The sequence below is a fragment of the Pelmatolapia mariae genome, linkage group LG9 (assembly GCF_036321145.2).
Source record: "Pelmatolapia mariae isolate MD_Pm_ZW linkage group LG9, Pm_UMD_F_2, whole genome shotgun sequence".
In the NCBI taxonomy this organism is placed as follows: Eukaryota; Metazoa; Chordata; class Actinopteri; order Cichliformes; family Cichlidae; genus Pelmatolapia; species Pelmatolapia mariae.
In genome coordinates, this window is record NC_086235.1 from 5,835,464 (window position 1) to 6,123,821 (window position 288,358).

General features: G+C 40.9%; 9 protein-coding genes, 3 long non-coding RNA genes and 2 pseudogenes across 21 annotated transcripts; 5 read left to right on the forward strand and 9 right to left on the reverse strand.

The window, feature by feature from the left end:
* Positions 1 to 6,057: 6,057 nt before the first annotated feature.
* Positions 6,058 to 35,831, reverse strand: LOC134634974 (gastrula zinc finger protein XlCGF26.1-like). Of its 3 annotated transcripts, none has more exons than XM_063484486.1 (3): positions 35,729 to 35,831; positions 25,313 to 25,495; positions 6,058 to 8,568 (listed from the first exon to the last, which is right to left on the reverse strand). In XM_063484486.1, the coding sequence occupies exon 3, from the start codon at positions 8,531 to 8,533 to the stop codon at positions 7,286 to 7,288; it is 1,248 nt and encodes a 415-aa protein (XP_063340556.1). In that variant the 5' UTR covers positions 8,534 to 8,568; positions 25,313 to 25,495; positions 35,729 to 35,831; the 3' UTR covers positions 6,058 to 7,285. The 3 variants fall into 3 exon arrangements, with proteins under 3 accessions (XP_063340556.1, XP_063340555.1, XP_063340557.1); XM_063484485.1 differs by lacking the exon at positions 35,729 to 35,831 and adding an exon at positions 25,786 to 25,982; XM_063484487.1 differs by lacking the exons at positions 25,313 to 25,495; positions 35,729 to 35,831 and adding an exon at positions 8,642 to 9,523.
* A 2,060-nt stretch (positions 35,832 to 37,891) lies between these two features.
* LOC134634954 (gastrula zinc finger protein XlCGF26.1-like) lies at positions 37,892 to 48,848 on the reverse strand. The gene is made up of 3 exons (XM_063484452.1): positions 48,462 to 48,848; positions 47,986 to 48,171; positions 37,892 to 42,741 (listed from the first exon to the last, which is right to left on the reverse strand). The coding sequence occupies exon 3, from the start codon at positions 42,704 to 42,706 to the stop codon at positions 40,916 to 40,918; it is 1,791 nt and encodes a 596-aa protein (XP_063340522.1). The 5' UTR covers positions 42,707 to 42,741; positions 47,986 to 48,171; positions 48,462 to 48,848; the 3' UTR covers positions 37,892 to 40,915.
* Positions 48,849 to 48,924: 76 nt separating this feature from the next.
* Positions 48,925 to 113,716, forward strand: LOC134634938 (zinc finger protein 729-like). Of its 3 annotated transcripts, none has more exons than XM_063484409.1 (6): positions 48,925 to 49,006; positions 51,210 to 51,307; positions 54,783 to 55,547; positions 80,177 to 80,857; positions 110,692 to 111,288; positions 112,895 to 113,716. In XM_063484409.1, the coding sequence occupies exons 2-6, from the start codon at positions 51,290 to 51,292 to the stop codon at positions 113,576 to 113,578; spliced, it is 2,745 nt and encodes a 914-aa protein (XP_063340479.1). In that variant the 5' UTR covers positions 48,925 to 49,006; positions 51,210 to 51,289; the 3' UTR covers positions 113,579 to 113,716. The 3 variants fall into 3 exon arrangements, with proteins under 3 accessions (XP_063340479.1, XP_063340481.1, XP_063340480.1); XM_063484411.1 differs by having other exon boundaries at positions 48,933 to 49,006; positions 51,213 to 51,307; XM_063484410.1 differs by lacking the exon at positions 48,925 to 49,006 and adding an exon at positions 50,066 to 50,296.
* LOC134634996 (uncharacterized) lies at positions 65,050 to 72,420 on the forward strand. Its single transcript, XR_010094912.1, has 5 exons — positions 65,050 to 65,152; positions 68,010 to 68,162; positions 69,139 to 69,243; positions 70,649 to 70,717; positions 70,823 to 72,420. It is a non-coding gene; the product is annotated as an uncharacterized LOC134634996 (long non-coding RNA).
* Positions 96,451 to 105,017, reverse strand: LOC134634968 (zinc finger protein 665-like). 2 transcript variants are annotated; one of them, XM_063484478.1, is made up of 4 exons: positions 104,565 to 105,017; positions 102,419 to 102,521; positions 99,413 to 100,093; positions 96,451 to 98,007 (listed from the first exon to the last, which is right to left on the reverse strand). In XM_063484478.1, the coding sequence occupies exons 2-4, from the start codon at positions 102,434 to 102,436 to the stop codon at positions 97,381 to 97,383; spliced, it is 1,326 nt and encodes a 441-aa protein (XP_063340548.1). In that variant the 5' UTR covers positions 102,437 to 102,521; positions 104,565 to 105,017; the 3' UTR covers positions 96,451 to 97,380. The 2 variants fall into 2 exon arrangements, with proteins under 2 accessions (XP_063340548.1, XP_063340547.1); XM_063484477.1 differs by having other exon boundaries at positions 96,451 to 98,010.
* Positions 113,717 to 124,310: 10,594 nt separating the features above from the next.
* LOC134634959 (zinc finger protein OZF-like) lies at positions 124,311 to 181,515 on the forward strand. Of its 4 annotated transcripts, none has more exons than XM_063484463.1 (4): positions 124,311 to 124,531; positions 171,839 to 171,944; positions 173,956 to 174,804; positions 180,607 to 181,515. In XM_063484463.1, exons 2-4 carry the CDS (start codon positions 171,927 to 171,929, stop codon positions 181,270 to 181,272), a joined length of 1,533 nt encoding a protein of 510 aa, XP_063340533.1. In that variant the 5' UTR covers positions 124,311 to 124,531; positions 171,839 to 171,926; the 3' UTR covers positions 181,273 to 181,515. The 4 variants fall into 4 exon arrangements, with proteins under 4 accessions (XP_063340533.1, XP_063340532.1, XP_063340534.1 ...); XM_063484462.1 differs by lacking the exon at positions 124,311 to 124,531 and adding an exon at positions 167,668 to 167,897; XM_063484464.1 differs by lacking the exon at positions 124,311 to 124,531 and adding an exon at positions 168,253 to 168,336.
* LOC135933587 (gastrula zinc finger protein XlCGF8.2DB-like) lies at positions 125,299 to 128,316 on the forward strand. Its single transcript, XM_065471700.1, has 3 exons — positions 125,299 to 125,433; positions 126,238 to 127,168; positions 127,532 to 128,316. Exons 1-2 carry the CDS (start codon positions 125,299 to 125,301, stop codon positions 127,165 to 127,167), a joined length of 1,065 nt encoding a protein of 354 aa, XP_065327772.1. The 3' UTR covers position 127,168; positions 127,532 to 128,316.
* Positions 132,555 to 153,001, reverse strand: LOC134634955 (zinc finger protein 62 homolog). 2 transcript variants are annotated; one of them, XM_063484453.1, is made up of 6 exons: positions 152,627 to 153,001; positions 151,416 to 151,521; positions 145,254 to 145,848; positions 144,831 to 144,885; positions 140,054 to 141,070; positions 132,555 to 133,727 (listed from the first exon to the last, which is right to left on the reverse strand). In XM_063484453.1, exons 4-6 carry the CDS (start codon positions 144,864 to 144,866, stop codon positions 133,044 to 133,046), a joined length of 1,737 nt encoding a protein of 578 aa, XP_063340523.1. In that variant the 5' UTR covers positions 144,867 to 144,885; positions 145,254 to 145,848; positions 151,416 to 151,521; positions 152,627 to 153,001; the 3' UTR covers positions 132,555 to 133,043. The 2 variants fall into 2 exon arrangements, with proteins under 2 accessions (XP_063340523.1, XP_063340524.1); XM_063484454.1 differs by lacking the exon at positions 152,627 to 153,001 and adding an exon at positions 152,280 to 152,607.
* LOC134634993 (uncharacterized) lies at positions 153,790 to 156,849 on the reverse strand. The gene is made up of 7 exons (XR_010094909.2): positions 156,618 to 156,849; positions 155,861 to 155,972; positions 155,447 to 155,549; positions 155,182 to 155,333; positions 155,035 to 155,067; positions 154,547 to 154,730; positions 153,790 to 154,084 (listed from the first exon to the last, which is right to left on the reverse strand). It is a non-coding gene; the product is annotated as an uncharacterized LOC134634993 (long non-coding RNA).
* Positions 159,491 to 164,964, reverse strand: LOC134635086 (kelch-like protein 10; annotated as a pseudogene).
* Positions 181,516 to 185,897: 4,382 nt separating the features above from the next.
* LOC134635000 (uncharacterized) lies at positions 185,898 to 200,301 on the reverse strand. The gene is made up of 3 exons (XR_010094917.1): positions 200,061 to 200,301; positions 188,130 to 188,235; positions 185,898 to 186,325 (listed from the first exon to the last, which is right to left on the reverse strand). It is a non-coding gene; the product is annotated as an uncharacterized LOC134635000 (long non-coding RNA).
* Positions 200,302 to 215,730: 15,429 nt separating this feature from the next.
* Positions 215,731 to 222,585, forward strand: LOC134634958 (gastrula zinc finger protein XlCGF57.1-like). Its single transcript, XM_063484461.1, has 3 exons — positions 215,731 to 215,970; positions 217,714 to 219,388; positions 221,234 to 222,585. The coding sequence occupies exon 2, from the start codon at positions 217,825 to 217,827 to the stop codon at positions 219,385 to 219,387; it is 1,563 nt and encodes a 520-aa protein (XP_063340531.1). The 5' UTR covers positions 215,731 to 215,970; positions 217,714 to 217,824; the 3' UTR covers position 219,388; positions 221,234 to 222,585.
* A 14,233-nt stretch (positions 222,586 to 236,818) lies between these two features.
* On the reverse strand, positions 236,819 to 250,569 carry LOC134634963 (zinc finger protein 665-like). The gene is made up of 4 exons (XM_063484471.1): positions 250,335 to 250,569; positions 240,292 to 240,397; positions 237,980 to 238,828; positions 236,819 to 237,620 (listed from the first exon to the last, which is right to left on the reverse strand). The coding sequence occupies exons 2-4, from the start codon at positions 240,307 to 240,309 to the stop codon at positions 237,042 to 237,044; spliced, it is 1,446 nt and encodes a 481-aa protein (XP_063340541.1). The 5' UTR covers positions 240,310 to 240,397; positions 250,335 to 250,569; the 3' UTR covers positions 236,819 to 237,041.
* A 6,719-nt stretch (positions 250,570 to 257,288) lies between these two features.
* Positions 257,289 to 259,559, reverse strand: LOC134635087 (kelch-like protein 10; annotated as a pseudogene).
* Between the last annotated feature and the right edge of the window lie 28,799 nt (positions 259,560 to 288,358).

Consider the following 288,358-nt stretch of genomic DNA (forward strand, 5'->3'; position numbering starts at 1 on the left):
CTTTGGTTCAGATGTGGATACTGTATTGTTCTTTCTTTTTGATTTTTTATGTTTCAATTGTTTATTGCTGGTTTTTAGTTTGTTTTTTGTCTGTTTGGGAGCTGACACAGTCTCAATGGAGATGGGTTTTTGGGGGGGTAGCAGGAGGAGAGAAGCTGCAGAGAGGCGTGTAAGACTGCAACTCTGCTTCCTGGTCCCAACTCTGGATAGTCATATTTTGGGGGGTTTAATAAATTGGTCCATATTTCAAGAAATGAGAGCTGCTCCATCCAAAGTGGGATGGATGCCGTCTCTCCTAACAAGACCAGGTTTCCTCCAGAAGGTTTGCCAATTATCTATGAAGCCCACATCGTTTCTGGGACACCACTCAGACAGCCAGCAATTTAAGGAGAACATGCGGCTAAACATGTCACTCCTGGTCTGATTGGGGAGGGGACCAGAGAAAACTACAGAGTCCGACATTGTTTTGGCAAAGTTGCACACCGATTCAATATTGATTTTAGTGACCTCCGATTGGCGTAACCGTGTGTCATTACTGCCGACGTGAATTATGATCTTACTGTATTTACGTTTACCCTTAGCCAGCAGTTTTAAATTTCCTTCAATGTCGCCTGCTCTGGCCCCTGGAAGACAATTGACTATGGTTGCCGGTGTCTCTAGCTTCACATGTCTGAGAACAGAATCGCCAGTTACCAGAGTTTGACCCCCGGCGGGTGTGTCGCCGAGTGGGGAAAAACGGTTAGACACATGAACAGGTTGGTGGTGTACCTGGGGCTTCTGTTTAAGACTATGCTTCCTCCTCACCGTCACCCAACCGCCCTCTTTCCCCAGCTGCTTGGGGTCTGCCGGAGAACAGCTAGCGGGGCCTACGCTATCTTCGGCTGCACCAGCTACAGGGGCCTGGCTAGCTACGGGTGAATGAAGGGTGCGAAGCCGAGTCTCCAATTCAGTAATCCTGGCCTCCAGAGCTGCAAATATGCTACATTTGTTACAGGTATCATTACTGCTAAAGGAGGCCGAGGAGTAACTAAACATCTGACACAATGAGCAGGAAAGTGCAACAGGGACAGGTGAAGTAGCCATGGTGCTAACGAGTCGGCTACGAGCTAAGCTAGTGAAGTAGTACAGAGACAGTGAGTGAATACTTTGGCTATAAATTAGGTAGTGAGTACACAGAAAGGGTGCTTCAGATGAAGCACGTGAAGATTATACTATGAAGAAGGAATGTATCTAAAAGTTTTTAATTCAATTGCTAAGCAGAAAAGCTACTCAGAAACACCACTGTGTTTGAGCAGGAACAGGAAGTGATACTCTACCACAAAGCGAGCGAACACCACGTGACAGCGCCACCATTAGTGCTCTAATATCACCCTATTAGAGCACTTCGCTCTCGCTCTGCAGGCCTACTTGTTGTTCCTAGAGTATTTAAAAGTAGAATGGGAGGGAGAGCCTTCAGTTTTCAGGCCCCTCTTCTGTGGAACCAGCTTCCAGTTTGGATTCGGGAGACAGACACTATCTCTACTTTCAATATTAGGCTTAAAACTTTCCTTTTTGCTAAAGCATATAGTTAGGGCTGGACCAGGTGACCCTGAATCCTCCCTTAGTTATGCTGCAATAGACGTAGGCTGCCGGGGATTCCCATGATGCATTGAGTTTTTCCTTTCCAGCCACTCACTATGTGTTAATAGACCTCTCTGCATCAAATCATATCTGTTATTAATTTCTGTCTCTCTTCCACAGCATGTCTTTCATCCTGTTTTCCTTCTTCACCCCAACCGGTCGCAGCAGACGGCCGCCCCTCCCTGAGCCTGGTTCTGCCGGAGGTTTCTTCCTGTTAAAAGGGAGTTTTTCCTTCCCACTGTCGCCAAAGTGCTTGCTCATAGGGGGTCATATGATATGATTGTTGGGGTTTTCTCTGTATTTATTATTGTGCTATCTACTGTACAATATAAAGCGCCTTGAGGCGACTTTTGTTGTGATTTTGACGCTATATAAATAAAATTGAATTGAATTGAATTCCCACCCTCATGCTCTCATATGCAATTACTCAACACTCACCCAACATGGAGTCAGACATAAATAGACCCTGTACACACAATCACACTCCCCAAGCGTACTCTATACCCCAGGTCTAGGTACCCTTGCCTTGGAGGTGGAAACTGCTCGCAGGCCCAGGTGGTGTTACCCTCTTCCCTGGAGTGAAGCAGAGAAGCAGACCACCCCGACTCCGCAGCAGCAGGGAGGCCCCACATTCCAACTCATCCTCCCAACCAGCCCGCCCTAACAGGCAACAGAGGGGGTGTGAGAAGACTCCAAATCTGTCTTTGCCCGCTCATATGTAGTGTTGATGCATTCGTGTTCTGAGGTGCATTTAAACCCAAGAGGGCATGGAGCTACCTGTCAGAGAGCAGCAGGTAAGCACATAGCCCCTCCTGATAGCCCTCAATGTCTACATGTATTTAAAGTTGACAGGTGGGCAACAGGTGAGGTTGTACACCCTGATGGTCTTCTGGATGACGTGTAGCGTGCCCACCCCTAAGGTCCTATATGTATGTGTTATGAGAATGTGAATGACTAAGTTGTGGGATAAAAATTGAGGCACAGGCAGCCAGAAGGGGACAGAGGAGGGGATGCCTTCCCTGCACCCTGGTGACACACCTTTACCTCATGGCCCGGCATGTGTGGGTGATTGTGGTAGAGCAAGAAGAGGGAGGCAGCTGGAGATGGGGAGGGAAGGAAGGGGCAAGTGGCCCCTCCCTGGGGCCAGCACCCCCGCTGAACCCGGTAGGCACCCCCCTGGTGGGTTGCAGTGTATGGCCCAGGCCCATCTGGATCGTGGCCATGTTCAGCAGCGCCGCCCGGCCCCACAGAGCCCGGGACAGCCCACCCGACCCCACAACAGAGAAAACTGCACCCAACCTGTCATCCACTCATCTTCCAGACTACACAAGACAATAGACGCCAAGGCTGAGATCTTCCTCCACCTCTCCTATATCTCCCCCACCTGCAGAGTGAGTTCCTCTGCAGGTGCAGGCCAATATTAATGTAAAAAGACCTTCCCAACAAGTAGGGCAGAAACCACTGGAGGGCAGATCGTTTTAGTCCAGGATGAAACTCTAGCTGTGATTACAGGATGTAATGGTTGACCGTGTCAAAAGCTGCTGACAGGTCCAACAATAAAAGGGCAGCAGGGCTGTATTAAATTTGGTTCCTTGCATTCTTTTGGAGGTAAAGAAAGACTGGGCTCTAAGTGGTCTAACTCAAAAAATGATCTTTATTTTGCATTCCCGGGAATGGGGAGCTGTTAGGCGCTACCATGCACCCACAGCTCTGAAAAAAATCACAAGATGAATCTGTATGTGTCTAGTTCGGCTACGTCACACACACACCCTCAGTTTACTCAGTTCCTCTTCTTTGTGTCAGATTTCCAGTGCAGCTCTGCACTAAACTTCCTCTTTTCTTTACTTCTCCTTTCTAAAGTCTGTTGCCAGGGCAACAGGGGCAATATATATTAAATACATGACAGCTGCCGGATTCCAAAGTTAAAAGAATATAATTAAAAATCCTTAAAAGTGCAGTCTCAGTGCAATTTTGTGATTTAAAAATATATTGGAATTTTTCTGAGATCTTGTTAAAATCAAGGTGGGCCTGCAAGTACACAACTTTCACCAAAACTGTAGACGGAAAAGGAAGCTTTGAGATTGGCCACATCCTCATCCAGCATGGTCTGCATCGCTGCTTCCAAATCCAGCAGCAAAACACCAAAAATCAGCCAAGACCCATAATCACCGGCCACTTTCCAGGCCAACAGCTGAGGAGCTGTTGAGAGCCACCGGAGCCGTTATGTTGTCACTGCCTGAGCTGCAATGCTGCTGCCACTTGTCTCATAGCAGGCCGCCTAGACTGTTTCGCTGCTGCTGGACCCGTGGCAGGCTGCCTGAACTGTTTTGCCGCTGCTGCTGGACCTGCGGGAGGTCGCCTGAACAGCCTTGCCACTGTTGCCACCAATCAAGTCGGCCACCAGAACTGTTTGGTTGCTACCACTGGGACCGCTCCTGGCTTGTGGGAAAGTGTGCCCTGTTTCTTGAGGTGCAGCCTGTTTTTTTAACTGTTTGGACTAGGGCTCTTTTTGCCTGGATATTGTTTTGAGTCCTCCGTCCTGGAATCGCCCACCAGCCACCCGGGGTTGGGTTGACTGTATTAGTTTTTGTTTTAGGGCCTTAAGGACCCAGCCCTTAGAGGTGGGGAATTGTCAGGGACCCAGGGGCTGAGGGAACTAGAGTCCTTGAGCAGTGTGGACTCATATTATTATTATATGTTTCAGCTGCACTGTGCTGCCGTCTGTGTTCCACAGGTTTTAGATGTCACCCTGGGTCAACATGCCTGTATCAAATCTAAAACATAACACGGGTATCATCTATAACATATGTAATAAACAAAATTATCTTCTCCACTGTCAGTCCTGTATGACTTCCAGTTGTCTGTACCAATGACTGTATAAAATACTGACTTGATCAGAAAAACTTCTTTTCATTGCGGTTGGCAAACAACTTGAGGTGCAATACCACCACATTCTGGACTGGAGTGTGGATGAGAACAGCTTTTACATCTTTATTCTGATATAACTACCTGCTGCTCTTAAAAACCTAAATATTATTCTGTTAACTACATCATCTGTATCCCTTTGTAATATTTATTTTATCCTTAATAGGACTGTATCTGTAAGTCAGATTTGAGTATTTGCCTTCCCCACCTATATTTACCACATTCTAACAGTACATGATCAGATGTCGCCTCTTGAATATATATCTTTGTTAAGTCTAATTGTTGAATGTTGTCATTGTGTTTCTTAAATTTGTTAGGTCTTAGTTCAATCTATAGGATCAAGCCATTCCTTTGATCCTGATCACATTTCCACCGACTCTGTGCTGGGGGAGGTTTTATTGCAGATACACTCTATCTGGAAGGTCTGTTTCTTGTGATGTTGCTTCCTGCTTTTATGACCCTTTTGGTGAGCAGGAAGTCATGCATACACACACACACACACACACACACACACACACACACACACACACACACACACGTTCTTGCACATGCATACAGATGTTTACACATACAGATGTTTACACATACAGACACATATTGTCTTGTTTTAGAACCATTTGGGGGGGGGGGGGGGGGGGGGGGGGGTTACGGTGGGAGGTGCTTTTGCTGTGATGTGTATTGTGTGAACTATTTTCCCAATAAAAGGCAGCAAGCGGAGGCCGGATCTGGGGTCATTTTGTGGTAGATACCGATGAGGCCTCCCTTTGCAGAAAATCAATCGATCGCTGACTGTCTTGTTTTCCTCATGATGAATAAGTCCCTAAACTAGCGGGGCTTGTGGAAACACAGACCCAACAATCTTCTTCTTTTTTACTTCAATTGCTTCTTCTACATTGTCCAACTAGTTTCTATATACTATAATAATTTCTATCTTTTCAATTGTGCCTGCTTTTTTCCTTTAACATTACCTTGATTATACCCTATAAACCTTATCTCTACTGTATTTTATATTCATATCTACATGACTTCTTCTTGTTGCACCATTTGCAAACTTATCAGCCTGTTCATTTCCATCTACACTCATATGTGCAGGACTGTCACATTGGTTCTGGAAGAAGATCATGATATGTCATAATAATAATAATGTGTTATTGTTGGGGTATAACATTTTCTGTGATGTCAGATGGCTGTTTTCATGGAGAGGCCCACTGCTATAAACTTTTATTTCCAACTGCTGACTCAAATTAAATCCTTTTAATCTCCTGTACTTCCTTCAAAGAAATTATGTCCTCAGCAAATCCACATGTCCTGAGGATGCAGGAATCTGTGTTTGAAATCCTTGGACATGGTGTTAAAGAGAAGAGGGACCCACAAAACGACAGGACACAAGAATCAAAAGGTCAAAATGGTCCACAAACATTCTCCATGGTGTTGCCAGGAGGTGGCACCACACCCTAGTTACAGTCAGCTGGGACCGCAGTCTGCAATTGTTAAGACAATAAGAAAGATGCGTTACAGCTTAATACATTTTATTATTCATAGGATAAAGTAAATGTTTTTACATATTGCCTGGTTAAATGACACACATTTATGACTTACAGTAATAATATTTTCAGTGCAACATAAAAAAAATGAGGTTTGTCTCTTCATGAAGCAAAACAGACTCACATCCTGTAAGACAACAGGGATCATTGAAAACACATTGCACAATGGTAAGCTGCAACAATAGTGGCACAGCACTGACACTGATAATTACCTCACGATGAATGGCCAAATAAACAGTAACGGGTCTGATAGTTTGACATTTTGCTTTTTCTTGTTATCAGAAGATGGGGAATAATGTTAAGTCTGTATGCTGTTTGTGGACACAGCCAGTGAAGTTTAACTTGCTAAACTTTGGCCAAAATATAAGACAACAAAGATGCACCAGTAAATTAAATGCATGAAACAAAATGGAACACAGGCTGCGATTCTGTGAAGCCTGATCTCAAGCTTTTCAAGTTTGATGCAGCATCCAGAAGGACTTTTGTTCAGATCCCCTGTTTCTCCCACTGTGTTCAAATGAACCCTGTCAGGGCAATGTCCCATTGGTCTGCCCCTTTTCTCACAGGAGGACATTTGTGGGTCTTTTGAAGCCTCAGTAGACTGTTGTTATGGATGAAATGTGGAACTTTCCACACTGACCACATACAAATGATTTAACTCCATAGTGGATGAGCTGATTTGATTTTAAGCCCTTCTTTTGAGTTTAAGCCTTTCCACAGTGACCACATACAAATTGTTTAGTACCAGAGTGGATGAGCTGACGTGATTTTAAGTGACACATGTCAGTAAAGAATTTTCCGCAATGGCTCACAGCTGAAAGGTTTATCTCCACTGTGGATGAGCTGATGGATTTTTAACCTATCAAAATCCAGTAAAAGACTTTCCACACTGATCACAGTTGAAAGCTTTAAATTCAGTGTGGACGACCTGATGTGCTTTTAAGCTTGATCTATGAGTAAAGGTCTTTCCACACTGATCACAACTGAATGGTTTCACACCGGTGTGGATCAGCTGATGTGATTGTAAGCTACCAATCTGAGTAAAGGTCTTCCCACACTGATCACAGCTCAAGCTTCTGTCCTCACTGTTGGCGCGCTTGCGTCTCCTGGGCTGCTTCATAGCAGGAAAAGTCTTTTCCACAGGGATCGCAGCTGGCTCATCTTTACTTGTTGGTGCTGGATGTTTTTGGTTGATATCATCCATGTGCTGAGGTTTCGAATGGTTTCACACCGGTGTGGATCAGCTGATGTGATTTCAAGGTACCAATCTGAGTAAAAGACTTTCCACACTGATCACAGCTGAATGGTTTCACACCGGTGTGGATCAGCTGATGTGATTTCAAGTTACCATTCTGAGTAAAAGACTTTCCACACTGATCACAGCTGAATGGTTTCACACCGCTGTGGATCAGCTGATGTGATTTCAAGCTACCAACATGAGTAAAAGACTTTCCACACTGATCACAGCTGAATGGTTTCAAACCGGTGTGGATCAGCTGATGTGATTTCAAGTTACACATATGAGTAAAGGTCTTTCCACACTGATCACAGCTGAATGGTTTCACACCGGTGTGGATCAGCTGATGTGATTTTAAGCTACCAATCTGAGTAAAAGACTTTCCACACTGATCACAGTTGAAAGCTTTAAATTCAGTGTGGACGACCTGATGTTGATTTAAGCTGGATCTATGAGTAAAGGTCTTTCCACACTGATGACAGCTGAATGGTTTAACTTCGCTGTGGACAACCTGATGTTCTTTTAAGCTTGATCTATGAGTAAAAGACTTTCCACACTGATGACAGCTGAATGGTTTCGCACCGGTGTGGATCAGCTGATGTGATTTCATGTTACAAATCTGAGTAAAGGTCTTTCCACACTGATCGCAGCTGAATGGTTTCACACCGGTGTGGATCCGCTGATGTGATTTTAAGTTACCAATCTGAGTAAAGGTCTTTCCACACTGATCGCAGCTGAATGGTTTCACACCGGTGTGGATCAGCTTATGTGATTTCAAGCTACCAATCTGAGTAAAAGACTTTCCACACTGATCACAGCTGAATGGTTTCACACCGGTGTGGATCAGCTGATGTGATTTCAAGCTACCAATCTGAGTAAAAGACTTTCCACACTGATCACAGCTGAATGGTTTCACACCGGTGTGGATCAGCTGATGTGATTTCAAGTGACCAATCTGAGTAAAGGTCTTTCCACACTGATCACAGCTGAATGGTTTCACACCGGTGTGGATCAGCTGATGTGATTGTAAGCTACCAATCTGAGTAAAAGTCTTCCCACACTGATCACAGTTCAAGCTTCTGTCCACCCTGTTGGCGTGCTTGCGTCTTCTGGGCTGCTTGATAGCGGGAAAAGTCTTTTCCACAGGGATCGCCGCTGGCTCATCTTTACTTGCTGGTGCTGGATGTTTTTGGTTGATATCATCCATGTGCTGAGGTTTCGGCCTGCTTTCACTTCTTTCTCCTGTAATGACAAAGAACCCAAACAGTGACATCAGGTCTATACCTTCAGCTCATCCCCAAGTGCCCCCTCTTACCTCACAAAGATAAACAGTTTCACCATCTGCCAAACGTCTCAGGTGCCTGGGGACGCTATGCTGTGGTAAATATTTGAAGTAAGCTCATTTTGGGGATAAAAGTAGTAAAAGTTCAACTTGTGAATAAAATATTGGCTTGTATGACTTCAAAGTTTTTTAGTTTTTACTTTGTTCAAATTTGAAGAACATCACACTTACAATGTGCAGTTCAGGTTGTATGTGTGAGAGCTGTACAACCAAATCCACACTGACTCAGATTTCCCTCTGATTAACCACGAGGGTGTCACACAGTTATCAAAGTCTGCAGACACTGTCAGCTGCAATCAACACCTTTTATTATAATGCACAGGTGAGTTATAATGCATCTTCACTAGAAGATGGTCCCCTGTTATCTACTTTTTCACAGGCAAGCGTGGGCGAGAGTCTACAGCAGCGGTCCCCAACCCCTGGACCGGTATTGGTCCGTGAGTCGTTTGGTACCGGGTCACGAGAGTTGAGGCTCGGGTGTGAAATGTATTGGTTTCAGGGTTTTTTATTAGTTTTCAGCATTATTTTGTTATCGTTTTTATTGTCAACTCGGTTTTCCTAGGTCTTTTCACGTGTGTTATGAATAAATTTTCTTTTTTTAGGTACCGGTAGAGTTGGATGTCTCGAGATGACTTTTACGTGGTCTTGGTCTCGACTGACATTTTTCTTGGTCTTGTCAAAAACAACACACGAAGCACATCCTCATAAATTCCCCCTAATTTTGGTACGATCCGAGCTCAGGCACTAGGCGACTGAGCACAGCAGTTACGCATGTGAGCGAGGGGGGAGAAGCTGCTGCCTGTGAGTTTGCTGCAGACAGAGCAAAGCTTAAGTTTGACCAGGTACCAAAGCAAATCATTCGTACTGTACAAATAATGTAAATATGACGGTGTATCACCAAAGATTGATATCAAACTGATCACTTGGCCCATATTACGCTACTCGCTCTTCGAGTGAATCAACAAATGGGAAAATGAAAAGCAGATCAATAATGCTGTTTTTCTTTTTAGAGAGTCTTAGCTTACATGTGTGTTTATTCTATATATATATATTTTTTTTTTTTTGCCTGTCCCATTTGGTTCTTTAGCCGTCAGAATTGTTGTCTGAAGACCAACAAGGATACCCAATGGATTTATTTTGCCAAATGGATCATCATGGCATTGCCGTATTGGTCCATTTGATCAAACTTTGTTGTTATTATTTATTTTATTTTCAGTTGTTAAAGACGGAACAGACATGAGTGGGGGATACGAAAGGGAGAAAGAAAGAGAGGAAGGAAAAGAAAAATAGAAGGGAAGAGGGACAGTGAGAAAGGGAGAAAAAAATCTCCTGGATCACCTGTTGAGAGAGAAAGAATAGAAAACAAGCAAAAAAAAACAAGCAACATAATAAACACAACACCATCACATTAATCTAGCTAAGTGTAAACAACAGTAAATACTAAATATTGAATGTTGTTGTGCAGCACGCAGGACAGATAGAGCACAATGTGCTTTGAAGTAGCAGCCAGGAAAGGTGTAGTTCAAGTCTATGAACAGTAAACACCCGTGTGCACACCTGTGTGGACCAGCGCGCTTGTATTCAAAAGGTTTCCCCATGTAACGGTCTGCTAGAGGGTGTAGAGGGCCATAGCCCCATCCCCCAGGGCATGAAGCAGGCATGGAGGAGATCCAGGCCCCAGACATCCAGAGGCCCCAGAGTGCGAGAGCCCAAGGAGGACCACCGGAGGGGCATCCGTCCCACCCTCATGGGAAGGGCTGAGGAGATCCCCAGACGAGGGGCCACCCAGTAGCCACAGAGCAGAAGCCAGAGGGCGCTGTACTGGCGTGCAGAGTGAACCGAGCCGCAGGCCCAGAGGCCCGAGGGCCCCCCGCGCCCCGGAAGAGGCCTGACCGACCAACAGGCGCCAGGCCCCACCAAGTAGCCACCGGGAGTGAGCTGGTACATACCTGAGCGCCCAGCCCCGGACACCAAGAACCACCAATGCACCAACCCCTGAGGGCATCAGTCACCGGCAGGGAGTGTGGTGAGGGGAGATAGGCCTCCACACTTTGGAGGGCCTGGGATTTCCCAGAGAGGTGGAGTCTAAGACCCGACCTGACATATAGACACAGAAAAACAGGCACACACAGACACAAACATGCATTCCCACCCTTATGCACACATATACAAACACTCAGCACTCAACCAACGTAAGGATTGACATAAATGGACATGTACACACAATCACACTCCCCAAACATACTCTATACCCCGGGTCCAGGTACCCTCGCCCCCAGAGGGGGAAATGGCACCCAGACCAAAGAGATGTTACCCTTTCCCCCGCGGTGGAGGTAAGCAGACCGCCCCAGGCTCCGCAGCAGGGAGACCAATCAGACAGCCAACACCTCCTCCCAGCCCCCCTGCCCCGATGGCTAGTGGAAAACGGGGGTGTGTGAAGACCCCATACCTCCTTCCTCCCGCTCATGTGTAGTATTGCTGCGTGTTGCTCTAAAGTGCATTTAAAACACGGGAGGGAATGGTGCTGCTGCCAGAGAGCAGCAGGTGTTAGCACAGCCCCTCCCTAGAACCCTCAATGTCTACATGGATTTAAAATTGAGAGGTGGGCACCGGCGCCAGAGGTAGGTTTCAATACACAGACTGTCCACTGGACGCCGTTAACGTGCCCACCCTCAAGGCCCTATATATATGTTTGTGTTATGAGAATGTATGTAATCTGGATGTCTAAGTTATGGAATAAAATTGAGGCAAAGGTGGCCAGAAGGGGACGGGGGGACGTCCCCTTCTGGCGACATGCCCCTCCCTAGGGCCAGCTCCCCCGCTGACCCCAGTAGGCACCCCCATCCTCTGATACCCACCAAGGTAAGGGACCCCAGGCCCATCCAGACCGGGGCCTACGGCAGCAGCACCGCCAAGCCCCACAGGAACCGGGGCAGCCCACCCTACCCCACCGCAGAGGAAACTGTACCCACCCCAACATTCAATCATCTCCCAGACTACACAAGACAACAGACCCCCAGGTTAAGTTTATTCTCCACCTCTTCTATGTCTCTCCCTCACCTGCAGAGTGGACTCCAGCAAGGATGGAACAACCTCTCTGCCAGTTGAAGAGCCCCCCAGTTAGGCCAATGCACCAGAGGCCCCCTGCGCCAGGGCTGAGCCCCCGTGCACCCACCCGCCCACAACCTCGGCGACACAACGACGAGGACCGAAGCCCCCAAGGTCCAGCCAAAGCTCCAGCACGGAGGCGAAGCACCCCCGAACCCCAAGCGCCCACGCCTGCCCCGGATCCAATCGGGGCAGCCAGGCCACCAGGCCAGTAACCTACATCCGCTAGCACAGACCATCCTCCAGTCCAGTTGCACGCAGCCACGAGGAGAACACCCTCTAAGAGCGACCAGAGCCACTAACCAGGTTATGAACACAACCCACGGGTTAAGCCCTCCAGAGATAACGTCTCTAGGGGTCTACCAGGCGCCCTAAGCCCGTCCCAACCTCCACATCAACCACAATAGCTAAGGCGGGACCAAACCATGACCCCCCACCCCCGCTAGGTGATGGAGCCAATCAAAGGAGCCCAGAGGGATTGAGCTAATGTGGTGGCAGAGGCTGTATCGAGACTAATGTGATCTATTAGATCAGTGGTTCCCAAACTTTTTTTGCTGGGCCCCCCTTGTTTTACAAGAAAAATGTTCGCGCCCCCGCACCCTCCGCGCGTGCACGCACACGCACACACACACGCACACGTCCTCCAACCACACACACCCATATTTTGCTCCATTGCGGTTTATTTCACACCTCAAACATTTAGTAAACAATTAAGCAAATACAAGTAATCTGCAATAAATTACAGGTAGTAATAAAATAAACTCCTAACTCTTTTACGCTGCGTCCACACCTACATGGGTATTTTTGGAAACGCAGCTGTTTCGTCCACACGTAAACGGCGTTTCGAATCACCGAGAACGGAGATTTTTTAAAACTCCTTTTTTGCGTTTACATGTGGACAAAGGTATGTGCCTTTTTTCACGTCACGCTGTGCGCCACATTATTGTTTACATGAGATGAATTGCAAAATGGAGGATCGAGAAAAAATACTGTTAATCTGACTATCTTCGGTTTTTACATGCTTACATATACACACGCAGTTACTGTCCCTCCATTTAGAAAGGCAGAGGCCTCACGATGTGATTATTTTACATGTAGTTGTTTTTTTCCCTGTGTAATTATATTCAACATTGCTATCAATACATTCTTCAATCCCTCTGAAAAATGGGTTCAAAAACATAAACAACTGTGGGATACTGTTTGTCCGTGATTTGAACCGGGGAACAAATTGTGGCAGGATGAGCCTAATGTTCCCTCTAATTTTTCATGTGTCTGAGCGAACACACAAACTCCCTGAGTGATCCCTTGGACCACTGTGAGTGACATCAGACGTGTGCACTGTAGTCACGCCAGCATTGAATCCATGCAAGTTATATGGTTTATTAAAATCAAATCCAATTACAGCATTTACATTTATGTTAGACTACCTTTAATTAACTACTTTAGCCCATTTACAATAAAAATGTAAAAAAAAAAATCTAGCCATTGGCCTGTGTAGTATGTTAACACTATTGGAAGTAAAAATATCTTGAACTCCAATTTCGAAAACACAACTTTCTTTCTTCCTTCCTTTATTTTTTTTTTTTTTAAATAAAGCTCTGACTTGTATTATGAGTCTGTGGTCTGGGAGAGAGTCCTGTAACTCTCTGTCTGCAAAATATAGTATATAATGACCAATGTTGGGCAATTAATTATATAGTAACTCCTTCAAAAAAAGTAACTCAGTTTAGCAAACAATATTTTTTGCAGCTATGTTTTTTAAATACAGCCAATGCATTTTTAAATAAACATTTCAAACTATTTACAGAACAATCAGCTGTTCTGCATCAAATCTGATGCCACACAAATTATTTGTGCCACTCCAAAAAATAATTTCTGTCCACTATGAGATAAAGGAGAACAACAGCCTGATACCTGCAGGCCTGACAACAGGATGTATCCCTCCTGTAACACCTGTAACATTCAGTAGTCGCCTCGTTGTTCTGACACACACAACAAAACTATTGACTACACTACACACTAACTATCGACTTTTCAAGATGGCGGCGCACACAGTTGCAGCAGCTCGATGTACCACTGGTCGGTGTGGCGTTTGGTTATTTTTGTACGTTTTGTGTTTTGTTTCAAGCGAATAACATCTTCAGCAGACATGATCTCCTTAAGATCGGTGTGAGTTACCGTGTGAGCGTGACCACTGAATTTATTCACTCACATAAAATACCAGAGGAAGTAGCAAGGAGACCAGGCGCTCCTTGGATTACTATTCCAGAGGGAAGGAGACGCAGGCGGCGACGAGAGAGAAGGAGGAAGCGAGGCTGTCGGGCTGGCGTGCTAACCAGGCTAAGGAGGAAGCCTTTTAGACCACCGCTCCCGAGTTTATTTCTCTCGAATGTCAGATCTTTGGTGAACAAGATGGACGAACTAAGGCTACAAATAACAACGGACAATCACATTAAAAACTCATGTATTCTTCTGATCACTGAGTCCTGGCTGAATCAGTCCATCCCAGACGCTGCTATTGAATTAGCAGGCTACACCGTACAGCGTCAGGACAGAACAAACGACTCCGGTAAGAGAAAAGGAGGGGGAATCTGCATATACGTAAATAACAGCTGGTGCACTAACACAGTGACCATAGACAGGCACTGTTCTCCGGACATAGAATATTTGACTGTCAAATGCAGGCCTATCTATCTTCCACGGGAGTTCACTGTGGTAGCAATAACAACTGTTTATATACCGCCAGTTGCAAATATTAACGTGGCACTAGCGCTTTTGCACACGAACATTAACAACATACTCAACAAATACCCCGACGCAGTGCACATTATAGCGGGTGATTTCAATCAGGCGGATTTAAAAACAGTAATCCTTAACTTCCACCAGCATGTGAAATGTGCTACGAGAGGGGCTAATACCTTAGATAAAGTCTATTCTAACATTAAGAAAGGCTATAGGGCTAGACCCTTACCACATCTGGGCCAATCTGACCATCTATCTTTGCTCCTAATCCCTGCATATGCCCCAATCAGGAGAACTGCGCCGACTATCACTAAAATTGTAACAACATGGCCAGAGGGCGCTTCTCAACAGCTACAGGACTGCTTTGACAGAACCAACTGGAATATCTTCCAACATCAAGACCTGGAAATGTTCAAAAACAGTGTCCTTTGTTACATCAAACATTGCATAGACACTGTCACAGTAGTTAAGCGAGTCCGGGTCTACACCAATCAAAAACCATGGATGACCCGGGGAGTCCAGCAGCTGTTAAAAGAAAGAAATAGCGCCTTCAGGTCCGGAAGCGGGGAAAGATACAGCAGGGCTAGAGCTAACCTGAAAAAAGGCATAAGAAAGGCCAAGGCGGACTATAGGAAGAAGATCGAGAACCACCTGGAGAGTAAGAACAGCAGGTTGGTGTGGCAGGGTGTCCAGCAGCTGACAAACTACAAGTCCAAATCAGGTGCGGCTGCAGGCGACCCAGCATTGGCAGAGGAGCTGAACATCTTCTTCACACGCTTTGGGGTCACCGCACCCTATGCCTCAGAGGAACAGCCACAGCACACAGCCCACAGTAGGAGTACCACCATCACTCTGGGAGAGCATGAAGTGAGGCGCACCCTGCGGGCCGTTAACCCGAGGAAGACAGCCGGCCCAGATGGCATACCAGGACGTGTGCTGAGGGACTGCGCAGATCAGCTTGCCTATATTCTCACCAGGATCTTCAACCAATCCCTTGAACAGTCAAATGTCCCACCTTGCCTCAAGACCTCCACCATAATACCTTTGCCTAAGAAACCTCATATCTCTAGCCTAAATGACTATAGACCAGTGGCACTAACCCCGGTGGTGATGAAGTGTTTTGAGAAACTTGTGCGCTATCACATCCTAGCAGCCCTACCTTGCAACCTTGACACACACCAGTTTGCCTACAGAGCAAACCGATCGACAGAGGACGCCATAGCAACAGCACTCAATGCAGCATTAACACATCTGGAGAAGCAAGGAAACTATGTGCGTATGCTCTTTGTGGATTATAGCTCTGCATTTAACACCATTCTCCCATACAAACTGGATGCTAAGCTAAAAGACTTGGGGCTCCCCCACAGCACCTGTAAGTGGATTAATAGCTTCCTCACCGACCGCAGACAGAGAGTGAGAGTGGGATGCCACACATCGCCAGCCCTAAATTTAAGCACTGGGTCGCCACAGGGCTGCGTGCTTAGTCCACTGCTCTACTCGCTTTACACACATGACTGCATCCCCGCCCACCAGACCAATACCATCGTAAAGTTCGCAGACGACACTACTGTGGTGGGGCTTATATCTGGGGGAGACGAGTCTGCCTACAGAGATGAGGTGGAGCGGCTGTCCACATGGTGTAAGGATAACAACCTTCTTTTAAACACGAAAAAGACTAAAGAACTCATAATCGACTACAGAAGACATAAGACAGAAATTCAACCACTAATCATCAACGACGACTGTGTGGAGAGGGTGACAGACTTCCGCTTCTTGGGAGTCAGCATAGAGGGAAACTTATCCTGGAGTGTGAACACCTCTGAGCTACTGAAAAAGACACAACAGAGACTGTACTTTTTGAGAGTACTCAGAAAGAACAACATCACACAGAGACTGCTGGTGTCTTTTTATAGAGCCTCCATCGAAAGCATACTAACGTACTGCATAGGCATCTGGTACGCTAGCTGCACGGTGGCTCAGAAGAAAGCACTACAGGGAGTAATCAACGCTGCCCAAAGGACAATCGGCTGCCCTCTCCTCAAACTGGAAGACCTGCACAGTTCTCGCTGCCTCAAAAGAGCCCATAACATTATAAAAGACATTTCTCACCCTGGACACTCCATGTTCGAACTGTTGCCTTCAGGTAAACGGTATAGAACAATATACACAAGGACTAACAGACTCAAACACAGTTTCTACCCAATTGCAATATCCTGTCTCAATGCTACTAAAAGTAGATAACGTTCACTGCCCCTGCTGTCAGTTATACCCTGCTGTTGGAATGTTTTGACTGAGTGTTTGATTGTTGAGTGACATATCACCTAGGACGTATGTTAAGTGACTGTATGTGGCATTAGGCCTGGATTGCTTTGGGTGCATTTACTGTATGTGAAGATTGTATTTTATTTTATTTTTTTTCTACAGTATTTATAACATAGTTTTTATAATATAGTTTTTAAGTATTTATTTTGTGAATGTTGCATTGATCAGAGACATCTCTCAATTTCATTGTACTTGTGGCAATGACAATAAAGAATATTCTATTCTATTCTATTCTAACTACACCAGATTTGCGCTAAATGTCACAAATCTCTCAAATCTCAAAACCGTCACTCCTAAAACTTCCCCCCGTTTCTTAACAACTAGATGCCACGTTGCCATATCATTTTTTGATTGGTCGACATGGTACTTTTTTCGACCAATAGGAAAGAGTGGGGTTTTTTTTGGTTTTGTCTTTGCTCACAGGCAGAGAGTGCTTTCGAGCCTTTTTACTTATAAAACGTTTGGTCCTGCAGTAAATATAAACAACGACAGTATTCAGGAAGAAAACCAAACATTGCATATATTTTTATCATAACTCTGGTTTTACGTGGCCTATCAACACAATTTAAAAACTGGTATTAAGTCCCCACTTTTTCCGTCAGTTGTTCCGTCTGTCCTGCTCACATCTCCAATGGTTGCACACGTTGTCATTAACGTGGCTTCACTCCACATCAGCCACGCCGCTTTGCTAGTTAAAACACCGGTGTCGGTACATAAGGACGCTGTCATAGCCTGTCAACGACGTTGATTAGCTGCGTATATACGAATGTCAATTGCATTATTTGCTGGACTATGGGATAAGGTGGCATCATTCTAATCCAATATAGTCACTTACTGACTAACACTGCAAAACAGAATTGTTAAAGTTTTAATTTTAATTTCAATTCAGGTTAGATGTGCGCAACGCAGACTTTTAGTGCGCAGAGAGCGTGCCAGCAGTGCGCAATTGCGCACGTGCGCAGCTTAGAGGGAACATTGGATGAGCCTGATGTTATTTGTATCCCACTGTAACTTTACTGTATAAAGAACATCTCAAAAATGCCAGGAGTAGTTAGTCGCTACAACAAGTGTTTGTGAACTAAAAATCATGAATGTGGGATACTATTTGTCCGTGATTTGAACAGCCCAGCGCTGCTTCCGACGAAGGGAAAACCAATTCTGCAGGGAGACCTACCTCGGCACTTGTGCAGGTGAAACCAAAGGGAAGATATGCTTCACCATATTTTCTAGTCTTTGGCTTATAATGAAGTTGGTTTGGAAACATATTCAGCGATGCTTCATCTCCTGCTTTGCGTTTGTGTGGGCGCCCCGTGCTAGCAGTGTCCAAGCTTGTTTTTTTTTTTTTTTATTGGCAAGAATTAAGATTATTTTTATTTTTCTAGTTCATGAGGACCGTTTACTTGGCGGTGCATAGGGCAGTAAAAACCATGTGGACTGTATTAGTTTCTGTAGTGACATCATCCCTAAAGGGGAGGTTGGAATTTTACATTTCAGATCACTTTGATAAGTCTTCACATATCTCGCGCCAAAACTGCTGCACTGGTGGACAGAACCAAAGAGCGTGGATGTAATTTTCTGGTGTATTGTCTTGACAGTGTGAGCAGTTGATGGAAGATGTAAAGCCCATCTTGAACATCCGATGACCTGTATAGTGCACTCTATGTAGTATTTTGTATTGTATTAATTGCAGACTGGGATTTTTAATCAATTTAAAGGTTTTTAAGCATACCTGAGACCAGAAGTTTTGGTCTAAGCTGACTGATAAATCTGCTTCCCACTTTGCAATAGGAAGGGATATTGATTCATCTATTTTAGAAAGTGTTCTGTATATTTTAGATAATAATTTGGGGGATTTAAGAGTAAGAAAATGTACCGCACTTGGTGGTGTTTGTAATTCAGTTTGACTGAGGTTAAATTTCTTTTTTACTATGGATTTAATTTGTTGATATTATAAAAATCTTTTCTTGTTGATCCCATATTGTGTAACTAGTCTGTCAAATGGAATAAATTCTGTTCCCTCTAATATATGTTCTAAGTATTTAATTCCTTTACAACTCCATTCTTGAAAATAAATCATATTATTGTTTTGTAATATTTCAGGGTTATTCCAGATAGGTGTACGTTTGCATGGGATTAATGAAGACTTATTATTAGTTATTTTTCGAAACTCCCACCATGCTGTCAGAGAAAAGCTGATGTTGATGCTTTTAAAGCATTCACGTCTTTTGATGTTTGAGCTGATAAATGGTAGGTCTGAAATCTCTAGATCATTGCATAGTGCCTGTTTAATATCTAGCCAGGGCTCATCTAAGAAGGTATGTTTTAACCATTCTGAAATGAACTGAAGCCTGTTGGCTAAGAAGTATTGTTGAAAATTAGGCAGATCTAATCCTCCTTTATCCTTGGTTCTTTGTAGCGTTTTTAAGCTGATACCTGGGGGTTTATCTTTCCAAAGGAATTTAGAAATATATGAATCCAGAGATCTGAACCAATCTTGTGATGGTTTGTTAAGGATCATTAAAAATAAGTAATTTATTTTTGGCAAGATCATCATTTTTATAGTGGCGACCCTTCCCAGCAGTTAATGGTAAGAACTGTAGATTTTGGCCAGTTAATTGAATAATCTGAAACTTTTGAAAAGCAGTTTATTAGAGTAATTACCTCAGAAAGGTTGGTTTGTGAGTTTTGCAGAAAAAGCAACACATCATCCGCATAGAGACTGATTTTATGTTCTACGTTCTTACATTTTATGCCCTTAATTGTTGTAGCCTGTCTAAATGCTGCTGATAGTGGTTTGATAAAAATTGCAAAAAGTGAAGGAGAGAGTGGGCATCCCTGTCTGGTGCCCCTCAGGAGACAGAAGCTGGAGGATGTCTGGTCATTTGTTCTGATACGAGCTGTTGGGGAATTGTATAATATTCTTAACCAGTTTATGAAAGGGTTCCAAAACCAAATTTGTGTAAAGTTGCAAATAAAAAATTCCAGTTAACTCTGTCAAATGCTTTTTCTGCATCTAAAGATAATATTGTGGTTTCAATGTTTTTACTGTACGAGTAGTCTATTAATTTAAGTAATCTACGAGAGTTTGTTGAGAAGTGCCGACATTTTATGAAACCAGTTTGGTCAGGATGAATTAAAAGGGGGGTTATATTCTCTAATCTCTTTGAGAGAGCTTTGCAGATTATTTTGAGGTCTACATTTATAAGAGATATTGGACGATAGCTTGAGGGAAATAAAGGGTCTTCTGGTTTTAGCAGGAGACTAATGTTGGCAGAATTCATATTTGGTGGTAGTCTGCCATCTTCCTTGATTTCCTGCAACATTCCGTGGAATACTGGTGCCAAAATTGTCCAGAATTCTTTGTAGAATTCTGCAGGAAAGCCGTCTGGACCTGGAGCCTTATTATTGGGCATACTTATCAGGGCTTCCTGGAGTTCACGTGGCGTCAGTGGCGAATCCAGTGCCATTGCTTGACTGTCTAGTAATTTTGAAAGAGTTACGTTGTCGAGAAACTGATCAATTTCATTTTTAGATGGGTTTATTTGTGGTGAATATAAAGTTTCATAGAAATCCCTAAAAATGTTGTTTATTCTTCCAGGGTCATATATTGTGTTCCTCGATAGATCTTTAACAGCACATATAGTTGTTTTTTCTTTATTTATTTTTAGCCGGTTAGCTAGAAATCGACCGGATTTGTTACTGTGTTTAAAATTCTGCAAATGAAGTCTTTGTACTAGGAATTCTGTTTTTTTGTAATAATTTCATTTAATTCTAGTTATGTTTTGCATATTTTGTTCATTATTTCTTGATCTTGGTCGGACGCGTAGGCTTCTTCTAAGGATTTGATGTTTTTTTTCTAATTCCTGAATATTTTTGTTTTCTTTTTGTGTGATGAGAATGAAATTATTTTACCTCTCATCACAGCTTTCCCTTCTTCCATAGAACAGAAGCTGATGTTCTGGGAGTGTCATTAAAGTCAAAATATGAAGTCCACTTAAAAAATATTTAATAAAGTCTTCATCTTTAAGCAGTGATGTATTAAATCTCCAGTTTTTACTTGGCGTAGTATTATTCTTGTGCATTAGTGTTGAAGATACAGGAGCATGATCGCTGACAGCTATAGGGTGAATCTCAGTGTCTGAAATGTCATTCAGCAGTGAGCTGCTGTCTTTCAAAGAAAAAAAAAACTCAGGTAGATGTTATTTTATTGATTATGCTTTGTATGTTGTTCAATATATTTCTATGCCAAACAAGAGGAAGTTCAATACACAGCAGTATATTCACAGTTAAAACCAGATATTTAGATACACTTTAGGGAGAAAACATAAAAACATTTTTTACTTTTAAAAATCAATTTAGAGTAAACTTGTTTTGTTTTAGATAAATAAATATTGAAATGTATTTTAAATTAGTTAAATGTCATAATAAAGAGAGAGAGAGAGAGCTGTCTGTTTTTTTTTTATCATTTTCATCAAATTTAGGAATACATGTACTCTAAGTTTATTGTTAATTAATCAGAAAACTCCAGACGATTCCATTCTGAGCTGAAGAAGCTTCTGATAGGTTAGAGGAGTCCATGTGAGTAAATTGGTGGCACACCTGTGGATCCATATAAGGCAAAACACAGAGCCTGTTTCTTTGACATGAAATCAAGAGATGTCAACCAAAACACCAGGAAAAGAATTGTGGAGCTCCATTAGTGAGGCTCAATTTTGAATACAATTTGGATGCCATTTGCAATTAAGAAATACAGACAATTTCTCTCTTTACTCTTACACTTTTTATATTTATCGATCTATAAAAATAAACATTTAGTCTGATTTGATTTTACAATTAAAAAAGTATCTTTTTTATCTGAAGGGTATGTAAATATCTGGTTTCAACTGTATATTTGATGATGTTAGTGTTTGGCTTGATTGTCAGCACAAAGAGGGAGACAGAACAGAGATGGAACAGGAGCAGGTGAAACGCACATGTCAAATGGTTGTTTGCCAAAACTCTTCAGAACATGTATCTATTAGCTAGTAGAGCTGGGCGATATGGCCTAAAATTCATATCGCGATATAATTTGAAGCATGTGCGGTAACGATATATATCACGATATATTCTTTTCTTCTGTATAACGTATTTTCCACACTATAAGGCACACTTAAAATGCTTCTATTTTCTCAAAAATCGAAAATGTGCCTTATGTATGAATTCTGGTTGTGCTCACTGACCTTGAACTGATTTTGGCGTGTAGAAATCTGTTAAAAAATGTTTTAGTACAACTTTGGTAAGCCTGCTGATGGACTGCTTGATGGATTGTCAGAGCATTACGGCTGCCGTAGTAAGGAGTAATCTGGGTCCAAAACTCCATCCCCTTCAGGTCCAAAACTCAAACGAACACTGAGAGTTAAAAACAGTCTAAATTCTTTCATCTTTAATTAAATCATCAGCGTTGCTGCTTTATCGGCTGTAACAATTTAGTTTAACATCCATGCATCCATGAAAACAGAATTTATTAAATTTAACGGAGTTAGAAGTTAACAGGAATCTAGCTCGCTAGTTTATACCTAAACATTTCATACCATGTTCTGACTGAGAGATTTTTGAAACTAATTCAAACGTACAGCTCTGCTATCACTCCCAACATAAATTAAGACAGAAAACTAAACAGCAGTGGCGTTTGCAGGGTTACCGAAGTTGGACTACCTGGTATATAATGTTGTGCTACGTGATTGCTAGCGGCACAGCTATGTTAGCATAACATTAGCACAGTGAAGCTGGTGGATAAACGGCAAATTTTTTTCCACTTGATAAAAGTTAACATGAGGGATTCTGGTGGTCAGGGACAAATGCAATCGCATAGCAGGATGCTATACACGGACCAAACTTCAGTCAGGAGAACATAATTTACAGAAGATAATGGTTGTAGCCGCTGCGATACTTTCGACCAAAACAGGCGCAGCTTGATGACATCATCAACATGCGCTATCGCGATAGAGCGATATAGTCAAAATCTCTATCGTTGGCCAAATCTATATCATTTCTATCGTATATCGTTTATATCGCCCACCCCTAGTAGCTAGTGTATCTTTTTAGATAGCATTTGTTACTTTTCAAATTCTATATTTATTATGTTATGCAGGCTTGTTTGCGCAACAAGGATAAATAATTATATAAACTTTTCTGTATCTAAATAGTACTGTGTTGTATTTATCTGCAACACCTTAAAAGCCGGTCCATGAAAATATTGTCTGGTATAAACCGGTCCGTGGTGCAAAAAAGGTTGGGGACGGCTGGTCTACAGCTTTCTACCCCCCAAGGACACGTAGTCTAATGTCTTTATTTTTCAGGGCCATGTCCACTTAATAGTACACTATATGGTTATATGGCATTTAGTTAATATAAAGCATAGAATTGAGGCACTTCAAATAATTTCATCTCAACACCGCCTCCCTGGAGATAACGAGAAGGAGTCTCACTATCTGCCTAAAGTCTCATGGTGCCTGGGAGTGTCAGGCTACGTCCACACGCACCAGGGTATTTTTGAAAACGCATATTTTTCTATGCGTTTGCACCTTTCATCCACATGTAAACGGCGTTCTCGGTCAATGAAAACGGAGATTTCTAAAAACGCCTGCCAGGGTGGATATTTTCCAAAACTCAGTTTTTGCATTTACGTGTGGATGAGAAAAGCAGAGAAAACGCAGCGTCAAAGGTGTGCGCCTTTTTTGACGTCACACTGTGCGCCACGTTATTGTTTCGGTGAAATGAATTTCTACAATACTGTTACTGTTAATTGTTCTCTCTGCAGTGTTTAAATGCTTACATATACACACACAGTTACTGTCCCTCCACATATAGGACTCGGTTCTGCTTCTACGCCCCATCTTTGTTTACAATTTCCCACCGAGGCTTCTAGACTTCTGATTGGCCAACATTTCTACACGGTTAGGAATATATCGCCACCTGTTGCTTTGGCATGTTCCTAGCAGCGTTTTCCTTCATTTCTGCGTTTATGTGTGGACGGGATTATTTTTTAAAACGAAAACTGAAAATCTCCGTTTTCAAAAATACCCGTGTACGTGTGGACGTAGCCTCAGTCTAACTCACTCACAATACCCATCTGTGTGTGTGGAATAACCTGTGAAATACATATTTGATGTTTTCCTATATGTAGAACAAAGTCACACAAAATGTACTATAGATATTACTAAAGTGATATTGCCAAAACATATGGTCAACACCTAAAATAAAGAAATCTCCATCACAAGAGTTAGCAGCTTACACAAGAAAAGACCTCAGAAAGAATATAAAAGAAGAGAAGTGGAAAAGGAAAACAGGGCATTTTAATGAGGTCATGCTGAGCCTCTTGTCCCGATTGTTTTATGTTGGGTTGAGAACAAACAACCAATACTCAGATCAGGTCCAGTCAACAACAATTATGTATTAAACACATATGTGGGAGACGTACACGATACCACCCTCAGTGTAGTCTGGTAGATCTTTAAGTTGTCAGGGGTTGTGTGTGGAGGTGTGGAAGAGATGACCCAAACGCAGGACTCGCGGTGCAGAACGAAGAGGATTTATTGGAGCGAGTGAATGGACAAAGCAGCAACGGCAAGACTGACTAGCTGACTGAAAGACTGAGAGGCTGGCTGAATAACTGAACACAGAAGGGAACGACAACATAACATCAACATCAATGACACAACACTGGACTGGTGGAACTGAGGAACATAAATACACAGGCTGAATGATGAGTGATTAGAGACGTGAGAGAACAGCTGAGCATAATGAATTAATGATAAATGGGAAGGGAGCTAGAACATAATGCACAGAGTAAGGCTAACACAATAAAACAGGAAGTAGAACATGCAGAGGATAAACAATGAACACGAACTGAAAATACCGTCTCAACGGCCCAGCAACCCTGAAAAAAAAGAAGCACAAGAACTTCTTTATTTAAAGGGTTGTACACGCCCAAGATGCGTGAGCAAGTTACATGTCATGCATCAGCGACAGTTAGCTGCATCTCCTTTTTACAACGCTTAGAATGCTGTTTCGAGACCCTTTCACCCCCAGCTGTTTCCTGTTGTTCGTTATGAGGCCCGTGATCGTGTACGCCACATCCTGAGTACATCCTGTTCTAACCGCCCCTGTGCAGGCACGTATGCAGTTACAAGCAAAACACTTCTTTTAATGTGTTTTAGTTTAAATATTCTTTTGCTCCTTGATTGACTGACACTTATTAAAATACTGCTACATGTATATTTCCCACAGTCTCCACATTGATCACTCCACATACATCACCTTCATATGAAGGGAAACAGAGATTTTAACTCAAACGATAAAACATTGACGTACTGAGGCAGACAAACAGAGAGGCTAAACAGAAGGCAGAAATCAAACCAAAATGAGCTAAGAGAGAGAGACCCTGTAGAAAATGATAAAGTTAAGCAACCAATGTAGTTATAACTGACTTACTCTGGATCTCCTCTCAGACTCAGGAGGGGGTGAGCGGGCCGGCTTTGTAGTTGGAGTCGGACCAGCAGAGACAAGCTCACTGACCTCCACTCCCCAAGTCAGTCACCACGAGGACAAGTTCTTTGTTTAGAGATGATTTAATCCAGGCTCACCAACAACATCACTCAGCTGTCCTCGTCAGAACTAATAAAATAAAAGCAGTTACATTTAGAGACGTCAGTTTAATAAACATAAAAATATCGCTCTTTTAGCCTCGCTCACATATTCTGTAAAGATTAAATGACTTAAATCATCACGTGGTTTACAAAAACACATTGTTACCAAACTCAGCAAACAATTGCGCATCCAGAAAAAACTGTTTTATCTCGTTTGACATGGAAACTTAAAATTACAAAGACACACTGAACGCACCTTCCTACCAGCTGTAACCTAACAGGAGAACGTACGTTAGTCTTCGCAGCTGCAATACATACCTGACAAAAAGCCGTTCATCGATTAGATTTAACACGACGCTTCTCCACAATACTTTGATACGGGTTCTTCAAAAAGTGCCCATTTTTAAAACGGCGGACAAAGCAAAGAGCACAGTACGCACACCCCTTCTTCTTCGTCTCCTCCCCCTGCTTCTTCTTCTTCTTTTTTTTAACAAACCTTTATTCAAACATCAGCACAATACAAACTAGATTTAAACAGTACTGTATTAAAGGTGTTATGCTTACAAAAAATTGTATACAATAAACAAACAAATAAACATTATTCAGAACCTACAGGGGGAACCTGCTAGGGGGAAAAGATTAACTGATTAAAGCAAAGAGTAAAGTGATTGAAGGATCTTCATTTTTTTCACACAACCATAGTTTTTATAACTTTTGGGTTAGTAGAGTTCTTAACTGAATTAAGATATTGCACAGGGTCATGGGGAAATACATAAAAAGAGGGATGTCTTCCTAAACATTTGGATTTGTGAACATGACATTTAGCCATTAAGATTAACAAATTAATCACATATCTGTTGTAAATGTTGCTATGTGTTTGGTGTTTGTGTAGACCAAATAATAAATAGTTCCAAAACAGTACAAATCTTTTAAATAGATTTTCTGAGATAAAAACACATAATCTCTGCCAAAAGTCTTGCACAAGGTTACAAAACCAAAAACGCTGCAGAGTAGATTCCAGTTTGCATCAATGTCTAATTTGAATTTGCTTTGAAGGTCATCTTTAGATGGGTAAATTCTGTGTATTAATTTATAATAAATGTCTTTAACTTTGTTGGTAATTAAAAACTGATTAGGTAGTCTCCAAACTTCGTTCCACATAATATCATCAGACAACCGGTTCCAGAAAAAAATTACATACGGTTCTGTGGTTATACTATCCTGAAATAAAGATCTGATAGATTTGTTGTTGTTTTTAGAATGCTTAGAAAAGCATATCTGCCAATGAAAGTTTGTATTAAAGATGCCAACGGCCTGTGGAATGAAGTGATATTAGGTTTATTCTTAAAAAGCATACAAACCTGTGATGGTACTGAGCCAAATACTTTTGTATAATCATCACAATTTATAGCTAAATTGAAAACCCGCCAACTAAAACCAACTCCCTAAGAAGAGAGATTTTCTTTTAATTAAGATATCCTTGTTATTTGTTGGGATTTAAATATATATTCTTAGCACTTATTGTGTGATTAAATTGTTTTATGTATGCCAGACTCACACGAGAACTATGTTAAGGGTGACAGGTTGCCCTGGCAACAGACTTTAGAAAGAGGAAGTGCAAAGCTGCACCGGAAATTTGATACAAAGAAAAGAGGAACTTGTACAATATAAGGAGTTGTTTGTATTGAAACTTTGTGTGACGTGCTGCAAAAATATATAGTGAGACGGGCACAGGAGTTCATAAGAACTGTTTTTTTTTTCATTTGGTGTGTCCTATTTTTCCAAATAAAGTTGAAAAGTAACTTATCAACCTCTTTTATGAGTTTATGATCAAGGTGCAATACCAATGCAGTATAGATGAGAGATGCCTTCTGCTTTAGTTATTAATACTCTGCCTTTTAATGATAAATCTCTTAAGAGCCACTGAGTAAATCTGTGTTTGAGTTTCTCTAGAATAAGATAAAAAATTTGATCAATTCTTCTTTCCTGGTTTTTGGTTATTACAATACCTAAATAACAAACTTCTTGTTTTATTGAATGATGAATGAATTATTGAATGTTTTATTGATCCAGTTTCCTGTTGCCCGTCCCCTGGGGTGGAGTTGGCCAGCTCATCACCTGCTTCCAATTTCCGGGGCTCCATCTGGAGGGTTTTTAAGCCAGCGCTGCCTGCCACTCCTCGCCAGTTCGTCCTGCTACCACTAGTGTTAAACTTGGCCTGTGTTTGGACTCCGGTTGCCTGGATTGTGGGTTCAATTCAATTCAATTCAATTCAAAATGTATTTATATAGCACATATTAAAACAACAGTGTTGACCATAGTGCTTCACAGTCAGTAAAAGCATGAGACAATTAAAACAAACAATAAAAAAGGACAACAAACAATAGGTAACAACACAACAAGCTAGACCAGTTAACTAGACAGAATCAAAAGCCAAAGTAAAAAGATACGTTTTAAGACGTGATTTAAAAGACTGGACAGACTCGGCAGTACGAATATGAATAGGGAGGTTATTCCAGAGTTTAGGTGCCACGGATGCAAAGGCCCTGTCGCCTCTCGACTTCATTCGAGACCTAGGTTGTGCTAAGAGCCTGTGATTGGACGATCTAAGTGCTCTGTTGGGATTGTATAAGTGGAGTAGTTGAGAAAGATATGTGGGTGCTACATTATTCAGAATATTAAAAGTGAACAAAAGAATTTTAAAATCTATGCGATATTTAACAGGGAGCCAATGTAATTTGGCTAAAATTGGAGTTATGTGTTCATGGATTCTCGTACCTGTTAAAAGACGCGCAGCTGCATTTTGAATTAACTGAAGCTGGCAAAGAGAAGAGTGTTGGAGGCCCGGGTAGAGGGAGTTACAGTAGTCTAATCTGGATGTAATAAATGCGTGGATAAGCTTTTCAAGGTCCTTTAAAAGAAGGAATGGCTTTGATTTGAAAATCTGACGCAACTGGTAAAAGCTGTTTTTTACCACAGTGGACACCTGTTTCTCAAGTTTAAAAGAGCGATCCAGGAACACCCCGAGGTTTCTTACAGTGAGCGAGAGATGGCTAGCGAGAAGGCCAAGGGCATCAGCTAACTGGTCTAGTGGAGTGTGACTACCAAAGACTATGATTTCGGTCTTATTCTCGTTCAATGTAAGAAAATTATGTGATAACCAAATTTTAACTTCATGCAAGGCAAGGCAAGGTAAGGCAAGTTTATTTATATAGCACAATTCAACAACAAGGTGATTCAAAGTGCTTTACAGAGACATTAAAAACAAAAACAAATAAAAAGCATGATCTAAAATTGATTAAGACAAACAAACAAACAAACAAAACAGTGTTTAAAATCAAAAATCAAAACAGTAGATAAAATCAGAACAGTAGATAAAATCAGAGCAGTAGATAAAGCCAGTAGTTAAAATGTAAGTTTTGAAATTTAAGCTTAACAGTGTGGATTTGGTGATTTATTCAAAAGCAGCTGAGAATAGGTGGGTCTTCAATCTGGATTTAAATAAGCTGAGTGTTTCAGCTGATCTGAGGCTTTCTGGGAGTTTGTTCCAGAGATATGGAGCATAAAAGCTGAATGCAGCTTCTCCGTGTCTGGTTCTGACTCTGGGAACTGATAAAAAACCGGATCCAGATGACCTGAGGGATCTGGAAGGTTCATACTGGGTCAGGAGGTCACTGATGTATTTTGGTCCTAAACCATTCAGAGCTTTATAAACCAGCATCAGAACTTTAAAGTCTATCCTCTGACGGACAGGCAGCCAGTGTAAAGACCTCAGAGCTGGACTGATGTGGTCCACTTTTTTGGTCTTAGTGAGGACTCGAGCAGCAGAGTTCTGAATGAGCTGTAGTTGTCTGACTGATTTTTTAGGTAGACCTGTAAAGATGCTGTTACAGTAATCAAGCCTACTAAAGATGAATGCATGGACTAGTTTTTCCAGGTCCTGTTGAGACATCAGATCTTTTATCCTCGAAATATTCTTGAGGTGATAGTAAGCTGATTTTGTTATTGTCTTAATGTGTTTTTCTAAGTTTAGGTCTGCATCCATCACTACACCCAAATTTCGCGCCTGGTTTGTGGGTTTTAGGTGTATAGATTGAAGTTCTCTGGTGACCTGTAATCGTTTTTCTTTGGCACCAAAGACTATTACTTCAGTTTTGTTTTTGTTTAGCTGAAGAAAATTGTGGCACAACCAGTCATTAATTTCCTCAGTGCATTTACCAAGAGCCTGTACAGGGCCTCGGTCTCCTGGTGACAATGTGATATATATTTGTGTGTCATCTGCATAGCTATGATAGTTTATTTTGTTGTTCTTTATAATCTGTGCCAGTGGGAGCATGTATATGTTAAACAGAAGGGGTCCCAAGATGGAACCTTGGGGAACTCCACATGTGATACTTGTCTGCTCAGATGTGAAGTTACCTATTGATACAAAGTATTTCCTGTTTTCTAAGTATGTTTTGAACCAGTTTAGTACAGTTCCTGAAAGACCTGCCCAGTTCTCCAGTCGTTTGAGTAATATGTTGTGGTCAACTGTATCAAATGCTGCACTGAGATCCAGTAGAACTAAGCCTGAGATTTTTCCACTGTCTGTATTCAGACATATGTCATTAAACACTTTGGTCAGAGCGGATTCAGTGCTGTGGTTCTGTCTAAAACCTGACTGGAAGGCATCATAGCAGTTATTCTGTGTTAAGAAGTAATTGAGCTGTTGAGAAACTGCTTTTTCAATTATCTTACTTAAAAATGGGAGGTTTGAGATCGGCCTGTAGTTGTTCATTTGTGTCTTGTCAAGATTGTCCTTTTTCAGTATAGGTTTTATTACAGCAGTTTTTAGTGGTTCTGGAAACACACCTGATATTAAAGAAAGGTTTACGATCTGTAACAGGTCTGACTCCAAAGTCTTTGAGACCTTTTTGAAAAAACTTGTTGGCAGGACATCTAAACAGCAAGAGGAGGAGTTCAGTTGAACAATTCATGCGAACAATTGAACAGAGGTTGCAAAGAAGCAGTCGCATCAGACATGTCCTTCAACGCACATATTAAACAAATATGTAAGACTGCTTTCTTCCATTTGTGCAACATCTCTAAAGTTAGAAATATCCTGTCTCAGAGTGATGCTGAAAAACTAGTTCATGCATTTATTACTTCCAGGCTGGACTACTGTAATTCACTATTATCAGGATGTCCTAAAAACTCACTGAAAAGTCTTCAGTTAATCCAAAATGCTGCAGCAGGAGTCCTGACAGGGACTAGAAAGAGAGAGCATATTTCTCCTGTATTGGCTTCCCTTCATTGGCCTCCTGTTAAATCCAGAATTGAATTCAAAATCCTGCTCCTCACATACAAGGTCTTAAATAATCAGGCCCCATCTTATCTTAATGACCTTGTGGTACCATATCACCCTATTAGAGCACTTCGCTCTCGCTCTGCAGGCCTACTTGTTGTTCCTAGAGTATTTAAAAGTAGAATGGGAGGCAGAGCCTTCAGTTTTTAGGCCCCTCTTCTATGGAACCAGCTTCCAGTTTGGATTCGGGAGACAGACACTATCTCTACTTTCAAGATTAGACTTAAAACTTTCCATTTTGCTAAAGCATATAGTTAGGGCTGGATCAGGTGACCCTGAATCCTCCCTTAGTTATGCTGCAATAGACGTAGGCTGCTGGGGATTCCCATGATGAATTGAGTTTTTCCTTTCCAGTCATGTTTCTCACTCACTATGTGTTAATAGACCTCTCTGCACTGACTCATATCTGTTATTAATCTCTGTCTCTCTTCCACAGCATGTCTTTATCCTGTTTTCCTTCTCTCACCCCAACCGGTCGCAGCAGATGGCCCCCCCCCCTCCCTGAGCCTGGTTCTGCAGGAGGTTTCTTCCTGTTAAAAGGGAGTTTTTCCTTCCCACTGTCGCCAAAGTGCTTGCAACACTAAAGCTGTTTCTGTGCTGTGATGAACTCTGAAACCTGACTGAAACTCTTCAAATAAGCCATTCCTCTGCAGATGATCTGTTAGCTGTTTGACAACTACTCTTTCAAGGATTTTTGATATGAAAGGAAGATTGGAGATTGGCCTATAATTAACTAAGACAGCTGGGTCTAGAGATGCTTTTTAAGTAAAGGTTTAACTACAGCCAGCTTGAAGGCCGATTATTAGAGATAGGTTGATCATATTTAAGATTGAAGAATTAATTAATGACAGGACTTCTTTGAGCAGTGTTGTAGGAATGGGGTCTAAAAGACACGTTGATGGTTTGGAGGAATTAATTATTGAAGTTAACTCAGAAAGATCAATTGGAGAAAAAGAGTCTAACTTAACATCAATGGTACTAAAAGTAGCTGTAGATAATATTACATTTGTGGGATGATTATTGGTAATTTTTTCTCTAATGATAAGAATTTGTGAAGAAGTTCATGAAGTCATTACTAGTTAACGTTAAAGGGATTGTTGGCTCAAAAGAGCTCTGACTGTTTGTCAGCCTGGCTACAGTGCTGAAGAGAAACCTGGGGTTGTTCTTATTTTCTTCAATCAGTGACGAATAGCAAGATGTTCTGGCTTTGCAGAGGGCTTTCTTATAAAGCAGCAAACTATTTCTCCAGGCTAAATGATGATCCTCTAAATTTGTGACACGCCATTTCCTGTCCAGCTTACGAGTTATCTGCTTTAGGCTACGTGTACTGCTCTCCTTGCGTGTGTGCATGCGTGCGTAGGTACACAATTCAGCAGCCAGCCAAACTCCATTCAAAAGAATATGGGAGTCAGGATATAGCGTCCAAGCTCCAGGTGCTTTATTTTACGTTGCACCGCCATACACCATTGAATCAGAGTGAAACTAAAACAAAACAAGAATACAACAGTAAGGTGATTAACACACTGATATTACAAATTCCCTTATGTACTCTACAGCAAGTCAAGGCTAGCAACAAAAGACAAAGAAATATCCATGTAATAGGTCCTCCTATGTATACATGACATGAGATTAGCTTAGCAATATAATTATACACAAAGTTAGGCTTTAGAACACAAAACTACCAAAATGTTACTAAAATATGACTCTATACTCTTAAGTCAACAAGTACTTACAGACGATGCTTTCGAAGGCATAAACAAGAAAGAGGATTGCAGCGGATAACTACAGGAACACTTCAGCACATGTGAACCTGCTTACCCCAACTAACATGGCTGACTTCCTGTTCTGGGTCAAAGTGCATGTCACATTAACAACAATTTACAAGGCCCAGTAGGGGGCACTGAATTCAAGGCAGAACACTACGTGCTGGAGAATTATACCATGGAGTCAGGTACTTCGGATTTGAGGCCTTAGTTTTCACAGGAGCTACAGTATCCAGAGTCGTACGTAGTGAGGAGGTAAAATTATTAACAAGATAATCAACCTCTGTTGGAGTAGCGTTCAGATAGCTGCTCTGCTCTATGAGCATTGAAGATGATAACAGTGGGTGGATTATATTCTTAAACTTAGTTACAGCGCTTTCAGAAAGACATCTACTTTGATAAAGTCTACTCTCCACTGCTGTGTAATCAATTATTGTAAATGTAAATGTTATCAGGAAATGATCAGACAGCAGAGGGTTTTCAGGAAACACTGTTAAATGTTCAGTTTCTATGCCATATGTTAAAACAAGATCTAGAGTGTGATTAAAGTGGTGGGTGGGTTCTTTTACATTTTGAGAGAAGCCAATTGAGTCTAATAACAGATTAAATGATATGATATAACTGCTCCCAGCTATACAAAATGCAGCAGCCAGACTACTAACTCGCTCTAGCAAGCGAGCTCACATCACTCACATCACTCCTATTTTATGTTCTTTACATTGGCTCCCAATATATTTTAGAATTCATTTTAAAATTATTGTTTTAGAGTCTACAGCATTCTACCCCCCAAGGATACGTAGTCTAATGCCTTTATTTTTAGGGGCTGTGTCAACTTAATACTACACTATACGGTTATATGGCATTTTAGTTAATATAAAGCATAGAATTGAGGCACTTCGAATAATTTCACCTCAACACCTCCTCCCTGGAGATAAGGAGAAGGAGTCTCACTATCTGCCTAATGTCTCATGGTGCCTGGGAGTGTCAGTCTAACTCACTCACTCACTCCTGATAGATATATATATAAATATATCTCTATATGTATATAGATGAGAGCTCTGCCCACCCGGGGTAAGTCTTCTGACTTATCCCACTTTATTGAACGGTAGTCGCTAAAAGAGTAGTTACTGTTGCTGCCCTTTTTTATTTATTTTTTGTTTAGTGCGCCAGAGTGGAGAACACGGACAGGAAGGCGAGTGCGCCGCCGGGTTTCCCCCTTCTGCACCGCTTGCCTGGATTTTAAAATCTTAGTGACTTTTATACTGCGGCGGACGCCACCGGATTTTTAATGTTGTGTTTTATTGATTTCCATTGTGTTGTTCCCTGGCCAGGGTTGTTTTAATTCATTTTACATTTTTAATTGTTTAAATATAATAAAATATATTTTAGTCATACAGTTTTTAATTCGTGTGCATTCCCTTGGCTGCTCCACTGCTCTGTCCATTTTGAGGAAGGTTTCCCTCCTTTAATAACACTGTGCAAAAATCACCTTCGCTCCGTTACAAATACATATAATATTGGCCATATTATAGTTACATTACCACAGTTAGAGGATTTTAGTCTCATGAACAACATTAGCTAATTGTTATTTACTAACTAATCTTAAAATGACAGTTCAGTACAGAAATGAAGCCCAACAATCATGTTTTACAGTCCCGTGGTCTCAGCCTCAGATACTCAACTAATCAAAGTGATGTCATGACAAAAATGAATGAACAACAAAACATTTTTTCTCCTTCATTTCTGCTGTATGTAACATTTCTCGCGGTTAGTATCATGGTTGCTAGGCAACCTGAGCAGCACGACAAAGGCTAGACCGTCCCATTTCACAAGCCTCTCACTTCCACTAGTGGTGTGTGATACTGCATATTTTGGTATCGATCCGATACCAAGTAAATACGGGCCAGTATCGCCGATACCAATACCGATACTTTTCAATAAATCAGGTGGATGCCTCATTGAATTGCTAAATCGCAATTAATTTTCATGACCTTAAGTGTTTTTTGTGATTTTTCCTTTTGTATTATTAATTACTTAAAACCCAGGACATAATTAGGAGAAATAATTTATTTATAATTAAATAAAAAATGCTTTATTATTGTGGCGGGCAGTGGTCTGCGATGCTGCTGCAGATGAGGTGGACTCACCTTCACTGCATCTACAATCATGCCTCACCGGCTTAAAACCTGTGCGCTGCTTGTGCTGTTGTTGTTTTTGGTGTTGATGTGTACAGCTGGCAGCAGGAGGGCTGCAGCCATTGAATGTAGGCTACTGTTACAGCAACCGGGTGATCACTGTAAGGGTGGACAGCGCGTGGCTCGGGGTGAGCCGGAGGCTGGCGCGCCAGTGGGACCAGCCAAGCTGGAGATGGAGGTCGAGGTGCGCGAGGTGTGCGGGGGTCCTGCCTGAGGGCGGCATGCTGTCCGCTTCGGCACGCAGGCTGCATGGTCCTGCATTCTGGCCGTCTGCCCAGCTGCCTCTGAGCCCCGGCTCACTTCCACTCCTGCTCCGCCGCCTCTGCTTGCCATATCGGTGGCCATCAGGCCTCCGCTGGAGGCACGGGCGACCGCCAGGCCGGGGCGCCGATGGTCTGGGCCGATTCCCTCACCTGCTCGCGGGGTGGGGTGAAGTGGGCGATGGGGGTATGTGGCAGGGCATGTTCTGCGATGCCGCTGCAGGTTTGGTGGTGGTGATGTGTACGTTGAATATACTGTTACAGCAACCGTGTGATTATTGTAAGAATAAATGATGCGGCGAAGCATGAAAATGCCATCGGGTCTGCCGTGGTGGCGATCTTTTTTTTTCTTCTTTTTTTTTAATCTTAAGTGCACGCAAACCAGTAAACAAATTAAAACAAATAGTGTTGATAAACTATAATACGAAAATTACAATTAAAATTCTCAACAACAAAAAAAAACACCGAAACATAAGAGAGGCACAGCATAGCAAACAAGCAGAACTCAAAGTAAAGAATCGATCTAACCAGGCTAGTATCGATCCGATCCCGATCCCGACTATCGATATTTGGATCGATCCGCCCACCACTAACTTCCACACTTCTCGTACTTATAGTACGCACGGTACGTAGTACGCGTAGTGCGCGTACTCCAAGCGTGCAGACCCTGAATTGGGACACAGCCATAGTGTGTGTTACCTCGTCCTCGTTTCTGGTTTGTCTGTGTTGTTTCCCCTCGGTCTCCCTGTGTCTCTCCATCCGTCTCTCTGTGTGTATTTCCCTGGACCTCGCTGCATCTTCGTTTCTGGTTTGTTTTGTTAGTTTTGCCCAGTTTAAGTTGTCCAGTTTCATGTCCACCTGCACTGTTTATTTTCTGTTGTCATTAAACTCATGTGCACCCGAGCTGCCGCTTCCTGGTCCTAAATAATTCCCACACGGCTTGCCCCGGCAGACCGTGACAGTACGAACCAGCCAACATGGACCCTGCGGCATTCAATCCGTCCGAGGAGCTCCAAGACAACATCAGTTATAATGTGGAGATCCTCCTTGGGCTCTGGCTGGAGAACCCTCCGGAGGAGCTTCGCCGCGCCGTTGAAAGCCAGTTACAACGGCTCTTTTCCGGCCTGCCATGGCTATTGAAATCGCTTCCCCCGACCATGCAGGCCTTTCTCCAGCACACACCACACCTTCTTCCAGCCACTACTGCCTCGCTGCCCAACCCGCCGGAGGTGGTTTTGCCTGGCCCGTCGGAGCCGTCTGCGGGGAGGAAACGGCGATCGCGCCACCGGCGCGCAACCCCACAGCCGAACATTCGGACTTCTAAATCGCCGGCTGTGGTAAGTGAGGACTTTTTTCCTTTTCCGGACTGTGTGACTGTTCATTCAGGGGCTGTGTTCTGTGCGGCAGATAATAATGTGAACAGCTTATCGCCTGCTCAGCAGCTCTCAGCTCAGTTAGCTGCCCAGCAGCCACTCTCAGCTCAGGCTCCTGTGTCACTCTCAGCTCAGGCTCCTGTGTCACCGCTAACCGTATGTAGCCCAGATGAAAAAACCAACACATTTACACCAATGATAAAGAAAGAGAGTATTTATTCTCTTTATTTTAACTGTCCACATCAACAAAGCGTCATTTTTCCTATGACCATTGAATGCACCTCTCAGTTCACCCCACATGAGGGCACCTAGCTCAGTGACCAATCAGAGCCTACGCAGGCCGCATTGACCCTGTCAGCCAGGAAGTGAGGTGAAGGTGCATGGTGCTCCCGGGTTTTTCTCTTCTCAGCAAGAGGAGTGGAGGCATCTGCTACTCAAACTGTGAAATCCACGGACTAAAGAGAGGAAAAACCCAGAATTGAGAGTTCCCACCCTCGGCGTACACACCTGTGTCGCAGAGACACACACACAGACAGTCTCATCGCTGGATGATTGTGCGTGACACGTTAGTGAACCTCAGCTCATTGTATCTCTAGTTCTGTGAATTTTCCTTGTGATTCTCTGCGTTAGCGTAACCCACCTTTTCCTGTGGACAGTTTCCCCGGACCCGTGACCGACCCGATGTGTGAACCTTTTGTGAAGAGAGGAGCGAGAGTGAATGTGATTCCCTTCCTGGACTTTCCTTTATGACCCTGTTATACCCGCACTGTATATGTCTTCACCTGTTGACTTGGTAAATAAACATTCTTCTTTGCATTGAACTGTGCCAAAGAGAGTCTGAACACAATGAACCGAAAGTAAATAAATAAGAATCAGTAGTAGAATAAAATCAAATACTCAAGGCTAGGCAGGCAGGTGTATTTGTCTCTGCCATTCCAGGAAAAAGAGCAGATAACGAGAGTCGTGAGCGGATAAGGCGACTCAAAGGGAGACAACAAGTCATAATAATGATGTGTTATTGTTGGGGTATAAAATTTCTGTGAAGTCAGATGGCTGTTTTCATAGAGGTCCACTGCTGGCAAAGGTAACTCAGGTGTGGCACCACATCTGAGTTACCTGAGAGCGACAGGTGTATTGTCTGTACTGCTCCAGTTGTGAGCACTATGTGAAACAACTTCAGAAGTACATGTGTGAAGGCGTATAAGAACTGCTGGCGCTGTGGCCATGCCTACTAGGCTGCAAAGTGTCAACTTAAGACTACTTGCGAGCAATGTATAAGGACCCACCTGGATGCCCTCAATGCTGTAAATATAAAGCATGTTCCAGACGACGGGCCTGCTCCCAGAGAAAATTATTCAATCTAGATCAATAATATTTAATCATGGAAAGTACAATTTTAATTATAAGGTGGACCCTATAACATATCCTTGCATTCTTACTTTTATACACAGCGACTTTACCATTTCTGCCTTCTTTTTTTTGACACCTTTATTTATGATTTTCCAATATAACAAAAGTAGAGAAAAATATAACTCGAATTGCGATTACAAACACTGCCATTGTGAAACCGGTTGCGCCACGCAGTGGCAAACCAGTTGGATGCAGGAAAAAGTATAATCTATGGGCACAAACAAAAAAAATACTACCATGTGAACAAAGCAAAAAACAAACAAACAAACAAACAAACAAACCCAAAAAACAAAGCCCACCAAAAAAAACAAACAAAAAAACAAACGAAAATAAAATAAAACAAATACATAAATAAAAGGGGAGGCTGCATTGTGCGCAGTTCTTTTTGGCTTGCAGGAATAGAAAAAAAACCCCAAACACAGATAAAAGCAGTAAAACATCATACTTCAGTAAATGACAACTTCTCCACATATTCAACAAAGGATGACCAGGTTTTGTAGTATTTACTTTGAGACCCTCTCAAACTGTATCTCAAATGCTCTATCTGCAAGCACCTCATCACCTCTCTCACCCACTGAATAAACACTGGCGGACCTGAATCCTTCCATTTAAGAAGAATTAGCCAGCGTGCCAGTAGAGATGAGAAAGCCACTGCATTCATTTGATAAGAAGTTATACCGTGATGGTTTGGGAGTACACCAAAGACTGCTGTCATCGGATTGGGATCAATTGTTTTCCCACACACATATGAAAGAGCTTTAAAAACTAATTCCCAGAACCGGTTCAAATCAGAGCAGGTCCAGAACATATGGCTAATATCGGCGGGTGATTGCTTGCACCTCAGACATCTATCATCAGAGGTATTGTATATTTTAGCTAGTTTAGCTTTGGTTAGGTACGCCCCGTGAAGAATTTTAAACTGTATTATACAATGCCGTATACAGATTGAGGATTCATGTATCTTGCTAACACTAAGATCCCATAGGTCGTCTGGGATCTGGAGGTTTAAGTCCAGCTCCCAGGCATTTCTGGCTTTGGACACAGAGTCTGCCTTTATATGCTGCAATGTGCTATATATTTGAGAGATGTGGCCTCTAGCAATAGATCGAAATTGCAGACAATCCTCAAGTGGACAGTCAGTAGGTAGACTTGGATAAGAAGTGAAGTGTTTGACTGACCATTTCTGCCTTCTAAAGGCTGGTAAATCTGTGTGTGAGTGTGTGTGTGTGTGTGTGTGTGGTCAAAGCGTGACCCCGTAAATGACTTCCCTAAACCTGCTGGCCTGAAAGTCCAGCAGTTCATCTAAACAAAAGGCACTTAGACTAAAACAGATATAGATACGTTTATCGTACCATAAAACAATAAAAGAAGGTACGACCTCTCCCATGCTCCCAAAATGTGAGTGTGAAAGCCAGAACACTGTGGAATGCACACAACGTTCTGCAGACTACTAAAGATCACACATCCTATCACTACACAATCGATTATACACCTCTAAGCATATATGGTTAAATATTTCTTAATAAAAATGACAATAACAAAATAGAAACCCAACAGTAGATTTGTTTCTTCATGGAGCAAAACACACTCACATCCTGTAAGAAAACACAGACCACTGAGAACTTTACACATGGATAAGAAAATATTTCAATTTTCCACATACTGCCTGTTCAAAAATGACACAAATTTATCAATTTACCTTTTTTTACTGTAACATTGAAAATTGCAGGAGGGGTTGTGTCTTTGTGGAGCAAAACAGACTCATAATCAGAGATGGGCAGTAACGCATTACTGTAATCTGATTACTTTTTTCAAGTAACAAGTAAAGTAAGGGATTACTATTGCACTATTTTTGTGAGTGTCTCATGACAATCATGTATGCGAGTGCGACGTTCATGGCAACAGCTGTGTGCAGATCAACAATGGATAATATATCAAGTGCGGGAGAGAGTATGACTGTGAAGCATCTAAAGCGTGGAAGTACCGACCTTACTTTGAGTTTGATTCCATAAAAAGTGACAAAACCATTAGCCTCCGCTGTTCACTGTGTGGAAAGAAAACTTCTTTTTACAGCGAAAAAACCCCTTATCGTCCAAGCAAGCACCGAGTGCGCTACCACGGAATGTGAAATTCACAGAGAAACTCAGGATTCCTCCACTGACATGATGGCTGCGACACACCTGCACCAGGGAAAACCTCCGCCTGCCCCACTTCTGCTATACAGGTGAAAATAGAGCAACAGGACCGCTAGTCTTTGATTTTATTTATTTGCTACTGTTTTACTTGCATCTATTTGAAAGACTGAGTGTAAACACAAAAATATTTTATTTTATAAGCTAGAATGTGCAAAAAATAGGTTTAAATGTTAAACAAATTTCTTCCAGTTAGAGAATGTTGCATATAATTTAAGCAATCAGTAATTATAGTAGTATAATAATAGTTACTGATTACTTTTTTCAAGTAACTTGACCAACACTGCACACAATATTGTAAGACAATAGAGCCCATTTAAAACACATTTCATGTGAGTTACAATAGAAGTGGCACAGCACTGACACTGATAATTACCTCACGATGAACAGCCAAATAAACAGTAACAGGTCTGACAGTTTGACCCAGAAGGTGAACTCTTCTGACATTTTGCTTTTCTTGTGATCAGACGATGGAGTAATGTTTGCTCTGTATGCTGTTTGTGGACACAGCCTGTGAAGTGTAACTTGCTAAACTTGTATTGGGATAACTAACTCCATAAGCTAAGATTTTGTGATCGCGGCTCGATCGCTTCACAACATTCATGATCTTCTTTTAAACTCTTTTTCTTTCCATCCTGTCTTGCAGCTCTATTGTCATCATCCTTTCCTGAGTATTGCCCTCGCTTTGAAAAAGAAAGAAGGGGCTCAGAATTGATGTAATCCTCCCCCCACCTTCAACCCAAGTATGTGTGGTAGTCACTGCTACCACACACACATGTCCTGAACCACGCTCACATACTTCTCTGTCACTTCTGACTTCATCATGCAGTACCACAGTGCCTCTTTTTGCACCTTTTCATGGTTTCACTAGATCTACAAAGACATAGTGAAGCTCTGACTTTCTCAGGAAATTAAAGCTGAATTCTGTGAAGCCTGATCTCAAGCTTTTTAAGTTTGACACAGCATCCAGAAGAACTTTTGTTCAGATCCCCTGTTTCTCCCACTGTGTTCAAATGAACCCTGTCAGGGTAATGTCCCATTGGTCTGCCCCTTTTCTCACAGGAGGACACTTTGTGGGTCTTTTGATGCGTCAATAGATTTTTGTTGTGGATGAAAGACTTTCCACACTGACCACATACAAATGATTTAACTCCAGAGTGGGTGCGCTGATGTGAGTTTAAGCTAGTCATCTGAGTAAAAGCCTTTCCACAGTGACCACATACAAATTGTTTAGTACCAGAGTGGATTAGCTGATGTGATTTTAACCTTTCAATCTCAAGAAAAGCCTTTCCACAGTCACCACATACAAATGATTTAACGCCATAGTGGATGAGCTGATGTCTTTTTAAGCCCTTCTTTTGAGTAAAAGCCTTTCCACAGTCACCACATACAAATTGTTTAGTACCAGAGTGGATGAGCTGATGTGAGTTTAAGCTAGTCATACAAGTAAAAGCTTTTCCACACTGCTCACAGCTAAAAGGTTTCTTTCCACTCTGGATGAGCTGATGTGTTTTTAAGTGGCTCTTCTGATTAAAAGCGATTCCACAGTGATCACAGCTGAATGGTTTCTCTCCACTGTGGATGCGCTGATGTCTATTTAAGTTACTAAAGTAAGCAAAAGCCTTTCCACACTGATCACAGCTGAAAGGTTTCTCTCCACTGTGGATGCGCTGATGCATTTTTAATGTACCAATCTCAGTAAAAGCCTTTCCACACTGATCACAGGTGAAAGGTTTAACTTCACTGTGGATGCCCTGATGTCTCTCTAAGTGATTTCTACAATGAAAAGACTTTCCACACTGATCACAAGTGAATGGTTTCACACCGGTGTGGATCAGCTGATGTGATTTCAAGCTACCAATCCGAGTAAAAGACTTTCCACACTTATCACAGCTGAAAGCTTTAAATTCAGTGTGGACGACCTGATGTCGTTTTAAGCTGCATCTCCGAGTAAAGGTCTTTCGACACTGATCACAACTGAATGGTTTCACACCAGTGTGGATCAGCTGATGTGATTTCAAGCTACCAATCTGAGTAAAAGACTTTCCACACTGATCACAGCTGAATGGTTTCACACCGGTGTGGATCGGCTGATGTGCTTTTAAGCTGGATCTATGAGTAAAGGTCTTTCCACACTGATCACAACTGAATGGCTTCACACCGGTGTGGATCAGCTGATGTGATTTCAAGCTACCAATCCGAGTAAAAGACATCCCACACTGATCACAGCTGAATGGTTTCACACCGCTGTGGCTCAGCTGATGTTTTTTTAAGCTGCTTCTCAGCGTAAAAGACTGTACACACTGCTCACAGTTGAAAGGTTTATCTCCACGATGGATGAGCTGATGTCTTTTTAAGTTACTAACATAAGCAAAAGACTTTCCACACTGATCACAGCTGAAAGGTTTAACTTCACTGTGGACGCCCTGATGTCTCTCTAAGTGATCTCTATCCTGAAAAGACTTTCCACACTGATCACAGACAAATGATTTAACTCCAACATGGATCATATGATGTCTCCTTAAGTGACCTTTCTGAGTAAAAGACTTTCCACACTGATCACAGCTCAAGCTTCTGTCCTCCCTGTTGGCGCGCTTGCGTCTTCTGGGCTGCTTCATAGCAGGAAAAGTCTTTTCCACAGGGATCGCCGCTGGCTCATCTTTACTTGCTGGTGCTGGATGTTTTTGGTTGATATCATCCATGTGCTGAGGTTTCGACCTGCTTTCACTTCTTTCTCCTGTAATGACAAAGAACCCAAACAGTGACATCAGGTCTATACCTTCAGCTCATCCCCAAGTGCCCCCTCTTACCTCACAAAGATAAACAGTTTCACCATATGCCAAACGTCTCAGGTGCCTGGGGACGCTATGCTGTGGTAAATATTTGAAGTGAGCTCATTTTGGGGATAAAAGTAGTAAAAGTGCAACTTGTGAATAAAATATTGGCTTGTGTGACTTCAAAGTTTTTTAGTTTTTACTTTGTTCAAATTTGAAGAACATGACACTTACAATGTGCAGTTCAGGTTGTATGTGTGAGAGCTGTACAACCAAATCCACACTGACTCACATTTCCCTCTGATTAACCACGAGGGTGTCACACAGTGATCAAAGTCTGCAGACACTGTCAGCTGCAATCAACACTTTTTATTATAATGTACAGGTGAGTTATAAAGCATCTCCACTAGAAGATGGTCCCCTGTTATCTACTTTTTCACAGGCAAGCGTGGGCGAGAGTCTACAGCAGCGGTCCCCAGCCCCCGGACTGGTACTGGTCCATGAGTCGTTTTGTACCAGGCCGCGAGAGTTGAGGCTCGGGTGTGAAATCTATGGGTTTCAGGGGGTTTTTTTATCGGGTATTAGCATTATTTTGTTATCGTTGTTATTGTCAACTCGGTTTTCCAAGACCGGTCTAGAGACCACTTTTACGTGGTCTTGGTCTCATCTTGGACTCGTCTGACTTCAGGGCTCTAGAGTGCGACCAATATGGTCGCAAATGCGACCAAATTTTTCCGTGGTGTGACTAAAAATAAACATTTGGTCGCACCAGTGCGACCAACTGTTACCAACATTTGGTCGCACCTGTTTGGGTAACAAAAAAAAATCTCTGCAACTCTCCATGTTGTCAACAGCAGACACACATTATGCCCCTATCGTGGACTAAACCAATCAGAGATAGTCAGGGGCGGGACCTCTCTGATTGGCCGTGGTCCAGTGGAAAGTGCAAGTAGAAGAGGGAGGTGAGTAGCTTTAATAAGGCGATATCAATTCATTAACGGATTCCACACAAAGACGTAAACACAGAGCGACCCGACGCATCAGAATCAGCTTTGTCTTTCTCGGCTTTCTCACCCCACGGCCCGCAGACGGACACGCTGTCGGAGCTTAGCGATTCTGATGCGTCGGGTCCGCGCTGTGTTTACGTTTTTTTGCGCTGATTCTGAGCTGCAGGTTTTGTCTCTCCAACCAAAATTCGCCGAGCCAAAAAGAAGCAGCAAACTGCGCTTCACATTTGATCAATGTCGTCATGAATTCCCTCTGACTTTTGCTGTTTTGCTTCCCCACGATAAAAATTACACTTCCTACACAGCTCCCTGTGTGTACTTCAAGAACAGTTTCCCGTCTCAAATCTCTGTTTTCTGGATTATTCATTCGCTTATTACCCACCAGTCTACCGTTGTTTACAGCGCTGTCTTTTTCTTTTTTCATGTAAATGACGTCCGACAAGAAAGCCTAATTTCTGCTGTTCAATACTGAAGAAATTTAAACTTCTTAAAATTATGCAAAATTGCAGAATATTGCAGAATATTTTTAAAGTTATCTGCTATAAAACGCCAGACCAGGAAAATCTCCTTCATGTTTTTCTGTGTTTTATTCTCAGTTACTTTTACACAAAGGCATCTGCTGTGATGTTCACAATTCTGATGAAGTCTCACAAGTGTCAGTACTGATAAATGATCAGAATTATAATATTTCTGACTGTCTGAGGCTAAATTGAATCGAATCAGGACTTTGAGAACCGGAATCGAATGGATTATAGAAATCAGTGATGATACCCAGCCCTAGTGAGCAGCCTAGGCCTGACAGAAGTGGATGTAGCTGTGGGTAATAAGAAAAGATGAAAAGAACTATTGATAACGTTTTTGTTAAGTTAAGGACTGATCCGTCTGAAATTCATAGCCAGTGCTCTGACACAGTGCCATCAATCTTTGAATGCTGAAAAAGCAGCAGTGTATCCAGAAAACACACTTCATGCTGCAATAAATGCACTGCCCAAGTGTCCCCTCTCCCCACTGCCTTTCAGCAGCATGCAACAGCAAACAGGTCGTCAGAGGAGGCCAAGATGATGATTAAGTTTAACATTTTCTACAATATTGACAAAGCACTTTAAGCACAACATTGTTAGTTAATAATTTAGAAATGAATATTGTCTGTATGGACTTCCCCCCCAAAGAAGGTGCACATGTAAAACTGCGGTGTTAAGCGAAGCGGTTGAAAAATTTGAGTGCGCCTAACTTTTGTGCCGGTACACCTAACTTTTGTGCCGGTACGCCTAAATTTTTTAAGTTAGGCGTACCGGTGCGCCCATGTCAAAAAGTTAGTCTAGAGCCCTGGACTTTGGTCTCGGTCTTGGTCTCAGTCTTGCGTTCTCAAATCGACATAGAGTTCGGGAGATTTGGAGTCAACCATCATTGGAGCAGGGGGATGGCTTACTGGGCGTAAGCCCAGGTCATTTTTTCAGAAGCATGGGGTCTTTTGGAGTGTAGCGTGCTAGCTAGATGCCTAACTGACAACTGTTTAAAACAAAAACAACACACGAAGCACAGAGCACACCGTCGTAAATTCCCCCTAATATTGGTATGATCCGAGCTCAGGCACTAGGCGACTGAGCACAGCAGTTACGCATGTGAGCGAGGGGGGAGAAGCTGCTGCCTGCGAGTTTGCTGCAGACAGAGGAGAGCTTAAGTTTGACCAGGTACCGAAAACAAGATAAATTTCAATACACAGCAGTATATTGACAGTTGAAACCGGATATTTACATACACTTTAGGGAGAAAACATAAAAACCTTTTTTTTTTTTTTTTACTGTTAAACATCAATTTAGAGTAAACTTGTTTTGTTTTAGATAAATAAATGTTGGAATATCTTTTGAATTAGTTAAATGTCAGAATAAAAAGAGGGAGCTGTCTATTTTAATCACTTTCATCAAATTTAGGAGTACATATACACTAAGTTTATTGTTAATTAATAAGAAAACTCCAGACAATTCCATTCTGAGCTGAAGAAGCTTCTGATAGGTTAGTAGAGTCCATGTGAGTAAATTGGTGGCACAGCTGTGGATGCATACAAGACACCCCCAACACACAGAGCCTGTTTCTTTGACATGGGAAAAACAAGAGATATCAACCAAAACACCAAGAAAATAATTGTGGAGCTCCATAACTGTGGCTCAATTTTAATACAATTTGGTGCCATTTGCAATTAAGAAACACAGATTTCTCTCTTTACTCTTAAAGTTAACAAATATGTTTTTATATTTATCAATGTAAAAAAATAAATATTTAGTCTGATTTGACGTTGCAATTAAAAAGTGTTTGTGTTTTTATCTGAAAGTATGTAAATATCTGGTTTCAACTGTATATTTGATGATGTTGGTGTTTGGCTTGATTGTCAGCACAAAGAGGGAGAGAGAGGAGCAGAGATGGAACAAGAGCAGGTGAGACACACATGTCAGTCAAATGATTGTTTGCCAAAACTCATCAGAACATGTATCTAGTGCCTAGTGTAACTTTTTAGATACCATTTGTTACTGTTCAAATTCTATATTTATTAAGTTATGCAGGCTTGTTTGCACAACAAGGCTAAATAATTATATAAACTTTTCAGAATCTAAATAGTGTACTTTGGTAGAATTAAAAAATAAGTGTAGTGCAGGTCTATGATGATTTTTACTACTATCATCTAGTTTTGATTCTGGATCTGTTTTGGTTTGGAGTTTGAACTGTTGTAGTCCTGTTTTAATTCCAGATCAGTTCTGGGTCTGGTTGAATTGGGGTTTAGTCCCTGTGTCTTCATCCAGCCCCGACTTTGTTCTGCATTGCAGCTTAATTAAAAAACTAGTTTAAGGTGTCCTGTATATGTGATATTATTTTTTTTCCTATATGAAGTCATTCTTTTTTGAACAAAACTCAAAACAGAGCCTAATAATCTTTCAGTCATTTCTACCCTCACTTAATTTCCTTTCGCTCTCACACAGTGGCTCAGCTATGCTCCAATCCCTCCATATTGTGGCCAATCACATGCGAGGATATAGGATAATATCATTATGTGAAAAACAGAGAGGGTGAGAGACGCGACAGTCAAGTGGAGCATGCGTCTGTCCTCTCAGTAAGTGAGTGAGACAGTAGACAGCGGTGAGGAGGGCTGTGCGAAAGCAAAAACACATAAATATGCCCGACACCCGTAAACGTAGCAGCATCTGGCTGCAGTTTAAAGACTTCTTTTGTCTCGGTCTTGGTCTTGTCTTGGTCTCGGATTAGGCGGTCTTGACTACAAGTCTAGTGTGGAATAACCTGTGAAATACATTTTTGATGTTTTCCTGTATGTAGAACAATGTCACACAAAATGTACTATAGATATTACTAAAGTGATATTGTCAAAACATATGATCAACACATAAAATAAAGAAATCTCCATCACAAAAGTTAGCAGCTTACACAAGAAAAGACCTCAGAAAGAATATGAAAGAAGAGAAGTGGAAAAGGAAAACAGAGCATTTTTAATGAGGTCATGCTGAGCCTCTTGTCCCGATTGTTTTATGTTGGGCTGAGAACAAATAACCAATACTCAGATCAGGTCCAGTCAACAACAATTATGTATTAAGCACATATGTGGGAGACGTACACGATACCACCCTCAGTGTAGTCCGGTAGATCTTAAAGAGGAAGGATGAGAACGTCTTTATTTAAAGGGTTGTACACGCCCAAGATGCGTGAGCAAGTTACATGTCATGCATCAGCGACAGTTAGCTGCATCTCCTTTTTACAACACTTAGAATGCAGTTTTTAGACCCTTTCACCCCCAGCTGTTTTCTGTTGGTTGTTATGAGGCCCGTGATCGTGTACGCCACATCCTGAGTACATCCTGTTCTAACCGCCCCTGTGCAGACACGTATGCAGTTACAAGCAAAACATTTCTTTTAATGTGTTTTAGTTTAAATATTCTTTTGCTTCTTGATTGACTGACACTTACTGAAATACTGCTACATGTATATTTCCCACAGTCTCCACATAGATCACTCCACAGACATCACCTTCATATGAAGGGAAACAGAGTTTAACTCAAACGATAAAACATTGACGTACTGAGGCAGACAAACAGAGAGGCTAAACAGGAGGCAGAAATCAAACCAAAATGAGCTAAGAGAGAGAGACCCTGTAGAAAATGATAAAGTTAAGCAACCAATGTAGTTATAACTGACTTACTCTGGATCTCCTCTCAGACTCAGGAGGGGGCGAGCGGGCCGGCTTTGTAGTTGGAGTCGCACCAGCAGAGACAATGGGCTCACTGACCTCCACTCCCCAAGTCAGTCACCACGAGGACAAGTTCTTTGTTTAGAGATGATTTAATCCAAGCTCACCAACAACATCACTCAGCTGTCCTCGTCAGAACTAATAAAATAAAAGCAGTTACATTTAGAGACGTCAGTTTACTAAACATAAAAATATCGCTCTTTTAGCCTCGCTCACATATTCTGTAAAGATTAAAGGACTTAAATCATCACGTGGTTTACAAAAACACATTGTTACCAAACTCAGCAAACAACTGCGCATCCAGAAATAACTGTTTTATCTCGTTTGACATGGAAACTTCAAATTACAAAGACACACTGAACGCACCTTCCTACCAGCTGTAACCTAACAGGAGAACGTACGTTCGTCTTCACAGCTGCAATACATACCTGACAAAAAGCAACGACCATGCCATGCACCTACTGCTTCATAAATTGGATTTAACATAATACTTTGATGTGGGTTCTTCAAAAAGTGCCAATTTTTAAAACTGCGATAAGACACAGAAAAGCCCAAGGTACTAACACATTCTTCTTCTTCTTCTTCTTCTTCTTTTTAAGTTTCATTGGCGGTTTGTAAAAAGTAAAATGGTGCGTTACCGCCACCAACTGGTATGGAGTGTCGACCATCAACTATCTATCTATCTATCTATCTATCTATCTATCTATCTATCTTCTTCGCATCTTTCCTTCACTTCATGACGTTTTACATCCATATTAAGGTAAAGTGATCAGGAAAAGGAGTTAGGAGGGACTTCTTTTTGGTACTTTCCCTCAAGTCTCCCCCGTCTGCGCTACTGGCTTCGTGTCAGGTGGAATACGCCGGAAATGGGATGGGTCTACAGATAACCACGTGGGTTTCTGCTCCCTGATCTATTTCCTGTGTCTGGAAGGAATTCCAGCTTCATCCCTTCTCTCGGTTTGTGGGTTCTAAGGTAAGAACTGAGCAAACTTAAATGTCAGTTCAGTTAGTCTTGGGTAGATCCTGAATGTGCAAAGCGTGAAACACCGCAACATCCGACCCGTCTGAAATAATCAGAAACCCATCTCCACATTGACACCTACTGGCTATTTCGGCTACCATTACATGTTGATGGATGCTGCTGAGTGACGCCGTGATGCAGACGAGCCCTGCACAACCCCAGCAAACTACTTATTATACCAGACTGTCAGTAGCTGCGGTCAACACGTTTTGGAGAAATCCCGCAAAACAAGGAAAGAAAAATACTAAGACGGTTAACGACAGTAAAGCACACAGCTGTGTGCTTCAGCAAAAATATTCCATCTTTTATCGTTTGTGTTGCTCAGAATAAATCTATTTAGATGTCAGTTTATGACACGAAACACAGAGAGACAGGACTGCTGTGTTTACTGTAATAAGCACACAGGTTCACAGCTGGTTTTGCAACGTTGCATGTGTTTGGTTGACTTTTAGCTTTCTGTCAGTTCGTGTCATCGGCTTTGTTCTACACACTGCCAATAAAAGTCAGACGCTGGCGTAGATAATTCCGACAGATCGTCAATTTCACGCACATCTTTAAATCCTCCTCTGCTCAGCAGCCTCTGAACACGAGGAAACCTTCCTGTACTTCACACTGCTGTGGATTTTCCACAGCGAATCTGTCCTTTTATTTATGAGATATTCACACCGGAAGCGCATATTCTTCACGGCTGCGCAGCGCGTGAGTAACGCGTGACAATGACGTCAACCGATTCGGCAATTTCTTTTCAGGTGAGAGTAGAAAAAAAGAGCGGATGGAGCCCGAGCTGAATATTTTATCCTGTGTTGTTTGAAAGCAGAGGCGCGTTTATTCAGAGATCTGAATGAATACAGCGCAGTGTGTCGCTCTCTCTCCCTCTCTCTGCTGATGGGAGTCAATGGAGCTCACCATGCACTCTTTGTCTCTCGCCTTCTGTCAAGTAACCGTAGCCATTCAAATATATTTATATATTATTTATATAGCTCTATCCTTTTGACCTGATTACGCCAAAGGTTTAAGTCCTGGTCACGTGACCTGGGTGTCGCGATCCACGCTTCGGAAGCTGGACGCTGCTCACTGCTGCAGGTCTCCTGCCGTTTATGGTTTACACGCTGAAGGAGAACAAACTGAGGAGCAGAGGAGACAAAAGGAGCGCTGACCGCGATCACTGCAGCTCTTTTTAAAGGTCGACTTTATAATAAGATCTGCGCATCTACAACGTTGTGTACGGCTCATTGTGTGGAGGCAAGTAGGAGACGTGTTATTATAAACACTCTCATCTCTTTTTTTATTCCCTTTAAAGACTTAGATGCTTAGAATATAAAATATAGCACAGGTTATGTGGTATTACTGTAGAGACAGACACGTTTCTACATGTATATGGCTACTAAACACATAAAATAATAGGCTGGTTTTCAGGAGGTTATTAAGCGTGGTAACTGAATCCTACTGGACTGCAGCCAGGAGGGATTCAGGCTTTCAGGTTTGTTTTCACAAAATACACAGGCGTTCACATCCAGATTACACTTCAGTTGTGTGATCAGTTGGGCAGATCTCATATATGACTTTTGAAGCTTGCTTCTTTTACTTAAAGAGGAAGGGGGAGATTCATTTATTTTCTCTCAATACCTTTGACATCCTCACGCTTTAATTATTTTAGAATAATTAAAGCGTGTAGGGATAAATTGATCACCTTGTTTGTGCACCTGCTGTCACAAACGTCAATTCTGAAGCTATAATGGGGCACCAAACTGCAGTTATTCTGTGTATACCTGTTAAGACTTTTGGTTTGATTGGATTTAACCTTCCCTTCTCAAATATTTCCATCTTGCTTTGACTGCAGTTGTAACAACATTGATTCCAGCAGGATTTGTAAAAAAAAAAAAAAAATTTGACAGACACACAGAGCTGGACAGCTTTTATTCTGAGGGTTTGGACAGAGTCTGTGTGTGTCTGCTATCACTATGTTCCTCTAATAGAAAATCAATGTGCAGATGGTTATTCCTGCAGTGACTGCTGTTCTTCAGCCTGCAGAAACCATCCTGCAGCTGCTGGAACAAGTCAATCTTCTTAATGTTAATTTGCATAGGTCCTTTTTTTTTTCAAGGATCAAAATGGTTGCCTGACAAAAATGTGTCTGTGTGTCCCACCTTTTCAGCAGGAGGAGAAGAGTCTGACGGAGCAGCAGAGGAACATTTTCATCCACCTGGACTCAGCTGAGCCACTACAGAGGAAACAATGAGTTCAACACAAAAGGTCAGTACAATATCACTGCTAAGCTACAATTATAACTATGTGCACTTTATCGGCTGCTGTTGGTTTTATTACGGTCTCAGGTAACATCAGGCTTTGTGTTGTTATTCTTTATCAACCTCAGTTTATTCACACATAGAGAATCTCTGAAATCAAAACAAGACAAAAAGATCAGATTTTAATAAGACATGGGAACAAAAACATCACGCCCCTCCACATGGAAAGTATCTCACTTTTCTGTGGGTCAACAGACTCCAACTCTACTGTCTACTGTAGCTGGTGGCAGTCGTACTTAGGGCTGTGCGATATAACAAAATCTCATATCCCGATATTAAGACATCTATCGTCCGATAACGATATAAATATCAAAAAATGTAACATTTTCGGTAAATTCTGTGAATCTCTGGCAGCTCGACTTGCGTGAAGTGTTTCCAGCTGGGCGTCGTGTACCTGGAGTCGAGTGTTTTAACAGATGCATGAAACGATACATTTTCAGACATAGGTTGTAACGGCCGCCGTTTTCTTTGTAAGTATTTATTACACAGCGTGCTGCGGGGAAAAGCCTGTTCTAACGTTTGAGTCTAAGGTTTATTTTTTAGCTCTTTTTTTGCTTCTAATCCGTAAATACTCTTTCACGTGATTCAGTTCATTTTGAAAAGTCTCAACAGGATCTTGAGCTTTATTGTGAAAGGTTTATGTGGAAAATAAACAAGCGGACACGCCGTGGTTTTACCGTCCTTGTTGTTGCTAACGACAACGCATAAAAACAAGCGCTTGTCCATCCGTAGTGTGGTTATATTAAATATAAGAGAAAGAGGAAACTTTAAGAAATTAATATAGCCGCTACAGTGACCGTCAACATGATGAAAAAATATTGCTGTAAACAGTTTATTTTGCGACACCACGAAACAAACGATAGCGTAAAATGAAACGATAGACGTTTTTATATCGTCATCCGATATATATCGTTATATCGAACAGCCCTAGTCGTATTTGTGCTCTCTGTCCATTGAATGAGAAATACCATGGAGAGACTGTTTTGTTGTTTATTGTCAAAAATGATGTAAAGTGGCTTTTTAAAGTTTGGGCGCAGCATGCATGTTTGTCATTATCTGCTTATTTAAAACCTATGATGCACAAACAGAAACAAACAAAAGCCTTTAGACTATTCTTCATGGTAAACAGCAGGTCATTGTGCTCAATTCTGTATAAATTAACATATTTTGAAAGACAAACTTTTTTCTAACAAATGAATTTATAACAGAGCATCAGTCATGTTTGGAAGTGAGATGATCTCTCAATATTTTTTTTTAGTATAGACAAACAATCAGCAGCTTAATAACAAAATAAAGTAAATGGTGATGAAAGCTGAACTTCCTCTGAGTCACAGGAAGGACTCAGTTGATGTTCTCTTGTTATGATTATTTATTATAATTATAAAATATGGAAAATACTGAAAAACAAAGAGTTATTTCCAACATGACAGAGTGTTGGCTAACTTAGACTTATGTGGTCAATCTTCGTATGTTAAATTATAAGCTCTACATAAGCAGTCAACGTCGTCGCCAGCATTTATGTTTGTGGGTGTCCTGGTGTTTTATCCAGGTGTTTTATTCCCCCCCCTGTATCCTGTTTGTTGTGGCCATTCTTTTTTAGGAGAAAACATATTTTTCTTCTTTGGACATTCCCGTGTGTTCAGTACTTTCCTCAATAAATGTGTCCTTTTATTGATGCTGAGATTAACATTTCTTATATTGAGACCGTGAATTAACTGTACTAGAGAGGCCAGTCACAGTTGTTGCCGTAGTTACATGGCACCTACAGTCAAATCTGCATGAGTAAATTGATACAGGGACACCAAGTGCTGGTGTTTTGTTAAATTAAAATACTCTGGGAATGCTCTATATTTCACTGGGCTCATCTAATGCATCATAATCCTGATATACCATCATTCCCTTGAAGCTGGACAGGAAACTACAGGATCTAGGACTGAGCAGCTCCCTCTGTAGCTGGATCCTTAACTTCCTGTCTGACAGACGCCAAGTGGTCAGACCTCATCCCCCATCACACCGAACACTGGTGCTCCACAGGGGTGTGTACTGAGCCCTCTCCTGTACTAACTCTACAACTACGACTGCACGGCCACTAACAGCTCCAACATCATTGTGAAGTTTGCGGACGACACTACAGTGGTGGGTCTTATCACCAACGGTGATGAGACGGCCTACAGGGAGGAGGTCAGCGCCCTGACCCACTGGTGTCAAGACAACCATCTCACCCTCAACGTCGCAAAGACAAAGGAGTTGATAGTGGACTTCCGGAGGTGCAGAGAAGTACACATCACCATCAACGGCGCCGCTGTGGACAGAGTGAGCAGCTTCCGCTTCCTTGGTGTACATCTGGCTGAGGATCTTACGTGGTCAGTACACATAAACAAAACAGTGAAGAAGGCACAGCAGCGCCTCTTCTTTCTCAGGAGACTGAAAAGATTCGGCATGAGCCCCCGCATCCTCAGGACCTTCTATCGCTGTGCCATTGAGAGCATCCTCACTGGATGCATCACCACCTGGTATGGCAACAGCACCGCTTACAACCGCAAAGCTCTCCAGAGAGTAGTGTGGTGCACTGAACAGATAATTGGAGGTGAGCTTCCCTCCCTCCAGGACATGTACAGGAAGCGGTGCCTGAGGAAAGCGGGGAGGATCATCAAGGACTCCAGTCACCCCAGCCATAAACTGTTCAGACTACTTCCATCAGGAAGGAGGTTCTGCAGCATCCGGTCCCATACCAGCAGACTGAGAGACAGCTTTTTCCATCAGGCCATCAGACTGCTGAACACGTCATAGACACCTCACCTTCACTACTGGAACTTCAACATTATGGACTCCATACTGTATATAAATGCCACTTGTTTTGCACAATATCCAACTACCAACCTCTGTATATTTTATATATTTATTTATTTTTACTCTATTTAATTTGTAAAATATGGACACACACACACACACACACACACACACACACACATATACACACACGTTGACATACATATTTAATATACACATTCAGTAATATGCATACACTCTTATATTGTACGTATATTTATTCATATAATTCCCAGATTTAGCCATATTTTGCTTGTTCTTATGTTATTGTACTTTGCACACCTCTGTTGCTTGTGAAGCTCGCACACAAGAATTTTCACTTACATGTACTGAACCAGTGTACCTGCACATGTGATGTGACAATAAAAGTTATTTGATTTGATTTGATATATGACCAGGACAATCTCTGAAAAATATTCAAGTAGTTCACAGAATTTCTGCTTGAATTCTCATCTGTACTGAACCTTGTTTTTGACGGCCTTGATTTTGTTTCAACCTTCAGGTTTAAAACTAGTTTGAAGGAGTTTGAAGTTTCGGTTTGTTCCACGACTGCATTTCACTCACTGCATCTGTTTGTATCTCTGTCACTGCAGGACCAACATGGACTGAGAAGTCAGCGCTCTCAGGAGGCCGACAAACCTCACAGAAGAAAGAGAGAGAAAACATACACCTGTGGCGAGTGTGGGAAGGATTTTACTGTAAAGTCTAACCTAAGAAGACATCAAGTGATCCACACTGGAGAGAAACCGTTCAGCTGTGACTTGTGTGGAAAATCTTTTAGTTTGAGGAATACCTTAAAGACACACAAACGCATTCACAGTGGAATTAAACCATTCAAGTGTAACCTGTGTGGAAAGTGTTTTACTCTAAAGAATAACCTAAATAGTCATACGCTCATCCACACTGGAGAGAAACCATTCAGTTGTGACTTGTGTGGAAAACCTTTTAGACAGAAGAGTGGGCTAAAAATTCACCAACTCATCCACAGTGGAGTTAAGGCTTACAAGTGTGATCAGTGCGGTAAATCTTATACTCGCAATGATGCCTTACAGACTCATCAAGTTTCCCACTCTGGAATTAAGGCGTACAGCTGTGACTTTTGTGGGAAAACCTTTAACAACCTTGGACGCCGAAATAAACACCAACGCATTCACACTGGAGAGGATGTGTACTGCTGTGATCAGTGTGACAAATGGTTTACAACATATGCACACTTACAAATCCACAAAATTACCCACACCGAAGAAAGATCCTATAAATGTGACCTGTGTGAGAAGGCTTTTAAATATCCACATTCCCTGAAAGAACACCAACAGATCCACACCAGAAAGAGACTCTACAAGTGCAGTTACTGTGAGGTATGTATTTTTATTTGTATCTTGTCATTTTAGCCTGACTGTTTGGAACAACTCTGCTCATTCAATTGTGTTTGCATGTTAGTAATTCTACTGCATTTAAATGAGACACTGGTTGAGTCATCCAATTTTAGTTTCAGTTGTGAATTTGCTTACATTATCAAAATAAAAATTGCATTTTGTAGTACTGGTCATTGTTATGTCTACTATTACTACTGGTAGAATTTGTGACAAAGGGCAGCGAGAAGTCCAACACCCACCGGGAGCGAGTCTGACTTGGTGCCGGTTATATAAGGATGGAATGGATGGAATTTATATGTGTGTGTGTGTGTGTAGTAGGATTCCAACAGTACCATATTCCTATCCTTCTTGTCAGATGGACCCAGCAGTCAGATCTACCTTTGCATTCAGATTTACTTTAAACTTTTCATTACAGTTGCCTTATTACTGTATTGCTTCAGAATTGTGTCAGTATTAGAGTGGCGTTATTGTGGAATTACTGTGGTTTTATTATAGTCTTGCTTTTATTTGAGTGTTTTTAATCTACCATTGTTGTGGTACCACTGTATTATTACATTGTTATTATCATGGTATAGGATTGGGCAATTTGCTTGACAGTTCAGTCGTTCTGTTGACCCCGGTGGCGTCGCCAGTAAATGAGGGTACCAGTGCCAGGAAGTTGAGGAGTCTCCAGTTATGGTAGTGATCTGTAACATAACCTAAATGTTATAATTGAAACCATAAAAATGGTGTAGGGACTCTTTTCTTTCTTACTTTATTTATTTTTTTTAAGTGACGTTCAGGATAAAAATGTTGAAGCACTGACTTACACTGTTTTTGTGTCTTTGTTTAGAAGCAGAGCGACACAGATGGATCCAGTTCTCAACCCTGTCATCACTGTAGTGGTGGAAAAGTATTTCACTGTGACCTTTGTGGAAAAACTTTCTATCATCAAAGGAACCTAAAAATACATCAACGTGGACATACTGGACAAAAGTTGAACTACTGCAAAAAATGTGGCAGAGGCTTCCCCACACCTAGTGCATTAAAACGCCATGAACTGATTCACAGTGGGGTTAAAAAGCACGTCTGTGACCAGTGTGGGTCATCCTTCACCACTGCAGGTCAGCTTAAAGCACATAAACGAGTCCACACAGGAGAGAAACCATACAAGTGCACATACTGTGACAAAAGCTTCTCTCATTCAAATAGCCGTATACTTCATGAACGTACACATATGGAAGGAAACTACAGCTGTGACCAGTGTGACAAGAGCTTCAGGAATCTCAGTTCATACTCCAGACACAAACGATCCCACGCTGTAAATAAACAGTTTCAGTGTGACCAATGTGCAAAAACATTCACTTCATTATCTGCTCTGTGCAAACATCAACATGATCATACAGGGCTGAAATCACTCCTATCATTTGGTCACAGTGAATCCGAAGAGATGAAAATTTCCTCTTCTGGTTGCGCGGACAGACTTAAAAGCCTTGAGATCAGGCTCCACAGAGTTCAGATGAAATCTCCTGTAAAGGTTGTCAGCTAATATCACAGTTAGATCTGATGAGGTAGTGTTTCTGGGCTTGCAGTGAGTAATAGAGTTCAAATGTAAGAATCTGCATATACAGCATATATATATATGTATGTATATATGTATATGTATGTATATATGTATATGTATGTATATATGTATATGTATGTATATATGTATATGTATGTATATATGTATATATATGTATGTATATATGTATATGTATATATATGTATATGTATATATATATATATATATGTAAACAAGTATTTTTCCTAGAAGCTCTTCATGCTCCAAAATGTCCCAGTTACATTTTAGTCTCTTCCCTTCAAAACAGTAGTATTTGGTGGTAGTAGTACTTGTGTTATAAAGTTGCAGAAATACCTCTTGTGAGTCAGTGAGCGTGCCTGTGTAGCCATTATTTAATTAGGCTGAAGAACTAATTCTTATTTGCATTGGTGGCTTGCAGAAGGAAAAGCCACTTGACGAAATGGGGTTAAGTTGTAATAGATACATTGTATGACTGAGAACTAATTCTGCATTGATTTTGAATATTCAACATGTGGTGAATACTGAAAGGAAGTGTAAGTCTCACAGCACGTATACTGGCATGTTCAGACTTGCTCATAGAGGGAGGGTGAGTGATAGGGATCCATGGAGATAATCCAATAATCAGTGTTTTGAGAAGATTCAATTGTACTTCCTCCGAACTCTGTGCAGAGCAGACACACCTGGAAGATATGATTATACTAAGGATTTGCAGTTGGATTATAAAGCAGAGTGCAGGAGGATTAACCATCACCAAACAAATGCCATCCAAGAAATGGATCTGACTTTTCTACTAAGCTCACTGTACTGTACTGGATTGTAAACAGTGAGGAAATCAGGGGACATCATGGAGTTGGTACTTTGACATCTTTTTTCATCAAACATGCAGGGAACAACAAAACATACAGAGCATCTATGCTATTTCACAAGCAGTTTCTGATGCGGCAGAACATGATACCGCACCAGAGTTCCCTTCACCGTCAAGCAGCAAGTCAAAGGAGTGACAGGTGTATTGTTCGTACCGCTCCAACTCTGAGCACTATCTGTTTCAGTGCACCTACTTCAGTCAACTGAATACAGGTCAGAAGTGCACGTGGGTGCAGGCTAATAAGAAGTGTTGGTACTGTGGCTATGACCACTAGGCTGCAAGGTGTTGACTTAAAAGAATGTGAAAGCAATGTAAAGAGACCCACCTGGATGGCCTCTTATGCTGTGAATGTACGTAGTAGTGGTGGATAAGCAGAGGAAGACAGCCGTGGTGAAAAATGTACCTGTGCCGAGTGAGGAGAACATCAGATCATCCACGCTGGAATGAAACCTTTCAACTGCGATCAATGTTGCAAGTCCTTTGGTCAGATTAGCATCTTAAATTTGCATAAGCTTATCTAAGCTGGAGTTAAACCTTTAAGTTGTGCTCAGAGTGGAAAGTCTTTTGCTAGTTTTTATCATGTTTTTATCACGTCAAAATGACGTTAACACCATAACTGCAGTTGAACTGAATAATAATAATGCAAACTGCAGATGTAAGCATTATTGTGCTGACCTTTGTGGAAAAATATTCAGAGTGCAGTGTGCTCTAAAAACACACCAAGACATGAATACTGCACACACTGCTGTGACAAAACTGCCAGACCATTGGGTCAAACTTTCAAAGTTTAAGATCAGGCTTCACAGAATTCAGCTTTAATCTCCTGTTTAGTGTTACTGCGAGAAAGTCCATCAGATCAGTTATGACCTTAGACGTGCTGTCTGGTGCGAGAAAGTGTTGGTAAACTTTTAAAGTATTCAGCTAAGTATTAGAAAAGTACCGGGACTGTTAAGTTTATCAAGTAAATAAAAATCGATATGTACAGACAATGAAATTTACCCCGTAAACTAGTTACTTCCTGATAACAGCTGCACTTCAAAGAAATGAATATGTAGACTGTATGCTAATCTGAGGCTTTGTTTTACATAATCAGATGTTTATAGTCACCTTATACATTTATAAGCTACATACCAAGAAATCAAAATTACTCAGAGTATAATTTGTCTCCATCCCGATAAAATACCTAAAATTATGCAATACTTAAAGTTACTCATGCATTCTCTGAATTTACTTACACATTACTTAAAATTAACAACAAGAAACTATTTTTCCTGCAAGAAACTGGTGTTTCACATCTTTATTCTAGTGTACCTAATTTTAAATATTTGTGCTTAAAGCCTTTGAGAGTCCAGAACCTCATCAGATGTAGTTGGTTGACCTAGTACATACTTTTTATTTCGTTTCATGTATTTAATTGACTGCATGCATTTTTGTTGTCCCAGGTTTTGGCAAAAGCACAACCATTTAAGCTTTGCTAGCTGTGTATGAACACTTATCTTGCGGCTTGTGTAACTGTTGCTTTAACAAAACCTTTTAGCAGCATGTACATGTTCATGGTAGCAGTGCTTAATTCTGTAAGTATTCTAAAAACAGTTGTTTGTAATAAAGGATATGAAGTGTAACAATTAGAAAAAGTGCTAAAGCTTTATTGTCACAGCGATATGTACTTTCTCCACTAGGTGGAACCTTTTATCTTTGTAATGAGCTGATGTTGTATGTGTTTGCTAACTGCCTGTCAGAACTTAACAGAACTTGAAATATCCATGTCTCCCACTGAATAATGGAGGTGAAAAAACACACCTGTCTGAAGCTGGCAGCCAGCATTTCCAGAGACTTCCTTTGAATTTTTATTTATTTATTTATTTATGTATGTATGTATGTATGTATGTATGTATGTATGTATTTATTCATTTATTTATTTATTTATTTATTTGGTCTTCTGATTTTACTTAAACTGTGCAATAAAAAGCAGCAGAATTCTGTCAGAACCTCCTGATTCTTGTCAGTGGAGTCGGTGCTGCGCCATTTCTGTTCTAGTTTACTCATGTGAAATGTTCTTTAAATGTCTTTGTTGTTTTAAAATTTGAGCTTATTTTGCTGCATGAGGAGAAAAAAAATGCAAAAAAAGGTTTTTATTGATCCTATAAATAATAAAATATACACGAACTTAGCTTACATGTAGTTTTGACTCTGGTACGTACTGCTCAGTATCTTAGAAATGTCAAATATGGCTCTTATCAAGTGCTCAATTTAATTTTAATTACAACATCAAAGCTTTTATAATGAGGTAAATACCCTACAGTGTATATATAATAGAATCACTAATGAACTGATTACTTTAATATTTTTGGCATACAATATGCAGTTATTAAAAAATCATGTCAGTCATGATAACTGTTTGTAGGAGGAAGGTGATGCACAAGAGGGAGAAACCGCACATTGTTTGCGCTTGTGCATGCTGGTTGGCCGCCTGCTCTGAGCTTTCCAGGCCCTTTCTAGGCTCTGTTCATCTCGGAGACTTCCAGCTTCATCGCAGAATTTGTCATGGTTTGTGATCTGAGCTCCTCCAAAGGTAAATACCGTGCTAATGGCAGCTTAAGTCCTCTGATTTTGCCTCTGTCGTCAGTTATTGTAAGTTGATGCTTCGGTGCCTCCTGTAAACACAGTTACTCAAGTAGTAACTTAATCTGTGCTGTTTGGGTCTGCTGTCATTATAATCAGTTTATTATTATCAGTCATTATTTCATCTTCAGATTCTTTGGCTTTTCTCTGTCATCATCTTGCATGGGCGCTGTGTGTGTGTGTGTGTGTGTGTGTATGTGTGTGTGTGTGTGTGTGTGTGTGTGTGAGAGAGAGAGAGAAAGAGAGAGAGAAAATAAAGCACAGTATCTCACAACACATGGTGTGGGTGGGAGTTGAGATGGCTGGGATGGGATCTCAAAACTGCATGAAAACTCTCATCCAAAACTAACAGGAGTGGTGAATAAATCTATAAATGTGTTTTACGTGTGAAATGAAAATAATAAACCTAACAAAGGATTATGTACGTTAAATCTGCGCACTTTCAGATCGTGAATCACTTTGGAAAACACTGTGTGATGGCCACAACATGAAGCGATTTTATTGTTGAATTATCAGTGATACTTTCATGTGTTTTTGTTGAGAAATGTTAACGATGTCATTAAAAGAAAGCATTAAATTAGGGAGAAAAACCCGTTCGCGGAGAGGGTCCCCGGTTCTCCAGTTAGATTGTGCTTCACGGCGTCATGTTTCGCCGTGAAGGGGTTATTATTGGAGTAAATGGATGGCTGGAGCCTCTGCTCGAAGCGTCTCTGATCGCCGCGAGCGGGTTCATATTGGAATGAATTGACAACCCACAGCGTCGCATAAAAACGTGGAAGGGTACCTTTAGCGTCAGCATGAATAGTTAAGGGACGTGATAAATCGTCAGTATTTTACGCGTCGGGAGTGAGAACGGGTTGTTTTCTGACAGAAGCCATCTTGGTTTTCATCAGCTGCTTATGGCTTCTACAATCTACCTAAATTAAGCTCTTTTTACAAAAAAAAAATAATTAAATCTTGGATTACATCGACTTTGGTGTTGACGCACTATGGTTGTGACACAGAGTTTTATCAGAAAGGTATGCAATAAATGAAATAAAAATTAAAAAAATTATCACAGCAGTGACCTTATGGCATGTGTATCAAACAGGAAGTGGTAAAGGGGTCCTCAGAGTGTAAGCTATCCACAATAATTCCTGATTTTTTTGTACTTTTAAAAAAAATCTGATGGTGTTGACAAAAACTTGATTTTAATCACTTAAAAAATATGTAAAAATAAATTTCAATTGCATATTTGGATATTATATAAGGTATTGACTTAAATACTTAGTGACGAGAGCCATGATGTTTAATTTTACATTACTTTTAATGTTTTTTTCTGTATTTTAAATAATCACACCAGCTTCTGGACAATGGATTTTTAAGGTACTGGTAATGTATTGTACCATTTAAAATAAATATATATGTATAAAAAAATGCAAAATCATCTTTTGTTGTACAAAAATTGCCTTGGTTTGTCTTTTAGGCAGTTGGGTTAACACTTGTATGCATATTTTTAACCACAAAATTGGGTTTTATCTGCCGGACATGTTTTGTCCCTTATCTCAAGAATCACTGAAACACACAAAAATACACAAACATACACATCTACACACACTGACTCAGAATGAAGAGAAACACACACATGAACAGACGTGCACTTGATTGAGTGAGAAATGACACACACATCTAAGTCGAAATGCTGATTCACAGAGAGGTGATCCACACACATGCACACGCTTGTGCAATGAAGAGTGATGCACACACACACACACACACACGCTGATGCAATGAAGAATGCTTTGCTAACAAATGCTTGTGCTGATACGCAAAATGCTGCACACAAACATCCAGTTTTTTATCCAAATATCATCCAAATATAGAATTTGTTATAAGAAGCCATTGATTACTTAAAATGTGTTTTATGTCACCCAGAGGGCATTTATGTAGATTTAAGGGACAAGGTCTAAAACAGTTTGGTTATGAAAACAATGTCTGTGCGTGATGTCTGTTTATGGCTCAAGGCCTCGACTGAATTGTTTGCTGTGCTTCACACAGCCTGATGAGGAGCAGTGGGTGAAAATGATGAACTAACGGTGTAAGTTTTATTTCAGAGCACCGCATTTGCTGCAATTGAGATTTAATTGAAGGAGGAAAAAAAGTTGCTATGGCACCTGAGGTTCTAATTCCCACACAATATTGTCCCAGGAGGAAGCAAAACTTTTCTGTGAATTTCTGGTTGATTTTTGGGTTTTGCTTAGCACTAGGTTGATTTTATCAGTGAGGTTTGGGTTGTTTTCTTTCTCTAAGAGAGAGAAAGATGGTTTTGCTCGGACATGTCTGCAACAGGCCCTAGTAGTGTTATTAAATTAGTATTTTATTGGTTACTTTTGTTTTTGTTACAGTGCACTGAGATAAGAACATCTGAGAGGTGTGATCCACCGGTGGTGATATTTTGTGAGTTCATGATTTAACAATCAGCTCTTTAAACCAGGCCTGTGGAACTGCAGACTTAACACTTTGGTTGCTAGTTTTGAGTTACTGATGTATGTATTAAGAAAATTGTGTTTTATTGGCTGTGTTTGATTAAGGTATCACTTATATTGTTGGGAATGTCAAATGCTACAGTGGAGAACGCGTTTGATTTTACTCATGACTGGAATATGTTACTAATAACCATAGCAGGCCACTGTGAAAGCCAATTAACTTTTACAGAGGAGAAAGCCAAAAACTTTAACAATATCTATGAATAGCAGGGGAATGGTAGACTTGTCATAATAAAAATAGAGATATATAATAACAAACACTGGTCCACGTGATTTAGGTTCTCCCTTGAAATAGTCAGTAATTTAAAAAGTAGAGTATAACCAGCAGGGCCATCTGATAGGATGTGGTACTGCACAAGAACAAGAGCAAGCTAAAGAAAGAGAAAACTATTGTGTTTAGTTTTGATAAATTCGAATTATAATGTACCATTACACTCAGAGGATCAATATGAAATCAAATGTATGCAAATTTTGTATGAAGTACATGACTGATAATTGTTCTGTCCTGAGCTTTTGTTTTTACAGCACCCACTTGACCACACCAACAGTTTTACGCCACCAAAGGAGGGTAATTGCGAATATTCGAGGGAAGAATATCACCAGTGGGAAAGGTAAGCCCCGATGGGGGTGATAACACCATTAATTCCACTTTTGGTCAAATTCTTAAAATTTGACACCAAACATGAAAAATTCTTCAAACATTTAGAGACAGAACAGAGTTCTGGATAAACATAATTTGGCAAACCACATAAGGATGGAGGGTTTGAATCTATAATATTTTGAAATAATACTCACTATAATGCTGACTATGTTGATTATGTTTATTCTAGTATGGAAGGGTTGGCTAATCTGACCAGGAAATGTAATAAACAGGAATGTCAGAACAGTCAGCGTTAAAGTCACCTTTGACAGTCCAGACTAGGATGGCGTTGGACATCCTCAGGGTGGAAAAGGGTTGGTGTGACCAAGGTGTGGTTCCTCGGCCACTTTGACTGTGAGATCATCATTTGGGTTAAACAACAATCTATAGTAATGTTTTGCACTGTTTCTTTATGTACAAAGTTTCTGGAAAGACCCAAACTATGTACAAACTGAGATTTTCCTGTGGACTACAGATTCTCCCGAAGTCACTTTTAAGTTGGCAGAACAGATACAGAGGGAAGGGAGCAAGGGCTTGAAGGAAATAGATTATTCTAATTGGATTCCAGCTGTTGGTTATCTTACTCCTTCTCGAAATATTTGTTGCCTGTTTGGACAAATATTTGTAGGTTTTGAAGAATCCTGTATTTGTGTGATTGAAAACACAATGCAATCTTTTTTAGAGGCTGTGGGTAAAACAATGTGTGTTGAGTCCAGACTCTGTGACGCACTAAGCAGACGAAACGTTAGCACTTCCTGTGACGATGAATAAGATGTTTGGTATTCTTGAAAGTTTTTTTACTTGTCCTTTTCCATTTCCCAGAAAGAAACTGTCCACTGGAATTTCTTGTGTTTATTTAATGTATTGATTGATTTATTGTGCATGAGTGTATTATTGTGTTTTTGTTCCACGTGTTTTGGCACTAATTTATGGTTGTATTTTCACATCTGTCGTTTCAAAGTTTCAAAGAAAAAGTTTGGGTCTCCAAAACCTGGAAATTCTACTTTTCATTTTGTAAAAAAAAGAAAAACAATTCTACAAAGTTTTGTTAGGCGTGTGACAGATCATTTTTCTCTCTCTCTGATGTAACAAATGGAAAGTTCTCTTAACGTCAGCATACCTGTTCTCAGTGGCACAGACTATCAGAGGAGGAGACTTGGCTGATTTCCACATTGAAATTCTACCTTCTGTACAAGCACTGTGGGAGCGACATTGAGTAAAACATAATCTGGCAAAGGATCAAGAATCTCAAGTGTCAACAAACCAGTTTTTTCTTAGTTGAGCAGAGCTGATGGCAGTGAAACACTGAAACATTTCTGATTTCACTTTGTGATGTCGGAGGAGAAGCTGAAGTCCAGACAACACCAGAGGGTAAGTTGACTTGCTGCAGTCCAGATCACAATAAGGCCGAAAGAAGCAGGTTTTGTTATTTTTATTGCATGTTTTACTGAGGCTGGATTATCAGCAAAACTTCTGATTCTAGAAGGGCCGAGAAGCTCTGAGCTCACGGGTAAGTGTCAGTTATTTTTGGATAATCTGTCAGTACAAATCTACAACGTCATAGTATGTGAATATCATGTGTGTCAAGGAAAAGCAATAGAGAGAAAAACATGTATAAAACAGGAACACTGCATTGTGTGAGAAATGACCTGATGCAGAGCCCCGTACAACAAAGCACTTTTAACAACCCAGGGTTTGTTTTCCCTATCACGCCTCACTGACTGTAACTTATCCTCGTGTGTTACATGACTGTGGATTCCAGCTCAATACACCAGCTGAGGGCTATGAGTGCATTCACAATACAGAGACAGTGTTGGCAGCAGGTTCCCTGTTTCAGGGCCATATATTAAGTGGACAATAAACAGGAAAAAATATGAGAAATAAAGCTCATCTTAAAAATCTGTTTTTCTTGTTAGTTTTTATCCATTAAAGACAAAAACTTCAGGCTTGTTTTCAAAAATTCAGGTCTGCTTATTATCTTTGCACTAAGACCTTTAAGAACAGTAATGCTATTTTCCAAACATTGATTAGTTGGGACCTGTGTAGGTGTAGCTTGGACTTGCTCAGGCTGCACAAGAGACAACTCAAAAATCGAAAGTAGGGGCTGACCTCTCTCCAGACAGAACCCCACTATATCTCTGCATGACAAATCTCCAGACTAGAGCTTTAATTTGGTTATTCTTCCTTATGAAACAAGTAGTGGTTTGGTCTTTAAGTGTTAGAAAATAGTAAAGAAGATCAAACAAAGTTGTGAACAGCTGTCAGGCTTGGATTGGATTTCAAAGATATTTGGGATTTTTTATGTGTGTCATGTGTGTCAGAATGAGATCTCAGATTACTAGAAAAACAAAGTGCTCCCAATATTCAGATCTGTGCACTACGTGGGGACAGTATCTTCTTATCTTTCTAATCCCCACATCCAGCTTCGCAGCACAGGCCTCTGCTTGATCAGCTCTGTTATTTATTTAACTCCGCCTGAAGTGGAGGAAATGCAACTTTACAGCAGTTCAGAAAATATTCCCCACCAAGTTGACCCATCGTGCATGTTTTATATTGCTATTGTTTATTTCTTCAAAACTAAAGTCAGTCAGGTCTGACCTTTTGTTTCCCACACAGAATGATGGACACTGGAACACCTGCAAATGTTTCCTTAAGCGTTTTATGTGCATTGTGGAATATATATAAAAAGTGCTTTAGAGTGGAAAAATTCAAACAGTAGAGGATACAATTACTAAAGCTGGACAAACACAGAGAATTTACATAAATTTCTTAATGACAAGGGAAAAGAAGCCAGGCGTGCTTATTTGTTTAGCGCTTTTTATGTGTTACGTGAGCCGTGGTGGAGAAAGAGCTCCGTTTGCTTGAGTAACCAAACACAGTACAACAAAGTGCAGGCATGCAAAGTACTGGCCTGTAGATAAGAATAAAATGTGCTTCAAGTATTACAGTGTAAGCATCTTTGTTTATAATATAAAGTGATTAATATTATTACCATAGTAAAAATAATATAAGGGCAATAAATAAGTGGCATTACAAGTCTACAAAAGGTTTTGGGTTTTTGTGTTTAGAAGCGATTTAAAGGATGTTGTTGATGACTTAAGCTTTTATATTTAACCCTTAAACAACCAGAAGGACGGACCTGATGATCTAAGACCATTTGAGCGATAGTGGTGTAACAGAAATGCTACCATGTATACAGGGATTCAGTCTGAGAGCTGGGCTTTGTTAATAACTTAATCAGTGATTTGTGTTTTTGACGCATTTTAGTTCATGATAATTCATCTCATTATTAAATTAAACTAATGTTAGAAGACTTCTCAAACACAAGAGGAAACTGTTGGCATAACTTCAAACATTATTTTACACAAAAAATGTGTAAATATATATCTGATTTAACAATCAGGGGGTCATATGATGGTTGGGTTTTACTTTGTGTGTATTATTGTAGGGTATACCTTACAATATAAAGCACCTTGTGGTGACTGATGTTGACATGGGTACGCTGCCAAAATCTTCTGAGTAAACGAGAAGCTGTTCTTGGAAGTTTCTGCATGAATGCATCAATAAAAAAATCGGCGCTCAGGTTCACTGTACAAATGTTAAAAAAGGAAAACGGCCTCTTAAATGTTAAATCCTCTGCACCGGGTTAATGTGTTCTTGTGTGGCATGTTTGCATGACATCATCCAGGAAGGTAAAAAAAAACCTTCTGAGTCTGTTATTGTAGGATTGAGAGTAGTGAAGTCTTTGTGTTACTATTTATAGAGATGTGACTGAATACCAGTCTTCAAATACCAGATCCATTTAAGCACACAGACTTACACACTGTGTAAGCAAGTGATGAAAGATTTTTAAAAAATTATTATGTTGTTATTAAAATGTTATTATCATTAAAATATAAAATATTATTATATTATTAGTATTAAGTATTCATAATATTATTATAAAATATTAATCGCTACAGAAAATAGATAAACAAAAGACAACTTTTCTTTAATTGAAATTGTTTATATGAACAGTTAATGGGACATTTTGCACATATCCACATACTGAGGAGGCAGTGACCCATTGATATTATGTGATTAACATTATCAGTGCAGATCATATGCTTGTAATGATGTGTTTCCACGCTGTGGTATTCTTACTGATTTAAATCATGTGCCTGGCCCTCTGCCAGTGAGCCACAGTTTTACTGAACGCACCTTTGTTCGTCTCGCTGATCTCGTTCAGGTTTTCTGGCCGTGCCAAAATGAGGCCCTGTGATGGATGCCATCTTGGAAGCATCACAGATCAGCACATACCTGAGACTGGAGCGACCAGCTGCTCTAGTTTCACAGAGCGCCTCATCAGTGCAGACTTCAGCCATCACCACAAACCTACAAAGTGAGACCCATGTAACAACTTAATGTTACTGTAACAAGCTTATTGTTCCATGTGTGCTTCCGGGTGGACTAAGGAGCTTGTAAAGAAAAGTGTCTGGACTTCTTTGAGTTGCCCGAGATTCACAGAATTTACAGAAAATGTTACATTTTTGTGATTTATATTGTTATCGGACGATAGATGTCTTAATATCGAGATATGAGATTTTGGTCATATCGCACAGTCCTAGTTGGAGATAGTTTGAAAGATGAACATAGTGAGAGTAAAAGTGCATGAGTGCAAAAGGGCTAAAAGTGTAAATCTGAATTCATATGCCAAATATACAACAATAATTACGGTATTTATTCACATGACTGGTTGGTATTTACACAAAAATCCATTATAAGATAAATAAGGATTATTATGAGCTGTGAATCATGCAAAGCCACCCTGATCCCTCTCAGAATAAAAACACCCTTAAGGAATATGTCTGTGAAGGTTCTCAGTCATCCAGATCATCGTATTCTAAGGAGCTTGGAAAGAAAAGCGTCTGGACTTCTTTGAATTGCTTAAGCAACTCAAAGAAGCAACTCAAAGAAGTCCAGGTGCTTTTCTTATCGATATAAATCACAAAAACGTAACATTTTCTGTAAATTCTGTGAATCTCAGGCAGCTCGACTTCCGTGAAGTGTTTCCAGCTGGGCGTCATGGACCTAGAGTCGAGTGTTTTAACTGATGCATGAAACTATACATTTTTAGACATAGGTTGTAACAGCCGCCGTAACAGCATAAAATGAAATGATAGACGTTTTTATATCATCATCTGATATATATCATTATATCGAACAGCCCTATCTCCAACTGTTTACAGATTGACGCATGGCTGCCATTAAAAATGTATAATTTTAAACAAATGAGGCACACTTCTTCTTTACTTGGCCCGCAGCTACACTACATTTGTCTCTTTAAACTGAACTGACAGACTGACCCTGTCTTTCAGTGATGACCTGCAGATTGATGCGGCGGAGTTTTCCACGATTCTTTATCTGCTGATGAATCACAACCAGGACCCGTTAAACTTTAAATTGGAGAATAAAATCGTCAAGTAGGTTTGATTACCCATAAATATGCAGTGAAAAGCAGCTCCTATGCTTAAAGCCCTTTCTCTGAGAGTTTCCTGATTGTCTTCGATCTGACTGTACGCCTCTTTGATTGTCTCCCTGGTCTCGATGCTTTCACGTGGCTTGTTTGCCCCGTTTGTGTATAAAGTCTGGTCTTCCCTCACCTATTGTTAGATCATCTGTTTGTTCTCTCTCTGCGTCTTCCTCACATCCCCTTATTTGGCCTGCATCTGCATCCTCCCCTTAAGTCCTCTCTCTTACTCTAATATTAAAAACTAGAAGCAGGGAAAAAAACATCTGACCTGACATGTGCACTACTCTTGTACAACCTGACATCCAAAATGTATGAAATGAAAAAGTAAAATGTTTTTTTGGCCTAAAATCATATGCGTTGTTTACACACAAACATTTAGCAGAGATATTCGCATTTAAATTAAAGAAACTGCTTCAGGAGCCTCAGTAAGTAGCTCAACATGTTTGATTCAGCAGTTACCCCAAGGCTCGAACTGACCCACAGACTGTTTGCTTGCCAAGTGAATTTGTTAACCACTACACCCGACGGACATTTACAAACTAATTTTTTAAACTTTGTTACGACCAGCAATCACAAATGATCTGCCACTACATAACTACGCTGCATACATATTAATACATCTTAACTTTTATTACTTCAAGTACCTTCATTCTATGTTTTACTCAGGATAAGATTTTATGTTAGTCTTCTGCCTCCATTTCACCCTTTCTTTACCATCCTCGTTTGTCACACCAGCCCACTGTCCTCCTTTACGACCTTCATCCATGAGGTTTTACTCCTTTCCTGGCAGCTCCATCTTCAGCATGCTTTGGCCAGTATATTCACTTTCCATCTTCTGCTCATGTGAAAACCATCTCAGTCCCGCCTCTCTAAATTTTTCTCTGTTTCTCACTCATTTCTAATCCTGTCCATCCTCTTTCCTTTTTGTTAGTACCTCCATCTGTAAAATACACATCATAGCAGACCGTACTACCATCTTGTAAACCTTCCCTTGCACTGTTGCTGCTTCCTTATTTTACAAATGACCCCTAACACTCATCTTTACTTGCTTCACCCTCCCCACACTCTCTTCTTCACCTCTCTTGTTCATTGTTTGATGCTTTGAATGATGACCCCAGGTATTCACTCATCAACTTTCAATATCCTTGCTTCATGCATCATCAACTTTCTACCTGCTCCCCTCTGTCACTTGACTTTTATTATTTTAAATATTTCACAATAGCAATCACATATTAGCCATCTTTACTTTTATTTGTACTTCTGCAAGTGAGATGAGCTGATGGTTTGTGTTTTTGTAGCCTTGCTCCGTTGAGAGTTCATAAACACTTGGCTTCTTTTTTTAAATTTCTTTTTAGAAATGCTTGCGTGAGAACCAACAGTAAGGGACTGGACGTAAAATTCTAGACTCCACCCTCAGCATTAAAGTAAGATACCTTTTCTTTGATCAGTTTTTACCGTATTCCTTATACCATCAGGTTATACAATCATTTTCTTTGGTGACACGTGGATAATGGAAGTATATTCCACAGGTTATGACATTATCAGCCGGAGAATAGTCACGAATCCTAGGAAGGTGTTCCCTCGATGGAAAACCTTGGATCCAAAATGAAGTTATTGGACCACAATTCTTCCAACTCACCTGCATCGAAGTCATGCTAATGATTTCCATTAACAGCTGGCTGCTGTTGGTTACTTTATTTGGAATTCCCAATAAGAATTTTGTTTCCTTCCATATTTTTACCTTTTTGTTTCAATGATGTGATTATTTTTCTTCATAAAGTCTTTTTTCCAGTGAAGAATATCCATTGACTTATACACACACATGATATATACACACACGTTTGCTTACCACAGGAGTGCACAAAGCAAGTTTGGTATAGCCAGTGAGATACTTGGCTCAAAATAAACTAAAACCGTTCAGTTCTAAAATGTAAAACGTTGACCTAATAGACGCTTTCAACTGCTCCTTTATTTCCACAGAAGTCCCAAAACAGATGGGTCCACATCACTTGGCACAGAATTTATGATGCAACCTCCCATTTGTCTGGGCTTAAAGTCCACAAACCTGGCTTAATGTTTCATTCACTATGACCTGAAATAAGCAAATCAGCCCATTAACTCTCCAGGAAACAATTTACAGAGGTCAAGGCAGACAGATATTTAGCCAGGAGCTTATGGTTTTTTTTTTGTTTGTGTTTTTTGCAACCATAACTATCGCTCCCTGGTGGCATGCAAGAAAAAATATAGGTTTAGGGCACTTTGCATTGGCTTCACCTTTCAAACCTGGAGTTTAAAAAAGAGACTAAAGAGGACATTTAAAGCACCAGCTGAGTCTCCATCAGCACAAAAAGAAACTATTGATTGCCCCCACTTCAGTCAGAGACGTCACAGAGAAGCTTGCAGTGAAAGGAAACACTGCAAATACCTGAACTCTGTTACTCACGTGAATTCAGGTGTTAACCTATTTGTTTTGTGAAATTACATACAATTCATTATGATCTTGGGGGATAAAAATCCTACAAGTAATATTTTTTTTCTCATTTGTGCTGTTAGCTGAAATTCCAGCAATAAACACATTTAGCAGCTAATCAGCAGTGATGAAAAGATGCAAGTGTTGCACTCGACAACCCATTAATGTGGCCTTGTGGCACACCCGTATGCTGCCACCATCTTTACATCATCAAACACTTCAAAACAAATGCTGGGCACAAAATTTCAACTGTGGAAATCTAATGTGCATTTTTTGTATCTGTAACAGTATAGACTGAACTGAAGAAATTATCGACGGTGGGACTGAGTATGTGTGTTGTGCATCACAATGTTTTGTTCAATTTTGATAACACCAGTAAGTTTTTCTTATGTTAGCGTTTTTTAAAAACATTTTTTTAACTCTTTCTCTCCTTTGAAATTTGTAATTTTTTAAACCTAAGTAAGCTATGAGAGCAGTTGTATGAGCTGCAGTTTTTGTTTTCTGTTATTCAACTGAATGAAAGAGTTTTTTGATTAAAGTAAGACATGTTTTCAACAGTAGATGAGTCGATGTGGACTTTTAACTGGACTGCTAGGATGAGTCAGGATGTTGGGTTAAATTTGATTTGGAAAATAACTAAAGCTGTCAAATAATGTAAAGGAGTAAAAAAAAAAGGGTTTTATAAAAATAAGGTTCACTATAATCCAGTTTGCATTTGTTCCAGGTTTGCTGTACTGCAACCTTAGAGATCATCATGACTACATTTGACTTGATTCACAGAAAGTCTTAATAAAGGAGGATTTACACCTTTCTTCAACAGGAAGAGGAAATATGTGCAGGCACCAACTACTGACAATGTGACATACATTTAATCTCACTTTATATGATTTCTGTTTCTTTTTCTGTCAAAGACAGAATTATTGATGAACATAATTTAGATAGACGTGTTTGGCAGTTAGCCTCTGATGGTCGGTCTTGGCAGAACGGACCCCAGCTGTGAAAGGGATTAGAGCAGGACCCCCCAGAGCCTAGATCCTGATGGTGGAGATGAAGGTGGTTTATATGGAGCCTGAGTAAAGAGGGGCAAAGAAGAGGAGGGGGTGGGTTGCACAAAGGCGTCTGTAAAGGCCAATGACAGATGCAAGGTTAGATTTAAAGTATGGGGCATGAATGCTGATTGGTCTGGTGAAGGCTGAACTAGACCAGTGAAAACACAAAGAGTTTGACAGCGTGGGAAAGTCAGAGTGATAAAGCTAAGATGGCGCCACCCTTGCGTGCAATAGGTCGGCAGCCGTAACATGAAATTTCCCCTTGTGGGACTAATAAAGGTATATCAATCAATCAATCAATAAACTAGGGAAGCAGATGCCATTTCGGTTGCCAAAGCAATATGTAAGAATATCATCCCGGAACACAGGATTCCGGAGACTATTTATAGTGATGATGGTCCACACTGTAAATGAAGTGATTGGATTAATGGCACAGCATCTAGGGATAACACTAAAACATCATTTTTCATATCACCCACAAAGTGCAGAGTTGGTAGAGAGAACTAACGGCACAGTAAAGCTAAGACTCAGGAAGTCAATGGAAGAGACAGGCAGGACATGGTTAGACTGTATAGAACTAGTTAAGATGTACATGAGGATTACTCCAACACAGAACGGTCTGACTCTTTGAGATTATATATGGTAGAGCATTTAGAGTTTTGGTTTTCTGTAGTGATGATAGAAACGCAGAAGATATAGCACATTAGCAGATTGGATGCTCAAAATGTTTAAAAGTAAAGAAGTCATGAGAACAAATGATCTGCCAGATGATTCTGTTTCTCCTCAGGAGCAGAGTCTGAAGTCTGGAGATTGGATGTTGTTAAGGCCATGGAGAGGAAGTGCTCCGTTCTTACTGCAGGTTTTCATAGAAAGTATAGAGAATAACACCCTCCCTCCTACTCTTACTCAGGGTCTCATAACACTTATTCCAAAGCCAAACAAAGACTTACTTCTTATTGATAATTAGAGACCCATCTGTCTGCTCAATAATGACTATGAGATTATGGCTTTAGTACTTGATAACAGAATTAAAGCAGGGCTATAGAGTGTGACCAAATTGGTCGCAAATGTGACCAAATTAGCAGATTGGTCGCAAGTTGTTGTGCGACTAAAAAAATATTTGGTCGCATCTGTGCTACCAACTGTTCGGGTAACAAAAAAAAAAAAATCTGCAACCTTCCGTGTGGTCAACAACAGACACACATTATGCCCTATTGTGGACTAAACCAATCAGAGATAGTAAGGGGCGGGACCTCTCTGATTGGCCGTGGTCCAGTTGAAAGTGCAGGTGGAAGAGGGAGGTGAGTAGCTTAAATAAAGCGATATCGATTCATTAAATCCTGAATTGACTTTTAAATATAACTGTGTTTTGCCAGAAACGCCAGATTCTCAGATTAAAGCTCACAAAACTATTTCAACAACCACCAAACAGCAAATGAGAGCAGGTACACGGATTCCACACAAAGACGTAAACACAGTGCGGACCCGACGCATCAGAATCAGCTTTGTCTTTCTCAGCTTTCTCACCCGACGGCCCAAACATGGACACACTGTCGGAGCTCAGCGATTCTGATGCGTCGGGTCCGCACTGTGTTTACGTCTTTTTGCGCTGATTCTGAGCTGCAGGTTTTGTCTCTCTCCAACCACAATTCACCGAGCCAGCAGCAAAAGAAGCAGCAAACTGAGCTTCACGTTTGATCAATGTCATCATGCGTTTTGCTGTTTTGCTTCCACGACTATTAAAATCACGCTTCATGCACAGCTAGCTCTCTCTCTCTCTCTGTACTTCAAGAACAGCTTCCCGTGTCAAATCTCTGTTTTTTGCATTATTCATCCGGTTATTACCCACCAGTCTACCGTTGTTTCCAGCGCTGTCGGCCGCTGTCTTTTTCTTTTCTTTTTTTCACTTAAACGGTTCAATACTGAAGAAATTTAAACTTTATATGCAGAACATTGCAGAATATTTTTAAGGTTATCTGCTATAAAAAGTCAGGCCAGAAAAATCTCCTTCATGTTTTCATGTTCACAATTCTGATGAAGTCTCACATGTATCAGTACTGATAAATGATCAGAATTATAATATTTCTGACTGTCTGAGGCTAAATTGAATCGAATCAGGACTTTGAGAACCGGAATCGAATAGATTATAGAAATCAGTGATGATACTCAGCCCTAGTGAGCAGCCTAGGCACGACAGAAGTGGATGTAGCTGTGGGTAATAAGAAAAGAACTATTGATAACTTTTCTGTTAAGTTGAGGCCTGATCCGTCTGAAATTCATAGCCAGCTCTGACACGGTGTCATCAATCTTTGAATGCTGAAAAAGCACAGTGTATCCAGAAAAACACTTTATATGCTGCAATAAATGCACTGCCCAAGAGTCCCCTCTCCCCACTGCCTTTCAGCAGCAGGCAGCAGCAAACAGGTCGTCAGAGGCCGAGATGATGATTAAGTTTAACATTTTCTACAATATTGACAAAGCACTTTAAGCACAAGATTGTTAATTAATAACTTAGAAATGAATATTGTCTATATGGACTGCAATTTCCCCCCAAAGAAGTGCACATGTAAAACTGCGGTGTTAAATGATGCGGTTGAAAACTTTGTGTGTGCCTAACTTTTGTGGCGGTACGCCTTACTTTAAAAAGTTAGTCTAGAGCCCTGTAAAGAGTTCTTGGACACAATTATCGATGAGACATAATCAGGCTTACAAGGAATCACCATAGCTGATAAGGAGCTCGTCATCAGCCAGCTAGCTGATGACACCACTCTTCTTGAAGAATGCTAATCAAATCCGTCTAGCCCTTAGTGTTATTAGTGATTTCTCTGAGGCATCTGGTTTATGTCTAAATCTAAAAAAATGTGAATTACTAGCAATTAAAGGCTGCACTGCAAATGCTATCTGTAACATTTCTGTTAAACAAAAAGTCACATACCCAGGACTGTTAATATCCAAAGACCAAAAGTCAAGATGCTCGTCAAACTTAAAATAAAAAAAAAGTACGTTCTAAATGAAGCTTAAGACGTCAGTAATCACGTGACTCTGGCCAAACGAATCAAGCCTCGACACAGTGCTTCTGAAGCAGTTGATGTTTCTGACACACGCACCGGAGCGTCAGCTTCAAGCGGACCATCACTACCTCTCACATCTAAAGGTAAGTGCCAAGGTAACTTTGAACTGAGTTCAGTCAATCTGGAGTTTTTCGAAGTTTTCTGAATGAAGTTTTCTGTTGCTCTCTGTGAGAGAAGACCGTTAAAGGCGAGGCTCTCCAGAGTGTAGCAAAACAGGAAACAGTAGCTGTGTGTGTGTAAGTGTGCAAACGAACAGATTAGAAGTGCAAGTGAGCCACGAGTATAGAAAGGTCAAGTTTCGTGAGTTGTTTTTCTCACCACTGATCACGCGCTCAACACTCTACACATACTTGCATCACACGCGCGCTCTCAAGCATCAGTATGTACAATTCTGGGCGTCACGTGAGTTGCAGGTGTTACCATATAACGGAAATCTCCATTGTTCTGTAGCAGTGGTTCTCAAACGTTTCACAATGAGTTTCACCCTTACGAGCGACCTTATATACATATATATATATATATATATATATATATATATATATATATATATATATATATATATATATATACACATATATATATATATATATACATATATATATATATATATATATACATATATATATATACACATATATATATATATATATATACACATATATATATATATATATACATATACATATATTGGTGGGTCGGCCCACTGTGCATTTGATTCTAATAACAGGCCTCAGTCTCTCCTGCTGTACTGCTACATTTTGTATCAGTGCTCAAACCTTTTGTGTTTGTTTCCAACAAGTTTCCCACCTCGGGAAGCAAAAATGTGTTCTTTTACTTGTCAGATGAACATATGAGACACTTTGACTCTTCAGTGCAGTGTGGAGCCTAACAAAGATCTGTTTTGTGTCCCAGCTGATCAGCAGGAGGAGAAGAGTCTGACGGAGCAGCAGAGGAACATTTTCAGCTACTTGGACTCAGCTCAGCCACTACAGAGAAAACAATGAGCTCAACACAGAAGGTGACAGACAGAGCAGGGCGATATGACCAAAAATATTTATCACGATATACATTTGAAAATTTGCGATAACAATATAACTGACGATATAATTGACACTAGACAAAATACTTTACAACTCCATAACTTTATTAGTGCAAAAAATCCCATCAATGTATTTTCACTTAAACAAACAGCTGTTTTTTATGTGTATTGAAGTTATATAATAATTTAACAGTGCAAATGCAAATTCCTTGCTGACAGTTTAACCAAAAGGCATTTCCAGTGGAAATTGGCCGACATTTGCTCCGAGGAATTTGCATTTGCACTGTTAATATTTTTGGTCATATGGCCCTGCTCTACTTTCATGTGTCACTGTTTAGGCTTAAATTGGTTTGATGTTTGGTGCCTTTTTCTTAATGTAAAAAAAACCCCCTCAGGTTACAATCAGACATTTTTCTTCACTGAACCTGTTGGGTCTAAACTCAGACCCCGCTGTCTCCAGGACTTATCCCCCCCCCCCCCCCCCCCCCCCCCCAGAACCTCGAGAGGCTGGGGAGGGGGACAAATAAATTCCTTTCACCACAGAGTTAAAACAATGTAGAGATGGTAGCATAAAAATGACAACATTTAACAATTCACTTTAACAGAACCAAGCTGGTCATTTTACCAGCTCAGCTCTAATTCATATGACAGATAGTATATGGTATAAACATCTAGATGATGGGAAAGTGGTATTCTTGGACTTTAGTGCTGCATTTGATTTGATAAATTTTGATCTTTTGATTGATAAACTAAAATGTTATTGATTTGCACCAGCTGCTCTGTGCTCGATAAAAAGTAATTTGTCTGGAAGACGGCAAAAGGTTTATTATAATGTTTATTTCTCCGAGAGCTGCGACATGAACTGTGCTCTACCCCAAGGCAGCTGCCTCACTTCTCTATTCAGTTTTCACAAACGATCTGCAATATCTCTTGGCTTAATCTTGGGTATTCCAATGATTCCACCGTGTTTTATTCAGCCAGCGACAACTCTGAATTGATCAGCGTGTCACAACAAAATTTGCTGAATGTGTTTGACTGGATAAGTGAAAACAACATGATTTTAAATGTATCTAAATCCAAATCTATGTTAATTAGAAGCAGATTAGTTAACAGCCCACAACTGAGTCTTTCCATCGCCAGTGTTAGAACACGTCACCCAGATTAAACTACTCGGCGTTACCATAAATCACCACCTTTCATGGTCTCAGCACATCGACTGTTTTTAAGAAAACAGGACAAGGCATAGCTATGGCTATGAAATGCTCTTTCTGTATCACTTCTTCAATGATGAAAGATGTCATTAATGCACTAGTAATGTCTCATCTGGAGTATTGTTCAATCATTTGGTCAGCAGCTAATAAGACAGATCTTAACAGACTTCAGTTAGTCCAGAATAAGGCGTCCAGATTAGATGTTCATACTATACTAATTAAAAATGGATCGATCCTCGCCTCACAAAATGCGCTACTTGGCGTAACCCAGCTTTGCTTATCAGAGAAGTATGTGTCACTCGATAGAGCGGCTGTTGTCTGCGAGACCTGTCGGCGAACTGGTGGAGCATTCGGAGCCTCACTACATGCTTCCAAACCGCAGCATTTTTAATCTTAATCTCTTCCATACTGAGGCGAAAAGGAAACGATTTGTCCCATACTTCAGCTAGAATGGAGCAAAAAAAGACTGGAGTTAGTCTGTGTCCTTAAGCTGCAGCTGCCTCTTTTTCTCTCATGTTTTCTAAGTAGCTGACAGCTGGTAACTGTGCAGGGGCGGGTCTAGCAAAGCTTTGCCAGGGGGCAGGTAGGGCATTAACAAGAAAAGGGAGGCACAAAAATACTTTTCTTTGTTATTTCAGTTGTCCATTGTGTGTGTGTGTAGGTGGTTGTGTGTATGTTCAGTCCATGAGTTTAACGTGGGTCAGATGTCAGGAGGCAGAGTTCAGGAGTCTGACAGCTGTGGGGAAGAAGCTGTTCCGGTACCTGGTGGTCTTAATCCGGAGGCTCCTGTAGCGCCTCCCAGAGGGCAGGAGCGTGAAGAGTCCATGTGATGGGTGACTGGGGTCTTTGATGATTTTCCCAGCCCTTTTCAGACACCCCTTCCTGTATATGTCCTTTATGGCAGGAAGTGGTGCTCCGGCGATGCGCTGGGCAGTTTTCACAACCCTCTGCAATGCCTTCCGGTCCGAGGCGGAGCAGTTCCCGTAACAGACTGTTATACAGTTGGTCAGGATGCTCTCGATGGTGCAGCGATAGAAGTTCACCAGGATGTCTGAGGACAGGTGGTTCTTCCTCAGAGTCCTCAGGAAGAAGAGGCGCTGGTGAGCCTTCTTGACCAGCTTGGAGCAGTTGGTCGTCCAGATGAGATCCTCGGAGATGTGGACTCCAAGGAACTTAAAGCTGCTCACACGCTCCACAGCCGTCCCCTTAATGAAGCAGGTTGTTTGTGTCGCACCACTCAGCCAGACGATCCACCTCCTCCCTGTAGACGGCCTCATCGTTGTCACTGATGAGGAAAGGGCTCATTTGGTATAACGGAATAGCTTTAGTGTCTTGTGTTTAAAACTTGAGTATGAACTTGTACAAAATGCAGCAAGATATTTATTTAAAAAACAGTGTTATTGATTACAAAAAACGCTATATCGGATTCATATCAGTATTGGCAGATATCCATATGATATCGGAATCGGTATTGGACATTAAAAAGTGGCATCGTGCCATCTCTAATACTAATATCGATAAAATGCATTATCAGCTTTCTTGGCTTCCTGTACAGGCTAAAATATTCTATGGCTTACTTGTAGTTATAAAGAACGCAATTCTGTTAAACACACCACATTTATTTCTGCTCAATTATCAAACCTCACTGTGGATGTAAGAGCCAAATTATGTGGATATCTTGAATCCACTTTATTGTATAATATTTTATGTGATAGTATTTGACGGAAGACGAGCAACATCTGTTGTGGAAGCTGATGGGGTTCCTTTTGAATAAACAAATATAGAATTTATTATCACTGAATAATTATGTATAAATCTATAAAAAGTATACAAATATGTGTTAGAAACAACAAGTGTGTGTGTGTGTGTGTGTGTGTGTGTGTGTGTGTGTGTGTGTGTGTGTGTGTACAAACCTTTAAGGTGTTTGGTGCCACACTCCACCTTCAGGTTTAAAACTAGTGTTAATGGAGGGAGTTTGAAGGTTCAGTTTGTTCCACGACTGCATTTCACTCACTGCCTCTGTTTGTATCTCTGTCACTGCAGGACCAACATGGAGCGAGAAGTCAGCGCTCTCAGGAGGCCGACAAACCTCACAGAAGAAAGAGAGAGAAAACATACACCTGTGACGATTGTGGGAAAGGCTTTAGGCACAATGAAAGCTTAAAAAAACACCAGCTCATCCACAGTGGAGTTAAAGCGCATACTTGTGATAAGTGTGGGAAGATATTTGCTTTTAAGGCTAATCTAAAACTTCATCAGGTCATCCACACTGGAGAGAGACCGTTCAGCTGTGATTTGTGTGGAAAGTCTTTTTCCTGGAAGTGTTCCCTAAAAGAACACCAACTCATCCACAGTGGAGTTAAAGCGTACAGCTGTGATCAGTGTGGCAGAGCTTTTACTCAAAGTAGTCAACTACAGAGCCATCTAGTTACCCACTCTGGAATTAAGGCATACAGCTGTGACATCTGTGGAAAAACTTTCAGCCAGAGAGGGAACCGAAATAGACACCTACGCATTCACACCGGACATGATGTGTACTGCTGTGAACAGTGTGGCAAATACTTTGCTACAGACGCACAGTTACAACGACACATGTTTACCCACACTGAGGGACGACCTTATAAATGTGACCTGTGTGAGACGACTTTTAAATCTCCACTTAGCCTGAGACGACACCAACAGATCCACACCAGAAAGAGACTCTACAAGTGCAGTTACTGTGAGGTAAGTATTTATATTTTTATCTCCTCATTTTAGCCTGACTGTTTGGAACAACTCTGCTCATTAAACTGTGTTAGCATGTAAGCAATTCTACTGCATGGAAAAACAGCTCTGAGTGATTATTCAGATTTTCATGTCAGTTATGATTTTAGTATTACTGTAGTATTATGGTGGTAGTATTGTAGTTATTGCAGCCCATTAAACATAGTGTGTTCACTGAAACAGTAACATGTAATTGGACGTCTGCAGAGATGCTCTTTATTTCAGGCGACGTTCAGGATAAAAGTGTTGAAGGACTGACTTACACTGTCTTTGTGTCTTTGTTTAGAAGCAGAGCGACACAGATGGATCCAGTTCTCAACCCTGTCGCCACTGTGGTGGTGGGAAAGACTTTCGTTGTGACCTTTGTGGAAAAACTTTCAGTCGAAAAGACAGCCTAAAAACACATCAACGTGGACATACTGGACAAAAGCTGAAATACTGTAAAGAATGTGGGAGAAGCTTCATCACATCAAGTGGATTAAAAAAACATGAACTGATTCACAGTGGGGTTAAAAAGCACCTCTGTGATCAGTGTGGGTCATCCTTCACCACTGCAGGTAGCCTTAAAACACACAAACGAGTCCACACAGGAGAGAAACCGTACAAGTGCAGACACTGTGACAAAAGCTTCTCACGTTCAAGTAGTTGTTACAGGCATGAACGTACACACATGGAAGGAAACTACAGCTGTGACCAGTGTGACAAGAGCTTCAGGAATCTCAGTTCATACTCCGAACACAAACAATCTCACGTTACTAATAAACTGTTTCACTGTTACCAATGTGCCCAAACATTCACCTCATTGTCTGCTCTGTGCAAACATCAGCGTGATCACTCAGGGCTGAAATCACTCCCATCACTGGATCACAGTGAATCTGAAGAGACAGAAAGATCCTCTGGTTTCAGTGTCAGACTCAAAAAGCTTGAGATCAGGCTCCACAGAGTTCAGATAGAATCATTTAAACTTGTGTTGAACTGAACTGGTTGCTGGGCTTAACATCTACATAATACAGATTTACATGGGATCTTATTTTCTGTCGTTTTACTGAGTCAGTTTTGTCCTGTTTTCTCTGTCCTGGTTTTGCTCGTCTGTAAATAATTGAAATTCAGTCAAATAGTTCATTGTTCTCCAGCAAAACGTTTTGGAAACTCATGTTTAACCTTTAAAACTCTGACATGTTTTAGCACACAAGGCTTCATCGGGGAGTTCACTCATGATTGGACCATGAGAATAAAGGTTTTTAGTTCTTTCAAAGAGAGTCTTGGAGCTGTTTGATGTTTCTGTTTTTTCTGAAACCAACAGAAAGAAAAACTATTTTTCTTGCTTTATGTAGTGTGGAAGTTTTTAATGTTTCTTTCATCTGTGATGTTCTTGAATGTGTTCACATGAAGATGGTACAAATAAACTGTCCTTTTAGCTTTAGCTCCTAATTTATTCATTATTTATGGATGTAGCACAGCAGCAGTTTCTTGATTAACACATGGAGGGCTCGGGATCTGATGGTAAATCATGCTTTGTGTCCTTGTACACATCATACAGCTCAGCTGTTCCACAGATGTCAGGTTTACACAGTGGGATGGTTTGTAAGAACGCAGCTCTCCTGTGGATAAATCCTTACTCTTAGCCTCAGGACCTCACACAGTCCCAGCAGGTTCGGTCAGAAGATTTATACCTTTTTCATTTCTATATGATTCTTCTTGCATCTAAACAAAGATGATTATGATGATGATGAGTCATTTATGAAAAAAGAAGCAAAAAACAATATTGTTGTATGCAAGGGCGTAGATTTGGTTTTGGCATTGGTGGGGACGGATGATTCAACCACGAACCCTGCCCTGTTTCTTTTCTTTTTCCTTTTTGTCTTTGCTTCTTGATAACAGGGGACAAATATACTTGCCTACATATGCTATTCTACATGCTTTTAAAACAATTAAAATTACAATTCAATATCCAGCGATTCAATAATCACTGGATATTGGTGGGGACATGTCCCTTCAGTCCATGCCAAATCTACGCCCTTGGTTGTATGAGGATTTTTATGGCAGATTTTGTGCATCAACATTTTTGTACATGAAGATGTTGAAAAGATGCAAAGGAGGAGGAGGGCACAAGAGCTCAGCACGTGATACTGACTGGAAGCAACACAGCTGCTGTTGACAAAGCAGCAGAGTCAGATATGAATGTGTATTGAATTCATCGTGTAAATATACCAGATTTATCCACATACGCTAGTTTTCACCCTTTTTTTACTTTCAGTAAGTTTACTTTTAGTTTATTTTTATTTTCTTAAGACGCAGGAGAATCTGATTCATCATGATTGAGCATTTCATTAAAGTAATATTTAAAAGACATTTCTCGTTTGTTCTTTCAGCTGCAGCCTCGCTGGTGTTTAACTGTCTGACAGTAAAGAAGATAAAAGATACGTGCAAACACAAACACATGAAAAGTATTTGCAGAAAAGCTTAAAGCTCTTGTTCGTCTGTTTTTTCGTTCCAGTCATCGCCAACATGGCGAAGATTTGAAGCTTCCTTCCTGCTACAGTATCTCCTTACAGACATTTGCTCATATCGTGGGACTTCTTATAGAGTGTCTTTCTTTGACCATGTCTCACTGTGTTTTATTCTTGATGTTGCATTTAAGTCTTGCATGACTGTATTTTAATTCATATTAAAATGGATGGATGGCTAGACGGACCCCCTGAATTTATCATCTGAAATCTTTTTATTCCTTTATTCCACTGCTTTCAGGCATTTCTTTGCATCCAAATTTATATATATAGATATCAAAGCACTCATATCTTTACAGTTTGTTAATATCTTCATAATCTCCAATAATGTTACACTCCAGTGCTTTCATTTGAACCCCAAGTGTCATTGTCTTTGAAAAAGCACAGAGTATAATGCATCTATTTTGTAAAAATAAATAATACAATAAATGTTAAAAGACTTTCAAAAGGGTGCCCTGTTTTTCCCTTCATCGTATCGTACAAATAGAGATAATATAATTATCCGAGGAACAATTGTCAATAAGCAGAGAAGTTATTAAAATATTAATGCAAGACATGGAAGCAGGTGGTGTTGTTCCCAAATTAGGAACAATATTTTAAAATTACTTCACAATTCTTCTTGCACTTCAGATTGTTACAAACTATCAGAATATAAAGAAAGTCAGAAAATGGACAACCTCAGCTTATAAAACTTTTTAACCACAAACCACTGGATCAATTTCAAGGGTTTTGCACTTGATTTTTATTTAATCATAAAACACTGCAGAGATGCAAAGAAATAATCATTATAACAGTGTGCAAATACTATGTGTCCAAGCTATAGACGTCTCTGAAGCGACACCTTAAGAAACTCCTGCATAGCTGCGGGGTGCACAGTCCACATTTCACAGTGACAGCACAAAGACCCACACAGCTGGATTTGGATATTTAACGTTCTTTCAGTAAAAATTAAACCCTGCATGAGTTCATGAATATCTGGCATTAATCAGATGAAAGCCTCTGCTGTAGCACCCTGTCATCCATTCATCCAAGAGATGTAACCAAGACACTGCCTCTATTACAGACCTTCCCCGTTTTCGGTGATTCGAAACGCCGTTCAGGTGTGGACGAAACAGCTGCGTTTTCAAAAATACCCATGTAGGTGTGGACGTAGCGTAAAAGAGTTAGCAGTTTATTTTATTACTACCTGTAATTTATTGCAGATTACTCGTATGGTAAATATTATTATAAATGTTTGAGGTGTGAAATAAACCGCAATGGAGCAAAATATGGCTGTGTGTGGTTGGAGGATGTGTTTGCGCATGCAAACGAGAAGGGGGGGCGACCATTTTCGTGTGAAACAAAGGGGGGCCCAGCAAAAAAAGTTTGGGAACCACTGCTCTATTCGATAATTATTTTTGAAAAATAATTTTTAACATCTGATTAATTTCAGATTTTTAATGTCAGATTTTACACGGTCAGTTGTAGCCAAGTTTAACTCAGAAAATTAAACTGTAAAGGGACGGCAATTGTTTTTTAATACCCGTACACTCTTTAATGTTATTTACTCAAAGCATCTGTCTGAACTTCCTGAACTTGTGATTTCTTTAGATGCTGAAAAGGCTTTCGATAGGGTGGAGTGGGAATACTTGTTTGCAGTTTTAGAGAAATTTTGTTTATTTCCTGGATTCGTCTTCTTTATTCGTCCCCTAAAGCCAGTGTTCATACTAATGATGTTTACTCTGATTATTTTGCGCTGGGTCGTGGTTGTCATCAAGGTTGGCCTCTGTCACTTTTACTCTTTGCCATTGCCATCGACCCTCTGTCCATTACATTGAGATCTTCTTCTGTATTCAGGGGAATCATCCGTAATGGAATTACACATAAAGTATCACTGTATGCGGATGACTTGTTATTATATATGACTGACCCTTCACGCTCCATCTCTGCTGTTTTAAGTATTTTGGAGAACTTCAGTTCGTTTTCAGGTTATAAATTAAATTTAGGGAAAAGTGAGTGTTTTCCTGTTAATACGGCAGCACCTCAACTTCAACAGTTCGATCTACCCTTTCGTCTCAGTCCATCTGGGTTTAAGTACTTAGGGATTAACGTGACTCGCTCTCTATCTGCGACAACCATTTGTTTCCCCCTTCACTTTTGGACTCGACATTCTCAGTGTGGTGTGACAAGGGTATAAAACAGTTCAAACATTTATATGTGGATGGTGTTTTCGATAGTTTTCCCAATTTGTCTTCTCGTTAGAATCTCCCTATTACCCATTTGTTTCGCTATTTTCAAATTCGAAATTTTGTTGCCAAGTGTTTCCCAAATTTCCCCTCTTTACCTCCAGAACAGCAGTGGGAAACTATGTTATCATTTATTCCTCATCACAGAGGAACCATTTCGAAACTCTATGATGCTATTCTGTCTTTTAGTAACCACTCTAATGTTAAGCTTAAGTGTACATGGGAAGGAGAACTAGGAATTCGAATACATGGTGAGTCTTGGGAACAGGCTATTGCGAGGGTACGATCTTCCACCTCTTTTGCTCGTCTTGGACTTATTCAATTTAAGGTTATACACAGGGTGCATTTCTCTAAGTCTAGACTTTCTGAATTGTATCCAGAAGTGGAAAATAAATGTGATAAATGGCATGGTTCTCCTTGTCACCTTAGCCACATGTTTTTTCTGTGTCCTGAGATACAAGGTTTCTGGACAGGGTATTTTGCTATTATGTCAACTGTTCTTGGGGTAACTCTTCGTCCTTGTCCTCTGATTGCTGTATTTGGGATTCCTGATCGCTCACTTACACTTGATTCCACACAAAAGGATATTATAGCCTTTCACGCTCCTCCTGCGGGAAACAATAGCGGCAGCTGTCAGGACACTAAACAATGGCAGGCATGCACTTAACGACAAAACCTAAACTGGGTGACTAACGTGGAGTCTCAAGCAATGATCCCGCGTCGGTGGGAGCTCCAAGACTCTCCTAAGTAGCTCCCCCGACGAGGCCTGATCAGCAGCAGGTGTGTGGCTTCGGGTATGGCCAGTCCGCCAGCAGGACCACACCCACCAGGCCTGAAGGCCAGTAGCGGTTTTAGATACGGGCGACACGGGCGGTTGCCCGGGGCGGCATGGTGGTGGGGGGCGGCATCACCGGCATCGGCAAAAAAATAAAAAAATGCTCGTACTCATGCTGCCCCGACATCATGCCAGCGCATATTGGGGATGGCATAGACACCGATCGGTTTTCTATCGCCCATTTGCTGGGAGTAAGGTCGCCCTCCGTTTGCGAGGTGCGCCTGCTGCTTGCGGCACAGAGAGGAGAGGGCGGGGCGGCGGGGGATTCTGTGGCTGGCTGGAGCAGCATCTAATAACCAACTCGCAAAATAAAACAAAATAAAAACAAACCAACAAACACGAAAACACCAGACATCATGATACAGACTTATAATTTGCACCGATGTTTTTCTATATTTCCCTCGGGATGAATAAAGCATAATCAATCAATCAATCAATCAATCAATACACGAAAAGTGAGCGTGAGAGCCCTCGGTGCGCCTGCTCGCTGCTGAAGTCAAAGTAAACGTTATTGTCATCTCCGCTACATACAGTCCAGTATATAGAGAGACGAGACGACGAGTCTCCAGTTACAGCAGTGCAAGTAAACGAACAATAAATATTTAAGAGTAAAAAAAATTAATATACAGGGATCAATAATAATTTAAAATGTATATTTTATATTTTGTTGATTTAAAGTCTCAGACACAACCCGTTTTTAAAGTTTAAAAAAAGAGAAAGAAGAGGAGGAGTGTAGCGACTTCCACAGTCGCTAGAGGCCGGGGATTGAGCCTGCCTATTTGCCTGACGCGCTGTCAACTTTAGGAAATAATGCAAGAGGTGGAATTGCTTGCTTGTTTATTAAAGTGCTTGAAAAGTTTACAGAGCAATGTGATCGGCTCGCAATACAAACTCTTAAAACATCACATCTCTAATGCAACAAGGGGAAACTCGTTGTGTTGCGGTCAACAAAAAATACATCTACCTAGCCCTCCTCTCTGTCAAAATCAAACCAGTGAAAGACAGACTGAAAACGCCCTCTTAATGTCACTGCTACCACCCACATGACTCCTGTTACACATCACCATAGCAACCAAACAAATGAAAACCCAGTGATCATTAAAATTCAATACATTTAATTATGGCTCCTACAAGGACAAACGAGCAAAAGATACAGGTAAGCAGATGTGTCATTGGATAATGGCAGGTCATGATTCCTAAAACATTCAGAATACTTTCTTAATTATGTGGGTTACAGTTCCTCCAAGAAGAAATGGTAAAAATAGTTACAGTAACAGACTAAACTCCAAACAATATATACAATAATATAATAGTAATTAGTCAGTGTCAATTGTTGATTTGTCCTGTTCTCATTGGGGGGGGGGGGGGGGGGGGGGGGCAGAGGGAGTGTTCGCCCAGGGCGCCAAATAGGCTAGGACCACCACTGTACACAGCGATTAAAAAGAAACACAAAAAATGGCAAGAAGCTGTTGTCTTATTAACTGCAATAGCCGGTCGCATGACAGCCACGGGAAGCCGACGGGTAAAGAGATCGTTTTTTTTTATCGGATTACGTCGTTGAAAAGAAATTTTTTAAGCCATGTTTCCAAAGTAAGAGCCGACGGATGGCCTGGATATACCAAATATAACGTCTCAGAACACTCCAGCTCACATGTTAGTCTGCTCCAAGCATTCCCACAAAGGTCAGTGTTTTGTAGTAGTTAATACGTATTTTTCTTAACATAATTGGTGATATAGGTTACAAGCAAGTCTGGCGCTGAACAGAAATTGTCGCGCTGCTCCTTTATTTATTGTGCATAAATAGTTAATTGTCCTGACAGAATACTGCGTTTCGCTTCTGTTATTACCACGGTACATTGACAAAAACATATACTTTTATTCACAGGATAAAACAGTTGTTTTGTATCACTAATTGTCCAGTGCGATTACAACATACAATATTATTGTCACTGCTACATTTCTGTAATGTGCACCAGAAATTATTTCCACTACTAATGAATTAGCGTTGAGCGCAAAGGTTATATTAATAAACGGTTAAAGATTATGTATTTATGACGACGATTTGTGAGACTGGTAAACTTACCTTTGTTTGTACGATGGTCTTTCGTTCTACACGGTGCATTTCAAGGTCCTGTACCCATCCGTCGGTAAACTGTACCTGGGCTTGTTGCAGTGACCTGAAGTTACTAAAAACTTCATGAGTGTATGCACTCACTCCAAGAACCGTATAATTATAAATCTGAGCGTGGTGAAAGTTGGGCAGCACGCTGACGTCTTTTGTCCACTCTCTGTGCTTGTAAGGGTCTACTGCGGTCAAGTGAGCCCTCACTTGCGAAGTCACAGTCAAGCTAGCCGCCCCGTCAGCCGCACCTAAAATGTGGTTGCACTACTTTTACGCATATTACGGTATGGATGCCGACTGGCTTAGAAACGCAGTCTTTTGTGTCCTGACACTATTTAACTTCACAATCCACTGCGTTTTGGTTCATCTCCACTTTCCCCCTGTGATCCACAGCCAAGATTACTGTACGAATCAGAGAAAATTAACAATAAAATTTGTCCAATATACAGTACTGTACTTTTAATATCTTCATCTTTGACCTCAGATTACAGGAAAACTGTAAGAGGTGCCGCAGATATTCCACTGGATTCTGACTCTAGGAAATCTCCACTCTTCACCCTGTGATCCACAGACAAATTTACTGTACGGTTTTTGAGAAAATTGATTTTAAATTTTGCTCTATTTACTCTACTGTACTATATATATTCCCAACTTTGACCTCAGATTACAGGAAAACTGTAAGAGGTTCAGCAGATATTCCACTGGATTCTGACTCTAGGCAACCCCCACTCTTAACCCTGTCATCCACAGACAAATTTACTGTACGGTTTTTGAGAAAATTGATTTTAAATTTTGCTCTATTTACTCTACTGTACTATATAGATTCCCAACTTTGACCTCAGATTACAGGAAAACTGTAAGAGGTGCCACAGATATCTCACTGGATTCTGAATCTAGGCAACCCCCACTCTTCACTCTGTGACCCACAGACAAATTTACTGTACGGTTTTTGAGAAAATTGATATTAAATTTTGCTCAGTTTACTCAACTGTACTCTATATATTCCCATCTTTGACCTCAGATTACAGGAAAACTGTAAGAGGTGCCGCAGATATTCCACTGGATGCTGACTCTAGGCAACCCCCACTCTTCACCCTGTCATCCACAGACAAATTTACTGTACGGTTTTTGAGAAAATTGATATTAAATTTTGCTCAATTTACTCAACTGTACTCTATATATTCCCATCTTTGACCTCAGATTACAGGAAAACTGTACGAGGTGCCGCAGATATCTCACTGGATTCTGACTCTAGGCCATCTCCACTCTTCACCCTGTCATCCACAGACAAATTTACTGTACGGTTTTTGAGAAAATTGATATTAAATTTTGCTCAATTTACTTGACTGTACTCTACATATTCCCAACTTTGACCTCAGATTACAGGAAAACTGTAAGAGGTGCCGCAGATATTTCACTGGATTCTGACTCTAGGCCATCTCCACTCTTCACCCTGTCATCCACAGACAAATTTACTGTACGGTTTTTGAGAAAATTGATATTAAATTTTGCTCAATTTACTCAACTGTACTCTATATATTCCCATCTTTGACCTCAGATTACAGGAAAACTGTACGAGGTGCCGCAGATATCTCACTGGATTCTGACTCTAGGCCATCTCCACTCTTCACCCTTTCATCCACAGACAAATTTACTGTACGGTTTTTGAGATTGCTGTGTTAACAGAGTATGACAGAGGCTAAGAAAATATACTGCCTACAATAATATCAAATTTAAACAAGAAATTACAAAATTTCCACATTTGCTGTCATTGCCGTGTGTTCAGTAGAGCATTACTTAGTCATAAAAAATACATATCATTGAAATATCATCAGTAAAAGAAATACTCTCACTATGTAAGACATGTTAGCAAATTCAGTTAATAAATATTGTATCAAATCTATACAGATGTTTAAAGGCATAATGCAAAGCATGTTTGTTTCTTATGGCTTACAAATGTGTTTGCCTTTAACATAATTTACATTTCATTTATACAGTTTCACAGACGAAACAATAAAATAAGTTTCCTGAACTGTTCTTCATGGCCAAGATTTTGAATCCTTTTGAGGGTGATGCATTATCCATGAAGGTGGGCAATTTGTTCATTGATCTCTGACCCTCGCTGACTCTGACGCCTCCTAATTCTGCTTCCAGCCTTGATGATTAATTTGTTCTTCCTTTTGGCATCCCTGTCACTGATGCTGTCACCAGTTGTCCACCAGTCTAATCTGCAATTCCGGTGAACCCAGAATTACCTGTATATTTGTAATGTTTCCAAAAATATACACTATATGTTGGCATTGTCCCACTTTTTTTCCTTTACAAGTAATAATCTCTATGGTTTTAATGACAATTCATATACAGATTGTGGAGGACTTTTTATTCAACACTAAAAATAGTTCCTCATCAGCAGACTGTAGTACAATTTCAGCCTACCGTTAATAAACCCATCCAATGCAGCGTTATCAGAGAAATTATGCAAATGATATGTTTTTATGTACTGGTAATCTATTTATCATTTATCATGATTCCTGCTCTGATGATTATTTTCTTACCCTTCTGTAATTTTAATAGATAAAGGATGTTGAACATTAAGCTCCAAACAGGATGAATGAGGAAGACCACAGAAGAGAATCATGGATGTAGTGAAAGAATACATGCAGATGGTTTTTTTCATGGTCGAGGAGCATCTTCTGATACTATCTTAGAGAAAAAAACACATAAAATTGAAGACTAAGAATAATGACAACAACATGTCTAAAATTTTTTTATTAATTTCTTAGAGCAAATGCACTCTTGTCATGGTCTGAGTTGCCCACTCATATTTAACTAATTCAAATACAATTACTCCATTTAAATGCTTATGTTCTAATAAAAGGCATTGTTTAACACTAGAATTACTCCGGTCCGGCTCTGTTCTGCGGGCTTGATGTGCCGTGCACTCTCTGATGGTCTGCAGCATTCCCACGTCTAAAAGGCAAAGGAAGCTTTGGAGCACACTTGTAATCTTACGCTGTCGGAAGATAAACAAATAGAAAATGGTAAATTTACATGAACCTCACTCTAAATGGGTTTATATAAATATCATATCTACTATGGCAGTGACAAACCTTAGCAGACTCTGTGGGTCCAGCTTGCGCAGTGAAGCACGGACGATTTGCTTCTGCACTGGGCATTCCAATGTCCTCCTCTACCCAGTGCCGTCTTTTGCCGTGTGGCTCTGGCTGGGCTTCCCAGTACCACGGGGCCTCTTCCGTGGAGGCATGTTGGGTTCTTGTTCCGTCTCCTTTTCAGATTCTTCTGAGGAGGCGTCAGTGGCCTGCTGGACAAATGAAACCTCTCCTCCATCAGAATCTGCTTCGTCCATTTCCTGAAGCAAGGCTAAAGCCTGTTGTGCGGAGAGGTTCTTCCTGCGTGGCAGTGATATGGAGGCCATCCTGATGTGTGTTCTCAAAAATGCAAACAAGAAATGATTCTCCCGCCTGGATCGGTCTGCTTTTATGCACAGCACTGTGCTGTAGTCAAGTAATGCCACTTCCTCACATACACAGTGACAATGGAACAATGGAAGATCTGGGCTAAGAGTCAAGGAAGGTGTGAATGTGTGTCTTTTATATTTGCAGGTCAGTACGGCAGGCATTTCGGAAAGTTGTAACACAGAGGTTTGGCCTGACTTGGATCTGAGCAACTCTGAGTGAGCAAATGCAAATGTGCCAGGCCTCGAGGATAATGGGTGGTTTGCACAACAAAAGCTGGAGGAGAAACGAGCTGACGACCTGTGAAAATCTCAGCAGGGGTGATTAACACCTCAGGACTTGCACCAGAAAATAAAAAACCCAGTAATTCTAGGGGGTGTTGGGTTTAGGGAAATTTTTTCTCACGCAAATTTGCGCAGGTTTAGTAAACCTAGTGTTAAAATAGTATCAGAAGATGCTCCTCGACCATGAAAAAAACCATCTGCATGTATTCTTTCACTACATCCATGATTCTCTTCTGTGGTCTTCCTCATTCATCCTGTTTGGAGCTTAATGTTCAACATCCTTTATCTATTAAAATTACAGAAGGGTAAGAAAATAATCATCAGAGCAGGAATCATGATAAATGATAAATAGATTACCAGTACATAAAAACATATCATTTGCATAATTTCTCTGATAACGCTGCATTGGATGGGTTTATTAACGGTAGGCTGAAATTGTACTACAGTCTGCTGATGAGGAACTATTTTTAGTGTTGAATAAAAAGTCCTCCACGATCTGTATATGAATTGTCATTAAAACCATAGAGATTATTACTTGTAAAGGAAAAAAAGTGGGACAATGCCAACATATAGTGTATATTTTTGGAAACATTACAAATATACAGGTAATTCTGGGTTCACCGGAATTGCAGATTAGACTGGTGGACAACTGGTGACAGCATCAGTGACAGGGATGCCAAAAGGAAGAACAAATTAATCATCAAGGCTGGAAGCAGAATTAGGAGGCGTCAGAGTCAGCGAGGGTCAGAGATCAATGAACAAATTGCCCACCTTCATGGATAATGCATCACCCTCAAAAGGATTCAAAATCTTGGCCATGAAGAACAGTTCAGGAAACTTATTTTATTGTTTCGTCTGTGAAACTGTATAAATGAAATGTAAATTATGTTAAAGGCAAACACATTTGTAAGCCATAAGAAACAAACATGCTTTGCATTATGCCTTTAAACATCTGTATAGATTTGATACAATATTTATTAACTGAATTTGCTAACATGTCTTACATAGTGAGAGTATTTCTTTTACTGATGATATTTCAATGATATGTATTTTTTATGACTAAGTAATGCTCTACTGAACACACGGCAATGACAGCAAATGTGGAAATTTTGTAATTTCTTGTTTAAATTTGATATTATTGTAGGCAGTATATTTTCTTAGCCTCTGTCATACTCTGTTAACACAGCAATCTCAAAAACCGTACAGTAAATTTGTCTGTGGATGAAAGGGTGAAGAGTGGAGATGGCCTAGAGTCAGAATCCAGTGATATATCTGCGGCACCTCTTACAGTTTTCCTGTAATCTGAGGTCAAAGTTGGGAATATGTAGAGTACAGTAGAGTATATAGAGCAAAGTTCAATATCAATTTTTTCAAAAACTGTAAAGTAAATATGTTTGTGGATGACAGGGTGAAGAGTGGAGATGGCCTAGAGTCAGAATCCAGTGCAATATCTGCGGCACCTCTTACAGTTTTCCTGTAATCTGAGGTCAAAGTTGGGAATATATAGAGTACAGTCAAGCAAAATGGAAAAATTTCACTATCAATTTTCTCAAAAACCGTACAGTAAATTTGTCTGTGGATCACAGGGTTAAGAGTGGGGGTTGCCTAGAGTCAGAATCCAGTGGAATATCTGCGGCACCTCTTACAGTTTTCCTGTAATCTGAGGTCAAAGATGGGAATATATAGAGTACAGTTGAGTAAATTGAGCAAAATTTAATATCAATTTTCTCAAAAACCGTACAGTAAATTTGTCTGTGGATGACAGGGTGAAGAGTGGAGATGGCCTAGAGTCAGAATCCAGTGAGATATCTGCGGCACCTCGTACAGTTTTCCTGTAATCTGAGGTCAAAGATGGGAATATATTTAGTACAGTAGAGTAAATTGAGCAAAATTTAATATCAATTTTCTCAAAAACCGTACAGTAAATTTGTCTGTGGATGACAGGGTGAAGAGTGGAGATGTCCTAGAGTCAGAATCCAGTGGAATATCTGCGGCACCTCTTACAGTTTTCCTGTAATCTGAGGTCAAAGTTGGGAATATGTAGAGTACGGTCAAGCAAAATGGAAAAAATTCACTATCAATTTTCTCAAAAACCGTACAGTAAATTTGTCTGTGGATCACAGGGTTAAGAGTGGGGGTTGCTCAGAGTCAGAATCCAGTGGAATATCTGGGGCACCTCTTACAGTTTTCCTGTAATCTGAGGTCAAAGATGAAGATATTAAAAGTACAGTACTGTATATTGGGCAAATTTTATTGTTAATTTTCTCTGAGTCGTACAGTAATCTTGGCTGTGGATCACAAGGGGGAAAGTGGAGATGAACCAAAACGGAGTGGACTGTGAAATTAAATAGTGTCAGGACACGTTTCTAAGCCAATCGGCATCCATACCATAATATGCGTAAGAGTAGTGCAACCACATTTTAGGTGCGGCTGACGGGGCGGCTAGCTTGACTGTGACTTCGCAAGTGAGGGCTCACTTGACCGCAGTTAAGGGTCTGACCCTTTCACTCCTTTGATTTTTTCCTCATACCTTTTCTTTGCCTTTTCGTCGAGTCTGTCTTTGTACGGACCGGCATTGTTCTCCTTAGTTTTGTACATTCCTTTTTTGTGCGGCAAAGAAAAACCAAGAAAGTATTGGAAACGGAGAATGAAGGTTTTGCGGTGCTGCAAATGCTTGCATTTGATGCGGTACTTGGATTGTTTTGCCTCGAGTTCCCGGCGTGCAATGCGCGAAAGTCACGTGCTCTGTCAATCGCTATAGGAAAAACCTTAAATTAAGACCAAGAACACTAGAGGTGAGACATGATCATTAATTAATATTAAAATTAATAAATGACAGATTTAGTGATATTTTCATAAACACCTCCCTTCCTTTTTTTTTCCATTTTCTTTAGTTCGTCTATAAGATTGCTAAACAAGGGGGAGGATGCATCCGGCCTCCTCGGCTGTAATTGGTCCAGCCCAGAGTCGATCATGACCAATTGGCCAATCCCACACCTTTCATTATATATACCCTTCCTAAAAAAATAAAATAAAATAAAAAAAATCCATCGGCCCATAAAAACAAAATCGCCAACGGCCAGTCCAGCTATGTTACCAGGCCTTTGGAGAACTTCAAGAAATGTTGAGGTCATTTAGCCATTTAAATCAGCTGTGCTGGATCAAAGATACATCTACACATCTACACCTGCAGGACACCGGCCCTTGAGGCCAGGTTTCGGACCCCCCTGGCATAGATCTTGGTTATGGAACTTCATTTATTTATTTATCTTCACACCAAATTATGGCTTTATAAGTTCTACTCTGAACTCTAGTAAATTTTATTTAACCATCAGTTATTTCATAATTTATGGACTTGAATCTTGCTTTAACTTTGGATTGAACTCCCTAATCTAAGACACAAAAAATGTTTACTGTGTAGACAGAGTTGGGTTTCAAACCTTTTTCCATCACTTGTCTGTCAGGCTCCTAATTACAGATTAAAAAGATGAGAAAAAGGCCAAACCTCCTCAACCTGGTGAAACCAAACTACGGACCAAGGACCAAGGTTTTCACTGTTAACCGTGCAAGTTTCAGTTACTGCATCAAAATCCCCAATGCACTAATCAATGGAGAATTTTGGATGGACCTTGAGGCGAACCAGACTGCATGAAATACGTTTATAGAGCAAAAGACATTGAAATGTTTTTTTGTTTTAAAGCAAAACTAAACTTTGTCATCTCTGCTATATACAGTACAGTATATAGAGATGAGACGACGAGGCTCCAGTTCCATTCAGTGCAAAAAGAACAACAATTAATATAGGAAGAGTAGGAATAAATATACACCATAAGACTAAGGTAAGAGGAGTAAATATACACTTTGAGGTAAAAAAAAAAAGGTTAATTTCAGTCTAACTTTACAATTTAGAATTGTGATTTAAAGTGACTATGAAGTGGTTAAAAATGACCAACGTAGCAGCTTTACAGTTTACAGTATGAGTGATTTAAAGTGACCTTGAGTGAAATAAAGTCACCAACATAAGCACAATTGAGTGTAGGATTGTAGGACGGCTCTAATGGCTGTAAAGATAATATAAGATTATTTCTTTATTTTTCACACCAAAACATTTAATAAGACAAACTTTAAAGTTAATTAAATATAGCTAACAGTTAAACATTCGCTGGATTTAACAGCTGGAGCACAAGATAAAAATGCACTGAATGCAAACTAATATGTGGGCAAGGTTACATGAAACGAACTGAGCCTAAATTAGAAACCAAAACTAAAAGATTAAATCATTTGAATTAACTAAACAAGAAAAAAAAATCAGTCAGGAAATGAGTCTCTGTGCTGCCATATTTATCAAAATAAAATATCGAATGGCTTCAGGTTCAGGTTAGATTCAATTATTTGTAGGTACATTTGGTTTCCACTGAGCAACTCATCCATCTTAACATGAGAAACTTTCATTAATCTTTGGTTCTCTTCCACAGCATGTTTATGTCTCTTCTTCATCCCAGCTCCCTTCATAAAAGGGATCTTTTCCTTCCCACTGTGGCCAAAGCACTTGCTGAAAGGGAGTAAACTGATTGTTGGGACAAAGGCTTTTATTTCTGCGGGCCGCCACTGTAAATAAGTATTACACAGAAGTACAGCCCAGGTCTAGTTCAAATTTAAAATAAACTGAACTGAAATAAATAAAAAAAAAGATAAAATGATAATAAAAGAGAAGTTGTTGGGGTTTTTTTTAATGCAACTATAATGATGCCAACTGACTTGATCAGCCAGCATCATGGCTAATTATACTGGTCCTATTGTTGGGACCACAGCTCAGAACGCCAGGGCCTCTGACTGCCACCTGGTCCAAAAAGCACTAAATCCATATGGCACCTCCTGTTGGTGGTGAATGTCTGTAGTTTTCAATGGTTGCCACTTATTAAATACAAAGTGTATCACTGCCAGTCCAAAAGTCATAGCTATGTCATAAGAACCAGGTGTGATATTAGCTGACACTCTTTACAGGGGTAAAGAGTCAGAACTATGTGGAGCCTGATCAGGTTTCTGATGCAGAAGAGGTTCTTTCTGTCTGTTCAGATTCGTTGTGATCCAATGGCAGCAATGATTTTAGTCCTGCATGATCATGCAGATGTTTGGTCAGAGCAGATAATGAAGTGAATGGTTTTGCACATTGGTCACACTGAAATAGTTTATTTGCAGCGTGCGATCGTTTGTGTTTGGAGTATGAACTGAGATTCTTGAAGCTCTTGTCACACTGGTCACAGCTGAAGTTTCCTTCAATGTGTGTACGTTCATGATCATTACGAGTGTTTGCACGAGAGAAGCTTCTGTCACAGTGTCTGCACTTGTATGGTTTCTCTCCTGTGTGGACTCGTTTATGAGCTTTAAGCTCACCTGCAGTGGTGAAGGATGACCCACACTGGTCACAGAGGTTTGTTTTAACGCCACTGTGAATGAGTTCATGGCGCTCTAATTCGCCTGCTGTGGGGAAACCTTTCCCACATTCTTTGCAATACTTGAGTTTGTGTCCAGTGTGTCTACGTAGATGTATTTTCGGGCTCCTTTGCCAATTGAAGGTTTTTCCACAAATGTCACAACGAAATGCTTTCCCACCACCACAGTGATGACAGGGTTGAGAACTGGATCCATCTGTGTCGCTCTGCTTCTAAACAAAGACACAAACACAGTCAGAGTCAGGGAATTTCTTCAAAAAAAAAAATTCCTGAAGGTTGCCTGAAATAAAGAGAATCTCGGCCAATGTCCAGTTACATTTTATTATGTCGGTGATAACTAAAAAGTAAAATATAGTTATTGTAGGTTTACCAAAAAAAAAATACTACAATAACACCCATGTACTTTCAACTACTGCGTTCACACCGAAAGTGTTAGACGCGACCAGAGCTTCAGGTTACCGGGTAAAGTCAATGAAGTAGCGCGATGAAGTGCGACTGGGGGTCACGTGAAAAACACTTTTCTACCTGATTCGCGCAAACAAGTAGCCCGACTGATGCGTTTGAAGCCCAAAGTAAAATACGCGTTGCAGTTTTTGTGGTGCATTCCCGCTTATTGCGTCTACTGCTTGAGTTGAAAAATCGGAACTATTTTTCGCCTCCTTCTCCCTGAGGCTCTTCCACTTTAAGCTGGGTCCTTTTTATTCCTGTAGTTATATTTTATATATTTTTATTTTATATATTTATGTTTAATGTTTTTCAGTTTGAGCATCTTAATATTGTTTCAAATAATTTTTTGTAAAGACTAATGTGTAAAGCGTCCACAGTGAATAGAGAAGGGAGACCCTCTCTTCAAACACTAGATCAATAGCTGCCATCTTGCAAACATACCATCTGGCACTAAGTCTTTTAATACCATGAAAGTGCCATTAAATAATACAATGACATAAAGGTTTATTTTTTTGACCTAATCATGAAAGAAACAAAACAAAAAATGATATTGAAATGTGATGAATCTCCTGTACATACAGCATAGTTGCGAATATTGTTACAAAAGCAGAGTTGTTCAAACACTAAGGCTATGTCCACACGTACACGGGTATTTTTGAAAACGCTGCTAGGAACATGCCAAAGCAGCAGGTAGCGCTATATTCCTAACCGTGTAGAAATGTTGGCCAATCAGAAGTCTAGAAGCCTCGCTGGGAAATAGTAAACAAAGATGGGGCGTAGAAGCAGAACCCAGTTTTATGTGTGGAGGGACAGTAACTGTGTGTGTATATGTAAGCATTTAAACACTGCAGAGAGTACCAGTAACAGTATTGTAGAAATTCATTTCACCGAAACAACAACGTGGCGGACACTGTGACGTCAAAAAAGGCGCACACCTTTGACGCTGCCTTTTCTCCGTTTTTCTCGTCCACACGTAAATACAAAAACGGAGTTTTAGAAAATATCCACCCTGGCCGGAGTTTTTAGAAATCTCTGTTTTCAGTGACCGAAAACGCCGTTTACGTGTGGACGAAAGGTGCAAACGCAAAGAAAAATCTGCGTTTTCAAAAATACCCGGGTACGTGTGGACATAGCCTAAAACTACAAGATACAAATGTAAATACATACCTCACAGTAACTGCACTTGTAGAGTTTCTTCCTGGTGTGGATCTGTCGGTGCGCTTTGAGGGAACTTGGATCTTTAAAAGCCTTATCACACACGTCACATTTATAAGGTCTCTCTCCAGTGTGAATGAATTTGTGGATTTTTAAGTCTCTGTTTGTCATGAACACTTTTCCACACTGTTCACAATAGTACACATCCTCTTTGGTGTGAATGCGTAGGTGTGCATTTCGGTGCCCTACTTGGCTGAAAGTTTTTCCACAAACCTCACAGCTGTATGCCTTAATTCCAGAGTGGGCAACTTGATGAGTCCATAAGCCGCTCCGGTGAGCAAAGACTTTACCACACTGATCACAGCTGTACTGTTTAATGCCACTGTGGATACGTTTGTGCCCTTCCAACCCTTCTTTCCGAGAAAAACACTTCCCACACTGATTGCAAGTATGTTCTTTAACTCCACTATGGATGAGCTGGTGTCTTTTTAAGCTTCCAGGCTGCCTAAAAGACTTTCCACACAAGTCACAGCTGAATGGTCTCTCTCCACTGTGAATGACTTGATGTTTTTTTAATGAGACCTTCCAGGTAAAACCCTTCCCACAATCGTCACAGCTGTAGTTTTTCTCTGTCTTTCTTCTGTGAGGTTTGTCGGCCTCCTGAGAGCGCTGACTTCTCGCTCCATGTTGGTCCTGCAGTGACAGAGATACAAACAGAGGCAGTGAGTGAAATGCAGTCGTGGAACAAACTGAACCTTCAAACTCACTCCATTAACACTAGCTTTAAACCTGATGTTGAATCATGGCAGTTGCCAAATACCTTGTGGATTATCCTAACCTATAACTATCCTAACCTTCTGGTGACAGGAGCATACTATACTATCAATTAGAGATGGCACGATACCACTTTTTTATGTCCGATACCGATATCATAAATTTGGATATCTGCCGATACCGATATTAATCCGATATAGTGTGTTTTTTAATCAATAAAACTGTTGTTTTTATATCTTGCTGCATTTTGTATAAGTTCATACTCGAGTTTAAATAAACAACAACACTAAAGCTATTCTGTTATACCTGTATGTAAAAAACACACTGCACCCAAAATATTTCATAGTTCAGCAATACTGATCAATCTAATAAACTTAAACCTACTCCATCCTTCCTATTCTGGTATTTTAAAGAGTACTTAGCAGAAATATTAAGCAACCTAACTAATAGGGTTGCAAACTCCCAGCAAAAAAAAAAAAAAAAAAGGGAACCACCCCCACCCTCCACCTCATGATGCTTAATCAACATAATCAATTTTAATTTGATGCAGTGTGGAAAAAAAATGCACAGAAATAAATTATTTTTCAAGAATAATTAAATAGATTCAACATCTTTCTTCTACAGAATTGCAGACTGCACAGATGGTACCTTCCCAAATGAAAAAGTACTAAAGCTTACTAGGGTAGACTTAACAGTTACTATATACAGTAATTGACTTCTATACATTTTACATCAGATTAAAACTTTGGGTGTAAGATTCAGATAATTATTGATTAAAAGCTAGACATTTTAAATGAGAATAAGAAAGAAAAGTATGTCTGTGTGCCCCCTTTTCCCTGTTCATGCCCTTTCGCCCCCCCTGGCTAAACTTTGCTAGATCCGCCCCTGCACAGTTACCAGCCGTCAGCGACGTAGAAAAGGATCCTGGTCTAGAAAGTAATATTAAATAAATTCTAACAACAGCTTATCAAGGTTAAACGTGCTGCTGTTGTTCAGCCGCTGGTTTCCTCTTTCTGGTGCAAAGTGGGCCAAAAACAAAGAAGAGAGACGGACTCGCGACAGAAAAGCCGATCAGCTGATCATTAAGCAGTTTCATGAAGTAGCGGCAGGAGAGGGAGAGAGAGAGAGAGAGGCAGTCGCTCCATATATCGGTTGTTAAGCTTAACGTAGGTACGCTTTACAAACATTCAGAGATGAACTTACACACTTGCTTTACTTCTCTCTGGGATAACTTCCTCGGAGATGAAATGCTGGTTTGCTAACGAGGCTACAAATACTCACAGCCGCTCTATCACGTGAGCACACTGCTCCGATGTGCTACGGTTATGAGCCGAGTTACGCCGTGTCGCTAGTTTTGTGAGGTGCTTTTATGATATTTAATGGATCGGATTACATTTTTTATTTCTCTCCGATATCCGATCCAGCAATTTACGTCAGTATCGGACCGATACCGATACCTAATATCGGATCGGTCCATCTCTACTATCAATTATTCTTTTTTCTATAACTTAACAAGTAGAATATTTGTAAATGGCTACATCTACTGTTTAGATTGAGATATTAATTAAAACACTACCAGACCCCTTATGACAAAGAAGCAGCTAAAAGTGGTAAATATCATCTCTCTCATGTTTCTCATCCCCACCCAGAACAAGCAGTAATAAGTAGAGTGAAGCTGATTAGAGCAGGATTATCAAGATGCTACAAACTCAATCTTAATACCCAGAAAATTACCTGACACACTGACTGCCAGAGGGAGGGGAAAGAAGAAAATCAGAACAATACTGGACCATGCAAACGTATCCAGCTACTATCCTGTTTATTTTCTCTACTTCTAGTCATATTTCATTGATCAGCTGACAGCTGTTAAGGTGGCACTCCACTGTTTTAATTCTACGATATTGTCAAAATGGGAGCTTTAATGACTTCACAATACTTCTCATAAAGACCAGGGCTGTCACTCTGAGATGTTTGTAGATCAAATTATGTTTAAATGGGAAATTATTACATTTAAAATTTGGGGGTTTAATATGAATTTCAATTTTCTTAATCTGCTATTTTAGTGTCCTGTTAATTTGTGATCTTCTTATTTCATCTATTAACTTGATTCTTGTTTGTATTGGTATGAATGTGTAGCCTGGGGCTAACACACAGCAGGCGATGTGGAACCAGCTCCCAGTTTAGATTTGGGAGCCGATGAAGTGCACCCAGTGTCAACAACAGAGAAACTGATATTTTTCTCACCTTTTCTGTGAAAGTCATTGTTTCCTTTGTAGTGACTCAGCTGAGACCAAATAGCTGAAAATCTTTCTCTGCTGCTCCGTCAGACTCTCCTCCTGCTGATCAGCTGGGACAAAGAACAGATTTTTATTAGACAACGAAACGACTGAAAGGGACTACAGAGAGAGAGAATACTACACTGGCTTCCCTTCATTGACTCTCTGTTAAATCAAGAAGTGAATTTTAAATCTTCCTCCTCACATACAAGGTCTTGAATAATCCGGCCCCATCTTAATGACCTCAAAATACCATGTTTCCACTGCAGACCACTTTGCTATCAGACTGCAGGTTTACTTGTCGTTCTTATGATATTTGAAAGTAGAATGGGAGGCAGAGACTTCAGCTTTCAACCTCCTGTTGCCCCTCTCTTCTGCAGAACTAGGTCCCACTTTGGATTTTGTAGGCAGATTCTATTTTGGAGATAAGCTTCACAACACTCATCTTGGATCAAGATGGATGTCAGTGCAAACTTTTTACATCACATTTAGCCTGAGATTTCATTTTGTGTCATTTCTATACAAAACCTAACACAAGTATAAAAAAGTGCTTTTCATAGGTTTTTTTTTTTGAACCACAGAACTTTTTAGCCTGAAACACATTTTTTTGCACAGTCAAACTTTGGTGTATCAATTGTACGACAAGGCACAGACATTTTTCTTTCCTTCTCAGTTTTGTTGCTTTAAAATGATGAAATGATGAACCAAAAGTGAATTTATGCCTGTATTTCCCGAATAAAAACTCGAATAACAAAAAACGTACTTAAAATTCTCCTGTTTAATAAAACTTATAGTTAATGTTGGATCAAGTGACCCTGAATGCTTCATTAGTTATGCTGCAACAGGCTCATGCTGCTAAGGCCTTCCCATGATGCAAAGAGCACATCTTCACACATCTCTTTTTTTAAATCCACATGTGTTAATGTGTCACTGCTGCATTCTTTGTTATTATTAAACTCAGTGTGTCTTCTGTCCCATCTCACCCCTCCCATAGCACATTGGTGCATCTCCTTGAGCCCGACATGCACAAACACATGCACATGCTCAGTGGAGTTGTAGCTTCTATGTAAGCTTTTATCAATTGCTCCTTGGGGATAAATCAAGTCTTTCTGATTCTGATATAGCCTAAAAGACAGGATGTTTGCAAACATTAACCAGATTTGTATACTAGCTACATAGAAACAGTGAATATCAGCTTCCTCTGTTAGGCTGGGCTTTTACTCCAAGCTCTGTACATGCTCACAAAAACAGGCATGTCGGGCATCACGTGACTCTGTCTTTGCACAAAATGACCCCTATGAGTGCACAATACTCTAATAAGAGACCTTATCGGATGATGATACAATGCAGATGACAAGTCTGTAAAGAGAATCAAAGTGTAACAGTAAAATTGCTACATTGTTGCACATAACACGCTCTTCATTTGTAACCTCACAGCTGTCCAGTAGACCTCTGAAACTTTAAAATGGACACATTTAAACATTTTATGTTATTTAGGCATCCTGCGACAAAATATGACCAATAATTTTAACACCTGCTGCTATCAATTAAAAAAATAATATTTGGGGTTTTAAAAATTTAGTAACTCCCCTGCAAACAACCTCCCTGGCTTTTAGAGTATAGATGGCTGAGTTTCCCAGTTGCAGCTTAAGCCTAATTTTCTCCTGGCCTCAACACACAGACCGCATGTCTTTCTTTTTGTCTCCTGCAGTTTGTGTTTTGTCCCGTGTTGTTGCTGGTATCTCTATGCTCCTCTTTTCTCTCCTCATCACTCTCACTGCTGTCTGCAGATCATTTTAGGAGTTCACTTCCTCCCATGTGTTCATCCACAGCAGCTGGACAATAAAGTTTATTGCGACCCTGATACTGCAGCAGATCGCTCTCATCCATTTCCTGTTATCACTTCAAATAGAAACGAGGCTGTAGAGGTTTGGTGCATGCAGAAAAACAGCTGCAGGGACAATGAAAATACTTTTCTGCTCCAACTTTCTGCCAGCAAACGCTCAGTCAAACAATAAACTGTGAACAGACACCGAGGAGAGCAGCAGAAGACCTCATTCAGGAGCTAAACTCAACATGAACTGAACTCACAGTAAAGTTAGCTCGGTGCTTACCTTTAGATGAGCCCACAAACCGAGAGAAACTCCGTGATGAAGCTGGAACTCTTTCCAAACACAGGAAACAGATCAGGGAGCAGAGACCCACGTGGTTCACGAGGTTGTCAGGTGCGATCGTAGCTACAGGTGACGCCACGCGCTGTTTTCTGAAAGCGTTTGAAAGCATCGGGATGAGCGTTTTTTTGCGGTCGCCATCTTGGTTGCGAGAAAACCCACACGGATCTGGCTGTGAAACGGCTTGCTCATTGGCTAATAATTTGTGATTGACAGGCTCCTATCCAATGAGCATGCGGAGAATATAAAATCCGATTCTTCCTATTAAAATACGGTATGACCAAGAGGATCTCTCAGGGATGGAGAAGTGAACTTGATTGAACTGTGATTAGCAGAGCTGTAACAGCTTTGGTATCGATCTGATACTGAGTAACTACAGGGCGGGTATTCCTGATGCCAATACTTATACCCAATAAACGCAGCTTATGCGGTCTCCATATTGTGTCATGATTTCTGAGATTAATTAATTAAGTTTACAAATTATGAACACATATTAATGACCACTACATCAGTTTAGCCTCTGTACAAAACCACACTGGATTTCCAATCAAGTGCAGAGGTTTTACTTTAATTCAAACCAAGGGCGTAGATTTGGTTTTGGCATTGGTGGGGACGGATGATTCAACCACCGAACCCTGCCCTGTTTCTTTTTTTAATTTTCGTCTTTGCTTCTTGATAAAAAGAGGAGAAATATACTTGCCTACATATGCTATTCTACATGCTTTTAGCCCATTTAAAATTACAATTCATAGTTTTATATGTGAATTATATGCAGTTAAATTACTGTTAAACAAATGACTGACGATGTGTTTTAGACTTTAGCTTCAGCCATATTCCATATAAATCAGTTATCATAAAAAAATAAAAATAGCTTCAAATACAGTCATGACAATAAAAGAATATGACTTTAAGGACTTAACAACATTACTTCAGTTACACTGCACCAACATCTCTGATACATTAGCACTAAGGAAACACTGAATGACCTCGTAGTTCTTGTTCATAAAACTACTCATCTAAGATTACCACAAAGTAAAAGATCTCTCAGCAAAATTATGCAACATTTTAGGCACACTATTGCCCCGATCAAATCACACTATTGGGATTTCTTATTCTAAACATGAACTACAGTTACAGCAACAGACATGGACTACTGGTGCCCCACTACAACTCAATGTCCACTACGTGAAGGAGCCAAACACATGACTTCTCCTCTCGTTAACTGAGATAAACTGCTGGCATATTTGTTTCACTACTGTCCAGTCTCTCCTGGTGGACATGGCATCGCGTTATCCATGGTTACATACAATTTTAGACTGATGTGGACCAAAGCCTAAAACGATGTGCCGGGAGTTTGCTGTTCTCCCAGGCTCAGATATTTAAAGTTTACACAGCTACATTCTCGCCTGAAAATATGTTAAGTTTATTTTGCAACCCAGAAAAAGTAATACTAAAACTAAGTAGCTGCAGTAGTAGCTAGTAGCCATTGTTGGAAACTGGAATTGGCTGGGCCAATCAGGGATATGGTTTTTCAATTTTGTTGTCCGGGTGGAAAAACAGGGGAAATCGGGAGAATGGTGGCGTTCACGTGAGTACGTACTCGCGTACTTGAGAATTGAGAAAGGGCCACAGACAGAGTTATTCCATGTACTGTAGGAACACATTCAGCATTGTGCAGTCAATCCAGATCATTCCACATGAATGTGAGTGTGATCGTCAGAGCAGCACTGATTAGTGCCAGGTTATAATGTCCACAGTGTACACAAACACTACGTGTAGATGAAATGGTAATTAAAGAAGGACTGTACGATCTGATATCTCTGTGGACATTATACAAGCACCTCATGGCTCATGTTTTTGGATAGCTGGAAAAGTACCCGGAAAACAACCCTGAAATATAGGGAGAACACACAAACTGCTCACAGGAAGAGGCTGAGGTTGCAAAAGCTTCTCCATTCCTCCTGTCAGGCCTGAACCACTATGCTGCCCATTTTCCAACCCTGCAAACAAACGAGTTCAAAGCCCGAAAGCTGAACTCTACAGCTTGTTGTGGTCACCTGTGGCTTTAGGTGCTGACAAGCCTTCCATCTGTTCTCCAGCGTTTTCATTTACAACCATAACATATCTCCACATCTCCTCTTGCTCACTCTCTGCAGCCCAAATTGGTTTTTTTGAGAACAGCTGAGTCACGTGACCGCACAGCGGCAAACCACAAAAACGTAGGAAAAAGGGGCGGAGCAAAGTGAGTCTCGCGCATAAGAAAAGGTGTTTCCACCGACAGAGCTGCTTTTTCATCCACAGAGAGTAAAGTCTTAACAGTAAACTTAGAGGAGAGAAACAAACTAAAGTATCGATTATAAACCACTACCAACGTTTGGATCGATATCTGCATCGATCTGCCCACCCTTGTCTCCTGGATCGTAGCTGAGATCAGCGTGAACCACGTGGGTCTCTGCTCCCTGATCTGTTTCCTGTGTTTGGAAAGAGTTCCAGCTTCATCACGGAGTTTCTCTCGGTTTGTGGGCTCATCTAAAGGTAAGCACCGAGCTAACTTTACTGTGAGTTCAGTTCATGTTGAGTTTAGCTCCTGAATGAGGTCTTCTGCTGCTCTCCTCGGTGTCTGTTCACAGTTTATTGTCAACACGTTGACAGAAGAGTGAGAGAGTGTTTGGAGAAAAACACCAACTAATCATTAGCTCAGCATGCTGGGAGAAGTTGGAGCAGAAAAGTCTTTTCATTGTCCCTGCAGCTGTTTTTCTGCCTGCACCAAACCTCTACAGCCTCATTTCTATTTGAAGTGATAACAGGAAATCAGAGCGATCTGCTGCAGTATCAGGGTCACAATAAACTTTATTGTCCAGCAGCTGTGGATGAACACATGAGAGGAAGTGAACTTTTTTTTTTTAATTAGCAAAAGAAAAACACTAACTAATCATTAGCTCAGCATGCTGGCAGAAAGTTGGAGCAGAAAATTCTTTTCACTGATAAAAGCTCATTGATCAATGACCATGAGTACCTTTCACGAAGAGTTTGGGGAATGGCTGCAATCACATGGTCATGAAAATTTGCATATTAATGATCAAGGAACTGACCTCCCAGCCCATTGTTCCTTCAGTGGTGCTAGTTTCAGTCATTATGTAGGTGGGACTGGGGGGCTGAAGGAGTTGAAAGTGTGGAGTGGGGGAGTAACAGGTCTGTCCCTGTTTGTGGAAACCACAGGAGGAGCTGTTCAGGCTGTTGGCTGGGTGTGAATTGTTAATGGAGTCTTTAAACTTGTAGTTGCTGTTTTCCAGACTGAAGCAGAGTCGTTAGCTGAAAACTGGTTTTAGAGGTTCATTCAGGACACCTTCTCAGGCTCTTACAGCCTTACCTGTATCATAACAAAGTGTATAAACCCCAATCCACCTTTAACATGGTCCTTCTGCCAAACCTTCAAATATGACTTTCTGGCCCTGTCATAGTAAAGGGCTGCTTACAATATTAGAGCCAATGTCACAAAGTTCCTCCTGAAGTATAAGTGAGTGAGAGAGTTACCTCACTTTGCAGCACAACACGTCTCACAAGATTTCTACAAGCAATCAGAGTGAAATTTGTACTTTGTGTTGTCAGATGAACATATGAGACACTTTGACTCTTCAGTGCAGTGTGGAGCCTAACAAAGATCTGTTTTGTGTCCCAGCTGATCGGCAGGAGGAGAAGAGTCTGACGGAGCAGCAGAGGAACATTTTCAGCCATCTGGACTCAGCTGAGTCAGTACAGAGGAAACAATGAGCTCAACACAGAAGGTGAGAAAAATATCATAGTTTCACCAAATAATCAGTCATTTCTAAAACTCTCATACTCCCAAACTGTTATATGACTGTGTTGTATTTTATTATATACTATGGATTTTTTGCTCCATTGTGTTGACAACCATCAAGAAGTCACAAGCAAAGGGAGACCACACCATTGCTGATATTTTAAGAAAGAAGGTGTATTAACCAAATTTATTAATTAATTAATGTAGTTTAAAGCCATGTCAGAGGTGATACATACATACACATATATACACACACATATATGTATATGTATACGTGTATGTATGTATGTATGTGTATGTGTGTGTGTATGTATATATATATATATATGTGTATATATATATATATATATATATATATATATATAGGTATATATATATATATAGGTATGAATAATTATGGGCTTAACTGTGTATATATATATATATATATATATATATATATATATATATATATACAGTTAAGCCCATAATTATTCATACCTCTGGCAAATTTTGACTTAAAGTTACTTTTATTCAACTAGCAAGTTATTTTTTGACTGGAAATGACACAGGCATCTCACAAAAGATAATAAGATGATGTACAAGACGCATCATTGTGGAAAAAAAATATTTCTCAGCTTTTATTTACATTTGAGCAAAACGTATCATGTCCAGAATTATTCATACCCTTTACAAACTGTCACAGTCTCTGGGAAAATCCAAAGTTCCATACCCTTCCAAATAGTCAAAGCTGTTCTAAAGCATCCTAATTACCCTGATTATTTGGAAATAGCTGTTTTACTCAACTCAACAGGTGAAAAACAGCAGCTCTCTGCAGGTGGTCTGCGGACATTCATGGCTAAGACAAAGGAACTCAGTGAGGACCTGCAGCTGTGCATTGTGGCTGCTCACAAGTGAGGAATGGGCTACAAGGCCATATCCAAATGTTTTCAAGTTCCAGTGGCTACAGTGCAAAGTATTATTAAAAAAATACAAGATGTTCCGCACTGTGGAAAATCTCAGAGGACATTGTCGGAAGCCAAAAGTGAAACCTGTGCTGGCCGAGAGAATAGTGAGAGAGGTGAAAAAGAATCCAAAGATCACCACCAAGGCCATTCTGGTAAATCTGGGCTCTGCTGGTGGCAATGTCTCAAGGCAGACAGTCCAACGGACACTGTTGGGTTCCACGGATGCAGACCAAGGAAAACGCCACTTCTCCAGGCACTTCTAAGGCATGCAAAAGCTCATTTGGCCTTTGCAAATGCTCATCTGGACAAAGAAGAAGGTTTCTGGTCTTCAGTGTTATGGTCAGATGAAACAAAAATTGAATTATTTGGTCACAATGATGTTGCCTTCATTTGGCATAAAAATGGAGAAGCCTTCAACCCAAAGAACACCATCCCCACTGTCAAACATGGTGGTGGGAACCTAATGCTTTGGGGGTGTTTTTTAGCCAATGGACCATGGAACCTAATCACAGTAAACAGCACCATGAAAAAAGAGCAATACATGCAGATTCTCAACAACAACATCAGGCAGTCTGCAGAAAAACTTGCCTTGGGAACCAGTGGACATTTCAGCACGACAATGACCCAAAACATACAGCAAACGTGGTGAAGAAATGGTTAGCAGACAACAACATTAACGTTTTGCAGTGGCCTAGCCAGAGTCCTGACTTGAATCCAATTGAGAATCTGTGGAGGGAGCTAAAGATCAGGGTGATGGCAAGAAGACCCTCCAACCTGAAAGATTTGGAACTCATTGCTAAAGATGAATGGGCAGAAATGCCTGTGGAGACATGCAAAAAGCTGGTCTGCAATTATAGGATGCGTTTGATTGCTGTAATAGCCAATAAAGGCTTTTTTCTATTGATTATTGAGAAGGGTATGAATAATTCTGGACATGATACTTTTTGCTAAAATATAAATAAAACCTGAGAAATATTTTTTTCCACAATGATGCCTCTTGTACATCGTCTTATTATCTTTGGGGAGACACCTGTGTCATTTCTGCTCAAAAAAGAAGTTGCTGGTTGAACAAAAGTAACTTTAAGTCAAAATTTGTCAGGGGTATGAATAATTATGGGCTTAACTATATATATATATATATATATATATATATATATATATATATATGGAGAAGGACGCAACCCATAATGGCAATATATACACACACACAAATAATCTCTTTATCACACTCGGGGACCCCCCATAAATGGTTAATGGAGGGAGTTCACTTTGTTCCACGACTGCATTTCACTCACTGCCTCTGTTTGTATCTCTGTCACTGCAGGACCAACATGGAGCGAGAAGTCAGCGCTCTCAGGAGGCCGACAAACCTCACAGAAAAAAGGGAGAGAAAAAATACAGCTGTGACGATTGTGGGAAGGATTTTCTTTCAAAGGCTAATCTAGAAATCCATCAGGTCATCCACACTGGAGAAAGACCTTTTAGCTGTGACTTGTGTGGAAAGTCTTTTTCCTGGAGGGGTTCCCTAAAAGCACACAAACTAATCCACAGTGGAGTTAAAGCGTACAGCTGTGATCACTGTGGCAAAACTTTTACTCACAGTCCCAACTTAAAAACTCATCTACTTACCCACTCTGAAATTAAGGCATACAGCTGTGACATTTGTGGGAAGACTTTCAGACATATAGGGAGCCGAAATGCACACCTACTCATTCACACCGGACATGATGTGCACTGCTGTAATCAGTGTGGTAAAGTGTGTTTAACAGGAAAAGCCTTAAAACAGCACATGTTTATTCACTCTGATGAGAGACCTCATAAATGTGACCTCTGTGAGAAGACTTTTAAATCTATGCATTACTTGAGACTACACCAACAGATCCACACCAGAAAGAGACTCTACAAGTGCAGTTACTGTGAGGTATGTATTTATATTTGTATCTCGTCATTTTAGCCTGACTGTCTGAAACCACCCTGCTCATTAAATTGTGTTTGCATGTTAGCAATTCTACTGAATGGAAAGATGGCACAGAGTGATTAAGATTTTCATTTCAGTTATAATTTTTGTGTACATGATCATGAAAAACTAAAAGTGCTGAAAATGATATGATGGTGTTGTTTAATATTCAGGCAGTTTCATGGAATGTGATATTGTTATTATTTCTGCATAAATGGCCGTTTGTTTACAGCGGCTCATTCCTCTGTCAGGTGTACATGGAATAAAATACAACATAAATGAAAATAAGTACAAAACCAAACCATTCAGTAATCTTCTCTTATGGTTAACAAAGTTGTATCGTTACTTAATTGTATTGTAGTATTGTAGCAGTAGTATCATTGTCTCCTTATAGCGTTCATACTTTTAGACACACGTGTTAAAATACGCATTTAATTTTGTACCTGCAGTGTCATGAGGTAGTATCATCTTTTCCGCAATATAAGGCACTTAAAATCCTTTAATTTTCTCAAAAATTGTCAGTGCACCTTACAATCCAGTGTGCCTTATGTATGAATTCTGGTTGTGCTTACTGACCTTGATGATGTTGTAAAAATGTTTTAGCATGACTTTGGTAAGCTACGGTAGCTTTACGGCTACCATAGTCCGGAGCCTCACAGAGCAATCTGAGTCCAAAAGTCTGTCCGCTTCACGTTCCAAAGTCAAACGAACACTGCGGCACACTGACAGATAAAAACTGTCTAAATTCTTTCTTTATCATTCTTTAATAAAATGATCAGCTTTGCTGCTTTACCAGGTGTAACATTTACATTTAACATCCAGGCATCTATGAAAACAGAATTTTTAAATTTAATGGAGTTAGCAAAAAGTTAGTGGAAGTTAGCTCGCTAGTTACGCTAGTTACCTAAACATAATATAGCATGGTCTGACTGAGAGATTTCTGAAAAAAAATAAATGAAGACAGAAAACTACACAGCAGTGACGCTTGTCGGGTTATTGAAGTTGGGCTAGCTGGTATATGCAATCGCAGGCAACACAGCTATGTTAGCATAACATAAAGCATAACACAGTGAAGCTGGAGGATGAACGCTAACTTTTTGAGTTGAATAAAGTTTGACTTATCTGTCACCGCTTAATGCGCCTTATAATCCAGTGCACCTTATGATCAGAAAAATGTGGTAGTGTTTTTCTTGTGTTCCAATCAGCTGTGTTATAACTGCACAGTTAGTGTTGTTAATGCAGTATTAAATTGTTAATTTTGCAGTGTTACATTAGTAATTAGCACTGTGTTGGTAGCCTATTAGTATTACAGTGATATTCTACTAATATTATAGTATTATTCACATTATTACCATGTACTTTAGTGTAACACAGATATTACTGTAACAATGAGTATTACTGTAGTATTATGGTGGTAGTATTGTAGTTATTACAACCCAGTAAATTTGTTGTTTTTAACTGAAACGGTAAAATGTAGTCTGAAGTTGACAGAGTTGCTCTTTATTTCAGGCGACGTTCAGGATAAAAATGTTGAAGGACTGACTTAAACTGTGTTTGTGTCTTTGTTTAGAAGCAGAGCGACACAGATGGATCCAGTTCTCAACCCTGTCATCACTGTGGGAAAGCATTTCGTTGTGACATTTGTGGAAAAACATTCAGTCGACAAGACTACCTCAAAGTACATCAACGTATACACACTGGAGACAAAATTAAATGCTGCAGAGAATGTGGTAGAGGCTTCCCCACATCACGTGACTTAGAACGACATGAACTCATTCACAGTGGGGTTAAAATGCACGTCTGTGACCAGTGTGGGTCATCCTTCACCCTTGCAAGTGGCCTTAAAAAACACAAACGTGTCCACACAGGAGAGAGACCATACAAGTGCAGACACTGTGACAAAAGCTTCTCACAAACAGGTAGTTGTAACAATCATGAACGTACACACATGGAAGAGAACTTCAGCTGTGACCAGTGTGATAAAAGCTTCAGAAGTCTCAGTTCATACTCCAAACACAAACGATCCCACGCTGCAAATAAAGTGTTTCACTGTTACCAATGTGCCAAAACATTCACTTCATTGTCTGCTCTTTGCAAACATCAGCGTGATCATCCAGGAGTGAAATCACTCCCATCTCTGGATCACAGTGAATCTGCAGAGACAGAAAGATCCTCTTCTGGTTTCAGGGTCAGACTTAAAACCCTTGAGATCAGGCTCCACAGAGTTCAGGTGGAATCTCTTGTAAAGATCTGATGAGGCAGCTATGAATGAAAATGTGCCTCTTGTTACATTTTAAGCTTTCTGAACTGTTCTACTGTAGTGTTCGTGTTGAGTGGTTAGCTTTGTTCCAGCAGTTGGATGAAGAAATTTCTTTCCTGTTATCATGTTTTATTTAATGCATTGTGATCCATGTGTTCTGCAGAGTTTTATCTTTTTTTCAGGTTGTTTTTATGAAATCCTGCAACAGTTAAATACAATTTAAAAATTTTAAATAAAGAAATCATTTAATGACAGAGTTTGAGCCATGATGTCATTTCCTGTATTTCAGAGCAAAAACTGAAGTTACAAATGGAAACAGCTTCACAGTCAGAGTCAAATTAACTGTTTTCGGTGACACAGATGGAGGTTTATCAGAGGACGAGACTTGGCTGTTCTCACAGGGTTCCTGCAGCTTATTACAAACTCTGACCTAAAATTCATGAAAAATAAGATCTTTATTTTTTTTTTAATATTTGATGAAACTTTCTGTAGCTATTAAAACATCTGATTTTGTGTTTATCAGCGTTTCCATAGTTGGCACTGCCTCTCTTCAGAAGTTGTTGATGTATATTAACATGACAGCATCACACAGTTGCTGCAGATTTTTCAGCTGGACATCCATGATGTGAATCTATATAGAAACTGAACATTTAACACTTTTCTGAAAACTCTCTCTCTGATCAAACTGACCGGGATGACCTCAAACTTTCTGCTGCTGATTGTACTTGGCTCTAAAATCCATAGAAATATGGTATCCAATATACTTGCTCCAGATGGCATTACCTTTGCCTCCAGTAACACTGTTAGAATCTTGGAGTCATTTGTGACCAGGACATCAAACAAATATGTAGGGCTGCTCATATGCGCAACATCTCTAAAATGCAAAATATTCTGACTCACAGTGACACTGAAAAATTAGTTCATGCATTTGTTGGATCTCGGCTGGACTACTGTTATTCATTGTTGAGGAGTAGTAGGTGAGGGTTAGCTCATTTACGTTTAGCAGCTAACAAGATGTTGTAACGGTCAGTAATAACAAACAAATTGCCATGAGACCAAATATATACACACAGAAGCAGCTCAACTTATATAAACTGATAATATCTGTGGAATTAAACCCACACATCCATCTAAATATATCCATGACCTAATATATGATAACTCAAATTAAGCACAGTGGTAATGCAGTACTATAAGCAGAATAATTTACTCTAACTCTGCCCCCTTTTGTTTTACAAGAAAAATGTTATGTCCACACGTAAAATACCCTATACGGGTATTTTTGAAAATGCAGCTGTTTCTATGCGTTTGGGCCTTTTTGAATCACCGAAAACAGAGATTCTTTTTTTTTACACACAGTTACTGTCCCTCCATATAGAAAGGCAGAGGCGTCACGGTGTAATTATTTTATGTGTAGTTGTTTTTTTCTTGTGTAATGATATTTAACATTGCTATCAATACATTTCTCAAAAATGCCTCTCTGTGCAAAATGGGTTCAAAAACATAAACAACTGTCGGATACTGTTTGTCCCAGGGGAACAAATCGTGGCAGGATCAGCCTGGTATTATTCCACTGTAACATTACTGTATAAAGAGCTAACATTTCCAAAATGTCAGGAGTAGTTAGTCATTACAAGAAGTGTTTGTGAACTAAAAATCAAGTATGTAGGATACTGTTTCTCTTTAATTTAGAGAGTCCAGCGCGTGCTCACAACGAAGGGAAAACCAATTCTGCAGGGAGACCTACCTCGGCACTTGTGCAGGTGAAACCAAAGGGAAGATATGCTTCACCATATTTTCTAGTCTTTGTCTTAGAATGAAGTTGTATTGGAAACATATTCAGTGATGCTTCATCTCCTGCTTTGCGTTTGTGTGGGCGCCCCGTCAAAAACCTGTCCATTATCCTATCAGTTTCCAAGTGTTTTTTTTTTTCCTTTTATTCTCACAAGAAGATAAATATTCTCCCCGCCCCCACCCATTCCAACATCTTCAGCCCCATTAGTCCCACCACCTCCACCATTCAAAATAGCTTGGACAAGCGTCTCCACCCCCCATGATGCCTCTCTCCATACTGGAGAGTGGAGATGCAAAAAGACTCTTTAACATACAGATCCCAACAAAGCAGCTGAACCAGACTCAGTGTCTCCATCATAAACCATACAGTGGATCACAATATGAAGCAGTTTAAGACGACTGTTGCTGGGAACTTTCACTATAGAAAGAAAACTGAACAGAAAATCTGAATTCACTCGATGCTGAACATTCATTTCATAGAATGAAGAATTGTAATTATACTCAGATCTACCTGTGCTTTAATGATGGGGCCTTTAAACTTACACACTCAACAGTTTTAACCAGCTTTCCTTCCTGCTTTGACTGCAGCTGTGTTTGACAGAGGAAGACATTATGACATTCTTCAATAATATATTACTTCCTGTGCATCACTTTACAGCAGCCAGACTCATTTAAATGAGACTTTGTAGAAGTTCACTTCCTCTCATGTGTTCATCCACAGCAGCTGGACAATAAAGTTTATTGTGACCCTGATACTGCAGCAGATCGCTCTCATCCATTTCCTGTTATCACTTCAAATAGAAATGAGGCTGTAGAGGTTTGGTGCATGCAGAAAAACAGCTGCAGGGACAATGAAAAGATTTTTCTACTCCAGCTTTCTGCCAGCAAACGCTCAACTTCTCCCAGCATGCTGAGTTAATGATTAGTTGGTGTTTTTCTCCAAACACTCTCTCACTCTTCTCTCAACGTGTTGACAATAAACTGTGAACAGACACCGAGGAGAGCAGCAGAAGACCTCATTCAGGAGCTAAACTCAACATGAACTGAACTCACAGTAAAGTTAGCTCGGTGCTTACCTTTAGATGAGCCCACAAACCGAGAGAAACTCCGTGATGAAGCTGGAACTCTTTCCAAACACAGGAAACAGATCAGGGAGCAGAGACCCACGTGGTTCACGCTGATCTCAGCTACGATCCAGGAGACAAGGGTGGGCAGATCGATGCAGATATCGATCCAAACGTTGGTAGTGGTTTATAATCGATACTTTAGTTTGTTTCTCTCCTCTGAGTTCACTATTTTACTCACAGCTCTGTCTGTGCGAACACTTCTTCTTTTGTGGCAGACGGCAGAATCTGAAGAGACAGAAAGATCCTCTTGTGATTTCAGGGTCAGACTTAAATGTATTACATTAACTTTAATGTATTTTGATCCATGTGTTCTGCAGTTTTATTGTTCGGTTTCTTTTTTGTTTATTTGTAAGATTGTTTGTGCTATGAAATCCTGCAACAGTTAAACCAAAATGTTAAATGTTAAAAAAATAAATAGTTTGAGCTATGATGTCATTTCCTGTATATCAAACCAAAAACTGACGTGACAACTTTTTTTCAGTGACACAGATGGAGGTTTATCAGAGGAGACTTGGCTGTTCTGACACTGAACAGGGTTCCTGCAGCTTACTGAAAATTATGACCTGAAATTTCTGAAAAAATAAGATCTTTAAAATCTTTTATATTTTAACAAAGTTGCTGTAGGTACTAAAAATTCTGATTTGTGTTTGAGACATAAAAAAGATTAATTTTGGAAAAAGATCTTTTAAAGTTGTGGTTTGATTTGCTCAGTTTATCAGAGTTTCCTTTGTTGGCACTGCCTCTCTTCAGAAGTTGTTGGTTTATGTTGACATGACAGCAGATTTTTCGGCTGGACGTCCATGATGTGAATCTTATTTCACCACATCCCAAAGGTGCTCTATTGGACTGAGACTCAGGTAGGCTGTGGTCTGTAAATTATGTCAGTTGGTACTAAGGGACCCAAATTGTGCCAACCAAATATCTCCACGCTATTACACCAGCAGCAGGATGGATCCATGCTTTATGTTGTTTAAGACAAATTCTGCCCCTAAAATCTGAATGTTGCAGAGATTGAAAAATGTTGTCTGGACTGATGGGTCTCAATCTTTTCTTGTCCACTTTTGTTGATCTCGAATGTAAAAGAACCCACCCATCACGTTAATCACGCTCTAGAACTTGTTTTAAATTATGGCATAGAAACTAAACATTTAACACTGTTTTCTGTAAACTCTCTCTGGTCTGATCATTTGATTATAACATTTAAATTTACAATAATGGAATGAAGCCAGATAACACACATATGAAGACCTGGGTGACCTCTAACTTTATGCTGCTGATTATACTTGGCCCTAAAATACCTAGAAATATGGTATCTAACCAGATACTTGCTCTGGATGGCATTACCTTGGCCTCCAGTAACACCTTGGAGTAATATTTGACCAGGACATTAAACAAATATTTAGGGCTGTGTAATGGACGGAGTTGAAAAAGCAGAAGGAGTCACAAGAATTATTAGAAAAACAGGGTTTTCATTCACTTAACCCAAAAATTATTTGGGCTTTAAACCCAGTCCACCACCTTTTGTCTGGCAACTCCCCAGATCATGGCAGGTAAGAAGTAAAAGAAACAAATGTTAGTCAAAAATCCAACTAAGTAATGAAATGGTATAAATACAGAAGTAAACTAAATGTGTGTGCTTACAAATAGAACTAAAGTATCCAAACCAATCGGTAGTGATGGCCAAATGAAGCTTTCTGAAGCTTGTATTGAAAAACGGTTCATTACTCGAAGCTTTTCAACACAGTCCTCTCTGGTGACATCTGGTGGCCAAAAATATGAAGAGCAGCTTGAATCCACACAATAAAACCAACTGCTTCATTATGATTGCCCACTCAACAGAGTGGAATTCTGTCTGATATTGGACTGCTGTTGTGTTGCTTTGAATGTATATTTTTTGGGGTTAAAAAATGTGGTTTATTTGTTTAGTAAATAATTTCGACCAGCAAATTTTCCTTGTTTAAACATGCATCATTGTGTGGTCTTTCTTTGCTTGTGACTTCTTGATGTTGGTAAACACAATAATTGGAAAACACCATGTTACATATATTATACATATAATAATGTACAACACATTATGGAGTAGGCTTCTGCTGTGAGGTCCTGCTTCCATTATTTATGCAATTAATCGCTAGATGGGTGTATTTATCAATAATATTATATTGGGAAAATTTTCCTATACATATTTTTGACCTGAGGGTAGAATTGATTGTGAAATGGAAAGGGAAAATTCTTATGAACTTGCAAATTAAAAACATGATGCATTTAAGGTAACCTTTTTTCATTTTTATTTCAGAAGAGAATTTATTCCACTGTGCGATGGCCGAACCTGTTCCTCTTTGTGGAGATAATTTCTCCTGCCTTCAGGAAAATCCCTTCACATGGCACAGAAGAGGCTGGAGTGCAGAGAAACTGATAGAGATGCAGTTATTCAGTCTACCTGGGCCCCACAAACTATCAGCTAAAGAGAATAAATACATCAAATGGCTGCACATTTGGCAGACTAACATTTTAAGATTAACTAAACAATAAAATATATATTTTTTAACATTAAATGTAAAGAGTCAAATATAAGTTTTTCTAAAGTTATTTGATGATATTTATATTTTGAAAAGCAGATTTTTGACATTTTAAGTTTTTCCCGTTTCCAGATAAAATAAACACGCACAAAACAAAAGCAAACAGCCAGAACACAAAGCTGGAAAACCCACCCGAATGACCAAAATCTACTCAAAATACTCCCACACAACAGAACCTCCTCTCTTCCTTGCTGGCACCATATCAGTGGTTGATGATCAGTGATCAGCAGTTTGCTATCTGTCACCATCAAAACACTCCACAAATCCCGCGAATGATTCACTTCCTTATAAACCATTGAATCAGATACAGAAGCAGTCACGTTCTAAATGAAGCTTCGGACGTCACTGATCATGTGACTCTGGCCAAATGAATCAAGCTTCGAGACAGAGTTTCTGAAGCAGTGTGTTGATTTTTTTTGACACACGCACCGGAGCGTCAGCTTCAAGGAAGCCATCACTACCAATCAGTAAACTTATTAGAAACTAAAGTGTGTGATTGTGTTCAAATGAAGAAATTAAAATACACAAGAGTTACCAACTTTAGAGTGTGGCCATGGTTTTAGCCATCACATGCTATTTTATTTCATATGTGCAATATCTCAAAATATCCTGTCAAAGTGGCACTCAAAAACTACTCCATGCATTTATTACTTCTAGACTGGACTACTGTAATTCGCTATTATCAGGATGTCCTAAAAAACTCCCCAAGAAGCCTGCAGGTAATCCAAAATGCTGCAGCAAGAGTACTGACAGGGCTTAGTTGTTGTTCCTAGAGTATTTAAAAGTAGAGTTAGAGGCAGAGCCTTGAGTTTTCAGGTCCCTCTTCTGTGGAACCAGCTTCCAGTTGGGATTGGTGATGCAGACACTATCTCTACTTTTAAGATTAGGCTTAAAACTTTCCCTTTTACCAAAGCATATGGTTAGGGCTAGACCAGGTGACCCTGAATTCTCCCTTATTTATGTTGCAATAGGCGTCGGCTGCTGGGGGATTCCCATGATGTATTGAGTATTTCTTCCTCAGTCAGCTTTCTCACTCACTATGTGTTAATAGACCTCTCTGCATTCAATCATTAATCTTTGTCTGTCTTCCACAGCATGTCTTTATCCTGTTTTCCTTCTCTCACCCCAACCGGCTGTGGCAGATGGCCGCCCCTCCCTGAGCCTGGTTCTGCTGGAGATTTCTTCCTGTTAAAAGGGAGATTTTCCTTCTCCTTGTCACCAAAGGGATTGTTGGGTTTTGTATGTATTATTGCAGGGCAGGGGGTCCACTACCTCCATGATCCAATCTGTAGCCACAAACCTAAGGGTACATCTTTCACTATCTTACAATGCTGGGATTGCAGCCATTCCCCTACTCTCTGTGAATGGTACTCATGGAATTTGATCAGTGGCTGTTGATCAATGGTCATGATTTGCATATTAATGATGAAGAAACTGACCTTACAGCCCATTGTTCATTCAGTGGGCTGTTTTCCGTCATTGTGCAAATGTACTGTTTACTAGGTTTGGGAAACCTGCAGTCAGCTGAGATTGAAGAAGTCACTTGGAACACTGAAAACGCCACGTTCCAGATGAACAGAATCAATTATTTTGGTACAAACAATTCACCACAAAAAGACTCAATATTCAGAAATGCTTTAAACTGTGCAGTAAATATGTATGACAAACTTAAAACAATGTAACTTAAAACATACTGCAAAACAGTGCTGGCTCTCATTTCAGTGGGAGAATTTTTTATGGACATGTGCAGCTAGAATTTTACTTTGGAGGGAATGGGGTCAATGCAATTGTTAAGCATGCATGCAAATGTCCGATGGATGGATAGAACTTTATTAATCCCTCGGGTCAGTTCCTCCGGGAAATTCAGTTTCCAGTAGCAAAGCACCGACAGAAGTTGCATGTTACAGATACGATAAGGGAAATGAGAGTAAGGATATAAGCACACAGCCCCACTCCACTGACGACTGGCTGTTGGCCAACACCCTCAACGACTTTTACTGCTGGTTGATGAGCCATCAAGCAGCCTTGACACCTCCACCTTCCCCAACACTAGAGACACTTTGGTCCATTATCCCCCACCTCCCCACTCCCACCAGCACAGAGCCATCACCACCATCAAAGACTTCACCCACAGGAGCCCCCTCCTCACTCCACACCTATGAGGATTTCACACCACCTTCTCCCACTACAACCCTTCATATTCATGAAGCAGATGTGAGGAAGCAGTTTAACCCTCTAAACCAAGGGTGTCAAACTCAATCGCACAGGGGGCCAAAACTCACAGCACACTTTAGGTCGCAGGCCAAACAAGATAAACATTTATTGAACACACTAAAACAATGTTTTTTAAACATAAATATGAATAAAAACAGACAGGAATATTATTCCAGATCAAATAAACTTAAAAAATAAACTTTAACTTTAATATTTTCCTCTTCGTAAAAATATATCCTGTCAAAATTATGCAAGTTAGAAATATGAACATGCTGCCAAAAACCCCAGAATAAATAAATGAAAGCATACACAAGGTTGGAGCCGCATGTAGATGGAGCTGGGGCATTGCTTCAGGAGTGGAACTAATAAACTGTGCAGGCCATTCAGTGTCGTACTTTGCCTTGAGTGTATCATTACACTGCAGCTCCATCTGAATCTGCACAGGTGCAGTTCAGCAAAGTCCGCTGACTTGGTTCAACATTACTGCAACAGGGAAAGTGAGGCAGGTTGCACTGGTGCATTTGTGACAGGTTTGAAATGCCTTCACCACATCATACATGTCCATGAACTGACAGGTTTCCTTGCTGAGCTCAAAAACTCTATTGAGAACTTTTCCCCAACTCAGCCAGCGGACCTCTGTATGATGAGGAATGTCGTCAAACTCTGAATCTATTTCCCACATAAAAGAGTGAAATTGACGGTGATTTAAACTTTTAGCTTAGATAAAATTTACGGTTTGCGTTACGGTGATCATTACATGCTTCATTTTTAGGACTTAACCACACAGCCTTTCCTGGTGTATGATCAGTGAGTGATATGCTGTTAACTCACCGGTACATTTCTCCTCCTGCATCTTTACTTGCATCCTGCCGACTAGTCCGCTTTTTTCACCGTACAACACCAGCGTCTCTTGTAAGTCCAACAAGTTTGTCCCAGGGCAGTTTCATGTCGGTTACACTTTCACATACGTTTTAAAAATGTCTTTTCCTGTCGTTGTCCCGTGCATCGATTTAATGTTCAATATTTCCTCTCCACAGATGAAGGTGGCCAGCCGTGCAATGTCCATCATGTCTGTACTTTCATCCACAGCAAGAGTGTATGCAAAAAATTTTTTGCTTCTTTCACACAATTGTGTTCTTAAATCAGTGGCCATCTCATAAACCCGATCAGCAATCGTATTTCTCCTCAGGCTCACATTTGCCAAAATCTGTGTTTTGTCTGGATAGAAGATGTCGCACAGCTTCATCATGCAGTGGGCTCATTTGGCTGTCTCCTCTGCTACAATAAAATTTGCTTTCACAACAGCTTCACTTTGTGATTTACCAGTTTACTAGCGATGTAAACTGCTAGTAAACTGTTTACCAGCAATGTCTGTAAACATATATTCAGTCTCCCACCGGTGCTGAAAGGCTCTGTTTTCAGAAATAACTTTTCTCTTTGCCATTGTGAGGGGCTAGCTTCGGAATAACAGAAGTTTGACTTGAATGACGCAGGAATGTTCCCAGGTAGCCCAACGTTTGGGAAGGAGGCTGCAGTGCTGCGTTACAGGATCTGTTGTTTGTGTGTTATTAGCGCCTCATATCGCCGGGCCATGCATAACAGTAATACAAAATCTATATAAAATGATCTTGTGTTTTGGAAGTGTAAACATATCAAACCTTACTGGAAAAGCGTGCTGGGGTACGAAGTTCCGTGTGAGACACGAGTAATGTATTTTGGAATATGGGAAAATGAAAGAAAGGAGGTCCATTACTTGTTTAAAATTATGTTGTTGTCAAGCAAAAAGGTAATAACAAAAAACTGGCTGAAAAGTGACCCTTTAAAATTGGAAGAATGGACTGATGTAATCGAGGAAATATATATAATGGAGAAAATGACCTACACTCTGAGACTGAAATCTGACAAACACCGAAAACAGTGGACAAAATGGATAGCCTACAAGACTCATTCAGTTCCATAAGGCAGGGACCTTTGCTCGTTGTTTTTGTTTTTTTGTTTGTTTGTTTGTTTTTTTCTCTTCCTCTCTCTTGTCTAATTCAAATTAATTTTAGTCTTTGGTTCTTTGAGGCATAGGCGGATGGCCGGGCCCTGAGAGAATGGGGTCCTTCTATTCCCCGCTTTGGGTTCAATATGTTATGACTGTGGATGGAACCGGACCTGCGGGTGAGAGGACCGGAATTCGGGCTTTTCTTGACAGTTCTCATATGGGGGTAAGGGGCTGGGTGGATGGTGTTTTTGGGACGGGATTGATAAAACTGTACTTTGGGTATTCCCTGGCTCCATCTCTCTATATATGTGTATAATTATTCTTTGTTTTTCTTTCCCCACAGATTAGGTATGCTTTATAACTTTGAGTTTGTTTCTTTTGTGATCCTTTTTCATATTTTTGTTTGCGTGAACTATAAATTTGGAAAAGTACAAAATAAAAAGTTTAAGAAAAAGTGGAAACACAGTGGAACTAGAACAATAAAAACTGAACATAAAAAAAAAAAAAAAAAGATCTTGCGGGCCGGATATGAATGTTCGCCGGGCCGAATGTGGCCCGCGGGCCTTGAGTTTGACACATGCACTCTACAGGAACACACAGAGAGTACTGTAAAGACACGTTCAGCATTGTGCAGTAAATCCAGATCATCCCAGTTAAATTATTACATGGATGTGATTGTGGTCGTCAGAGCAGCACTGATCAGTGTCAGGTTATGATGTCCACAGTTTACACAACCACTAAGTTTGAGTGTGTGCAGTGAGAATTCAGTCAAAGCATTTAACTGGGGTGTGAAAAAATAAGCTGGCTTTAGGTGCTGACAAGCCTTCCATCTGTTCTCCAGCATTTTCAATTACAGCCGTAAAATATCTCCACATGTTGCTACTGTTTCTCACTCTCTGCAGTCCAAATGCGTTTTCTGTGAGTAGCCGAGTCACGTGACGGCATAGTATCAAATCCGAGCAGGGCAGAAGAAGGGGGCGGAGCAAAGTGAGTCTGCCGCATAAGAAGAGGTGTTCGCACAGACAGAGCTGCTTCTTCATCGGCAGCGAGTAAAGTAGTGAACTCAGAGGATAAACCACTACCAACGTTTGGATCGATATCTGCATCGATCTGCCCACCCTTGTCTCCTGGATCGTAGCTGAGATCAGCGTGAACCACGTGGGTCTCTGCTCCCTGATCTGTTTCCTGTGTTTGGAAAGAGTTCCAGCTTCATCGCGGAGTTTCTCTCGGTTTGTGGGCTCATCTAAAGGTAAGCACCGAGCTAACCTCAACACTACATTTACTAACCCTGCTCAAATTTGCATAAATCCCTTGACACACATACAAACGCTGCAAATCTGTGTTTATTTGACAGTGTAAAACAAAAGCAGCCAGAATAAAAACTGTACCAAGAGTACAGTCTAAAAGGCTCACTATACAAACAATCTGGAGACATAAATATGGACACGTGTATTGAAAAATATTGATGTACATATTAGGGCTGCCATGATTAGTCAACTAGTCACGACTACGTCAACAATCAAAATCGTCAACGACTAATTTAATAGTCGAAGCTTCGTTTGAAGCTTTTTTCAAGATCCCAAAAGATGCAGGAATAAGTAGTAGGTTTTAAGATTGTAATAACCGACTGAAACAGAAGATGGCAGCACTGCATGCACAATGATGCCAGCTGCCGTAAAACCTGAAGAAAAAGAAGCAGATTCCGGTATCTAGCTGTGTCCAAATTCAGCAACCGCATCTTCCTGTGCCTGCATTTGTAGGCCGATTACGTTACAGCGACACGATATGCATGTATGTATGTATGTGTGTATGTATGTGTGTGTATGTATGTATGTGTGTATGTGTATGTATGTGTGTGTATGTGTATATATATATAAATAATAAAATTCTCTATATTATATCTACATATTGAATTTGTATGTATATGTATAGAATTTGGACATTCTTTGTCGTGTCGCTGTAACGTAATCGAACTACAAATGCAGGCACAGGAAGATGCGGTTGCTGAACATCGGAATGTCATTCGGGCTGGAGAAGTGTAGTCGGATGGTAACAAAGAGAGGGAAGGTAGTCAGAACAGAGGGGATCAAACTACCGAAAGGCAACATTGCAGACATAGAGGACAGTTACAAGTACCTGGGGATCCCGCAGGCAAATGGGAATCATGAAGAGGCCGCTAGGAAAGCTGCAACCACCAAGTACCTGCAGATGGTCAGGCAAGTCCTGAGGAGTCAGCTGAACGGTAAGAACAAGATCCGGGCTATCAACACCTACGCCCTGCCCGTGATCAGGTACCCTGCTGGGGTACCCTGAAAGACAGCACGGAAGCACTAATGATGGCAGCACAGGAACAAGCACTAAGCACAAGATCCATTGAGGCTGGGGTCTATCACACCAGGCATCTGTGCCGAGTATAACCTGGAAGTCCCGGGGTCAAAATGGGAGAGAATAAGAGAGCTAAGATCCTCTTGGACTTCCAGATACAGACAGACAAAATGGTGGTGGCTAACCAACCGGACATAGTGGTGGTAGACAAACATAAGAAGACGGCCGTAGTGATCGATGTAGCGGTTCCGAATGACAGCAACATCAGGAAGAAGGAACACGAGAAGCTGTGTGTTTCCTGCCGTTATTGTCTACTCATACATGTCTCTGAAACATCCGGAGTACATCCTGTGCTAATCTCACTGAACAGCCGTACAGGCACTTTGCAGGCCAAATGTCTCTAATCTTTGCCCTAGAAACAAGTCGTGTATTTATCTTTGTCTGTAAGCATGTTTGACCCTCAAAAGACTGAATGCCATCTCTCATGAGCACATTTGCAATGAGTGTATGAAAATGAGTATAACTACTTATTTAATAAAAGCTTTTCACAAAGTACCACTAATAAAAGCCCGGTTAGAATAATGTGTTTCCCACAACTCACTGCCTCTGTTTGTATCTCTGTCACTGCAGGACCAACGTGGACTGAGAAGTCAGCGCTCTCAGGAGGCCGAGAAACCTCACAGAAGAAAGGGAGAGAAAAAATACAGCTGTGACGAGGTTGGGAAAGATTTTACCGTAAAAGCTTCCCTAAAAATGCATCAGGTCATCCACACTGGAGAGAGACCATTCAGCTGTGGAGACTGTGGAAAGTCTTTTACGCAGTCTGGAAACTTAAAATTGCACCAACTCATCCACACTGGAGAGAGACCGTTCAGCTGTGGAGACTGTGGAAAGTCTTTTACGCAGTCTGGACACTTAAAAACACACCAACTCATCCACACTGGAGAGAGACCGTTCAGCTGTGGAGACTGTGGAAAGTCTTTTACCAAGTCTGGACACTTAAAAAGACACCAACTCATCCACACTGGAGAGAGACAATTCAGCTGTGACGAGTGTGGAAAGTCTTTCATGCAGTCTGGACACTTAAAAACACACCAACTCATCCACACTGGAGAGAGACCATTCAGCTGTGACGAGTGTGGAAAGTCTTTTACCAGGTCTGGAAACTTAAAAACACACCAACTCATCCACAGTGGAGTTAAAGCGTACAGCTGTGATCAGTGTGGCAGAGTTTTTACTCACAGTAACAGCTTACAGAGTCATCTAGTTACCCACTCTGGAATTAAGGCATACAGCTGTGACATTTGTGGGAAAACTTTCAGCCGGATAGGCAGCCGAAATACACACCTACGCATTCACACCGGACATGATGTGTACTGCTGTGATCAGTGTGGCAAACAGTTTGCTATAAACAGAGAGTTACAATGTCACATGTTTACCCACTCTGAGGAACGACCTTATAAATGTGACCTGTGTGAGAAGACTTTTAAATCTCCATATTACCTGAAAGCACACCAAAAGATCCACACCAGAAAAACTCTACAAGTGCAGTTACTGTGAGGTATGTATTTTTATTTTTATCTTGTCAGTCTGACTGTTTAAAACAACTCTGCTTATAAAATTGTGTTAGCATGTTAGCAATTTTACTGCATGGAAAAACACCTCTGAATGATTATTCAGACTCTTATCACAGGTTTTTAGTGATAGTGTTTGAAAATTATATTACTGTTATTGTAGCATTAATTTAGTATTAATTTAATGCTTTTACTCTTATCATTTTTATAGCACATTATATTGAGCTGAGTGTGATAATGTAAACAGTAAAATGTAATTGGACTTTGGCAGAGATGTTCTTTATTTCAGGCGATGTTGAGGATGAAAATGTTAAAGGACTGATTTAAACTGTGTTTGTGTCTTTGTTTAGAAGCAGAGCGACACAGATGGATCCAGTTCTCAGCCCTGTCATCACTGTGGGAAAGACTTTTTTTGTGACCTTTGTGGAAAAACTTTCAGTCATCGAAGGACTCTGAAAATACATCAACGTAGACACACTGGAGACAAAATGAACTACGGCAAAGAATGTGGGAAAGGCTTCACCACTTCAAAGGACTTCAAACAACATGAACTTATTCACAGTGGGGTTAAAAAGCACGTCTACGATCAGTGTGGGTCATCCTTCACCACTTCACAAACGATTCCATGTTACAAATAACCTGTTACGTCTCGATTCCTGCTTTTAAGTAAATCTAGTAAGCAGTACATTTGCATAACGACTGAAACCAGCCCAATGAATGAACAATGGGCTGTGAGGTCAATTTCTTGATCATTAATATGCAAATTCTTATGACCATTGATCAACAACCACTGGTCAATGGCCATGAGTACCATTCACAGAGTAAAGATTTGCATAATGATTAGGAAGGAACTGTTTTACTGTTACCAATGTTCAAAAACATTTACTAAATTATCTCCTCTGTGCAAACATCAGCCTAATCATCCAGGACTGAAATCATTGCCATCTCTGGATCACAGTGAATCTGCAGAGACTGAAAGATCCTCTTCTGGTTTCAGGCTCCACAGAGTTCAGGTGGAGTCTCCTGCAAAGATCTGATGAGGCAGCTATGAATGAAAATGTGCCTCGTTACATTTTAAGCTTTCTAAACTGTTCTACTGTAGTCTTTGTGTTGAGTGGTTTGCTTTGTTCCAGCAGTTGCATGAAGAAATCTGTTTCCTGTTATCATGTTTTTATTGAATGCATTGATCCATGCGTTCTGCAGATTTTTTTCAGCTTGTTTGTTATATGAAATCCTGCAACAGTTAAACCAAGATTTTACATGTTAAATAAAGAAATGGTTTACTGACAAAGAGTTTGAGCTGTGATGTCATTTCCTGAATATCAGAGCAACACCTGAAGTGACCAATGTTTAGAGTTGTTTCCACAGAGTCAAATTATGTGTCAGCATGACCTTGTGAAAAGTGCTTGGCCCTGCTTCACTATGTTATCTGCTAACTGTTAGGGCGTAGAAGGACGAAGTAGGGTGACCAGTGGTGGGAGCTTCCTGATGCAGAGAGTTGTGTGTGGGGGGTATAAAAGAGAAGTTGAGGCATCCCAAGGGTAAAGCTGGCATAACTGAATTGTAATATTTGATGTGTGTGTTGGCTCTCCCGCGCACAGTTATTAATAGCTTGACCACAGCTCCTTCCGTGTTGCAGAATTTATTTGCAAAATTCCACAACAATGCTCTCTTGGACTGAGACTCAGGTAGGCTGTGGTCTGTAAATGATGCTCAGTTGGTACTGAGGGACCCAAATTGTTCCAACCAAATAGTCTCCAAACCATTACATCAGCAGCAGGATGGATCCATGCTTTATGTTGTTTAAGACAAATTCTGCCCCTAAAATCTGAAAGTTGCAGATTGAAAAATGTTGCCTGGTCTGATGCGTCTCAATCTTCTCTTGTCCACTTGCACCAACACTTGGTAATCTCAAATGTAAAAGAACTCACCACCACTTTAATCACACTCTAGAACTTGTTTTAACATATGGCATAGAAGCTAAAAATTTAACAGTGTTTCCTGAAAACCCTCGCTGATCATCTGTCACAGCCAGCGGAGGCAGACCGTGTGGAGAGTGTGTGTGGTGGACCCAGGCACGAACACAGGCAAGGAGACGGGAGTGAACTTAAACTGAAAGCGAGCCTTTATTTGGGCTGAAGCAGAGGGGAGTAGACAAAACATAGCAGGGACAGAGACTGAAACTAACCAAAAACCTAAACTGGAAAAACACTAACATGACTGAAAGGAATAACTATGATCACTGTGAACAGAATGCTGTGCAGATGCATGGAAACTGTGAACCAAATGGCGTGACGAAACAGACATACACATGACCTGCACGGAACCTCATCGTGCGGTTGCATGAAAAACAACATAAACCAAATGCCAAACATGAACTGCACAGAAGCCTGAAAAACACTTTACAACACATTTCCTAAACACATTTAAATTTACAATAATGGATTACACAGCAGTGGGGAGTAAATTTCATCACAGTAGATGATATGCATATGGCACAGAGCTTTGTCTATCCATGAAGCCAGATGACACATACCAATTAATTAAATTACTGAGATGTCCTTAAGATATAACGACCTGGGTGACCTCTAACTTTCTGCTGCTGATTGTACTTTGCCCTAAAATTCCTAGAAATATAATATCTAACCAGATACTTGCTCTGTATGGCATTACCTTGGCTTAAACATCTCAAAATATACTGTCTCAGAGTGACGCTAAAAAACAAGTTCATGCATTTATTATTTCTAGACTGGACTTCTGTAATTTGATATTATCAGGATGTCCAAAAAACTCCCTGAGACGCCTTCAGTTAATCTAAAAATGCTGCAGCAAGAGTACTGACAGGGCTTACTTCATGTTCCTTCAGTATTTAAAAGTAGAATGGGAGGCAGAGCCTTGAGTTTTCAGGCCCCTCTGCCTTCCAGTTGGGATTGGTGAGGTCTCTATTTTTAATATTAGGCTTAAAACTTTCCCTCTTACTAAATCATATTGTTAGAGCTGGATCAGGTGACTCTGAACCCTCCCTTAGTTATGCTGCAATAGGTGTAGGCTGCTGGGGTTTCCCATGATGTATTGAATATTTCTTCCTTAGTCACCTTTCTCACTCACTATGTGTTAGTAGACCTCCCTGCATTGAATCATACTTGTTATTAATCTCTTGTTCTTTTCAACAGCATGTCTTTTATCCAATTTCCTTCTCTCATTTTACCCGGTTGTGGCAGATGGTCGCCCCTCCCTGAGCCTGGTTCTCCAAGAGTTCTGCTTTCCTGTCAAAAGGGAGATTTTCCTCCCCTCTGTCACCAAAGGGATTGTTGGGTTCTGTCTTTATGTATTACTGTATAACAGGGGTCCCCAACTAAAGTAGCCGGAGGTCCACTACCTCCATGATCTAATAAATCTGGGGTCTGAACACCTTAAATAAACCAACAAAAATAGTTTCTTTATTTTATTTAACATTTAATTAACAATATGTATTTTGGAATTTAAACTAGAACAAGACTTGGCATTATTTAAATGGTATGCTTATGATTCTGACTTTACCCCAAATAAATTGGACTCAAGTCTTAAAAGCTGGTCTGCTAAAGGATTACCTACATTTGATAGTCTGATTAAAGATGGGAATTTAATTAGTGTTGATACATTGAAACAAAAATACGATCTGGAAAGACAGGATTTATGCCGATCCTTGCAAATAAGACGCTATATATAGACGACAATTAGAGTGGTGTCGGAAACTAATGTAGATTTGATAGCAATGCTTGAAAAGGCATATAGAGGCGACATCAACAAATAACACATTTCCTCTTTGTATATCTTTGTATTTTGTTCATCTCACATCTCTTTTTTGCTTCCATATGAGGTGTTCAGGAGATGTCTGTGAATTGCAGCTGCATGTAACATGAGTAATACAGTCACTACTTGTGGATGAAATGCTAATTAAAGAAAGACTGTAAGATCTGATATCCCTGCGGAGATTATAAAAGCACCACATGGTGCATGTTTTTGGATAGCTGGAAAAGTACCCGAAGAACAAGCCGGAAATATCTTGATGCATGCTCAATCATCCGAATAAGTAAAACCCGGAAATACAAGGAGAAAATGCAATCTGCTCACAGGAAGAGACTGAGGCTGCAAAAGCTCCTCCAACCAACAAGGCAATCAGTAAACATTTATCCTGTTTAGACCATTCCTATGGCATACATCCAAAATAAATTGTTTTAATTCCAAAAGGGAATGTACAGTTGAACATTTCTTGTGTATTTTATGAAAGTATTTCCAGCATGTTCTGAGCAAAGGGCAGTCCCACATTATGTAAGCGTGGTGTGCTCGTCTGTGTCCATATTTTCTCCAGCATACGGGGGATTCCCATCATTATGAGTCTTTTGGTAAGAGGTGATAAAGAACCTAATCAAAATGTTCCATCCAAATTCCCTCCATCTTTGTGAGGTAGTGCATTTCCATTGTCGTTTCCATATTTGAGTCCATTCATCCTGTGTTATGCACACTCCTCCCTCCTTCTCCCATAATATCTTATTTCCAAAAAAAATGTATACAAAGAGGAAATGTGTTTTTTGTTGATGTCGCCACTATATGCCTTTTTGAGCATTGCTATCAAATCTACATTAGTGTCCGACACTACTCTAATTGTCATCTTTATATAGCGTCTTATTTTCAAGTATCAATATAAATCCTGCTTTTCCAGATTGTAACCATCTGCCACAACCGGTTGGGGTGAGAGAAGGAAGACGGGATAAAAGACTTGCTGTGGAAGGGAACCAGAGATTAATAACAAGTATGATTCAATGCAGAGAGCTCCATTAACACAGTGAGAAAGAGAGGTGACTGACTCAGAAATACCCAGTGCATGATGGGAAATTCCCCAGCAGCCTACATCTATTGCAGCATACATAAGCATACTATATGTTTTAGTAAAAGGGAAAGTTTTAAGCCTAATTTAGAGATAGTGTCTCACCAATCCCAACTGGAAGCTGGTTCCACAGAAGAGGGACCTAAAAAACTCAAGGCTCTGCCTCCCATTCTACTTTTAAATACTCAAGGAACAAGAAGTAAGCCCTGTCAGTACTCTTGCTGCAGCATTTTCAGATTAACTGAAGGCGTCTCAGGAAGTTTTTAGGAGACCTTGATAATAGCAAATTACAGTAGTCCAGTCTAGAAGTAATAAATGCATGAACTCTTTCCATGCCATATGACATTTCTGAGTTTTAACTAATTGCTGTGTGTTACTTGGCTTCATTCCATTATTGTAAATTTAAATGTTATTAGAAAATGATCAGACAAGAGAGAGTTTTCAGGACTTTAATTGTTTTAATATCTTAAAGACAAATTTGAAATTATAATACCTACAGAAAGTGTGATAAAATAAAAAAAAAATCTAAAACATTTTAAAGATCTTAGTTTCATGAATTTCAGGTCAGAGTTTGCAATAAGCTGCAGGAACCCTGTTCAGTGTCAGAACAACCAAGTCTCCTCCTCTGGTAAACCTCCATCTGTGTCACAGAAAACAGTTCATCTGACTCTGACTTTAAACATTGGTCACTTCACGTTTTGCTTTGTTATACAGGAAATAATATCATGGCTCAAACTCTGTCATTAAACTATTTCTTTATTAAACATTTCAAATTTTGGTTTAACTGTTGCAGGATTTCATAAAAACAACCTGAAAAAAATAAACATCTGCAGGACACGTGGATCAAAATGCATTCAATAAAAACATGATGACAGGAAACAGATTTTTTGATTCAACTGCTGGAACAAAGCTAACCACAACACGAACACTACAGTAGAAGAGTTTAGAAAGCTTAAAATGTAACGAGAGGCACATTTTCGTTCATAGCTGCCTCATCAGATCTTTACAGGAGACTCCATCTGAACTCTGTGGAGCCTGATCTCAAGGGTTTTAAGTCTGACCCTGAAACCAGAAGAGGATCTTTCTGTCTCTGCAGATTCACTGTGACCCAGTGATGGGAGTGATTTCAGTCCTGGATGATCACGCTGATGTTTGCACAGAGCAGATAACGAAGTGAATATTTTTGCACATTGGTAACAGTGAAACAGTTTATTTGCAGCGTGGGATCGTTTGTGTGTAGAATAGGAACTGAAACTCCTGAAACTTTTGTAACACTGGTCACAGCTGAAGTTCTCTTCCATGTGTGTGCGTTCATGATTGTTGCGACTACCTGTTTGTGAGAAGCTTTTGTCACAGTGTCTGCACTTGTATGGTTTCTCTCCTGTGTGGACACGTTTGTGTGTTTTAAGGCTACTTGCAGTGGTGAAGGATGACCCACACTGATCACAGAGATGCTTTTTAACCCCACTGTGAATAAGTTCATGCTGTTTTAAGTCCTTTGGTCTGGTGAAGCCTTTCCCACATTCTTTGCAGTAGTTCATTTTGTCTCCAGTGTGTCTACGTTGATGTATTTTTAGGGTCTTTTGCAGAGTGAAAGTTTTTCCACAAACGTCACAACAAAACTCTTTCCCACAGTGATGACAGGATTGAGAACTGGATCCATCTTTGTTGCTCTGCTTCTAAACAAAGACACGAACACAGTGTAAGTCAGTCTTCCAACATTTTTATCCTGAATGTCGCCTGAAATAAAGAGCATCTTTGTCAATGTCCAATTACCTTTTACTGCTTACATTATAACACTCAGCTCAGCACTGTAAAATCGAATTAGTTCACGGAACTCAAAAAAACTATGCAAACTCGTTGCCTCAAAAAATTGAGTAACATTTTACTTATGATCATTAAGTTAGGGCAACTTACCCATTTTGAGTACACTGTAAAACCTCGTTAGTTCCCAGAACTAAAAAAAACTATGCAAACTCGTTGCCTCAAAAAAACTAAGTAAAGCTTACTTAAGATGACTGTTAGGACAACTTATTCATTGCAAGTCTGCAATATTAAGAATAACTTGATATTTCTGACTGTGCAATACTAATTGTTTACCTACTGACAAACATTTCAAGTTCAACTAAATGAAAAAAAAACTGTGGTAACCTGAATATTACTAAAAATAATTAACAACACTTTTTGTAAGGATGTTAAAATCAGCCCAACTTTTATTTTCAAACACAACAAAGTATAACAGCCAACATACTGGACACTGTTCTGCTGAACAACAACCAAAAAATATATATATATTTATTGTTCTGTTACAAGTGCAGTCTCTGATTTAAACAACACATTTGTTTTTCATTCCAACACAGGAGCTGGAATGTTGTAATATTTTAAGGATGGCTTGTTTCCAGTCCAGGCATTACTGCCTGAATGACTATCATGGATCGAGGTGATCCAAATGTAAGTGCAGAAGAAAGTCTTTAACTTCCCTTAAGTACAGTGGCAGTGGATGTGGGTTGGAAATGCAATGAGCTTGAACCTGCAGGCGACCATCTTCACTGACCACACCATCTGTGATGGAGGACTCATCTCTCCTGGTGTCCTGCAAGCAAACAATCATATTTTTTGGAACATGAACTTAATTGCTTTCTTAAAACAATTTTTCTGCATTTGGCATAAAACAGACTCCAATTTAGACAATCTCAGGCCCCCTCCCCACCGGAGAGGTGACATTCAATGTCCCACTTACCAGTCTAGATAGCCCTGACCACCACCAAACATATAATAATGTCATGAAAGCATCATTTTAAAAAGGGCTATGCAAACATGGCCAATAACTTTCATTCTAATGATCTGCAAAATGATTTGGGCACAAAACAAATTTTGCTGTTAGAAAACTTGCACACTTCACTATATACAGTGTAGACCCTCTAAACTAAGTTTGGGGGATGTGATCTTTCAAGAAATGCAGACCAAACTGTTGTTTGTTTACTTACACAGCATGTCTTGTAGAATTAACTGGAGTCACCAGCAACAGCATAGTGCAGTCATATCTCAAGTCAAATAACAGAAGACAGGAAAAGATCAGTAAAGAAACAACTTCCCCAAACCAAAGCACAAATAAAACAATAAGTAAAACAGGCTGATCTAAAGTATGATTAAAGTTCAGCCTGATTAATATAAATGTCACTGACAATTGCAAGCAGAGGGAGAAAAAACAAAACATTTTTCAGAAACTGATTTGATCCTTAATGGCTGTGCAATCATTATAACTTACGACACAGAAGTTCAATGTAGACCCCATACAACCAAATTAGACTAACACATATAGTATTAAAAACACAATCTACTACTGTGTCTAAATGTGTAGTATTGGCACTGTCAGTTTAGGCCTGAAGAGATATGTGATTAAAAAAAGACCAACTAATTTAAGTATAATCATTACATGCTTGTTAAAAGCTAACTTCCAATATATATTAAGTTTCTTATAAGCAAAATGACCAGATCTAACATATGGCAGGGTTTATATGTAACATAATGTTTCTTATGATTCAACTGTGGAATTTAACTTAATTCTTTAGAAGGACAAGCTCTATTACTTTATTCTCAAGTATAAAGCCAACCTAGACGTTAACCATTTAACAAGCCACTTATCTGGATTATAGCTTTCACAACAAAACTTGTTTTTAAACACATGTTTTAACAAAACAAATACTATTGTTAATATTATTATTTAAAATGTTATTAAACAGAAAAGTGGTTAAATATAAAAGTAGTTTGCTTATGTTGTTAAAGAAAGGCTAGATTTGACATTAATAGATGCCACAGATGTTCAAAAGCTGCCACAAAGCATAAAAAAATCTAATGCTTTGTGTGCAAAAATTATTTTTGCAAATATGTGATGTCTTGATAAATCAAGCAGATACTTGAACTTTACACAGCTACATTCTCGCCTGAAAATATCTTAAAAGTTTATTTTGTGACCCAGAAAATTTAATATTTAAAAGGTTTTTTGGCTGTGCTCCTCAGCCGTTGCATTTGAGTTTTGGACAATTGCATTGTGGGATATTTAGCTGTACCACATCCCTCGAAGTCCACACAAGTCACGATACATGCTCGATAAAACGAGAGGAGCAAAAACATCCAGGAAATTTTCGAGTTCCCAGCTTCATGTGTACTTTGAACTGGAACAGTACTTGTATGGGCTCAAAATGTGGTCATAAATATTTTGTACTTGTAAATCAGTTTTGTACTTGTAAATCAGGATTTGTATGTGTAAAAAAGATTTGTGTGTGCGTAAAAAAGATTTGTGTGTGCGTAAAAAAGATTTGTATGTGTAAAAAGAATTTGTGTGTGCGTAAAAAAGATTTGTGTGTGGACTTAGACAAAAAAACCCCTGCAAGTTACAACTACGAATTTTGACCCTATTTTTCTTCCTTTCATCTGATTGGTCAATGTCATGTCAATCACAAATGTAACAATCCAATCAGAGAACAGATGGGTTTGGCTGTCGGAGGGTCACTTTTTTGAACTGCAGGTCCTTGAAGGGTGATACAGTTTGAAGCTGGAGGATCTCTATAAAAATATCCGAACTAACTTTCAGCAGCTGTTGAAAGGATAAAGTTGTGGTATATCAGTGGTTAGAAATACCATTATTACTTTAGGATTAGTTTAACACAAAGTCAGGGCTGACCCGGGACCATTGCTGTGAGTCACAGTGCGCAGCATAAAAGTCCTTTCACATCGGACGCAGGATGTGCTGCTAATGCTAACTAAAAGCTAAGGATCCAGAGTTTGTTACGCTGGCTGCTGAGCTCTGTGGGTTTTTGCAGCAGCTCTACCTGTACTAGATGCACCTGCTCTTTGTCGTTTCTATCTCTGACTTTATGTCCTCTACAAGAGTTTCTGTTTATTTTGCTAGTTTTTCAAATGTTCAATAAAAACATGTATGCTAATTCATAACGAAGAAAGCTTTGTAATGAAGACTGTCATTTCCAAAACACAAAACAAAACAAATTAATGTAATAATATAGCTTCATAATGATTACAGGACATCAGACTACTTGTTCATATTGCTTAATAATGCAGAATTATCATATAGAAATAAAAAAAACTGAAGTTGTTCACTATTTGAACATGTTGCCTGCCTGCAGCACTAAAGGACTCCGCAAGACACGTCTGTCTCCCCTAGCAGCACCTGTCCCTCTCCTCCTCTTCAGTTCCCCTCAACATAAGCTCGTCATATTCTTTGATATGATTTACTCTGAGGTGTTTGACTAGGTTAGTGGTGTTGCCACAACACCTCACTGTCTTGCCACATGTATCGTAAAACCACGTCTCCGCCGTTTGTGGAGGCAAAATACGTCAACACATGACTCTGTTCACGCTCAGCCATTGTTGTGAGTGCGCACGCCAGGGACTGACACATTTATACAGCCGTATTTCGCATATGACTGTGAAAGGCCTAAGAGGAAGTAGTTCCTTCCGATTTAGACGATCCGAAAGATATAGTTTCTTTCCACAGTGTTCCTGTTAATGAAAAACTACAAATTTACCCCAAACTACAAAATATCGATATTTTAATTTGAGAATCGATTCTAGAACATAAATTACTGGTATCGGAAGAATCGATGTTTCAATATCGATCCGCACACCACTAGTTTTCAACCCCCCTGCGGTCTTTTGCTACTCAGGTTAAAGATGACATATATAGTTAGGGCTATGGTATGAAAATACCCCACACACCCCACCCCTAACGGTTGCACCTCCCGAAAACAGTTGTCTGGGCTCTTATCTCACTTTTTATTTCAAACAATTAACAGAAAATTTCACAGACATATTTTTATAAGGTTTTTAAGGCTGTGGTGTTAATTTTAAGTAACATGAGCCCAGTGGCAGCAGCAACGCTAGGCTAACACTAACTAGCTAGCAAGATTATAAACCTGGTGCTAAACTAAGAGAAGCCACAAAATCAGTTTGAATAAGAGTAAACATTTACTCACCAAGTCAGTGTATCACGTAAAGATCCACAGCAATGACAATAATCTCTTGAGCTGAAGCTTCTCCAGGTTTGCTCAACATATTCCAGAAAAAATACTGGCGCCATGAACATGCGGACTGATCCGTGCTAGGGAGGAGGATGGTAGTGACGTGGCATTTTCAAACCACATTGTTTCATCCTTCAGCACTGAGAAGCAACATTTCCAGCTTACTTAGCTTTTCTAAGTAAAGAAAACTCAAATAAATTGAGTTGATCAGCATTTTTGCATAAAAAGTACTGGTAGGTTACTTAAATTGAGTTCTAATAACAAATTGATAAAAATTGAGTTCTGCCTACTTAATATTTTTAATTAAACATAATATTACATTTTACAGTGAGATTAATGTGCTACAAAAACTATAACAACAATATCACAATAATTAGAGATTGACCGATCCGATATTACGTATCGGTATCGGTCCGATACTGACCTAAATTACTAGATCGGATATCGGAGAGAAATAAAAAATGTAATCCGATCCATTAAATATCACAAAAGCACCTCACAAAACTTGCGACATGGCGTAATTCAGCTCATAACCTTAGCATGTCGGAGCAGTGTGCATCACGTAATAGAGCGGCTGTGGCGTGCAAGACCTCTTGGTCGCTACCAAACTGACATTTCATCTCTGAGAAAGGTATCCCAGAGAAGTAAAGCAAGTGTGTAAGTTCATCTCTGAATGTTTGTAAAGCATTCCCACGTTAAGCTTAACAATATATGGAGCGACTGCCTCTTCTCTCTACCTTCCTCTCCCGTTGCTACTTCAATCATGAAGCTGATCAATGATCAGCTAACCGGCTTTTCTGTTTGTTTATCGCCCATTTTGCGCCAGAAAGAGGAAACAAGCAGATAAACAACAGCAGCACGTTTAAGCTTGATAAGCTGTTGTTAGAATTGATTTAATATTACTTTCTACACCATGATCCTTTTCTACGAAGCTGACGGCTGGTAACTGTGCAGGGGCGGCTCTAGCACAGTTATGCCAGGGGGGCAGGTAGGGCATTAACAGGGAAAGTGGGGCACAAAGAAATACTTTTCTTTCTTATTCTCATGTCTAGCTTTTATTAAATACATATTTGAATCTTACAACCAAAGTTTTCATCTGATTTACAATGTATAGAAATCCATTATTGTATATAGTAACTATTAAGTCTAATAAACCCTACAAAGCTATAGTACTTTTTTCCTTTGGAAAGATACCATCTACTAGTCTACAATTCTGTTGAAGAAAGATGTTGAATCTATGTAATTATTGTAGAAAAAGTATTGATTTCTGTGCATTAAAAAAATTTTGCATTAAATTTCAGTCGATTACGTCAATTAAGCATTATGAGTTTGAGGGTGGGGGATGGTTCCCCCTTTTTTTGCTGGGAGTTTGCAACCGTATTAGTTAGGTTGCTTAATATTTCAACTAAAAACTCATTAAAATACCAAAATACAGAGGATGTTGTAGGTTTAAGTTTAATAGATTGATCAGCATTGCTGAACTATGAAATATTTTGGGTGCAGTGTATTTTTTGCATAAAGGTATAACAGAATAGTTAGTTTTGCTTGTTTTTTTTAACTTGAGTATCAACTTATATATATATACCAATTACAAAATGCAGCAAAATATTAAAAAAACGTTATAATTATAAATAAATTATAAATAAATACGCTATAAATAAATAAATACGTATTATAAATGCGCTATATCGGAATCGGCAGATATCCAAATTTATGATATGGTTATCGGTATCGGACTTAAAAAAGTGGTATCGTGCCATCTCTTATAATAATACTAAATTAATGATACGACAAGAGTAATATAATTCTCAAATACTATCACTAAAAAAACTGTGATTCAAATCAGAATAATCACTCAGAGCTGCTTTTCCATCCAGTAAAATTGCTAACATACTAACACAATGTAATGAGCAGAGTTGTTCCAAAGAGTCGGGTTAAAATGTCAAGATCCAAATTCAAATACATACCTCACAGTAACTGCACTTGTAGAGTCTCTTTCTGGTGTGGATCTGTCGGTGTTCTTTCAGGTTACATGGAGTTTTAAAAGTCTTCTCACAGAGGTCACATTTATAAGGTCTCTCCCCAGAGTGGGTAAACATGTGGCGTTGTAACTGTGTGGGTGTTAAACATAGTTTACCACACTGACCACAGCTGTACACATCATGTCTGGTGTGAATGCGTAGGTGTGTATTTCGGCTGTCTATCCGGCTGAAAGTTTTTCCACAAATGTCACAGCTGTATGCCTTAATTCCAGAGTGGGTAACTAGATGGTTCTGTAAGCTGTTACTGTGAGTAAAAGCTCTGCCACACTGATCACAACTGTGCGCTTTAACTCCACTGTGGACGAGTTTGTGTGTTTTTAAGTATGAAGCTGAGGAAAAAGACCTTCCACAAATATCACACTTGTATGGTCTCTCTCCAGTGTGGATGGCCTGGTGTGCTTTTAAGCTTCCAGACTGGGTAAAAGACTTTCCACAGTCATCACAGCTGAACGGTCTCTCTCCAGTATGGATAACTTGGTGTGCTTTTAAGCTTCCAGACTGGGTAAAAGACTTTCCACATAAGTCACAGATAAACGGTCTCTCTCCAGTGTGGATGACCTGATGCATTTTTAGCGAAATCTTCCAAGTAAAATTCTTTCCACACTGATCACAGCTGTACGCTTTAACTTCACTGTGGATGACCTGGTGCGTTTTTAAGTATGAAGCTGAGGAAAAAGACCTTCCACAAATATCACACTTGTATGGTCTCTCTCCAGTGTGGATGGCCTGGTGTGCTTTTAAGCTTCCAGACTGAGTAAAAGACTTTCCACAGTCGCAACAGCTGAACGGTCTCTCTCCAGTGTGGATGACCTGATGCTGTTTTAGTGAAGCTTTCACATTAAAATCCTTCCCACAATTGTCACAGCTGTATTTTTTCTCTCCCTGTCTTGTGTGAGGTTTGTCGGCCTCCTGAGAGCGCTGACTGCTCGGTCCATGTTGGTCCTGCAGTGACAGAGATACAAACAGTGGCAGTGAATGAAATGCAGTCGTGGAACAACACCTGATAATGGGTGGTTTGCACAACAAAAGCTGTAGGAGAAACAAGCTGACGACCTGTGAAAATCTCAGCAGGGGTGCTTAACACCTCGGGACTTGCACCAGAAAATAAAAAAGCCAGTAATTCTAGGGTGTTTTGGGTTTAGGGAAGTTATGCAAATCTGCGCAGGATAGTAAACCTAGTGTTAAAGCTGCAGTTAGAAGACACGGCCAGAAACTACAAGTCTAAAGACTCCATCAACAATTCACACCCAGCCAACAGCCTGAACAGCTCCTCCTGTGGTTTCCACAAACAGGGACAGACCTGTTACTCCCCCACCCCACACTCTCCACACCTTCAGCCCCCCAGTCCCACCACCTCCCCCATTCATAATACAACAGGGGCCCACACCTACACGCACCTTATCTCTACAGCACCTGAAGCCACAGGGCACCACAACAAGCTGCAGAGTTCAGCTTTCAGCTCGTTTGTTTGCAGTGTTGAAAAATAGGCTGCATAGTTACTCAGGCCTGACAGGAGGACTGGAGGAGCTTGTGCAACCTCAGTCTCTTCCTGTGAGCAGTTTGCATGTTCCTGTATTTCCAGGTTCTCCAAAAGTTGGTTCTGTTCATTTTTTTACAAATAAATAACTGCAAAGTGGAAATTATTCACCCCCCTGACTAAATACTTTGTAGAACCACCTTTTGCTGCAATTACAGCTGCCAGTCTTTTAGGGTATGTCGCTACCAGCTTTGCACATCTACAGACTGAAATCCTTGCCCATTCTTCTTTGCAAAACAGCTCCAGCTCAGTCAGATTAGATGGACAGCATTTGTGAACAGCAGTTTTCAGATCTTGCCACAGATTCTCGATTGGATTTAGACACCAGACAGGTCAGGGATAAAGTTATTGAGAAATTTAAAGCAGGCTTAGGCTACAAAAAGATTTCCCAAGCCTTGAACATCCCACGGAGCACTGTTCAAGCCATCATTCAGAAATGGAAGGAGTATGGCACAACTGTAAACCTACCAAGACAAGGTCGTCCACCTAAACTCACAGGCCGAACAAGGAGAGCGCTGATCAGAAATGCAGCCAAGAGGCCCATGGTGACTCTGGACGAGCTGCAGAGATCAACAGCTCAGGTGGGGGAATCTGTCCATAGGACAACTATTAGTCGTGCACTGCACAAAGTTGGCCTTTATGGAAGAATGGCAAGAAGAAAGCCATTGTTAACAGAAAACCATAAGAAGTCCCGTTTGCAGTTTGCCACAAGCCATGTGGGGGACACAGCAAACATGTGGAAGAAGGTGCTCTAGTCAGATGAGACCAAAATGGAACTTTTTGGCCAAAATGCAAAACGCTATGTGTGGCAGAAAACTAACACTGCACATCATTCTGGACACACCATCCCCACTGTCAAATATGGTGGTGGCAGCATCATGCTCTGGGGGTGCTTCTCTTCAGCAGGGACAGGGAAGCTGGTCAGAGTTGATGGGAAGATGGATGGAGCCAAATACAGTACAATCTTGGAAGAAAACCTCTTGGAGTCTGCAAAAGACTTGAGACTGGGGCGGAGGTTCACCTTCCAGCAGGACAACGACCCTAAACATAAAGCCAGGGCAACAATGGAATGGTTTAAAACAAAAACATATCCATGTGTTAGAATGGCCCAGTCAAAGTCCAGATCTAAATCCAATCAAGAATCTGTGGCAAGATCTGAAAACTGCTGTCAATGTTCAAGGCTTGGGAAATCTTTTTGTAGCCTAAGCCTGCTTTAAATTTCTCAATAACTTTATCCCTGACCTGTCTGGTGTCTAAATCCAATCGAGAATCTGTGGCAAGATCTGAAAACTGCTGTTCACAAATGCTGTCCATCTAATCTGACTGAGCTGGAGCTGTTTTGCAAAGAAGAATGGGCAAGAATTTCAGTCTGTAGATGTGCAAAGCTGGTAGAGACAGACCCTAAAAGACTGGCAGCTGTAATTGCAGCAAAAGGTGGTTCAACAAAGTATTTAGTCAGGGGGCTGAATAATTATGCACACCCCACTTTGCAGTTATTTGTTTGTAAAAAATGTTTGGAATCATGTATGATTTTCGTTCCACTTCTCACATGTTCACCACTTTGTGTTGGTCTTTCACGTAGAATTCCAATAAAATTGATTCATGTTTGTGGCTGTAATGTGACAAAATGTGGAAAAGTTCAAGGGGGCCGAATACTTTTGCAAGCCACTGTATTAGCAAAAGATCAGACCAGAGAGGGTATACAGGAAACACTGTTAAATGTTCAGTTTCTATGCCATATGTTAAAACAAGTTCTAGAGTGTGATTAATGTGACGGGTGGGTTCTTTTACATTCGAGATCAACAAAAGTGGACAAGAAAAAATTGAGACTGTTGGGTCTGTGTTTCCACAAGCCCCGCTGGTTTAGAGACTTATTCCCCTGAAAGAAAAACAAGGCAACAGCGAGCAATCGATTTACTTGCAAGGGAGGCCTCGTTGGTGTCTACCACAAAATGGACCCCCCCCCCCCCCCCAGAACCTCGAGAATCTGGGGAGGGGAACAAAAGGAAATTCCTTTTATCACAGAGTTAAAACAATGTAGAGATGGTAAGCATAAAAATAACATTTAACAATTCACTCTAACAGAGACCCATCAGTCCAGGCAATTTTTTTCAATCTCTGCAACATTCAGATTTTAGGGGCAGAATTTGTCTTAAACAACATAAAGCATGGATCCATCCTGCTGCTGGTGTAATAGCGTGGAGATATTTGGTTGGCACAATTTGGGTCCCTTAGTACCAACTGACATCATTTACAGACCACAGCCTACCTGAGTCTCAGTCCAATAGCGCACCTTTGGGATGTTGTGAAATAAGATTCACATCATGGACGTCCAGCCGAAAAATCTGCTGTCATGTCAACATAGACCAACAACTTCTGAAGAGAGGCAGTGCCAACAAAGGAAACTCTGATAAACTAAACAAATCAAACCACAACTTTAAAAGATCATTTTCCAAAAGTAATCTTTTTATATCTCAAACACAAATCAGAATTTTTAATACCTACAGCAACTTCGTTAAAATATAAAAGATTTTAAAGATGTTATTTTTTTCATAAATTTCAGGTCATAATTTTCAGTAAGCTGCAGGAACCCTGTTCAGTGTAAGAACAGCCAAGTCTCCTCTGATAAACCTCCATCTGTGTCACAGAGAACATTTGTCACGTCAGTTTTTGGTTTGATATACAGGAAATGACATCATGGATCAAACTCTTTGTCATTAAACAATTTTCTATTTAACATTTCAAATTTTGGTTTAACTGTTGAAGGATTTCATAACACAAACAACCTGAACAAAAAAAAACACCCAACAAAAACACATGGATCAAAATACATTCAATAAAAACATGATAACAGGAAACAGATTTTTTGATTCAACTGCTGGAACAAAGCTAACCACTCAACACCAACACTACAGTACAACAGTTTAGAAAGCTTAAAATGTAACGAGAGGCACATTTTCATTCAAAGCTGCCTCATCAGATCTTTACAGAACATTCACTCTGATGTCTGTGGAGCCTGATCTCAAGGGTTTTAAGTCTGACCCTGAAACCAGAGGAAGATCTTTCGGTCTCTGCAGATTCACTCTGATCCAGAGATGGGAGTGATTTCAGTCCTGAGTGATCACGCTGATTTTTGCACAGAACAAAACAACAAGTGTTTCTCACCACCACAGTGATGACAGGGTTGAGAACTGGATCCATCTGTGTCTAAACTCTGCTTCTAAACAAAGACACAAACACATTGTAAGTCAGTTCTTCAACATTTTTATCCTGAACGTCGCCTGAAATAAAGAGCATCTCTGCCAACGTCCAATTACATTTTACTGTTTACATTATAACACTCAGCTCAGTTTAATGTGCTACAAAAACTATAATAGTAACAACAGTACTATAATAATACTAAATTAATACTACAATATCAGTAATATAATTCTCAAACATCACACAAAACCTGGGATCCAAATCTGAATAATCACTCAGAGCTGTATTTCCATGCAGTAGAATTGCTAACATGCTAACACAATTTGATGAGCAGAGCTGTTTCAAACAGTAGGGCTAAAATGACAAGATAAAAATAAAAATACATACCTCACAGTAACTGCACTTGTAGAGTCTTTCTGGTGTGGATCTGTTGGTGTTGTCTCAGGTAATGTGGAGTTTTAACAGTCTTCTGACACAGATCACATTTATAAGGTCGTCCCTCAGTGTGGGTGAACATGTGACGTTGTAGATCTGAGTCTGTAGCAAAGTGTTTGCCACACTGATCACAGCAGTACACATCATGTCCGGTGTGAATGCGTAGGTGTGTATTTCGGCTGTCTATCCGGCTGAAAGTTTTCCCACAAATGTCACAGCTGTATGCCTTAATTCCAGAGTGGGTAACTAGATGCCTCTGTAAGTGGCTACTGCGATTAAAAGCTCTACCACACTGATCACAGCTGTACGCTTTAACTCTACTGTCAATGAGTTGGTGTTTCTTTAGGGAACCCTTCCTGGTAAAAGACTTTCCACACAAGTCACAGCTGAACAGTCTCCCTCCAGTGTGGATGACCTGATGCCGTTTCAGGTTACACTTGAAAGTAAAATCCTTCCCACACTCGTCACAGCTGTATTTTTTCTCTCTCTTGCTCCTGTGAGGTTTGTCGGCCTCCTGAGAGCGCTGACTTCTCGCTCCATGTTGGTCCTGCAGTGACAGAGATACAAACAGAGGCAGTGAGTGAAATGCAGTCGTGGAACAAACTGAACCTTTAAAGTGAAGAAATGACAGAAAAGAAGCAGCATCTAACTGCTTTTAAATGATACTGGGGACAGTTTACAAAATGAGAAGCTGGCCAAGATGACAGATATTTTTATTTTCAGCTATTATCCATCATGAAGTAAAAAAGATTTTAAATCTTGTCCTTCTATCCAACAATTGTCTTCGGCTTATTCTTGTCAGGGTGGTGGGGGGCTGGAACCCATCCCAGCTACCGTAAAGAGGTAGGGTACACCCTGGATAAGGATAAGATAGAGGCTGTGTCCCAATTCGGGGTCTGCAGCCTTAACGGTTCTCAAGGGTCACGTACTCAAACACAGCTAAGGCCGGAAGTAAGGGCTTGTAGGCTTGTGAAATGGGACGGTCTAACCTCTGACGCACTGTCCAGGTTGCCTAGCAACCATGATACTAACAACTGGAAATGTTTCATACAGCTTTGTTTGACAGAAATGAAGGAGAACATATTTTGTTCATTTGTTTGTTTGTTTCTACATGAGCTTTGATTTGATAAGTATCTGAGGCTGAGACCACAGGACTGTAAAACATGATTGTTGGCCTTCATTTCTGTACTGAACAGTCATTTTAAGATTGGCTAATTGTTATTTACTAGCTAATGTTGTTCATGAGACTAAAGTCATCTTACTTTGGTAATGTAAATATAATATGGTCAATATTATAGTTATTATAATAATCATTTGTTATTACATCAGTGAACTTGAACTCTGTGTCAAATACTGAGCTTCAGTAAAGATTCAAGTTTCAGTTATTTATATTTCCTATCACCTTAAATCTTCACTCAAAGACAAGTATCTCTGACAGTGTATATATAGATGTATCATGCATAAGAGACAAATATTGTTCATTTAATATGTTGGCATTACTAAATTTGGCTCAATGCTCACATATATGTGTAAAAAGAAAATGTACGAGCTGTGAAAACTGTGTCTGATAGAATGAAGAGTAGACTGATATATTAAATATTCCTTTATTGGGTGAGAAAATCAGACCATGTCATAACTGCTTTAAGTCATACAGAATAGATATCAGAGCCTTAAACAGGCTGACTTCTGCTAAATGGGTCAAACTGGGCAGAAAGTAAACAAACACATAACATCCTTATAGAATATGATGTAACACTATAGATCAACTTAGCTCAGAATATATAAAGCATATAAACAATTACAACAATATGATGCAACAAACAGCAGTACTACTAATCCAAAATACTCAAAGCTTCATAGAACTGAAACAAACATTTATTTTTAGCTCCATTCTGCTGCTGATACATACTTTAGGTTTCTGAATATTAAACTTGTTGCTGCCTTTCATAGTGTGTAACTTGAAGGCCCTGAGTACTTTCTCCCACACTGAAAACACTGGAATGATAACATTATTTGAACATTACCTAATAAGACTGATTCAGGACAGACATTAGTTATGTTAAACTTTTCTAGCAGTCCTTCACAAACAGGGAACAGTCTGTCTATTCTCTCCATCTGTCAGCTGCTGCTGCCTCTTCCTCCTCCTCTTCCTCACACACTGCTGAGTTTGTCCTGGTGGATCATCAGGGGTGCAAAGCCTCACAGATGATGTGCAGCAGTGGCTCCCTCAGTGGAATTTTTCAGCCAACGCTGCTCTTCTAAATCCAGTGCCACTGACTCTGAGCTTTCCAACTTGCTGAAATCCCTTAATATTCCAGACCTTAAAGAATCTGCCAGCCAAGCGCTTGAAGCCGACTTTGACATCACAGAAATCAAAGCTGCCATCAGTTTTTTCCCCAAACGGTAAAGGATGTAAACTTAATGGCTTCAACATAGAATTTTATTAAGCCCACATTGATATAAATGCTCTGCTTTTGCTTAGGATGGTGAAGGGCTCCATTGCATGGGGCTCTTTTCCAGATAGCATGTATGATGTCCATGTTTGTTTTCTTCTGAAGTACAGAGAACCCACCAATGTGGCTTCATATCGCCCGCTTAGTCTAACAAATTGCGATCAAAAATATCACTGAAAAAGTCTCGTCTTCGTGTCTAAATACATTTTGGGGAACTTTGATTCAACAGGATCAAATTGAGTTTATTCCAGACAGATTTGCTCGACATTGTCAGATATACTACTGACTCTATCATTATTACTTTCATCTGTCCAAATAAACCCTACAGACTTGTGAAGGCACATTTGTAGAAACCCACCTCTGAGGGCGGATTAGGTCTCCCAGTTTTTAGTCACTATTACTGGTAGAGCTGGGCGATAGAACGATAACGATATGTATTGCGAAATAACTTTTTCTCGATAGAAAAGTTAAACTATTGCGATAGGCCTCACCTCTCTTGTCCTCTTAAAAAAAAAAAAAAAAAAAAAAAAAAAGAACAGCCAATCCAAATTAAGGAGCACAGAGCCGAACCAATGACAGCCGCAGTGTCACATCACGTGACTTGTTATGTACAGCACAAGTGCCAAGGCGCACATGTGTATTTGTTTTTGCAGCCGGGCTGCCCGGGTAATGGAGGAAATGAGTTTGCCAACTAGAGAAAAATCAACGGAGAGCGTGACCGAAGGTTACCGAAGAGAAAACAGATGATGGTTCCAATGCCGGAGAGATTGTCGAGTGGAAGGGCCATAGAAGTTCTGTAGTGTGAAGGTATTTCGGCTATTTCAAGTCTGACAAAAAACAGAGTAGCGCGCACTGTAAATTGTGCCGAAAGCAAGTCTGGAAATACAATAAACCGGTGCATGCTCAATCTCTGACTGAAAGCACTAATTCGTCATTCAGCTTTTGTCAGACTAAAGTAACTGTTTGAAAAGCTAAGCTATACAACAAGGAGAGATTGAGAATTTCCTTTTAGTTCTCAGTTTATTTGATATTGACAAAAGTTAGTCAATTTTGCCTGTTCTTCTGTAAAACGAACTAAGATTTATTTTTAGAATTAAAATTTTGTTTCTAAGTGGAATTGACAATTTAGTAGTCTGTTTTGTTTGTCCTATTTTGAAACTTAAACGCTTTAGCGGCTGCGTTTTGTGTAGTTTGCAATATTTGCCTTTATTTATCTGAAAAGTCTCATGTTCCTTAAGTACATCTACCCTGTTGAACTTATTATGGGAAATAAATATTTAAATCAAGACAAGCTGCTGACTATTTCACATTTAACTCGTGAGCAACTGCAGATTTAAATCTTACAAATATAGTTATTTGGCTTATATTGTGATATATATCGGTATCGCGTGAAATGAAAAAAACATATCGTGATATGAAAAAATCTTAGATCGCCCAGCTCTAATTACTGGGCTTTGAGCACCAGGATGTGGGTTTTCTGGAATAATGTTTCAGGAGGGATGTGGTCCTTCCTGGACTTTTACAGAGTCATACATCGCTAAATCCATCTTTGTTAGATTGCCTGATGCTATTTAGTATGTTTTTACTTTGACATACCTACCTACAAACTTCTTAGTAAAGATTTTGTCATAGGTCATTCTGTTAGGGTTTTAAAGCAGGTTGCAGGTGCTTTGTCTAAGGACCTTTATATCGACAATTGTTTTGCTTCTTTTTCCTCAGCTGCAATCTAAACGTATCCTCCCCTCTGCTCATCTTGTTTCGATGCTTATAAATTAGGAATTTTGTTCAACTCTCCTCCCATCTGGATCAACCCGTTCATGGTGACTTTTAAGATGATTCAGTCATATAAACAGGGATTCGACATGATCTCACCCATTTGACTGCACTTTGTGTTTATATCAAGCTACACCTCTGCCGGACCCTGATTCCACATCTTTTGGACTCTGAACCCTCCATTGTCATGTCTAACTTCACATACAAGATCATTCTTTTTGGAAGCTATCATGTCTCCTGAACTTTTGATTTGGACTGACTAACTTTGAAATTAGCTTCTAGCTGTGAGGTAACAGTGCTAATCATTGCACCATTGTGCTGAGGAAGTTGAGGTAAAAGAGCTCCCTCTGCAGGGGAAAACAACTGGACCCTTTACTAGAAGTTGAAGCTTTGGAGTTGCTAAACATGTTGAAATTCCACCGACTGTGGTGGTAGAAGCACATTACACATCCAACCAGGTGTAGTCAAAAAACAAACAAAACTTCATAATGATTCAAATAGGGATGACATGACACCTCTTTTTAATCATACCGATATGAATAAGATACACTCCATTTTCTAATCAATAAAACAGTTTTTAATGTCTTGCTGCCTCTTGTATAGGTTCATACCCAAATTTAAAAACAAAACAAAACACTGAAGCTATTCCGTTGTACTTGTATGCAGGAAATACACTGCACCAAAAATATGGCTCAGTTCAGCAGTACTGATCTTTTTATTTAAATTTTAGCACCGTTTAGCTTTCACCAGTATCGAACATCCATCCTGAAAGTGAGCAACTTTACAGAGAACTTTAAATCTAAGTATTTAAGTAAAATTTATATTCAACAGCTTAAAAAACAAAAGCAATTATCGAATCGACCGTTTTATACTTGTTGTTTCTATCACATTTAACCTGAGATTTGTGTAATTTCTATACAAAACTTTACACAAATATGAAAAAAGTGTTTTTCGTAGTTTTTGAACCACAAAACTGTTTAGTCTGCAACACTGCATTTTACAAAGTAAAGCTTGAGTCTATCCATTGTACGGTCAGACGATGGACAGACGTCCGAGCCCCAGATATCAGCTGTTAAGCTTAACCTCCTAGGACCTGCCGTCCACATATGTGGACATCACATTTTGCGTTATTTAGACCAAAATACTCAATTTTGCTTTACAAGTGGCTGATATCCACTTACGAGGACATTATACTGCTACTGTTCTATCAAAATTATAAATGAGTATCCTCATTTGTGGCTCTCATTTTTCTTAAAAACAAAAATAAGGTAAAAAAAATAAATTGGAAATTCTTTGTTTTTACATTCATTGGGCCCCAATATGCCCAAATATCAAAGAGAAATTATAAATGCATGCTGTGGAAGAGTTCGGGTCTTAGGAGGTTAAAGTGGGAATGCTTTACAAATGCTCAGAGGTGAACTTACACACTTGCTTGTAATTCTATGGGATAGCTTGCTCTGAGATTAAATGGCAGTTTGGCAGCACGTAGCGAGACTCTGATACAATACTGTATATCGGATCGGTCCATCGCTAGATTCAAATATTGTAAAATCATGCCCATCCCTGGAGCTCGTAAACAAATTTTCATATCATGTTAAGACACTAAGAATGGTCATTAACATTTACCAGGTCTATGCTTTCTCATGTTTTTGTTCTATTATATATTTCTATGATTTTCTAATTAATATTATTCAATAATAACAAATCAAATTCAGTACTTCATAAGGCAAAAACCTCCACTGCTCTGGTCAACAATAAGCTTGTTTGACTGAAGGAAAATATAGATAAAGAGTCTATTTGTAATATTAGCTTATTGATATTTCTTTGTTAATGTTGCGTTCTTAAATATCATTTAAATTTTTCAGTAAAACAGCCATATTTTCCTCACCGTTTCTGTCGAGCTCATTGTGTCCTCTGTAGTGACTCAGCTGAGTCCAGATGGCTGAAAATGTTCCTCTGCTGCTCCGTCAGACTCTTCTCCTCCTGCTGATCAGCTGGGACACAAAACAGATCTTTGTTAGGCTCCACACTGCAAGATTGACTTCTTCCAGCAGCTGCAGGATGGTTTCTACAAGCTGAAGAACAACAGTCACTGCAGGAATCAACATCTGCACATTGACTTTCTATTAGAGGAACAAACAGGGCTGGACTGGGACAAAAAAATTGAACCGGGCATTGTGACTAGAGTCCAGCCCACCAGGTATTATAGGAAAAGCCATAAAGCCTGTAAATGAAAACAAACGCTGTTGTGACAGTGATGCTGTGATGGCATCAGCCACACATGACTAAAACAAGTCCATCCATTCACCTTATTAGTTTGCAGTTGCTTCACTAATATGATTCGTTGTGCACATAGTAGCACTGTGTGTTTTTTTGTTTTAATGACAACCCTCTGGCAGGTCATCTGTTATAATGATCATGTTTCTCTTTCTTTGAGTTACCTGGTGTGGGGCGGTGGCTGTTCCCTGTCTGGGCTAAAGGTGTGGCTGAGGACTTTGAGAACAAAACGGAGGACCAACCATGTGTTATCAGCAACAGGGGTGTTATAGGTTTACTTATGTTATTCTGTGCTTAGTTAGTATTAATGTGTGTTTTCCCCCCTCTATATGTGTAAATGGTTTGGCCAAACCACTATAAAGGCTACCCTCGAGTCTGTTTCATTAGATCAGTTTGTGAGTCAAGTTCAAATTATTTATTAAAAGTGAGACATTTTAAATGAGAATAAGAAAGAAAGGTGTTTCTTTTTGCCCACCAGGAAGATGCGCGGTATGCCCGATGGCCAGTCCAGATGTTAGAGTGAATGCAGACACACACGGAGACAAACCCTCAGAAATAAAGCTGTTCTGAAATGAGGCTGTAGATGTTTGGTGCAGGCAGGAAAACAGCTGCAGGGACAATGAAAAGACTTTTCTGCTCCAACTTCTCCCAGCATGCTGAGCTAATGATTAGTTGGTGTTTTTCTCCAAACACTCTCTCACTCTTCTCTCAACGTGTTCACAATAAACTGTGAACAGACACCGAGGAGAGCAGCAGAAGACCTCATTCAGGAGCTAAACTCAACATGAACTGAACTCACAGTAAAGTTAGCTCGGTGCTTACCTTTAGATGAGCCCACAAACCGAGAGAAACTCCGTGATGAAGCTGGAACTCTTTCCAAAACACAGGAAACAGATCAGGGAGCAGAGACCCACGTGGTTCACGCTGATCTCAGCTACGATCCAGGAGACAAGGGTGGGCAGATCGATGCAGATATCGATCCAGACGTTGGTAGTGGTTTATGATCGATACTTTAGTTTGTTTCTCTCCTCTAAGTTCACTATTTTACTCGAAGTGGATGAAAAAGCAGCTCTGTCCGTGCAAACACCTCGTCGTATGCGGCACTCACTTTGCTCCGCCCCCTTCTTCTTCTTCTTCTGTATAGGGTTTATTGGCGGTTGGCAAACAGCAAAATGGTGCATTACCGCCACCAACTGGTGTGGAGTGTTGACCAAAATGACAAAATAAATAAATAAATAATTAAACAAATAAATTAATTAATTAAAAGAAAAGAAAATATTCAAATTCTCCCGAACAAATGGGTCTGTCTTAAAAACCAAAATACAGCTTGATAACTTTTACTCATAGAGCTCACGTGAAATAAATCAAACAAGTCCAACTTCACTTTCATATCGTCCAGCTTTTTGACCAGCTGTCTCCTCTCCACATCATACTTCTGACAATGCAATAAAACATGTTCTATTGTTTCCTTTTCCCTACTGCAGTCACACTCCCCTGTACTGTGTTTACCTATTAAAAATAATGTGCTATTTAAGCCAGTGTGTCGAAATCTCAGTCGAGATATAATCGTCTCCTCTCTCCTGTTTCGTCCTGTACTTCTCATCTCCCCCACTTTCCTTTGAATGTTGTACAACCATCGCCCTTTCCTCTCCTCCTCCCATTGCTTTTGCCACCGTTCCTTCATTTTGTGTCGTATTCTGCTCTTGAGCTCCGTCCTACTCACACTAATAACCACATCTATCAGTGCCCAGATAGCAAGGAAACATTGAAACAATGTTGAGTCAATATCAGGCGACGTCACTGAAGCAACGTTGAAGTGTGACGTTGACCCAACATCACTCTTGCACCCATTTTTAACGTTGAAACAACGTCAGGTTTTGATGTTGAATCAATGTTGAAACCTGACATTGATTCAACGTTATATTTTCTAACACTGTTGACATTGAAACAATGTCAGATTCTGATATTGAAACACTGTTGAGATATGGTATTGATTTTCCACCTCTTTCGCACAGTTGCTTTTTATTGAAAAAAAACAAAAAACCAAAAAAGGTCAATAGACATGTATCATTTGCAAAATACTTTATTAAAAGACAAAGTTTCCTATTTACATTTCTATGTTTCACGTCACTTTTTATTATTTACTCCGGGATGGGGATGGATGATGGGCGTCCTGCGCACCACCCGTACGATCTGGAGCATATCTGAGCCATTTCTGGACTGCTTGAGCAAAGACCAACTCAGACATAGAGTTCGCCCCTACCTGCTGCGCCAGGCCATCTAGGACAAAAAATAGACACACACACAAAAAAAGGGAATTAGAGCACATGAATAAGCTCTTGTTAATTGTCTTCAGCAGGGAGAAAGTATGTAAACTCCTAGGCTGATAAACATGAAAGTCACCAGGCGGAAATCAGCAAACTGCCGCATTTGATTCCCAAAGAGCTATAAGCTGAAAATGCGATATGTCTTAGCATGGTGTGCCGTGTATCCTTTAAAAAAAAAAGAAAAAGAAAACATGGGTCCTCGGGCTGTACAAAGTGTACAACCCGAGGACAAAACAAGCCGAAGACCAAAGACTCCATCTCCAGATTAACCGGACATGAAAGTCTTGTTATTAAGAAAGACAAAGTAATATAGCAAAAAACAGACATAGGAAATGTGAAACACACCCAGCACATCAATTGATCCCTTTATTGTTCACTTTAGGCTCATAAAACTACAATAAATGTTAAAACTTACCAAATATGCATCTGCACAGTGCTGTCTCTTTAAATGCCCTTTTTTGCTTTGTCTGGTCCTTGGTATTTTTTCCCTGCCCAGTTGAGTACAGAGGCCAGCTCCTTTGTAATGGCATAAACCATTACACGGCGGACTCGCACCTCCAGTGTGGTCCAGCAGCACCAATCAACGCAAAGCGTCTCACCTATAGACACATTTTATGAGATGGAATTAGCGTGTCTCATGTCTTAAATGTGTATGCAAGTGCCTGTGTGTTTACTTCATGTAATTGATGATAGAAACATGTCATTTAGTTTTCCCTAAAGCCTGATTTTCAAGTCATACAAAGAATAAACCAAAGTATTGGCAGTGCAATGTATTTCTATTCCCTTTTGTTGGATATTCATTTGTTAGTTCTTGTAACTGCTAAAAGTGTTTACTAGTTTTTGCCTGTCACATATATTTGTTATACCATGTAAACTGTGAAATTCCAAGATTTTCAAACTTGCCTTGTAATAGTGGCCTCACAGAGTCTCTGGAATCTACAGAAAAAAAAAAATCACAACAAGATGACATTCAGGAGTATAAACTGGTGTTTTGAAGATAAGAGTACAATGACATTGTGATGCAGCTTTAAAGCTTTTTTAAAAGCATACCATCTATAGGGAAGACATCAGACTCTGCATGCTGGGGAGATCGCAAAGCTGTGTCGGTTTGTGCCGGAGTGGCGAAAGGTGCCGGAAGCTGGGTGGGGCATTATGATGGTTGCTATCAGTGGGCTGGGGGGCAGACTGCGGAGTGATGAGGGCTGTTTAGAAAAAGATAATTTTTTAAGTATTTAAGAATACAGACAACTTGTCAAAAAAGTTTCCTCGTGTCAGACACAGATATGTACAAAGACACTAGACAGTATTTTATTACCTGGTATTTTCACTCGAGGGGCCTGGGGAAACCGTTTTTTTGTAGGCTTTCCCCACAAAAAAACTCATCCTCTGAGTCCGTATATGTGTACAGGGGATTTGGTCTAAAGAAAAGAAATTAAAAACGGTCTTAAGTAATTTTAAATATGCTTTTGGCATATTGTTTCCTAAAGTTAGTTTGATTTCTAACAACACACACAGGAAACAGAGACGTGCAAGAAGGTACAGTATACAATGAATTTTTGAAGTGCACAAGTGTACACGGCTTTGCATTTTTAAAAAGTTTACAAACTTCCACTTTTTGGACTATATTATGTGGCGATATTGCAGTATGCAAGCATCACAGATATGTATAAAAGACAAGATCATAAATTCTTAACAATCAAAGATATGTTTGTGAATAAAAAGGTTTTACTTGTGCTTTCTTTTAAGACTGGTCTGAGTTCCAGCTTCGGACTGAAGGTCAGACGTATCACAGCGTTCACGTGGATATCTCTGAAGACTGTGTTCTGCTTCGTGAAATGTGCCTGGAAATACAAACACAATGTACGGCCAGACATACATTACGTGTGGACAAAGGGTGCAAACGCATAGAAAAATCAGCGGTTTCAAAAATACGCTGGTACGTGTGGACGTAGCCTTATTCATTATTCAAGGCACAAACGGAAAGTCATGTACGCGTGCAACTTAAAGTTAGGTGAGCGTGCAACGTACAGTCACGTGGGCATGCTGCGTGAGCTTTCAAACTGAGTCTAAAGTTTTCGTGTGCGCATTGAAGCGAGTGCTCTCCAATCATCAAAAGTAACAAAGTCATTGAACACGTTTATACAGTTAACTTTACGTTTATCAATCATATATCACAGATTTAGAATTTTTTGTAGTACTAAGCAACTACAGAGCGAAAGTCTGGGTCAAGCGCCGAGGCGACGGCAAGAACAAAGGAAACCTCGAAGCGTTAAAGCTAGCTTTGTAAGGGAATATAACGAAGAAATTATGAAACGAAAATGTTTTCTTTGTTGATATACTTTGTTCGCAGTGCAATTTATTTGTTGCCAGAAGTAGACACAATTTAAAAAACTTGTTAATGTACAACATTAACAAGTTTTTTTTTACTGTTATTCAAATGCAAACATGGAAATACCGAGTAGGAAAAAAAAATCATTCATTCTTACCTTATACTAATCGTGGTGCGGGCCAGTGCAGTGCATGAACTGATGCCTTCTCCGGTCAATTCCGCTGAGAGTAAATTAAATGTCCCGCTCTACTGTAGAAGACAATGAATACCGGGGGAGGGGGGGGGGGGGTGTACCAATGTGAGAGGGGTGCTGCGGAATAGTCCAAGTGATCGCTGCTTTAATTTCCCGGTCAACTATACATAAATTGCACGTAGACACGATTTTTTAAAGCTGGTGAACTAGACCAAGTCATTGATAACAAATGAACAATAAATCTACTTTCTCTGGTACTTTATACCCGATCAGTTGCAATGCAATTTAATGCTCAACTACAAATCGATGGTTTTTGATGGTGACCGGAGCCGAATGATCGTCAACTATAAATAGACGTTTTCTCGATGTTGTTGTTGTCACCTGGTCGACTATAAATAGATCAAATATCAATGACAAAAAAACAACGGTGAATCAACATCGTTACAACGTCCCTATAGTAAGACCGTCGGTTTACCACAGTATTTCAATGTTGTTACAACATTGGCATTTCAACCCCGACCATATACGACGGTTCGGATGAAAAATCAACATAGATTCAATGTCGTCTTGCTATCTGGGTGGTCTTCCTGTTGCGACTTTTGCTGTCCTATCTGCCATTTCATTTCCTTTAACTCCATGATGCGCCGGTACCCATAAGAATGTGACCACAAGCCCCATCATAACAAGTCTGAACAATGTTTGCTGGATTTCTAGCAGAATGTCAGGTCTGCAGTCTGAGTGGCTGTCTTGCAAGCTGGCCAGTGATGAGCTCGAGTCTGAGCACACCACAGACCTTAGTGGTTTCGTTTCCTCAATCCACTGGACTGCTAACAATATGGAAACCATTTCCCCTGTGTATACTGACAAATCGTCACTGATCCTTTTCCCCACCTTGATATTAAATTGAGGAACTATAAAGCCTATCCCACTCTGGTTGGCTGTATTCTTTGATGCATCCGTGTAGATTCCGCCCCCTTCTTCCTGCCCCGCTGGGATTTGTTACTGTGCTGTCACGTGACTCAGCTACACACAGAAAACGCATTTGGGCTGCAGAGAGAGAAAGAGGAGCATCATGTTGAGATATTTTATGGATGTAAATGAAAATGCTGGAGAACAGACTGAAGGCAAGTCAGCACCTAAAGCCACAGGGCACCACAACAAGCTGCAGAGTTCAGCTTTCAGCTCGTTTGTTTGCAGTGTTGAATAATAGGCAGCATAGTGGCTCAGGCCTGACAGGAGGACTGGAGGAGTTTTTGCAACCTCAGCCTCTTCCTGTGGGCAGTTTGCATGTTCTCCTTAAATTTCTGGGTTTTCTGTGGGTACTTTTTCAGCTATCCAAAAACATGCACCTTAACGGAAAACTCAAAGTCACCCACTGAAAGCTGACTTAGTTTGAAAATAAAAGAGACCATTTAAACATTTAACCAATGCTGATTTTTGATTTTATCCACAGCATGTCTAGTTGATGGTAAAGGACTGAACAGGTCTCCAGTAAATCTAATCAGCTTCTAGATGGATGTTTTAATGGATAGATTTGACACAAAGGAGCACAGTAGTTCCATAACCCAGTTGTCCTCCAATAATTTCCACCTACACAGATATGAAAACAGATTTTTAGATGATGCCACATCCTTTCTGTCACTACTCAGTGTGCTGAACATGTAAAAATAGCAAAAAAAGTTTCAGCTGTCCTCCCTACAGACAAACTAGGATCTCTGTTTAGTTACATCAGTTCTGTGATGGAAATTTCTTCTAATTTTAAGTATTGTTTACATGTTTTAACAATATCACCTCTGTGTTACTCAGTTATATACATATGTAATGGCATCACACGTGTGTCAAAGGTTATTTTACACATAGTGGATGACTGGTTGTGTAAAGCGCTTTAGGGTCCTTCGGGACTATTGAAGCGCTATAGAAATACAGACCATTTACCATAATCTTCCTTCCCTCTCGTCCTGTCTGTGTACAAAGTGATCAGTTCCCTCCACTTGTATCCTCAAAACTCCAGGAATACAACAAGCAACTGGTGAGTACACACCACTTCTCAGTGCCAGAAACACTGTTACACACTTAATGGGAACTAACTGATTTCTCTGAACAATCCAGTGTCTATTGAGGCTCATCTCCTCCTCAGATGCTGATCAGCAACAGCTGAGTGCCTTTATCTTACAGGTGTGGCTGTTTTAATGGCGGGTAACTCTCCAAGATACCCCCCTGGAAAGCCCTTAAGACCACTGAACGCACACACTCCACTCCCCTTAGCGGAAATGAGAGATAGGGAGAGAAACAACAACAAAAAACCCAAATGGCGCCTTGGAAATGCCACTATGACAAACAGGCAGCGTGCTGCCATTTCATAGGCTCTCAGACCTCTCTGAAAACGTCAAAACTGGAATTGGCTGGGCCGCACTATGAATTCTGGGATATGGTGGGCCACGAAGGATACATCAAACCCATCCTTCAATTGGAGGAATAATTTCTGTTTTACAACTTCAAGATATCTCTGGATATTTTTGTTAAACGTGCCAGTTCATCACTATTAATTAATATCACAAATGAACTGCATGTAATTTCTTTAGTGCACTCATAAACCCATAGCAGACTGTTAGGAGACATTTTACCACCATCTTCGTGCTTGGAAGGATGGATGGAAGGTACTAAGTACCTGTCTGGTGTGTCGATGCATCCCATATCAAAAATAACTGTGTCACTTATTGGACACTGGATTTGAGAGTAGTGAATGTAGGGGAATATCCCACTGTACCTACAATAAATAAAACACATGGATCAGGTCAGTACATCATTACTTTTAGGATAAATTACATGTCTGTAATTTATCCTAAAAGTCTGTGAGTTTCAGCAACAGAAACTGATGGCCTAGTCTTGACATTGTAGTATTCAACATTAGGGGTGGTGGTGAAGCCGTTGTAGCCCCCTGCAACAAACAGGCAGTCATCCATCACAGAGATGCCAAAGTTGCTGCGGGGGCTCAGCATGGGGGGCATATCCAGCTAGGTGTTGGTGTCAGGATGGTATGCCTCGACAGTCTGCAGACAAGCAGTTCCACTGAAACCCCCTACCTATATGAGGAAAACAGAAATGTGAAGATGAGGAAGCCATTTATTAGAAGGACAGACTGTCGTTGCACATGATCATTGTGCTTACTGCAAATACATGGCCTGCAAAGGTGATGACCCTGAGGCCGCTGCGCCTGCTGCCCATTCTTCTGATCAGAGTCCATTGGTCGGCTCTCGGGTTATAACTTTCAGCAGATGAGAGACACTTAGTTCCCGTGAAACCACCACAGATGTAGATCTGGAGTCATAAATATATGTAAGGGTTCATGTAGACAAGTATACAAAAACACGAGTTTGATATATAGCACACATACTTTAAGGACACCAGACAGCTGGCAGCAAACAGATAAAACTCTATGAAGTAATGCCAAAAAACTGTTTTTCCAAATCTTCACAGTTAAAAGTATTTTGCCTATTTTATTGAATAAAGATGGCGGTTTACAAAATTCACTGTATGTTAGCGATGAGTGATGATACAACAAATATTAGTGTCTGTCCAATACCAAGTAAATACAGGGCCTGTCACGGGTTGCTTAGAGGATCCACTCGCAGGACTCCTAGGTAGCGTTCAAACAGAGATTGTTTATTACAGATCTTCACCAAGTGTATGTACAGACAGAGCAAGGTTAGTGCTATATACAAGATGTGAGGGGTCCAGGTGTGCACGGGAAAACGGGGAAATCACACACGCGCTCAGAACAGCCTCTCCCCACTCCGCTAGCGACCTGTCACTCCTTCCACACTCCACACGGGGAAACACGGGGACAGGACCGGGGAATCTAAGAACAAAGGAACACGTTAAGTCTCTGAGACAGAGGCACGGGAAACTTGAGCTAGGTGTGTACTGACAAGAGCCTTCACAACAATCCAGCATTGAACAGCTGATCTCCTCCTTCTAATATACCAGCTGGTCTGATGAGGCCCAGCTGTGCACGATCCGGGAAGGCGTGGACCGAGGGCGTGAACCCGCCATGAGTTCCGCCCCGGCAAAACAGGGGAGAGAAGGGGAGAGGGAGAGAGAGAGGAAAAAGAGAAGAGAAGGGGGGCTAGGAGTGGAGAGATGCTGATCAGCGCCTTGCCGATCCCGCAGGTCGTGACAGGGCCAGTATTGCTGATACCAATACAAGTGTAGATATGTTTAACCTATAAAGCCAGCTGTGGAGGAGAGAAGTGTGTCATGATATATGAGATGAATTATGAACACATTTGAATTATTTTTACTTCAAACAATAATGAGTCAACACCATAGAAACACACCTGAAATGTAAATGTGCATGTCTCTAAAACACTTTGACTCTGCTTCTGCTGTTTAATGTCTCATAGCCAAGGCTATAAATAAAGTAGAGCTAAAAATCAACATGAAAAGGTTAAGCCATTTTTCATGGAGCGTGTTTGAAGTATACTTTTCTTTTACATCTCCATAAAGAACAAAAGACATTTATATAATTCAATGTTCAAATATCAATCCTGTCACAGTAGCTCCAGTTTCCCGAAAAAAATAAAAAAATAATCGAAACACATAAAAGCAGCGCCACCTACTTTGTGGTGGAGGGTTGTGCAGCTAGCATCACTCCGTCGCTTGAGCATGGATGCAATTGCAGTCAACTGGTTGGTGCTTAATGTTCAACACTCTTGAGTCTGCTGTGCCCATCAAAACCTCCCATGGCGTATATGTACCCGTCCATGGTAGTCACGCTGACGTAGGACCGACATGCATGCACTGGTGCCACCTCCTGCAAATTGTGTGTGGTCAGGTCAAACTCTGCACGGTGTTGAACTGCACCGGTGCGCCTAACTATAAAAAGTTAGGCGCACTCAAATTTTTCAACTGCATCACTTAACAACGCAGTTTTACATGAGCACTTTCTTGTGCTTGAAGTGCTTTGTCAACATTGTAGAAAATGTTGAACTTAATCATCATCTCGGCCTCTGACGACCTGTTTGCTGTTGCATGCTGCTGAAAGGCAGTGGGGAGAGGGGACACTTGGGCCGTGCATTTATTGCAGCATATAATGTGTTTCCTGGATACACTGTGCTTTTTCAGCATTCAAAGATTGATGGCACCGTGTCAGAGCACTGGCTATGAATTTCAGATGGATCAGGCCTCAACTTAACAAAAAAGTTATCAATAGTTCCTTTCTTATTACCCACAGCTACATCCACTTATGTCAGGCCTAGGCTGCTCACTAGGGCTGAGTATCATCACTGATTTCTATAATCCATTCAATTTTGGCTCTCAAAGTCCTGATTCGATTCAACTTAGCCTCAGACAGTCAGAAATATTATAATCATCAGAATTGTGAACATCACAGCAGATGCTTTTGTGTTAAAGTAAGTGAGAATAAAACACAGAAAAACATGAAGGTGATTTTCCTGGTCTGGCTTTTTATAGCAGATAACCTTAAAAATATTCTGCAATATTCTGCAATTTTGCATAATTTTAAAAAGTTTAAATTTCTTCAGTATTGAACAGCAGAAATTAGGCTTTCTTGTCTGAGGTCATATAAGTGAAAAAAAGAAAAAGAAAAGAAAAGAAAAGACAGCGGCTGACAGCGCTGTAAACAACAGTAGACTGGTGGGTAATAAGCCAATGAATAAGTCAGAAAACAGAGATTTGAGACGGGAAACTGTTCTTAAAGTACAGCGAGACAGAGAGAGAGCTGTGCATGAAGTATGATTTTTATTGTGGTGGAAGCAAAACAGCAAAAGTCAGAGGGAATTCATGACGACATTGATCAAATGTGAAGCTGCTTCTTTTGCTTCTGGCTCGGTGAATATTGGTTGGTTTAGAGACAAAACCTCCAGCAAAGAATCAGCACAAAAACACGTAAACACAGCGCGGACCTGACGCATCAGAATCGGTGAGCTCTGACGGCGTGTCCGTCTGCGGGCCGTCGGGTGAAAAAGCAGAGAAAGACAAAGCTGATTCTGATGCGTCGGGTCCGCTCTGTGTTTACGTCTTTGTGTGGAGTCCGTGTACCTGCTCTCATTTGCTGTTTGGTGGTTGTTGAAATAGTTTTGTGAGCTTTAATCTGAGATTCCGGCGTTTCTGGCAAAACACAGTTATATTTAAAAGTCAATTCAGGATTTAATGAATCGATATCGCTTTATTCAAGCTACTCACCTCCCTCTTCCACCTGCACTTTCAACTGGACCACGGCCAATCACAGAGGTCCCGCCCCTGACTATCTCTGATTGGTTTAGTCCATGATAGGGGCATAATGTCTGTCTGTTGTTGAGCACACGGAGAGTTGCAGAGATTTTTTTTTTGTTGTTGTTTCCTGAACAGTTGGTCACACTGGTGCGACCAAATATTTTTTTTAGTCGCACCACTGAAAAATTTGGTCGCATTTGCGACCAAATTGGTCGCACTCTAGAGCCCTGTCCATCCACGAAAGCAACACCCTGATAGGCCCGAAGTACTTCGCTAACATTAGGTATATTCACCCAGCGGTTTGCACTGATGTTGTAGGCCTCTATGCTATTGATGAGACTGTCTTTACTGCAGCCTCCAACAGCCAAGATGAAAGAGGAGGGCAGGCGAGGACGGGCCAGAGGGTTGCAGAGCATGTGGTCGGACACCTTTAACCTGAGGTCTCTACAGTACGGATGAGAATTATTCAACACTCTTTACTCCTGTTCACTATTTCATGTCCAGATAAGATTCCCATGATGTAATGTTGATTAATCAAAGCCAGCCTGACCTGCACAGAGACACGAGGACAAACCTTTGAATTAAACTGTCTATAACAGGGCCTGTCATTATGTTGCCAACACATTTCCTAAACAGGAAAACATCATTAGCTAACTTGTCCAAATGCATAATAATGAATACAATTAAAAGAAGCATGAAAAACGCGAATACGTACTCAGATGTTCATAACTATTTTTAAACAGTTCTTAGATGCATGAAAAACTGTAATATTCATGTTTGGGCTACTGTAAATTACGAGTTTAGCTCTATCCTTCCTATTATTTTAGATTAAAATCCTCAAATACATTTGAGCGGTTGCTCCCTTACTTACTTTGGACAGAAGCAGAGACATGTACTCTCTGCGTTGATCTGGTGCAAAGGGGATCCAGCGAAGGACGGCCTCGTACACGGTTTTCTCCTGCTTCACAATGAGCCGGTCATTCTCAATGATTTTAACGAGTTTGTTTGCAGAGTGTCAGGAATTCATCAGAGTGGCGACGATATCCTCAAAATGGTTCAGTATGAAGAGGAAGTCCTTCTCCCTCAGCTGTGGTTTGTAGTAGAGGTCTGTAAACCCCAGATGCCGATGCAGTTCTGTGGGGCCATTTGCTTCTCCCAGAAGTCGCTGCAGGCTTGTGCGATACCTGTTATTCCAAACCTGTCTGCTGCTATTAAAAGCTCTTGCACATTATCTGTTCTCACAGGAAGAACTCCAGTGTAAGCACATTCAATGATGAGCTCCACTGCTGCTTTCAGGGCTGAAGCATTAGCTGTAAACTGCTTCTAAACTTCTAAACATGTTTAAAGTCCGAGATAAAAAGCAGTTTTTATCTCCTCAGGTAATGTAAGTCACTGAACTTGACCTCAAACACATCCAGGTGTTGTTACCTTTAAGTATTTTTCCTGCAGTTACCTGTGAAATAATATGGCATGCCGTATGGTAACTGTTATGATGAGTTCAGACATCAGTACTTAACTCTTACCTTCAGGCTCTCATTAATAATCAGATGAACACAAGCATTCATACATCGGTTCCTAGGGGCTTGTTTTGCTGATGACTGTTGCATCTGTCTGTGTCTAACCTCTAGTTTCTTCTCTCTCTCCATGAGCGCCTCCTTCTGGCTGCTGATGTATTCAGTGAGCATGCCGCCTGTTCTCCAGCACTGTGGACAGGCGCCCAGTGTATTCTGCCAGCTGATGTTCCTCTAGATAAGTTCTGTCTTAACATTTATTGGTCAGCTCTGAGTCTTTGGGGGAAAGAATTATATAACATAGCGGAGATAATTCTCCTTAGGACCCGGCCTTTGCAGTCAACGTGGGCCGGGTCAGGGTGCACAATCAGAGTCTTGTCCATACATTCTGGGGTACAGTCAACATCACTCACCACTGCCTGCTGTTCTGACGAGTAGCTGGGCTCCGGCTGTAGTGTGGAATGATGGTGGAGGCGCCGCTTCCTGCTGGAGGAGGGGGCTGAGGCGACAGGAGAAACTGGTGACAATGGAGAAATGACGTCCTTGTCCTCATCCTGCGACCACATTGCCGCCAAGCAGGAGGCGGGTGAGCTAAGCGGCAAGTAGTGGAACTCTGTGGCTGCAGTGTGAAAACGCCTCTCCCCCGCGGCGAATGCTGCTGTGCAGTGGACGACTCCGCGGCGAGCTTCCTCCCACCAACCAAAGACATGTCCCACTATGTGTAGAACAACGTTTCACACACATGTGATGCCATTACATATGTATATAACTAAGTAACACAGGTGAGAGTGTTAAAACATGTAAACAATACTTAAAATTAGAAGAAAATTCCATCACAGAACTGATGTAACTAAACAGAGATCCTAGTGTCAAATCCCAGCAAATGCTCTGATTCAATGTCATTGTTCTTTTGTTCTAATGTGCAGAGCTCGAGATCTTAAATGAAAGAAGAATTTTTTACATAAAGTCTCACTCAGCAAACTGTCGTCTGTAGGGATGCTCTCTTTACGTGTTCAGCACACTGAGGAGTGACAGAAAGAATGTGGCACCATCCTAAAAAAAATCTGTGTAGGTGGAAATTATTGGAGGATAACTGGGTTGTGGAACTACTGTGCTCCTTTGTGTCAAATCTATCCGGTAAAACATTTATGAGTAAATTTGATCTCTAACCACAAATCACCATCTAGAAGTTGATTAGATTTACTGGAGACCTGTTCAGTCCTTTACCATTAACTAGACATGTTTTGGATAGATTCAAATATCAGCATTGGTAGAATCTTTAAATTGTCTCTTTTATTTTCAAACTAAGTCAGTTTTCAGTGGGTGACTTTAAGTTTCCAGTTGAGGTGCATGTTTTTGGAAAAGTAACTTTTACTTATAGAGTTCGTGCAAAATAAATAAATCAAGTCCAGTTTTACTCTCATATCGTCCAGCTTTTTGATTAGTTGTCTTCTTTCAATATCATAATTCTGACAATGCAATAAAATGTTCTATTACTTCCTGTTCCCTACTGCAGTCACACTCCGCCGTACAGTGTTTTCCTATTAAAATTAATGTGCTATTAAAACCAGTGTGTCTGAATCTAAGTCGAGATATAACCATCTACTCTCTACTGTTTCTTCCTGTACTTCTCATGTCTCCCACTTTCCTTTGGATCTTGTAAAACCATCATCCTTTCCTCTCTTCCCCCCATTGCTTTTGCCACTTTTCCTTCATTTTGTGTTGTTTTCTACTCTTAATCTTCATCCTACTAACACTAATAATCATATCTGTTACTCCTCTTTCTAACTCTCTGCAGCGTTGTGCCTGCAGATGAATCACGTGACCCCACAGTAACAAGTCACAGCAGGACAGGAAGAAGGGGAAAGTGAGTCTACTGCATAAGAAGAGGTGTTTGCACAGGGAGAGCTGCTTTTTCATCCACAGCGAGTAAAGTAGTGAACTCAGAGGAGCGAAACAAACTATTAGTGATGGCCAAATGAAGCTTTCTGAAACACTGAAGCTTGTATTGAAAAACGGTTCATTACTCGAAGCTTTTCAACACAGTCCTCTCTGGTGACATCTGGTGGCCAAAAATATGAAGAGCAGCTTGAATCCACACAATAAAACCACCTGCTTCATTATGATTGCCCACTCTACAGAGTGGAATTCTGTCTGATATTGGACTGCTGTTGTGTTGCTTTGAATGTATATTTTTGGGGGGTTAAAAAAATGTGGTTTATTTGTTTAGTAAATAATTTCGACCAGCAAATTTTCCTTGTTTAAGCATGCACCATTGTGTGGTCTTTCTTTGCTTTTCACTTCTTGATGTTGGTAAATACAATATTTGGAAAACACCACGTTACATATAATATACATATAATAATGTACAACACATTATGGAGTAGGCTTCTGCTGTGAGGTCCTGCCTCCATGCACTTATGCAATTATTTGCAAGATGGGTGTATTTATCAATAATATTATATTAGGGAAATTTTCCTATACTTATTTTTGACCTGGGGGTAGAATTGATTGTGAAATGGAAAGGGAAAATGCTTATGAACTTGCAAATTAAAAACATGATGCATTTAAGGTAACCCTTTTCATTTTTATTTAAGAAGAGAATTTGTTCCACGTGCGATGGCCGAACCTGTTCCTTTTCGTGGAGATAATTTCTCCTGCATTAAGGAAAATCCCTTCACGTTGAACAGAAGAGGCTGGAGTGCAGAGAAACTGGTAGAAATGCAGTTATACAGTCTACCTGGGCCCCACAAACTATCAGCTAAAGAGAATAAATACATTAAATTGCTGCACATTTGGCAGACTAACATTTTAAGATAAATTGAAAAATAAAATATATATATTTTAACATTAAATGTAACGAGTCAAATGGAAGTTTTTCTAAAGTTATTTGATGATATTTATATTATGAAAAACAGATTTTTGACATTTTGAGTTTTTCCCGTTTCCAGATAAAATAAACACGCACAAAACAAAAGCAAACAGCCAGAACACAAAGCTGGAAAACCCACCCGAATGACCAAAATCTACTCAAAATACTCCCACACAACAGAACCTCCTCTCTTCCTCGCTGGCTCTATATCTCTCAGTAGAAATATCCTGTGAATGATTCACTTCCTTATAAACCATTGAATGAGACACCGAAGCAGTCACGTTCTAAATGAAGCTTCGGACGTCACTGATCACGTGACTCTGGCCAAACGAATCAAGCTTCGACACAGAGTTTCTGAAGCAGTGTGTTGATTTTTTTGACACACCGTCACCGGAGCGTCAGCTTCAAGCAAGCCATCACTACAAACTATACCACTACCAACGTTTCCGTCATCTGTTTCCTGGTTATTTTTAAAAACGCAGATTTTTCTATGCGTTTGCACCTTTCGTCCACACGTAAACGGCGTTTTCGGTCACTGAAAAACGCCTGCCAGGGTGGATACTTTCGAAAACTCCGTTTTTGTGGTTACGTGTGCACGAGGAAAACGTGAAAAACGCAGCGTCAAAGGTGTGGTCCTATTTTGACGTCACACTGTGACGTTTGTGTTTCGGTGAAATGAATTTTTTACAATGGCAGACTTTGACAAAATACTGTTACTGTTAATTTTGTTCTGTGCAGTGTTTAAATGCTTACAGTTACTGTCCCTCCACACAAAGGACGCAGTTCTGCTTCTGTGCGCTATCTTTGTTTACTCTTTCACGCCCAGGCTTCTAGAACTCTGATTGGCCAACATTTCTACACGGTTAGGAATATATGGACACCTGTTGCTTTGGCATGTTCCTAGCAGCGTTTTCCTTTAATTTTGCGTTTAAGTGTGGACAGGATTTATTTTTTATTTTTTTTTTAACGAAAACGGAAAATCTCCGTTTTCAAAATACCCGTGTACGAGTGGACGTAGCCACAGCTTTATCGCGTAGTTTCTCTCCGTTTGAGGGCTCATCTAAAGGTAAGCACCGAGCTAACTTTACTGTGAGTTCAGTTCATGTTGAGTTTAGCTCCTGAATGAGGTCTTCTGCTGCTCTCCTCGGTGTCTGTTCACAGTTTATTGTGAACACGTTGAGAGAAGAGTGAGAGAGTGTTTGGAGAAAAACACCAACTAATCATTAGCTCAGCATGCTGGGAGAAGTTGGAGCAGAAAAGTATTTTCATTGTCCCTGCAGCTGTTATTCTACACGCACCTTATCTCTACACTGTAGAGGTGTCAAACTCAAATACACAGTGGGGCAAAATTCAAAACTGGAACAAAGTCGCGAGCGAACATTAATATTTATTGGAAAAAAAACGTCCTCAATTATATACAGTGGGATGCAAAAGTTCGGGCAACCTTGTTAATAGTCATTATTTTCCTGTATAAATCGTTGGTTGTTACAATAACAAATGTCAGTTAAATATATCATATAGGAGACACACACAGTGATATTTGAGAAGTGAAATGAAGTTTATTGGATTTACAGAAAGTGTGCAATAGTTGTTTAAACAACATCAGGCAGGTGCATAAATTGGGCACTGTTGTCATTTTATTGATTCCAAAACCTTTAGAACTAATTGGCTTGGTAAGCTCAGTGACCCCTGACCTACATACACAGGTGAATCCAATAATGAGAAAGACTATTTAAGGGGGTCAATTGTAAGTTTCCCTCCTCTTTTAATCTTCTCTAAAGAGTAGCAAATGGGGGTCTCAAAAAAACTCTCAAATGACCTGAAGACAAAGATTGTTAACCATCATGGTTTAGGGGAAGGATACAGAAAGCTGTCTCAGAGGTTTAAGCTGTCTGTTTCCACAGTTAGGAACATATTGAGACAATGGAAGAACACAGGCTCAGTTCAAGTTAAGGCTCGAAGTGGCAGACCAAGAAAAATCTCGGCTAGACAGAAGCGAGCAAGAAGCGACCAAATTTATGCACCTGCCTGATTTTGTTTAAACACATTATGGCACACTTTCTGGAAATCCAGTAAACTTCATTTCACTTCTCAAATATACCCTAAACCTATTGCAGCAACCAACGATTATACAGGAAAATAATGACTATTAACAAGGTCGCCCAAACTTTTGCATCCCGCTGTAAGAGTCAATCTTTTCTTATGGGCTTAAACAAGTTTAGCTGAAAAACTGAATATAGAACAAGCAAAGCTTAACACTAAATGATATACAACTTAGTTAAACATGCATATGAAACTTAATATTGCACAGATGCAAAACTGAAATTCCAATTAAATAACACATCATTAGAATTCATTTCTTAAATAAAAATTGTATTTGCAGCCTTCTGAATTAAATTTTAACAGTAAGCTTTTTCCACAGGCTAATAATGAATGTAAAAATAAAATAAAAATAAACCATTTAACTAATAAAAGTATAATTGAACGTGAAACCATTCAAGCCCATGTCTGGGAGTAGTAAGAAAGAGTGCACAAACAAAAAACGTTAATTATAGCTCAGTTTGCTACACACTGATACCGTCTATGTTGATACGCCCCCGTCCCTGAAGCTGCAGGTTCAGCGAGAAGTCTCGTGATGTCACACATAAAGGCCAGCTCTCACAGAAACTCTTGCTTCCTGAGCGCAGCCTTGTCTTGCCCTTTGCTTTCCAGAAACTGAAATATTTCCTCACGTAGCTCAAAACACCTGTTCAGTATTTTTTTCTCGGCGTAACCATCTCACCTCTGTGTGATACGGCACGTCTGCATATTCCGAACCACACTCCTCAAGAAAAGATTTGAACTGGCAGTGATTCAGACCTTTGGCTCTTATAAAGTTAACCACTCGTGTTACTGCGGTCATAACATCTTTAGGGCTTTGCCACACAGTGATTCTTGATGTATGATGCAGTGATAAACAGTCAGCTCACCTGCACAGTTCTCCGCTCACATCTTCTCCCATACCCTGCCCACCTGTCCACTCCTTTGACCGCACATCGCTGTCCTTAACCCCACTAGTTTTTCCCATGGCAACTTCATATCAGTAGGACATTTGGAAACCTCTTCAAATATTTCCTTCCCTGTGGTTGTGCCATGCATTGATTTTAATCCTAGAAGTTCCTCCGTAACACAGAGATTTGAGTCCGCCACACAGATGAAGACTGAAAGCTGGGCAGTATCAGAGGCGTCGCTGCTCTCATCCACAGCGAGGGAAAATGCAACGAAATTGTTTTCCTTCTCCAGCAGCTGGTTATATAGATTGATGGCAAGTTCACGTGTGTGATCAGCTACTGTGTTTCTACTCAAGCTCACATTTGAAAATGCTTGCTTTTTCTCTGGGCACACAACGTCGCAAACTTTCATCATACGCCTTCTCACAAACTCTCCCTCACTGAAGGGCCGGGCTGATTTTACGATCTCTGCTGCCACAACAAAACTAGCCTTTACAGCAGCCTCACTTTGTGATATGGCTTTTTTGAACATAGTCTGTTGTGAAACAAAACTTCTTCTTTTCATCTCTTCTGCTTTCCGACACCTTCATGTCCTTGTACTTCTCTTGGTGTTTCGTTTCATAGTATCGTCTAATATTGTACTCCTTGGTTATAGCCACATTAGCTCCACATACAAGACAAATACGTCTGTCTTTTACATAAGTAAACAGATATTCTGTCTCCCATGCATGATTTAAAAGGGGGGGGGGACAGTACATAAAATCAGTAGTTAAAATGTAGGTTTTTAAATTTAAGCTTAAAAGTAAAACAGTGCAGATTTGGTGCTTTATTTAAATGCAGCTGAGAACAGGTGAGTCTGCAACCTGGATTTAAATAAACTGAGTGTTTCAGCTGGTCTGAGGCTTTCTGGGAGTTTGTTCCAGATATATGGAGCATAAAAGCTGAATGCAGCTTCTCCATGTCTGGTTCTGACTCTGGGAATTGATAAAAGACCAAATCCAGATGACCTGAGAGATCTGGAAGATTCATACTGGGTCAGGAGGTCACTGATGTATTTTGGTCCTAAACCATTCAGAGCTTTATAGACCAGCAAAAGAACTTTAAAGTCTCTCCTCTGACGGTCTTAAAATAAGGTTTAGTTGTCTGATTATTTATTTTAATTATTATTATTATTATTATTATCATTATTATTTTAGGTAGACCTGTAAAAATGCTGTTATAGTAATCAAGCCTACTGAAGATGAATGCATGGACAAGTTTTTCTATAGTGAAAGTTCACAGCAACAGTCGTCTTAAACTGCTTCATATTGTGATCCACTGTATGGTTTATGATGAACACACTGAGTCTGGTTCAGCTGCTGTGTTGGGGTCTGTATGTTAAAGAGTCTGTTTACATGGTGGAGGTGGTGGGACTGGGGGGCTGAAGGAGTTTCCTCACTTTGCAGCACAACACGTCTCACAAGATTTCTACAAGCAATCAGAGTGAAATTTGTACTTTGTGTTGTCAGATGAACATATGAGACACTTTGACTCTTCAGTGCAGTGTGGAGCCTAACAAAGATCTGTTTTGTGTCCCAGCTGATCAGCAGGAGGAGAAGAGTCTGACGGAGCAGCAGAGGAACATTTTCAGCCATCTGGACTCAGCTGAGTCACTACAGAGGAAACAATGAGCTCAACACAGAAGGTGAGGAAAATATCACAGTTTCACCAAATAATCAGTCACGTCTAAACCTCTCATACTCCCAACCTGTTATATGACTGTGTTGTATTTTATTATATATTATGTTTTTATTTTATTTTATATCTATTATGTTTACAAACATCAAGAAGTCACAAGCAAAGAGAAACCACACCACAGCACATGTTTAAATAAGGATATTCATCAAAATTATTTATTAATGAAATTTCAAAACCTTTTTAATCACACAAAAAATACATGTGCAAAGCAACACAACAGTAGCCTGATATCAGACAGAACTGTCACATGATATTAAACATAATGAAGCGCTTCATAATAATTTGTAGATTTAAGCTGCTCTTCATATTTTGACCAGCAGATGTCACCAGAGAGGACTGTGTTGAAAAGCTTCAAGTAATGACAGTTTGTTCCACGACTGCATTTCACTGGGGGACGGTTTCGATTATCAATTAAAATTGATTGTAGCTTGGATAACATGATACCAATTCATTAAAATCCTGAATTGATTTTTAAATATAAATTAATTTTACCCAAAATGCCAGAATCTCAGGTTAAACTTCAGAAAATTTCAACAACCACCAAATAGCTAAAACAGTAAATGAGAGCAGGTGCACAGATTCTGCACAAAGATGTAAACAAAGACGTCTGCGCCGTCGGGGCTGAAAGCCGGCAGCTCACTGATTCTGATGCGTTCGCCGGTCCGCTCTTTGTGTTTACGTCTTTTTTGGCGCTAGATTCTGAAGCTGCAGGTTTTGTCTCTCTCCAAAATAAAATTAATTAAATCAGCAGAATTCTCCCTCTCCATTGTTTACAGCTCTGTCGGGTAGGGCTGTGCGATATGACCAAAATCTCATATCCCGATATAAGAATTCTATCGTCCCGATAACGATATAAATCACAAAAATTTTACATTTTCTGTAAATTCTGTGAATCTCGGAAAGCTCGACTTGCATGAAGTGTTTCCAGCTGCGCATCCTTTACCCGGAGTCGAGTGTTTTAACCGATGCATGAAACTATACATTTTTAGACATAAGTTGTAACGGCCGCCGTTTTCTTTGTATTTATTACACGGCGTGCTGCGGGTTGCCTGTTCTAACGTTTGAGTCTAAGGTTTTTTACTTCTCATCCGTAAATAATCTGCTCTTTCACGTGATTCAGTTTATTTTGAAAAGTCTCAACAGGATCTTGAGCTTTATTGTGAAAGGTGTATGTGGAACATAAACAAGCGGACACGCGAAGGTGTTACCGTCGCTGTTGCTAACGACAACGCATAAAAACAGGCGCTTGTCCTTCAGTAGTGTGGTTATATTACATATAAGAGAAAGAGAGAACTTTAAGAAATTAATAGAGCCACTACAGTGACCATCAGAACGATGAAAAAATATTGCCGTAAACAGTTTATTTTGCAACACCACAAAACAAACGATAGCAGAAAATGAAACGATAGATGTTTTTATATCGTCATCCGATATATATCGTTATATCGAACAACCCTACTGTCGGGTGCTGTTTTTTGTTTTTTCACTCCCAGCAACAAAGCCTAATTTCTGCTGTTCAATACAGAACAAATGTAAACTTTTTAAAATTATGCAAAACGTTTAGCTGTGTCTCTAATAAAACCTCTGTAACTTTGCTCTGCCTTCACTTCAGCAGCATCAGGTAATGTTCATATGTTGATTAATGGTTTTCTTTCGTGTTTGATCCACTGCAGAATATTTTTAAACCCAGGCCAGAAAATTCTCCTTCATGTTTTTCTGTTTTATCCTCAGTTACTTTGACACAAAGGCATCTGCTGTGATGCTTACACCTCTGATGAAGTCTCACACATGTCAGCTTTCATTTTAGAAATATAAAATACGGATATGTACTGATAAGTAATGATCAGAATTCTAATATTTCTGACTGTCTGAGGCAAAATTTCCCTCAATCGAAATCAGTGATGATGCCCAGCCCTACATTTCACTCACTGCCTCTGTTTGTATCTCTGTCACTGCAGGACCAACATGGAGCGAGAAGTCAGCGCTCTCAGGAGGCCGACAAACCTCACAGAACAAAGGGGGAGAAGAAATACACCTGTGATGAGTGTGGGAAAGATTTTACTAGGAAGGATTCACTAGAAACCCACCAACTCATCCACACTGGAGAGAGACCGTTCAGCTGTGACGACTGTGGAAAGTCTTTTACCCAGTCTGGAAGCTTAAAAGCACACCAGCTCATCCATAGTGGAGTTAAAGCGTACAGCTGTGATCAATGTGGGAAGTGTTTTTCCTGGAAGGGTTCCCTAAAAAAGCACAAATTCATCCATAGTGGAGTTAAAGTGTACAGCTGTGACGAGTGTGGGAAGGATTTTCTTAGGAAGGCTTCACTACAAATCCATCAGGTCATCCACACTGGAGAGAGACCGTTCAGCTGTGACGAGTGTGGACAGTCTTTTTCTCGGAAGGGTGATCTAAAAAGACACCAACTCGTCCACAGTGGAGTTAAAGCGTACAGCTGTGATCAGTGTGGCAGAGCTTTTACTCAGCGTAGCACCTTACAGAGTCATCTAGTTACCCACTCTGTAATTAAGGCATACAGCTGTGACATTTGTGGAAAATCTTTCAGCCGGATAGACAGCCGAAATACACACCTACGCATTCACACCAGACATGATGTGTACAGCTGTGGTCAGTGTGGCAAAGAGTTTGCTAGAGACGCAGATCTACAACGTCACATGTTTACCCACTCTGAGGAACTACCTTATAAATGTGACCTGTGCGAGAAGACTTTTAAATCTCCACATTACCTGAGACAACACCAACAGATCCACACCAGAAAGAGACTCTACAAGTGCAGTTACTGTGAGGTATGTATTTAAATTTTTATCGTGTCATTTTAGCCTGACTGTTTGGAACAACTCTGCTCATTAAACCGTGTTAGCATGTTGCTAACACAATTTAATAAGCAGAGTTCTACAGAATGGAGAGATGGTGTTGTGTGATTATTCAGATTTTCATTTTAGTTATCATTTTTGTTTAAATGATCCTAAAAAACTAAACTGAAAGTGCTGAAAACTGATATGATGGTGTTATTTAAAATTCACGTAGTTTCGTGGTATTCAATTCAGTTTTATTTATATAGCGCCAAATCACAACAGTAGTTGCCTGAAGGTGCTTTTTATTGTAAGGTAGACCCTACAACAGGGCTAGGCAACCTTTCTGATGGCAAGTGCCATTTAAAATTTCCTCAGAAGTCAGTGTGCCATATGATTGCATTAGCAATAAATTTAATAACGCTCTATATTAACAGTTACACACTATATAGAACCACTTTATAGAATTATATTTGTTCGCAGATGTTGGCAGCTATCAGCGAATAGTTATCAGCTATTTTGAAACAAAAAAAAGACACTTTTTATCCATAACAAGAACTCCATAACAGCAAATGAACTGTACAACAGAAAATACAAATGCTATTTATGGCCTCCTCACAACAATGATAAGAAAAATAAACTGAGCCAATATGGCATGTTTGTTAATACAGAGATACACATGTTAATGTGATCTCTGGTCTCCCACTCAGAGACACAGGTCTCCGAGTGTCCAGCATTCTCTTTTCTTGTTAATGTCCTACCTGGCCCCCTGGCAAAACCTTGCTAGACCCACCCCTGCACAGTTACCAGCTGTCAGCTACTTAGAAAAGGATCCTGGTGTTATTCGTCTCTGAGAAACAGTTCATAACTTCCCTTCAACTCATTCATGTCACCTAAAAGGTAAACCTGTTTCTCCAGCACCTGTTCAGCTCTGTTGATTCAGTAAGGACATCTCCTGGTTTCATCTTCATGTTTCCCTCTCACCAGATACACAAACCATCATGACCAGCAGCTTTTACAGCTGTGGCTAGAGCAGGGCGATATGGCCAAAAATATTTATCACAATATATATTTGGAAAATTTGCGATAACGATATAACTGACGATATAATTGATGCGAGACAAAATACAACTCCACAACATTACTAGCGCAAAAAAACAACCTTCCATTTATTTTCACTTAAACGAGAAGCTGGTTTTTATGTGCATTAAAGCTATATAAAAATTTAACAGTGCAAATGCAAATTCCTTGCTGAAAGTTTAACCAAAAGGCATTTCCAGTAGAAATGGGCTGACATATCCTGAGCATAACCATGTATAATATTCACTGAAGTTAAAAAGAGGTGCATTGCAACATTAAACTGCAGTGTGCCAAATAAAAAAGTCAAATACGTATTTTTCGGACCATAAGGCGCACGGGATTATAAGGCACATTAAGCAAAACAAAGCAGTCAGATAAATCAAACTTTATTAAACTCATTCTTCTTGCTTCCTCCACTTCTGTACCATTGATTCATTAATGCTGTATTCTATCACAGCTGCTCTATTCCCATGTTGTTGTAGTATATTAATGACTAACCTCATATTGTGGATGGATTATCTCAGTTGTTCTCCTGACTGAAGTTTGGTCCGTTTACAGCATCCTGCCATGCGATTGCATTTGTCTCTAACTATCAGGTACCTTAACGTTAACTTTTATAAGTGGAAAAGTGTTAGTGTTCGTCCTCCAGCTTCACTGTTTATGTTATGCTAGCATAGCTGTGTCGCTAGCGATCACGTAGCACATCATTATATACCACCTAGCCCAACTTCAGTAACCCTACAAACGTCACTGCTGTTTAGTTTCCTGTCTTTATTTATGTTGGAAGTGATAGCAGAGCTGTACGTTTGAATTTTTTTCAGAAATCTCTCAGTCAGAACATGCTATATCATGTTTAGGTAACTAGCGAAACTAGCGAGCTAACTTCCGCTAGCTTCCTGCTAACTTCTAACTCCGTTAAGTGTAATAAATTCTGTTTTCATGGATGCCTGGAAGTTAAACTTCATAGTTACACCTGGTAAAGCAGTAATGCTGATTGTTTTATTAAAGATGAAAGAATTTGGACAGTTTTTAACTCTTAGTGATGCTGCAGTGTTCCTTTGACCTGAAGCATACGGAGTTTAGGACCCAGATTACTCCCAGATTTAAGAGCATCTTAGTCCGACAAACACGGCAATAACGACGGCCCGCTTGCATGTTCTGCAAAAAAAATGTGCTTTGTCGTGTATCTGACGGACAAACACTAAACCAGTTCCACATCAATGAAGTTGCACCATTTTTACAAACCAATTCTGGTTCATCTGTTTCACTCAACAATCGGCCATGTGCGTATGAAAACAAAGGCACTGCGCATGCGCGTTTTACTCATATTCTATCGCGATATTTCATTTTCCTATCGTTGCCTAACATTATACCGGTATTACCGTGAACGGTATAATATGGCCCAGCCATCAGCTGATACTAGAAAGTAATATTAAATAAATTCTAACAACAGCTGATCAAGCTTAAACGTGCTGCTGTTGTTTAGCGCGACATCCGCTGGTTTCCTCTTTCTGGCGCAAAGTGGAGATAAACAAGAGAGAAAAGCCGATCAGCTCATCATTGATTGTTTCATGATTGAAGTAGCAACAGGAGAGGGAGGGAGAGAGAATGAGAGAAGAAGAGGCAGCTGTGCAGCGTAACGACAGAATAACTCCAGCTTTGTCTTTTTTTTCATTCTAGCTGAAGTCCGGGAAAAACTGTTCCTTTTCACCTTAATACGAAACGCGTAATAATTTCTCTGAATGAGGGACGATGCCGTCTTTTTACAGGCAACTCTACTAACTAACCTTATGAATAAAATACAGTTCACTATGGTATCACTAACATCAAAGCACCCACCCAGCTGTATAGAAACTCCGTCATGCTAGCTAGCACGCAGTACGAGTTATTGTAACTGACTGTAAAAAGTCAGCACAACGAAAATAAACTCCACCTAAACTTGGTTTATATCTGACCCAGATAGACTGCAGGTCATAACTTCTTACCTGAAGTTCAGTTCACCTGATACTCAGACCGGCGGCTGCCTCGGGTCTCTCCTCCTCCTGCCTCCCCTTTCCCTCATCCACCTGCTGGCCTCCACCACTTGCTAATTTTACTGAATCTGAGGAAGCTCCCCCATAGCCACCACCAAACAACTGAGTTATTTTTACAGCATCTGGCCAATCCACCACCTTTCATTGTTTATACCGTTACAAAGGGAAAAAAAGTCACCGGGCCGCCGAGCAAATGCCCGATGGCCAGTCCAGCATTGGTCGTGCCATCAGTTAACCCTTCGTGTGCCAACTGTGGCACACGTGCCTAGGGTTGCCGACCCCTGAGTTAACGCGTGCCTAGGGTTGCCGACCCCTGCCCTACAATAATACATACAGAGAAAAGCCCAACAATCATATGACCCTCTATGTGCAAGCACTTTGGCGACTGTGGGAAGGAAAAACTCCCTTTTAACCAGTGATGGGAATAACGGCGTTACAAGTAATAGAAGTAGCTGACTACGTAAGTAATCTGAAAGCTACAGCTTTAAGCAGCTGCGCGCGCTCCCGTGGACGGTAATCACAATCATTTTCTAGCACAACACCTGGAACTAAGGGGGCAAAACAATCGCATGAGTGCTGCTGTTTGACTGAGGAAGAATAAAGTAGTCGTGGTAAGCCAATCACATGACCACTTAAAGACAAAGCAACAAGGTGATATATACCAGTTTTTAAGTTGTGTTGATAGGCCAGAGTCACGATAAACAATATATACGCGGCGTTTTTTCCTCAATAGTTTCGTCACGTTTACTGTCTTAAGGACTGCGCAGCAAGCACTCTCTGCCTATGAGCAAAAAAAAAAAAAACAGGTGAAGTTTTAGGAGTGACGGCGAGAGAGAGAGAGAGCAGAAAAAGAGAGAGAGCGAGTTTTGAGTCGTGAGAGATTTGTGATGTTTAGCGTGCTTGGAGTGTGTAGTTAATGTGTTGTCTTGTGTACTTAGTGTGTAGTGTTGTGCATAGTTTTGTGTTGTGTGTGAGAACAATGAGGCGACTGCTGTCTCCAGGTAGAAACAGGAGTGATACACCTGCTGCTGTCAGACCTGCAGGTATCAGGCTGTGATGTTCTCCTTTATAGTGGACAGAAATTTTTGGAGTGGCACAAATAATTTGTGTGGCATCTTATTGAATGCAGAACAGCTGATTGTTCTGTAAATAGTTTGAAATGGTTATTTAAAACATCAAGGTAAAAGGTAAACGTTCAGGTACTTGACACTGGACTTCAGGCGTTTTGGCATTTCCCTCTCCCCAGTCTTCCTCCAGACTCTGGCACCTTGATTTCCGAATGGCATGCAAAAGTTGCTTTCACCCGAAAAAAGTACTTTGGACCACTGAGCAACAGTCCAGTGCTGCTTCTCTGTAGCCCAGGTCAGGCGCTTCTGCTGCTGTTTCTGGTTCAAAAGTGGCTTGACCTGGGGAAGGCGGCACCTGTAGCCCATTTCCTGCACACGCCTGTACACGGTGGCTCTGGATGTTTCTACTCCAGACTCAGTCCACTTCTTCCGCAGGTCCCCCAAGGTCTGGAATCGGTCCTTCTCCACAATCTTCCTCAGGGTCCGGTCACCTCTTCTCGTTGTGCAGCGTTTTCTGCCACACTTTTTCCTTCCCACAGACTTCCCACTGAGGTGCCTTGATACAGCACTCTGGGAACAGCCTATTCGTTCAGAAATTTCTTTCTGTGTCTTACCCTCTTGCTTGAGGATGTCAATGATGGCCTTCTGGACAGCAGTCAGGTCGGCAGTCTTACCCATGATTGCGGTTTTGAGTAATGAACCAGGCTGGGAGTTTTTAAAAGCCTCAGGAATCTTTTGCAGGTGTTTAGAGTTAATTCGTTGATTCAGATGGTTAGGTTAATAGCTCGTTTAGAGAACCTTTTCATGATATGCTAATTTTTTGAGATAGGAATTTTGGGTTTTCATGAGTTATGTATGCCAAAATCATCAATATTAAAAACAATAAAAGGCTTGAACTACTTCAGTTGTGTGTAATGAATCTAAAATATATGAAAGTCTAATGTTTATCAGTACATTACAGGAAATAATGAACTTTATCACAATATGCTAATTTTTTGAGAAGGACCTGTATAGGAGAAATCTGCTCTCTCTTTCTAGTCCCTGTCAGGACTCTTGCTGCAGCATTTCGGATTAACTGAAGGCTTTTCAGCGAGTTTTTAGAACTTCCTGATAATAATGAATTGTTTAATGTGCATTGAAGAACATATCCTGGTCAAAATGACTCCAAGGTTCCTCACAGCGTTACTGGAGGTTACTGAAGTGTTTCCTTATAATTGCCCACTCTATAAAACTCAGTCGACGGGACTGAGCTCTGTAGCGTGGGTAATTATAATTCAGCACTTCATAATTTGTAGATTCAAGCTGCTCTACATATTTTGAAAAGCAGATGTCACCAAAGAGGCGACAGAATTTGTCCTGGTCCAAAATGAGTCCAAGGTTCCCCACAGTGTTACTGGAGGCCAAGGTAATGCCACCGAGAGTAAGAATCTGGTTAGATACAATACTGTTCAACTGATGTTTACAAGGGTGTGGTACCACAGTGTGTGTTTGTATAGCCCAGTAAACTGTTAACTGAAGGAGTAACATGTAATGGGACGTCTGCAGAGATACTCTTTATTTCAGGCGACGTTCAGGATGAAAGTGTTGAAGGACTGACTTACACTGTCTTTGTTTAGAAGCAGAGCGACACAGATGGATCCAGTTCTCAACCCTGTCATCGCTGTGGTGGTGGGAAAGACTTTCATTGTGACCTTTGTGGAAAAACTTTCAGTCATCCAAACACCCTAAAACTACATCAACGTAGACACACTGGAGACAAAATGAACTACTGCAAAGAATGTGGGAAAGGCTTCCCCACAAAACGTGACTTAAAACGACATGAACTCTTTCACAATGGGGTCAAAAAGCATCTCTGTGATCAGTGTGGGTCATCCTTCACCACTGCAGGTGAGCTTAAAAGACACAAACGTATCCACACAGGAGAGAAACCATACAAGTGCAGACACTGTGACAAAAGCTTCTCACATTCAGATAGTCGTAACTGCCATGAACGTACACACATGGAAGGAAACTACAGCTGTGACCAGTGTGACAAGAGCTTCAGGAATTTCACTTCATACTCCAAACACAAACGATCCCACGTTACTAATAAACTCTTTCACTGTTACCAATGTGTCAAAATATTCACCTCATTATCTGCTCTGTGCAAACATCAGCGTGATCACTCCCATCTCTCTGAATCTGCAGAGACAGAAAGATCCTCTTCTGGTTTCAGGGTCAGACTGAAAACCCTTGAGATCAGGCTCCACAGAGTTCAGAGTGAGTCTCCTGTAAAGATCTGATGAGGGAGCTATGAATGAAAATGTGCTTCGTTACATTTTAAGCTTTCTAAACTGTTCTACTGTAGTGTTCGTGTTGAGTGGTTAGCTTTGTTCCAGCAGTTGAATCAAAAATCTGTTTCCTCTTATTATGTTTTTATTGAATGTATTTTGATCCATGTGTTCTGCAGATGTTTTTTGTTGGGTGTTTTTTTTGTTCAGGTTGTTTGTGTTATGAAATCCTTCAACAGTTAAACCAAAATTTGAAATGTTAAATAAAGAAATAGTTTCATGACAAAAAAGTTTGACCCATGATGTCATTTCTTGTATATCAAACCAAAAACTGACGTGAGAAATGTTCTCAGTGACACAGATGGAGGTTTATCAGAGGAGACTTGGCTGTTCTTACACTGAACAGGGTTCCTGCAGCTTACTGAAAATTCTGACCTGAAATTTATGAAAAAATAAGATCTTTAAAATCTTTTATATTTTAACAAAGTTACTGTAGGTATTAAAAATTCTGATTTGTATTTGAGATATAAAAAGATTAATTTTGGAAAATGATCTTTTAAAGTTGTGGTTTGATTTGCTCAGGGTTAGGGTTAGTGGAGTGGGGCTGTGTGCTTCCTGAAGTGAAAATCTGCAATTTAAAGATGAATGGGGAAAAAAATCACTCACAGCTGACTAATGAACATTTGCATGCATGCTTAAGAGTTGCACTGACCCCATTTCACCCAAAGTTTAAAATTCTAGCTGCAAATGTCCATGAAACTGTCTCCCACTGAAATGAGAGCCAGCTCTGTCTTGCAGTATGATTTAAGTTACATTGTGTTAAGTTTGTCAAACATGTTTACTGCACAGTTCAAAGAACCTCTCAATTTTCCTGGATCTTTAGTCTTTTTGTGGTGAATTGTTTGTACCTAAATGTTCTCCCAAAAAGTTGATTCTGTTCGTCTGGACGTGGCGTTTTCAGTGTTCCACGTGACTTCTTCAGTCTCTGACTGCAGGTTCCTCCAACCTTGTAAACAGTATATTTGCACAATGACTGAAACCAGCTCACTGAATGAACGATGGGCTGTAAGGTCAGTTTCTTCATCATTAATTTGCAAATTGCCATGACAATTGATCAACAACCACTGATCAAAGTCCATAAGTACCATTCACAGAGAGTTAGGGAATGGCTGCAATCACAGCATTGTAACATGGTGAATGATGTACCCTTAGGCCTCCTCCCCGATTCAGAAATGGTTCTTTTGTTTTCACGTACTTCTTCAGAAGTCACTTGGATGAGTGACGAAATGTTTCTCCCACAAAACATTACGTCCAGATGAACAGAATCAACATTTTGGGATTTACTTACCTGGATGACTGAGCATGCATCAAGACACCTTAATGTTGCATGTGCAACAGATGTGGTAAAAAGTGTTGCATAATTTCATTGTTAAATTGTATTCTGCTTATAATTAGTACTTGAAGTGGATTGCGATTGTCTGTTCAGCAGATGATTTAATGGGCAAATTAATAAGTAATCAATAGTTTCCAGACAAAAATATATGAAGATGGCAGCTGCAGAGAGTGACGGTACAGTGGAGCGACACAAGAGGGCGCCATTACACAAGCTCACTCTTCACAAGCAGCCAAGCACAGCAGCAACTACGGTATACAACTGGAGTAAGGTGGAAATTAACAAAGGACCAGTGTTGGGCAAGTTACTTTGAAAAAGTAATTAATTATATTTACTCGTTACTTCTTCAAAAAATTAACTGAGTTAGTAACTGAGTTACAAGATTCCAAGAGTAATTAATTACTTGAAAAGTAACTATTGCGTTACTTTAAAAAATGTTTAACCCTCTGGGGTCCAGGGTATAATTGGCCATTTTTAAACACTTTTGATTTTCCCTCCACATTTCACCTTTAAAAACTATTTACTTTGCCTTGTTTGGTATCATCCTTTTCAGCACAACCTCACGTGTCTGAATTTACAGTTATGTTTTCATTTTGACATACTGTATTAACACAATTGATCTAAAGGTCAGACAAAAAACAAAATCAGAGTAGAAAAAGTTGTATTTTTTACTGTAACAACCACAAACATGTAATGAATCCTATTTCATAACTTAAATGCAAATATAAATGGTCAATTTTAAAATCATATCCACAAGTTGCAAACAAAAAAGTTATTTGCATCCATTTACCTTTTACCTTGATGTTTTAAATAACCATTTCAAACTATTTACAGAACAATCAGCTGTTCTGCATTCAATAAGATGCCACACAAATTATTTGTGCCACTCCAAAAATTTCTGTCCACTATAAAGGAGAACATCACAGCCTGATACCTGCAGGTCTGACAGCAGCAGGTGTATCACTCCTGTTTCTACCTGGAGACAGCAGTCGCCTCATTGTTCTGACACACAACACAACACTACACACTAACTACACAAGACAACACATTAACTACAAGCTCCAAACACGCTAAATGTCACAAATCTCTCTCGAAACTTGTTCTCTCTCTTTTTCTGCTGTCTTTCCTTTTCTCTCTCTCTCTCCCTCTCTCCCTCTCTCTCTCTCTCTCTCTCTCTCTCGCCGTCACTCCTAAAACGTCCTCCTCTTCCTAAACAACCAGATGTCATGATGCCATATCATTTTTTGATTGGTCGACATGGTGCATTTTTCCACCAACACGAAAGGGCTGTTTTTTGTTTTGTTTTGTTTTTGGTCATAAGCAGAGTGCTTTCGAGCGCTGTGACGAAACTATTCAGGAAAAAAAACACGTGTATATATTGTTTATCAGGACTCTGGTTTTACGTGGTTTATCAATACAATTTGTTGCTTTGTCATCTTGAAGTGGTCGTGTGATTGGCTTACCACGACTACTTTATTCTTCCTCAGTCAAACAGCAGCACTCATGCGATTGTTTTGCCCCCTTATCTCCAGGTGTTGTGCCAAAAAGTGATCGTCTGCTAGAAAGTGATTGCCGTCCGCGGCTGCAGCTGCTTAAAGCTGTAGCACCCGGATTACTTACAGCTACTTCTGTGCAATTGATATAAGATGCGGTAAGCTGAGCACAGCTTCAACCGTCTGTTGAAGGCGGTTAGAAGGCATAACATACATTTTCTCTGCTATGCAGATGACACCCAACTTTATGTATTCATGAAGCCAGATAACACACACCATTTAGTTAAACTGCAGTTATATCTTAAACACATAAACACCTTGATTACCTCAAAATGTCTGCTTTTAAATTCTGATAAAACTGAAAATCTTAGAAATATAGAATCTAACCAAATTCTTACTCTGGGTGGCATTACCTTGGCCTCCAGTAACGCTGTGTGGAACCATGGACTCATTTTGGACCAGGACAAATTCTGTCACTTCTTTGGTGACATCTGCTGTTCAAAACGTGAAGAGCAGCTTGAATCTACAAATTATGAAGTGCTGGATTATAATTGCCCACTCTACAGAGCTCAGTCCTACCAACTGAGTTTTGTAGAGTGGGCAATTATAATGAAACACTTTAGTAACCTCCAGTAACGCTGTGAGGAACCTTGGAGTCATTTTGACCAGGATATGTTCTTCAATGCACATTAAACAATTTATTATTATCAGGAAGTTCTAAAAACTCGCTGAAAAGCCTTCAGCTAATCCAAAATGCTGCAGCAAGAGTCCTGACAGGGATGAGAAAAAGAGAGCAGATTTCTCCTGTTTTGGCTTCCTGTTAAATCCAGAATTTAATTCAAAATCCTGCTCCTCACATACAAGGTCTTAAATAATCAGGCTCCATCTTAATGACCTTGTAGTACCATATCACCCTCTTAGAGGACTTTGCTCTCACACTGCAGCCTTACTTGTTGTTCCTAGAGTATTTAAAAGTAGAACGGGAGCGAGAGCCTTCAGTTTTCAGGCCCCTCTTCTGTGGAACCAGCTTCCAGTTTGGATTCAGGAGACCCTGAATCCTCCCTTAGTTATGATGCAATAAGTGTAGGCTGCTGGGGGATTACCATGATGCATTGAGTGTTTCTTCTTTAGTCACCTTTCGCACTCACTATGTGTTAACAGACCTCTCTGCATTGAATCACACTTGTTATAAAGCTCTGTCTCTCTTCCACAGCATGTCTTTATCCTGTCTTCCTTGTCTCACCCCAAACAGTCGCAGTAGATGGCCCCGCCGGTTTCTTCCTGTTAAAAGGGAGTTTTTCCTTCCCACTGTCGCCAAAAGTGCTTGCTCTGTATGTATTATTGTAGAGTCTACATTAAAATATAAAGCATCTTGAGAATACTTTTTTTCTGATTTGGTACTATGTAAATAAAACTGAATTGAATACCACAAAACTACCTGAATTTTAAATAACACCATCATATCAGCTTTCAGCACTTTCAGTTTTCGGTTTTTTATAATCATTTAAACAGAAATGAAAATCTGAATAATCACTGAGCGCTGTCTTTCCATCCAGCAGAGTGGTTCCAAACAGTCAGGCTAAAATGACACGATAAAAATTTAAATACATACCTCACAGTAACTGCACTTGTAGAGTCTCTTTCTGGTGTGGATCTGTTGGTGTAATCTCAGGTATCGTGGAGTTTTAAAAGTCTTCTCACACAGGTCACATTTATAAGGTTTCTCCTCAGTGTGAATAAATATGTGTTGTTGTAATTGTGTGCCTGTTAAACATAGTTTACCACACTGATCACAGCTGTACACATCATGTCTGGTGTGAATGCATAGGTGTATATTTCGGTTCCCTATACAACTGAAAGTTTTTCCACAAATGTCACAGCTGTGCGCTTTAATTCCAGAGTGGGTAACTAGATGCCTCTGCAAGTTTCTACTGTGAGTAAAAGCTCTGCCACACTGATCACAGCTGTACGGCTTAACTCCACTAGGGATGAGTTGGTGTGCTTTTAGGGAACCCCTCCAGGAAAAAGACTTTCCACACAAAGTGATCTGATGACGTTTTAGTGAATCCTTCTCAGTAAAATCCTTCCCACAGTCGTTACAGCTGTAATTTTTCTCTCCCTTTCTTCTGTGAGGTTTGTCCACCTCCTGAGAGCGCTGACTTCTCGCTCCATGTTGGTCCTGCAGTGACAGAGATACAAACCGAGGCAGTGAGTGAAATGTAGGGTGTTGGGATTAAATCATTTACAGTACCTCAATAATGCTATGCTTTTTATTAATAATAAGCGATAGAAAGTTATATAGTGTAGTATTAAGTGGACACAGCCCTGAAAAATAAAGGCATGAGACCATGTGTCCTTGGGGAGTAGAGAGCTGCAGACTCTCGCTCATGCTTGCCTGGGAAAATGTAGATAAGAGGGGACCATCTCTAGTGGAAAGTTACTGAGACTAGAATGAGAGCTTCTGTAATAAAACTGTCAGGGGCACACCACCATTTTTGAGATCCGTGGCAACATGTCATGCAGGACGCATCGCCCTCCTAGAAGTAATAAAGTGTTAAATGGTCTACTGAGCAGTGTTTTGTCGGTGAAGTGTTGACATTTACAAGAGCTGGGCATCGTCACTGATTTCGATTTGATTCAATCCACGATTAGATTTGGGGAAATTTAGCCTCAGACAGTCAGAAATATTAGAATTCTGATCACTTATCAGTACATATCCATATATTACATTTATAAAAATCTGACACTTGTGAGACTTCACCAGAGGTGTAAGCATCACAGCAGATGCCTTTGTGTCAAAGTAACTGAGGATAAAACAGAAAAATTGAAGGAGAATTTTCTGACCTGGGTTTAAAAATATTCTGCAGTGGATCAAAAACAAAAGGAAACCATTAATCAACACATGAACATTACCTGATGCTGCTGAAGTGAAGCAGAGCAAAGTTACAGAGATTTCATTAGAGACACAGCTCAGCTCAGCATTTTGCAATTACAACAGCGCTGTAAACAATGGTAGAGTGGTGGGTAATAAGCAGATGGATGGACAGATTTAGATGGAAAACTGTTCCTGAGAGAGAGAGAGAGAGAGAGCTGTGCATGAAGTGTGATTTTTATCGTTGCAAAGCGAAATTTGGATCTTTTTTTGCTGCCGGTTAAGTCAATTTTGTTTGGAGAGTGAGAAAACCTGCAGCTTCAGAATCTAGCGCAAAAAAGACGTAAACATAAAGAGCGGACCCGACGCATCAGAATCAGTGAGCTGTCGGCTTTCAGCCTCGACAGCGTGTCCGTGTCGTCAGATGAGAAAGCCGACATCTGACTGATTCTCATGCGTCGGGTCCGCTCTTTATGTTTACGTCTTTGTGCAGAATCCGTGTACCTGCTCTCATTTACTGTTTTAGCTGTTTGGTGGTTGTTGAAAATGTCTGAGGTTTAACCTGAGATTCTGGCATTTTGGGCAAAATAAATCTATATTTAAAAATCGTTTCAGGATTTTAATGAATCAATATCACGTTATCCAACCTAGAATCGATTTTAATCGATAATCGAAACCCTCCCCTAGTGAAATGCAGTCGTGGAACAAACTGTCATTCCTTGAAGCTTTTCAACACAGTCCTCTTTGGTGACATCTGCTGGTCAAAATATGAAGAGCAGCTTGAATCTACAAATTATAATGAAGCGCTTCATTATGTTTAATATCATGTGACAGTTCTGTCTGATATCGGGCTACTGTTGTGGTGCTTTGCACATGTATTTTTTGTGTGATTAAAAAGGTTTTGAAATTTGATTAATAAATAATTTTGATGAATATCCTTATTTAAACGTGCTATGGGGTGGTTTCTCTTTGCTTGTGACTTCTTGATGTTTGTAAACAAATTAAAAATACATACTACATAATAAAATACAACACAGTCATATAACAGGTTGGGAGTATGAGAGTTTTAGACGTGACTGATTATTTGGTGAAACTGTGATATTTTCCTCACCTTCTGTGTTGAGCTCATTGTTTCCTCTGTAGTGACTCAGCTGAGTCCAGATGGCTGAAAATGTTCCTCTGCTGCTCCGTCAGACTCTTCTCCTCCTGCTGATCAGCTGGGACACAAAACAGATCTTTGTTAGGCTCCACACTGCACTGAAGAGTCAAAGTGTCTCATATGTTCAACACAAAGTACAAATTTCACTCTGATTGCTTGTAGAAATCTTGTGAGACGTGTTGTGCTGCAAAGTGAGGTAACTCTCTCACTCACTTATACTTCAGGAGTAACTTTGTGACTGTAAGAGCCTGAGAAGGTGTCCTGAATGAACCTCTAAAACCAGTTTTCAGCTACCGACTCTGCTTCAGTCTGGAAAACAGCAACTACAAGTTTAAAGACTCCATCAACAATTCACACCCAGCCAACAGTCTGAACAGCTCCTCCTCTGGTTTCCACAAACAGGGACAGACCTGTTACTCTCCCACCCCACACTTTCCACACCTTCAGCCCCCCAGTCCCACCACCCCCACCACTCATAACACAACAGGGGCCCACACCTGATCACCACTTCAATAGTGTCTCCACCCCCCATGATGCCTCCATACTGGAGAGAGATGTCAACAGACTCTTTAACATACAGAACCCAACAAAGCAGCTGAACCAGACTCAGTGTCTCCATCATAAACCATACAGTGGATCACAATATGAAGCAGTTTAAGACGACTGTTGCTGTGAACTTTCACTATAGAAAGAAAACTGAACAGAACATCTGAATTCACTCGATGCTGAACATTTCATAGAATGAAGAATTGTAATTATACTCAGATCTACCTGTGCTTTAATGATGGGGCCTTTAAACTTACACACTCAACAGGTTTAACCAGCTTTCCTTCCTGGCTTTGACTGCAGCTGTGTTTGACACAGGAAGACATTATTACATTCTTCACACTCTCCTGCACATTAACCACCACAATATATTTTTATTCTCTGTGCTTTCAAATATAAACACCGTTTACTTTGTGCATCACTTTACAGCAGCCAGACTCATTAAAGTGAGACTTTGTAGGAGTTCACTTCCTCTCATGTGTTCATCCACAGCAGCTGGACAATAAAGTTTATTGTGACCCTGATACTGCAGCAGATCGCTCTCATCCATTTCCTGTTATCACTTCAAATAGAAATGAGGCTGTAGAGGTTTGGTGCAGGCAGAAAAACAGCTGCAGGGACAATGAAAAGACTTTTCTGCTCCAACTTTCTGCCAGCAAACGCTCAACTTCTCCCAGCATGCTGAGCTAATGATTAGTTAGTGTTTTTCTCCAAACACTCTCTCACTCTTTTCTCAACGTGTTCACAATAAACTGTGAACAGACACCGAGGAGAGCAGCAGAAGACCTCATTCAGGAGCTAAACTCAACATGAACCGAACTCACAGTAAAGTTAGCTCGGTGCTTACCTTTAGATGAGCCCACAAACCGAGAGATCGCTGCAAATATCGATCCAAACGTTGGTAGTGGTTTATGATCGATACTTTGTTTGTTTCTCTCCTCTAAGTTCACTATTTTACTGGCTGTGGATAAAGAAGCAGCTCTGTCTGTGTGAACACCTCTTCTTATGCGGCAGGCTCACTTTGCTCCGCCCCCTTCTTAATGCCCTGCTGTGATTTGTTTCTTTGCGGTCACGTGACTAAGCTGCGCTTAGAAAACCAGACCGAGAAAGTGGGGTGACAACTCTCAAAAAAATGGGACTTGCAGAAGCAGACTAAACATCACTGTTGTGGCATCACTTTTACAGGACATCAAAAACCAGAGCAGGTACTACAAATGTTTAACGCCTTGGTTTGCAGTTTCATGAAGGTGGGTCACTCCTTACCTGCAGTCCTAACCTGCTCTGGAGCACGTCACAGACCGAGCGACAAACAAAGCAGAGCATGGCAACAAGCTTCAAATGATGATTTATACATATGCAAAAAAATTATCCCTGTGCCCTCAACACCCATTTTGGAACAAATTCAAAGCCTAATTTGGAAGCTTTCACTTAAATAAATGAGGGAAAAGTCATGACTTGATGTTCAGTGGTGACGACAACATAAAAACTGTTTGTGTCAAATCATTATTTAAAATTGTTTTTTAAACAAACAAAGAAAATAAAGCTTGAATCTTATGGATACATCTAAAATTTTACTGTGATAATGATGAAACGTGACTACCAACACACAGTATTCCCCTTCAGGTTTATATTCAGCTTTCTTGGAATGCCATGTCTCCTCCTGATCTAACGTGTCAGTTTAAAGGGACTCTACTCTGCCTGTGTCAGCATTTCTTTCAGCTCTTCTTTCACAAATTCCTCACTTTTTCATCCAGACTTTGTTTATAATGTTGAATAAATAAAGTGTAAAAAAGTACACACAGATTAAAAAAAACAAAAAACTAAATACAACAACAAAAATATCAAATAAAGGAAAAAAATTGAAAAATATTACAAAATTAGCCACATTTACATGTCATAATGTCAGGATATCACACATACAGCATATTTTATTCATTCAGCACCATAAAGCTTATTCCAGGAATCTGGTGGCGTGTTAGATGCAGCTTGTAAAGCTAAGTCATGTTGCCATGTTCTTATTAGAAACAAGAGACTTTCTCCTGGTAACCCTTCCAATAAGCCATATGTGTTCAGTCTTTTTCTAAGTTTATCAGGAACTTTAACTATAAAGGGACTAACAGTGGTAAAAATTTCCTTTAGAAGAGGAACAATATCACAGGGGGAGCCAGATGGTTTCATACTGGTAACCAGTTTCGAGAGAGAGGAAAGGGAAATAGGCTCAAGTGATCAAAGACAGCAGGGTAGGGGACCAAAATGGACAGACAAGCCCTAGTCTTACAACCTTGACCAAAAAGAAATTAAGAAACGTATCACAGAGTTCTCTGCAAGCTTCCAGAGAGACAGGCTCATGAGCACTGAAAGCAGTGGTCAAAGGACACAGGGGTTGTGACAGTTAGCAGCAATCCGGTCTTTAATTCTGACGACACTAGCCGTGTCTGGGCTCAAACTCCGCTGCAGGTCCATAAATCAAATGATCACTGTGGCATCACTGAGAGTTGAAAAACTGTCTAAAGTCTTTCATCTGTAATAAAATGATCAGTGTTCTGCTCTACCAGGTGTAACAATTGAGTTTATCATCCAGGCATCCATGAAAACGAAACGGAATTCATGACATTTAACAGAGTTAGAAATTAGCAGTAAGTTAGCTCGCTAGCTTCCATCTAAATACAATATAGCATTTCCTGACTGAGGAATTTTGGAAACAAATTCAAATGTATGGCTCTGCTATCACTTCCAACATAAATGAAGGCAGAAAACTAAACAGCAGTGACGTGTAGGGTTACTGAAGTTTGGCTAGCTGGTATATAATGATGTGCTACGTGACCGCTAGCGACACAGCTATGTGAGCATAATATAAACAAGCTAACTTTTTTCCATTCGATAAAAGTTAACGTGAGGATTCTCGGTGGTCAGGAACAAATTTAATCGCATGGCAGGATGCTGTAAACGGACCAAACTTCAGCCAGGAGAACAACTGAGACAATCCATCCACAAGGATGAATAGGGTTAGTCATTCATATACTGCTGCATGGGCTGGGCTGTAGCTACATCGTAAGGTTTTAAAAACTGAGCTTTAAAATGATTAGTGGTGATAAAAGCCGAGGGAGGCGAACAGTGATAACTGACTGTTTTTAGGAGCTTTTTGAGATTAAATAGGAGAAAATACAAAACATTTAACATGTTAACAACACAAAACCCATATTAAACGCAGACTACTTTAGGCCCGGAAGCAGGATTCGTCACGTGATCACTTAAAGACCGGATGATGTCAGAAAAATATTTTGCTCCAACAGTTTTCACAGCTATTAGATAACAACACTCAGTATCTCAAAAGAAACTTGAAGTCTATACTTCTTCCACTTTCGCTCATTTCTCCTGCACTCCCATCTAACTGCATGGGTATGGACACTTAACCAAGGGTCTGATCTGGGCTTTGATCCCCTGGGTTTAATCGGAGTCACAGAAATCAAATACTAAAAAAAAAAAAAAATAACATTTTTAAGTTATCTAAATGACTTATATATCATGTTTAACCTGAGCAGCGAAAGACCGCGGTAGGTTTGAAAACGATTTTCCGGGAGTCCGGTGTTCTCACCAGCTCTAATAAGACTTGAACCTTGGCTAGCTATCGAGCTGGTGGGTAACAGATGTCTCCGAAAACGTCGGAGCGCTGTTGAAAATATGTGGTGTCTTGATAAACTGAGCAGATATTTGAGGTTTACACAGCTACATTCTCGCCTGAAAATATGTTAAACGTTTATTTTGTGACCCAAAAAGAATAATAAGAGTAATATCAAAACTTTGATAGTCGACTAATCGTGGCAGCCCTACTCTGGATGACTGAAAGTTTTTCCACAAAGGTCACAACAAGTCTTTTCCACCACCACAGTGATGACAGGGTTGAGAACTGGATCCAACTGTGTCACTCTGCTTCTAATCAAAGACACAAACACAGTGTAAGTCAGTCCTTTAACATTTTCATCCTGAACGTCGCCTGAAATAAAGAGCATCTCTGCCAATGTCCAATTACATTTTACTGTTTACATTATCAAACTCAGCTCAGTTTAACAGTACTATAATAATACTAAATTAATACTACAATAACAGTAATATAATTGGTGTCGTCTCAGGTTACGTGGAGTTTTAAAAGTCTTCTCACACAGGTCACATTTATAAGGTCTCTCCTCAGTGTGGGTAAACATGTGACTTTGTAGCTCTGCGTCTGTAGCAAAGTCTTTGCCACACTGATCACAGCAGTACACATCATGTCCGGTGTGAATGCGTAGGTGTGCATTTCGGCTTCGACTCTGGCTGAAATTCTTTCCACAAATGTCACAGCTGTATGCCTTAATTCCAGAGTGAGTAACTAGATGACTCTGTAAGCCGCTACTGTGAGTAAAAGCTCTGCCACACTGATCACAGCTGTACGCCTTAATTCCAGAGTGGGTAACTAGATGACTCCGTAAGCCGCTACTGTGAGTAAAAGCTCTGCCACACTGATCACAGCTGTATGCCTTAATTCCAGAGTGGGTAGCTAGATGACTCCGTAAGCCGCTACTGTGAGTAAAAGCTCTGCCACACTGATCACAGCTGTATGCCTTAATTCCAGAGTGGGTAACTAGATGCCTCTGTAAGTTGCTACTGTGAGTAAAAGCTCTGCCACACTGATCACAGCTGTACGCTTTAACTCCACTGTGGATGAGTTGGTGTGTTTTTAGGGAAGCCTTCCAGGAAAAAGACTTCCCACACTCGTCACAGCTGTATTTTTTCTCTCCCTTTCTTCTGTGAGGTTTGTCGGCCTCCTGAGAGCGCTGACTTCTTGGTCCATGTTGGTCCTGCAGTGACAGAGATATAAACAGAGGCAGTGAGTGAAAAGCAGTCGTGGAACAAACTGAACCTTTAAAGTGAAGAAATGACAGAAAAGAAGCAGCATCTAACTGCTTTTAAACGATACTGGTGACAGTTTATAAAATGAGATGCTGGCCAAGATGACAGATATTTTTATTTTCAGCTATTATCCATCATGAAGGTCCTTCTAACCAACAATTTTCTTCGGCTTATTCTTGTCAGGGTGGTGGGGGGCTGGAACCCATCCCAGCTACCGTAAAGAGGTAGGGTACACCCTGGATAGAGATAAAACAGAGGCTGTATCCCAATTCAGGGTCTGCAATATGGGCTCAAATTGTGATCATAAATATTTTGTACTTGTAAATCAGGATTTGTGTGTGTAAAAAGAATTTGTGTGTGCTCAAAAAAAGATTTGTATGTGGACTTAGCCAAAAAATACATGTGAAACTCTGCAAGTTACAAGTGCGAATTTTAACCCGATTTTTCTTCCTTTCATCTGATTGGCCAATGTCATGTCAATAACAAATTTAACTATCCAATCAGAGAACAGATGGGCTTGGCTATTGGAGGGGTGCTTTATGGAGCTTCAGGTGCTTGAAGGGAATAAATGCCCTTTTACATGCCAGCCCAGCGTTTTCCTTCATCACGACGAAGGAAAACAGTCTGTGGTGGTCTCAGTTTGGTGATTTTTGTGTCACAGGTTTACGTGACACAATTACGATGTAAAAGGACCTTTATGCTGTGCACTGTGACTCACAGCAATGGTCCCGGGTCAGCCCTGACTTTGTGTTAAACTAGAGCTGGGCGATATAAGATTTTTTCATATCACGATATGTTTTTTTCCATTTCAGGCGATAACGATATATATCATGATATAAGCCAAATAACTATATTTGTAAGATTTAAATGTGCCGTTGCTCACAAGTAAAATGTGAAATAATCAGCAGCTTGTTTTGATTTAAATATTTATTTCCCATAATAAGTTCAACAGGGTAGATGTACTTAAGGAACATGAGACTTTTTCAGATAAATAAAGGCAAATATTGCAAACTACACAAAACGCAGCCGCTAAAGCGTTTAAGTTTCAAAATAGAACAAACAAAACAGACTACTAAATTGTCAATTCCACTTAGAAACAAAATATTAATTCTAAAAATAAATCTTAGTTTGTTTTACAGAAGAAAAGACAAAATTGACTAACTTTTGTCAATATCAAATAAACTGAGAACTAAAAGGAAATTGTCAATCTCTGCTTGTTGTATAGCTTAGCTTTTCAAACAGTTTTTACAGTGTCTGACAAAAGACGAATGACGAATTAGCGCTTTCAGTCAGAGATTGAGCATGCACCGGTTTATTGTATTTCCAGACTTGCTTTCGGCACAATTTACAGTGTGCGCTACTCTGTTTTTGGTCAGACTTGAAATAGCCGAAATACCTTCACACTACGGAACTTCTATGGCCCTTCCGTTCGACAATCTCTCCGGCATTGGAACCAGCATCTGTTTTTTTCTTCGGTAACCTTCGCTCACGCTCTCGGTTGATTTTTCTCTAGTCGGCAAACTCATTTCCTTCATCACCTGGGCAGCCCGGCTGCAAAAACAAATACACGTGCACCTTGGCATTTGTGCTGTACGTAACAAGTCACGTGACGTGACGCTGCGGCTGTGATTGGTTCGGCTCTGCGCTACTTAATTTGGATTGGCTGTTCTTTCTTCTTTTTTTTTTTTTTTTCTTAAGAGGACAAGAGAGATGAGGCCTATCGCAATAGCTTAATTTTTCTATCGTGAAAAAGTTATTTCGCAATACATATCGTTATCGTTCTATCGCCCAGCTCTATGTTAAACTAAGCGTAAGTAAGTAATAATGGTATTTCTAACCACTGATATACCACAACTTTATCCTTTCAACAGCTACTGAAAGTTAGAGGACCTAGCGTCTATAGGATATTTACATAGAGATCTTCCAGCTTCAAACTGTATTACCCTTCAAGGACTTGCAGTTCAAAAAAAGCGCCCCTCCGAAAGCCAAAACCAGTTGTTCAAATGTTGTACATTTGCAGAAACCCACGTCTGAGGGCGGATTAGGCCTCCCAGTTTTTAGTCACTATTACTGGGCTTTGAACACCAGGATGTGGGTTTTCTGGAATAATGTTTCAGGAGGGATGTGGTCCTTCCTGGACTTTTACAGAGTCATACAACGCTAAATCCATCTTTGTTAGATTGCCTGATGCTATTTAGTATGTTTTTACTTTGACATACCTACCAAACTTCTTAGTAAAGATTTTGTCATAGGTCATTCTGTTAGGGTTTTAAAGCAGGTTACAGGTGCTTTGTCTAAGGACCTTTATATCGACAACTGTTTTGCTTCTTTTTCCTCAGCTGCAATCAAAATGTATCCTCCCCTCTGCTCATCTTGTTTCGATGCTTATAAATTAGGAATTTTGTTCAACTCTCCTCCCATCTGGATCAACCCGTTCATGGTGACTTTTAAGATGATTCAGTCATATAAACAGGGATTCGACATGACCTCACCCATTTGACTGCACTTTGTGTTTATATGAAGCTACAGCTCTGCCGGACCCTGATTCCACATTTTTGGACTCTCCATTGTCATGTCTAACTTCACATACAAGATCATTCTTTTTGGAAGCTAGCATGTCTCCTGAACTTTTGATTTGGACTGACTAACTTTGAAATTGTATATAAACATAAAACAAGAAAAAAGAAAGACCCCTGGGCAGGTGGAACTCAGAAACTTCTAGCTGTGAGGTAACAGTGCTAATCATTGCACCATCGTGCTGAGGAAGTTGAGGTAAAAGAGCTCCCTCAGCACGGGAAAACAACTGGACCCATCACTAGAAGTTGAAGCTTTGGAGTTGCTAAACATGTTGAAATTCCACCCACTGTGGTGGTAGCAGCACATTACACATCCAACCAGGTGTAGTCAAAAAACAAAGAAAACTTCATAAAGATTCAAATAGGGATGGCATGACACCACTTTTTAATCATACCGATATCTTAAATTTTGATATCTGCTGATACCGATATGAATGAGATACACTCCATTTTCTAATCAATAAAACAGTTTTTAATGCCTTGCTGCCTCTTGTATAGGTTCAAACCCAAATTTAAAAACAAAACAGAACACTGAAGCTATTCCATTGTACTTGTATGCAGGAAATACACTGCACCCAAAATATGGCTCAGTTCAGCAGTACTGATCTTTTTATTTAAACTTTTACCACCGTTTAGCTTTCACCAGTATCGAACATCCATCCTTAAAGTAGGGCTGCTCGATTATGGCAAAAATGATAATCACGATTATTTTCACTGAAATTGAGATCTCGATTATTTGACGATATTTATTTAACAATAACAATGTATTGAATAATGGCTTTAAAGATGTCAAAAAATAATATAAAATAGTGTGCAAATACTGATAAGTGCAAATGTTTGCAATATAAAAAATAAATGAAAAATGTAAACATCTATGTTTAGTGAACTTCAAAATACTGCATAATACTGGTTGTTCACTGTGTTAATTGAGCAGTGGTCTTTGGCGAGGAAAACGTTACCGCGTTTGTTATCTCCTTGTGTCTCTGGGAGCTGGTGGGATTTTTAGTCGCGTGGTACAGGGTAGCGTGAATGGAGGTCTGTGAGGATGAAGCAGCTGTTGTCAAGAGTTTTTTCTCTATGTTCCTTCATTGTTTGATCGTATGTCACTTTGTGAGCGGTCTTCAAATGATTGAATAAATTTGTAGTGTTGCTCTGTGGTGCAGCTACGACACCGTAGCAAACTTTCCACACTATGTCTACTTGATCCACGTCTGACTCCGCGAACCCAAAATGTTTCCACACCACTTAAGTTGTTTTACCTCTCTTTTCAACCAACGGCATTCTTTCTTCAGCAGCCATTATCCTCTCCTCACCAAATAACTTCTGCTTAGCTTTCCGAGCTTCCCTCGGGTCCTCTTAATTGTTGTGACGCGTGTTCGAAACGCAGAGAGGTGCGCTCGATTTGCCACACGGAGCAGCGCGAGAGGAGGAGCTAATAATCGGCTCAGTCATTTTTAAAGATCGTTGAAAGCCCAGATCGTAATCATGATTAAAATTCGATTAATTGAGCAGCCCTACCTGAAAGTGAGCAACTTTACGCAGGACTTTAAATCTAAGTATTTAAGTAATATTACACTAATATAATAAAATTTATTCAAAAACACAATTTGATGCAAATGTCAAAAAGTCTGTGGTTCTTACAAATAAATGAAGCGCAAACTAACATTTATATTCAACAACTTAAAAAACAAAAGCAACTGTAGAATCAACCGTTTTATACTTGTTGTTTCTATCACATTTAACCTGAGATTTGTGTAACTTCTATACAAAACTTTACACAAATATGAAAAAAGTGTTTTTCATAGTTTTTGAACAACAACACTGTTTAGTCTGCAACACTGCATTTTACAAAGTAAAGCTTGAGTCTATCCATTGTACAGTCAGACAATGGACAGACGTCCGAGCCCCAGATATCAGCTGTTAAGCTTAAAGTGGGAATGCTTTACAAACGCTCAGAGATGAACTTACACACTTGCTTGTAATTCTGTGGGATAGCTTGCTCTGAGATTAAATGGCAGTTTGGCAGCACGTAGCGAGACTCTGATACAATACTGTATATCGGATCGGTCCATCGCTAGATTCAAATATTGTAAAATCATGCCCATCTCTGGAGCTCGTAAACAAATTTTCATATCATGTTAAGACACTAAGAATGGTCATTAACATTTACCAGGTCTATGCTTTCACATGTTTTTCGTTCTATTATATATTTCTATGATTTTCTAATTAATATTTTTCAATGATAACAAATCAAATGCAGTACTTTATAAAGGCAAAAACCTCCACTGCTCTGGTCAACAATAAGCTTGGTTGATTGAAGGAAAATATAGATATAGAGTCTATTTGTAATATGAGCTTATTGATATTTCTTTGTTAACATTGCGTTCTTAAATATCATTAAACATTTTCAGTAAAACAGCCATATTTTTCTCACCTTTTCTGTCGAGCTCATTGTTTCCTCTGTAGTGACTCAGCTGAGTCCAGATGGCTGAAAATGTTCCTCTGCTGCTCCGTCAGACTCTTCTCCTCCTGCCGATCAGCTGGGACACAAAACAGATCTTTGTTAGGCTCCACACTGCAAGATTGACTTGTTCCAGCAGCTGCAGGATGGTTTCTACAGGCTGAAGAACAACAGTCACTGCAGGAATCAACATCTGCACATTGACTTTCTATTAGAGGAACAAACAGGGCTGGACTGGGACAAAAAAATCGAACCGGGCATTTTGACTAGAGTCCAGCCCACCAGGTATTATAGGAAAAGCCATAAAGCCTGTAAATGAAAACAAACGCTGTTGTGACAGTGATGCTGTGATGGCATCAGCCACACATGGGTAAAACAAGTCCATCCATTCACCTTATTAGTTTGGTTTGCAGTTGCTTCACTAATATGATTCATTGTGCACATAGTAGCACTGTGTGTTTTTTCAAATGTTTTCTGTTATAATGATCATGTTTCTCTTTCTTTGAGTTACCTGGTGTGGAGGGGTGGCTGTTCCCTGTCTGGGCAAAAGGTGTGGCTGAGGACTTTGAGAACAAAATGCAGGACCAACCATGTGTTATCAGAAACAGGGGTGTTATAGGTTTACTTATGTTATTCTGTGCTTAGTTAGTATTAATGTGTGTTTTTTCCCCTCTATTGTGTGTAAATGGTTTGGCCAAACCACTATAAAAGCTACCCTCGAGTCTGTTTCGTTAGATCAGTTTGTGAGTCAAGTTCTGTCCACGTTGTTTCTAAACTTTCTAGAAATTATTTTTTATAGAGTTATATTTAGGTGACCCCTTTTATGGGCCCACTAATCATATTTTGGGTTATTATATTGAGGGTTAAAATAAAGAAAACTCATTTGAAGACATTTTTTCCTGTGTCCTCTACGCCTTGGCTGCTTTGTCCTGCACAGATGTACACTGTCTTGTTGGCATATATGTATGATTTCTATGCATTTCACAAGAGATGACCAGATAATTATTTATTAAAAGTTAGACATTTTAAATGAGAATAAGAAAGAAAAGTGTTTCTTTTTGCCCACCAGGAAAATGCGCGGTATGCCCGATGGCCAGTCCAGCTGTTGGAGTGAATGCAGACACACACGGAGACAAACCCTCAGAAATAAACCTGTTCTGAAATGAGGCTGTAGAGGTTTGGTGCATGCAGAAAAACAGCTGCAGGGACAATGAAAAGACTTTTCTGCTCCAACTTCTCCCAGCATGCTGAGCTAATGATTAGTTGGTGTTTTTCTCCAAACACTCTCACACTCTTCTCTCAACGTGTTCACAATAAACTGTGAACAGACACCGAGGAGAGCAGCAGAAGACCTCATTCAGGAGCTAAACTCAACATGAACTGAACTCACAGTAAAGTTAGCTCGGTGCTTACCTTTAGATGATCCCACAAACCGAGAGAAACTCCGTGATGAAGCTGGAACTCTTTCCAAACACAGGAAACAGATCAGGGAGCAGAGACCCACGTGGTTCACGCTGATCTCAGCTACGATCCAGGAGACAAGGGTGGGCAGATCGATGCAGATATCGATCCAAACGTTGGTAGTGGTTTATGATCGATACTTTAGTTCTTCTCTAAGTTTGGAACTTTACTCTCTGTGGATGAAAAAGCAGCTCTGTCTGTGCAAACACCTCCTCTTATGCGGCAGACTCACTTTGCTCCGCCCCCTTCTTTCTGCTCTGCTGGGATTTGTTACTGTGCTGTCACGTGACTCAGCTACGCACAGAAACGCATTTGAGCTGCAGAGAGAGAGAAAGAGGAGCATCATGTGGAGATATTTTATGGCTGTAAATGAAAATGCTGGAGAACAGACTGAAGGCATGTCAGCACCTAAAGCCACAGGGGACCACAACAAGCTGTAGAGTTCAGCTTTCAGCTCGTTTGTTTGCAGTGTTGAAAAATAGGCAGCATAGTGGCTCAGGCCTGACAGGAGGACTGGAGGAGTTTGTGCAGTTTCTTCCTGTGGGCAGTTCTTTTTGTATTTCCGGATTCTTCAAAAAGTTGATTCTGTTCGTCTGGACGCAGCGTTTTCAGTGGGAATTCAGTATCATTCCATCTGAACATTTTCAGTAGCGTTCATATGGAACGGTACATCCAGATAAACATAGTCAACTTTTTGAGTTTTACTTACCTGGATGATTGAGCATGCATCAACATATTTTGGGGTCGTTCTCTGGGTACTTTTTCAGCTAACCAAAAACATGCACCATGTGGTGCTTGTATAATATCCACAGGGATATCAGATATCAGCATTTCATCCACATGTAGTGACTGTATTACTCATGTTACATGCAGCTGCACTTCACAGACATTTCCTGAACACCTCATATGGAAGCGAATGAGAGATGTGAGATGAACAAAATACAAGAAAAACTCATCCATATGACTTCATGCTCAGTTTACGGCCTGTGAAGAACAAACACATACAGAGGTTCATTTCCTTCTTACTAGGAAATATGCAGAATTATATTGTACAGCTGACACGACCTCAATATTAAATACTGTTATTTTATATTTTTTTCACACCCCAGTTAAAGGCTTGGGCTGAATTTTCTCTTCACACATTTTAATATCAAACTTAGTGTTTGTGTACACCTTGGACATTATAACCTGACCCTGATCAGTGCTGCTCTGACGATCACACTCACATCCATGTAATCATTTAACTGGGATGATCTGGGTTTACTGCACAATGCTGAATGTGTCCTTACAGTACAGGGAATAACTCTCTGTGTGTTCCTGTAGAGAAACTCTGGGTTTGTGTGCTGACGAGCATCACTCACAGTAAGATACAAAGGCTCACTCTTAACTTTCCACACATGTGACAAATTCAAAAAGCTGCTGAAACTTTTATAAAATCATAAACTACACAGTGTTGTACTCCTTTAGGATGGAACAGCTTTCAGATTTAATTATTCTTAAAAGGTAAAAGTTGTTTTTAAGAGTTTTGCATTTTGGAGAATAAGTCAAACACTTGGGAATTACACAGTCTGTGGCACACCATTAACCTCAAATTTCACTAAACCAAACACTGAAACAATCTTCTGTATGTTGATGTGTGATTGCCAAACTTTGGCTCTGTTTTAAAACTCCTCACGCTGAGTGTTCAGAGGCGAGCCCTCTCGTTGTTCTTCAGTAACACTGTTTTCATCAAACAGAGCAGAAATGAACAGACATGAGCGTCTTTTTTCTCAGCTCTGTGTGCACAGCGAACGACTCCTCTCTGCTAAATCTGTGACAAATAAAAGTGTTAGTGTGTTCTTTTTCAATTGGATTTTACTTTAATCATAACAACATCCTCCTCAAAGTACTTTATATGGTAAGGTAGACCCTACAACAGGGATCCCCAATCCCATGACTCCGGTCCAAATCCGGACCCCAAGAGGGTTTTGTCTGGACAGCCAAACATTTTTTCATTTAGTATGTAGTTGGAGATTTTATTCCTGCCATCTGCTGTGGGCAACTCTTGAACAGGCGTGACGCAGCTTGTAAAATAAATAAATAAATAAAAAAAACATTTTAAAAAGTGATAAGCAGATTGAAATATACATGAATGCAGGTGATGATCAGTGCAAAAATGGGACAGATGCAGAGAACACAGTATAGGTCATGTGTTTGTGGTGGGAACAGTCTTATGTTTATTGCTCATGAGTCCAACAGCAGAGGGGAAGAAACTGTTCTTATGACGAGAGGTTCTGGTCTGAATGGAGCCTCCTGCCTGAGGGGAGCAGGTCAAACAGACTGTGTCCAGGGTGAGAAGGGTCAGCTGTGATCCGAGCTGCACACCCCAGTGTCCTGGAGGTGTACAGGTCATGCAGAGATGGGAGTCTGCAGCCAATCACCTTCTCAGCAGAGCGCACAACACACTGCAGTCTCTGTTTGTAAGTGGTGGCGACTCCAGCGTACCACACAGGGATGGAGGAGGTGAGGATGGACTCGATTGCAGTGTAGAATTGAATCATCGTCCGTGTTGGCCTTCTTTATAATTATGGTGGGCTCCCACTTTAGGTCCTGGGTGAGGTCAGGAAGCGGAATGAGTCCACAGTGGTGATGAGGGTGTCAGTCAGGATGATGGGGCGGAGTGGGGCTGTGTGCTTCCTGAAGTCCACAATAATTTCCACTGTCTTCTGGTTGTTGAGCACCAGGTTGTTGTGGCTGCACCAGGACACCAGACATTCAACCTCCATCCTGTAGGCAGACTCATCCCTGTCCGAGATGAGTCGATAACGGTGGTGTCATCTGCAAACTTAATTAGCTTGACAGACTGGTGGTTGGAGGTGCAGCAGTTGGTGTACAGCAGGGGTGGGCAACTCCAGGCCTCGAGGGCCGGTGTCCTGCAGGTTTTAGATGTGTCCTTGATCCAACACAGCTGATTCAAATGGCTAAATTACCTCCTCAACATGTTTTGTAGTTCTCCAGAGGCCTGGGGCCCGTTTTTCGTACCTCGCTAAGTAAGTTAGCCGGATTTGAATGTTGACTATTTCGCGTGATCTTGGATTGTTCGGTTCTCCGAAGCTCATCTGGGACTTGCTGTCATAGCAACAGATCCGTAAGCGTAAACCTGCTCGGGAGCAGGTTTACTTTATGTAAACAGGATTAGATCGCGGCCACTCAGGTATGTCCGCTGCAGTTATATGAAAGCAACAGCGATATTTCGCCACTGTTTTACCATAAATAAATATTATCAGTGTAACTAAATATAATGCAGCATTCTTTTATTGATTTCATACAGATACATACAGGTCATTTCCGAAAAAAAGGGAAATGTACTATTAATCATTCTATGTCATGTAGTAGATTATGTCAGATGTAATTCATATTTTAGAGTAGTAATAGTAAATGACTTCGTGTAATCAAGATGAGAGACCACGGCTATAAAAGCGATGGTGGATTTGGGAAGTCTGTCGCAGCCATGTCCTGTCCGTTTGTACGCGAGCAACCCATTGCAGAAGGTGCAAGATTGATAAGAAGGGTTTTCAGAATTCAGCGTATATTGCGGGATAGACAGGATCCTTTAGCTCAGAGCGACAGTGTGCTCATAGAGAGATATCGATATTCCCGTGAGGGTATTATTTTCTTTCTTTCTTTCTCTCTCTCTCTCTCTCTCTAGATATATAGATATATATATATTTCCCAACTTACTGTGCATGCTTCAGTCACCCCTTGCATGGGAACAAGTAAAAGTGATGGAGTGTTATGTAAAACTACACACAAAAAACCCCACAATGTCAATAAATGTCACAGTACAAAAAGCCGGGGTGTGACGAGGGGGTGCAGGACCACCACCTGTCTTTATTTGCTCTGCCCTTTTCTTGGTTGCTGTTATGAACAAACAAACAGGTTATTTCAGGGTCTCTTTTCAGGAGACTAAAAGCAATATAAGTGATAAATATTACCATTCTGTAGAATATTCTTATATTTCACTTTTACTTGTTCCCATGTTCTAGTGGGTCCTGTTGTGGCTCTAATGTGACAGAGGATATGGTGTAATATAATATAATGTGGTATAATATAATATCACATGATATAATGTAATATAATAAAATATAATAAATTACTTACGAGTTTAATTTGTCAGCAACTTTCTGCCATTCCTCTCTCCTTGCTTTTGCAGCCTTTGCAGTGTTCCCCTGCGTTTTAATTAGACTCTGAAACTCCTGATATCCCTCAATCAAGAGTTCTTGGTCTGCTGCCGTAAAATACTGAGCGCGCTCCTTCGACATCTTCGCCGACCAATCACAGGGTTGCCGATCAATGTTTCTACTATCGATGCGTAGCCCCTTTTAAGCCACCCAGTGATCTCAGATTACTTCATCCAGCTATACTAATCGTCAACAACAGGTGTGTTCGGAGAACCGGATTAGCGAGCTCAAGGTTAGCGCGATGATTTGATCTTGGATGTGTCATTTGATCTTGGATGTAGTAAGCGAGGTACGAAGAACGGGCCCCTGGTAATAAACTAATACTTTGATTCAGGTGTGTTGACCCAGGGTGATATGTAAAACCTGCAGGACACCTGCACTCGAGGCCTGGAGTTGCCCACCCTGGAGTACGGGGAGAAGGGCAGAGGGCATTTGGTGGATGACTAGGGTGGAGGACTTGAAGCAGGCAGGAGGAATTGAAAATGCCAGAAAACACTGGGGCAAGCTCATTTGCACAGTGAGGCAGGAGACACACCGTCTGGGCCAGGAGCTTTCTGAGCATTCAGGCTCTTAAACTGCTTCCTCACATCTGCTTCATGAATATGAAGGGTTGTAGTGGCAGAAGGTGGTGTGAAATCCTCATAGGTGTGGAGTGAGGAGGGAGCTCCTGTGGGTGAAGTCTTTGATGGTGGTGATGGCTCTGTGCTGGTGGGAGTGGGGAGGTGGGGGGAGGATGGACCAAAGTGTCTCTAGTGTTGGGGAAGGTGGAGATTTCAAGGCTGCTTGATGGCTCATCAAACCAGCTGTAAAAGTCGTTGAGGGTGTTGGCCAACAGCAAGTCGTCAGTGGAGTGGGGCTGTGTGCTTCCTGAAGTGAAAATCTGCAATTTAAAGATGAATGGGGGAAAAAAATCACTCACAGCTGACTAATGAACATTTGCATGCATGTCTCCAAAAGTTGATTCTGTCCATCTGAATGTAGCGTTTTGTGGGAGAAACGTTTCGTCACTCATCCAAGTGACTTCTTCAGTCTCAGCTGACTGCAGGTTTCCCCAAATCTTATAAACAGTAAATTTGCATAATGACTGGGCATACTGTAACAACCACAAACATGTTTAATGAATCATATTTCATAACTTTAAATGCAAATATAAATTATCAATTTTAAAATCATATCCACAAGTTTTGTAAACAACAAAGTTATTTGCAACCATTTACCTTTTAAAAAGAGCTGGGCGATATACGATTTTTTTTCATATCACGATATGTTTTTTTCATTTCAGGCGATAACGATATATATCACGATATAAGCCAAGTAACTATATTTGCTCACAAGTAAAATGTGAAATAATCAGCAGCTTGTCTTGATTTAAATATTTATTTCCCATAATAAGTTCAACAGGGTAGATGTACTTAAGGAACATCAGACTTTTTCAGATAAATAAAGGCAAATATTGCAAACTACACAAAAGGCAGCCGCTAAAGCGTTTAAGTTTCAAAATAGAACAAACAAAACAGACTACTAAATTGTCAATTCCACTTAGAAACAAAATTTTAATTCTAAAAATAAATCTTAGTTTGTTTTACAGAAGAACAGACAAAATTGACTAACTTTTGTCAATATCAAATAAACTGAGAACTAAAAGGAAATTGTCAGTCTCTCCTTGTTGTATAGCTTAGCTTTTCAAACAGTTTTTACAGTGTCTGACAAAAGACGAATGACGAATTAGCGCTTTCAGTCAGAGATTGAGCATGCACCGGTTTATTGTATTTCCAGACTTGCTTTCGGCACAATTTACAATGCGCGCTACTCTGTTTTTTGTCAGACTTGAAATAGCCGAAATACCTTCACACCACGGAACTTCTATGGCCCTTCCGTTCGACAAGCTCTCCGGCATTGGAACCATCATCGGTTTTCTTTTCAGTAACCTTCGGTCACGCTCTCGGTTGATTTTTCTCTAGTCGGCAAACTCATTTCCTCCATTACCCGGGTGGCACGGCTGGCTGCTTCCCAAACAAATACACACGTGCGGCAGCTTGGCATTTGTGCTGTACGTAACAAGTCACGTGACGTGACGCTGCGGCTGTGATTGGTTCGGCTCTGCTACTTCATTTGGATTGGCTGCTCTTTTTTTTTTAAGAGGACAAGGGAGATGAGGCCTATCGCAATAGTTTAATTTTTCTATCGAGAAAAAGTTATTTTGCAATACATATCGTTATCATTCTATCGCCCAGCTCTACCTTTTACCCTTTATTAAATAACCATTTCAAACTTTTTACAGAACAATCAGCTGTTCTGCATTCAATAAGATTCCACACAAATTATTTGTGCCACTCCAAAAACTTCTGTCCACTATAAAGCAGAACATCACAGCCTGATACCTGCAGGTCTGACAGCAGCAGGTGTATCACTCCTGTTTCTACCAGGAGACCAGAGGCAGACATTTGAAACACCCGGGGCTTAGCCCTAAAGGGTAGTATGCATGTGGGAGTGGGGGGGTCAACCAGACCCAGAATTAAAACAGGACTACAACAGTTGAAAATCAGGACTACTTAGGACTTAACCAAGACAAAATTAGAATCAGAACTAAATGATAGAAGCACTAAAAGTCATCATAGAGCTGCACTACACTTATTTTTTAATTCTACCAAAGTACAATATTTAGAAAAGCTTCGATAATTATTTAGCCTTGTTGTGCAAACAAGCCTGCATAACTAAATAAATATAGAAATTGAAAAATAACAAACCTAAAAAGAAACACTAGGTACGAGATACATGAGTACCTATGATACGGTGATACTTTTGGTAAACAAATATTTGACTAACATGTCTGTCTCACCTGCTCTTGTTCCATCTCTGTTCTGTCCTCATTCTCCCTCTCTCTCCATCTCTGTTCCTCTCTCTCCCTCTCTGTGCTGACAATCATCAAATATACAGCTGAAACCAGATATAAACCAGATCAAAACACAAACACTTTTTTAATTGTAACATCAAATCAGACTAAATGTTTATTTTTTTTAGATTGATAAATATAAAAACATATTTGTTAACTTTAAGAGTAAAGAGAGAAATTGTCTATTTCTTAATTGTAAATGGCACCAAATTGTATTCAAACTGAGCCACACTTATGGATCTCCACAATTCTGTTCCTGGTGTTTTGGTTGACATCTCTTGATTTTCCCATTTCAAAGAAACAAGCTCTGTGTTTTGCCTTATATGCATCCACAGGTGTGCCACCAATTTACTCACATGGACTCTACTAACCTATCAGAAGCTTCTTCAGCTCAGAATGGAATCGTCTGGAGTTTTCTTATTAATTAACAATAAACTTTGTGTATATGTACTCCTAAATTTGATGAAAGTGATAGACAGCTCTGTCTCTCTTTATTCTGACATTTAACTAATTCAAAAGATATTTCAATATTTATTTATCCAAAACAAAACAAGTTTACTCTAAATTGATGTTTAACAGTAAAAAATGTTTTTGTGTTTTCCATAAAGTGTATGTAAATATCTGGTTTAAACTGTGAATATACTGCTGTGTATTGAAATTCCTCTTGTTTTGCATAGAACTGAACAACATACAAAGCATAATATATAAAATACTACCTGAGTTTTTCCTTTGAAAGAAGCTCCTTATGTCCATTCTTGTATATCAGTACATTACTGAAACCGATTTATTTAGCCGTGGAGGGTAACAACTGAAAATATGAAATAAACACACATGTAAGCTAAGACTCTCTAAAGAAACAGCATTGTTGTTGTTCGGCTTTTCATTTCGACATTTGTTGATTCACTTGAAGAGCAAGTAACGTAATATGGGTCAAGTGATCAGTTTGATATCAATCTTTCGTGATACACCGTCATATTTACATTATTTGCACAGTCGTAAATTCCCACAGTGTGCACTATGTGCTTCGAATATTGTGTGTAGTTTTTTGTTTTATACAGTTGTCAGCCAGGCATCTAAGTATGAAAAAATTACACTCCAAAAGACCCCGGTCTTCTGAAAGAACAACCCGGGCTTAAGCCCAGTAAGCCACCCCCCACCCCCCTGCTCCGCCACTGGTTAGATTACTCATTACTGAAAAAAGTAATGCCCTTGGTACTTGTAGCGCCGTTATTCCCATCAATGCAAAGGACAGTGTTACAAGTAGAATGGGAGTGGTTTAAGTCAAGTTTAAAGATCCACAATAAGTTTCTATAACATGTTTGTCAAAGGTAACTTAATTTCTACTGTACTTCAAAGTGATGCTTTGTAGTTTAGGGAAGAGTTCTGTTTGCTTGTTTGAGGTCAAACTATGACTGAAGTTTACAAGGTTCTTTAAGTACAAGCGCATCTGCATTAAGAGTGAATGTCATTACAGCTAAAGTATGTGTAACAGTAACCCCAAAGTAATATTTAAGAGTTTTGAAATTTAAACACCTGTGTTTGATAATCGCAAAAGAGTTCAGTGCGTCATCTGCTGAAGTCTGTTTTGTCTACTAGTTGTACAAGGTATTTGCTATAATTGTATTGTAATATTGTGCACATTTGTAATGTATGGTGTTCTAATTACTTTATGTCTTAATTTAAAATGCACAAGACTTTAAGGTTATTCTTCTAGGACCTTCAAAGTGGCAGGCGGCCACGAGGTAATTTTTTGTTAAAGCACGTGTTACTTTTAAGAGAACAGTGCTTAAAGCCTTTGTGTTCTATCTTTTTAGTTTTACAGCATTCAATAAATACAGCAAATCACTCGTCTTGAAGACGCCGTGCCTGTTGACTTTTCGGGGTTTTACAGTGACTGTGATGTCAGAGTTTCATTCACTGAGTTCCTGAAGGGACAAAATGAAATATGTCCACAGCCAGAGTCAGATTATTACAAAGTATGAAATTATTTTTTAAAGGCCTCCATAGGATTCTATTGAAATCATTTTTCAGAATTGTTTTTTTGTTTGGTTTTAGTTTTTGCACCATTAGTATCACCTCATTTTTAAGGTGGTTTCATCCACTTGCCTCAAGGCAAGTGGATGAAACCTCTTTAGAGCAAACAGTGCAAATAGAGCAACGTAGAAGTGAAAGGCCTCGCATGCTCACAGAAAAAGGAAAAGAATTCCATAAAGAAAGGTTACAAGGGCTGCAACGTCGCTTTGACAGTATTTATGACAGATGGAAAGCATTAATCAAAGTGGCAAAAAAAATCTGTTATAAAAGGAGATCCACCTGACATTCTTGAAGGTCACATGAACGTTGTACAAAGAGAAGTAGCCGAGCTTAATGATATTTATGATGAATACAGAGCAATGGATGGACCACCTCATGATATGCGTTCCAAGCTAGATAAATGCACATCAGTGACTACAGTAGTTTTGCAAAAGATCAAATGTCACATTAAAGGAGAAACCCAAGAGGAGATAGTATGTCCTGATGCAGGCTCTATATTTACATCCTCTACCTCTGTTAGTATCTTAGTTCATAGTCCATTTAAAGCCAATACAGTTCTTTCTAATGGTTCCTCCTCCAAAAGACAAGAAGCTGCAGCAGAGTATGAAGCCACAAAGGCTGTGCTTCAGATAATGACAGAACAAGAGAAGTACAGAGAAAGAATGCAAATGCTTGAAGAAAAGACAAACGCATATCCGCAGAGCAAGAAGCTGCTGCAATGTCACAACGTCTCCAAGAGCAGCGGTCCCCAACCCCCGGGCCTCGGGCCGGTACCGGGCCGCGAGACTGGGGGCTCAGGTGTGAAATGTATGGTTTTCAGGGTTTTTATTGGTTTTCAGTGTTATTTTGTTATCGCTTTTATCGTTCAGTCAGTTTTCCTTAGTTGTTTCACGTGTGTTATGAATAAATCTTCTTTTTTTCCGTTACCGGTACTAGTTTTATTTTGTTGTATCCGCGACACCTTAAAAGCCGGTCCATGAATATATTGTCGGGCATAAACCGGTCCGGTGCGCAAAAAAGGTTGGGGACCGCTGTCCGAGAGGAAAAGGAGGAAACTGAGCGCAAGTTACAAAGAGAACAGGAGAAAGCGGCCATGATAAAGAGACAACAAGAGGAAAGTGCTGCAAGGAGAAAGTCAGTTGAGGACTTAAGAAGAGAAATTGAAAGATTGGAAAATCTGAAAGGACTCAAAGCAGCACAGGCAAAACTACAAGTTTATGAGGAAGACTACGTTTCAGTAAAGCAAGAAAGAGTCACTCTAAACCCTGCAAACTTACAGGTAACAGAGTCCAAGAATACTGCTAATCAACCCTTACAACCACGAAGAGAGTTAAATGTCACTTATGAGAGCACAGGTGAGCTTGTAAAGGTTTTGGCAGAAGCTATGTTAGCTAATAGACTGCCTATTTCAGAGCCCTCGGTATTTAGTGGGGATCCACTTAAGTTTAAGCATTGGAAGGCATCCTTTCAGACTCTAATAGAGAGAAAGAACATTCCCACTGCCAAAAATATATTTTTTCTACAGAAGTATGTTGGTGGCTGTGTTAAGGAAGCCTTAGATGGCTATTTTCTGATTGGCTCTGAAGACTCATATGAGGCAGCATGGAATATGCTCAATGAACGTTATGGAGAGCCTTTTGTCATTGCTAAGGCCTTCAGAGACAAGTTACACACCTGGCCAAAGGTCACAGGAAAGAATAGTGCAGAGCTAAGAAAGTTTGTGGACTTTTTACAAAGCTGCCAATCTGCAATGACTAATAACGAGAATCTGAACATTCTCAATGATGGCATTGAGAATCAAAGACTTGCTGCTAAACTACCAGATTGGTTAAGAAACAGGTGGAACCGAAAGGCTACAGAGTACCAGCTGGAGCACAAAAGATTCCCACATTTCAGTTACTTTGTAACATTCCTGTCATTGGAGGCAAGTATCGCATGTAATCCCATTACATCATACCAAGCCATAAGACAAAGTGACTTTGACCTACCAAAGACAAAACCTCAACCTACACCCATTCCTAAGAGACAAGATACAGTGAAAATCTTCACAACTAACTCTACTGAAAAAAGCATGGTCTCTTGTGTGTTTTGTAAAGAGCAGGACACGGCTTACACAAGTGTCGTAAGTTCACTGAGAAATCTGTAAAAACAGTACATGTGTTCAACACCAAAGTAGAAGAAAGGAGAACAATACTAGACTGTCTCACCAAATTCTCAGAATGAGAAGAGCAGTTAAAGCTATTGCTCGTCTACAGAAATTTGTGAAGGATTTTAAAGGACTCACCCAAACAAAAGGTGAAAACACAAGTGTTGAGGACAGACAAAGGGTGGAACTGTTCATAATAAAACTTGCACAAGAAAACACATTCAGCAAAGAAATCAAGGACTTAACTAGAGGAAAGGACATTCAACTGAAGGATAAGACACACAAGCTGTACAGCCTAAGTCCATTCGTTGATGAGCAGGGAGTGCTCAGGGTGGGAGGACGTTTAACAAGAGTAACTCTGCACCCATATATCAAACATCCTGCCATTATTCCCAAATCAAGTCATGTGTCGTCTCTACTTATTAAACACTCCCATGGAAAGGTGCAGCATCAAGGAAGAGGAATAACTGTCAACAAGCTGCGCTCCAATGGACTATGGATCACAGGATGCAGCAATGCAGTTGCTTCTCACATCTACAAGTGCACAACCTGCAGAAAGTACAGGAGACATATTCAAGATCAACGGATGTCAGATCTACCTGAGGATAGAATGAAAGCAGCACCCCCATTCTCCTACTGTGGCATTGACTGTTTTCGACCTTTTTATGTAAAAGAGGGTCGAAAAGAACTTAAAAGGTATGGTCTTCTTTTTACACGTATGTGTTCTAGGGCAATACATATTGAAATGTTGGATGACCTTACCACTGATGCCTTTATGAATGCATTACGTTGTTTTTTTCTATTCGCGGACATGTAAGACAAATTAGGTGTGACCAAGGTATTAATTTTGTCGGTCCTAAGGGAGAGCTTTTGAATGCACAGGATTTTGACAAAGAACAGTTGAAACAATATGGATGTGAGTTTGTTCTGAACACCCCCTCTTCAAGTCACATGGGAGGTGTTTGGGAGAGGCAAATTAGAACTAATAGAAGTGTTTTAACTTCTATTTTGGATCACACTTCTAAGAGACTTGACATTTCCTCACTCAGAACGTTTCTTTATGAAATCATGGCTATTGTGAATAGCAGGCCATCAACAGTCGAGAACCTAAATGATCCAAATTTAGAGCCTCTTACACCGAATAATATACTCATGATGAAGTCCAGTGTTATTCTACCTCCTCCTGGCGAATTTGTGAGCCAGGACCTGTACCTAAGACGAAGATGGCGCCAAGTTCAGTTTTTGGCTAATGAATTCTGGACAAGGTGGAAAAAGGAATACCTTCTCAATCTTCAACACAGACAAATCTGTCAAAGAGATAAAAGGAATGCAAAGGTGAATGACAATGTTATTCTCCAAGAGGACAAGTGGAAATTGGCAAGAGTAACAGAGGTATATCCAAGTGCAGATGGAAGAATTAGAAAGGTTAAGCTACAAGAACTCTTTATTGACTTTAAGAAGAGGTAGAAGTGATATTGAGGGTGATTTAAACCTTCAGCTCAGATAAAATTTACGGTCTGTGTTACGGTGATCACTACATGCTCAATTTTTAGGACTTTACCACACAGCCTTTTCTGGTGTATGATCAGTGAGTGATCTGCTGTTAACTCACCGGTACAGTTCTCCTCCTGCATCTTTACTCTCATCCTGCCGACTTGTCCACTGTTTTTTTCACCGCACAACACCGGCGCTCCATCTGTTGTAAGTCCCAGGGCAGTTTCATGTCAGTTACACTTTCACATGCGTTTTCAAAAATGTATTTTCCTGTCGTTGTCCCGTGCATCGATTTAATGTTCAATATTTCCTCTCCACGGATGTAGATGGCCAGCCGTGCAATGTCCATCATGTCTGTACTTTCATCCACAGCAAGAGAGTATGCAATAAAGTTTTTGCTTCTTTCACACAACTGTGTTCTTACATCAGTGGCCATCTCACAAACCCGATCAGCAATCGTATTTCTTCTCAGGCTCACATTTGCCAAAATCTGTGATTTTTCTGGATAGAAGACGTCGCACACCTTCATCATGCAGCGGGCTCATTTGGCTGTCTCCTCTGCTACAATAAAATTTGCTTTCACAACAGCTTCACTTTGTGATTTACCAGTTTACTAGCAATGTAAACTGCTGGTAAACTGTTTACCAGCAATGTCTGTAAACATATATTCAGTCTCCCATCGGTGCTGAAAGGCTCTGTTTTCAGAAATAACTTTTCTCTTTGCCATTGTGAGGGGCTAGCTTCGCAATAACAGAAGTTTGACTTGATTGACGCAGGAATGTTCCCAGGTAGCCTAAAGTTTAGGAAGGAGGCTGCAGTGCTGCATTACAGGATCTGTTGTTTGTGTGTTATTAGTAGAGATGGCACGATACCACTTTTTTATGTCCGATACCGATACCGATATCATAAATTTGGATATCTGCCGATACCGATATGAATCCGATATAGTGTGTTTTTTAATCAATAAAACTGTTTTTTAATATATTGCTGCATTTTGTCTAAGTTCATACTCAAGTTTAAATAAACAACAACACTAAAGCTATTCTGTTATACCTGTATGTAAAATATACACTGCACCCAAAATATTTCATAGTTCAGCAGTACTGATCAATCAAATAAACTTAAACCTGCACTATCCTTACTATTCTGGTATTTTAAAGAGTACTTAGCAGAAATAAGCAACCTAACTAATAGGGTTGCAAACTCCCAGCAAAAAAAAAAAGGTAACCACCCCCCACCCTCCACCTCATGATGCTTAATCGAAGTAATCAACTTTTATTTGATGCAGTGTGAAAAAAAATTCACAGAATTAAATTATTTTTCAAGAATAACTAAATAGATTCAATGTCTTTCTTCAACAGAATTGCAAACTGCACAAATGGTATCTTCCCAAAGGAAAAAGTACTATAGCTTACTAGGGTATATTAGACTTAACAGTTACTATATACAGTAATGGACTTCTATACATTTTACATCAGATTAAAACTTTGGGTGTAAGATTCAGATATCTATTTATTAAAAGCTAGACATTTTAAATGAGAATAGAAAAGAAAAGTATGTCTTTGTGCCCCCTTTCCCTGTTCATGCCCCATCGGCCCCCCTGGCTAAACTTTGCTAGATCCGCCCCTGCACAGTTACCAGCCGTCAGCTGCCTAGAAAAGGATTCTGGTCTAGAAAGTAATATTAAATTCTAAATTCTAACAACAGCTTATCAAGGTTAAACGTGCTGCTGTTGTTCAGCTGCTGGTTTCCTCTTTCTGGTGCAAAGTGGGCCAAAAAAAAAGAAGAGAGACGGACTCCCGACAGAAAAGCCGATCAGCTGATCATTAAGCAGTTTCATGAAGTAGCGGCAGGAGAGGGAGAGAGAGAGAGAGAGAAGAGGCAGTCGCTCCACATATCCGTTGTTAAGCTTAACGTGGGAACGCTGTACAAACATTCAGAGATGAACTTACACACTTGCTTTACTTCTCTCTGGGATAACTTCCTTGGAGATGAAATGCCGGATTGCTAGCAAGGCTCCAGGCACGCAGCCGCTCTATCACGTGAGCACACTGCTCCGACATGCTACGGTTATGAGCCGAGTTACGCCGTGTTGCAAGTTTTGTGAGGTGTTTTTTTGATATTTAATGGATCGGATTACATTTTTTATTTCTCGCTGATATCCGATCCAGTAATTTAGGTCAGTATCGGACCGATACCGATACTTAATATCGGATCGGTCCATCTCTAGTTATTAGCACCTCATATCGCCGGGCCATGCATAACAGTAATAAAAAATCTATATAAAATGATCTCGCGGGCCGGATATGAATGTACGCCGGGCCGGATGTGGCCCGCGGGCCTTGAGTTTAACACATGCGCTCTACAGGAACACAGACAGAGTTATTCCCTGTACTATAAGGACACATTCAGCATTGTGCAGTAAATCCAGATCATCCCAGTTAAATGATTACATGGATGTGATTGTGATCGTCAGAGCAGCACTGATCAGGGTCAGGTTATAATGTCCACAGTGTACACAAACACTAAGTTTGAGTGTATGCAGTGAGAATTCAGTCAAAGCATTTAACTGGGGTGTGAAAAAATAAGCTGAACTCTACAGCTTGTTGTTGTCCCCTGTGGCTTTAGGTGCTGACAGGCCTTCCATCTGTTCTCCAGCATTTTCAATTACAGCCGTAAAATATCTCCACATGTTGCTCCTGTTTCTCACTCTCTGCAGTCCAAATGCGTTTCTGTGCGTAGCCGAGTCACGTGACGGCACAGTAACAAATCCGAGCAGGGCAGAAGAAGGGGGCGGAGCAAAGTGAGTCTGCCGCATAAGAGGAGGTGTTTGCAGAGACAAAGCTGCTTCTTCATCCGCAGCGAGTAAAGTAGTGAACTCAGAGGAGTATCGATCATAAACCACTACCAACGTCTGGATCGATATCTGCATCGATCTGCCCACCCTTGTCTCCTGGATCGTAGCTGAGATCAGCGTGAACCACGTGGGTCTCTGCTCCCTGATCTGTTTCCTGTGTTTGGAAAGAGTTCCAGCTTCATCACGGAGTTTCTCTCGGTTTGTGGGCTCATCTAAAGGTAAGCACCGAGCAAACTTTAACACTAGATTTACTAACTCTTCTCAAATTTGCGTAAATCCCTTGAACCCAACACCTACTAAAATCACTGACTTTTTTATTTTCTGGTGCAAATCCCGAGGTGTTAATCACCCCTGCTGAGATTTTTACAGGTCATATTCTCGATTCTCCTCCTGCTTTTGTTGTGCAAACCACCCATTGTCTTTGACGCTTGGCACATCTGCTTTTGCACACTGTAACGTGCGGTGGAGATGAAGCCAGCAGCGGAGGTGTGCAGGTAGATAGCGAATGAGCAACAGTTTCTGACTTTCCAAAAGTACTCATTTATTTAGAATATCAAAAATAAAAGTGCTACCTCTACCACACATTTGTCGACAGCACAGTAGTACGCAAACACAGGGGAGCATCCATTACAGGGAGAGTGCGAAGAAGAACAAAACGGGGGTGACACACAATTCATGAGACAGGAGGCGCCGCCATGTGGTGATACACTGCAATACAACAGCAACTGTTACAACACACATACAAACGCTGCAAATCTGTGTTTATTTGACAGTGTGAAACAAGAGGAGCCATAATAAAAACTGTTCCAAGAGTACAGTCTAAAAGGCTCACTATACAAACAATCTGGAGACATAAATATGGACACGTGTATTGAAAAATATTGATGTATATATTAGGGCTGCCATGATTAGTAAACTAGTCACGATTACGTATACATATATATGTATATGTGTGTGTGTGTGTGTGTGTGTGTGTGTGTGTGTGTGTGTGTGTATATATATATATATATATATATATATATATATATATATATATAGAGCAGCTGTGATAGAATACAGCATTAATGAATCAATGGTACAGAAGTGGAGGAAGCAAGAAGAATGAGTTGAATAAAGTTTGATTTATCTGACTGCTTTGTTTCGCTTAATGTGCCTTATAATCCCGTGCACCTTATGGTCTGAAAAATACGTACTGCACACTGCAGTTTAATGTTGCAAAGCACCTCTTTTTAACTTCAGTGGATGTTATACATGGTTATGCTCAGGATATGTCAGCCCATTTCTACTGGAAATGCCTTTTGGTTAAACTTTCAGCAAGGAATTTGCATTTGCACTGTTAAATTTTTATATAGCTTTAATGCACATAAAAACCAGCTTCTTGTTTAAGTGAAAATAAATGGAAGGTTGTCCATTTGCGCTAGTAATGCTGTGGAGTTGTATTTTGTCTCGCATCAATTATATCGTCAGTTATATCGTTATCGCAAATTTTCAAATATATATTGTGATAAATATTTTTGGCCATATCACCCTGCTCTAGTAGACAAACATGCGAAGACGGCCGTAGTGATCGATGTAGCGGTTCCGAATGACAGCAACATCAGGAAGAAGGAACACGAGAAGCTGTGTGTTTCCTGCCATTATTGTCTACTCATACATGTCTCTGAAACATCTGGAGTACATCCTGTGCTAATCTCACTGAACAGCCGTACAGGCACTTTGCAGGCCAGATGTCTCTAATCTTTGCCCTAGAAACAAGTCGAATATATATCTTTGTCTGTAAGCGTGTTTGACCCTCGAAAGACTCAATGCCATCTCTCATGAGCACATGCAATGAGTGTATGAAAATGAGTATAACTACTTATTTAATAAAAGCTTTTCACAAAATGCCACTACTAAAAGCCCGGTTAGAATAATGTGTTTCCCACAACTCACTGCCTCTATTTGTATCTCTGTCACTGCAGGACCAACGTGGACCGAGAAGTCAGCGCTCTCAGGAGACCGACAAACCTCACAGAAGAAAGGGAGAGAAAAAATACACCTGTGACGAGTGTGGGAAAGATTTTACCCTAAAAATGCATCAGGTCATCCACACTGGAGAGAGACCGTTCAGCTGTGGAGACTGTGGAAAGTCTTTTACCAAGTCTGGAAACTTAAAAACGCACCAACTCATCCACACTGGAGAGAGACCATTCAGCTGTGACGAGTGTGGCAAGTCTTTTACCATGTCTCGAAACTTAAAAATGCACCAACTCATCCACACTGGAGAGAAACCGTATAGCTGTGGAGACTGTGGAAAGTCTTTTACGCATTCTGCAAGTTTAAAAACACACCAACTCATCCACACCGGAGAGAGATCGTTCAGCTGTGGAGACTGTGGAAAGTCTTTTACCAAGTCTGGACACTTAAAAACACACCAACTCATCCACACTGGAGAGAGACCGTTCAGCTGTGGAGACTGTGGAAAGTCTTTTACGCAGTCTGGAAGCTTAAAAACACACCAACTCATCCACACTGGAGAGAGACCGTTCAGCTGTGGAGACTGTGGAAAGTCTTTTACCCACTCTGGACACTTAAAAACACACCAACTCATCCACACTGGAGAGAAACCGTTCAGCTGTGGAGACTGTGGAAAGTCTTTTACGCAGTCTGCAAGTTTAAAAACACACAAACTCATCCACACTGGAGAGAGACCGTTCAGCTGTGGAGACTGTGGAAAGTCTTTTATGCAGGCTTCACGGTTAAAAACACACCAACTCATCCACACTGGAGAGAGACCGTTCAGCTGTGGAGACTGTGGAAAGTCATTTACAGAGTCTGGAAGCTTAAAAACACACCAACTCATCCACACTGGAGAGAGACCGTTCAGCTGTGACGAGTGTGGAAAGTCTTTTACCAAGTTTGGAAGCTTAAAAACACACCAACTCATCCACACTGGAGAGAGACCATTCAGCTGTGACGAGTGTGGAAGGTCTTTTACCATGTCTGGAAGCTTAAAAACACACCAACTCATCCACACTGGAGAGAGACCGTTCAGCTGTGGAGACTGTGGAAAGTCTTTTACCAAGTCTGGACACTTAAAAACACACCAACTCATCCACACTGGAGAGAAACCATTCAGCTGTGACGAGTGTGGAAAGTCTTTTACGCACTCTGGAAACTTAAAAACACACCAACTCATCCACACTGGAGAGAGACCGTTCAGCTGTGGAGACTGTGGAAAGTCTTTTACCAAGTTTGGAAGCTTAAAAACACACCAACTCATCCACAGTGGAGTTAAAGCGTACAGCTGTGATCAGTGTGGCAGAGCTTTTACTCACAGTAACGGCTTAAAGAGTCATCTAGTTACCCACTCTGGAATTAAGGCATACAGTTGTGACATTTGTGGAAAAACTTTCAGCCTGAAACAGAGCCGAAATACACACCTACGCATTCACACCGGACATGATGTGTACAGCTGTGATCAGTGTGGCAAACAGTTTGCTATAAACACACGCTTACAACGTCACATGTTTACCCACTCTGAGGAACGACCTTATAAATGTGACCTGTGTGAGAAGACTTTTAAATCTCCATATTACTTGAAAGCACACCAACAAATCCACACCAGAAAGACTCTACAAGTGCATTTACTGTGAGGTATGTACTTTTATTTTTATCTTGTCAGCCCGACTGTTTGAAAGAACTCTGCTCCGTGGCAGTCCTAGCCTATTTGGCGCCCTGGGCGAACATTCTCTCTGGCGCACCCCCCCGCCCCCACACGTACACACATTTGAAGAGAGAGAATTCATAGTATGCAAACGGCTACTAAACAGACATCATAATTCGTCATACAATGAGAACAGGACATATATATATATTAATATTATATTAGTGCATATATTGTTTGGAGTTTAGTCTGTTACTGTTACTATTTTTACCATTTCTTCTTGGAGGAACTGTAACCCACATAATTTTTTTAGGGATTAAGAAAGTATTCTGATTCTTTATGTTTTAGGATACATGACCTGCCATTATCCAATGACACATCTGCTTACCTGTATCTTTTGCTCGTTTCTCCTTCTAGGAGCCATAATTAAATGTATTGAATTTTAATGATCATTGGGTTTTCATTTGTTTGGTTGCTATGGTAATGTGTAACGGGAGTCACGTGGGTGCTAGCGGTGACATTAAGAGGGCGTTGTCAGTCTGTCTTTCACTGGTTTGATTTTGACAGAGAGCAGGGCTGGGTAGCCCTAGTTTTTGTTGACCGCAGCCAACGAGTTTCCCCTTGTTGCATTAGAGCCTGTGAAGTTTTAAGAGTTTGAATCGCGAGCCGATCACATTGCTCTGTAAACTTTTCAAGCACTTTAATAAACAAACAAGCAATTCCACCTCTCGCATTATTGCGTACAGTTGACAGCGCGTCAGGCAAATAGGCAGGCTCAGTCCCCGGCCTCTAGCGACTGTGGAAGTCGCTACACTCCTCTTCTTTTCTCTTTTTTTTAAACTTTAAAAACGGGTTGTGTGAGACTTTAAATCAACAAAATATAAAATATACATTTTAAATTGTTATTGATCCCTTTACCCCAAGTCCTAAAGTGTATATTTATTTTTTACTCTTAAATATTTATTGTTCGTTTACTTGCACTGCTGTAACTGGAGCCTCGTCATCTCATCTCTCTTTATACTGGACTGTATGTAGCGGAGATGACAATAAAGTTTACTTTGACTTCAGCAGCGAGCAGGCGCACCGAGGGCTCTCGCGCTCACTTTTCGTGTATTGATTGATTGATTATACTTTATTCATCCCGAGGGAAATATAGAAAAACATCGGTGCAAATTATAAGTCTGTATCATAATGTCTGGTGTTTTCGTGTTGTTGGTTTGTTTTTACTTTGCGAGTTGGTTATTAGATGCTGCTCCAGCCAGCCAGAGAATCCCCCGCTGCCCCGCCCTCTCCTCCCTGTGCTGCAAGCAGCAGGTGTAACCCGCAAACGGAGGGCGCCCTTACTCCCAGCAAATGGGCGATAGAAATCCGATCTGTGCCTATGCCATCCCCAATATGCGCTGGCATGATGTCGGGGCAGCATGAGTACAAGCAATATTTTTTTTTTTTTTTTTGCCGATACCCGTCATGCCGCCCCGGGCAACCGCCCATGTCGCCCGTATCTAAAACCGCTACTGACTCTGCTCATCAAATTGTGTTAGCATCTTAGCAATTTTACTGCATGGAAAAACAGCTCTGAATGATTATTCAGACTCTAATCACAGGTTTTTAGTGATAGTGTTTGAGAATTATATTACTGTTATTGTAGCATTAAACTAGTATTAATTTAATGTTTTTACTCTTATCGTTTTTATAGCACATTATATTGAGCTGAGTGAGATAATGTAAACAGTAAAATGTAATTGGACTTTGGCAGAGATGCTCTTTATTTCAGGCGATGTTGATGATGAAAATATTGAAGGACTGACTTAAACTGTGTTTGTGTCTTTGTTTAGAAGCAGAGCGACACAGATGGCTCCAGTTCTCAACCCTGTCATCGCTGTGGGAAAGACTTTTTTTGTGACCTTTGTGGAAAAACCCTTCAGTCATCGAAGGACTCTGAAAATACATCAACGTAAACAAACTGGAGACAAAATGAACTACTGTAAAGAATGTGGGAGAGGCTTCACCACTTCAAAGGACTTCAAACAATATAAAAGTATAAGTATAAAAGAGAAGCTGAGGCATCCCAAGGTTAAAGCTGGCATAACTAAACTTTGTTTGATGTGTGTTTTGGCTCTCCTGCGCAGTCATTATTAGCTTGAACACAGCAGAGCTTGATATAAAGACCTGGGTGACAACCAACTTTATGCTGCTGATTATACTTGACCCTAAAATACCTAGAAATATGGTATCTAACCAGATACTTGCTCTGGATGGCATTACCTTGGCCTCCAGTAACACCTTGGAGTAATATTTGACCAGGACATTAAACAAATATTTAGGGCTGTGTGAGTGATGTGACTGATGTGAGTTGAAAAAGCAGAAGGAGTCACAAGAATTATTAGAAAAACAGGATTTTCATTCATTTGACCCAAAAATTATTTACTTTATTTATTATTTACAAAAGTAATTAATGTTGAGCTCATAAAAAAGGTCAAAGAAACAAAACTGAACTCAGGCAAAGAACTGCAAACTTAACAAACCAAATGACTGCACAAAGAAATATAACTGACCTAAACAAACATAACAGTACTAAAACAAAGAAGGGTACAGAAGGGCACAGAAGGGTTTATATAAAGTCTGATCAGACCACTATGACACACGAGGAGTAACTAAACAAAACACAGTTGTAAACAACAAACATGGCAGTACAGTCTGGTTTGTTAATAAACTAAACACAAAAGAAGGAAGTCAAAACTACTAAACCCTAAACTCAAACATTAAGTACAAATACTTTGTTTTAAAAGTAGAATGGGAGGGAGAGCCTTCAGTTTTCAGGCGCCTCTTCTGTGGAACCAGCTTCCAGTTTGGATTCGTGAGACAGACACTATCTCTACTTTCAAGATTTGGCTTAAAACTTTCCTTTTTGCTAAAGCAGGCTGCCGGGGATTCCCATGATGCATTGAGTTTTTCCTTTCCAGTCACCTTTCTCACTCACTATGTGTTAATAGACCTCTCTGCATTGAATCATATCTGTTATTAATCTCTGTCTGTTTTCCACAGCATGTCTTTATCCTGTTTTCTTTTCCACAGCATGTCTTTATCTAGAGGGGTTAAACTGCGTCCTCACATCTGCTTCATCATCATCATCAACTTTATTTATAAAAGCACTTTAAAACAACCACAGCTGACACAAAGTGCTGTACATTGGAACTGTAAAATAAAATTACATGAGATATAAGTAAAAACCAAATAAAAGAAGAGTGAAATCATTAATTAAATAACTACTTCAATTAAAAGAGAAACTAAGTCTCACTGAGGTTAAAAGCCAAGGAATAAAAGTGCGTTTTAAGACGCGACTTAAAAGTGGACAGTGAAGGGGCCTCTCTAACGTGCATGGGCAAATTATTCCATAATTTTGGAGCTACAATAGAGAAGGCCCTGTCCCCTCTGAGCTTCCTCCTGGATCTCGGTACCTCCAGGAGCAGCTGGTCAGCTGACCTGAGAGACCGACAGGGTATGTGGGGATGAAGAAGCTCAGAGAGGTAAGGCGGGGCAAGACTGTGAAGGCATTTAAAAACAAACATGAGAATTTTAAAATTAACTCTAAAAGACACAGGGAGACAGTGCAGAGAGGCTAGCACGGGGGTTATATGCTCTCTTTTTCGAGTTCCTGTTAGGAGTCGTGCAGCCGCATTTTGAACCAGCTGCAGACGTGAGAGCAATGACTGACTGACCCCCACATAAGGTGAGTTACAGTAGTCCAGGCGGGAAGAAATAAAAGCATGGATCACTGTTTCAAGGTGCTGCCTCGAAAGAAAAGATTTTACTCTTGCCAGTTGCCTTAAATGATAAAAACTGGACTTCACCACTGCTCTGATTTGGTTGTCCAATTTAAAATCACTGTCCAACTTAAAACCAAGGTCAGTAACAACAGGTTTAAAATAGACTTCCAGGGATCCTAAAACAACAGAGGAGGACTCACAGGGACCACTGGGTCCAAACACCAACACTTCTGTTTTCTTTTCATTAAAATTTAAAAAGTTTAGAGCCAACCAAGCTTTAATGTCATCTAGACATGTCAAGAGAGGTTTTATGGAGATGCCATCCTTGTGCTTTAGTGGCAAATAAATTTGGCAGTCATTGGCATAACAGTGAAATGAGATCCCATGCCTTCTAAGGATGGAACCCAGAGGCAATAGATACAGTAAAAAGAGCAGTGGACCTAAAATTGAGCCCTGTGGGATGCCGCATGACAAAGGAGCAGAAGACGATTCGTAACCGAGAAGGCTGACAGAGAAAGTTCTATTTGACAAATAAGACCTAAACAAATTAAGTGCAGTGCAACCAATACCCACTACATCATGTAATCGAGAAATCAGAATATTGTGGTCTACGGTGTCAAAGGCAGCAGTTAGGTCAAGCAAGACAAGAACAACATGGTTACCAGAATCGCATGCCAGAAGGATGTCATTAAAAACCCTTAATAATGCAGATTCTGTGCTGTGAAGGGTTTTAAAACCTGATTGAAAAACCTAAAAGATGCCATTATCATCTAGAAAATCTTTCAGTTGGCTAAAAACAATTTTCTCTAAAACCTTGGAGAATAAAGGCAGCTTGGAAATAGGCCTATAGTTCGCTAAAACTGTGTGATCAAGGCCAGGTTTCTTAAGCAGTGGCTGCATGTTTGAAATTTGCAGGAACCATACCAGAAGACAAACTGCTATTAATAATGTCAAGGACATACTGTCGTATACTAGGAAAAATTTCTTTAAAGAATTGTGGAGGGAAAGGATCCCGAGGGGAACCTGTGGGCTTAATATGGCAAACCACATCCTCTAAAGTGGAGAGCGTCACAAGCTCAAACTTTGTAAAAACAGCAGTGCAAGGGACAAAGACAGAGGGGTCAGAGTCAGGAGCTGTGATAAGAGCCCTGGTGGTGACAACCTTTTCAATAAAAAAGTTCAGAAAATCATTGCAAATCTCAGGAGAAACTTCCAAACAGACATTCAATGGAGTAAATAACATACGTGGGTTATGACAGTTGGAAGAAATAATATTTGCAAAATATTCCCTTTTTGCCTCTTTAACAGTGTTCTGGTAGCGATGCCAGCAGTCTTTTAGAATTTGAAATGATACATGCAGTTTATCCTTTTTCCATCTCCGTTCTGCTCGGCGACATTCCCTCATAACATCACGAGTGCTCTCATTAAACCAAGGGTCAGGTTTAGCCTTGGGCTGCCTGGTTTTTAAAGGAGCCACAGAGTCCATGATTTTTTTGACAGCAAGAATAAAACCAGGAATTTAGCTCTTCTGTGTCAGAGGAAACAAAGTCAGAAGGGCCGCCGAGCTGATTAAAAGCAGCAGAAAACTGCACGGCAGTGCCGGGGTTAATAACCCGACAGCACCGAGTAGCAGCGCCAGATTTAACTGCAGTATATGTCAAACCAACGTTGAATAACACAGGCATATGATCTGAGAGTGCACAGTCACAAATCTCCAAGTTAGTAACAGGCAGACCATATGACAGAACAAGGTCCAGTGTGTGTCCGTGCTCATGTGTAGGGCCAGGCACGGACTGTACCAGGCTAAAAGAGTCAATAAGGCTTAAAAAGTCCTTTACCAGTGGCTTATGAGGACAACATACATGTATATTAAAACAACAATAAGAACACTATCATAGTTGGGCATAATCCCAGCTAAAAAATCAGAAAAGTCGTTTATGAAGTTCTTATTGTATTTCGGGGGGCGATAAATGACAGCGCAGAAAACCCGGTTTGTATGAGTCACCGCAAACGAGGTAAGTTCAAAGCTGGAGAACGAAGGCTGTAGAAAACACTGCTTACATTTAAAATCCTTTTTGTAAAGAGTCACTGTGCCTCCACCTCTGCCTGACGTCCGTGGCGAGTTAAAATAGCAACAATCCACAGGTAAAAGTTCAGATAGAACACTGGACTCACCAACACTCAGCCACGTCTAAGTCACACACAGAAAATCCAGATCACAAGAACTGAAGAAGTCCCGAAGAATGAAAGTTTTTTGAAAAGAATAAAAGTGATCTGGCGTTCACCAGGCCAATCCTAGCAGGAGCTGGAGTTGGCGCTCGGGGTTCAGGAGGTCCAGAAACCCGCCGCAGCAATCTCGGGTTCCGAGGCAGCGAGGCCGAGGAGCATCATCATCTAAGCCGACCACAGGCACCAAACAGGCATCAACAGGATCCAGAAAACGCTGAGACGCAAACAGCCTTGGAAAGAATCCATGCACTGTTCGGAAAACAGCAGAATAATTCTTTAGGGAAACCTTTAGCTTCACCAGGCGACCGCTTTGTTTACCCCAGCGACGATGACGCTTTTGCCAGGAAGGTAGCGTGGGAACCCGGTACAGGTAACCCGGGGTTTCCGATGCAAATGGGGGCAGGGGTTGCTGCCACCAGCTCCAAAGGACACAACATTTTGGACCACAGGTTTGAAGTCCAATAGTGTCTGGCGATCATACCTCAGCAGAGACTTTGTTTCGTGGATGACACAAATTAGAAATAATATAAACAGGAACAAACTTGGCAGTGACAGACGAGCAGCCACACACACCGGCGCCATCTTGACTCAGTTTTTTCAGATACATGAATATGAAGGGCTTTAGTGGGAGAAGGTGGTTTGAAATCCTCATAGGTGTGAAGTGAGGAGGGGGCTCCTGTGGGTGAAGTCTTTGATAGCATCGATGGCTCTGTTGTGGGGGGAGTGGGGAAGGTGGGGGGATGAGTCACCAAAGTGTCTCTATTGTTGGGGAAGTCTCTATTGAGGTGTGAAGGCTGGTTGATGGATCATCAAAGCGGCAGTAAAAGTCGTTGAGGGTGTTGGCCAACAGCAAGTCGTCAGTGGAGTGGGGCTGTGTGCTTCCTGAAGTGAAAATCTGGCATTTAAAGATAAATGGGAAAAACTCGCTCACAGCTGACTAATGTACATTTGCATGCATGCTTAAGAGCTGCATTGACCCCATTTCACCCAAGGTTTAAAATTCTGCCTGCAAATGTCAGAGGTGTACTCGTCTGTGTCCACATTTTCTCCAGCATACGGGGGATTCCCATCATAATGAGTCTTTTGGTAAGAGGTGATAAAGAACCTAATCAAAATTTTTCATCCAAATTCCTTCCATCTTTGTGAGGCAGTGCATTTCCATTGTCGTTTCCATATTTGAGTCCATTCATCCTGTGTTATGCACACTCCTCCCTCCTTCTCCCATAATATCTTGTAGCCGGATTGGCTACTCGCCCTTCTTTTTCTCTCTTTCTCGCTCGCTCTACCACCCTCGCTCTCTTTCCGCTGCACTCACTCCTTGTATCATGTGATTGGGTTAATTAGGAACCCACCTGCATATTGATTACAGGGTGGTGTTTACCTGTATAAAGGGAAGCCGTTTTTTGTTGGATCATTCCTCCCGAGCTTCTGGTGCGACACAGCAGTAAATGCTGGCCTACTGGTTAATTTACCGATGCGATCGGATCGTGTGACTGCAACAGGTAGGCCTCCTTTTGACCTCTGATTTCTCTCAAAAGTCGGTAACTAGTAGTCATATTTCTGCAGCCCGCTACAGCGCAGCTGTTTCTCTTTTCTTTACTCCAGCCGTGGTGGAGAGACGCGTGAGTTGCGTCCACCGTGCAGTACAGCGCCTCCAGTCTTGGGGTGAGCCTCTTATATTATAGCTGCTAGTATTTGTAAATTAGAGAAGATTAAGGTTATCTTTGCCCTTTTTTTTTTTTTTTTTTTTTTTTGTTTGTTTGTAGGGTTTGATTGCTGTCGCACCCTCTCAGGGACCAACTGCCTGATTTTAAGCAAAGTCGAGACGCCTGCCTAGCTGCTGTCTTGTCTTGCCTTGTTTTATCTTGTGTTCCGATCTGTTGGCTGTCCAGTTTTGTTCCTGCTGCTTGCCTCGCTTCGCCCCTGGGGGCTTTGGGTCTCACGCTAAGCCCCTTTTGGACTATCGTTTCACTCCAGCTTTCGCGGTTGGTCGGGGCGATCCTCAGCTGCATATTGGGCTGGTGTTACAAAACTGGTACTGCCTCTCCCTTTTCTCCCAGTTGTGGAGAGCTGCGCGAGACTGAGTGGGGCTACGGACAATCAGAACCAGCACCAGCTGTGGGCTGGTTCGCAGAGTACAAGTATTTCCAATCTGTGCTCTGTGGTGTGTATGTGGGTGTGTTTTACTGCAGATCTCCGTTTTTCTTTTCTTTTTATTTTTTTAGTATATAGAGAGCCTGTTTATGTCCCATGTTTTTATCCTTTTAATGTGTATGTCTTGTGCTTTTATTTCAGCGAACTGAGGATCTACCAGCGGCCGTGGGACCTTAGTTGGCGGGTCGTTTTCCACACCTCTTTTGTTGTACAGCACCAGGTGAATAGACTATAGTGAGTTTTTGTGTGTGGTTTTCTTTCGGTCCACCGCTGCTGGTAAGTCCCAGTTGTATGTTTATTTTTATTGTAATTTGAGACACCGTTCTAGACATTCAGTGCGCTATCATTGTTGTTTTGTGTCTATTTTACATTCATAAATAAAATTATGTTAATATTTGTGTCGCCTCTGTCAGTGCGCCCCAGGGTGGCTGTGGCTACAATGTAGTTTGCCAAAACCAGTGTGTGAGTGTGTGAATGGGTGGATGACTGGATGTGTAAAGCGCTTTGGGTTCCTTAGGGACTAGTAAAGCGCTATACAAATACAGGCCATTTACCATTTGAGCCGGCCTTAGTGTGCATCCCTGAACCTGTGCAAACGTTGTTGTTTTAATTACATTTGATTTCTAAAGTTCATATTTCCTGGGTGCTAGAATTGTCCCCCCCCCCAGGTGGCGTTGTCATTTTATTATTTCTTTTATAACCCCTCCGACCACTTGGTCACAATCTTATTTGCAAGAAAAATGTATACAAAGAGGAAATGTTTTTTGTTTATGTCGCCACTATATGCCTTTTTGAGCATTGCTATCAAACCTACATTAGTGTCCGACACCACTCTAATTGTCGTCTTTATATAGCGTCTTATTTGCAAGTATCGGCATAAATCCTGTCTTTCCAGATTGTATTTTTGTTCCAATGTATCAACACTAATTAAATTCCCATCTTTAATCAGACTATCAAATGTAGGTAATCCTTTAGCAGACCAACTTTTAAGACGTGAGTCCAATTTATTTGGGGTAAAGTCAGAGACATAAGCATACCATTTAAATAATGCCAAGTCTTGTTCTAGTTTAAATTCAAAAATATATATTGTTAAATAAAAGCTAGAACAAATTGCATTTCCTGCGAGAATGCGGTGTAGTGGAATCTAACGAAAATGGCAGGAAAATCTCCCATTTAACAGGAAAGCAGAACTCTCAAAGAACCAGGCTCAGGGAGGAGCGACCATCTGCCACAACCGGGTAGAATGAGAGAAGGAAATAGGCTAAAAGACATGCTGTGGAAAAGAACAAGAGATTAATAACAAGTATGATTCAATGCACAGAGGTCTATTAACACATAGTGAGTGAGAAAGGTGACTGAGGAAGAAATACGCAACACATCATGGGAAATTCCCCTGCTGCCTACACGTATTGCAGCATAAATAAGGAAGAATTCAGAGCCACCTGATCCAGCCCTAACTATGTTTTAGTAAAAGGGAAAGTTTCAAGCCTAATCTTAAAATTAGAGATAGTGTCTGCCTCACCAATCCCAACTATAAGCTGGTTCCATGGTAGAGGGACCTGAAAATTCAAGGCTCTTCCTCCCATTCTACTTTTAAATACTCAAGGAACAAGAAGTAAGCCCTGTCAGTACTCTTGCTGCAGCATTTTGGATTAACTGAAGGCGTCTCAGGAAGTTTTTAGGACATCTTGATAATAGCAAATTACAGTAGTCCAGTCTAGAGGTAGTAAATTAATGAAGAGCATCACTCTGAGACGGGATATTTTGAGATGTTTAGAGATATTGCACATATGAAATAAAGCAACCCTACATATTTGTATGATGTCCTGTTCAATTATTACTCCAAGATTCAGACAGTGTTACTGAAGGCCAAGGTAATGCCATCCAGAGCAAGTATCTGGTTAGATACCATATTTCTAGGAATTTTAGGTCCAAGTACAATCAGCAGCAGAAAGTTAGAGGTCACCCAGGTCTTTTTCATCAATTTAATTAACTGGCGTGTGTTACCTGGTTTTATGGCTAGACAAAGCTCAGTGTCATCTGCATAGCATCTACTGCAGGGGTCCCCAATCTCAGTCCGGTGTCCCTGCAGGTTTTAGATCTCACCCTTGGTCAACACACCTGTATCACATGATTAGCTCATGCAGGCCTCTGGAAAACTTCGGCTGTGTCCCAATTAAGAGACCGCATGCTTGAAGTACGCGCACTATGTACGTGCGTACTATAAGTACGAGAAGTGCGGAAGTGAGAGGCTTGTGAAATGGGACGGTCTAGCCTTCGTGGCTCTGTTCAGGTTGCCTAGCAACCATGATACTAACCGCGAGAAACGTTTCATACTGCTTTGTTTGACAGAAATGAAGGAGAAAAAATGTTTTCTTGGTCATTCATTTTTGTCATGACATCACTTTGATTAGTTGAGTCTCTGAGGCTGAGACCACGGGACTGTAAAACATGATTGTTGGGCTTCATTCCTGTACTGAAGAGTTATTTCAAGATTAGTTAGTAAAAAACAATAATATTGTAGTATTATCAGATTATTATGAGATATATATATATATATATATACATATATATATGTGTGTGTGTGTGTGTATTCATATTCATTCAAAGACAAGTATCTTTTTTTGTCACTGAATGATTTATTTTGAACATGACTAAAATAACAACAAAATACATTTTAAACAATAATGAGACAAAGAAAGGGTTGATACAAACAGACTTAAAGACAAGTATCTCTGACAGTGTATATATAGATTATGCATAAGAGACAAATATTGTTCGTTTAATATGTTGACATTACATTACATTTGTCTCAATGCTTACATATAAGTCTAAAAAAGGAAATGTACGAGCTGTGAAAAGTGTTTCTGATAGAATGAAGAGTAGACTGATATATTAAATATTCCTTTATTGGGTGAGAAAATCAGACCATGTCATAACTGCTTTAAGTCATACAGAATAGATATCAGAGCCTTAAACAGGCTGACTTCTGCTAAATGGGTCAAACTGGGCAGAAAGTATACAAACACATAACATCCTTATAGAATATGAACACTATAGATCAACTTACCTCAGAATATATACAGCATATAAACAATTACAGCAATATGATGCAACAAACACAGCAGTACTACTAATCCAAAATACTCAAAGCTTCATAGAACTGAAACAAACATTTATTTTTAGCTCCATTCTGCTGCTGATACATACTTTAGGTTTCTGAATATTAAACTTGTTGCTGCCTTTCATAGTGTGTAACTTGAAGGCCCTGAGTACTTTCTCCCACACTGAAAACACTGGAATGATAACATTATTTGAACATTACCTAATAAGACTGATTCAGGAGAGACAATTAGTTATTTTAAACTTTTCTAGCAGTCCTTCACAAACAGGGAACAGTCTGTCTATTCTCTCCATCTGTCAGCTGCTGCTGGCTCTTCCTCCTCCTCTTCCTCACACACTGCTGAGTTTGTCCTGGTGGATCATCAGGGGTGCAAAGCCTCACAGATGATGTGCAGCAGTGGGTCCCTCAGGCTGTCCTCACTCTGGACACTTGCAGTCGTCACACATGGAAATCAAATGTGTGATAAGCTGCAGGATTCAAACACAAGTGTAACTTATAAATACATGTTCATACTTTTATTCCACAATCAGAGAGAAAGAAACAGAGAGAGAGAGTGCAGGACAGACAGACAGGTGACAGTCTCAGGTGTATACACTGCTACAAAACAGCACAAGAGAAGGAGGATTTAGTGTTTGTGTTATTACGAGTGCTAAACAAGAAGAGTTCCCAGATGGTACAGTGGACACATGTGTGACTCCTGTGATTAAAGCATCTTTCTTTCAGCTTAACGAGTGAACCGTCAGCTCGTTCAAACACACGTTAAAGTCCGTTTGGCTCGACACCACCGAACAGAGGCAGCAATATAACATAGCTAACATTAACAGTGCAGTGAATCCTGCTTGTGCCGTGATATTCAGGACTGCAAACCGAGCAGCATCACTGACTTTCAGCTTGTTGTGTTTGTGGATATATGACTGACTTTAATTACGCATAAAATCATCACATTCTCTGTAAGATTAAGGTCGACTATTAAACGGCGCATATTTTAAAGTAAAAGCTTTAAAACCAAGTTAGTACAAACATCGCTAATGGCAAATAACTTGGCCGACATGTGGCCAACAGTAATGTTTTAATGTTCTTCATTGTTAAACATTTGCACATAAATAAGTGACATATTATTCAGTAGTTACTTTTATCAGTTTACTCTTCGGCCGCTCCGCTTCTGCCGTCTGCGGCAAAATTATCCACACCGACTGCCGTGCTATGAATTGTGGGATATGTTGGGCCACGAAGTCTACACCGCAACATCCTTAAAATTCGGGGAAATGAAGGACGCATTTGAGGGCTGCATTTTGAGCAGCCTTTGAATTGGGACAGCTTTTGTCGCGTCACTGCGACGTAATCGGCTTTAAATTTAAGGCTGCAGACCCTGAATTGGGATAGAGCCACAGTGAGAGAGAAAAGTGACTGAGGAAGAAATACTCAATGCATCATGGGAAACCCCCAGCAGCCTCCACCTATTGCAGCATACTTAAGGGAAGATTCAGGGTAACCTGTCTAGCCATAACTATATGTTTTAGTAAAAGGGAAAGTTTTAAGCCTAAACCTAAAAGTAGACACAGTGTCTGCCTCACCAAACCCAACTGGAAAACAGAGGGGCCGAAAAACTGACGTCTCTGCCTCCCATTCTACTTTTAAATACTAAAGGAACAAGAAGTAAGCCCTGTCAGTATTAGTATTAGTATCAGCAATTTTAGATTAACTGAAGGCGTCTCAGGGAGTTTCTCGGACATCCTGATAGTAGCAAATTACAGTAGTCCAGTCTAGAAATAATAAATGTATTAAATAGATTTTTTCAGCGTCAGTCTGAGACAGGATATTTTGAGATGTTTAGGCAAAGGTAATGCCATCCAGAGCTGGTTAGATACCATATTTCTAGGAATTTTAGAGCAAACTACAATCAGCAGCAGAAAGTTAGAGGTCCCCCAGGTCTTTATATCTTTAAGACATTTCAGCAATTTAATTAATTGGTGTTACCTGGCTTCATTCCATTATTGTAAATTTAAATGTTACAGTGACTTGCAAACGTATTCGGCCCCCTTTCCCACATTTTTTCACATTACAGCCACAATAGGGTTGCCAACCGTCCCTTAAAAAACGTAATCGTCCCGTATTTAGAAACAAAAGTACACGTCCCGTATTGAGCTAATAAGGGACGCACTTTGTCCCATAATACAGTGAGAATCAAAAGTTGTCTATAACTTTTAATGGAATTAACGCTTTGTTTGAAAACATAATTCCCAGCCCCTCTCCTGCTTTGTGACCAATGAGCTGACAGCACACTTGTGACAATTCGAGTATGACAATTCAGATTACCGCTTATTTCATTGGTCGAGGAAAGTTCGCTTACGGAGAAAATACCGGAAGACAACAGATGACCGCAACAACAAGCATGGCCAACAGGGAAACAAACACCGACACTGCGGTGCAAGTCTCGGACGACAGTACATCTAAAGCTGGGCAGACACTGTGTGATTTTTTTCAGTCACGTTATTCAGCTCCTGCTCAAACTGCACGATTGACTCGCAGGGGTTAGAAGTTCGTAGGTCACGATGCAGGGTCTCACACTATACGGCCCGATGCTCTGATGCGACCTGAGTGCTCACACTGTGCCTCCATAAAATGAAGGTTATAACAGAAAATCTGTCGCTCGCTCTCCCTCTCTGTCTTTCACTCACACAGACACGCACACCACCACCATCAACTTTGCTAAATTGCTAATGAAAAACATTGATCAGGCAGCTGTGATTGAGCAGCAATGTAAATCCAACTATTTTCACGGTTGTTGTGGTCGTGATAATTTTATGAGGCCACATCGAAAAGGCTCGGATGAGCTTTCCAAAGTTCTACAAGTTGTGCCTCCATCGCTTGTGTCCAGATCACACGCTGCACAGCCATGCTGCTCCGTCTTTTTCACCGACATTTACGTGTTTGCGCGTGAGCAGTGTGAGCGGCTGCGGTGACACCCTCACGAGCGATTGATGATTGGGAGCTGGTCGTGAGGTGTTAATCGCTTCTCGTTACCCCACGTATACTACACGATGCATGACGCACGATGAAGGCCAAAATTGGGCCGATCACCAAATCGGTCGCACGACTCAAAAATCGGCTCAAAATGGGCCAAAAATCACACAGTGTAAGCCCAGCATTAGACCAGCAATGTTTGTTCCCCTCAGAGAAAGGAAAAAAAAAAGGCTGCAAAAGTACAGGGAGGAATGGGAAAAGGAAAACACCTGGCTGGAAAAAGTGCACGATAACACCTATAAAGCGCACTTTTTCCATAGGCATGCTTCTAATGGTGGGCACATGAAGAACATGAGGGGCGTGAAAGCTCGGGGAACCCTTAACCAATTTTTTGTCCACCAGGCCACGGCAGAAGCAGATATGGTATGTAAACACTGGTTTGTTTTTTTTAAAACCCTTTGGTTAAGGTTAATATGGGCATGTGCAGTGAATATCAACGCTATGTGGCCAGAAGTGCGATAATATAATTTATTTTGTGTAATAAACAACTGCAAGGATAGATGATTACAACAAATAGATGACTAATACATAAAAGTAATACATAGATGAATAATGATGATGAGTTATGATGCGTAATCATGGGAACAAGCGGGTTTACAAACAGGAGCAGCTGATTAGCATTAGAAAAGCTGAAATAATACCTCAACTGAAGCCAATTGCACTAAATGCACTAAATGTGCACTGTTACAAGAATGTCTTTCGTTCTATTGTTTTCTATTAATTTATATAATTTTAAGTTAAGCAGGACAGAGTTCTTTTAAAGAAAGATTTACTTATATTCTCAAAAGTTAAGCATGACAGGCTTCTGTTTAAGAAAGAGACCTGTTTTATTGTGTTAATGTTGTCATTTTGAGCTAAAAATAAATGGCTAAATGATCATTTGTTTCCCATGCGTTCATATCACAAAGAATATTCATCTACTTAAATCAAATTCAAGTCCAATGGTTAAAAAAATAATTTCACACACAAAAAAAAAGAGCTACAAAATTCACCACACTAGGAAGGGTGAAGACAACTGGGTTGCCCGGCCCTGGCCACGAGGTGTCCCTTATTTATTTTTCAGGGAGTTGGCAACCCTAAGCCACAAACATGAATCAATTTTATTGGAATTCCACGTGAAAGACCAACACAAAGTGGTGTACACGTGAGAAGTGGAACGAAAATCATACAACACCATGAAGTCCAAAGAACACACCAGACAGGTCAGGGATAAAGTTATTGAGAGATTTAAAGCAGGCTTAGGCTACAAAAAGATTTCCCAAGCCTTGAACATCCCACGGAGCACTGTTCAAGCGATCATTCAGAAATAGGAGTATGGCACAACTGTAAACCTACCAAGACAAGGCCATCCACCTAAACTCACAGGCCGAACAAGGAGAGCGCTGATCAGAAATGCAGCCAAGAGGCCCATGGTGACTCTGGACGAGCTGCAGAGATCTAAAGTTCAGGTGGGGGAATCTGTCTATAGGACAACTATTAGTCGTGCACTGCACAAAGTTGGCCTTTATGGAAGAGTGGCAAGAAGAAAGCCATTGTTAAAAGAAAACCATAAGAAGTCCCGTTTGCAGTTTGCCTCAAGACATGTGGGGGACACAGCAAACATGTGGAAGAAGGTGCTCTGGTCAGATGAGACCAAAATGGAATTTTTTGGCCAAAATGCAAAACGCTATGTGTGGTGGAAAACTAACACTGCACATCACTCTGAACACACCATCCCCACTGTCAAATATTGTGGTGGCAGCATCATGCTCTGGGGGTGCTTCTCTTCAGCAGGGACAGGGAAGCTGGTCAGAGTTGATGGGAAGATGGATGGAGCCAAATACAGGACAATCTTGGAAGAAAACCTCTTGGAGTCTGCAAAAACCTTGAGACTGGGGCAGAGGTTCACCTTCCAGCAGGACGACGACCCTAAACATAAAGCCAGGGCAACAATGGAATGGTTTAAAACAAAAACATATCCATGTGTTAGAATGGCCCAGTCAAAGTCCAGATCTAAATCCAATCAAGAATCTGTGGCAAGATCTGAAAACTGCTGTTTACAAACGCTGTCCATCTAATCTGACTGAGCTGGAGCTGTTTCGCAAAGAAGAATGGGCAAAGATTTCAGTCTGTAGATGTGCAAAGCTGGTAGAGACATACCCTAAAAGACTGGCAGCTGTAATTGCAGCAAAAGGTGGCCGAATACTTTTGCAAGACACGGTTTACAGGAAACACTGTTAAATGTTCAGTTTCTATGCCATATGTTAAAACAAGTTCTAGAGTGTGATTAACGTGATGGGTGGGTTCTTTTACATTAGAGCTCAACTGAAGTGGAAAAGAAAAGATTGAGACCCATCAGTCCAGGTAACATTTTTCAATCTCTGCAACATTCAGATTTTAGGGGCAGAATTTGTCTTAAACAACATAAAGCATGGATCCATCCTGCTGCTGGTGTAATAGCGTGGAGATATTTGGTTGGCACAATTTGGGTCCCTTAGTACCAACTGACATCATTTACAGACCACAGCCTACCTGAGTCTCAGTCCAATAGAGCACCTTTGGGATGTGGTGAAATAAGATTCACATCATGGACGTCCAGCCGAAAAATCTGCTGTCATGTCAACATAGACCAACAACTTCTGAAGAGAGGCAGTGCCAACAAAGGAAACTCTGATAAACTGAGCAAATCAAACCACAACTTTAAAAGATCATTTTCCAAAATTAATCTTTTTATATCTCAAACACAAATCAGAATTTTTAATACCTACAGCAACTTTGTTAAAATATAAAAGATTTTAAAGATCTTATTTTTTTCATTAATTTCAGGTCAGAATTTTCAGTAAGCTGCAGGAACCCTGTTCAGTGTAAGAACAGCCAAGTCTCCTCTGATAAACCTCCATCTGTGTCACTGAGAACATTTCTCACATCAGTTTTTGGTTTGATATACAGGAAATGACATCATGGATCAAACTCTTTGTCATGAAACTATTTCTTTATTTAACATTTCAAATTTTGGTTTAACTGTTGAAGGATTTCATAAAAACAACCTGAACAAAAAAAAAAAAAAAAAAAAAAACACACAACAAAAAACATCTGCAGAACACATGAATTAAAATACATTCAATAAAAACACAATAAGAGGAAACATATTTTTTGATTCAACTGCTGGAACAAAGCTAACCACTCAACACGAACACTACAGTACAACAGTTTAGAAAGCTTAAAATGTAACGAGAGGCACATTTTCATTCAAAGCTGCCTCATCAGATCTTTACAGGAGATTCACTCTGACCTCTGTGGAGCCTGATCTCAAGGGCTTTGAGTCTGACCGTGAAACCAGAAGAGGATCTTTCTGTCTCTGCAGATTCACAGAGATGGGAGTAATTTCAGTCCTGCATGATCACGCTGATGTTTGCACAGAGCAGACAATGAGGTGAATATTTTGACACATTGGTAACAGTGAAAGAGTTTATTAGTAACGTGGGATCGTTTGTGTTTGGAGTATGAACTGAAATTCTTCAAGGTCTTGTCACACTGGTCACAGCTATAGTTTCCTTCCATGTGTGTACGTTCATGATAGTTACGATGATCTGATTGTGAGAAACTTTTGTCACAGTTTCTGCACTTGTATGGTTTCTCTCCTGTGTGGACTCGTTTATGTGTTTTAAGTTTACTTGCAGTGATGAAGGATGACCCACACTGATCACAGAGATGCTTTTTAACCCCACTGTGAATGAGTTCATGTTTTTTTAAGATACTTGGTTTGGGGAAGCCTTTCCCACATTCTTTGCAGTAGTTCATTTTGTCTCCAGTGTGTCTACGTTGATGTAGTTTTAGGTTGTTTGGATGACTGAAAGTTTTTCCACAAAGGTCACAACGAAAGTCTTTCCCACCACCACAGCGATGACAGGGTTGAGAACTGGATCCATCTGTGTCGCTCTGCTTCTAAACAAAGACACAAACACAGTTTAAGTCAGTCCTTCAACATTTTTATCCTGAATGTCGCCTGAAATAAAGAGCATCTCTGCAGACGTCCAATTACATTTTACTGTTTACATTATAACACTCAGGTCAGTTTAATATGCTACAAAAATGATAATAGTAAAAACCTTAAATTAATACTAATTTAATACTACAATAACAGTAATATAATTCTCAAACACTATCACTAAAAACTGTGATTAGAGTCTGAATAATCACTCAGAGCTGTCTTTCCATGCAATAGAATTGCTAGCACAATTTGATGAGCAGACTTGTTCCAAACAGTCAGGCTACAATCACAAGATAAAAATATAAATACATACCTCACAGTAACTGCACTTGTAGAGTCTCTTTCTGGTGTGGATCTGTAGGTGATCTTTCAGGTAGTGTGGAGATTTAAAAGTCTTCGCACACAGGTCACATTTATAAGGTCTCTCCTCAGAGTGGGTAAACATGTGGTGTTGTAACTGTGCGTCTGTTAAACATAGTTTACCACACTGACCACAGCTGTACACATCATGTCTGGTGTGAATGCGTAGGTGTGTATTTCGGTTCCCTATCTGGCTGAAAGTTTTTCCACAAAAGTCACAGCTGTATGCCTTAATTCCCTTGTGGGTAACTAGATGATTCTTTAAGCTCTTACGGTGAGTAAAAGCTCTGCCACACTGATCACAGCTGTACGCTTTAACTCCACTGTGGATGAGTTTGTGTGCTTTTAGGGAACCCTTACAGGAAAAAGACTTTCCACAGTCTCCACAGCTGAACGGTCTCTCTCCAGTGTGGATGAGTTGGTGAGTTTTTAACGTTGACACCTGCGTAAAAGACTTTCCACAGTCGTCACAGCTGAATGGTCTCTCTCCAGTGTGGATGAGTCGGTGGGTTTTTAAGCCTGAAGACCTGGTAAAAGACTTTCCACAGTCTCCACAGCTGAACGGTCTCTCTCCAGTGTGGATGACTTGGTGGGTTTTTAAGCCTGCAGACCTGGTAAAAGACTTTCCACAGTCTCCACAGCTGAACGGTCTCTCTCCAGTGTGGATGACTTGGTGGGTTTTTAGTGAATTCTTCCTAGTAAAATCTTTCCCACACTCGTCACAGGTGTACTTTTTCTCTCCCTTTCTTCTGTGAGGTTTGTCGGCCTCCTGAGAGCGCTGATTTCTCACTCCATGTTGGTCCTGCAGTGACAGGGATACAAACAGAGGCATTGAGTGAAATGTAGGGCTGGGCATCATCACTGATTTCGATTCGGAGAAATTTTGCCTCAGACAATCAGAAATATTAGAATTCTGATCATTACTTATCAGTACATATCCGTATTTTATATTTCTAAAATGAAAGCTGACATGTGTGAGGCTTCATCGGAGGTGTAAGCATCACAGCAGATGCCTTTGTGTCAAAGTAACTGAGGATAAAACAGAAAAAAATGAAGGAGAATTTTCCTGGCCTGGGTTTAAAAATATTCTGCAGTGGATCAAACACGAAAGAAAACCATTAATCAACACATGAACATTACCTGATGCTGCTGAAGTGAAGCAGAGCAAAGTTACAGAGGTTTTATTAGAGACACAGAGTTTACATTTGTTCTGTATTGAACAGCAGAAATGAGGTTTTCTTGCCGGAAGGGAAAAAAAAAAAAAAAGAAACAAAGAAAACAATATCAAAAAAGAAACAGCACCCAACAGCGCTGTAAACAACGGTCTTCTTTTGCTGCTGGTTCAGTCAATTATGTTTGGAGAGTGACAAAACCTGCAGTTTCAGAATCTAGCGCCAAGAAAGATGTAAACATAAAGGACCTGCGAACGCATCAGAATCAGTGAGCTGCCGGCTTTCAGCCCCGATGGCATGGACGTCTTTGTTTACGTCTTTGTGCAGAATCCGTATACCTGCTCTCATTTACTGTTTTAGCTGTTTGGTGGTTGTTGAAATTTTCTGAAGTTTAACCTGAGATTCTAGCGTTTTGGGCAAAATAAATTTATATTTAAAAATCAATTCAGGATTTTAATAAATCGATATGATATTATCCAAGTATGAGATTATCATATTATCTTATGCCATGTTATACCCCTAATTAAAGATTGTGAAATTATTATGTAGTTTTAGTTTGCATTATTCTCCTGAATTAGAAGAAGGTGATAATTATTACACTGGTTAAACTGATTTGTATTACATTAGACTGCTGATTCAGTGTGAATGAATGATATTGTTTATGATGCATTATACTGCTGAGTTATAAGAAATACTGTTTTCAGAGAGTCAGGACCTTGCTTTTTCTGATAGTAGAGGAGACAGAGAGCACATTCCACGGGAGCTTCACTCCCACCGTTGTTCAAGGCAGACAAAATAGGGAGCCAAGGCCATAGGTCAGGGTGCTAGGAGTTAGAAAGAATGTGAATGCTTGTGTGATTAAAAAGGTTTTGAAATTTCATTAATAAATAAGTGTGATGAATATCTTTATTTAAACATGTACTATGGTGTGGTTTCTCTTTGCTTGTGACTTCTTGATGTTTGTAAACATAATAGATATAAAATAAAATAAAAACATAGTATATAATAAAATACAACAGTCATATAACAGGTTGGGAGTATGAGAGTTTTAGACGTGACTGATTATTTGGTGAAACTGTGATATTTTCCTCACCTTCTGTGTTGAGCTCATTGTTTCCTCTGTAGTGACTCAGCTGAGTCCAGATGGCTGAAAACGTTTCTCTGCTGCTCCGTCAGACTCTTCTCCTCCTGCTGATCAGCTGGGACACAAAACAGATCTTTGTTAGGCTCCACACTGCACTGAAGAGTCAAAGTGTCTCATATCTTCATCTGACAACACAAAGTACAAATTTCACTCTGATTGCTTGTAGAAATCTTGTGAGACGTGTTGTGCTGCAAAGTGAGGGAACTCTCTCACTCAATTATACTTCAGGAGTAACTTTGTGACATTGGCTCTAATATTCTAAGCAGCCCTTTACTATGACAGGGCCAGAAAGTCATATTTGAAGGTTTGGGAGAAGGACCATGTTAAAGGTGGATTGGGGTTTATACACCTTGTTATGATACAGGTAAGGCTGTAAGAGCCTGAGAAGGTGTCCTGAATGAAGCTCTAAAACCAGTTTTCAGCCAACGACTCTGCTTCAGTCTGGAAAACAGCAACTACAAGTTTAAAGACTCCATCAACAATTCACACCCAGCAACAGCCTGAACAGCTCCTCCTGTGGTTTCCACAAACAGGGACAGACCTGTCACTCCCCCACCCAACAGTTTTCACAACTTCAGCCCCCCAGTCCCACCACCTCCACCATGTAAACAGACTCTTTAACATACAGACCCCAACCAAGCAGCTGAACCAGACTCAGTGTCTCCATCATAAACCATACAGTGGATCACAATATGAAGCAGTTTAAGACGACTGTTGCTGTGAACTTTCACTATAGAAAGAAAACTGAACAGAACATCTGAATTCACTCGATGCTGAACATTCATTTCATAGAATGAAGAATTGTAATTATACTCAGATCCACGTCCACTTCCTGCTGTGACAAAACAAATTTCCCACGTGTGGGACTAATAAAGGTTATCTTATCTTATCTTATCTACCTGTGCTTTAATGATGGGGCCTTTAAACTTACACATTCAACAGTTTCAACCAGCTTTCCTTCCTGGCTTTGACTGCAGCTGTGTTTGACACAGGAAGACATTATTACTAGGGATGCACCGATACCACTTTTTTGGAAACAAGTACTTGCATTTCAGTACTCGCCGATACCGATACCGAGTAATAAAAACATGATTTAAATTTACAGGTAACAGCCTTAGTCCTATAATTTAACAAAAACAACAACAACAAGGGACTGGTTTGGAATTAGAAATATTCATTTAAAATTACAAGCATGTTGTATGCAACATATTACAGAATAAATAATTATGAAAAAAAAATTTAAACAGTGTCAGTGCAACTCAAGTATTTTTTTTCAGTTTATTGTAAACTCTGCCACTTTGAACAACACAAGGGGCATTAATAAACATCTTTGCTATTTAGTGCACAATATTTGAATAAACTAACAACATCCACCAACATAGAACTGTGGCAGTCAGTGCAACTGAGGTAGGTATTAACATCAAGTCTAAGACGACTCACTTAATGGAGAGAAAAAGTGAGTGGCAGGTTTTTTTTAAGAAAAGTAGCTTTTCTGCATTGTCAGCAGTCAGCCTGTTTTTGTTTTCATCTATAATATGTGACACTGAGCTAAAAAGCCTTTCACTTTCCACACTGCTACATGGGGCAGTGTGGCTGAGAGGTATTTACGGGCCACTTTAGCCAAAGTAGGGAACCTGATTTTGTTGACACCCCAGTACTTCAGAGGACTGTCTTCACGAGGGCTTGGGGCCTCTCCGAGGTATGTGTCGAGCTCAATGGCAGCACCTGCTGCCAGCGGCTGTGCTGCCTGGGGCTGCTCCTTAGCGATTTCGTCAAATACAGTGTCCAGACTGCTGCTAGTGCTGGCCTGGGCCTTGAGGAACAGTTTAGCAGGAGGTTCTGCAGCTTCTGCCCGACTCCCCTTTGCCTCAGCTCTGGACATCATCTGCAGCTCCTGCTTCAGGTGCAGCTTGGCCTCTGGAGCAGTGTTGTTGGAGAAGAAGCGATCTTTATACCTGCACAAAATTCATGAATGTATTAATATGTGGAAAAATAGGACTGATTTTAGTTTCCCCTAAACCACTGTGACAAATGCCAGCCATTTGACTTTCTGGTAGTAATAAGGGAAATGTATTTCATATTATATATATTGCATACATTTGTGTATTTTAGTTACAAATATATAATATTTCAGATGGAAAAAAATCTTACATTTAGTATTGTAGTTTATCATTGAATACCTATAGCACACAGACTTTACCTTGGGTCAAGTATGGTGGAGATGAAGTACAGAGGGTTGGTCTCGACATCACTGAAGCGCTTCTTGACAGCTGCCAGTGAGGTTGCTTTCATTGTCTTGACACCGTGGTCCTCGTCTGTTACTCTGTTTAGAAGTCTCACTAGCACAGTCACAGCTGGGATGACATCAGAGGCTAGTGCGTCGCAGCTGCTCTCTCTTTTAGTTAGTTCCTCAAAGGGGGCGAGGATGGCAACAGTCGTCTCCATAAGAGCCCATTGGTGAGCAGTGAGATAGTCAGGGAGTTCATGCTCGGACACATACACCCCCAGCACTCGCTTTTGCTCAATGAGGGACTGGAGCATGTAATACGTGCTGTTCCAGCGCGTCTGTACGTCCTGCTGCAGTCTCTTTATTGGCTGGTTGAGCTGCCCCTGAATGTCCTCGAGGCGGGAGTAGGCTAAGGCGGAATGTTTAAAATGCCCAACTATTTTCCACATCAGCTGTGCTCCTCTGTGCTAATAAGCATGGGTAAACTCTTTGTACTCGTTGTCGTGTTGGGATTTTAGGTGCTTGATTAAATTACTTGTGTTAAATGCGCTACCTTTTGAGCCTCCTCTGGACAATTTCACTTTGAAATAGTTCCACACGGCTGACTTGTTTCGCCTGGCCTTCTCCCAGCTCCGAGCTGCAGCCGGGGCCCGGGGGCGGGCACTCGGCGCCTGTGATTAACCCCTTACATGCCGCTCAAACATAGACAGGTCTCAGACCGTGGTATCGGTTCCCCGGTATCAGAGGACTTTTAACGAGTACGAGTACTTTAGAAAATGTGGTATCGAGGCCGATACCAGATACCGGTATCGATGCATCCCTAATTATTACTATTATACTTTATTCTTTTTGGGGGAAGTGCAGCTTTAAACCTTCACATGATGAACATTCACAGGTGAGAAAAACTTCTGTAGACAAAATAAAATAAAACCCAACATTCAATCCACAACATGATTAAAAACATGATTCTCCCAAATCACCAAGAGCTGCACATTAACCAGTGTCAAGAGGAGAAATATTTACTGCTATTATTTGCTGCTATTAGTATAATCATCGTTACCATTTCATTATTAATAGTGATGTTGCATGCGGATGCATTCAGATGTTCAAACATATTGGTATTATATTAGTCTTTATTACAGGTCCAAGAAGAACCACTTTAAACTTTAATCTCCTGCTAAAACCAGGCAAAGACCCTGTATATCCCTCAAGCTATCGTCCAATATCCCTTATAAATGTAGACCTTAAAATAATTTGCAAAGCTCTCTCAAAGAGACTAGAGAAAATAACCCCCCTCTTAATTCATCCTGACCAAACTGGTTTCATAAAAGGTAGGCACTCATCAACAAATACACGTAGATTACTTAATTTGATAGACTACTCATACAGTAAAAACCTTGAAACTACAATATTTTCTCTAGATGCAGAAAAAGCATTTGACAGAGTTAACTGGAAATTTCTATTTGCAACTTTACACAAATTTGGTTTTGGATCTTCTTTCATCAACTGGTTAAAAATATTATATAATTCCCCAACAGCTTGTGTCAGAACAAATGACCAGACATCCTCCAGCTTCTGTCTCCTGAGGGGCACCAGGCAGGGATGCCCACTCTCCCCTTCACTGTTTGCAATTTTTATCGAACCACTAGCAGCAGCAATTAGACAGAATTCAGTAATTAAGGGCATAAAATGCAAGAACGTGGAACATAAAATCAGCCTTTATGCGGATGATGTGTTACTCTTTCTCCAAAATTCACAAACCAATATCTCTGGGGTGATTGAACTGATAAACTCTTTTGCAAGAATATCAGATTACTCAATTAACTGGTCAAAATCTACAGTCCTTCCGATTAATTGCTCCTTCCATAATTCCTCTTCTACTCCACTGCAATCGGGAAATATAAAATATTTAGGTATTAATGTTTCTCCCAAGCTTGCAGATCTAACTAAATTAAACCATATCCCACTTTTAAAGAAAGTAGAAGGTGATCTGGCTAGGTGGAAATGTCTACCCATATCACTCATGGGAAGGGTTGCCGCTATAAAAATGATGGTATTACCAAAAATAAATTATTTATTCTCAATGATCCCAACTAAACCGCCGCAAGATTGGTTCAGATCTCTAGATTCATATATGTCCTTTCCTTTGGAAAAATAAGCCCCCACGTATAAGCTTAAAAACACTACAAAAGACCAAGGATAAAGGAGGATTAGAATTACCTAACTTTCAGCACTACTTCTTGGCCAACAGGCTTCAGTTTATCTCAGGATGGCAAAAACATACCCTCTTAGATGAACCTTGGCTAGATGTAGAACAAGCACTTTGCAATAATCTAGAGATTTCAGATCTACCGTTTATCAGCTCAAACATCCAACGACATGAATGCTTCAAAAGCGTCAACATCAGCTCCTCTCTGACAGCGTGGTGGGAGTTTCTGAAGTTGACAGAGTCTCCATTAATCCCATGCAAACGTACACCTATCTGGAACAACCCTGACATATTACAAAACAATAATATGATAAACTTTTCAGATTGGAGTAGTAAAGGAATCAAATATTTAGAACATATACTAGAAGGAACAGAATTTATTTCATTTGACAGACTAGTTACACAATATGGGATCAACAAGAAAAGATTTTTAGAATATCAACAAATTAAATCCATAGTAAAAAAGAGATTTAAACCGGGTCAAGTTGAACTACAAACACCACCAAGTGTGGTTCAATTTCTTACTCTTAAAACCCCCAAATTACTATCCAAAATATACAGAATGCTTTCTAAAACAGATGAATCAATATCACTTCCTATTGCAAAATGGGAAGCGGATTTATCAGTTAACTTAGACCAAAACTTCTGGTCTCAGATTTGCTTAAAAACCTTTCATTTAATTAGAAATCCCAGTCTTCAATTAATTCAATACAAAATACTACATAGAGTGCACTATACAGGTCATCGGATGTTCAAGATGGGCTTTACGTCTACCAACAACTGCTCACACTGCCAAACCAATTCACCGGACAATTATATCCACGCTCTTTGGTTCTGTCCACCAGTTCAGAAGTTTTGGCGTGAGATATGTGAAGACTTATCAAAGTGTCTGAAATGTAACATTCCAACTTCTCCTTTAGTATGTTTGTTGGGCAGCTTAGATAATGTCACTACGGAAAAGAATATAGCCCATATGGTTTTCACTGCCCTATGCATAGCCAAGAAAACAGTCCTCATGAACTGGAAAAATAAAAATAATCTTAATTCTAACCAATATAGAAATTATCTATTAGATTACATTAGTCTTGATACAGCCTCTGCCACCACATCAGATCAATTGCTCTGGGCTCCTTTGATCAGCTCCATCACCTAGTGGGGGTGGGGGGCCATAGTTTGGTCCCACCTTCACTGTTGTGATTGGTGTGGGGGTAGGGACAGGCTTAGGGCGTCGGGGGGTTCCCCAGGAGCATCTTCCTTGGGGGGCTCAACCCGGGGTAGCGGTCATGGCCAATTAGGGGCTCTGTTGGCTCTTAGGTGACGGTTTCCTCGTGCAGCGTGCAGCGGGGCTAGGGGAGGGTCTGTGCTGACGGACGTGGGTTACTGACCTGGTAGCCTGGCTGCCCCTGGGTGGGTCCGGGATGGGCGTGAGGTTCTGGGGGCGCTCCGTCTCTGGGCTGGGGCCCTGGCCGGGCCTCAGGGGCTTGGGTCCTGGTTGGTGTGTTGCCGGGGTTGTGGGCGGGTGGGTGTATGGGGGCCCGGCCCTGGCGCGGGGTGCCGCCGGTGCATCGAGCCACCTGGGGGGCTCTTCAACTGGTGGGGGAGGTTGTCACATCTTGCAGGAGCTTTCCTCTCTTCAGGAACTCTCTCTGCAGGAGGGGGAGATACAGGAGTGGTGGAGGGAGATCTCAGCCTGGGCGTCTATTGTCTTGTGTAGTCTGGAAGATGAGTGGATGATGGGGTGGGTGCAGTTTTCTCTGTGGTGGGGTCGGGTGAATTGTCCCGGGCTCTGTGGGGCCGGGGGGCGCTGCTGCACTGGGCCCCGGTCCGGATGGGCCTGGGCCCCCTTTCCCTGGCGGGTTGCACAGCATGGGGGTGCCTACTGGGGTCAGCGGGGGAGCTGGCCCCAGGGAGGGGTCACTTGCCCCTCCCTTCCTTCCCTCCCCATCTCCAGCGGCCTCCCTCTTCCCGCTCCACCACAATCACCCACACATGCAGGGCCTTGGGGTAGGGGTGTGTCACCAGGGTGCAGAGGAGACATCCCCCCCCTCTGTCCCCTTCTGGCTGCCTCTGCCTCAATTTTATCCCACAACTTAGACATTCACATTACACATACATATAGGATCTTGGAGGTGGGCACGCTACACGGATTCCAAACTACCATCAGGGTGTACACCTCACCCCTGGCGTCGTTGCCCACCTCTCAATTTTAAATACATGTAGACATTGAGGGCTATCAGGAGGGGCTATATGCTTACCTGCTGCTCTCTGGCAGGTAGCTCCATGCCCTCCTGGGTTTTAAATGCACCTTAGAACACACATACATCAACAGTACATATGAGCGGGTGGAGGGAGGTTTGGAGTCTTCCTACACCCCCGTTCTCTGCGGCCTGCTGGAGCAGGGGGGCTAGGAGGAGGAGTTGGCCGTCCGACTGGGGTCTGGTGTATGGGGCCTCCCTGCTGCTGCGGAGTCGGGGCGGTCTGCTTCTCCCCACCGCAGGGAAAAGGGTTACACCACCTGAGTCTGGGTGCAGTTTCCCCCTCCAGGGGCAAGGGTACCTAGACTCGGGGCTTAGAGTACGCTTGGGGAGTGTGATTGTGTGTACAGCGTCTCTCTATGTCTGTCTCCACGTTGGGTGAGTGTTGAGCAATTGTATATGAGAGCATGAGGGTGGGAATAGATGTTTGTATCTGTGTGTGCCTGTTTGTCTGTGTCTATATGTCAGGTTGGGTATCAGACGCCACCTCTCTGAGGACATCTCAGGCCCTCCAAGGTTTGGAGGCCCATCTCCCCCCACCACTTCCCCTGCCGGTGGCGGACGCCCTCAGACATCGGTGCGTTGGTGGTTCTCTGTCTCCGGGGGTGGGCGCCCAGGTACCCACCGGCTCACTCCTTGGCGGCTGCTTATTGGGGCCTGGAGCCTGGGGCTCGCTCGGGCCACTTTGGGGATGGGGTGCCCTCGGCCTCACGGCCCGGGGCTCGGCCACTCAGGCACAGCTGGCTGCCGGCGGAGCTCACGGGCACGTCACTGCAACCCCCCCTGGCTTCTGCTCCGCGGCTGCTGAGTGACCCCTCATCTGGGACTCTCCTCAGCTCTTTCTGGGATAGTGGCGCGGCTGCCCCTCTGTTGGTCTTCCTTGGTCTCTTGTGTTCTGGGGGCCTCTGGATGTCTGGAGTCTTGATCTCCTCCATACCTGCTTCATGCCCTGGAGGTCGGGGCAGTGGCCCCCCACACCCTCTAGCAGATCATTACATGAAGGAACCTTTTAAAAACAAGCGCGTTCATGCTCACAGGTGTACACACGGGTGATCACACACACAAATTACACCCTTTTTGGCTCCTACCTCAAAGCACACTGTGCGCTGTCGATCTCACGTGCTGCACAATAATGTTTAATATTTAGTATTTACTGTCATATTCTCATATATCATTGTGATCTTGTTTATTACTCTCGTTTTCTTCTGCTTGCTTTCTTTTTTCTTTCTCAACAGGTGATCCAGGTGATCGATATATGTATTTTTTGTCTGCTTATTCTGTTGGTTTTTGTTTTTTGGCCTTTTTCCCCGTCCCTCTTCTCAGGTTTTTTTCTTTCCCTCTTTCTTTCTCCACATTCTCTCCTCCAGTCAAGTCTGTCCCGTATTCAGCAAGTGAAAATAAAATAAACAATAAAAAGTTGAATCAAATGGACCATTACGGCAAGGCTGGGATGGTCCATTTGGTAAAGTAAATCCGTTGGGCATCTTTCTTCGCCTTTAGACAATAATTCTGATGGCAAAAGAACCAAACGGGACAGGTTAAAAAAAAAAAAAAAAAAAAAAAAGAGTACGAGTACTTTAGAAAATGTGGTATCGAGGCCGATACCAGATACCGGTATCGATGCATCCCTAATTATTACTATTATACTTTATTCTTTTTGGGGGAAGTGCAGCTTTAAACCTTCACATGATGAACATTCACAGGTGAGAAAAACTTCTGTAGACAAAATAAAATAAAACCCAACATTCAATCCACAACATGATTCTCCCAAATCACCAAGAGCTGCACATTAACCAGTGTCAAGAGGAGAAATATTTACTGCTATTATTTGCTGCTATTTTTATAATCATCGTTACCATTTCATTATTAATAGTGATGTTGCATGCGGATGCATTCAGATGTTCAAACATATTGGTATTATATTAGTCTTTATTACAGGTCCAAGAAGAACCACTTTAAACTGTTGAGTTGAATCTATAATTTTAAAGGCTTTTGAATGTTTTTATATTCTTACACTGAAGTCTTCAGTGGGTGAGAAACTGAGCTGCAGGGACAGGAAATACTCTGTGCCAAAATGAGACAGGAAACACTTCTGCAAGGCATGCTTCTGCAGAAGCGAAACTGAAACCAGAGTCTAAGTGCAAGTTAAGAGTAGGGTGTCTTTTATGCATTTATCGCTGATTAAGCTTTAAGTAGTTGTATTAGATTGGAACATTTGTTTTATACATTTTACATATAAGTCAAGATCGGCACACACATAGTTTCAGTTGTGCTGGCCTTCTGTCTAGTGGAAAGGTTAAGGTCTAGCTGGGGAGCTGAGAGGTGAAACAAAGTGCAAGCAGAGGCTGACACATACACACACACACATCGTAGATAGACTCAGTTATATAGGTAAAAGTTAATCTTATGTTTTGCTTGCAACTGCAAAAATTGTGCGTGCATATGTGACTGTTTGATGAAGAAGCAGGTGCAGGATGTTCCAGAGACAAGCGACAGCGAAGGCGAGCGTCCGGGGACAACAGGAAGGCACCTGGATGGAGACGAGACGATGTTCTTTTTAAACTATGTTAAAAGTCATTGTGGTTTTGGTTTCTGCCTGGCAACAGAAAGGGGGGGGCTGTACTGTTTCACCCCTATAAATATTGGGTTCTGACTATTGTAAGAGAGTTCAACACTGAATCTGTACAGTGTTGGCTCCACGCTGCGTGTATTCATTAAAATGTCGTCTAATTGCACACGGCCGGATCAGTGGTCATTATTTTGGTCTACCTCCTCAATTCCACAATATATTTTTATTCTCTGTGCTTTCAAATATGAACACTGTTTACTTTCATCTCTGTTTCATTAGTTTTTGTTAACATCTTCCTGTGCATCACTTTACAGCAGCCAGACTCATTAAAATGAGACTTTGTAGGAGTTCACTTCCTCTCATGTGTTCATCCACAGCAGCTGGACAATAAAGTTTATTGTGACCCTGATACTGCAGCAGATCGCTCTCATCCATTTCCTGTTATCACTTCAAATAGAAATGAGGCTGTAGAGGTTTGGTGCAGGCAGAAAAACAGCTGCTGGGACAATGAAAATACTTTTCTGCTCCAACTTTCTGCCAGCAAACGCTCAACTAATCCCAGCATGCTGAGCTAATGATTAGTTGGTGTTTTTCTCCAAACACTCTCTCACTCTTCTCTCAACGTGTTCACAATAAACTGTGAACAGACACCGAGGAGAGCAGCAGAAGACCTCATTCAGGAGCTAAACTCAACATGAACTGAACTCACAGTAAAGTTAGCTCGGTGCTTACCTTTAGATGAGCCCACAAACCGAGAGAAACTCCGTGATGAAGCTGGAACTCTTTCCAAACACAGGAAACAGATCAGGGAGCAGAGACCCACGTGGTTCACGCTGATCTCAGCTACGATCCAGGAGACAAGGGTGGGCAGATCGATGCAGATATCGATCCAAACGTTGGTAGTAGTTTATGATCGATACTTTAGTTTGTTTCTCTCCTGTAGGTTCACTATTTTATTCGCTGTGGATGAAAAAGCAGCTCTGTCTGTGCAAACACCTCTTCTCATGCGGCAGACTCACTTTACTCCGCCCCCTTCTTTCTGCCCTGCTGGGATTTGTTACTGTGAGGTCACGTGACTCGTCTGCGCACAGAAAATGCATTTTTGCTGCAGACAGAGAGAAAGAGGAGCAACATGTGGAGATGTCTTGATGCAGGGGCGATTCTGGGATCAGAGCTTTGGGGGTGCTGAGCACCCAGAGAGCTGCCCAGCCAGGCAAGATAAACTTTACACGTCACGATGAGACTTCTTCCCCGTCTCAGTCAGTCTCTGCATCTTTAAATGTCTCCAGTTGTCCCGAGTTCCCTCCGACTGTCTCCTTGGTGCATTTAAACCCCTGTTCCTCCCTGTCCTCATCGTCTGTTGTCTTCATCTCCGCTATCAGTCATCATAATTTTACCCTCTCTGTGCAAGTCTGCAAATTTCTTTATTAAATCATAAGATTCTTAAATTCATCAAGTCTCTCTGTGCCTGGGTCCTCGTCACAAAACATGACATCACTGTTTTGTACATTTTAACACAATTTAATCCCCACATTTGTGAAAGAAAAGCAAAACACTTTTTTGAAAAGTCTGTAACAAAACCATCAAATCTGATAAAGGTTATTTAAATGATGCTCATAGTGAGTAAGAAGTAAACTGAGTGCATGTTTTGGACAGAGATTCACTTTTAATGTGTATGTATAATATAATACAGATACATAAAAAACACTCCCAAAACAGAATAAATTATTACAAAATATTAATAAAAAACTATAAAAATGGAGGCAACTTTGCCTGTGGTAGAATGTATACAATGTATGAAAAAATCTTTACTGCAGATACTAATTTAACTAATTTAATAAAACTAATTTTGTGTTGTAAGATTTATGAGTTTCATGCTTTCATAGTGGTACTTGGGAGAGCTTGACATTTTTATCAGGTGGTACACACTGTAAAAAGTTTGAGAAACACTGATAAGTGTATTTGTGATTAAGATTAAGGAACTGACCTCCCAGCCCATTGTTCCTTCAGTGGGCTGGTTTCAGTCATTGTGCAAATGTACTGTTTATAAGATTGGGGAAACCTGCAGTCAGCTGAGACTGAAGAAGTCACTTGGCTGAGTGACGAAACGTTTCTCCCACAAAACGCTACGTCCAGATGAACAGATTCAACTTTTGGAGAAGTGTATGTGTGCTTTTGGAAAACATTTAAAGCTGCAGTACAGAATCTTTGAAACAAGCCAGCTTAAACCAGTTTTAGAATATAAACAGAGCACTCTGCTTCTCTTTACAGCTCCTCACTCCACCAGGGCTCTGTTTGGCACTTTCTGATAGTGCGCAATTGTGATGTACGTACTGCGGCAGTCATACAGACAACTGGACGGTCCAAAAGTTGGCCTACCTATTACTGGCTGAGGTTTTAGTAGAGTTGTGGCTGAACCACATAAAAATATATCATTAATTTTAATCTCCCCAATCAATTATAATGTTATGTTGGAATGTTGTTAAAGAAGGTCAAAAATGTTTCAACCCAGTTTGTTTTGCAGATTCTGTATAGCAGCTTTATTATAGGGAGAACACAACTTCCAGACTGTATGAGTAAAATCAGGTTTTTTCTCTTTGTCAGTTTAACAGTTTCTGTTTTGCCTGTCACTGTTCCTTGTCTGTTTTCTTACCTGGTTCTTCTTGACCTTGTACTTTCTCCTCACATTCTCCTCTTTCCTCTCTCCCTCTTTGGACTGACAATCATACACAAATAGATTTTATTCAATTAGATGAAAAATTACATTAATATGAAAAAAAATATATTATTAAGATCACTAACGAAAAGTCCTCTCTCAGTGTACTTTCAACCAAAAGGCAAATAACCAAACCACATGAACATCTAATAAAAGATATAAATATTGAAACACTGATCCAACATTATCCTTTATTGATGGATCATTTGTTGATCTTACACTTTTACCTGAATGTGGCTCCTTTTTTTGAAAAAACTTTCTTATATCCATTATGAACCTGTCTGTCTCTCTGTACACACACATACACACAACAGGAGTTATAAGGTTAATGGGCATTCAGTCAGTTAGCTAGTTAGTATCCATTTCAAACAGCAGGTTACGGACAATTTTAAGTTTTAGATTTTAAATAGGCGATATACATTTCAAAGGGAGCAACAGGATGGTCAAATGTAGCTGAATTTACTACAGAGTAGGACGGATTGTAGGGTAGCAAACATCGTTGGAAAACACGTTTTCAACACTGCAGGTTACCTGGGTGTAATGTTTTTCAGCTAAAAAGAAACATGACTCCTATCTAACTACATAAAGAGTAACTTAAGGTTAAATGTTGCTAATATGTCCTGTTTTAATCCAGGCACTCCACCTCCGCTCCGCTGCGTTTCAGCTATGGCAGCAACGACCCTAGAGCCACAGCAGGGGAGAGCTGGAACAAACCATTTTGGGAGGGGGGGAGGGGTTGTCTATACTTTAGTTGCTAAAATGTTCCGTCTCAACCAAGTACTGTATGCTTTTTATATTTTTAGTAGTGTGTCACACAAACAGCAAATATTGTCAAAAAAAGTAAGAAATCTTTGGGGGTGCTTTGATTCATTTTGGGGGTGCTTCAGCACCCCCAAAAATGGGCTAAAATCACCCCTGTCTTGATGCATTCTCAATCATCCAGGGAAGTATATCTCCGAAAAGTTTATTCTGTTCATCTGGACGTAGCGTTTTGTGGGAGAAACGTTTCGTCACTCATCCAAGTGACTTCTTCAGACACAGCGGCCAGGGAAGCAGAAGAACAGCACATCAAGAAGGCCCTGAGTAAATGTGGTTATCCCAGCTGGACGTTTGTCAAAGCTGGAAAGGAACCTAAAGAAAGCTCCAGCTGATCCAGGAGAGAAGGACAACCGCTGCCCAAGCGAAAACCTGTAGTGATCCCATATGTGTCAGGAGTATCGGAGCAGTTGAGACGCATTTTTTCTAAACACCGGGTCTCTGTGGCTTTTAAACCCCAAAACACGCTGCGCCAAAAACTGGTCCACCCCAAGGATTGGGTCCCCCGACACAAACAGAATAACATAGTGTACGCTGTTAAGTGCCAGGAGGATTGCCAGGATTTATACATCGGGGAAACCAAACAACCTCTGGCGAAGCGGATGGCACAACACAGAAGAGCTACCTCGTCAGGCCAGGACTCTGCAGTCTATTTACACCTACAGACCAGTGGACACTAGGGCTGCCACAAACGATTATTCTGATAGTTGACTAGTCACCGATTATTTTTGCGATTAGTCGACTAATCAGATCATGCATCCATTGGACGTATGTACACCTTATTGCACCAGCAGCATCTGCTCTTATATAACCATCATTAGCTTACAGCTTTAAGTGTTTAAAGTATGTGCTAACTAAAAATAAAGACAAGATGATAGTTTATTAAATTTTAATGAAATTTGCAGATTGTTTCGGTGAAGTTTAATAAACTCAGCCGTCTGCTCCTTGCTATCTAAAATATAACAGGACACCGGAGTATATTCTCGAGCATCTCACACTTCTGATAATCAGTTGTCTGCTTGACGTTTATTCAGCTGTGTAAAAACTATAACTTTAATCTCAGCCAAACCGATTTACTCAGGAACAAATAAAATATTGAAAAAGCCAAACAATAGCATTTTTAAGTTATCTAAGTGACTTATGTATCATGTTTAACCTGAGTAGAGAAAGACGGGTGGGTTTGAAAACGATTTGCCGGGAGTCCGGTGTTCTCACCGGCTCCAGTGAGCCTTGAACACCGGGCTAGCTATCGAGCTGGTGGGTAACAGACGTCTCCTAAAACGTCAGAGCGCTTTTGAAAATATGTGGTGTCTTGATAAACTGAGCAGATATTTGAGGTTTACACAGCTACATTCTCACCTGAAAATATGTTAAACGTTTATTTTGTGACCCAGAAAGAATAATAAGAGTAGTATTAAAACTAACTAGCTGCCATTGTTGGAAACTGAATTCTGGGACACAGCTTCTTCTTCTTTGGGGTTTAACAGCAGCTGGCATCCTTGTACATGCAGTGCTGCCATCTTCTGTTTCAGTCCGTTGTTACACTCTTAAATCCTACTACTTATTCCTGTGTCTTTTGGGATCTTACAAAGCTTCAAACGACGCGTCGACTATTAAATTAGTCGTCGAAAAAATCGTCGACGTAATCGTGATTAGTCGACGAATCGTGGCAGCCCTAGTGGACACTCTTTCAAGGATAAGGATGTACACATCCTGGACAGGGAGGAATGCTGGTTTGAGCCCGGAGTCAAGGAGGCCATTTACGTGAAAAGGGAAAGACCATCTCTGAATTGAGGTGGGGGCCTAAGGGTACATCTTTCGCCATCTTACAATGCTGTGATTGCAGCCATTCCCCAACTCTCTGTGAATGGTACTCATGGCCATTGATCAGTGGTCTTTGATCAGTGGGTTTTGGTCAGTGATTGTTGATCAATGGTCATGAGAATTTGCATAATTAAGATTAAGGAACTGACCTCCCAGCCCATTGTTCCTTCAGTGGGCTGGTTTCAGTCATTATGCAAATGTACTGTTTATAAGATTGGGGAAACCTGCAGTCAGCTGAGACTGAAGAAGTCACTTGGATGAGTGACGAAACATTTCTCCCACAAAACGCTACGTCCAGATGACAGAATCAATTTTTGGAAACATGCAGAGATATTTTACGGTTGTAAACGGTCAAAGGAGTTTGCAAAGAAAAGCGTCTGGACTTCTTTAAGTTGCTTGAAGACGTTTCACCTCTCATCCGAGAAGCTTCTTCAGTTCTAAGGTCAAATGGCTGAGAGTCCCAGATTTAAACCCAGTGGGAGTATCCCCCCAAAGAGGGACAAAGGTGTCATGCTCTGCGGTGGGTGGCTGGAATTTCCTTAAGGCTCCTGAACTTACCTGGGATCCGCCCCTGGGCAGGGCCAACTCCTCCAGCTCCTGCACAGCACACCTGGAGCCTATTGCAGGCAATCAAGCCAGAGGGATTTAAGCCACACGTTGAGGTTCATTCACTGCCAGTTCGTCATCAACCCATGTTGGTAACAGGCCTTATGCTTCAAGTTCTCGCTGTGATTTATCTTACTAACAAGACTTTCTTGTGCTGCAGTTGCTGGATTCACTTTGGCTCACGCTCTACCTCTGGACTCAGGATACCAAGCAACCATTTTGAAAATCACTCTGTGCCTCACCTGCCTGCCCTCTTGCCATCACACTGCATCTGAAGACCCCGGATCTCAGGTCAGCCTTGTCACGCCACTCAGCTCCCCTGGATTCTCACCACCCCCCTCTCAACACTCTATGTCCCCAACTGCAAGTAAGAATTGCTGCTCTTACAACTTACCACTTCAGAGCTGCCTCCACTATCTCCCTAACTCCACTGTCTTCTCTCTTCAGTGTGACTGTTCCCTGCTCAGCTCCACTCTGCATCTCAGGCCCCGTTCCCTCACCCTAGCCACGTTTCCCAGGCCACGCCACATCAAACTCCACGTCTTTTTTTTTTTTTTTGTCTTCGCTACGTTTCTTGCACTTAAGCCTAATAAATTATTGTTACATCATCTGCTGTCTCTGCTCTGGGTTTCTGCACCTGAGTCCTGTTCAGTACAGACCACTCGGTCACATGACAAAAGGACCCCCTGGTGATCCTCTAATCACATGAGCCAAGGTGTGAAAGCGGGTGTGGGACCTAATCAGCCAGGGTTTCGGGTGAGCTCATTGTGAAACCTGGCCCCACCTTGTCATGTGAATTCCTGAGGTCAGATGGCCCAGGATGTGAGTGGGCATTAAGGCGTCTGGGGAGGGAACTCAAAACTGGATTATAGATGGCAGACAGTTGGTGTCGTAAACCACCGCCTCTGTTCAAAGATGGTCGCTCACAGTGGACATAGATGGCCTCTTTCACTCCTCTTTCAAACCATCTGTCCTCTCTGTCCAAAATGTGAACATTGGCATCCTCAAAAGAGTGACCTTTGACCTTTTAGATGCAGATGAACTGCTGAGTCTTGTCCTGTGGAGGTGGCTCTTCTATGTTGTGCCATGCGCTTGTGAAGTGGCTGTTTGGTCTCTCCAATGTAGAGGTCTGGGCATTCCTCGCTGCACTGCACAGCATACACCACGTTGTTAAGTCTGTTTTGGAGTTTTGTCTTTCGGGTGAACCAGTTTCTCTCTGAGTGTGTTGCTGGGTCTGAAGTACACTGGGATGTCATGTTTGGAGAAAGCTCTCCTGAGTTTCTCTGATACACCGTCTACATAGGGGATGACAACGTTGTTGCGTCTGTCTTTCTTATCCTCCCTCGCTGGTGTCTGATCTTCTTTTGTGCCTCTTTGCTGACTTTATGAACGCCCAATTAGGATAACCGCATGTTTTGAGTGCTTCCTTTACGTGTGTGTGTGTGTGTGTGTGTGTGTGTGTGTGTGTGTGTGTGTGTGTGTGTGTGTGTGTGTTCCTCTTTTCTTTTTTTTTTTTTTTTCCCCTCAGGCTTAGAGGGAACATGTTCTGCCCAGCAGACGTGTTGGGTTTCCAGAGTCCAGCAATTTATTTACAGTGCCCTCCATCATACGTGAAACTTAACAAAACGACCAAGCTTTTGTAACTCCATCAAGCACTTCTACTCAATCAAATACCATTAGCAGTTTATTTTGCACAATAATATAATTCATAGTATGATAAAGCTTCATTCCTCCATTTTATCCTCTTCCTCACTGGGGAGTTCCAGGGAGTAACGAGGAGCAGCACACTCAGCCATGTTGTTCAGCCCGTACACCACACAGCAACTCAGTGCACTGCGGGAGATCTCCATGTCACAGGAATCAGACCAGGCCCCAGTCTTGACATTATAGTATTCAACATTAGGGGTGGTGGTGAAGCCGTTGTAGCCCCCTGCAACAAACAGGCAGCCATCCATCACAGAGATGCCAAAGTTGCTGCGGGGGCTCAGCATGGGGGGTATATCCAGCCAGGTGTTGGTGTCAGGATGGTATGCCTCGACAGTCTGCAGACAAGCAGTTCCACTGAAACCACCTACCTATATGAGGAAAACAGAAATGTGAAGATGAGGAAGCTCTAAGCCATTTATTAGAAAGACAGACAGATGATGGCAAATTAAAATATCTTCTATTAATAATTTATTTTCATGACTCTGTGTCCTACTGTCGTTGCACATGATCATTGTGCTTACTGCAAATACATGGCCTGCAAAGGTGATGACCCTGAGGCCGCTGCGCCTGCTGCCCATTCTTCTGATCAGAGTCCATTGGTTGGCTCTCGGGTTATAACTTTCAGCAGATGAGAGACACTTAGTTCCAGTGAAACCACCACAGATGTAGATCTGGAGTCATAAATATATGTAAGGGTTCATGTAGACAAGTATACAAAAACACGAGTTTAATATATAGCACACATATTTTAAGGACACCAGACAGCTGGCAGCAAACAGATAAAACTCTATGAAGTGAAGCCATTTTTCATGAAGCGTGTTTGAAGTATACTTTTCTTTTACATTTCCATAAAGAAAAAAAGACATTTATATAATTCAGTGTTCAAATATCAATCCTGTCACAGTAGCTCCAGTTTCTCCAAAAAAAGAAAAAAACAATTGAAACACATAAAAGCAGCGCCACCTACTTTGTGGTGGAGGGTCGCGCAGCTAGCGTCACTCCGTCGCTTGTGCATGGATGCAATTAAAGTCCACTGGTTGGTGCTTGGCTGATAGTGTTCAACACTCTTGAGTCTGCTGTGCCCATCAAAACCTCCCATGGCGTATATGTACCCGTCCATGGTAGTTACGCTGACGTAGGACCGACATGCATGCATTGGCGCCACCTCCTGCCAGTTGTGTGTGTGGTCAGGTCAAGCTCTGCACGGTGTTGAACTGCTTTTTTCTGTCCCTGCCACCCACACAGTAAACTGATCCATCCATGAAAGCGACACCCTGATAGGCCCGAAGTACTTCGCTAACATTAGGTATATTCACCCAGCGGTTTGCACTGATGTTGTAGGCCTCTATGCTATTGATGAGACTGTCTTTACTGCAGCCTCCAACAGCATAGATGATAGAGGAGGGCAGGCAAGGACGGGCCAGAGGGTTGCAGAGCAGGTGGTCGGATACCTTTAACCTGAGGTCAAACAAAGTCTCTAAAGTACGGAGGAGAATTATTCGACACTCTTTACTCCTGTTCACTATTTCATGTCCAGATAAGATTCCCATGATGTAATGTGGATTAATCAAAGCCAGCCTGACCTGCACAGAGACACGAGGACAAACCTTTGAATTAAACTGTCTATAACAGGGCCTGTCATTATGTTGCCAACACATTTCCTAAACAGGAAAACATCATTAGCTAACTTGTCCAAATGCATAATAATGAATACAATTAAAAGAAGCATGAAAAACATGAATACATACTCAGATGTTCATAACTATTTTTAAACAGATCTCAGATATATGAAAAACTGTAATATTCATGTTTGGGCTACTGTAAATTACGAGTTTAACTCTATCCTTCCTATTATTTTAGATTAAAATCCTCAAATACATTTGAGCAGTTGCTCCCTTACTTACTTTGGACAGAAGCAGAGGCATGTACTCTCTGCGTTGATCTGGTGCAAAGGCGATCCAGCAAAGGACGGCCTCGTACACGGTTTTCTCCTGCTTCACAATGAGCCGGTCATTCTCAATGATTTTAACGAGTTTGTTTGCAGAGAGTGTCAGGAATTCATCAGAGGTGGCGACGACATCCTCAAAATGGTTCAGTATGAAGAGGAAGGCCTTCTCCCTCAGCTGTGGGTTGTAGTAGAGGTCTGTAAACCCCCAGATGCCGATGCAGTTCTGTGGGGTCATTTGCTTCTCCCAGAAGTCGCTGCAGGCTTGTGTGATACCTGTTATTCCAAACCTGTCTGCTGCTATTAAAAGCTCTTGCACATTATCTCCAATGCATGGCTCCATTAAAAACCAGACTGCCTAAAACTAAATCTGAGCCCTGGCTGAACGACATGACCCGAGTTGTCAGACGCGACTGCCGTTGAGCTGAGCGCAAGTGGAAAAAGGACAAACTACAAGTGTCATTCCAGATGCTGAAGGACTGTTGGCGTCAATATCAAAGAACTGTAAAAGACGCCAAAAGAAAACACTTATCTGACATTATTTTGTCAAACTGCCACAACCCGCGTGTTTTATTTAAAACTATTAACTCTGTTCTTAGTGCACCATATACTGACTGTATCGAGCCCTCATCAGAAGCCTGTGAAAATTTTTTTACACTTTTTTATTGAGAAGGTCTCCTCCACAAGGGCTCAAATCTGTCCTTGTGCTCATGACCTCTCAGTCTCTGTTTCCTGCTCTGCTGTCTTTGACAGGTTTGAGCCTGTGACTCTGTCCTTTTTAAAGGAGACTCTTGGTCGTCTTAAGCCTGCAGGGTCTCCAAATGATGCTGTCCCTCCTCGACTTTTAAAAGAGGTGCTGCCTACAGTTGGTCCTTTGGTTCTTAAGCTGGTAAACCACAGTCTGATGTCAGGTGTTGTCCCTAAAGATTTTAAACATGCAGTAGTCAAACCCCTGATTAAAAAACCTGCTCTTGATTCTACGGTTCTTGCAAATTACAGGCCTATCTCCAAACTACTCTTTCTTTCCAAAATGCTTGAAAAGGTAGTTTACAGCCAAATAATGGCCTTCCTGGAAAAGCAAAATGTGTTAGAGGTTTTCCAATCTGGTTTTAAACCCTTTCACAGCACTGAATCAGCCCTTTTAAAAGTTTTTAATGACATATTTTTAGCGACTGATGCTGGTGACTGTGTTGTTCTTGTGCTTTTAGATTTGACAGCTGCGTTTGATACCGTGGGTTATGCCATTTTATTCCCTCGTTTGGAGCACTGGGTGGGCATTAGGGGCACAGCACTGGAGTGGTTCAGGTCTTACTTGGCGGGGCAAACTTTTTGTGTCAGTCTTGGTGACTATGTGTCGTCCTCCGCTCCCCTCTTGTGTGGTGTCCCACAGGGCTCAGTTCTAGGCCCCCTCCTCTTCTCTTTATATCTGCTTCCTCTTGGTTCTGTACTGAGAAAGCACGGCATTGCTTTCCACTTTTATGCTGATGACTGTCAGATCTAGGTCTCTAAAGAAAAAAGGCAGATACCTTACACAGCCATTACTTCAGTGTCTCGATGACATTAAGGCTTGGATGTCTTTTAACTTTTTAAAATTCAATGATAAAAAGACAGAGGTGATGGTTTTTGGTAGCCCCACTGAGACCCCCAATGTGTATTTAGATTCCTTGGCCCAGTATGTTAAGCCAACTGTCACAAACCTGGGGGTCAAAGTGGACTGTGATCTGAAGTTTAATAATCAAATTAAGGCAGTGGTAAGCTGCTTTCACCTCAGGCAGCTGGCAAAAATAAAGCCAATTCTTTCACGGCAGCACTTTGAGACAGTGATCCACGCCTTTGTTAGCACTCGGCTGGATTACTGTAATGCACTTTATATTGGGGTCAGCGCATCATATATTAGTCATCTACAGAGGGTGCAAAATGCCGCAGCTCGTCTTTTCACCGGCAGTCGAAAGTTTGAGCACATTTCCCCTGTTTTAGCTTCACTTCACTGGCTGCCCATTTCTTTTAGGATTCGTTTTAAAATTCTTTTATTTGCTTTTAAAGCTCTCCATGGCCTCGCCCCATCGTATCTCTCTGAGCTGCTACAGCCTTATACACCCACCCGCTCTCTCAGGTCAGCTGATCAGCTGCTCCTGAATGTACCCAGGACTGGGCGTAAACTTAGAGGAGATCGTGCTTTTGCTGTAGCAAGTCCAAAACTGTGGAACGAGCTTCCTTTAGAGATTAGACAGGCCAGTTCTTTATCTGTTTTTAAGTCACTCTTGAAAACCCACCTCTTTACCCTGGCCTTTGACACCACGTGAGATGTTGGTTTTTATTTTTATTTCAGTTGTTTTTAGGTGATTCTATGCTGTTTTATCTCGTTTTTGTTTTAATATAGGGCTGTTTTAATTTTATGTATTATGTGTTTTATTTATTTATTTTTGCTGTTTTCTGTTATTCTATTGTTTTAACTTATTTTCTGTACAGCACTTTGTTCCTGTGCTGGGAATTTTAAAGTGCTTTATAAATAAAATTGGATTGGAAAATTGGATTATCATTCAATGATGAGCTCCACTGTACCAGGTGTCATATCGGCAATGTCAAAGACCCGACAGTCTGGGGTTAAGCAGTTCACAAAGAGAGTTCTGTGAGATGAGGGGAAAAAGTATTAATATGAGGTTTTCCACCCCCCATTCTGCAGTCATTAACTCACCTGAAATATCGGCTACAATTACACAAGATTATCTTGTGGACTTGAAATTCGGCGTCGACTACTCGGATCACGGCGTCACAAAGCTGTTGATTCAAGCGGAGCTCATTATACACCAAACTATTTCTCTTCATTTTTGCTCTTCAGTATGAAACTTTCACTTTTCCTGACTATTAGAAAAGCTCCTGTCTTTGCGGTGAGCTGAAGGTGAGTGAATGCACAATGACATCACAGAACGGTTACTGAACATTCTAAACAGAAAAGAGCCAAACTTCCCTGTTATAGTTTTAATAATGTCCATTTGCATGTATTTGTGCAGTGTAGTTTTACTACAGCAGTTTGTGTTGAGGGGGCCAAATTCATGTTTTATACTACAGTTAATCTGCACATTGAGAATACCGCTCTTAACCATGTTTTATTTTATACACTATAAAATGTTACAACATAAGCTCAGTTGACTAACACCAATACACAAAAACACTTTAAGACACTTGAAGTCTGAAATAACATTAGAGGTGTTTAAAAAGACAAATCAAGAGGCAAGAACACAAGTATGCATGATTAATGGCAAATAATAGTAGTAAAAATTGGACTTGACCCCTTAAATTGAGTATGGGTTGAATTGTATTTGAAGTCACATGCAGTTTTCTGTAGTCAGGACTCTTCCTCCATCCTTACAGCTTCTAAGGAGGATGTGAAAGTGTCTGTTTCCCCTTCATCTACCTGTGATTTTATATTAACAAAACCCACTGTGATATCTGGAATATAATATTTAAACTGGGGAATTTCGTAGATGTTGGATTAATCAAACCTAATAAAAAGACCCAAGAAGGAAGAGGCCTCTACTTAAAAAAATAATTTTAAATAATAATAGAAATGTAATCTATGGTCTCTAACCTGTGAAAAGGTCCAAGTTTCTTCATTACATTAAATAAAAGGCTTGAAAAATCTGATTTGCACATAGGACTTTTTTTTTATTGTGGATTTAATTTAAGTATATTTGCATTATATTGTATTGTTTAATTATATAGTGTATCAGACAACTGAAAATTAAATATGAGTTAAACAAATAACAAATAGCCTTCTCACAGAACTGTTCCTAAATAAAATGAAATAAACTGTTCCAAAATAATGACATGGGTCATTTTTCATGAGCTCATCCTGCAGGTTTGAGTTAGCAGGTGGGCTGGTGACTGTGAGAGGATTGACCACATGTGTCCTCTGGCTGGAGACACAGCTGGGAGCATTTTTGTAAATCCAACATGGAGCTGAGATAAGCTGGGAAGGAGCATACGGGAGATTTTGTTGAGGCAAAGGGTTATCAATCAGTGGAGACAAGAGGCCGCCTGCTGAGGGGAGCAGGGCCAGACTCCCAGTTATTCTGAGCAGCAGGGAAAGGTCATGGAGACTGTGGATGTGGGATTTGAGTTCTGTCCTCACCTGAGCTCACCCTCAGCAGTTTCTGCTTATACTCCTGACGAAAACAGGACGACTTAAACGAATTATACCTTTCTTATTATAAAAATATGTGTAGGCAGGAAACCTCTAGAGGTGGATGCACCAAAATGCAGAGTTCCCAACTTCAACGAATAACTGTCTGCCAACTGTGATAAGCAGCTTTTTACAGTGTGCTGACCCTCTGACCTCTTTTACTTCTTGCACTGTCAGACATGCTCCCAGCTATGTGTGCATGTTTTTAGCCAGTGGCTGCTTTCAGGGCTGAAGCATTAGCTGTAAACTGCTTCTAAACTTCTAAACATGTTTAAAGTCCGATATAAAAAGCAGTTTTTATCTCCTCAGGTAATGTAAGTCACTGAACTTGACCTCAAACACATCCAGGTGTTGCAACCTTTAAGTATTTTTCCTGCAGTTACCTGTGAAATAATATGGCATGCTGTATGGTAACTGTTATGATGAGTTCAGACATCAGTACTTAACTCTTACCTTCTGCTCTCATTAATAATGAGATGAACACAAGCATTCATACATCGTTTCCTAGGGGCTTGTTTTGCTGATGACTGTTGCATGTGTCCGTGTCTAACCTCTAGTTTCTTCTCTCTCCATGAGCGCCTCCTTCTAGCTGCTGATGTATTCAGTGAGTATGCCGCCTGTCCTCCAGCACTGTGGACAGGCGCCCGGTGTATTCTGCCAGCTGATGTTCCTCTAGATAAGTTCTGTCTTAACATTTATTGGTGGGCTCTGAGTCTTTGGGGGAAAGAATTATATAACATAGCAGAGATAATCCTCCTTAGGACCCGGCCTTTGCAGTCAACGTGGGCCGGGTCAGGGTGCACAATCAGAGTCTTGTCCATACATTCTGACTTTTTAACAGAAAAACTGTCACAATCAGTCAGAAAGTCTATTCTTTCTACTGGGCCGGAGTGAATGTCCATAGAACGAACCGCCTTCACCTCACTACTCTCAACCGTGAGAGAAAAACAGTCCCCATTACTATTTACAGGTGAAGCAATAGGGGTACAGTCAACATCACTCACCACTGCCTGCTGTTCTGACGAGTGGCTGGGCTCCAGCTGTAGCGTGGAATGATGGCGAAGGCGCCGCTTCCTGCTGGATGAGGGGGCTGAGGCGACAGGAGAAACTGGTGACAATGGAGAAATGACGTCCTCGTCCTCATCCTGCGACCACATTGCCACCAAGCTGGAGGCGGGTGAGCTAAGCGGCAAGTAGTGGAACTCTGTGGCCGCGGTGTGGAAACGCCTCTCCCCCGCGGTGATTGCTGCTGTGCAGTGGACGACTCCGCGGCGAGCTTCCTCCCACCATCCAAAGACATGCCCCACTATGTGTAGAACAACGTTTGACACACATGTGATGTCATTACATATGTATATAACTAAGTAACACATGTGAGATTGATAAAACATGTAAACAATACTTAAAATTAGAAGAAATTTCCATCACAGAACTGATGTAACTAAACAGAGATCCTAGTGTCAAATCCCAGCAAATGCTCTGATTCATTGTCATTGTTCTTTTGTTCTAATGTGCAGAGCTCGAGATCTTAAATGAAAGAAGAACTTTTTACATAAAGTCTCACTCAGCAAACTGTCGTCTGTAGGGATGCCATCTTTACATGTTCAGCACACTGAGGAGTGACAGAAAGAATGTGGCACCATCCTAAAAAATCTGTGTAGGTGGAAATTATTGGAGGATAACTGGGTTATGGAACTACTGTGCTCCTTTGTGTCAAATCTATCTGGTAAAACGTTTATGAGTAAATTTGATCTCTGATCACAAATCACCATCTAGAAGTTGATTAGATTTACTGGAGACCTGTTCAGTCCTTTATCATTAACTAGACATGCTTTGGATAGATTCAAAAATCAGCATTGGTTGAATCTTTAAATGGTCTCTTTTATTTTCAAACTAAGTCAGTTTTCAGTGGGTGACTTTGAGTTTCCACTTGAGGTGCATGTTTTTGGATAGCTGAAAAAGTAACTTTTACTTATAGAGTTCGTGCAAAATAAATAAATCAAGTCCAGTTTTACTCTCATATCGTCCAGCTTTTTGATTAGTTGTCTTCTTTCCTATCATACTTCTGACAATGCAATGTTCTATTACTTCCTGTTCCCTACTGCAGTCACACTCCTCTGTACAGTGTTTTCCTATTAAAAGTAATGTGCTATTAAAACCAGTGTGTCTGAATCTAAGTCGAGAGATAACCATCTACTCTCTCCTGTTTCTTCCTGTACTTCTCATGTCTCCCATTTTCCTTTGGATTTTGTAAAACCATCACACTTTCCTCTCTTCCCCCCATTGCTTTTACCAGCGTTCCTTCATGTTGTGTCGTATTCTACTCTTAATCTCGGTCCTACTACCACTAATGTCCATATCTGTTACTCCTCTTTCTCACTCTGCAGCTCTGTGCCTGCAGATGAGTCACGTGACCGCGCAGTAACAAGTCACAGCAGGACAGGAAGAAGGGGAAAAGTGCGTCTACCGCATAAGAAGAGGTGTTTGCACAGGCAGAGCTGCTTTTTCATCCACAGCGAGTAAAGTAGTGAACTCAGAGGAGAGAAACAAACCAAAGTATCGATCGTAAAGCACTACCAACGTTTGGATCGATATCTGCATCGATCTGCCCACCCTTGTCTCCTGGATCGTAGCTGAGATCAGCGTGAACCACGTGGGTCTCTGCTCCCTGATCTGTTTCCTGTGTTTGGAAAGAGTTCCAGCTTCATCACGGAGTTTCTCTCGGTTTGTGAGCTCATCTAAAGGTAAGCACCGAGCTAACTTTACTGTGAGTTCAGTTCATGTTGAGTTTAGCTCCTGAATGAGGTCTTCTGCTGCTCTCCTCGGTGTCTGTTCACAGTTTATTGTGAACACGTTGAGAGAAGAGTGAGAGAGTGTTTGGAGAAAAACACCAGCTAATCATTAGCTCAGCATGCTGGGAGAAGTTGGAGCAGAAAAGTCTTTTCATTGTCCCTGCAGCTGTTATTCTACACGCACCTTATCTCTACACTGTAGAGGTGTCAAACTCAAATACACAGTGGGCCAAAATTCAAAACTGGAACAAAGTCGCGGCCTAACATTAACATTTATTGAAAAAAACGTCTTCAATTATATACAGTGGGATGCAAAAGTTTGGTCAACCTTGTTAATAGTCATAATTTTCCTGTATAAATCGTTGGTTGTTACAATAAAAAATGTCAGTTAAATATATCATATAGGAGACACACACAGTGATATTTGAGAAGTGAAATGAAGTTTATTGGATTTACAGAAAGTGTGCAATAATTGTTTAAACAACATCAGGCAGGTGCATAAATTTGGGCACTTTTGTCATTTTATTGATTCCAAAACCTTTAGAACTAATTATTAAAACTCAAATTGGCTTGGTAAGCTCAGTGACCCCTGACCTACATACACAGGTGAATCCAATAATGAGAGTATATAAGGGGGTCAATTGTAAGTTTCCCTCCTCTTTTAATCTTCTCTAAAGAGTAGCAAATGGGGGTCTCAAAAAAACTCTCAAATGACCTGAAGACAAAGATTGTTCACCATCATGGTTTAGGGCAGTGGTTCCCAAGCTTTTTTTGCTGGGCCCCCCTTTGTTTTACAAGAAAAATGTCCGTGCCTCCGCGTGCACACGCACAAACACATCCTCCAACCAAACACACACATATTTTGCTCCATTGTGGTTTATTTCACACATCAAACATTTAGTAAACAATTAACCAAATACAAGTAATCTGCAATAAATTACAGGTAGTAAGAAAATAAACTACTAACTCTTTTATGCTGCGTCCACACCTACACGGGTATTTTTGAAAACGCAGCTGTTTCGTCCACACGGAAACGACGTTTCGAATCACCGAGAACAGAGATTTTTTTAAAACTCCTTTTTTTGCGTTTACGTGTGGATGAGGAATACAGAGTTCATCACGCAACGTCAAAGGTATGTGCCTTTTTTCACGTCACGCTGTGCGCCACGTTATTATTTACATGAGATGAATTGCAAAATAGCAGATAGAGACGAAATACTGTTAATCTGACTATCTGCAGGTTTTACATGCTTACATATACACACGCAGTTACTGTCCCTCCATTTACAAAGGCAAAGGCGTCATGATGTGATTATTTTACGTGTAGTTGTTTTTTTTCCTGTGTAATAATATTCAACATTGCTATCAATACATTTTTCAAAAATGTGTGCAAAATGGGTTTAAAACATAAACAGCTGTAGGATACTGTTTGTCCGTGATTTGAACCGGGGGAACAAATCGTGGCAGGATGAGCCTGATGTTATTTGTATCCCACTGTAACTTTACTGTATAAAGAGCTAACATCTCCAAAATGTCAGGAGTAGTTAGTCATTACAAGAAGTGTTTGTGAACTAAAAATCAAGAATGTGGGATTCTGTTTGTCCCTGATTTAAACAGCCCAGCACTGCTCCCGACAAAAGGAAAAGCAATTCTGCAGGGAGACCTACCTCAGCACTTGTGCAGGTGAAGCCAAAGGGAAGATATGCTTCACCATATTTTCTAGTCTTTGGCTTAGAATGAAGTTGGTTGGGAAACATATTCAACTATGCTTCATGTCCTGCTTTGCGTTTCTGTAGGTGCCTGTGCTAGCAGTGTCCAAGTGTTTTGGTTTTTTTTCCCCCCTTTTCATCCCGCGCCCCCCCTGCCGTGGCTCTGCGCCCTCCACTTTGGGAAGGTCTGGTTTAGGGGAAGGATACAGAAAGCTGTCTCAGAGATTTAAGCTGTCTGTTTCCACAGTTAGGAACATAGTGAGAAAATCGAAGACCACAGGCTCAGTTCAAGTTAAGGCTCGAAGTGGCAGACCAAGAAAAATCTCGGCTAGACAGAAGCGACGAATGGTGAGAACAGTCAGAGTCGACCTACAGACCAGCACCAAAGACCTACAACATCATCTTGCAGCAGATGGAGTCACTGTGATTCGTTCAACCATCCGGCGCACTTTACACAAGGAGATGCTGTATGCGAGAGTGATGCAGAGGAAGCCTTTTCTCCGCCCACAGCACAAACAGCCGCCTGAGTATGGGCTCAAAATGTGGTCATAAATATTTTGTACGTGTGTGTGTGTGTTCAAGTTCAAGTTCAAGTTCAAGGTTCTTTATTTGTCACATGCATAGTTATACAAGTATAACACACAGTGAAATGTATCCTGACACGCTCCTCGACATGTGCAAAAGGGGGGGGGGGGGGGGGGGGGGGTAGAGGAAGAACATTATATATATATATATAGGCAAGGCAAGGCAAGGCAAGTTTATTTATATAGCACAATTCAACAACAAGGTGATTCAAAGTGCTTTACAGAGACATTAAAAACAAAAACAAATAAAAAGCACGATTTAAAATTGATTAAGACAAGCAAACAAACAAACAAACAAACAAACAAACAAACAAAACAGTATTTAAAATCAAAAATCAAAACAGTAGATAAAATCAGAACAGTAGATAAAATCAGAACAGTAGATAAAGTCAGTAGTTAAAATGTAAGTTTTGAAATTTAAGCTTAAAAGTGTGGATTTGGTGCTTTATTCAAAAGCAGCTGAGAATAGGTGAGTCTTCAACCTGGATTTAAATAAACTGAGTGTTTCAGCTGATCTGAGGCTTTCTGGGAGTTTGTTCCAGATATATGGAGCATAAAAGCTGAATGCAGCTTCTCCGTGTCTGGTTCTGACTCTGGGAACTGATAAAAAACCGGATCCAGATGACCTGAGGGATCTGGAAGGTTCATACTGGGTCAGGAGGTCACTGATGTATTTTGGTCCTAAACCATTCAGAGCTTTATAAACCAGCATCAGAACTTTAAAGTCTATCCTCTGACGGACAGGCAGCCAGTGTAAAGACCTCAGAGCTGGACTGATGTGGTCCACTTTTTTGGTCTTAGTGAGGACTCTAGCAGCAGAGTTCTGAATGAGCTGTAGTTGTCTGACTGATTTTTTAGGTAGACCTGTAAAGATGCTGTTACAGTAATCAAGCCTACTAAAGATGAATGCATGGACTAGTTTTTCCAGGTCGTGTTGAGACATCAGATCTTTTATCCTTGAAATATTCTTGAGGTGATAGTAAGCCGATTTTGTTATTGTCTTAATGTGTTTTTCTAAGTTTAGGTCTGCATCCATCACTACACCCAAATTTCTCGCCTGGTTGGTGGTTTTTAGGTGTATAGATTGAAGTTCTCTGGTGACCTGTAATCGTTTTTCTTTGGCACCAAAGACTATTACTTCAGTTTTGTTTTTGTTTAGCTGGAGAAAATTGTGGCACAACCAGTCATTAGTTTCCTCAATGCATTTACCAAGAGCCTGTACAGGGCCTTGGTCTCCTGGTGACATTGTGATATATATTTGTGTGTCATCTGCATAGCTATGATAGTTTATTTTGTTGTTCTTTATAATCTGTGCCAGTGGGAGCATGTAGATGTTAAACAGAAGGGGTCCCAAGATGGAACCTTGGGGAACTCCACATGTGATACTTGTCTGCTCAGATGTGAAGTTACCTATTGATACAAAGTATTTCCTGTTTTCTAAGTATGTTTTGAACCAGTTTAGTACAGTTCCTGAAAGACCTGCCCAGTTCTCCAGTCGTTTGAGTAATATGTTGTGGTCAACTGTATCAAATGCTGCACTGAGATCCAGTAAAACTAAGACTGACATTTTTCCACTGTCTGTATTCAGACATATGTCATTAAACACTTTGGTCAGAGCGGTTTCAGTGCTGTGGTTCTGTCTAAAACCTGACTGGAAGGCATCATAGCAGTTATTCTGTGTTAAGAAGTAATTGAGCTGTTGAGAAACTGCTTTTTCAATGATCTTACTTAAAAATGGGAGGTTTGAGATCGGCCTGTAGTTATTCATTTGTGTCTTGTCAAGATTGTCCTTTTTCAGTATAGGTTTAATTACAGCAGTTTTTAGTGATTCTGGAAACACACCTGACGTTAAAGAAAAGTTTATGATCTGTAACAGGTCTGACTCCAAAGTCTTTGAGACCTTTTTGAAAAAACTCGTTGGCAGGACATCTAAACAGCAAGAGGAGGAGTTCAGTTGACCTAAGATGTCCTCCAGGTCTTTGTTGTTAATAGGGTGAAACTGTTTGATGGTGTTTAAACAGTTTTTTGGTGGACACAGTACATGTCCTGGATCTGCTGTTGATGTACCAATTGCTTGTCTAATCTTTTGGATTTTTTCTGTGAAGAATTTGGCAAAGTCATTGCAGGCCATGGTCGAATGAAGTTCAGCTGCCACTGACACAGGAGGGTTTGTTAGCCTGTCAACTGTAGAAAATAGGACCCGAGCGTTATGACTGTTTTTGGTGATGATGTCAGAGAAGTAGGACCTCCTTGCACTCCTCAGTTGTAAATTATAATTGTGAAGTTTCTCTTTATAGATGTCATAATGAACCTGGAGGTTTGTTTTTCTCCATCTGCGCTCAGCTTTCCTACACTCTCTTTTTTCATATTTCACCAGTGTGGAGTTTCTCCATGGAGACTTCTTCCTTCCAGAGATAACCTTCACCTTAATGGGAGCAATAGTGTCCATTACATTTAACATTTTAGCATTGAAGCTAGTGACGAGCTCATTGACTGAACCTCTGGACAGGTCAGGTGTTAATGGGAAGACCTGGTTAAAGATCTCACTACTGTGTTCAGTTATACACCGTTTTGTGATCACTGCTGTTGATATAGTTGTGTGGGCTGAGATTTTACTTTCAAAGAAAACACAGTAATGATCAGACAGGCCCACATCAGACACAGTAACCTTTGAAATGCTCAGGCCCTTGGAGATCAGTAGGTCAAGAGTGTGTCCTCTATTATGTGTGGCCTCTGTTACATGCTGAGTCAGCCCAAAGTTGCCCAGAGTGTTACTCAGGTCTTTAGTCCCTTTGTCCTGAGGGTTGTCCACATGGATGTTAAAATCCCCAACAATAATTACACAGTCGAAATCAACACAGATCACAGACAGCAGTTCACTGAGGTCATTAAAAAAGTCTGTGCAGTATTTGGGAGGCCTGTAAACATTAAGAAACACAACTTTGGATGGGGCCTTCAGCTGTAACGCCACATATTCAAAAGACTGAAAACTTCCAGGAGATAGCTGCTTACATTGAAATGATTCATTAAATAAGACGGCAACCCCTCCTCCTCTCCTGCTCACCCTGGCCTCACTGATAAAACTGTAGTTAGGAGGGGTCGTCTCGATGAGAACAGCTCCACTGTTACTTTGGTCCAACCAAGTTTCAGTTAAAAACATAAAATCAAGGCTGTGCTCAGTGATTAAATCATTAATTAAAAATGTTTTCCCAGCTAAAGATCTAACGTTTAATAAAGCCAACTTAAGTGTTTTAGAGGTATTATTTGCCCCCTCGTGTTTGGGAGCAGTCTGTGGCACACAAGGTATGTTTACTACATTTAAAGATCTTTTAGAGTGCAGCTCTTTGTGTTTTGACCAGGCCACATGTCTCCTTCTGTCACCTAAAAGTACAGAAATTTTGAAACCTTCTAATAAACAGGGTCCCAGCTTCTCCTGGGAAAAGTCACCACTGTCATAATCCTCGCAGCCCGGACCCTCCACACATCACACATCAGACTGCGGAGACAGAGCATGAAGGTGGTAAGGAGGAACTAAGGGCGGCGAGGCTGCGCAGTGTAACTTTGGTTGCTCTGTTGAGGGCGGGGCTCGATGGCGAACCTTTGGCTGCTCTGGTGGGGGGTTAATGGGGGACAAAAAGGGATTGGGCCGGGGGGTAGATCTGAGCCCAGCATTGACCCGCTCCATCATCTCCTCAGTGAATTTCAGGTGTGGGGAGGAGGGAGAAAGGGAGGGGGAGGAGGGTGATGGCCTGTCAGGGGTTTGGGGGACTGGGGAAGGTCGTGGTCCCTGGTCCTGGTCGTTGGTGTTGTTGAGAGAGGTGGAGGCAAATAGGGACCCCTCTTCTTGCCTCAGATGTCTCTCCTTTCTGAGGCTCTTCCCGGGTGGGGGCAGATGGAGCTCCTCCTCAAGGTTTCTGCTGGGCTTTGTTTGTTCTTGGAGTACTGTTTGTTCCTCTTTATGAGATAACTCCTCGTTTATCTCAGCCTTGGCACCAGGCACAGATGGATGACGTATGGAATAAAACAAGTTGGAGGTGAACAGTTTCACCCCTGACTTGTTAAAATTAAATCCATTTGCTTTAAACAGATGCCTGCGTTCCCAAAAAATATTAAAGTTGTTGATAAAATGCACTGAGTGGTCAGTACATGCTGATATAAGCCATTTATTCAGTGCAAACAATCTGCTGAATCTCTCGTCTCCTCCTCTGACGGGCGGTACAGGCCCACTGATGAATACAGCTGCATTCAGAGAGTTTACAGTATTTAATAATCCAGTAAAGTCCCGTTTCAGAACCTCCGACTGTTGTTTGGACACATCGTTTGACCCTGTATGCAGAACAATATTTGTCACAGTTGGATATTCATCTGCAATCTGAAGAATTCTCTCCTTCAGGTTGTTGACCATATCCTTAGGAAAGCATAGGACTTTAGTGTTCTTACCGCACATCCTTTGTACATCCTTTACGGCAGAGTCACCCACAATCAGGGTTTCAGGCCTAGCCTTTAGCTTTCCCTGTGGCCTTTTACTTTTCAACAGATTTTCAGACCTTACTTCGCTACTTTTAGATGGATGGTTGTCCGATATAGATCCAGGGTCCTTTGATAGTGGAGCAAATCTGTTCTGCAGTTTCACATTCAGTTGTTTTGGAGGTTTGTTGTTAACCTTTCTATTCACGGTTGTCCAGTCCTGTTTCCTCCCGTATACAGGGGTAGAAGAGCTTCTCTGTCTCGTAGGAAGTGAAGGCCAGTCGGTTTCAGAGATTTCAGCTCGCTGTGTTCTGCCTGTGATACGTCCTCCCCCTTCTAGGAGACATGATTTGTGTCTTGGTTTTGCACCAGGACAGTCCAAGGGGGGATTATCGCTTGATGATTTATAGTAATGCACAGAGTCTACTTTCTTGGTCATGTTATCTGTGCTCCTTAGCTGTGTACTAGCTTGCTCATCGCCATTGCTTTGAATCAAAGGCAAGGTTGTTTCATTTCCACACAGTCCATTTACCTCCACATTTACTTCTAAGCGATGAATTTTTGTCTCCAGTACTGCAATCTTCTGCAGGAGTTTGTGGTAGTCATCTGTGGAGAGGGAAGGCATCTTGTTGCTAGTTAGCCTAGCTAGTTAGCCTAGTTAGCCTAGCAGTTAGCACCTTTCCAGGCTATTGAGGCTGTTCGGAGTCCAGACGCTGTAATCAGGCTTCAGCTGTGTCTAGGCCACAGACACACGGAGCGCTGAGGATAAGGTAACTAAAAATGTTGCTGTTTCTGTTAAGAACACTTTAGTCCTAATGATCTATAAGTGTCCAGAAGCTCTCGCAGGTAGGCTCATACAGAAAAAAGGGAAAAAATCAGCATAAAAATCAATAAAAATCAATAAAAGAAGCAAAGCATTTGAAGAGCAAAGAGAGGAAGCGTCCACACTCACAAAAGGGGGCGGGGTAGGTATATATATAGTATATACATTGGGTGAATGTGCAGTAGTAGCAGCAAGCAGGTGAATTCTGTACATTAATAAGAATAGACATTTGACTATTTTACAGAATAGACAATATAAACATATTTAAAGTTAAAGGAATTTGAAATGTACATTGTGCCTGGGTTTAGAGTGTCTGGAAGAGAGTCCTGTCTCAGTCAGTTATAGATGATGTGAGAGGGCGGGTATGTGTGTGTGTGTTTAGGGCCCGGATGGCTTGGGGATAGAAGCTCCTCTTGAGTCTCTCTGTCCTTGCCCGGATGATGCGGAACCTTCTACCAGATTGCAGAAGTTGGAACAGTTTGTTGCCAGGATGGGACAGGTCCTTCAGTATCTGCGTTGCTCTAGTCCGGCATCTCCTGGTGTAGGTGTCCTGAAGCGGGGGGAGAGCAATCCTGCAGCAGCGTTCCGCTGTACGGATCACTCTCTGGAGAGCTTTTTGGTCCTTCACACAGCTGTTCCCAAACCACAATGTCATGTTCTGTGTGAGGATGCTCTCCACAGCGCCTGTATAGAAGATCCTGAGGATCTTTGGAGAGACCCTGAACTACCTCAGTTGTCGTAGGTGATACAGGCGCTGCCTAGCCTTTTTGGTCTGGACCTGAATGTGGGCAGCCCATGTCAGGTCTGAGGATATGTGGACACCAAGATACTTAAAGGACTGCACCCTCTCCACTGGAGCTCCATTGATGATAATGGGCTTGTAGTCTCTGTGCTGACTCCTTCTGAAGTCCACCACCAGCTCCTTGGTCTTGCTGACGTTCAGCTGGAGGTGGCTGTCCTGGCACCATGATGCCAGATTCTTCACTTCGTCCATGTAGGCCGCCTCATCGCTGTTGGAGATGGCACCCAACACCACTGTGTCATCCGCAAACTTCACAATGGTGTTGGAGCCGTGGGTGGCCACACAGTCTGAAGTGTAGAGGGAGTAGAGCAGTGGCGAGAGGACACATCCCTGTGGTGCTCCTGTGTTGATGGTGATGCTGTTAGAGACGCATCTACCCACCCTCACCACCTGAGTTCTGCCAGTGAGGAAGTCCAACACCCACGCACACAGACGGCTGTTGAGTCCCAGATCCCTGAGCTTTGTGAACAGTCTGCAGGGCACTATTGTGTTAAACGCTGAACTGTAATCAACAAACAGCATTCTCACATAGTTACCCTGTTTCTTGTCCACGTGGCTGAGGGTGGTGTGCAGGACGTGGGCGATGGCGTCCTCAGTGGATCTGTTGGGTCGGTAGGCGAACTGGAGCGGATCTGTGGTGTCTGGGATGGAGGAGGAGATGATGTTCTTCAGCAGCCTCTCAAACACCTTCATTACTACCGAGGTCAGCGCAACTGGCCGGTAATCGTTCAGGGATGAGGGTTTGCTGTTCTTGGGCACAGGGATGATGGTGGATCTTTTGAAGCATGTGGGGACCACAGACTTCGCCAGGGACTCGTTGAAGATGTAAGTGAACACACCTGCTAGCTGGTCAGCACAGCAGCGCAGCAGACGGCCGGTGATGCCGTCTGGCCCCGCCGCTTTCCTTGTGTTCACTCTCCTCAATGCCGCTCGGACGTCATGCTCCGCGATGCTGGTCACCGGTCTCTCGGTGATGACGTCACTGTCCTCGGTAGTCAGGCGGTAGATGGCATTAGCCGCCTGGCTAACCTCGAAACGGGCGTAGAACTGGTTCAGCTCATTGGTGAATGCAGAATCGGCGTTGATCGGCGTGTGTGTGTGTGTGTGTGTGTAAAAGAATTTGTGTGTGGACTTAGCAAAGAAAAACCTGCAAGTTACAAGTACGAATTTTGACCCTATTTTTCTTCCTTTCATCTGATTGGTCAATGTCATGTCAATCACAAATGTAACAATCCAATCAGAGAACAGATGGGTTTGGCTGTCGGAGGGGCGCTTTTTTTTTAACTGCAGGTCTTTGAAGGGAATAAATGCCCTTCTACATGCCAACCCAGCGTTTTCCTTCATCACCACGAAGGAAAACAGTCTGTGGTCGTCCGAGTTTGGTGATTTTTGTGTCACAGGTCTACGTGTTTAATATAGGGACTTCCACAGCCTTTTCAACAGCGCTGCGGACCGCGGGGGGTATGCACCTGCCTGATTTTGTTTAAACACATTATGGCACACTTTCTGGAATTCCAGTAAACTTCATTTCACTTCTCAAATATACCCTAAACCTATTGCAGCAACCAACGATTATACAGGAAAATAATGACTATTAACAAGGTTGCCGGAACTTTTGCATCCCGCTGTAAGAGTCAATCTTTTCTTATGGGCTTAAACAAGTTTTGCTGAAAAACCGAATATACAGGGTGGGCCATTTATATGGATACACCTTAATAAAATGGGAATGGTTGGTGATATTAAAGTCCTGTTTGTGGCACATTAGTATATGTGAGGGGGCAAACTCCTCAAGATGGGTGGTGACCATGGTGGCCATTTAGAAGTCGGCCATCTTGGATACAACTTTTGTTTTTTCAATAGGAAGAGGGCCATGTGACACATCAAACTTATTTGTAATGTCACAAGAAAAACAATGGTGTGCTTGGTTTCAACGTAACTTTATTCTTTCATGAGTTATTTACAAATTTCTGACCACTTATAAAATGTGTTCAATGTGCTGTCCATTGTGTTGGATTGTCAATGCAACTCTTCACACACTGATAGCAACACCGCAGGAGAAATGACAGCACAGGCATCCAGTATCCGTAGTTTCAGGTGCTGCACATCTCGTATCTTCACACCATAGACAATTGCCTTCAGATGACCCCAAAGATAAAAGTCTAAGGGGGTCAGATCGGGAGACCTTGGGGGCCATTCAACTGGCCCACAACGACCAATCCACTTTCCAGTAAACTGTTCATCTAGGAATGCTCGGACCTGGCACCCATAATGTGGGGGTGCACCATCTTGCTGGAAAAACTCAGGGAACGTGCCAGCTTCAGTGCATGAAGAGGGAAACACATCATCATGTAGCAATTTCAAATATCCAGTGGCCTTGAGGTTTCCATTGATGAAGAATGGACCCACTATCGTTGTACCCCATATACCACACCAAACCATCACTTTTGTTGGTCCAACAGTCTTGGAGGGATCCATCCAATGTGGGTTAGTGTCAGACCAATAGCGATGGTTTTGTTTGTTAACTTCACCATTCACATAAAAGTTTGCCTCATCACTGAACAAAATCTTCTGCGTGAACAGAGGGTCCTGTTCCAATTTTTGTTTTGCCCATTCTGCAAATTCTGTGCGCCGATCTAGGTCATCCTCGTTGAGATGCTGCAGTAGCTGGAGTTTGTAAGGGTGCCATTTGTGAGTAGCTAATATTCGCCGAAGGGATGTTCGACTAATGCCACTCTCCAGTGACATGCGGCGAGTGCTACGCTGTGGGCTCTTGCTGAATGAAGCTAGGACAGCCACCGATGTTTCTTCATTAGTGACAGTTTTCTTGCATCCACATTTTGGCAAATCCAACACTGAACCAGTTTCACGAAACTTAGCAAGCAGTTTGCTAACTGTAGCATGGGAGATGGGTGGTCTCGTAGGGTGTCTTGCATTGAAATCTGCTGCAATGACCCGGTTACTGCGTTCACCAGATATCAACACAATTTCGATCCGCTCCTCACGTGTTAACCTCTTCGACATGTCAATGGCTGTGAACAAAGAGAAACTTGTAAATAACTCATGAAAGAATAAAGTTACGTTGAAACCAAGCACACCATTGTTTTTCTTGTGACATTACCAATAAGTTTGATGTGTCACATGGCCCTCTTCCTATTGAAAAAACAAAAGTTGTATCCAAGATGGCCGACTTCTAAATGGCCACCATGGTCACCACCCACCTTGAGGAGTTTGCCCCCTCACATATACTAATGTGCCACAAACAGGACTTTAATATCACCAACCATTCCCATTTTATTACGGTGTATCCATATAAATGGCCCACCCTGTAGAACAAGCAAAGCTTAACACTAAATGATATACAACTTAGTTAAACATACATATGAAACTTAATATTGCACAGATGCAAAACTGAAATTCCAATTAAATAACACATCATTGGAATTCATTTCTTAAATAAAAATTGTATTTGCAGCCTACTGAATTAAATTTTAACAGTAAGCTTTTTCCACGGGCTAATAATGAATGTAAAAATAAAATAAAAATAAACCAGTTAACTAATAAAAGTATAATTGAACGTGAAACCATTCAAGCCCATGTCTGGGAGTAGTAAGAAAGAGTGCACAAACAAAAAACGTTAATTATAGCTCAGTTTGCTACACACTGATACCGTCTATGTTGATACGCCCCCGTCCCTGAAGCTGCAGGTTCAGCGAGAAGTCTCGTGATGTCACACATAAAGGCCAGCTCTCACAGAAACTCTTGCTTCCTGAGCGCAGCCTTGTCTTGCCCTTTGCTTTCCAGAAACTGAAATATTTCCTCACGTAGCTCAAAACACCTGTTCAGTATTTTTTCTCGGCGTAACCATCTCACCTCTGTGTGATACGGCACGTCTGCGTATTCCGAACCACACTCCTCAAGAAAAGATTTGAACTGGCAGTGATTCAGACCTTTGGCTCTTATAAAGTTAACCACTCGTGTTACTGCGGTCATAACATCTTTAGGGCTTTGCCACACAGTGATTCTTGATGTATGATGCAGTGATAAACAGTCAGCTCACCTGCACAGTTCCCCGCTCACATCTTCTCCCATACCCTGCCCACCTGTCCACTCCTTTGACCGCACATCGCTGGTGCATCATCTGTCCTTAACCCCACAAGTTTTTCCCATGGCAACTTCATTTCAGTAGGACATTTGGAAACCTCTTCAAATATTTCCTTCCCTGTGGTTGTGCCATGCATTGATTTTAATCCTAGAAGTTCCTCCATAACACAGAGATTTGAGTCCGCCACACAGATGAAGACTGAAAGCTGGGCAGTATCAGAGGCGTCGCTGCTCTCATCCACAGCGAGGGAAAATGCAACGAAATTGTTTCCCTTCTCCATCAGCTGGTTATATAGATTGATGGCAAGTTCACGTGTGTGATCAGCTACTGTGTTTCTACTCAGGCTCACATTTGAAAATGCTTGCTTTTTCTCTGGGCACACAACGTCGCAAAGTTTCATCATACGCCTTCTCACAAACTCTCCCTCACTGAAGGGCCGGGCTGATTTTACGCTCTCTGCTGCCACAACAAAACTAGCCTTTACAGCAGCCTCACTTTGTGATATGGCTTTTTTGAACATAGTCTGTTGTGAAACAAAACTTCTTTTCATCTCTTCTGCTTTCCGACACCTTTGAATCATGTCCTTGTACTTCTCTTGGTGTTTCGTTTCATAGTATCGTCTAATATTGTACTCCTTGGTTATAGCCACATTAGCTCCACATACAAGACAAATACATCTGTCTTTTACATAAGTAAACAGATATTCTGTCTCCCACCTTTCCAGGAAGCTCCTGTGTTTCTGCCTTGTTTTTTCACCATTTTGGGAGAGGTAGCATGGCAGTATTCGCACGGTTGCTATGACTACGGTCAACAGAGGAGAGGGCGTTAATGGGTCCTGTTGTGACTGACCCACCAAAACGCCAACAGAGCATTCTGGGATTTGTAGTATTAGCGGTACAGGCGCTGTATAATAGGGCTTTGGAGTTGACGTCACGCCGCAGTGCATTGTGGGATCGCGGCGCCATGTCAGAAGGCCACAAATCAAAACAAACACACTGTATTGGAAGCAGGACTGTCAGAACCATGCTTAAAATCAGCGCAAAAGACAAAGGGCTGTATTGCGAACGATTGCGCCCAGACGCCAAGAGACGGTACATGGAAAAAATAGCGTGCATCGGTAATGTGGACCCGTATGAAAAAAGGCAGTGGAGCGGAAACCCAGACGACCTACCGCCGTTGTCCTATCCCGATATCTTCGCGTACCTTGTCTGTGGAGTCAGGGCATACACGGCGAATCATTTTCGGAATTATAAATCCCTGGAGGCGCACATCTAATTCACAAACGGTTGGGTACAAGATTTGGCCGTTTTTAAGCCTCCAATTTGTGAGTACGTTGACCATATGACGAAGATACAGCCAGAGGTTGCCAGCTGTGCGTTGCCATGTAAATAGTTTGCATTTCATGTGTATGTACTTGCTAAGTACATGTCAACAGATCTTGAATAAAAAAAATAAACATACTTTTCTTTTCTGTTTCATATTTCATATGCTGGTTTGCCTGCAATAATGCCAAATAATACGGTACTCCGTCAACATGACGTGGTTCTGCAGCATCACACATTAGGATGTTTTATCTAATTATCTATGACCTCAGCGCATTCAAAATAACAAAGCCTATTAAGAGAGATATGAATTTATTTAGAACTCACCGGAAAGAAAATGCCGCGAGCAAACCAACAAAAAAATTGGGGATGGCAGAGAACTCTATATCCGCTCGCCTGACCGCTGCAATCCAAGCCTGACGTCTTCGTTTAGTAATATCGGATACATGAGGTCCCTCCCGTTGCCTCCAGGAGGGGAAACGATGAAAAGAGAGCCAATTTTCCAGCTTCTTGCCTTCCTTATCGTGTGATCTAACGTTGCAACACAGCACGTACGAACCATAGCTGACGTTTCCGTGTGCTTTCTTTGGCCTACTGTCATGGCGGGAGGGGGCGTGGCCCCGCTCCCGTGACATCACGCTCAGTTGACGTAATGCCGCATTGCATTGTGGGAGCACTGCGCCATCTTAGAAAGCCACGAATCAAAACAAACACACTGTCTTGGAAAGACAACTGCCAGAACCATGCTTAAAATCAGCTCAAAAGTCAAAGGACTGTATCGAGACCGCCCAGACGCCAAGAGACGGTACTTGGAAAAAATAGCGTGCATTGGTAATGTGGACATGTATGAAATACGGCAGTGGAGTAGAGACTAGTGCTGGGCGATATGACGATATATATCGTGTGGACGATAGAAAAGTGTCTATCGTGCCATTTGTCTTCTATCGTTTCTAACCTTAATTTTATAAATTATTACATAAAATATATAATTAACCCTTTACAACCGGTCGGAGCAGGCACACTCCGTTTTGCCTAACTATTTTTAAATCCCTGTAGAACTGGAACCACTTAAGGTAGCGCAATAATTGTTTTTGCATATGAAACCGTAGGAGTTGTACTTACATCTTATTCCATTAGCTTGCCCTAGGTCACGGTTTCCTTCCACATATAGCTTTGCAAAAATTGCATAAAAAGCACTTCCAGCAACAAAAACATAATATTCCAGACTTGCAGCAACAAAAACACAATATTCCAGAAACACGCTTTGCCGATCCGATCAGCTGTTCATAACACTTCCTACTTTGGAATATAAGGCTGTGTCCCAATTCAGGGTATGCACACTTGAAGTACGCATTTCAAGTGCGAATACGTCACCGCCACGCGACGACAGCTGTCCCAATTCAAAGTGTACTTAAAATGCATACTCCAAATGCGCCGTCGATTTCCCCAAATATCAAGCGTGGTCCGGTGTACGCTTCGTGGTCCCATATATCCCACAATTCATAGCGCAGCGGTGGGTGTGGATAATTTTGCCGCAAAATACGGCAGAAGGGAGCGGCCGAAGAGTGAACTGGCAAAAGTAAGTACTGAATATTATGTCACTTATTTATGTGCGAATGTTTAATGACTGTGGCCAACATGACTGTTGGCCACATGTCGGCAAAGTTATGTGACATTAGTGATGCTTGAACTTTCAGCGTTAACTTGGTTTTAAAGCCTCTACTTCTAAATATATATATATATATATATATATAATATATATATATATATATATATACAGTCGACCTTAATCTCACAGAGAATGTGATGATTTTATGGATAATTAAAGTCAGTCATATATCCACAAACACAACAAGCTGAAAGTCAGTGATGCTGCTCGGTTTGCAGTCCTGAATATCACGGCACAAGCAGGATTCACTGCACTGTTAATGTTAGCTATGTTATATTGCTGCCTCTGTTCGGTGGTGTCGAGCCAAACGGACTTTAACGTGTGTTTGAACGAGCTGACGGTTCACTCGTTAAGCTGAAAGAAAGATGCTTTAATCACAGGAGTCACACATGTGTCCACTGTACCATCTGGGAACTCTTCTTGTTTAGCACCTGTAATAACACAAACACTAAATCCTCCTTCTCTTGTGCTGTTTTGTAGCAGTGTATACACCTGAGACTGTCACCTGTCTGTCTGTCCTGCACTCTCTCTCTGTTTCTTTCTCTCTGATTGTGTAATAAAAGTATGAACATGTATTTATAAGTTACACTTGTGTTTGAATCCTGCAGTTAATCACACATTTGATTTCCATGTGTGACAACTACAAGTGTCCAGATGAGGACAGCCTGAGGGACCCACTGCTGCACATCATCTGTGAGGCTTTGCACCCCTGATGATCCACCAGGACAAACTCAGCAGTGTGTGAGGAAGAGGAGGAGGAAGAGCCAGCAGCAGCTGACAGATGGAGAGAATAGACAGACTGTTCCCTGTTTGTGAAGGACTGCTAGGAAATTTATAAATCACTAATTGTCTGTCCTGAATCAGTCTTATTAGGTAATGTTCAAATAATGTTATCATTCCAGTGTTTTCAGTGTGGGAGAAAGTACTCAGGGCCTTCAAGTTACACACTATGAAAGGCAGCAACAAGTTTAATATTCAGAAACCTAAAGTATGTATCAGCAGCAGAATGGAGCTAAAAATAAATGTTTGTTTCAGTTCTATGAAGCTTTGAGTATTTTGGATTAGTAGCACTGCTGTGTTTGTTGCATCATATTGCTGTAATTGTTTATATGCTTTATATATTGTATAAGATAAAGGTCTAATCATCTCTTACTTTACTCAGATTGCACGGAGTGTATATTTGTTAATAATTTGAATTATTTTGGATAAGGACAAGTGTAAGATAATGGGTAATTTCAGTTTCTACTTTCTAATTTTGTTTAGCGTAATATTTACAGTTAAATTGTATTTTCTTTCCTTATTTCATTTTTACGTACTGTTCCTTTAATGATAACTGTGCACGGGGGGAGCGTGCACGAGCTAGAGTGTGGAGTAGCGGGGCTCTAACTGGCTGTGGAGTCAAACAGTTTTCTTACCGTGTTTGCAGTGTACATGAACATACAAACGGATTATTGTGTTGCAAGACTGTGGAAATAAATGTTTGCCTGTTTGTTTTTCAACTACAAGCGGACTTTGTGGATTATGTTCAACGGCACAAGGACACGCGTACGGCCTGACTACCAGCTAGTGCTTCCGCGGTAATATTCGTAAGAAAACTGACTCCTCGCGGCCGCAGTCTTTGGATTGGAAATTTAACTGCAACACAGGGACATGAAATACGAGGAGAGGATTCACCAGTCAGCCCTTCAGCACAGAAAGTAAGTGCAGTTACTCGTGGATAAGGAGGAGATTGGGGAGTGAAACGTGACATATTGGCAACACAGTGTTATGCTAATTAGCAGCGAACGACCCGCTAACGACTAGCTAACTACATGTGAACAGCTACCCTTTGCGTGTTTCCTGAGGCTATTGGTGCAGTTAGCTGTATTGAGCTCCCAGCTAAGTGGAACAAGGTAATTGGAGAATCATGGAAGGTTCAGCAACAGTGGAAAAGCGACAGGTGAAGCCTACAGCTAAGGCGATGGAGGATGCATTACAAAGGAAAATAGGCTCAAGAAAGGCTAAGTTGGGTCAGCTAACAGAGAAAAAGAATGAGATGCTGCAGTTAATGGAGGATGATGGCAATGTGGAAATAGTTAAAACCAAGTTGGCTACAGAATTTAATCACATCTTTGGAGAGTTTTGTGAACTGAATACAACTGTAAAGGGGCTATTTCAGCAAGCTGTGTCAAGGGAGGACATGGATAATGATCAGCAGCATTGGTTTGAGCCCAAAGCAGATGCAATGAGAAGCTTTGTTGACAGTGTGGATGCTTGGATAAAGGAAGTCCATCAACGTACAAAGGAAGCAAAAATGGTTGATGAGAGTGTTCAGCCCACTGACAGCATATCAGTAGCAGCATCTAGGAAGTCTAGAATGTCCAAAAGCAGCACTGGTCAATCTTCAGCATCTTCAGCTCGCTTGAAGGCGGAATTGGAGAAGGCTGCACTCTTGGCACAGGCAGCAGCTTTAAAGGAACGGCGAGCTTTGGAGGAGCAAGAAGCTAAACTTAAGGCTGAGAAGGAAGAGCTTGAATTGCGAACTGCTTTAGCAGCAACTGATGCTAAACTTAAGATTTTGCAGAGGTTTGAGGGATCAGATGTGCCACATAGAGATGAAAAGGTATCTTCCATCCAGATGCAGCCAGCTGTGGTACAGACTGATCATCACAGAGCGACTACTGAGGATTGTGGTGGTGAGCAAAACGGGATGCCCATCATCCAGCCTCAGTCAGCTAACTCTGCTCAGGTAAATCAGCCAGCTATCAGAAAGAACAGCCACTGTTCTTCAGGCAACAGTTCTTCTCACTCAGCGGGCGTAGAAGCTTCACAGACGTTGTTAGCTGTTATGCAACGACAGAATGACATTGCAGAAGTCCTTGCAACGCAACAAAGACTTTCTACTCTACCTCCTCAGAACATTTCCATCTTCAGTGGGGATCCATTGGAATATAGACTGTTTATCAGAGCCTTTGAGCATGGAGTAGAGTGTAAAACAGAAAGCAGAAAGGATCGTCTTTACTTCTTGGAGCAATACACTTCTGGACAGCCCAGGGAGCTAATACGCAGTTGTCTGCATATGGATCCAGAAAAAGGCTACTGTGAAGCAAAAAGGCTTCTGAAAGAGCACTTTGGCAACGAATACAGGATTTCTGTGGCATACATAAATAAGGCTCTAGGCTGGCCTCCAATAAAGACAGAAGATGGTGAAGCCCTCAGCGCATTGGCACTATTCCTCACCAGTTGTGGCAATGCAATGTCAGACATGGAGTACATGGAGGAGTTGGATAATGTTGCCAACATGCGTGCCATTGTGAATAAGCTACCGTACAAACTCAGGGGAAGGTGGAGGAGTGTTGCCTTTGAAATAGAGGAGACAGAAGCTCGGCGGCCTAAGTTTATGGACCTTGTCAAGTTTATTAACACGCAGGCTAAGGTAGCATTACACCCAGTGTTTGGAGATATAAAAGACAGCAATAAGGCACCAACCAAGTCTCCACCAAATGTCACTTTAGGGAGGAAGAGTGGCAAGACCATTTTTACAACAACAGCCACACCTGTAAACCACTCAGGCAGCATTGATGCAGAGGCAAAGGGAGGCAAAAAGGGACTCACTAATCCTACCTCTGCATTCAACAAGCCATGTTTGTTTTGCCACAGTGATCATACCATGGCACAATGCAAGAGACTGAGAAAATCTCTACACAAAGAGAAACTAGAATTTCTTCGAGGGAAGGGACTTTGCTTCAGCTGCTTAAAGCAGGGCCATATGAGTAGGTCTTGTGAGGAGAAATTGAACTGTGAGCTCTGTTCACTGACTCATCCAACTGTGTTGCACATCAGGAGCAAGGATAAGCCTGCACCAAAGGAGGAGTCACCAGAACATGATGAGAAGCAGTCTGTGAGCAGTGGGTTTGTAGAGACAGCTAATACACTATGTTCTGGTACTGGGGCCGGAGACGCAGATAGCATCCTTGCTATTGTTCCAGTCCAAGTTAAGGCAAAGAAAGGCGACAAGGCGGCTATCACATATGCTTTCTTGGACCCAGGCAGCACTGCAACGTTTTGTACCGAAAAGCTAATGAATGAGCTCAATCTCAGTGGAAAGAAAATGGACATACTGTTGACAACCATGGGGCAACAGAAAACGGTCAGCAGCCATCTTGTTACAGGCCTAGAGGTTAGCAGCCTAGAAAAATGCAACTTCATTGAGCTGCAGGAAGTGTTTTCTCAGAAGGCAATCCCAGCTGATAAAAGGAACATTCCACTGCAGGCAGACGTGGACAAATGGCCTTATCTAAAGCAGGTGCGAATACCCTACATCAATGCAGAAATAGGTCTGCTAATCGGAACTAATGTACCAAGGGCTATGGAGCCAGAGGAAGTCATTCACAGCATAGACGACGGACCCTATGCAGTAAAAACAAGCCTTGGCTGGACAGTGAATGGACCGCTGCGGGATGGCAATCGCAGAGCTGCAAGGAGCAGAACAGTAACTATCAGATCAAATCGAATATCCGTAGCCAAACTGGATGACCTGTGGAAACAGCAGCTCAGATATGACTTTCCTGAATGCAACCAGGAAGAGCAATTGGAGATGTCTAGGGAAGATCTCCAATTCATGGACAGTGTAACACTTTCTGCCAGACTGGTTAACGGACATTACTGCATCGGTCTACCTCTTAAGAACAAAGAGATTCAAATGCCCAACAACCGAGTGCTAGCAGAACAGCGTGCCTTGAATTTGAAGAAGAGGCTTCTGAAAAACCCCACATTTTGCGAGGACTATAGTGCCTTCATGAAGGATCTGATCTCCAAGGGCTATGCCGCGAAGGTTCCTGACAAAGACCTCGAGCGTAGTGATGGAAAGGTTTGGTACATCCCACACCATGGAGTGTACCATCCCAAAAAGCACAAAATGCGTGTTGTATTCGACTGTGGAGCTGCCTATCAGGGGTTCACGTTGAATGGGCAACTTCTTCAAGGGCCGAACCTTACCAGTACTCTGATTGGAGTTCTCACAAGATTTCGCCAAGAACCTGTAGCTGTCATGGCCGATGTGGAAGCCATGTTCCACCAGGTGAAGGTTCCACCAGAAGACACAGACCTCTTAAGGTTCTTATGGTGGCCAAATGGTGACCTTAACCAAGCTTTGGTGGCGTACAGAATGGTTGTGCACCTATTTGGCGCAACGTCATCACCAAGCTGTGCCAGCTATGCTCTGAGACGGTGTGCTGAGGACAACAGGGACCAGTTTGACAGTACAACTATTGAAACTATACTGCAGAACTTTTACGTGGACGACTGCCTGAAGTCAGTTGGCTCTGAGGATGAAGCTGTGTTGCTTTTCCACAATCTGAAAGCAGCCTGTCAAACGGGAGGATTCAGGTTGACGAAATGGATAAGCAACAGCCGTGTGGTGCTGGCATCCATTCCTGACACTGAAAAGGCAAAGGAAGTTAAAGATCTGGACTTGGATCAGGATGTACTGCCCATAGAGAGAGCACTGGGAGTACAGTGGTGTGTCCAGTCGGATAGCTTCAAATTCCGAATTGCCATTCAAGAGAAAAAACCCACAAGGAGGAGCATTCTCTCTACTGCAAGTTCCATCTATGACCCACTGGGCATCTTGGCGCCAGTGGTTCTGCCGGCTAAAAGGATTTTGCAAGAGTGTTGTAGGCTAAAAATCGGCTGGGATAGCGTCATGCCAGAACATCTTGCTCAGCAGTGGAATGAATGGCTTAATGATTTGGAGTTACTCCAGGGGTTTGAGGTTGAGCGATCTTTCAAGCCAGCACATTTTGGAGGCGCTTCATTTGCTCAGCTTCATCATTTCTGTGATGCTAGTGAGGAGGCTTATGGTACTGTAACCTATCTAGTGCAGAAAAGCTGGAATGGTCAAGTCCAGTGTTCCTTTGTTATGGGGAAGGCAAGAGTTGCACCACTCAAACACACCACCATTCCACGTCTGGAATTAACAGCAGCAACTATGGCAGGACGAATGGACAGGATGTTAAGGAAAGAGCTACAAATACAGCTCACAGAGTCGGTGTTTTGGACTGATAGTACAGCGGTGCTAAAGTACATAAACAACGAGACAACAAGGTTCCGCACCTTTGTCGCCAACCGAGTCTCTCAAATCCTAAAAGTGTCCGTGGCTTCTCAGTGGCGACATATCAACTCACATCTCAATCCTGCTGATTGTGTCTCAAGAGGACAGAACGTAGGCCTTTTCCTACAGAACCATGTCTGGATTTCTGGACCAGACTTTCTCACAGGACCAAACACCAGTTGGCCAAAGAATCTTGATCATCTAGAAGCTCTTAACCCAGCAGACCCGGAGATCAAAAAAAATGTGTCCATCAGCACCTTCGCATTAAATAAAGGAACGGATGTACTGCAGCAGTTGATAGAACACTACTCCTCATGGATACGCCTTAAGAAAGCTGTGGCATGGATCCTTAAGGCAAAGAACATCTTGCTGGTTCGAGCCAAAGAACGGCTAGAACAGACTGCTGACACTGCACAAGACATCTGTAAAGCACAGAGACAGCAAAGTCAAAACCTGACAAACATCAGGTTAAGCCACCGCAAAGAAACCCTCACAGTGGATGACTTAAAAGAAGCTGAACTTGAGATTATAGGCCACTGCCAAAGACAAAAATTTCAAGAAGAAATCACTGCCCTACAAAAGGGTGAGCCTGTTAAAA

Bases quoted from the DNA above. Each gene is read 5' to 3' on its own strand.
- LOC134634958 (XM_063484461.1), top strand. From the start codon at position 217,825: ATGCATCAGGTCATCCACACTGGAGAGAGACCGTTCAGCTGTGGAGAC.
- LOC134634974 (XM_063484486.1), bottom strand. From the start codon at position 8,533: ATGGATGATATCAACCAAAAACATCCAGCACCAGCAAGTAAAGATGAG.
- LOC134634968 (XM_063484477.1), bottom strand. The intron at 98,011-99,412 runs GTATGTATTTAC...GTCTTTGTTTAG, and splicing joins ACAAGTGCAGTTACTGTGAG to AAGCAGAGCGACACAGATGG.
- LOC134634963 (XM_063484471.1), bottom strand. The intron at 237,621-237,979 runs GTATGTATTTAT...GTCTTTGTTTAG, and splicing joins ACAAGTGCAGTTACTGTGAG to AAGCAGAGCGACACAGATGG.
- LOC134634955 (XM_063484453.1), bottom strand. From the start codon at position 144,866: ATGGATCCAGTTCTCAACCCTGTCATCACTGTGGTG. The intron at 141,071-144,830 runs GTGAGAAACACT...CTGTCACTGCAG, and splicing joins ACCCTGTCATCACTGTGGTG to GACCAACATGGACCGAGCAG. The intron at 133,728-140,053 runs GTATGTATTTGA...GTCTTTGTTTAG, and splicing joins ACAAGTGCAGTTACTGTGAG to AAGCAGAGCAACAAAGATGG.
- LOC134634954 (XM_063484452.1), bottom strand. From the start codon at position 42,706: ATGGATGATATCAACCAAAAACATCCAGCACCAGCAAGTAAAGATGAG.
- LOC134634938 (XM_063484409.1), top strand. The intron at 80,858-110,691 runs GTAAGTATTTAT...CTGTCACTGCAG, and splicing joins ACAAGTGCAGTTACTGTGAG to GACCAACATGGAGCGAGAAG. The intron at 111,289-112,894 runs GTATGTATTTAT...GTCTTTGTTTAG, and splicing joins ACAAGTGCAGTTACTGTGAG to AAGCAGAGCGACACAGATGG.
- LOC135933587 (XM_065471700.1), top strand. From the start codon at position 125,299: ATGTCATTCGGGCTGGAGAAGTGTAGTCGGATGGTAACAAAGAGAGGG. The intron at 125,434-126,237 runs GCAAATGGGAAT...CTGTCACTGCAG, and splicing joins AGTACCTGGGGATCCCGCAG to GACCAACGTGGACTGAGAAG.
- LOC134634959 (XM_063484463.1), top strand. The intron at 174,805-180,606 runs GTATGTATTTAA...GTCTTTGTTTAG, and splicing joins ACAAGTGCAGTTACTGTGAG to AAGCAGAGCGACACAGATGG.